This window comes from Nipponia nippon, unplaced genomic scaffold, assembly GCF_047370975.1.
Source record: "Nipponia nippon isolate SJK-2023a ecotype South Korea unplaced genomic scaffold, ASM4737097v1 scaffold_16, whole genome shotgun sequence".
NCBI classification, from domain to species: domain Eukaryota; kingdom Metazoa; phylum Chordata; class Aves; order Pelecaniformes; family Threskiornithidae; genus Nipponia; species Nipponia nippon.
The window spans coordinates 3,670,317-3,914,109 of record NW_028262332.1 but is presented as its reverse complement, the minus strand read 5'-3'; the positions used below and the strand labels follow the sequence as shown (position 1 = coordinate 3,914,109).

General features: G+C 43.7%; 1 protein-coding gene across 2 annotated transcripts; it reads right to left on the bottom strand.

Moving 5' to 3' along the window:
- Window positions 1-206: 206 nt before the first annotated feature.
- On the bottom strand, window positions 207-183,768 carry PAPPA (pappalysin 1). 2 transcript variants are annotated; one of them, XM_087753259.1, is made up of 23 exons: window positions 183,372-183,768; window positions 156,676-157,744; window positions 131,284-131,429; window positions 126,573-126,866; window positions 122,298-122,490; window positions 115,647-115,768; window positions 109,580-110,087; window positions 92,385-92,513; window positions 90,678-90,769; window positions 77,987-78,183; window positions 59,718-59,831; window positions 59,174-59,309; window positions 55,412-55,625; window positions 45,788-45,956; window positions 39,031-39,214; window positions 36,228-36,438; window positions 35,448-35,619; window positions 31,919-32,066; window positions 29,118-29,227; window positions 22,417-22,488; window positions 18,445-18,543; window positions 6,471-6,574; window positions 207-6,049 (listed from the first exon to the last, which is right to left on the bottom strand). In XM_087753259.1, the coding sequence occupies exons 1-23, from the start codon at window positions 183,766-183,768 to the stop codon at window positions 5,992-5,994; spliced, it is 4,938 nt and encodes a 1,645-aa protein (XP_087609385.1). In that variant the 3' UTR covers window positions 207-5,991. The 2 variants fall into 2 exon arrangements, with proteins under 2 accessions (XP_087609385.1, XP_009474099.1); XM_009475824.2 differs by having other exon boundaries at window positions 207-6,574.
- Window positions 183,769-243,793: the final 60,025 nt, after the last annotated feature.

Below are 243,793 nucleotides of genomic sequence, written 5' to 3'. Positions count from 1 at the left end.
TGGACAGTGTGGCCCGTGCAGCTGTGCAGCCAGCTGTGGGACCCCACAGCCGCGCTCACCCCCCAGGGATGCTCGGGGCCGGCTCGACCGAAAGCAAAGGAGACGTGGCAAGAGCAAGCGATCCAGTTCAGAACTCTTTAATACAAGCTTATATTGTTTGTGTTTCTGATTCTCTGTTCTCCCAACATCTGGGGACATTAACCCTCATATGTGTGTGAGCATGTGTATGAAGATATATACAAAATCACACAGTTAAATATTTAAGCATACAAGGTATTATATATTTATATAATATAGAACTTTAGGGTATAGGAATCAACAATGGCAAAATATTTCTGATGAATCTGACATAACTTTTTTTGAGTGAAACATGACCTGTTTTTGAAAGACAAGAGGAAGTTGTTGCTTATTAAAAGAAAGAGAAAAACCTGTATAAAGAAATTCTGTGAAAATGATTTAAAAAACATCATGAACCAAAAAAAGGACAACTGTTAAAAACTGTATTGAAAAAAAATAAATTAGATGAACAATTGTGTAAATATAAATTAAAAAAGATGACAATCTTAATAAATAAGCTTTACTATTTACATCTTTATATATTGCTTGGAGACTTAAATTAGATCCGTTAAAAACAAACGAACGCAAAATAAAACCCAAAATCGGAGCAGCAAACGTACAGGCGTGAGGTACAGAATTAAGGGTTGAACTGTATTTTGCTTGTTTCTCTTTTTTTTTTTTTTCTTTTCTCTTTTATACAGTAGACCAGTAGAATTCTTGTGAAAATAGATCCTCAGCACTTCATTGGAGTATTGGTTGACGTGGCTTCCAAAAGGTGCCAAGAAAGATTCCATAATAATAATAATAATAACCATAATAATCATAATAATTATAACAATAATAAAAAGATACAATATGATACATAAATATGGAAGAGCAGTTGGTAATATGAATACATTTTTCTCTAGACGAGATCACAGTTTTATTTGTAAATATTACACTGATATATATATATAATATTACACATATAATATTATATATATATCATATATATATTTATATATATATTTATATATATAGTACGGCTCAATCCTGCTCCCAGTGAAGTCAACAACAACAACAAAAACCCCTGTTGACTTGATGGGAGCAAAACTCAGCCTATCATCATCTGCAGACAGGTAAGTAATTACAGAGGCCGTACAATGCAAACTCCGCAATGGTTCCAATTCCCTCTTTAATTGCTGGTGAAATGTTTTGTTAAAGCCCTGGTTCTTTGCACTCAGAAGATGGAAACTGGTGGCTGAATGTGGCCTCACCAAATGAATGAAAAACCAAAAGACCAAACCAAACCAGAATGGGAACCAAAGACAACTTGGACTCATTAGCTCTGCATCTCGACCTAACAGGACTAACACCACCAACAAGTAGCACCAAGACTCCTCATCTAACACCTGAAGCCAACCCAAGCTCTTGTTTCTGGCCTCAGAGGAAGTGATTATTATTCATAATGAATCTTGGATGTGTAGATCAGGCGAAAAGGGGAAAAATCAGTTTGCCAACCTAAGACAGAAACAAAATGTTAAGCCCTACTTTGCTCCTGCTAAAACGACCAGGATTTTGAACACCGGGTCCCCGGGTGGCAGGAACAGCCCAACACCAAACCCCTGTTGCCCAAATTGACCATAGCTCCAAGGAAATACACCTTGGGCCACCTGGATCTGCTCCTGCTGATATTTTGGTCATGCTCCCACTGAACTCAGTGGTCAAGGTCCTCCAGCAGAAAGGTGACTGTCCTGGGGCTCTGGTGTGCCCAACACGTGAGGCCAGCTGGAGGCAGGGGTGCTTCTGCCTCCCCAGCAGGGACATGGCTTTCCCCAGAGGATGGGATGATGTGGAATAAACGCAAAGCAAATCAGCTCAGTTGCACTACTGAGACCAAAATGGGCCCACAACCATGAAGGCATCGTGAGCGTATCTAAGCCGGGCATATGGTCCTCTCCCAGTGATATGAACATGCCCACTAACACGCACTGAGGCATCTGGGGATCAGGCAGGGGAGGACAAGACGCTGACAAAAGTCTAGGAATTTCCACAGCATCCAAAAAAGTTCAAAGGCCAAACAGCCAGCTCTGAAACTCCTTTGAGCATCCCAGCCTCGGCTGACTTAACCCCAGCCCCTCCTGTCTTCTCGCTTGGCCTCAAATGGAAACAACGGGCTGGAGTGCAGGAAGGGGACGGTCGGCATCCCGCTTCCCACTCACGGGAATCACCTGCCTGCTCATGTAGCAGCTTTCTCCTTCCCCCCCTCACTCCCAGTCTCTCGCAGCTCTTCGGGATTCAGACTGTGCAGTGCTTCTGAGTGCAGTAATTAGAGCACAGTGAAATACTGGTTAAATGCGTATGTACAGTTGGATAATGTAAAAATAAGCACAAATACACACTTAAAAAATAATCTGGAAAAAAAAAATAATAAACTCCACCCCCCTCCCCCCACAAACAACAATATACCAGGGGAAAAAATACCTTAGCCTTAGTTCCTGGACTTATCACAAAGCACAAGGAAAACAAAAACCAGACAATGTTATAAAACCTCACGGTACTTCTAGGGAAATCTACACATAAGTATCTAGCTCTCTACTCAGCTGGCAGAATCAGTGTTTTCCTTTCAAACACACAAAAATAGGCTTTGCTCTTCTTGGATTTGGATTATGCAGGTTTTCTTTTCTCCTTTTTTTTGTGGGTTTTTTTTTTTTTCTTTTCTTCCTCTCTGTAAAGCCTCACTTGTTGCTATTTTTTTCCCCCACTTGAATCAGTTGCAGCAAGAAACGTTTGTTGGCTATTGGGTTTTCTTTTTTTCTCACTTTTTTTTTCCTTTTTTTTTTTTTTTTTTTTCTTAAACACAGGTAAAACCTAGAACAAACCGACAGTTACAACCAAGTGAAACCGAAACCGGAAGGGAGGTAGCTGGAACCTGACTCCAAGAGTCCTCTGGTGCCATCCTCCTTTCTCAGCCTGGGGGGGGACAGCGGAAGATTCAAGAAAAGCAGGAGGACACCAGCTCAGCCCATCTGCAAGAAGGTGGGGAGAGAGAGGAGTAGCAGCTGATAGGAGTTTCCCACCCCACCATGCACCATTCACCGCTTTCTGCTCCAGCTTTCCCGCCCACTGGCCATGGACACCACCCATAGCCAGAAGGCTGGCTGGTAGCCCCAGGTAGGGTGCAGCCTTGGCTCACTGTCTGTGACAGAGAAGAACTTGGCACTAATGTGACCTGGACTTCATAAGCAGCTAAATTTCATCAGCATGGGCACCCTCTCCTGTTCCCCCAAGCTTCTTGTTTGATGTTGTCCTACACCACTGGCTTGGTGGGATGAGGTGGTGGGTAATGTCTCTCTCACCTCCCACCCAATGGCCATCACAGTCATGGAGGGTCTTTCCTAGGGACTCCACTGGCCCTTACAGTGGTAGATGCTGCAACGCCATCCAGCTGGCCTTGCCCCAGAGTGGCGGCACAGGGGACAGGAGCTGGGCAGGTGTCCATGCCCCACAGCTCCCCTCTCTGCACCCCTGGGAGCACAGTATGACGCCTGAAACACAGAGGGCAAAGCTTTGCCCCAATGCAATCTTTTCCCAATGGAAAAAAAATGCCATTGGATTTAACATAACTCAGGGCAGAACTTCTGCTCCTGGTTCTGTCAGCCCCGTTGGAGAAGATGGACAGTGCCAACATAGCAGTTGGAAAAAAAAAAACAAATAGCAGCATGGAAAGCCTGTTCATGGGAAAGAGAGTTGGGTCGCCCACTGACTGCAGGAATGAAGCTGAGGTGTGAGGCTGTGCTGGCAAGAGGCCATCATCTCCCTTGAGCTGAGAAGGACTCCAACTCGGCGAGCAGAGGCTGGCCCTGGCCTGGCAGAGGAGCTCAGTGGACCCTGAGCTCCTGGGAGCCCACAGCAGCAAGTAGCAATAATGCTTATACAGACCTGTCTCTCCTGGGCAATGTCCTAGGTGGGAAAAGGAGATGGAAAATCTCCTCCATGCTGAGCTGCATAACTGAGAAGGGGATTTTGCAAAATGAGCTGCCATCAGGACGCAGGCAGGACCTGAACTGGGGCTCTCTGCTAGGGCAAAACACAGGTGGGGTGGAGGGGGTGATTGCACCAAGATGCCTCAGGCATTGAGGACATGATGTGTTGGCAGTCTGAAAGGCTTTTGAGGTTGTGAGCTCTTCTGATGGGCTGGATGGCACACAAACTGCCAACACAAAAGGAGACGACAAAGGGACCCGAAGGAAGCAACCTTTTCACAATTATTTACTACCATTGTTAATTAGGTGGCAAGGGGCAAAAGTGGAAGTTTTGCTCAGGCCTAGTTTTTGCCAACGTTCTCTACACTAGAGGACATTCAGCCTAACTCCACAGAAGGATCCCTGATCCCACTGCGCCTCCCTTTCCTGCACCCCCCCGCACAGTGGGGGCAGAGCCACCTGCTCAGCTCCCATAGCCAGGCCTTCTCCAGGAATAACTAGGAGCTTCACAACAGAGAGCTCCTCACCTTTTTATGACAATCACATCTCCAGGCCTCTAAATTTTAGTTCTTGAGATTCATCTCTGGTTTATTCTGACAGAAACAACCCCAGCAGTGGGTTGCAAGAGCCTGGCTCCTTGCACCTACAACTCTGTCATTTCTAGTTCTCCTACCCATTTTTACATCCATCTCTAAATGACCCCCTCTTACCCTTCTGCCTTGCTCCAGTGCCTAAGTGTTCAATCAAGCAGGAGTAGGAAAAAAATCTTTCCAACGTGTCTTTACCCAGTAGATTGTACTGGGTACAGGAGTCCCAAGGAACAGATGGACTTAACACTTGGAAGGACACTCTTGGATGTGTGTTCTTCCTAGCAGGAGCCTGAAGCGGCAGGAGACAAGCCCAAGTGCACTGGGATTAACATGGGATGGGTTGTAGCAGCAGCACTAGATGCACTGGGCACCTCAGTGACTCAACATCATGAACCCTATGATGAAATGAGTCCCCAAGTGTCTGGCACAACATGTGTCTCCCTGGGCTGAAACAGGAGGATGGAGCTATACAACAGGGAAGTATGAGGTCTGCTGCAGCTAATGCCTTTCCTTCTGGAAGATTACAAGCAGCTAAGCTCCTAATATATCAAAGGTGTCCAACCAACTGGCCTGGCAGCTTAATACTGACAAACATGGCCAAAATTCTAATACTGTCTCCCATGGTCCTTTCCCCATAACTTGTGCCTCCTCCTCCTCTTCCCTTCTCCTGAGAAAACAGGAGCATGAAGAAGTTGTTAGATATATAACACCATAAGAGGGGGGTGGAGGAGGTCTAGAGAACCACTTGGCTGGGTGGAGACCAGAAAGCAGATTCCTTTGGCTGGCTGGTGTCCTGTTTTCTTGCCCCAATGCTGAGGAAGAGACCAGAGGGTTTGAAAGGCAGGTTGTAGGTAAGCTTTAAGGCAGACTGTTTGGTTGCGTGGGGTTGTTTTCACCCTGTCCTGACACAGTAAGGAAACGAGTTGTATGGGACATAGCAGCAGGAGTAGCAGCAGCAGACACGCTCAAATGACAAGTGTGGGGGCGAGTTACCCTCTCTGCTCCTCAGAAGCAATCATCCACGTTCCTTGATGCCAGTCCTTAGACTCCCCACTCCCTGACTCCACCATGGGACCACTTGCCCACCTCCACACAGAAACATCCCAGCAGCCCTGCAGCTTCCAGGCAGGCTACAAGGGGGCTTTTTGTTGGCTTTTTGAGGGCAGGGGGAGAAGGAGGAGCTGTACAGAAAGGCCACTGCAGTCTGCTGAGCTCCCTGGCTGGAAGTAGCGTTCCTGTGAGGAGCAGATACATCCCACGTCTCGAGCTGGCTGGGCGTCTGGCAAGTTACTTGCCAAGAGGCACAGCCCTGTGGAGATCCCACCCCAGTCTCAGTGCCCCGAGCATGCGATACCTTGGCATTCAGCATAAGAAAAGGCTCAGCTTGGAGTCCTCCAAGAGCACAGCCTCTTCCATGAATGGTCTGAGTTGTGAGTGCTGGAGAGGGGAAAGTGTTTTTGCGTTGATCATAATCTCTCACTCTTTCTCTCTTTCTCTACTTATTTCTATAAATATGTGTACATAGATAGCTTGTTTCTCGCCTTGAATCTAGATATGAACTGTTCAAATTAGGTGGGCATAACATGCTGTTTTGATACAAGAAAGTCTTCTCGACTTGACTCTTGGTTGTTTGTTTCTTGTCATCACTATTTAAGATATAGTTAATACATAAACCCCTACTTTGAGTTCTCCTTGGACAAAAATTAAAGGCAGACTGGTTGAATTCTAAGGGTCCCTGGTGCAGAAATGCCATCCAGTTGAGCAGCTAAATGTTAAAAACGATACCAAAACAGATGTGGTGTCTCTCCTAGCCTGCCTTGAGCAGTGTGGTCCTCCATTCCACGTCGCTTGGCATTACCCAAGACTGAAGCCGCGGAGGTCTTTCTGATTGTGCTCTTGGGCGTTGGGGTCCCGGCAAGCACAATCTCCTTGTAGGTCACAGGACATAGGGAAGGGAGTAACCTGGGGAAGGAAACCAAAGACACAAAGACATGAAGGAGGGTACACAACTACAGCACCCTGGAGAACAAACGAGACCTCTGGAGTGATACCTTCAGATCAGCTGCAGTCTTCAGCTGTGTTTTTTTTTACAGTGATTTATTTTAGTGCTGAGCCAGTGGTGCACTGAGGCCTCAGGTGAGCTACCTGTCCATAAGAGAGGCTGTGAAAAGTGTGAAGAACCTGTTCAACTCATGCAGTTACTAGTCAGCAGACACTCCCTTAACAGTTCACATCAGGCACATGAACATAGCTGGCTGAGGAGACATGTATTTCTCAGGCAGCTCTGGGGCTTTTTGGGTTACTTACCACAATGCTTGGACTACATTACACTGCCAACCTCTTCTGAAAAGCTATCCTTACCCCAAAGGCTAAAAACACTAAATGACAGCAAATTTACAAAACCCTCATCTCACATGACCAGCTCAAACCACCACCAAACACAAGCGGGTCCAGCAAATCCCAACTCCAGTCTTCCTGTAGCACTCCACCGGCAGCTTGGGGGTTTTGGTGAACCCTACTCCTGAGCCATCACCTCCCCTCTGTAGGGTACCACTTTGCAGTAGCTACCTATGGCTTGGGTGCTGCTGCCATGCCTAAGTCCATTTGTGCACTTCATTATGAATGTTCTTGGTTTCAGTTCTTCAGGGCAAGAACTGAGCCAAACACTACGTAGCAGATCAGTAAAGCTGTAATCCAGCAGAGAGACTTCTCTAAATACCTATTGTGTTTAAGGTCAAGAGATGTAGCTAATGGGCACTGAGGAACAGCAAAGGAATGCAAGTAAGAAACTGCTACGTGCATGATCTGTCATTTGTCCATGATCTCTCTGGAGAAGCGTGGGAAGGAGCTGAAACAATAGCCTGCAATGCCTGGCTAGCAGAAGTTGATTTTGGCCTATTGCATCATGGTATTTACATAAAGAAAAGGGGGTGGCAGTGGAACAGTGTCTCGCTTGCCCTGAAGTGAATTCCCAAGAATTTCTTCCATCTGCACAGACTGAGCAAATGACCTCATTCCCCTCCTTTACACTCCTTCCAAGACAGTGCCACAACCTGTTCAAACATTCCCGGTGAGGGCTGCACACGTGCATTTCGTCTGCTTCCCTTGGCTTTGCTGCCACATGTTTGCTCTCTCTTTCATAAACACTTTTCTCCAGGCTATGAAGCCTGGGTCTGCCTGTTCCATGTGCATCATCAACAGCACATCTAGGAATGTGGACCAAGCACTGTGCGTGAGCACATAGCTGTCATTTCCACCTAGACTTTTCATACGTGTCCCTGCATGTCCATTTCTAGCATGCCTTTCTCCTGACGCACACAAGAATGGGATGGAGAGGTGTGGATCTTTATTTCACAACTGGGGAGCCTAAGGCAGGGACATGCTGACAGAGACATTAAATAGCCAACGCTCATCACCAAATCAGGGTTTAGAGAGCCACCTCCCCTTGCTTTTGACTTTATTCCCAGAAGACCTGACCCTCCAGGTAGAATAGGGTGATGACTCTTCATCAAGCCATGGCCTTGGTGACTTATGAGCTAAACAACCTACCAGTGAATAATCTGAATCTACAATTGTGCACATGTGGAAGTTGCAAAGGGAAGAGATAGTAAAAAAAGTTAAAAGAAAATGAATTCAAATAATTGGAAATGAAAGAAGTTTATAAACTGCAGCAAACAATAGGAGCTTAAGGGTCACTTGATCCAACAGAAGCCAGCCAGAGCAGGACTGTCTCATATCACAGTGTCATGAATATTCTTAGATAGGAAAACAGAGACATCTGCAAACAATGGGGTTTGAGGAGGAGGCTGAGGAGGGATTGTTTAATGACTGAATTGAAATACTGGAAAGGAAAAAAAGAAAAGATACATGAAAAAGAATTTACTTTTTTGGTTCAACATAGAAGGAAACATTTTGGTTTAGATTATCTGCTACAGTTCAGGTTTGACCTTTCCCTCCAAGACATACAAATAAAAAAGACTATTTCAGAGCAAAAGTTATGTCTTGAAATAAAAACTTATTTCACTTAGAAAATGCTCAAAGGAAACATTTAAATATGTCTGCAGTTTTCCCTTATTTTTATTTTTTATCCTGAATCATTCAGTTCAATCTGGATTTGGCAATGATTTTGACTTAAAAAATCCTCCCTGTTGTACAGTGAAGCTACTGGTTGGAGGCAAGACCCAGGAACCTGATTTCTTTCATTTGTCTTGATCAAGCTTTTTCCTCTCCCTGGCCTGGATTCACTGTGATTGTCTGTAACAGTCTAACAAAGGCGATTAAGTGGCCCCTGCATTCAAAGGAGAGAGACAGGCTCACAGAGAAGGTGGATATGCATTTTGCATTGAACACAGGACAACCATACACCCAATTCACGCGTTTCAGTAAAGTAGCTGAAATTAGCCGTAACAACCTACTGCACTTTGTCTCTGCTGCTGCCTATGCATAAGTGGGATAGTGAAACGTGTTGTAGGCGCAGAGATCCCATAAATCCTACCATTTCACTTGCGGGAACATCAGAGTCAAGAGTGAAAGCCCTGCCCGGCTATGTCTCCAAACTACCAGCTCACATTCCCCTAACCTACTTGGTGGGCTGTGCTGAAATAGGGGTCTTAGAAACCCAAACTGGCATCAGTTTGACGTTGCCTTGAAGTGATCTACCTTCTTCATTCCCTTTCCTCCCATTTCTCCTTGCGAGTCCCTCGTTTTCCCCTTTGCTTTCTTACAGGTCACTGTAAGTGGGTGCTCAGCACTGGAGCAACCTGAACAAAAGGTGCACGTAAGAGACTAGATCACTGCTACATTGCGGCCAATTTCTGGGGAGAGGGAGCCACTAGAGAAAAAACGTCTTGCTGTGTGTTGTCCTCCAGAAACCCTCCAGTCTCCTCACAGTGGTCATGGACAGAAGTGCAGAAGCTTTCTCTCTGGGGCAGAGCCGTGTCCCCAAGAGCAGACAGTTTCATGGCTCAGCAGCAGTCACAGCAGTGGGTAGCCTTAGTGCAAGAGGGTTTCTTCCTGATCAGATTAGCCTTATTCACTTTATGTCCCTTACAGAGTGTTTTTATGCAATTTGAGTTTTACAGTGCTATTGTCCAGATAGATGAATTGTTTTGTCTTATGGCAGTGAGCTCCAGAGATCAGTTTTCTATTATGTGCAAAAAGCAGAGATTTCTATGGGTAATGAGCATATCCACAGTCATATTCAACAAGACAAAATTCTCAAAGAACTCTTAGCAGTAATACACGGTTTCCACTTTAAATAACATCTACAACAAATACACATTTGAGTTCCCCAAGGACCTGATTTCCACAGGTATTTAGGGAATCAAACCCACACATAGCATCTACTAAGATTGTCACAAGTACCCAACTCAGAGAAACCGTAAAACCCCTTAAAAGAAGGACTGTCTTTTGCCTTGGGCTCGTACAGTAATAGCCCTCTGGAGTACAGAGCCATGAATAAAGCTGCTGGATGTGCTAGAAATAATAAATGCTGAACCTTTTTCTGAATGATAGCCCATTTAGGTGCGGAGCCCAGATATACATACTCTGAGATTAACTGCTTCTTTTCTTTTTAAATAGGTCTGCGAAAGCCCAACTCATTAACAGAATATATGACCTGCACTGAAATTTCCAGATATACCCATTGTAAAGCCAGTATTAAAGAACCAGCTCTTCTTCCTTTCACCCGCCAAGTCCTGCGTTCACCCTACATCTATCTCCCCTTGTAGAAAACCTGGCTAATATCTAGGATGGAAGGGAGAAAAAGCTAAAAATTAAGCTTAGGGCCTGGCCCGGTCATCTGATGAAGCAGTGCAGGATATTGTCTCATCAGATTAACTAAAATAGGTTGAAAAAGGCACAACTGAAGAACACAGCTCCGCATGCCTGCATGCACCCCCTAACACACACACACCTCCTGGAGATGATCCAGAACAGAGCCATGGTGTGGATTGACAGCACTCAGGAGAATGTGGGTCACACCTGAACCACACTAGACCACAGACTATCTATCTTCAAGAGAAAACAGACACAATCTAAATCACGTCCGTCATCCCAGGAGCATGCACTGCATGACACACCATGCTCAGAACCTAAAGGAGAAATTGCATCAGGTGTAGATTTATGGGCTAGGCAGGAGGCTAGCACAGACATCTGGGGTGTAACGCACAGAAGATACGAGACACCTCCACCTCGAGCAACTCACTGTACCTCGTGCAGTGTATGAACCCATACTTCCATTCTCCACAAAGGTATGGAGCCCTAAGCATCCTCTCCCATGCTCGGCAATGAGACCTTGGATAAAACCCAAGCTCCCTCTTGGAAACAGGGTGGCATTTGTCCTTGATGCCATGCTCCCAACTGTGGGAAGAAAGACAACGATACAACCAGTGCAGAGCTGGGATCCAGGTCATGAAATGAGTGAGAGGCCACAAATCCTCACTACATGGCACCTATCTAAAGAAGCTGGTGACATCCCAAGACAGATCTCTGCTGAGAAAGGCCAGTCTATATGGAACTGGTGGGAATGTTGACAGGAGAAATCCCAGACAGGTACAGGGAGAGATGGGAAACAGTTCTGCAAAGGGTTGGAGCTCATCCCTCACACAGGCTCATATCTGGTTGACCCGGCTGTACCTCCCATCCAGCGCACGTGGGGCTGGTTCAGAGCAGCACCAGGGCAGGCAGAATCAGGCTTGGGGAAGGGCCCGGGTTGGAGGCAGCAGGGGGAAGCAGGGGAGGAGGGCTGCAAAGTGTTGGGAAACAGCCTGTTGTTAGATTTCAGCCCTTAAGTGTTTGCGAAATCTCCCAGACAAGCCTAACTGGAAATATGAAGGCCCTGCTGCAGACAGAGCCTCTGTGGGCGAATGCAGTGTGTCGAGATAAGCGTGGCAGGCCGTGCTGAGTGTTGCAGCCCCACACCTCCCAAGACCCTCGCAGCTCAAACGCTGGGGAGTATTTTGTTCCCTGACAAGGCCCTTGTGGGACAAAAATGCATCTTGTAAGGGTCTTCTCAGTGGTTTTCGGCATTTAGGTCACCAGGGCTGTTTTGAGATAACAGAACAAGAGTGAGACCCCTTTTAACTCTAGGGGCTGGTATGCAGGTTCACACCTAGGGCACCGCTCCAGAGAGCCTGGGAAAGGTGAAGATGAAGCTCACAGGAAACCTCCTCTCTGTGCAGCACATACAGTTTTAAAGGCTTGAATTTTTGTTAATCGCCCCGCCATAAATTGGGCTTTCCCCCATTGAAGACAGCAAGCCTGGTGTAACACTCAACTAAACCCAACATATACTCCTCTCGCTCCGTTGGGTATAAATCAGGAGCAGCCTCACCAGAAACGGTGGAAGCAGGATGGCCCAAAGCCAGCAGGGATCCCCGGGAAAGCCCTGCCCGCACGGATCCCCGCATCCCCGCCTGCCTGCTGAGCGAAGCGAGGGAGCCCCTTTGCCAAACCACACGGAGCTCAGTTACTCAGCAATCAGCTGCGCTTCCTACCCTCGTGCTGCTGATTGTGCAAACATGAATGTAATTAGTCTAAATAATCACCAAAGATTTAATAGGAGCCAGACCACCCAGAGGCCAAATAGCTGGCAGTGGAGCAGGGAAGGTTTGTTCACTGGTTTTTGTAACACTTGCTAATGAAGCGAGGTCGCATAGCAAAGCAAACACCCTCCACTAGCACATCCCCTGGGAATACTGTATGTTGTGGGAAGCCCCATGTCCCTTGAAGCCAAGAACATTCTCTCAGGATAGGCAACATGTGCTACTACCATCACTGCTTTTAATTTATTGCTGCCTGGAAAGCCTCCCTGAACGATTATGAAACCAAGCTCTGAGCCCCAAAATAAGCTCCCATCCCAACCAACCATGACTGAAAACGCTCCTCACATGGCGAACAGCTAGCCACTGAGGCTGCGACCAACAGCTCATGGGTAAGTGAGTTCGCCCACATGCCTGGGTGAACCAGCATGCTTGGAGCACGCAGCAGTACTCAGCCACTTCCAGAGGCAGAAAACACCACTCCACATTGTCTCCTTCCTTCCTCCATGCTCACCCACCATTTATTGTATCTCGCCAGCTAATTATAGAGCTGATAAACACACCCAGCTGGGGACATTCATGTTGCTGAGAGCAGCATCGTGGCAGGAACTTCAGTTCTTCTAGATAACCAGAATTTCCTCAGCCAGGGTGGTCATTTAGGCTGCTAATTGCATGAACTGCCTCAAAACCATGTTCTGCCAACAGATCAAGACCTGAGATTCCTCAAGACAGGTCTGTGTTGCAGTTAGAGAGCTAGGAGAAGGCGCTTATTTCTCAAAAATACTAAAAGTGGTTATTTCTGTTTTCTTGGGGATAGGAGTGCAGCAGACCCCCCTTTCCAGGGAGGCAGGGACAGTCCTTGGAAATCCCTGCTGGAGCCAGCAGCAGCCCCTCAGTTCAAAGCTCCTTTCTTTAGGTCTTGAATTCTCGGCCATAAAGTCTCTGAAGAGGTTTTGATAACTTGCCTATCTTTTAGATAAGCAAAACTTTGGATGAATCCCACACGGTCCTCTATCTACTGCAAGTCCTCATTTGTTTTCCGCTGAGGCACTTGCTGGTTTTCCTCTCCAAGGTGTTGGACAGAAATGTCAAGAGGCTGAAGGGGCGGCATTTGAGATGGGAATTTTTGCCAGGCCAATTTTTCTTTTTCTTTTCTAAGTGCTATGGGGCAAAGCCGTTGAGGGAAAAACCTAAGTGATAACTGAATGAGACAGGTTTTTCTCACGGGAGCAGTAGGTTTACTCCTTACGCGATGAAAAGGAAAGGCAGAGAGGAAAGACAGATGAAAGGTTGCCCTTTCAAACAGTTTAAGTTGGGGGAATTTTAACACGGTAAGTTCTATTTAAATTTGCAGGGACCAGGCTGCAGGATCTTCAACTAAGCAAATTTGTGACCCGAGTCTGGAACAAAGTACGTAAGCAGAGCCTAAAGAGAGACATTTCTAATTTCTGCAAGGCCTTTCTAGACAGCCTTGTCCAGGGGAAACTTGTAAAAGGCAAGTGGAAGAGAAAATAAATGAAGGAGAACAGTGACTGGAGAGAAGATTTCCTGAAACGAATCAGAAAGACATAGCCATAACCTCTCTCCCTGCAACATCGCATGCCCCAGGAATTCCTTGCAGGCGTCTGCCAGCCCAGAGAGAGCCAGTTATGCCCAGGTTATTTATTTTGCTCACTTTAGCAGTGTCACGTATTTAATGTTTTAAAAAATAGTATCTTCTTCTATCTGCAGCAGGATACAAAGGAAGAAGCAGCTTCCTAGAGCAGCCAGGCAAAAAGGAGCTGGCAAACTGTGCTGGGTCAGGAGGGTAGGAAGATTAAAAGGAGATGGGATTTTGCTTTGTCCTTCACGGAAGACTTTATCCCCTCCAGATACACAACAGAAGCTTTCTCTCCCTTGAAGGTTGGCCGGCAATGGCCTTCCCATCTCTCAAAGCTGCTCCTGGGTCATGCACAGGGCAAGCTTCAAGCAGCACAGCCCCGTCCTCTGCCCCAACTGCAAACCCTGCTGCCAGCCCCCTGCTCCACACACAGCCCACCTGCCCGGGGCTGCACCGTCAGGCGCCGCAGGACGCGTGTCCCTGCTTCCTTGGGTGGCACTCGTCCCTGCGCCAGCCCTGGCTTCTTGCCCACTGCAGGTGGATGCTGATCAATTAGCACACAACAAATAATTAAGCTGATGAATGTCTCTTTTTCCCGCTTGCTGACTGCAGTTGCCTCAAATTTATGCCCAGAATATGACTGAATTTATTCGTTGCCATTTGTAGCATTCAAAAGAGGTCTTTAATGATTTCTTTTAAGTTCTCTAGCCTGATTGTGAATAGTTCAGGGCACATACTCATTATATCCTATCTAAGCAGCAGCGCTGATTAGTCGGCGGTTGGTCAGATAAGTCACACCGCTCTGTTCCCCTCTTGCTGCAGAAATGCACAAGGTCATTTGCTGCTAATGCTCAAATGCAAAGGGGAAACGTGGCCTAAGCAAAAGCTGCATGGAATTGTCTTGTGCATTTTCAGGGCAACAAAACAGGAGCGTACAAAATCTCACGTTAAGTAAGAGAGCTCGGAATTAAAGTGAATATGGGTTGAATGATTTTGCTTTCACGCAGCCTGGTTCACAGCATTGTGTGCAGCTGACTGCTTTTGGGAGGGTAGTGGGATTGCAGTGAAACTTAAGTCTTGACAGTTTGTGGACATTAAAGATCTGAAGCTAGCTCTTACTTGACTGTTAACTCCTGAATCTTCACATGATGCAATGTTAATCTTCAGCCCTTTCCTAAAATAATGTGCGGAGTTGCTATGTTCTGTTAAATGTGAACCATGTGTCACCTCAGCAATGGCTGCAATGGTGAAAAGATGATAAATCTAAAGCTTTTAAAATGTCCTGTGACATTTTGGGAGAAAAACAGGTGTTGCATAAATGTTAGACATTTATAGGTAAACTTGCAGGGGCTTTAAAAGACTGACACATCTGCCACATAGTATGTAACCCTGAAAGCAAAGGAGCAAAGCAGTCTCTTTCATGTGTCTCGCTTTTTCTACAACTGTATGAAAATACATCCTCATCTGGTATTGGAATTAACAGAGCTGGATTTGCCCCTCCCTATGTCTCCTCCAGGTTTTTGGCTTTTACACCCAATGTGTATTTTAAAACTGTGCCTTTTTAAGTAGGTGGCAAACTGTGCTGGAAGGATTTGGTATGCGGAGTATTTTTATTCAGCTCCCTTTTCTCTCACCTTTCATTGTTTTTCCCTTTGGAATATCTCCTGTAACGCTCCACTCATAAACCTCTTCAAAGAGAGGGCTGTATTTGAACAGCCTTGCCTGAAATCTGGTCCCAGTCAAAGGCCTCAGACGGGAAAATAACTCCCAGAGCCGAGACCCGTGGCCCCATGGCTGTTGCCGCAGGTGTCAGCAGCCGCTTTGCAGGCAGAGAGGTGCTGCCTGCCACCTCTTCGGCTTTGACGCCGTGGCCCTGCCAGCTGGGTTATTATTCCCTCCTTTACCCTATAAATGTAATAAACTGGGACTTAGCATCTTGCTTTTGGCATAGAAGGTCCAAGGAGAAGGTGGTTTTCTCACTCCTCCCCAGTGCCTTGTTCAGCTCCTGGGATGTTGTTGGTGTTTTGGAGGAGAGAGATTTTGGAAGCTGAATGCGTGCCGAGGAAGCGATGGGCTCTGTGGTTCAGCCCTTAAACCATATGATCTCTAGGATGGGTTTTTCTAAAGTACAAACTAGGGCAAGTCTAATTCCCCCGGTCACAAAGATACAGCTCCCAGTGAAGTCAGTGGAAGCAGAATCATCTCCAAAAACCTACGAAACCTCACCCTCCATGGGGGAAATGCACCAGACACGTGACCAGCTGCCTGTCTCTGAACCATTTGCCCTTGGTATTGGGCAGTTTTAGCACAGAAACCAGTATCCAACTGGGCTACAAAGCGCTTTCCCCCTCTTGGGTGGTCACTTTGCTTCTGGGCGGCAACAAAGCAGCAGCTATTTTGAGTGTGACTCACCTGGCTGGTAAGTGCTCACGCCTCTGTGCAGATCCCACTCTGTCTCAACTCCCTGCCCAGCAATAAATTCTGCTCCCAAACCTTAATCCTATCCCTCTCCCCCTCAATTCGGCACGCACATCCCTTGTGTTTCAGTCCCGTCCCCACCCCAGCAATACATTGTGTCCTTAGCTCCTGTCCTGATAGGGCTAGTTTGGGTGGGTTCCCTCCTGGCCACCACGCTTCCATTCCTCTGGCACCACTTGGGATTTTTCATCCTCTGCTCTCAAGCCTGGAGGCAATGAGATAAAGTTTCCCAGACAGGCTGTTGTAGGAGGAGAAGATCTATGCCATGCTGAGCTACCGGCCAGTTCCAGCTCTGCCCTCCCGGCAGAGGCCAACGAGCAAGCTGTGCCTGCCCTTGGGCTGCTCCTCCCAAGAAGGTGGAAAATCAGCCAGAGATAGGAATCTCTTCTTGGAGATGACACTGAAGACGAGCCTCTGCCTGCCACGCCGCTCGTCTCTGCAGTGGTCGTTTCAGCAGGGAGCCCTGTACGGGCTTTCCATGCCCTACTCCACCCTTGGGGAACAGAGGAGCTCACTTGCCTGTGCTTCCCTCCCAGCACGTGGCTCTCAGGGACACACAAAAGAAACACGGCAATAAAGGGGAAAAAGTGTCCAAAAAAGCACATTTAGGAAAACTACCTCTTGCCCCACCTCTTCCCCAGTGGAGAAATTAACTCCTTCCACTTGCCAAGACATGTCCACTTCCCTTCCCCAGTGTTCCCAGGTAGGCCAGAGACAGCCCACAGTGCTGTACTGGTAAGAGATCTTTGGCTGAACCAAGGAAAAGAAATCTCCAGCAAAAACTGTCTTAGAAAGGACTGTTTCCTGCAGAGAGGTTGTCAGTCCCTCCTCTTGAAATAAAGAGGACCTTCTTCCTCAAGCGGGTGAAATGGTTGATGTCATATGCTGAGCTCAAGCTCCTTCTGTCTGTTCTCAAGTTTTTTTATTTATTAATATACATCAGATACTTAATACAGCTGGATTTTCTTCATTCTGATCTACACTCGAATCTTGAAGACAAAGTAAAAATCTCACATGGCAGAGACTAAAATTTTCTTTCTTTCCTTTGGGAAAAAAGTTCAAAATCTATCTTGGTTAGAAACACATGAAATGTTGTACCGCTTCAGACCACAAGCTCCATCGCTAATCTCCCGTCTCTAACAGTGGCCAGAAATGGTTGTTAAAAGAAGCATAAAAAAAGGGGGATGTGTGGAGGGATCCTTCCCCAGGCTCAAGCAGTCAATGGTTTAGATATTCTTGAGCCAGAAACTGCTTCCAGATCACAACATCTAATAGTCACTGATGAAGTTGACCTCCATGAATACTCGTATTCTCTTTTTTACTTAAAAAATGTTTTTATTCTTAATAGTACTCTGTGGCAATGCATCCTATCATTCAAATACACATTGTGCGAATAAGCACTTTCTTTCACTTGTTTGAATCCTGCTTCCAGGTAATTACCATTTCACCCCTTCATTGCCACGTGATAAGAAATAGTGGATTTTATTTTCCGAAGTATCCTCCCTGCATTAATTTTACAAATCTCTGCCACTAACCATGCCCACTCTCTTTTGCAAGATTTGCAGGTCTTGGTCTATGTGGTCTCTGTTTGTGCAGAAGATATTTCACATCTCTGCTCAGCCCTGCTGCCCTGTTCCACACCCCGCTCTGTCCCACTCTGTCCTTTTGGAGATGGGATTGTTAGCGAGCCATGCATATGTGGGTACACACGGATCCAAGTACAGACCTACAATGATGCCTTCGTTTTGCTCTCTGTTCTTTTCCTAATGACTCCTAAACTTTAGTTTTCCATCAGGTGGATATCAGGATGGGCAAATATACCCTTCTTAGCATTTCTGTGTCAAGGTCTCCTGAGCAGTAGGTGCAGCTTTTCTGATGAACATCCCTCAGGGTTTTGGAGGGAGCCAGCCTTTACCTATAGAGAAGCTAGGGATTATTTACAACAAGAATGAACAAACACCTCTGACTATGTTATTTAAGAACCTGCCTTGCATAGGTATAAGGTGGGTTATGATGGAAAATGCACATGCATATCAAGAGAGAACTTCAAAATGACCCAAGAAGAACTCAGTGCCTATGATGAGCTGATGCCTGGACTGAAGGTCCTTCTGAGACCTTGGACCACCCTTATTCTAGCAAAAATAAAATTTTCCCAGACGCAAAGCAGCACTCACCAATGAAATCCCAGGGAAAAGAGGAAGGGGCATCCCTACCTTTTTGGTCTTGACTGTTGAGGCACAGCAGTCCCCACCATCATAATTGCAGAAGGCTCGGTTGTTGATGGAGTCGCAGTAGTTGTCCCCCATGAAAGGCTGAAAAAGAAAAAAGCTGAGACTGAGAACGCAGACATGGATAAAACCTGTAACAATATGTCAGAAGGAAAACATGAAGACTTGAAGGAGACGTACAGTTTGTAACATTACCAACTGCCCTGAAAAGCAAGAGATAATTATTCCCCTCTCCCTTCAAAGCAGACAGAAAAAAAGGACACTAAATGGAAGGGAAATGAGCCCTTGTTGGCTTTTCACATCCCACATAAGATGACGCTTCAGGAATATTAATTTGACTAGGCCCAGAGACAGCATCAAGGCATCTAAAATTGTGGCACCTTTTGAAAATTTAAGCTAACCTTCCGAAACTATGTGGGATAAGAAGAAGGTTATGTATAGCAGCAAAACTGGCTTGCTTTTAATAGCTGTACTTTCTACCACAGCTCTCCTAACTATGCAACAAGTGTCAGCATTGAGGGCACAAAACATATTACAAAGAGAAATTGAAGTGGTCTGAGCTCAGCACAAGGACCACGTGCTCTTGTTCTCTGACCAGCAGTGACTGTGTGTGACCTTGGCCATGACATGTAATCTCCCTCCGCTCCACAGCTCAGAGCTGGGATAATGGCAATTATTCAGAGGGATGTTGTGAAGAGCTATTAAGTAAAATTCATAAATCACCTTGAAAAAGAAAATGTGGTCACTAGTCTGTGCAATGTGATCACTAGTCTATGTGCTACACAGGACCTGAATAATAATCACGATTCTGAGGAAAAGGCTTGAAGTCTGGTTTTTCATTACACATTGGAGACCTCTTGGTCAGTAAATACAAAAGTCTTTTTTGGAAGTCAAAACTGTGCCTGATGCTAAAAAAGGCCCATGCCAGGTATGAGAATCCTAGGCAGAAAGGTCAGAAAAATAGATGCTCAGCAGAGAGCACAGTCTCCGTAACACTTCTTACATGCACAGGCTCATGGGGCCATTCTCATTTTATCTGCTTTTTGGAAAATTCATTTATTCTGCATTGAGAAAAACACTCCAGGGACTTTCCTACAAGAAGGCATCATTGCAGAGCAACTGGGGAGGCTTGTGGAGGTTTCCTGGGAGAATTTTGCAGCAATTGCAGTACCAGTGTCTCCCTCATGACAGATACCTGAAGAACCAGCAATGAAAGCTTGCCATGCTCTCCCCAGACAGAGCCATGGCCATGCTCATCAGTATTGAAATGGACACTTTGGAGTGGTGCAGATGCAGGCTTTTACTGCTGATGTTTTGCAAATTTAAGTATTTCTATCAAGATATAGGAAATCCAGGCAATGATGGCAATATCGGACCAGAGCAGGACCAACTAACTGCTTCATTGCATGTCATTTGTTTAGCTACACACAAATAATACAAATGCTGACAAGGAAATTAGAGTTACAGGGTGAGGCTCCTGTCCCTGTAAACTGGCTTAACTCCATTGACTTGCACAGAGATTGACTTATTTATACAAGCAAAGACTTTGACTTGAAAACGCCCTTCCAATTTAATTAATATGCTAAGAGTTGAAACAGAATGATTTATAAGTAGATGGAGAGATATTTTTATGCCAACCTGGTCATATTCAAAAACGTGAACTTTGCCCAGCCTCCCAAGACATTTTGTAGGCTTCTCCATGTTTCTCTTGTATTGCCTGGCTATGCCTGCCTGACAAGAAAGTCTTAATTTTCCATGCCTATGCCTGTACCCTACACCTATGAACACTGGAAAATCAATAAAAGAAACTTGTGGAAGAATTTGCCTTTCATTTGCACTGGCACAGAGTAGGCAAGTCAGTCTGTTGGAGAAGAAGAATGGGACAAATAACATCTATTCTAATTTGGTACCAAAATCCTCATTTGGAAGACCTTGGAGGCCTGGCTGTGGAGGGTGAGGTCTCTAGAGCTCTTCATGCGTATTTTATTGCTCCTGTATTTTTGGAGGACTATATAGGTACTCCAGGGGGACCAGTTTTCTACTGAAACACCTAAGTTAGCTGCTGAGAAGTACGGGGCTGCCTCATAAACCTCTATTCCTACCACTAGGGAGCGACAAAAAATCACATTGCAGTAGCAGTCTGGGTTACCACTGTGATCACCAAGAGTAAAATAATGCCCCGCTTACAGCCTTCTATTCAGGGAACCCTCCCTAATGCTAAGGATATTAATACATTAGGGACTGTATCAGCTTAATGGCCCAGTATTATTGACCTACTGGCTTATTAGTCCCTGTTTCCATAGTCGTGAAAAAAGGCTTGGTGAAGATGGCATTTCTTCTGAAATCTTAATGCCAGCGAACACACACTGGCCCGTTCGCGGATCCTGGAAGCATCATGCTCTAAAAATGATGCTAGAGGCCATTATCAATTGTCTGGGCAAAGCCTTCCAAGATGATAGATTGTGATGCAGTGACACTGCTGAATGAATGATGAAAAGAAGAAAGTTCCTACTGATGCAGAGCAGTCTGGCAATTAACAATGATGGAAGGGAAGAAAATGCTGAGAAAAAGCATGTCAGTAATAATGGCTTCTGGTAAATTATTACATCATTGCAAAGTTTGCCTCAGTAACAACTATTCTTAAACAGCAGGAGAATGGATACCCAATGGTGCATCAGCACCTGAATGGCATTTCTTAATGGTCGCTGGATGTTATTTTAGCTCTCTTTGGAGAATAGGGGCGCCTAGCCAGCCTGCATGAATGTAATGCGTGAGATGGCTTATGACATTCAAAGCACTGACAGCAGAATGCTTTTCATTTAGGGAACAACTAGACAGAAACTATTACATTGTTGAAGAGTTATTACCCTCTTGGGCCCAACATTTGTATGCAAAGGAAACCTGTCTTTCACTTCAAGACAAATCACGTCACACAGAAATGTAGTCTAGTTTTGTGTCAGATTTAGGAGTTCTGTGCCATGTTCTACCACGCCAGGCAAATAACTTCAGTGTGCTTGTAAAATTGGGTTACTGGGTGCTGAGAGTGCAGTCAGTGCTGCAGAAAGTCAGGAGATGTGGGGTCAAGACACAACTCTTCCACTGCCCGTCCACGGAACCAAAGCAGCCACCTATCCCTCTGCCTGTGAGCTACCCCATTTCTAAAATGGGCACAAAGCTTCTCAGCCTTACAGAGGTACCACAAGGATTGACTTCTTGACATGGGTGAGATACTTGAGGGCTTGCATGATGGAAACTGCATGAGCACCATGGCACTGAGAGAGGTGCTCCAGCCCTGTTTCACCACTGGAAGCATCTTAAGACTTCTCAGACTTTTCAAAGACTGCTGCCAGCAGAAACAACATCCTTCAAAATAATTGCTTTTTTCAAATAACACACAAGATTGTAAAAATGTATCAGAGCTGAAATGTAACTGCATTTTTCTGATTGTTTTTTCTGCTTCAGACAGAGGTGCACAGTGGAGGGATGTATGATTTTCTCACTGTCCAGCTGTGCTGTCTACCCAGTGGTATAATTTCTGCCTCTGGCTTTCCTAAAGTTTATCTGCACACACCCATGCCCAAAGCCTAGCTGGCCTTGTAAAGAATTGGCCCTCTAATAAAATGTCAAAATCAAGGAAAAACAACTGAAGGTTTTTGCAACTTCCCAGAAGTTCCCAGATCCTGGGAAATTCTGACGGTCTACCAATGTTGTTGAGCCACTTCATCTTTCAACTCCTGTGAGAGTCACCTAACCATCGGCTGTAGGAAAACCACCAATTTCACCACTGAGCGTCAGAACTGATGAAGGAGATCACAGTCTATTTGATAGGATAGTCAGGGCAAAAGCCTGTTTGCCCCACTTGAAAAATGGCATTTACAACCCAAGTGACTGCAGCAACTGTTACCATAACACGTAGGAGAGCAAGCATGGACCACCTGAGCTAACGCGAAAGCTCACCTCACAGCCTTTGACACAATGAATCAGGGAAGGGTGAGGGTACCACTTGAGTCCCGCTGTGCAGACAATGCTCTGGAGGGGAGGAGAAGGAAAAAAAAAAACCAGGTTAAGACAAAGAAATCAGTGTACAGAAAGTCAGCATGCTGGCTCCTATGGCTCTCCTGTACTTAACCAATGAAGTTCAATTCCTAACACCTCTTGTGTTCTCAGAACCTGGCTGTCCTCCAGGTATTTACAAGAAGTGTTGGACTTGACACTTGCAATAACAGAACATTTGAGATTAAAATAATATTTAAGGTTCTCCTAAAATGTCATGTCCAATATTTCACTCGTGGGGGAACGTGGCAGTGAAAGGCAAAGGCACAGGTCCACTGTCTTGCTCTGGGGTAGGGGGGAAACATTTTAGGAATTAATTGAGGGATTTCTTTGGTGCTGCAAAACATTGTTCTCTTTCACTACCCATCATATCTGTGCTTTTTGAAGATGCTAAAAGTGGACTTTCAGATACATTTTCACACCATCCTTTAGATCTTAAATGGAAGCACCTCCCACTACGTGCCTTCAGAATAACCCCCAGAAAGGACAGCATCATCTCCCACATTAGACAAGTTTTATAATAATTTCTGTATTTATAATAAATTCTGGAGTGCCTAGGTTTGGGCAAAAATGATGGCCAGCCTACTCAATGATGACACACCCAGGGCAGCCATTGTTTGCCTGTAGATATGGAAACTTAAGATTTTAAGAGTGGATGAAAAGTTTGGCCAGTCAGTGGAGGTGGTGGCTCAGTACCCTGGAGGTCTAGGAGATAGGACTCCCATCCATTCACCAGGACATCAGGCACAACATTCATTTTGGGTTATTGTCCATGGATGAAATACTACTATGTCCAGTTGGGCAAGATGAACACATAGGCACTTGCCCAAGGGCAGGGGTTGGGGTTGGATGGAGGCCTGGGGAAGGAAGGGATTAACATTTGTGAAGACCTGATGCACAAGCCACCCCTTCCCCTATTTATTTGAGGGCTAATTTAATCCATCTGCAGGGGAACCTCAGCATGTTTTTACAGTTTCTGTCATTTGAGGCTTACCTGGTGTGTGCTAGAAAAAGGACTTTTATACTATCTGAGTTGGGCTGTTTATCTTTCCGATGCTCTTGGATTTTCCACTATTAGTCAAGCCCAGCTTGCCCCACCTGCCTTGCAACAGGGCCCGTCTGTGTGAGCGGAGAAGCGGCTGGGTGAGGGGGGAGGACGTTGTTTATCCCCCGTGAGGGAGGCTGCAAGGTGCAGGGGCCTTGCGGTGTCAGACGTTCCCCCAGCGCACTCTTGACAGACAACTGGAGATTTCCAGGCTGTTGCCTGCCACAAATGGTGAGATTTTTTTTTTTTTAATTTTTTTCCCTCTTCTGTTTATTGCACTTCAGAGGGAAAAGAAAGGAAACTTTTCTAGGTTTCAAAAAAATAAGGCCAGTCAACAGACCAGGAGGGGGGAGAGTAAAGGAAGCATTTGAACCCAAGAATTAAACCAAAGTAGCAAAACTCAGGCATTTGCCTCCCGTATCCAAGGCCAGCCAGACGGCAAGTAGAAGATGCTCTTCCAAAGAGCATCTCGCATTCCCCTGGTAAGAGGCACCAATATTTACAAAACTTCTCGATATGTGTGAATGTGTGTGAGCATTTGGAGCTAACAAAAGGAGCCAAATAGCTCTGAAACAGTCTCTTAAGAAAGGAGGTTTCCAAGTGAGAGCAATCCCTTACAGAAGATGCACTGACTACTTTCCTGATCCTCCCAGTATTAAAAACCCAGCACCCTCTCTTAAAGGAATGGATGAAAGGTGAAGTCTCTGCTAGGCCGGTGCTCTCCTTGGAGCTCTCACTCAAGGTCATCTCAATCCCAAGGGCTACACAGCCTTCAGCTGGACAGCCTCCAGGAAAAGGGAGTGCAGCCCCGGCCCGCTCTCCATAGCGTAGGAAAGCCAGCTGACCTTGTGCTAGACTAATCACTGGGCAGTGGGACATTCACGTTGGTCTTGATTGGTACCTGCTAACGGCTTAGTCCCAGGTACTTCACCCTCTCCTTAGATGATACTTTGCTAGGCTAGCGGATACCATTAGAGCTATTCCAGCTGAATTCAATCCGGAGCTAACATTCACAGAGCTGGAAGCAGAGTATGCTCAGGGAAGGGCCATGGGCCATGGCCCTGACTCTTCTTACTGGTCTTCCAAACCCTGAATTCCCACCACCCAGCCTGTTGTACCCTCAAGCTGCTGCTGTCGTGTGTGTGGTTAAATGGGACAGGAGACAGATTGTTCATAGAGGGAGAGCTTGGTTTGGAAAATTAAGAAACTGAGGATGATTCAGGTTGCTGGGCATGGTTCCTGCCTCTTGCAGTGCTATCAGGCACAAAAGCGCCTGGGGCAACTGAGATAAACAAACATATAAAAAACAAGCAAGGAAGGGCATAGGCAGCAGTACTGCAGGACGTGACCAGGATCCAATGGCATCAGTGCACACAGAAAGGAAGGCGGACTCACAAGGCCAACAAAGGATGCAATAAGAGGTGGATGGAAGGATCACATCTGACACGTGCCAGGCAGTGCATGGGGGATAAAGCCCATCTGGCCGCTGCCTCTGCGAGTCCCATCCCTTCCCCGTGCCGCCACGTGCTCCAAGCTGCTGCAGTGACATATGCCACCCTCATGGCCCCGGCTCCCCCCATGAATCAGCTTCTGCAACACAGCTGCCCTCCCATGTGGGCTGTGCTGCTCAGCCAGGCGTATTGACTTTGGTCCTGTCCCCATCCCAGAAACGCCATCCAGCTACATCTGCGGTTTGGTGGCTGTGACTCCATCTGCTGCAAAGGGAGAGGAAGCTGGGATGCACTCCCACAGTAGGTAACAAAGAGCCAAGAAAGCAAATCAAGCTGTCATTTTCTCCGGTCACGGCGCTTCCCTCCCATGGTGGGACTAACACAATGATGTCAACCATTTGTGGGCTGCGGAGGGGATTAGGTTTCCCCAAGAGAGGCCAGTGGAGAGCTCTCCTCCACCTTAGATGGGTCAAGTGTCCCCCAGGGCTAAAGCCCAGGGACCGGCATCTACTTGTCTCAGCTCACTCTCTCCTCAGGCACTAAACGAATATGACAATTAACCGTGGGCTTAATGTCGAGGTGGCGAGGGGATCGGCCACTGCTGCCAACGGAGGGGAGACACGGCACTTTGTGGCTGTTTCCTCCTGTAGCTATAGACGGGGTGGGAACTCCTGCCTTCCCAGGCGCTGAGCTGCCACACTGTAATAAGTCATTTCGCTGCTCTGTGACTCAGTTTCTCTGCCTGCAAAATGAGTGCAACACTCACAGAAAGAGGAGAGGCGAAGGAAGGAGGAAAACTGCAAAGCTTAAAAGAATAGGGGAGTATTTAAGGAGAATTCCCCTTAATGACTTCTGGACATCCAAAATCCCAGGGCTTGCAGTGCATATGGGAAACCACATCACGAGCAGTAAGGCAGCATCCCAGGTGTGCAGAGAGGCCAGGGCCACACTCAGCCCTGCTAGTAGGCAGAGTCAGGGCATGCCGACCCTTTCAACGCTATCTCATGCATGCACAGTATTTGGCCTGCTCCTGCTCAGCACAAAGGCAAGGACCCAAATTCAGACAACCTTAGAAATTAGGTGTCTGCCCTGTTTCTCTTGCAGTTAGTGGGAAAGAGCTGTCAAGCTGTCTTTCTGAGACATTTCACTTTTTTCTCTCCACTGCCCGCATAGCCAGCCTTGGCAGCTCTATCTATAGATGTCTTCAACAGCTCGCTGCCCCTTGCACGCACACGGTAAATGGGAAATCATGGGAACAGCAATGGCTGCTCTGAACACGGCCCACTGCAGAACAAGAGACACACAGAAGATTTCAGGTGAATTTTTTTTTCCTGTTGAAAATACTGATTTGGAAGACACTGCCAACTTGCACTGATTTCAGCAAACTGTTCCAGACCCAACAAAGCAACTCAGCCTAAACCAATTCTGAAAAACACAGTAATATTTAGACATTTTCCAAAATGAAATATCTGTTGTTTTTGTTCCTTTGAGAGGACATTTAATTTCTAAATTCTTTTTTTCATTTTCATTAAACAAAAAGTTTAAAAAAATCCTTGGAAATGAAATGTTAAGTTATGTTCAAATCAACATGTTTTTTTCTCCAATTTTTTGGTTCACCAAAAATCACAACAGCAAAAATGTCACTTTGATTAGGAGACTTTTTTTTTTTTTTAATTTGACAGAACTTCCAGCAAACCAAAAAATCCAGTGATTTGCACAGCTCTGCTCTAAACAACCCCCAGAGGAGGGATGGTTCCCTCTTCCCACTTTGCTTCCATAACAGCTGTTGCTTGAGCAGCTACACACAAATATTTTTTTTTTCTTCCTGTCTCTCCCTATGTTTTATCTGTGCCTGTCCTCTCAAAGGTAAGCTCCAGAGATTGGTCCTGTCTTTATCTGCTTCTCATACTGCACTCATTTGTACATTACTTGTGCCTGAAATTAAGTAACTAAAAGTGTTTCCTTTGCGTCATTCAAGTACTTTGAGATCCACAAAGACTTGCCGTGTAAATGCAACCAGCTGCTTGCTTTACTTGTATGGCACAACAGCAAGCTGTCACTGACAGTAAATAGAGACACGTGTTATTAACGATATATAACACATTGCCATGGGGACCTTCCCCTAAGGCACCCCAGTCCTATCTCTCCAGGGTCTCTCTGGTTCCACCAGCAGCAGCATTTTCCCCAGTGGCACCCCACGAGGCACCGCTCCCTGTGGGTGACATCCCCTTATGGATGTTTTACAGCTACCAAAAAAATCCCCTCCGTTGTGTCTCAGCATCATCCTGCTTGTCTCCTAAAGGCTCCCCTCCATCTCCCAACACAAATTTTCAAGCCCAAATCTCACCCTCTAGTTCCAAAGTGTTTGTGGGGCCGAACTTGTATCTGCTCACAGCCTAAAACTCTTGCAAAATCCTCACCATCAGGGCAAAAAAGGTCTTCTTTACCACTGTACTCTTGGAAACCATGATTTCTCCTCCATCCCTCATCTCCCCCTTTGCTACTATATGTTTTCCCTGCTGCCTAATGAGCCCTCCAGAGACCTGCAGGTATAAAACTCGTTACAGCTACCCCTGTGTACCCGCATCAATAAACGAAGGAGCACAGCACAGAACGGGAGGGAAGCTGTCACTTTATTTCACCATGAATTAAAAAAACACTTTAAAGTCTAGCACTCAGGAAAGGGCCAGTGAGAAATTGCCCCTAATGCAGAGATAGGGGCTTTCTTTATGTTTCATGCCAGAAACTTGGCAAAGCCTAGGCTTAGGCAGTAATATAATCTTGGCATTTGGAGTGAATGGGAAGCTGGGAAGGACACTGCGAGCTTGTCGTATTCTCTGGACTTAGGTTCCCCACCCCTTTCCAGGATTTATTCTATTGCTCTGTGTGAAATAGGGAAGTATAAAGTGGCAGAGATTTTTGAAGCAGCTTGCTATCCACAGCCAAGGCCAGATTTCAAAAATCCCAAACCCTGGCTACATATTTAGGCATGTAGAGAAGCAAATAGACTGTCAAAGCTGCTCAGAACATGCTGGGGCTGTGCTGGCTGCTTGTTCTCCTCCTAAATGGAGTTCAAGTGTCTAAAACTGACTCCTGCAAAGCCAGGGCCAAGCATGTAAAAGCCGACAGTGTTTGCTCAAGCATCACCAGCAACCTGCATGCAGCCTGGTGACACGCGATGTGCCAGTGTCTTCCGACGTGCACTTGAGCATGTCCAGATAAACCTTTACGCCTGCAGAAATACTGCGTAGGCACAAGCGCCTAGTTACACACATTTCTAGGCAGGAGGGCACATTTGTGTAGATGGCATGAAGGTTTTCAGAAAGAGGTAGGTAAGTGCGTCTCCCACTGTATCCAAATGTAGGCATGAAACCAAGCAGCTATTTGCTGCAAGTGGCATGTGTGTGCAGAGGTGAGCGCGTGTGCAAGGCACTGTACATGGGTGTGCATGTCCCCATCAGGGCAGACCGATGCCGGCGTGCGCTGGAGGACACACAGTATGGAGTGCCATGAGCGGTTAATGCTGCCTGTGTGTTTGCAGCAGTCAGGAGGGAGAAGCGGTGACCTCTGGAAGGGGCTGTGCTGAGCAGGCATCTCTTGCATGCGGGCGAAGGGGCGGGGGGAGGACTCAGCCAGCTCTGCTGGTTCGGGAAGTGAAATACCCTCTGTATCAGGGGTATTGTCATCCAAAAGCAGTACAGAGAAATCCAGCCCTGCCACCCAAAGAATGCAAAATACTGAACAGGAGGAAGACAATAAAACCTGGCCAGTGCCCTTTCTCTCACTGTCCATCACATGGTCCTGTGTAATGAATCATGTTTCCAGATCAGACCCACTGTAGGTGCTGGGTGGATCTGAGCACGCTGATTTGGGGCCTTTACCTTGAACTGACTTTCACTGCAAAATCACAGAGAGAAAGCAACTTGGAGAGAAAGCCATCACGTCACCAGAATAACAGGCAAAGACACAACAAAAATCAGGAATTCTTTTCTAAAAGGCAGAATTCCCCATGTATTCTCCTCATTGAATGAACCACAGGTAATGCTGTTCACTCACTGCACATAAACACGCAACAAGGGATATAATTAGTGAAATTGTCAGGCACTGACCTTCACTCTCTGAGGGTTCATCCAGTGCTGGATGTCTTGCACAGTCTCATTCATGCGCAGGAGGATGGGCTCGTGACTGTGATCCAGACATGAGGTGGTACACTCCGCGCCTGCACGAAACACGGAGAGGATAAAGCTAAAGGATAAAGCAAGCAGCTTCTGACTCTTTCAGCATCCTTCCTGCTGAAGGACAGGATTAGGGCTCGTTTTTCCTAAATTGCAATTAGCAGTCAACCATAACTATCACATATCTTCTAGGCACACATGAAATGCTGAGTACAGCCCTGCATCTCAGCAGGAGGCCGTGTGGGTGGCAGATATTCCAGGGCCTTTTTGTATGAACTGCATATCTAGGTATTTCGCTGGCTATGAACTCCAAGAAGGGAGTCAGGTTTTGCACTTTCAGATTATCAAGAAAATGTGAAGTTTTTTCCATTTCAACTGCTCTTTCAAGCAATGGGACTGATTAAGCAGAGGCTGTTGAACTCATCTCACCTATGACATGACAAAAACCTACCGTTTGATCTGTCAAATTTACAGACCTCCAGTAATAATCTTTCGGACGGTGACCAAGCCTAATGATATTGCAGACGAGCTATCACCTAAGTCCCACAGTTGATAAGAAGTACGCAGAGAGGTAATGATGGCTTTGTTCACACATAAACCTGCTTTTTTCTCTGATTAACTGTCATGCCCAGTGGGAATCCTGTCCTTTCTTTATTAAAACATGCTGCGATACTCTGCAGCAATATCCCAGAGCCCTGTGGTGACACAACCGTAAGCCCTAGTGTGTTGGACCATTACCATTTCCCCCCTGGAAAATCACTCTTGAATGGCACAGCTGCTGCAAACATGTCATTAGGATTTCTGCACTCCAATCAGCGCTGGGGGAGGAATTAATCTCCACGCTGGTTTGGAGAGCTGAACCTTTGGTTCAACACACACCTCAGCCTGGAAGGGCAGATTAGGTGTCTGAGGAATTACCGAAGGTGTGTGGGATTCATAGTGACCACGACTGGATGCTATTATTTTCCCCACCTGCTTCTGCCTTCTCACGTACTCCCACATGGAGGAGTCAGCAGGAGCAAAGCAGACCTGGGCTGTTGAGCCAGCAAGACAGGGAGCGGTTGGGGTTTGTTTTGCTTTCCCAGTGCACGTGGTAGCGGCTCTACGGACCCGCTGGATGAGGCCCATTGACACCAGCCCCATTGCAAGTGAGTGGCAGGAGAGCGCCTTCTCAGAAAGACACCTATCAGGCTTCCAAAAACACAAAGAAGAGAAGAAAATCCCAACAACCTGATCCCAAAAGGTGGTGGCTGGGCGAGCCTAACAAAGCGTGTGGTATGTCTCCATCTGCTGAGGATAAAAGCCAATGGCCGCTGTGCCCTCGCCGAGCTCTTCCTCCCTCTCCAGCGAGAGCCACACTCTCGTGGAGGATCTGGCCCATGAGTCCCCTGCCTCCATGATGGCTGCATGGACCCATCCCAGGATCAGGCCCACTGAACCTTGCATCTGGGATCAGTACCTGCTGGCAGCCGCCTCAGCAGGGCTGGGAGAGGACCGAGGGCTGGCAGGCACCCGCTGCGTGGGCAGCTGCAGACCCTCCTGCTTCCATCACTGAGATGCTCCCCTCCAAACCAGGAATCGGTATTTCTCTCCTTGCAAAAACCTGGCTGGCCGGGGGAGGTAACCTCGTCTCAAGGGTAAAACGCCTCGCCACATTAAGAGTCGCCACAGCCTGCTCACCACTCACTCTCCCGCGCTCCACACTATTTACACTTATGGAAAGGAACGGGTCAGAATTGTTTTGATATATGATCTGTAATTGGCATCATTACAGAGAGGTGATCTCATCCAGGTCGTGTTCTCCTCCCCAGGGAGGGAACACAAGGAGGCTCGTGGTCCCTTGCATGGCTGCAATATAATGAGGGAGCTGCGCAACGAGGAAATTTCTCCAAGTTCAAAGGGACAGGCAGAGGGAGGAGAGGGCTGGCAGGGGCTGGGAGGGGGGCTACAGGAAGGGGCCTCGTGGGTCTGTGCAAGGAAGAGGTCTTACAGCAGGAAGACCTCAAAAACGGGGGCTGAAAATACAATATAATGTGTACAGTTCAGTGTGTAGTCTATCCCTCCCTCTGCCTGGGTGATGCAAAGCAAAGCTGAGCGCAGGAAGTCATCACCCCATGCAGAATGACCGGGCACTCCAGAAGGAAGGGGGAAAACATACTCTTATAACAGCTCCTAAATAACTGTCATACCAAAGGGGATGCTCAGCTAGTCTCATATTCTTTCTGGAGAGACCTGAATTACCCTGGCGCTGCGCTGCGCTTCGCTGCCAGCTTCCTGCCTTTCAGCCTCTGGGGCATGTGTGTGTGCACATGGTTGAAGGAGGGGGACATTACAAAAGTGTAAGAGCAAATGCAGGCACAATCTCTCCTGTATTTTGAGGACTAGATGTGTCTCTGGCATAGTCTGGCATGCTGGCTGCCTGTTAAAACCAGCTGGCCAAGAAGGGACACAATGAAACTGGATGCGCTGGAAGGAGCAGGCAATCAGAGCATGTTACATGATGCCTGGCCTCTCAAAGCTTCATGTTTCCTAAAAGCAGTTCCCTGAAAAGCCTCCCGTAGCAGCCTCTCCCTCAGGCAAACAGGTCCACAGGAGAAAGTGACTTCAAGGACTACATGCTCCTTCCTTCCTCCCTCTCATTCCCATCCTCTTCCTCGTCTCCTGTCCCACTGCTCCCCATTCCCATCTGAGCTGCATTCCCCCATGGCAGATGACCGGGGATGATGCTCACAAACCTATGCCGTAGCCGCTGACACACTGCAGCTTCAGGTGGCTGTTGAGCTGCGTGGGCAGTGCGCACTGGCCCTGCATTTCCCTGCAGAGATGAAAGGAGCCACTCCAGGTACCATCCTTCCGGCAGTGAATCACATTGCTTCCACGGCCCTGGGAATGAGAGAAGGAGATAATGAGGATGGTCACAAAAACAACAGCAAGGACAGGCTGAGAAGTGAGAAGCGGGCAGAGCTGAGCTGGGAGCAAAGTTCTGCTGGAGCTGGAAGAGCCCCTGTTTGGGACTGCCATTCCTAGGGAGCAAGAAGGAGTTTTCTTCCAAAGAACAAAAAAAAAAAGGAAACCTGCATTGCATACAAACACATACACGTGCCTCTTTTGTGCAATGCAATGTCTTCACAAGGCCCTTGCAAAGTCTCTACCTTAAAACAGACCCACTCCAGTGGCGATAAAGGTGCATTCTTTTGGTGTATCCCATTTGCCTTCTTTCTTGTTGTTGAGAGGTTTGTGTTGAATGCGGACAACTTTTTCCCTCTTGCCATTTTCTAACTATTTGCATCACCTTTGTCTCAAAAAAGAAAGAATCCCCAATGGCGATCTGAAGGAGGAAGGAAAGCAGGACACGAGCAGGCATGCTTAGCAGGGCAGAACGTGCTCTTTAGAGCTTGGCTGCCTTGAGTGACAGCAAGCAAAGAGGCTGAGACAGACACGCACAGAGGCAGGTGGAAAGGTGAAAAAAAATCCTCTGGTGTGGGAATGGGCAAGGAACAGAATATGACATTTCTCTTATAGAAAAGATTCTCTGTATGATACTGAAGAATGAATATCGAAGTCCAAGGGGAAATATCATGCCCTTTAGAAACAACAAAGGAGTGCACAGGCAATCTTTTGTCAGATCTATCTTCATGGCATTGGGGATTTCTGCGCAAGCTGTTCTGCAGGATCTGCGAGCCTAACTGCCATGGGGTAATGTGAGACATTCAACAGGAGGATGTCTGGTGTGGCTGGGCTCCAAACCTCCCGTGGGGGCCTTGCTGGGTGGGAGAACCATGGAGGATCTCTGCTTCTCCTCACCCGTTTTACATGCCAGGCATGTTGCTTGCAATCTACTCTCCCTGCTCTTGGAGATTGTGCTGGATATCTTTGGGGATCCTTTAGTGTGCTCTCTATGCTGGGATCCCAGCAGGGCTGCTGAACTTTTCTTAGGAGCTCTTCCCCACGACCCGCACCCATTTTTGCACAGGGATCGGCACAAGCCCCTGGTACCGGCGTGGAAGATTGCGCAGCCTTCAGTGCTAGTCTTGTCCTTAATATCCTAATGTTTTTTCTGCTCAGCTTTGTTGATGAACTCAATGTTTAGTGAGATGCAAAGTGGTCTTATTGGCAGACTACTGCGTGGGACCTGCCTCCCGTTCTCTAGACATCTGGCCATTGCCAGAAGTAATAGGAAAATCATATGAAAGGATAATGGACCAGATGGACTCAGGGTGTGATCCAGCTTGGTGACTCTCACCTAAGGGCCAGTTTGGCAGAGACTGATTAATTTAGATCTGACTGTTCATATGATTTGTGCACAATATTCAGAAATGGAAGACCCTTGCTCTGGGTGCCAGGGGAGGTACCTGCTCAAATGACCATTACGTTCCTGGTGATTAAGAGATGCCATATGTACAGCTGAGTAATGATCTTTCAGCATGATGACAAATTCAGGAAGAGATCACTAAGTGATAATTGAGCACAATTTGCTGTTTTAGCAAGTGTGGTGCACTTCCATTGCAATTTGCATGCCAGGGTTCAAGCATGATTTTTAAAGGTGAGCCATGAAACCTGATTTATGCTGCTGGAGCTGGCTGTGCTTGAGGGTACTATTGTATAGTTTCTGCAACGTACTCAGAGATCCCAGGATATCCATTGCTATAGTAACATACTGTCCATCATTCCCTGACCTGCAAAATCTCTTGTGAAAATCCCTGCTGGGTTTCTTGCTTGGATGCAATGTGCATTATCACCTTATATAGCTGAGAGAGACTTAGTGGGGTTTAATCCTTAAATAATTAACACCTCTCAAGTGGTTCTGGCTTGTGCCAGGAGTCCTCCCTCTTTTTCTGTAGTCTATTTGCTGGGATATCTGGAAATACCTTTCTCTGCAAATCCCTTTCTCAAGATGTTATCTGCTCCTTTGCTCAAGGTGCTTTCGCAGCTGAACAGTCAATACACTTTTCCTTACAGTGAATAGAGACATAGCTGTATCTCACTTTCCACAGCTCACTTCATTATTGTTGTAACCCTGACTCCACTGCTTGCTCCTCTTCATGTTCAGCTCATTTAAAAGCAAACACAAACTCTTTATACCAGTTGTCCTTACTCTGCTGGCCCCCATTACCCTGCATGGCAGCGGTGGTACACGTCTTCAGCCACGCTGACCAGTCTGAACAAGTGGTAGATGCACAAAGCCACAGACGCTGTATCCCAGAGCTTGCACCCAAACTGCACCCAGGCATGCAACTTCTCATTTCACAAGGCTTGTAACCTCTTATAAGTCTTATACAAGGAAACCTTTTTCAGGTTCCCTGATGCAAAAACCCAGGCCTCTGCCTGTTATCCCAGTGAAGAGGGCAGGCCAACCTGGCAGGGAACCGGGGCAGCAATTGGCTTTTAACATGCTCCAAACGGTATCAGAGGTGTCTTTCAGATCACTGGCCCCAGGGCAGGGTTGGTGCCTTTTAATATGTCCTTAGAATCTGGAAGGATATCAAAAGGCCTTTAACAGAGCACTCCCTGCTCTTTGCAGCACACGTAGTAGCAGCAGCTTCTACATTCCCACTTTCTCTTCCCAAGAGTATTAAGCAGCAGCAGCACTTCTGGGAGAAGTTATTTATCTCACAAACTGTAGGTGGGGAAAATTAAGCATTTCAAACAAGGTACTAAAGGCCAGACCTTCTTGTATCAGTGAACACAGCTCCTAGGAAGTCAAAGGCAACATGCCAGATGAGGATCTGACCCCTGATGCCAAATGACACCTTCACAGCCAGAAAAACATGAAAGTTCAGAGACAGTTCACCTGAATAGTTGTAATTCCTATAAAGTTAAATTATCATATTGCACACATATATATAATGATAATGAGAAAAAGAACTGGAGAGAAAAGCAAGGTAAAACAGAATGAACAAACAGGACAAGTATGGGTAACTCATATCCTACTTACTTTCATTTATTACTCCTTATTTTCTAGCTAGATCACAGAGCCACTGAGGCAGATTTTTCAGCCACTTATTGTCTGGAAACATTAAGTCACTCACTGCTAGTCCTCTACGGGTAATAGTTAATACCATTACTACGATCATAAAAATAATATTTCCAGGCTCTTTGCAGTAGCTCTCTACTTTAATTATGTATTTCCCTTCTCCATTTCTCTGTCTCTGGTCTCAGAAGAGCTCAATGGCACTCGGCCTCTCCATAGATCATGGTCCTTAGGGAACATACGATAAAACCACGCCTGTATGGGCCAAGATAATTTGGATAAGAGAGACTCACCGACTGATTGTCATCATCTTCGCACTTGATCCGGCACTCGCTGTTGAACTGGAAGCCGTTGGAGCACTGGTAGAGCCCGTGAAACTTGGAAGGCGGAGGGTCGCAGGTAACTGGCACGCAAGCGCCCGGCAGCCACGTGCCGTCTTGCGTGCACTGGATCTTAAAGGCTCTCCTTTTTGTGCAGAAAAAAACAAGACCATTTAGTGAGTGGCTGAGTCAGCTAAGAGCCTCTAAAGCCTCTGAGCTCTACTAGCAGGTTGCAGGGGATGGGTGTGCTTGAGCTTTTAACGCTTGGGGAACAAGTTGTGAATCTGCGTCATGAGGTCTCTGTGCAAAAATAACGATTATTTGCAAAGCCAACACTGAGCTGCCCAGCCTAAACTCTTCTTTTGGCCTTGGACACATCTCCCAAAAACTCTGCTTCCCAGGCTTGTGGGCTGTGGTTGGTTTGAAGTGGGTTTGTGCAGAGTCAGAAGTATACGATAGCACTAACCCCTTCCTGCAGAGTTTCAAAGGGGACTCCCCAGGCTGCATATCAAAGGGGTATTTCTAAGGTAAGGTCTGTTTTTTGTGCATTCGTTAGGATTTTCAAAGAAGCCTAAGTGAGCTAGGTGCCTAAATCCCCTTGAAACTGTGCAACTATCTGCATGAAGGAATTGCTCAGTGATATTCCCTACAGCACATACAGTCTGTTATAAGCAGCCCATCCCTTTCCCAAAATAATTTTAACTCATGGCTTCCTGAATCGTGCTGACTGCATGGTATTACTCTTTCACGTACTTTCTTGCTTTTCTGGAGGATCCAGGGACATGGTAACCTGGTTTGCATTTGTACTTGCAAAACGAGCCCACTTTGTGCTTATCCTCTCGGCAGCGAGTAGTCTGGAGATCTGCATTAGGGACGATGGATGGTGCTCGACACATCAGCTCACACAGGGCCTCTGGAAAGGACCACAGCCCATCCTCCATGCAGGTCAAGTTGCTGTTGTTTCCTAAGAACAGTGAGAAAAGTTAACAATGTTCAGCAAGACTATTTTTTTTTAAATGTCATTACACCCGTAATATATCAAAAGCCACCTCAGCTGGTTTGACAAATTCAACTGCATATGTCCTATGCATTTTCTCTTTCTAGATGATGGCATTAAATCATTAAGGACTCTGTTTTCAGATGACAGGCAGACAGTGCTTATTCAGGAAATGCTATAGCATAGGGGAAACCACACTGTCTTTGTAATCTTTTGTATTTCTCTTCCTTATTTTGTTCTTCTCTGAAAAGAAGCTTGCTTCATACATCAACCCCCTCCTCACCAAAGTCACGGCATTAACAGAGGGTTTGGTGCCATTACATTCTTCATTCTGCTTCTGTGTTATATCTCTTCCCTGAATCTACCCTTTTTATTTCAATTTCGAGCCTTTTGGAGCAGCATCTGTTAGTATTAGAGTCACTACTCCAACACAATGAGGAGCCATTCTCAGCTGGGGACTCTCAGTCCTTGGGGACTACTGTGATAAATACGATTCATAATACTCATTAGAGACTCATTTCCCTTAGGAAGCTTTCTTGGCCAGCACCTCAAAGGTAAAAGGTACAATAGATCTATTTGCCTCTGCTATGACCTACTTGACTTCAGAAGGTTAAGCTAAAAGTAGCCTAGTCTCAGTGTATTTTACATTCTTTGTTATTTTATACTGTATGTTGAAAAGGAATAAGCTTTTCCTAAGAAACAAAGCACAGCTATGAGCCACTAACCCTTCAAAAATCCCTAATACTCTATTGAAATCCCCAAGCATTGCTGCAGGAACTCTTCTCAACTCACAAGGCATATTTTCAACAGTAAGCCAACTTCGGAGTTATCCAAAATAATACTGACAAACTGCTAACCCCAGAGCAATGCCATCTCTCTGAGAGGGAAGGAAAAGAGCCGGGGCATGAGGCTGGAATTCAAAGAAGAAGAAAACAAAAGGCTCTGGAGGGCTCAGGAAAGTATGTGGAGGAGCCCTCCTGCCCTACTCACAAAGATAAGAGAAGCCGCATTAAATCAGCCCTGCTTTCTCTCTCCCCTCCCCAACTGCAGATGATTGCAGAGGTATTCTGTGCAGAAGGGAGCTCTTTTCTAGAGCACCAGCATGCTACTCTGCTCTGACTCATGCAGCAGTTCTGCAGACCAGCCGTGGTGATATCATACTTGCCACTGCAAAGTGATAAGCTGTGACATTACCAACAGTGGCTGTCATGACGTCAGTGATTGAATTAGGTATGAGTCATTCGAACGCCATTCTCCAGAACCTTAGTGGCAATATCTATTAGTCATCACCGATGGCTGTACACCAAATGGTGCCTTTACCTCACAGCTCACAGAGTTTCTGGACAAAAGTGAAGTGATGCTACACACCACAGCCGCACCCCCTGACATGGGGGTTGGTTATCATCCCTCCAGCTACCCCCACCAGAGTCATCAGCAGAAGCTCTTGTTGGTCATGATGAATATCATTATTTTCAAGGAGGCATTTTCAAGGGAAAAATACCTCTTGTTGAAGATGACCCTCTGAGAGTATGAACAGAAAAAGGGAATTCTTTAATAAAAATCTCCCCTTTGAGTAGTCTTAACTTTCACTGTGTGTTGGCTGCTTGTGGTTACTCTCCTAAGTCGGAGTTAAAAGAATTAAGCAATTTGGTTATATATGAAGAAATCAACATATCCGTTCACTGAAGTGAAGAATACTTCCCATGTGTCTTCTGGGGTTTGCAATGAATCCTAGCAGAAAAGGTGATACCCCATGTACAAAAAAAGCTTATAGAGCATTTGTACCTGAGTTGACAACAGCAGTTAAGACTACTCCACTACAAGATGACAAGTTAATTTGGCTCTAATGTTCTTTCAAATTAACAATGATATCTTTTCTTGTTTCCTGAGGACCAGATCAAAAAGGGTAATGTGCCAGTGAGCAGAAGAGCTGATGGTGCTGAGATGATGGGGATGCTAGCAGAAAAGCACAGGGAAGAAAATGGGGGAGAAAAGGAAAGAAGGCAGCAGAGTGTGTTATTTTTAAGAAAAAAAAAATTGTAGAGTCCCAAACAAGAAGAGGAGAGAAAGGTCAGAGGTAGAGCAAGATGAGTGTGGAAAAGAAGAAAGGTGATGGGTGGATTAGGAAAAACAGTGATGGGAGACTCTGCCACTGGGACATGGGACTTTTCAGTCTTTTCCTGCCTTTCCAAATACAAAGAGGAGGCATAGAAGGGAGACAGACAGAGAAAACAGAGAAGGCATGGGAAAGAAGATGAGAGAGTTCAATTTGATTTATCCCCATGACTTTTCCATGTTTTGGTTGTATGGAAGCAATATTCACTGTCATTAGTGCCTGGCCAGCCGTGATCAAGGAAAGGTCAAAGGAAGGTAATAGAGAGATGCAAAGGAACTTAACTTCTAATATAAATAAACCTTCCCATAGAGTCTCATAATTCTTCATACTTAAAATATCACGAATAATTCTAAAACAACAGCAACAGTAACATATATTACTAGGAACAGTCTGTGTTAGCTGTGCAGCTATCCCCAGGTCACTGCACAGACACCCTCCGATACCTTTCAGAAGAGCAGGAGGTCGGCAAGTGAAAGAGCATTTCTTGCCAAAGGTGGTCCCCTCGCTGCAGTTGAAGGTGGCTGGGTAGACATGGTACTGGTCTGGGACACCGCAGTCCACGGGCTCGCAGGCCACCTGCTTGTTCCACTTCCCATCCGTGCAAGTCATGGTGATGCTGGATTCCATCTGGAAAAAGACACATACCTACAGCCACCACAGCCAGCAAGGGGTAGATCAAAACCATTTCAAGCCTAATAACAGCCATTATTTTGGCTTATGAGTTAAGCAAAACTGGGCCTGATCACTACCATCATCATTTGGACAGCAGCTACTAAAAACAGCAAGTCCCACAAGAAACAGCGTCAGAGAACCAGGATGTATTTCTGTCACGTCTGGAGTGAGACACCAAAGTGCTTCAATATAAAGAGTGGAGCACTACGAATAATCTGAACTCGTCTGCATCGCCTCCGGAGACAAGCTGGGAAGCTGCTGCTCTGCCCTGTGATCAGAAAGGAGTGTGCAAGCCTGAGCTGTTTGAAGCTGACAGCTATCCCCGATCCCTGCCACCTTTGCAGTGACACAGCCACTCCAAGGGGATCCCCATGTACTTCTGAGTAGTCAAATTCACTCTTGGGTTTGAAGTAAAAGCCAACCTGACATGAGCCTATTTGGCACTCCCATCTGAGGCTCTCCCAATAGGTGTTCACCACCCTTGGACTGAGGTACCAAGGGAGGCGGCCTGGGCCATGTCAACATTGTGATCAGATACTGAGACCTTCTGTTATGGCTTCTACTATCAGAGTGACCCAAGGCTCCAAATGAAATCAGGGCCCTGCTGCCCTGGCACTGGGGACATGAACACCTGAGAAAGAGACTTTTTCCTGGAGGAGTTTGCAATGGATAGACCCAAGAGCATCCTGCCCATACATTCACCTGGGACTTGCGAGGTCTAATACAGAGTCAGTGCCCGTGCTCTGACTTCCCTAATGTCGCTCTACTGTCATAGCTACACAGAAGCTACACTTCTATGTATTTGAGGAATAATCCAAAAAATGCAGCAGATTGAAATCCTGAAGTGCTAGGAAGAGAGAAAAAAAAAGGGAGGGAGGTAAAGGAGCCACCCATCCAAAGCTAAGATGAAGAATTTACTGGGTGACCAAAGAACAAACAGATGTTGGCAAAGAGAACAGAATAAACAACATATCCACTTTCTAATTAAAAAGGGAAAATTGTTAAAAACTAGAAGTGAAGAATCTGAAAGCAGGACTCTTCCCTCCATACCAGAATAAAGAGAGGGACAGAAGAAAAAGAAATGTGAGCAACCCAAACACAAGAAGGGGAAGATACTGGTGAGAAATCTGACCGAGCTGTACAGCAGCACTGCTCTGCCTCCAGGGAATATTTTATTCAGGGCCGGGACGCTCACAGGAGATTTGCACCGCCAACCATTGATCTGGGTTTATAAAAGGAAGGGGAATTTTTCTAGCACACATCAAAGGGACCTGGATTCCCTTTTTGCAAAAACACCCTAATGGTTTCAACAGAAGTTCAGACCTGTCTCCCTTTGATATATGGTTGCATTCAGAATGGAAAAAGCAGTCCCAGAGCTGAGAAACTGGACACTTCCCAAGTGGGCACAAAACCCCTTTTCTAGACCGTGGAGTTTATTTAAACAGGGAACACTGCTGATGGAAAAAGATGTCTTTTCTACAAATTTAAAGTAGCACATTCTAGGATTCTCGGAGAACTCAGGTGAAGTGACACTGTGTTCTCATTCCCAATCATTTTGCTCCCCAGTGGCTATTAATTCTGCCTTTGTTGCTTAACAGAATAACTGCACCATTAAAAAGTATATACATTCTGTAAACAGTTGATGACTTGAAGATGTCTATGCTTCCAGGAAGTTGTGGTGTGATGGCCAGAGGAGAAGGGATGATACAGCATATGTCCATGTCTTCATAACATACACACAGCAGCATCACCACCGCATTTGCACTCCAGGCTGGACTGCTCCAGGGTTCAGCAAAGCCTCCATTTCCCTTAACAGATGCTATCAGCAAATAACACTCCAGCACCGTGGCTGCTGGGCACCTTGACAGCAGGAGGTTAAAGCACAAAACCAAGTAATTGATGTCAGGGGCTATCCAGATGTTATGGAAAAGACATGGGTCTTGCATTGTTTCATGCTGGATGATGGATCCATGCTGAGCACAAGGAAGCTCTATAACTGATAGGAGATTCAACTCCAAGAATTCAGTTATTAGTATTGGTGTGATCTACCTTAGGAGTAAATGATTGTTCCTACTAGCTGATAGTGGCTGCTGAGATGCAGTATGGTGCACAAGGGAGTTTCTCTAATGACAGGGCTGCACATCAGATGTACCTCTACAGAACACCAAATAAACAGTGCAAATTCAGAATCCAGAATATAACACAAAAATTTAAACAGAAGCCATATCTGTGCATGACAGTCACACCTTACAGAAAATGGGCAAGAATGTTTTGCCCAAGCTAATGCTTTTGAGAGTATTTCAGCTGCAGCCGTGGTCTTTATTAGCAGAAAGCTGCAGGACACTACAGCCTGCTGGAAATGCAATGTGCCTGGGGTCACTCCTCCTTGGAAGGGATCCCTCATTACAGCTCTACTCCCACTGCACTTTATTTCTGCCCCTGTTCTAGAACTTGATGTGAGGGGGGCGGGGGGAAAGAGTCTCTCCACATTTTCATTTCTGGGTTTTTCCCCATGGCACTTTCCCAACAAAAACACTAACCAAATCTGGAAGAGTCACTTTCTTCCAGACCCATATGCCTTTTCCTCTTCCTGGCACACTGGCAAGGCCATTCCCACACAGAAAAGCTGTGCCCATGTGGGTAAGACCCTGGCTTCTCAGCTTTTTCCAGTAATTTGTTCCACACTTTGTACGATGGAGGCTGAGGTTTTCAAGGTCAGACATAATAATGGCACATTTTAGAGCATGTCTGTCATGTCATCACGTCAAGCAATTGGAGCACATGCATTTCTGCAGCAGAACATAACGGAGAACATTCCCCACAATGGAAACAAAGACTAGTGGCTTTGACTGAGAGCACAGAGGACAATCCTAACATGGAAATTATTGCAGATGCAACCCACCAGCTTTCAGCTTCTCCCTCTTCCAATGTCCCACCCGAAGGTGGGATCATTGCAGGGCAGGACCCCAGGTTGCTGAACAGGAGCCCGGCTCTCCCCGACACCACGCTGCACCTCGGGGGTATTTCCAATAGCCAGCCTGAGCAGCGCTGCCTTTGGATCCGGCACTGGGTCTTTGTGGCAGCATCTGCATCTCCCAACTAAAGCCTGGGCAGGCACGTTCCTGTTTCACCTGTCTGATCTGACAAGGTCACCCAGCTCACAGCAGTCCATATGAAGCACTTGGCTTTCTCATCTGGTTTATTAGCTGTCACTTTGGGCATTTTGTGCTGCTTTGACTGGCATCACAGCAACCGCTTCCCTTCATGTCCTGCCTTCCAAAAGAGGCTTACGCAAGGAGGGAGGGCAGGCGGGGAGGAGAAAAGAGGGGAAAAAAACGGGCCTCCAAAGATACAGTGTGCTGTACACTGAAGAGGATGCAAACTTAAACAAATCTGATGCCAGAAAGATTTGTTTCTTGGGACTTTTAACAGCCTGGGAGAATTCATGTCTCCTTCCTGCTGCCCAAGATCCCAGCCGGCTCCTTCTTCAAGCGATGCTTCACGTGTGAAGTTTCCTCTCCTTAAAAATGAACAGCTGTGCCCTCCCCTCTAAGTATTCTTCCACTTCTGCCCACTACTGTGCCTCTAATTGAACCCACATGAGCCGCGCTTTCTTTTCCTGGCATGATTGATGATGCCTTTGCACAACATTAGGGAGCTGCTGGGTTTTAAATAACACCTCTTGACCAGAGCAGCAGTGGTGGTAGCTTCAAGGAGAGATGACAACAACTGAATGAGCTGGGCTTTCAGCGAAGGACAAGGGGGAGGAAAGCAGTGAAAGACAAAGAGGGAAAAGGGGGAGAAGAGAAGAAAGAGCGATGGAGTTGTCAGGGGGGTGGGAAGAAATCGGGGGGAAATGAAAACATCCCAAGATCTTCTTTGTGAGAAAGATACATGAAGGATTTTGCTCCATCACTATACAAACCCTTTTTTGTTGTTGTTGCTGAAGTTCCTAAATGAGGATGAGAGAGCCCAAGAGTCTGCAAACAGCTCAGCTTTTTTTTTTATTTTCAAACAGCAAACAGTTTCTACTGCACATAGTGCTGACGGTTTTTAGGGTTTGGTGATTTTATGGAGTTTTAACAGAATTTGGGAATGGGAGCTTCTCAGAGAGCAGAGATGAATGAATTTTTTTCCCTAAGACTGATTAAAATGGTGGCTTCAGAAGACACAGAGGCCAGAAAGTGCAGAAACTGTTAAGATTTTCAAAGACCCCTTAGATGTAAAAGACTGATTTGAAATGTGACTTGTGCCCCTACATCTCTGAGGTGCTTTTGAAAATTTTGCTTTTAATTCTCTGTTCACCCTTTTTTTTCTACCTTTCAGTGAAATACCGAAGACAAATGTCTAAATGCTAAACCAGGGTGTTTTCACTGGTCTGTCAATCACCTTCATCGGCATGCAGCGGCCATGGGCCACCGATGTTCAGTCTGCTCTCTGAGACATTGCACCTCACCTCAGCCTCCTTCCTACCCAAGAGTGTGAAACATCAGCATGTGCAAAGCTACTTTCCTTCCTCCTCTTCCTCATGCAGCTCTCCACAGTCAGTTAAATGAGAAAAAAAATAGCTCTAGATCCTCAAATCAGTCAAATAAGCAAAATATCCAACTAAATGACAACAGTGAAACAACCAGCAGCTTTGTGCAAGGTTCCTCAATCACAGCAGAAAGTCCCTTTAACCATAGATAACAAACCACATGCCCTATCTCATCTCCAAATGCTTGTGATCAGAAGGGGAGCTGAAGCTGGGAAGCAATTGTGGAAGGAGCACAATGCAACTCAGTACAACACAATATGAGGAATCCAAATCACGGATTCCGGACTTTCTTGGCTAATTCATTTCTTACCTACACGTTCCACAAGTTCTGGCTTGAAGCATCTGACACAAAGAAATAAAATGAGACAACAGTAAAAGAAAATGCCTGTTCCTTTTCAATAGATCTCCGAAGCACATGAATAAACTTTTAAAGCACATGTTTAAGGTGCTTAGCTGAACATGGATATCTTTAAGATGCTCCACTCCTTCCCTGATTTGAACACTGAATGCACAGCACTGAGCAAAACAAAGCCATTGGCCTCAGGGGTTTTATCAGTGGAAAAAAGACGATGAAGTGCAATAGTAGACCAGGGTGAGAGGAAGCATGTTGTAATAGGCAGTGAATCACGTTAGCTAGGGGTGCTAAAATCCTCCACTCCTATCATATGAGTCTGATCAAGGCTCTGAAACCAAACTTCTCAGAGCAAACCCATATACCATTGGCTGAGCCTCCCCAAAAGGTACTTCTTGCATTTAAATAACACAGTGCTGGTGAAACATGTTTAGGCTGTTTTATTTGGTTTGGGATTCCTGTGTGCTCAATGTACAGATCCCTTCTAACTATTTCCTGGTTCAGCCATTCAGGCTCGTTTGAGAACTTGTTTTCTGTTCTGTAAAAATGCTCAGCTGGAGCTGGGGTTCTGGTGCTGATGCCAATTAGGATGGAAGAGGCCCAGCTCGCGGGGTCCTGTATTTGTTTTGTAATTGAGTTGAAAGGGCTGACTCATTCCCCTCCACTCTGTCTCCCCCCTCTGCGAGCTGATGAAGAACACAGTATTTCACAAATACAGACAGGCTGCTGAGCGCGGCTGCCTGCCCCCAGCCCTCCCCAGCCCCAGATGTGTGTGCTGGCCCGACAACAGGCGAGAAGGTGCCGATGGGGGAAACCACCCCCACATTGTGCTCACGGGATCCAGCAGCATTTAGGCATGAGAGCACAAACCGGGGTGCCTGCCCTGCACACATGTATCCCGTGCAACCTGCTCCCAGTGGCATGCCGAGGCTGGGCAATGCTGCACATACACCTCGTCCACCTCCACCAGCACAAAGGACCTGCATTTTTTTAATGTTTAAAGAAATTGATAGTTTCCCTCAATATCCCACTCACTACATCAAGACACGCTGCCTTTGTAGGACTGGATTATTAATGCATGGCTTAGAGGAGATGACGAGCACTCCCTGGCTCACTGGGGTAGGTTTTCAGTGCTTTGTTTGGAAGTAAAAAGGTTTGGGTGCTTTTTCCACCCCCTCGATACCATGCATTTCTGCAGTGTCAGGGTGTGGTTGGGAGCAGATGGACTGAAACACTGCAAAGGAGTTAAGACATTGTTAGACTCAACCCGAGGAATAAAAATGAGATATTTTGCCCAGAAACTGGTTGTGCAAAAAAGAAAACACCCCACCCCCAAAAAAACAACCTGAGAAACACTGTTTGGCTGAGTAGAGCCAGTGAGATCAGAGAAGGCCTGAACACATATTTAAACCTTTGGGGTTGAAAATTTCTAAATTTGGGGAACATCTGAGCTTTGCTCACTGTCAGTACCTCTTCCTACAGAGTCAGATGGCTCCTATTCTGATGAGAAGCAGTAGGATAAAGCCTTGTCCCAAGGCTGAGCTGAGATTTTGGGTTTTAGGCTGGGTTATTTCTCAATTTCTCAACATCTGTTTGCTCATCCCCGTCTTGTGGGTCGTACAAAACCAGCAGAACAAACCTGGCTCTTGCTGAGATCATCGTCTCGCTGGACTTGCAAAATGTAGCCTGTCTTGCAGCTCACGTTGCACTGGGCACCGTTGTACCACCCACCACTGGTGCAGTTCACCAGCGCGTTCTCGATCTCCAGCTTTTGGCAGTCGGTGGCTTCACAGGAGTAGTGGACACAGCTAGGTGGGAGACAAGAAGTAGTATTTTTATTCAATTCATTTAATGAATTCCACAAGAGCAAGCGTATCTCACTGACAAACTCATCACTTGTCAGGCAGCAGGTACACAGACTGCATACCGAACCCGACTCAGCAAAGGGCTCCTCACCGACAAGCACACCCTCTTAATTATGTCTTCCAAAGGACAGGGAGAGTGGTAATGGTGATGACAATGAAAGCAAATTACAGGTCTTGTGACAAAAGGGAAGAGCCTGCCAATTCTGCAGAATTTCTGTTCAGTAATATTCAACTGCACTGTGGCCTTCCTACTCCTGTACCAACATCCATCCATCCATCCATCCACCCATCCATCCATCCCACGAGAGCACTCTCCCTCTAAGAGCTGTCTTTATGCCCCATCCAATTTTAAATCTCTGCTGAATTCAGGAGTGCCCGATATTGCTAGTGATAACTGTGCATGTGTGTACATGTGAGGAGGGGTTTCTGTGATAGACACTCTTATCTTTGAGAAACTTGATTGAAATCAACACATTCGTTTTATTCCAATTCACGAGGAACACCAAACATCAGCTGTGTAGCTGTGTTGATAAGCTCTTATCAAGCTCAGCAGCATGTTGTCATTTCAGATCTCTCCAGTTGCTGTCCTGCTATCCATAACATGTTTCCCTGGATGGAAACTGTCTGCTCTCCCTACAATAAATTATTGTAACATTTAGCAAAACTTGTGAAAGAGGTTTTTGTTTTATTTTTGTATACACAGACATGTCTGGTTGACAGAAAATCTTTCACCATCTCTGATGACCTGAGTCAAACATTATAGCACATGTTCAAATGTGAGTATGGGGCAGTCCCTTAGCTAAAGGGTAATGAAAATGCTGAGAGTCTTAAAGCATGATGGTAGATTTCGACTAGATATAAGGAAGAAATTTTTTACAATGAGGGTGATGAAACACTGGAACAGGTTGCCCAGAGAGGTGGTAGATGCCCCATCGCTGGCAACATTCAAGGCCAGGCTAGATGGGGCTCTGAGCAACCTGATCTAGTTGAAGATGCCCCTGGTCACTGCAGGGGGGGTTGGACTAGATGGCCTTTAAAGGTCCCTTCCATCCCAAACTATTCTATGATTCCATGTGCAAGGATGTTTTATTGGATTTCCCCCAAAATTAACCCCCCAAATTTCTGGGGTTAAGGATTCCTACAAGGTGATATGCCTCTGCTGAAAATTAAAATGAATTTAAATTAAATACAGTTAAGTTAATTCTGAGGAGGGAAAACCTTGACTTATTTCACCATATACATGGGTAGGGAAGAACCTGAAACACAGAAAGTTATAGAAAGAAGGGAAAGCAATGTATCAATACACATATTTTCAAATGGATTACAAGCAAGGTATTCCTGTCTCCTAGGAAAAGGGTTAACAGCCACCAAAACCCATCCACCTTAGTAAGCACAGGACTTAGCATGTACACGGTGTTTTGCTGTGTTCAAAGCATTGTGCAGACATTATCTAATTGATTTTCATGACACCCCTGTGAGACACCTGGGCTGGTATTGTTATCCCCATGTTACTGATAGAGAAGCACATCTGCATATGTTTCTGCTGAGCTCTAGATCAGATTAAATGACAGTATGATGTACCTCCACAACTCATTTCTCTGTCCCAGACTAGTGCTACATGGGAAGTGCCCACTGCTTGTAATTTCAGGTTGCTTGTTCAGTGGCAGCCCTTCCCTGTTCAGGTTGCTTGTTCAGTGGCAGCCCTTCCCTGGAGTGCGATGAGACATAAACAATTTCTATGTTCAGAAAGATCTTATTTCCTCGTTGTGCACAAAGTATGGCTGCTGACAGGACTGAGGAAGGAGAATTCCACCTCTGTGTTGGCCAACTCGATGCCCTTGTATGCAACAAACAGCACCCTGTCTATCAGCACTACAACTGTGACGCTCATTACTTCTGCAGAATAGATGATCCTCTGCCTGAGCTGACCTACAGAGAGTGATCCTGCCTTCAGTAGGATCCCTGCCCCCAATAACAAGGGTTTCATACATGTTTTCCAGTCACTGAAACTCATAGACTGACACACAAACTTAAACTGCCATTGATTTCACTTTGCACTGATCAATAAGACTGTGGATGAGATGGTGGAAGAACAAGCGGATAGTATATCCTAGTGCCCAGGTGGGCAGAGAAATTCTCTTGCAGAGAAATGAGGTGAGGAGAACATCCATGTGCAATTGCCTTGTAAATGCCCAATATGAATCACCCAGGAGTGAGAACCACAGACCTTACTCTGTTTTGGCAGCAGCTCCCCAGGCAGCCTCACATACTGTGGCTCCCTGAGCGGAGCAGTACCTTAGTATTGACCTCATGGCACTGCTGGTTGAGTAAGTCACCAATTAACATTAGCAAGAATATCTGAACGTGGATGTTGAGTAAGAGTGTAAATGATCAATGATGTCTTGTCGAATCCTCCCTACATGTGCCAGTTATAGCTACCATGAATGCTAACCATCACTTTGCCCCCCTCCAGTTTTCAGACGGTGAGGCTGCAATACAAGTTCCTCCCGTGCCAGGGCTCCAGGGATGAGGAAGTTGACTCATTGAGGAAAAAAGCAAGTACCATTGCCAAGCCATTCTCAGAAGTACATATTGCAAACCTTCACTGCCCATTGCAAAACTCCCGCAAAATCTGAAAACCTTTCTGCACTAAAGTTGGAAAAATAAAATAATAGCAGACCTATTTCATTTAATATCTTACGTGAATCAATGTGCTACACATCAATGCAGCACTGAATTCAGCCTTGAATGGCTTCAGAGGGAAGGATGAGCCTAAGAAAACCTTTGCGATTTGCACAAAGGGAAATCTGGAGGAACGTCACCGCAGTAAGTGGCATCGCTTTTCATTTCCATCAATGTAAAGGAGAAAAGGAATCTGGTTTCTTGAGTTCATATCAGGACACCAGATGAGCAAGCCTGGGCTTAAAAGTCCTACAGAACTGAAACGCCACAGACAAAGGCATTAAGAAACACTTATTGTGATGTTCTTCTTTCCGTTTACAAGTCCCCTTGTGGTCTTCTTAAATGGCCAGGGAACATTTTTAGCCACCCCCTCCAGGCTCCAGATTATGCCTCGGTTAGCAGATCATCTGGGCAGCTCTCTCTGTCTGTAACTCTATATGAATGACTTCAGTGACAAACAATACAACCATTCACTTTTTGTAAGAAAACAACCACTGTCACCAAATGTTTCCAATTTAAATATTTCTGGTTCTCTAGCTACTGGTTCCAATTTGGTATCAGCTACTGTCAGCCATAAATCCCAATGAATTTTGAAGTCACGATCCTGAATTGAGTTCTGCAAATGCAGAATTAAGAAGGAGAAATTAATATCTCCAAGTAGGAAGTTTAGACAAAGAACCCATCCATATTACAGAATTGTGGGTTACAGAAGCTCTTGCATGGCTACCGCCATTTAACAGTGGTTAATCATCACATGCTCCAGAAACTATGCATTTCTTGGACAAGAAACAATATACAGTATCGGAGAATGAAATCCTGGCATGGGACAGCTTATCCCATTTTCTTGAAATCAAAATTGGGTGACTTCATCAAAACTGCCTATTTCAAATCATCCCTGGTCTATCCTAACTCCCCAAATGCACCTGGGAATTGCTTGCCAGAGTTCGAGCTGGTCTTGACAAAAGCTACGCAAGCAACTCAAGGACCACTTTAACAATTTACTGATATATATGTAACGAACAAGTATTGGTGCCTGAGATATTCCCTGACAGTGTTTATTTTACTAGGTCTGCCCCAGGATTCACCTATTCCTGTTCTTGCCCTGGTAGTGTATGATTTCCTAAAGCAACATTTTCACACCAAGGTGGGTGCAAGGCGCAGTGGATTTCTTGCACACTTTCCACTGTCTGCAGCGTATTAAAATACAGATCAAGGCAAATCAATGACGTAACAAGCCCTGAACTGAGTTAGCTTCACACGTAGGCTGAAGTTCTGAGCCAGTTCTTACTTTATTCAAATCCATTCTGCCCATCCCTAATCTAAATGAGCTCAGTCATTAGCCTCTAAATCTTTATTTCTCTGTGCCAATATTGGCCCCAATTCAGCAAGGCACTTAAATATGTGCTTAACTTCAAAAAGCATGGTTAAGTCCCACTGATAGATTTGACTACAGGGGGATATAAGAAAATAGCTAAGGGCTTTGCTAAATTGGGGTCTTAGTGACACAATCCTAGAAACATTTGTATTTTAACATGTTTATAGAGAATTATAATGATTAACTGGAACTCTTCCTTCCTCACATAAAAACAATCCAGGACTTCCTCTTTTGAAAAGCTTACGGCAGCCAAACTTTCTTTTCCTAACCTTGGGGTCAAGCACTTTTCCAAGACCTCATCTTAACATACTGCCCTAATTATTTGTTTCCTTCATGATAGCTCTGCCACATATATATGCATAGGTGAGCACAAAAGCTTATGGTATACACTTGTTATGAGAAGATCTACAACATTATCTATTGTATATAGGAAAAACTTCCTTTTCCACAGTTCAGGCCAGCCTGGGCTGCAGATCTGAAGCATACTTTGGTTTTGTTCTACGCCACCATACATACAACTCACACAGAGGTAACCTTCTGAGGGTGTTTCTAAAAGATTTATCCTTACAGTGGGTTCGTCTTCTCCTCTGTAGAGATTGCCCTAAAGGCAAGAGCAGGTTCTCTTTCTCTCTAATCCAAACATACATGCACCATATTGAAAAGCAAAGGTGGCTAGCCACATTCCTTGTTGTAGAAATAAAAAAGTATGAACTGCAAAGGTGGCAATGAATTCATCTTCTTCAGTCTTCAGCTAAAACACATTGGTTTCCTTGTACTAACACAAAATCTCAAAAGAACATCTACCCGAATCCTTGGGGCTCGATGGGGACTGATGAACTTGTGCCAACTGTGCGACTGGAAGAAGGATCAAGCATTTTCCTTTTAGGTGTTTGCCTTCAAACCTGGTCCGTGATAGTGACCAAAAGAGTAGCCATCACCTATGGTCACTTCAGCAATCTCACTGCCATACCATTGGGCCTGACTCTGATAACGATCACAACAAAACCTTAATTCCAACTGATAGCGTCAGGAACACAGATAAACCCAGAGATTTATGGAAAACACTTGATCCAGCCCCAGGTAAGCTGTAGGGGAAGGAGAGGTACGAGCTAGCATGTCCCCACTGCTGTCCCCACCACTGGCAGGGCAACATTCTCCCTGGGGACTGGCTCTGCCTTCAGCCTGCCTGCACCCCGTTGTGCGAGATGTTCCTGCCTGGGGGGGGTCCATATTGAATCGATAAAGCTCTCGGAGCCCCTTTGCCCTGCCAGCCTGGAAGCGGGGCCGTGTGCCTGGGGTTAGCAGCCCTGTGGGTCTCCCTGCCAGAGTCTGTCCAGGCAAACAAAGAAAACGCATCGCCTTCCACTTTAATAAAAGCCAAATGACGCTGTTTGCCAATTACCAAAATGGGACGAAGGTTAAAAACCCATTGAATTATAACACATGTCACGGACCAAAGCTTCTATGATTAACAGTTCTGTGAGAAATTCATTAATTTCACCAGAAGCAAGCTGACAGAGATTGCGCTTAATGACAGAACACAGGGCAGGGGAAAGGCAGCTGAATCGGGAAAGAGAAAGCTGCATTAAATCACAAAAAAAAAAGAGACAAGGAGACCCTTTCCCCACCCCCACCCCCCCCTTATAAAAAGGAAAAAAATAACCACAGTTATAAAGGGCAGTTGCATTTTTTCTGCTGCTGAAGTTTTATCTTCATCGTTTCTTGTTGGGGAAGCTGACAAGCAGGAGAGAACAAGACAAAGAGAAGAGCTGGAGTGGGCTATGTCTCCCTGGGGCTTGCTTGGGGCAGCAAAGGGCGAAAGCCAGGAAGATGGCTCTCCGCGGAGGCCAGGGTGAGGACAGGCAATGCCACATTGGCCAGGAGTGCGTCTTGGTCTACAGCGCTGGTCTCCCCCAGCTGCCAACGCCTGGATGTGCACACTTATGGAGAAAGGTGAACCCCAAATCTCCCCTGCAGAAACTATTTTGCAGCCATAACAGTGAGTTTGTACCAAGATTTAACCAACCAAAGAAATGGAAAATCTTTTTGCTACACTAACCAGAAAGCAGAACGCAGGGCACGCACGCTGGTGAGTCGCGGGCAGCCAGAGCCCGCTCCAGGGGAGGGGAGGCTTATCTTCATTAAGAACATGGAGTTAATGCAGAATCAGAAAGCTGGAAACTCCTGAAATCTACAATTCTGACAGCTGAACTGGGGTGTCTACCTGGGCTTTTGTGCCTCCCACCTGCAGTTTCCAGGAGAGGAGCGAACAGCACCAGGCGGGATGAAGGAGGGGACAGGTCTTGTGAACGCAGCAAGGAAATGCCACCAAGGAAAAGCAGCGCTTCACAAGGACTGCCTTGCCAGGCATGGGAGAGCCCCAGCTGGTGTTTCCTACACAGTGAAAAGGACAAAAACCTGATTTCTTAGGAACCGCTGTCAAAGGTAGCCCCAATGCACCAGGCTTTCTTGCTGCTCGAGTGACTGCAGGGTGGGAAATTATACCTCTCCATCTGCACACCCAGTTTCATCGTCCACTCCACGAGGCTAAATAGGAAATAATAAAAGTATAATAATTGGAGCTATAAAGCACGAGAGAAGAACTAACTGGGCCATTATATCTGGTCTGAGGATGCAATATGAAAATAAAGTGTGTCATTTTTACAGCACATCTCCAGCAGTGAGGTAAACTTCTGCTGAAAACAAAAAGAGCCTGTGGTCAACTGCAGCAAAAAACCAACAACTGGAAAAGTACAACTGGAAAGTACAAAGGATTTTTTTTAAACCCTCTATAAATGTCTTCAGAAGGATGGAATGGATTTTCAAAAGAGCTAATGATGATTGAGGACAACTATCTATAAAGTTCAATGGGACTTCTGCATTTAAGCTCCTTTTTCTCTTCTAAAATATTAACTGTAATACATATTTTAGGAAAGAAGAGTGAGCACATGCTTTATTTTCAGTTAAGTTGTCACTAACCCATGGGAGCAATCCATTCACCCTCAAAATAAAAGCTGTGTTAACTTTTAAGGGGTGATATATTTGTTTTCCCTCACATATTTAAAATCTGCACCCTTGTCTAGAAATGCCTGTATCTGGCTGTAAATCCTCTCCAACCAAAATAATTCTCCTTGAAGAGAGAGAAATATCTCTTGTAGAGAGAAGTCAAAAAGCAGGCGAAAATATCCATGTTTACCTAAGGAAAGTGAAAATGGTAAAATTGATGCTTACACATAGGAAGGAAAGTTCCTTTAAAAATTAAATAAATAGTTTAAAAATCTTATTAGGCAAATGCAACAAGTGGGAAAAGGAGAGAAGGGAAGAATGAGTAGTGTGGGACTGGCGGTCAAAGGGGGTCTGATGGGGAGACGGTGAGCACAAGAGGCACAAAACGCACATCCAGCTTCTGAACTGGTTAAGACTAAATTAAAAAAATCCCTCTTTCTACATTCTTCTTGGATTGGGTAAGATAACAAAGGACAAAGATGGCAGGTGACAGCAAAGGCATCACCTATTTCCTGGCTGCACAACTTAATGCACAACTTTCTCTACATCTTGGATACCTGAACTGCCCAGAGTTTCTTGTACAGAAGAAGAAAGCATATATGGTCACCCAAACTGATCCCATCACAAGGCAAATTGAAGATTTTCTGCTATAGCACTGTCATCAATGGAAAAAACCTCACTGATTTCAATTGGCTTTGGATCAGGGCTTTATTTCAGAGAGTTTCTAGTTCCGTGACTGACATGGGAAACTTTATGATCAATCCAGCGTTGTAACCTGCAAGACCTAAAACGTTACTCTGAACAAGCGAGGCTCTGATGAAGTTTTTGAGAGCAAGGGGCTGAGATGGTTCAGTGCATCACGAAAACAAAACAATGCAAAAAAAAACCCCTCAAGAAATAAAAAAAGAGGCAAACGGCGGGTGATTCTTCTTCAAGAGATTTCTAAAGGTTAGTTTGCTGGGCTGCAGAGGCTCACTGAAGCTTTGCCTAAGGGGAATGCATTTTTTATTAAGGAAATAACTTTCTAAACACAGAGCACTTCTAATTTCATAAGTGAACAAATGGTTGAATTCCTACTGAAAACTTGAGAGGCAGGAATGTGGTCCTGCGTCTCAGCCCTCTCAAGCTCCCTGTTGCTTCTCACCATCTCCTTCCAGTGGGTCTTTCTCGCTCTTTTTCCGTCCTGCTCCTGCACTGGGATTTGGCCAAACTTCCACAACTAGACTTCTCATCTGAAACTTGATCCTGCTGTCTTTCGGCCTCTGAATTTATACAACCTATTGCACAGAATGATCAGACTCCTTGAATCTAGGTCAGAACACACTGACTGGATTGATTTAGCTATAGATATACTCCTTTTTTTGAATTTTATTTTCCCTTCCCTCACCCCCTTCTCACCCTCCTGCCTTTCCTGGAATAAAAGCAGGTCCTAAAAACAAGCCAGAACATTATCAAAAAACCTGACAGCTTGCTTAGGAGGCTGAGCAGAGGTTTGCTGGGATATGCAACTTGTTTTACTATTGCTGCCACTATGGTATGACGACTGCTCACAACTTTGAATTCACAAAGGAAAAAAAAAAAATGATTCTTTCAGGGGTTTTGCTAAATTCTCCCCTCTTCTTTTCACTGCCTCACTGAAAGGATCCATGAAGCTGCCGCACCAGAGGCCACGAAAGGTCACAATCTCTGTGGGATGCTGTAAAGCAGAGACTGAGAGGGATTGGTGGTGATCTATTGATGTGTCTGTAATAACAACAAGAATAAAACGGTAGCCATAAACCTTTCATCCTGGGGGGTCCCACAGAGCTTTTCAAAACGTGGGCTGGATTCGGAGAGGTACTGAGGGCCCTTCCCCAGCTATAAAAGTACCACAAATGCTGGTGGCCAAGCACCCGCCGCACAGGGCCGAGCACCTTGCAGGATCCGGTCCCACCAGGGCACAAGCATCACTTTGTCTCCGTGCGACCATTTCCGTGGGAGGTCCCTGTCGCACTTTAGCAGCACAAAGCGGTTTAGATTGAGGCCAGCGTATGAGTGGGGAAAACGATGCCGTACTGGGGAATGTATGGAGAGTTAACTGGCCCCAATTCTGAGCTTGGGATAAAGGAGGGAGGAGAAAGGAAGAGGAAATAATTCACTAACAGTATCCCATGCGGGTTAAATGTCCCATCCATCCTGATCAATGAGAACACTGCCGGTTTTTTACCAGCGACACAAAAGGGTCAGCAGGGTTCAGCTGCTGTGCCCCTCCTGCCTCCTCTTAACCCCCGGCGCAGGCGGGCGGTGCGGGGGGCGGTGGGTGGCGAGGCAGAAGGAAGCAAGCTGACAGGCTCACCTCTGCTCCGCCGGGCTGTAGGTCTGTCCTCGCTGGCAGCTGCTGATGGTGATGGGGTCGAAGTTGTGGAAGGAACGCAGGGCCACCCCAGAGATGGCCACAAACTGGGAGCTGAAGCTAATGAGGACAGCCTGGGTGTGATAAAAAGGGTGACTGAGGTCATGGATGACTGGGATAATCAGGGGATTGTTCCTGCAGCTCAGGACGTGGACACCTGCCAGAGGAGAGACAAGATCAGAGGAAGGGTCAGACTTAACACAATCGCTTCCCGAAGCCGTGGGCACTTCAGAAGCATTTCACCCATAGGAACAGCCCTATAGAGCTGAAAAGTTATGGTAAGCTGCCTGGAGGGGCTTCCCAAATCGCTCCGGAGAGCTTAGCGGAGAAGTATATCCCTCCAGACAGCTGAAGAAAGGCTGCCATTCTCTCTGCAAGCGCGGCAGGCTCTCAGAGCAGTTTCTTTAGACCACAGCTACGTTTCTATTGTGCTCTGTTAAATCAGGAGCAACCATCACGGAGGAAGCGGAGTCTCACTATTGTAAAACTGGCCTGAGAGGACAGTTGGAGCCTTTATACTGCGCATCAAATGGTGCCGGCAGGCTGGGTGGCTTTGTGCACCATGGGCAGTGCACCAGTGGCTTGTTTGTAGCTGTGCATGTCATTAGCACTCAGCGTAAAACTTTTTTTGCATGAGCTCTACACTAAATGTGCCCAGTTTTGATTTTTTTTGATGGTTTTCAGCCTTAGGGTATCTTGCTCTTTGCTAAAAAAGGCAAAGATGGTCCTGGAGAGAGAAATGAGGGTGATGGCCCCACTGAAGACTTTACAAATGATCTCATTTGAGAAGAAAATGATTGTGTCTCAGGAAAATAAGTGTCTCAAGAGGTCAAGGTGCACAGAAGCACCAGAGAGGTGACAAGGAGACTTAATCCCTTCAGCAGAGAAGGCACTCAGTGATAGTCGGGTAGAAATTCCCACCTTCAAGTAGAGGCAACCTGAGTTCAAATGGGCCAAATCCATCTCAGGGGTAACTCAAAGGACAGACAGATGTCGGCTGGCCTTAAAATTCATTAATTGAGATTCACGTCCTGACGGCTGACTGCAAAGCCCTGACTCCACAGCTCCATGGCATCGCTCCGAGGATCAGCTTGGCTCCAGCTCCATTCGCTTCACTGGAGCTCCCCCAGCAACAGCTTTGGCCCAGGCCCTTTGGCTACCCTGATACACTTACAAATTTGAAAATAAAATAAATTCTATTTGCATGATTAACTGGCTCAGGGATTTCTATTATTATTTTTTTTTTCCAGTTCAGGCTTCTTGACTCAAAAGGGAAGGAATAAAAAAGCTTTCATTTTTCTCCTTAGAAAGTGATTTCCTGTGAATTAAGACAGGCTTCTGACCACTCTCGTTAAACATCTATCTCCCACCCTCTACTTTAAAAAAAATCTTCCTGTAATAAAAAAAAAAATAAAATAAAAAAGCAAACCTCTCTTTGTTTTGGTCTTTACCTGACCCTGAAATAACCTCCCTGTCTACTTGCCTCCCACAGGTCTTTTGATATCAGCTCCTTGTGGAACAGTGCACGTTTCTCACTTGCAAACAGGTGCAGTTAATACTCGAAATCCCGGGTTCCCAAATTCCTTGGAAGTTTCTGCCTTCTCTGATGGAAAGCCAAGAAAGACCTTATGGTATGAGGCTGTTTATTCACTTCAGTTTCATTCCTCGCACTCAGGTGGTGTCCACAACAAAACAGACCCTCAGAGCTGTGCTGCAGTTGCTGGTGCTTTCTGACCCAGACAAGGTAAATGGGGGCTGAACAGGTCAGGTTCATTTAACTAACCTGCCTTCATCAGCAAAAAACCACTCAAGATAGTACAGGTGCCCACAGCAGGGCAGTTAGAGCTGTCTCCATGCTTGCCCGTTTCTGTAGCTCTGTATCCACCTATTCAATGCTCAACAGCTCTTGCAAAGCACCCAGCAGCTGAACACCAGTGTCTACAATGGCTCTGAACTAACAGCGCTGAGGTGTTTGGCATCCCACCTCTCCATGTCCTGCTGAGACTCAGAAGAAGCTTCTTATTAACTTCTGGGAGTCCACACGGTAAAAACTTGCTCTGATCAAGGTGGGTAACTGCACTTCTGGACAGACTGCATTTTGCTCACGGGAGTGTCTTTAGCACACTGAGGACTGATCAAGCTTTAAATTATTTGTACTTCCTTTTGGATGTATTTTTAGTGTGCCACTGACTTCGGCTTAAGGCTGGCTGACCGTCTGCAGTCAATCCTGCACCCAGTGCATGCCAAAGTTTGCATTTCAGCTGCAGTTTCTAGCTTGCCACAGTGATAATTCAAACACATCAAATACCATATCCAGGAAAAGGACTTAATGCTGCATGCAGAACTCAGACAAAACAGTGACTGGGAGCTCTGCCTGAGTGAGAACTGCTGAGTAGCCTACCTACACCTCTCCTCTGCTCCAGGCCAGCGACTTCTGAAAAGGTCAGAGGGGCTTTTCCATGATGAAGGCAGCATTTCAGCTGTGAAGATCTCCAGGCATCAGTCTGAGCCATGCCAAACTCGTGTTGCAACTTCATCGAGGATTTCAAAACCTAACCCTCAGTTTCCTCTTTGCTCCTCTTTCTTGTTCTCTTTCTCTCACAATCTGTCCGTCTGTCTGTCTCTATAAAATGTCGCATTAAGTATTTGTTGGCATGCTTGTGTCTCCATCATTTATTTCTCAGAGGGAAACAGCTATGTGACACTCTTTTGTGAAAGGAGGAGGATAAGACTAATCCAGGGGCTCCGGCAAACTGGGAGCTATCCTGACTCAACCTGCACAACTTGCTATGAATTTCGGTTTGTTCTTGGACAACAGACACCACATGTACTTTCTTTCCTGTCCTCCACACCCCACCAAATTATATATTACCCTGGATAGTCATCCAACACCTGTCACTTGTGTGTGTCCCTTCTCCTTCATCACTAGTAGAAAGTTCATTTGAGTTTCAGCTTGTTAAATTGCAAAGTTATGTTAAAACAGAAAGCTGGGGGAAGGGCGTAATGTTTTCTTAAAATCTGCTCTCGGGATGACATGGCTAGCTTTCTTCCCAGTGGAAAAAAGGGCAGGGGACAGCTGGAAAGGGATTATGCAAGTCCTACCCTGACACGGAGTTGGGAGCTAGGGTGACCTCCTTGGTCCTGGAGCTTAAACGCAGCCAAAATCAATTCACCAGACACAACTTTCCCAGGTTCAGGGACCTGTGCTCAGAGTACAGGTAAAAATGGTCTATCCTGGAACTTCAGCACAACTAGCAGGTCCACAGCCTCTGTCAGGCACATCTGCTTGAGGCCATGCAAGCAGCACTAGAGATCCGCGCAACAACACCTTGCAGAGCAGAAGCGTTTGCTGCACCAGCTGGTGCAGGTCCCTCACTCCCTGCTACCAGCAGTTCATCTGTATCACTGTCAACGTCATGCACAGAGGTGCTGTGCGGGAAGCATTGAAATAGCGCTTAGTTTAATGACTAAAGAGAAACTAATCACTTCTGAACACATAGTGAACAGGTATGGAGAAATGTCTGTATAAAATAATGCATCATTTGCAACAAACTCTATGGAAACTCAACTCTTGGAGCATTAAGCAAGTACTTTTTTTTGTCTGATCCTGGAAAAACTGAGCAGGAGTATTGGTCAGTTTGTGAATGTGGGTACCAACAGATTAAGCAAGCAATAAAGAGGGAGCTTAATAAAATACAGTCTTACCAAGATCATGGCTTTGCTCTTTGGTGTCAAACAGCTGCACACCAATGGTCTCCTGCTTCTGGTCCAGGTAATAGGTCCCATCAGTGACCAAGTGAACGAGGACTGCCGCAGCTACCATAGGCTGGGAAAAATAAGCCTGGGAAAACAAAAGCCCCATGAAGGATGAGGTGGAGAACTGTGGTGGGCTTTAAAAAAACCCAAGAGTCAGTCCAGGACTTTTAAAATAACAATTCCCATCTTAGGTCACACAGAAGTCTTCTCTTCCAATCTCTCTTACACAAACTAGATAAACTCGAGTCAAAGAGCCTTGCAGCTAGAGGCTGTAACCTCTCAGAAATTCAATAGCCTTGTCAGAGGAGGGGACTTCACCACTGACTCTCTAGACATTGCTCAGAGGCTTTGTTTTGCTATTTTGCACTAAACATACTTCAAAGAAAGGAGCAGCATGGCCTGTGGAAGTCTGTCCCATGATATTTTGCCTGTTGGAGAAACTTTGTACAGGCAGGCAAAGAGAAGACTTCTGAATGACATGTGCACTTCCTACCTTCAGCCAGAAAATGGTCTGTGTCATGTGGGAGTACTGGAAGTTGGCCGTGCAGGGATACCAGGCATACTGAGAGACACCATCATTCAAGTCAATCACCTTAGTTCGACACAACTGCGGGAGAAAAAAGAAACACCAAAACAGACGTAGATGACAGTAAGGAAGGATTATGTCTGTTTAAAGTGGGGAAAAAAGTCCAGGTGCATTGCTAGAATAAAATAATACACAATAATGATGTTTCTAAATACCATGAGATTATTCAAAAGTTAAGTTTCCAGGTCTTCCACCTCAATAAGAAAAATTGAAACATGAAAAAGAGCTAAAGACTCACAGCAGCTGGATGGCAGCCAACAGTTTCCTCTCAATCTCGTACAAGGTCTTTGACAGCATTCAGAACAACTTTTCTCTCACCCAAATGGACCACGACTCTTCCCACTGGAGTCAAAGTGATGATCACTTCTGAACATACCAAGTCACAGGACAGACAGCCTGCAGATGCTCTCCACAGTACTCAAGCAACGTCCTGTTTAAACCTGCATGTTAGTGTAACCCCAGGGAAGCCACAGATGGCCATGTAAACTTGGAAGCAAGTGTAGCCAGGAAAGGCCTGTCTCTACAACCCAATTTAAGCAAAGCAGTTTCTTGTTTTGTTAACTAGTTTCTGTAAGTGGAATCACCTTCTTTCTACACCTACAGCAGTCTCCATGGCAGGCAGCAGTGGGATTACAAGCAAACTGCTCTTTTCAATAAAGAAGAAGTAGATGAATACCAAGTGCTGGCATGGATGAAAAGCTCAAAGAAGAAAATGCCTGAATTTAAGTACCAGAGAGCCTTGGAGTGCTGGCAGTATGTAAGATGTGAAAATGAAGCTGCAAGAAATGGTAGGATTTACCCTGAAACCACACTGCTCAGTGAAGCTGCTTCAAAAAAGAAACATGCACAACCGTAGCCTTCATTCCCCCAACAAACATGAGAAAGGAAATGCCCACCATGCAAAAGGCTACAACTGCATTAGAAAGATGCTTCCAGCTGAGACTCTCGGAGCATCTGAAGGGTGCTTGTTAAGATTCACAACTCTTTGGTGAACTCAGTGACTGTCATTACCAGAGTCATGGGGACAGAGGGAATTCCTTGTGGTCACACACTATAGTGGCAATGGAGCTGTGAATGTAACCCAAGAGACCAAACCATCTCCAGCAGTTGTGCTAGCCACAGGAGAGCCTAGGACTGATCACACAGACCACCTGTGCTAGGTGCTAGCTGGAGCCATGTACTCTTGGGGACAGTATTAGATTTTTTTCCAAGACCAGAGCCTGAACTGAGCAATCAGGTGGTGATGTGCTGTCAGTAAAGCTGTTTCCATAAGCAGCTTCCCTGATTATTAAAACAAAAAGAAAACCTTGAAGTGAAACAAGAGAATTAACAGAGATGTCTTTAACCATTCAAAATTCTATGCCCACTCAGTAATTCTGCATGGAACTGCCCTCTTGGTCTCAGCAGGCAAAGTCTGGGCAATGCAAAGAAAGCCTGGGATGCCTGGGAATGAGAAACCAGATTGGCTAAAAGTGAGGTAATCACCTCTATAATCTGAGTCCCTCAAGATCCAGCACAGAGGAATCTATGGGCAAAACATAAATCAGCTTTAATGGGCTGGAAGAAGATTTTTAGTTTATTTATTTTTTAAAACAACTGGGACCAAGCTTCATTGAGGCTAGCCAGTGGATAGTGTTACATTTTACAGCAGAGCAAAGCTTTACATAAACTATCTTTGGCATTTGAAATCCAGGCCAGCAATTCAACATGTACCATTTCGCAATTCTCCCTTCTTGCATTTTCAGCAGCCTGTGTCTTGTTGGGAGCATGGTTTTTATTTTAATACCTCTCCAGCTAGGGAATTTATCTTACCCACATCTGCAATTTATACGGTCAGAGAGCTCTTTGACATGAACAAAGGTCTCATTACTTTTATATGATTTTGTTCTTATTCTTATATCGCCTCCTGCTCTATTGGGCCAAAAAGGTGGTTGAAAGAAACGAAAGTTCTGATGTTTGGTGCACTTTAAGTGCCACTTAATGGATGAGTGAAAACCTGTATTAAGAAATCACCCAGACCTTCACCAAAAGTTTGAATCAAACCCAAAATAAACCCCTGCTGAGGTGGGTTGGAAATCTCTGATAACTTTTAAATGCCTTGTTTGATTTGTGTGTGTGCGTGAACTCTATCGCTTTCTGCTTCTGCCTGAGAATATTAGCAAAAATCCTCACATTGCATAAAGAGCCTGTGTTTGAGACGTGCAGCTGAGGTGTGCAGACTCAGTAGACTGGTCTGGTTTGAACGGGTTAGATAAGCTTCCTCCTGCTGAGGCTGATCCATTGCTACTCAGACAAGTGTTTCAAAGTGGTACTGCGGTAAAAAGTTCTTTTAGGAGAAGAGTATAATTGTGAAGTGTGGGAAAAGTCTAACAGACACGACATTAGGGTCGCTACAAAAGCCTCTTCTACACTAGCTGCTCTCTAGTAAACTTAGCTAATGGCAAAAAAGTTCTTTAAGATTTTGTAATAACAATCTGATTGGATAAACAGTCAGTCACCTACAGACTCCACCATCTCAACAGGCTCTAACACACGTGGTAAATACATCCCCTTTTCAATTCTACCCAGTTATTGAGTGTCACACCACAACTGCGAAGTCTGAGAACCATTTGCTGGGAGAGTCTCTCACGCTTCTGCTTTTAAGGCATCCCTAGAAGATGGCAGCAGCATGAAGGCACTTATTACTGCAGTACTACCACTTTTAAGCTACAAGTTCCCATGGCGTGGAAGACAGAGCATCATCTCTCCTCACAACTACAAATACATAGGAATTCATGCTTATGAGAAGTAAATTATTTTCTAACAACCTCTGGTTTGCTACGGTGATGCAAAACAGCAGCTAAAGCACCTGACAGCTGTGGAGGGAAGAAAGGATAGCTGTACTTCTCATTTCAGGGTGTTACCAAACACTAAAGTATTTGCTTTGAAGAATGATGGCATCATGCAGGACTCACAACTTCACTCACTGGGGCTTATCCAGGTTCTCAGACCCACACAGCAAATATCTGCTCCAAAGTATTTGGGGACTATTTGTGTCTACTTACTGGAAGCCCATGTCATACCCCTCCCTAGGAAGCTGCTTTCAATTAAAAGAGCTGATGTCTGTTCCTCTTGGAGGTTCTAATCCAGCTCGTCTCCCACCCACACATTTTGTACACAAACATCGAGAGACAGAATGAACAAGGCTAGAGAGCACTGTGGGATCTTCCCACAAGAGGGAATGCCTGGAGGATTCCCTTTGATTTATACAACCTGTTGTCAATCACAGGGACAACATGTTCTTCAAACTGCCACTCCTGTTTTCCTTCTCTTACTCAAGGGGACCGAGGAATGTGTCAGCAGAAAGGGAAAAGTGATATATCGGGAGCGCTTAGTTCATTGGCACATCTAAAATGCATTTACTATTGCAATCAACTCCATTTCCTCATAACATTTTCCTTCAAAGTAATATGGGAAAATTTGCTGAAGAGCAAATTTTGGAAGGCACCCTTATGAATGATTCCCAGCCATCCCACGACTTCAGGCAACGCTAAGTTGTGTCAACGGGCTCCTGTTGCAGACAAACCACAGGTTAAGGATCACTGATCCTGTGGATGGGCACTGGACTAGGTCTCAACCTGACTGTGCTCATTGCATGGCCCCATTACAGCCTTCTGGGGACCACTTGACTTCTCCAGGCCTGAGGCCCCCATCTGTGCGATGAGGATGATATGTTACACGATTATCTTGAGGGTAAAAGCCATTAGCCACAAAAAGGTGCTCAGATGTTACAAAGAGAAAGGACAAACAAAGCACATCATACACGTGTGAAGGATATACCTCCCCACAGGAGTGGGTTAAACACAAACAGATGCCATCCCACTCTGTCCTTCCCATTGAGCAAGCACAGCCAGACACCACAGGCTTTGCATACACTGGTGGTTCTCATCTCTCACATTGTAACATCAAAGTAATTCTAAATGCAGACAGGCAAAGCTGCTATTTAAACTAGGATGCTGCCCTACTCAGCTCTGGCATACGGCTGACGCTGCGGTTGGAGTGGACATGCCTGTCTGCATGCCCACAGGCGGCGGTAAACAGAGCAAATCTCCAGTGTGCAGATCTGTCTGCTCCCAAAATCCCATCTGTTGTCCCATGGCGGGGCTTCCTCCAGACCATGTCTTCAAGCAAAGTATGGCTGTGAAGGGCCATCGCAAGCACTTGTCCATCAGGCAATCGGGAGCACCCTCCTTCTGGAGAAGAAGGGTGGAAGTGGTTATCGTGCCCCAAACACAAGGCTGCTGCGTCTCCCTCCCTCTTTTTTACTGGGGACTGTGCTGCTGCCACTTCTGCACCAAGACAGAGAATGCTGTGAGTTTCTAGGACGAAATGGACTGTACCCTGTTCCATCTGCAAAACAGCAACCACAGAACAAGCAGGAACAGGACCGATTGGTAAAACCCACAGTACCATCTATTTGTGAAGCACATAACATCCTGAGTGAGGCTGTGCAAGTGCATGGGAATACTCATGGACTGATATGAAACCTGTGGAGGCACAAACAGGACATGTTCTGTTGTTTGAAAATCCAGCTAAAGAACAGATTTCAACCATAATAATGAAACCTAACTAATCTACAATTTTTAGCCGACTGCTTTGTAGAATGTTATTTATATTTAACTCAACACATGCCAGAGAATCCCAACCATGACATAAGCAGCATTTTAACACATCCCTTACAGATGAAAACTTTCTCCATTGCCAGACACGGGGGCTGGCAGTCACCCAGACCTTTTATTCTTAAATATGTTATTGTTCTTGCAGACCTAAGGTTAATCTTACCCAAGGATGAGAAACTATGGTGCAGTTGCTAAATATCAGAAAGGTTCCTGCTTGTTTATTGCCCAACATTATAAGGCAGCTTGACTGCCACATGGACACCACCTATTTTGCCGACTGCAGCACAGACCTCCAATCTGTTCTGAAAGCTGTTGCACTGTTCTTCTCATTTAGGCTGGGAATTGGGTTGGAGTTACAGAAAAAAAATTAAATTGCCCACATTAGTGAGCACTGAACCATTAAAAAGGCCACCATTTGCGTTCCAACAAACACCTCAATAATCAGCCAATTTCTATGACCATTTCAAACCTCAGGAGCTCAGATGGAAATTGTACACAAACAGGCTTAACTCAAGGGACATCAGAAATTTTGCTCTGGGTTTTCTTCTAGGTTCTGGTCAGAAATGCTTTAGGACTAGTCTCTTTACTAGTGTTCTGGATTTGTCCTGTCAGAAGATGTGAGTTAACAGTTGTCTGCCCAACTATGAAAGTCAGCATTGGGTCATTTCAGCTTGGCCTCTAAAACTTAAGGAAAGCATTCAAAGTTACTTTTTCCAAACTGGTACATATATTAATTTTTTCTGTGCGCTAATACTGAGTTTAAAATACCCTGTTGTTGTAAAATCAAAACCAAAAAACAAAACCAAATCCGAGATGCAGCAGCATAGGTTATAAGCATAAAACGATGAGAGAAAGCTGTGTCCTCCCTCTTTCAATAGCCTTCTTACCTTCTAGTCTGCTGCTTCTTCCTCAGCAGCAACTTTCTCTTACCTCTGGATGCTCATGAACTGCATCTTTTACTCCAAACCTCTCCTTGTCCTCTGTGTCTGATAACACAGTTTTACTAAGTTTCATGCTCTTTGTCTGCTTTTGCCTGTTTTCATTGGGGTACTTAAAGGTCTGATGGCAAAAGATGAAAAACTGCAGCATGTCCTGCTCCAGGACAAAGGCATGCAGGCAGGTGATTAATAGAAAAGCTTTATCAACTGGAAGCTGATAAAACTCCTGGGGTAACGCACTGATGCTATATTACTCCCAGATTCAGTTGGCTTAGAAGTAAGAGGAAATCTCATCTGTCAATTTTACCCGTGTAATGAAGAACAGGATTTGGCTGTGGGATTGGGAAGCAGATTACATCTCCTGCAGGACAAAATAAAGCCCCATTGCCCATTGCTACATCCAGTCTCAGCACAGCCACTGCCCCTCTGAATCTGGAGCAGACGATGGCGTCTGGACCTTGCAGACTTCGTATTCAATTACCATGTTATTACAGCTTTCTTAGCCCAGAACCCCAATTCTCAGCTGAAGGTTTGGCTGGATTTTTTAGTAATTGGAAAGTGACCTTTATGTGTATGAAAATACCACAGCTGATATGACGTTGGCATCAATAGTCTGTTTGCAGTGTGACATGATGATCAATTCCTCTACTTTACAATAAAAATTATAGCGTTCATTTCCAAAGGGAAATTTCCTTGGGTAGATTTTTGGATGTAACACAGGGCTGTGATTCAGAAATGAGTGGGAGATGCAAGGGCTATTTTGTTTTGTCATATAAGTTGGTTTAGTTTCAGGAAAGCGAATAGGAGCAACAGGGATTTCCATTAGATGATGGCCCAGATTGCATGTGTATTCAATGTGTGTTATTAACTTTAGCTTTCTCAAAAAATGCAGTTACTTCACTTCCAAAGAGTCTGTATGAACAATATATTTCAATTTTTAAATCATGCAGACCTGCGTTCTTTGAGCCTTCCTTTGAATTTCTGTTATCTCCAGATTCAAAGCAAACTTCATTTAAAACCAGTGAGTTCAAATCAAAATCACATAAAACCATAAACTTCACATGGTGTACCTGAAAAAACTGTAAATCAGTTCTGACTGGCCCTATCCCAAACCCACATCGGCTTTGACATCCAGCCAGGTGTAATCAAAATACCTAGGATGCTAGCTGGACCTGTGGAAAAAACAATATGGAGTTTTGATTTTACAACAAAACCCTAACCAGATGATTTTTGCATGGTTCAAAGGATCACCCCAAAGACCTCAGCTGAGCCGGGGTCAGAAACTACAGAAAAAGAGTGAGAAGAAGAAGAAATAACTGTGCTAATGGGTTTTAATAATCAATTCAACTTTTGCACAAGCCCACAAGTAAACACCAGCATTTGGAGCTCACGAGTGCAATTTGTCTGTGCTGCTGCTTCTTTTGCCATTCAGCAATGCACCCTGAAAGGATGCAAAAGCAAGCGATAGCTCCAAGTGCACAGCCACACAGAATACAGTCTCCTATGAAGCACATGAAAGTGTGCCATGTGCTCCTGTTTATTCACATCAGAGGTTTGCTATTTCTTCAACACAGCAGCAGGACATAAAGACGCTGCTCTTAAACAACTGCATCTTCCACCCCAGCACTGCCAGGATCTCACCTAGAAGGCGTAATTCTTAGAATTAGCCCTAAATTGCATTCTGCTATTACATTCAAATTCACAAATACATCTACCAGTAGAAATAGCAGCCAAATGCAACCCACTAAACAGACAGCATAAAGAAACAGCACCCAAACAAGACCTTATACCCTTAGTTTTTCAAACATCAGCCTCATTAAAGCTGAAAGACATTTTCAATCCACGGCAAAAGCTCCTGTCTACAACTTCCACATTGCTGCTCACAAAAGTCTGAAGGCATTATAGACTGATAAGTGCTTTAACAGACTATATATCCATCCACTGGAGAGCGAGGTTAAACAAATACAGTAGCCAGAACATTATTGTTGGCTGCACACTCGGGTTCCCGAACTGCCTCTCTCTAACTTGAACCAGCTAGGTCCACTACAGCAAAGCTTGCGTATAACTGCGGGCCAAGGCTAGCCGTGGGGGTGCTGCAGCAAAGCAAAACAATCCCATCCCATAAGCTTCTACCACTGATGAGCAGAGCAAAAGCTTTTTTTTGTTTTTCCCTTTGACTACAGTGTTTCATTTGGGAGCAGCTGGCACCAGAAAATCAGCTGTCACAGGCAGAATGTGCACCACACTTCAGGAGGATCTTAAATATAGTTTTACTATTATATTAGTGGATCTGACTCACTGGATTCATTGTAGTTTTGCTGGTTTGGCACTCCTGCAGGGCAAAGCAGGATTGGGCTTGGTAACATCCCCTCCTTCCTTCCCAAAGCTGGTCCTATAAATTTGCTTGGACAAAGAAAGCACACAGCTAGTTAGAGAAAGCCCAAAAGCAACAACAACAAATCCCTAAAGAACTTCGGCTCGATGAGGAGTTCTCCATCGGAGTAATACACTGGCTGAGGTGGACAGAGATGCTTAGAAACATTTGGGCAATATTTCTGATAGGAAGAGAGACAAATAGGAAAAAAATTAAGACACATCTTTTTCAACTAGTAAGGAGGAAAAAAACACAACGCTTTCATTTCCAGCACAGTAGGAGTGGACCCTGAATATCCCCGTACCTGACCCCACCTCCCCTGAACCGCCCCAAGTGCACACGGGGCACAGGAGCAGCTTCCAAGAGATGTGCGACAGCGCAGGTGCTACCACGAGCCCTGAAGATTGCTCGCTAAGCTTCGCCTGTGGCTGAAGCAAACAGCTGTGCAGTGGTTAATGTCAGCTCTGACCACATGATCACATTCAGGAAAGGTCAAAAGAGTGATTTTTAATTTAAAAACATCTGTGTGTTTAAAGAACAAAACTTTCTCATGTGCAGAAAACCAGGGGTTTCCAGCACTTTTATTTCCAGAGTTAAAGTCATGCTTTTCAGCTTTGTTCAGGGTTATGGACCATATAAACACACTGTGTAAACCACACGCAACCCTCATCACACAGTGTTTCCACATGCCAGGACAATTGGGGGTGCAAACCTCTCTCTCCCTGGCTCCTTTTCCCTCTCCAAGCTGCTCAGCTTCCCACACCGCATTCCCAGTGAGCCAGCCAGACACCCAGTTGTCCTTCCCTATATGAAGACGTACACATGCCTCTAATCCTAAGGGTGTAAGTCTGCTCTGGGCTGTCAACAGGCCTTAACTGGATACAGTCAGGGAGATGATACATTGGGAAGAGGCCCTGAATTAAATAGTGAGAGGGAAGGCTGTGACGGGGCTCCCAGGGAGTGCAGCAGGGCGGCATGGAGGAGAGCTACCATGTGCCGTCCTGGGGAGCCGACTACGGTTACACCTCAGCAATCAAACCTTTGTGGTTTCCCATCCAACTACTCAGCCCTACATCAGTGTGAATTAATTAAGATTAAACCATGTGGCTCGTTTTCCTTAATACCTGAAGGCACGGCTTGTGGTATGCAAATCAGAATCTTCCCCCTTGCTTCACCAGGCTTTTCCCACTGAAACCGCGGACTAACGAAACTGCCGCCACGTGAACAAATTCCCCTGAATAAGTTGGACCATCCAGAGAGAGTCCATAGAGCAGCAGCCAGTTGCTTCCTCCAGCCCATGCACATCTACACTCAAGCCAAGATTTGGCTGCAGGTGTCTGGGGAAGCCCATCACCTCCCTCCAACCTCAGAACAGCCCTGGTTGATCTGATAAACCTCCAACTCCAACATATCAAACCAAAAGACCACTTGGAGCATTTCATCCTTGATATCTCAGGCTAGTAGGAGAGTTCACAGAAACTCCCAGCTGCTCCCCAAAGAAGTTACCGTGGGGACTGAATTATGAGCATCGTCTGTGGGAGGAAGCTCATGGTTTCTTCAGCCTCACTGCCTCCCAGGAGCAGGCTCTGGGAGGACAGACTGGGAGCACAGGGGATGGAGGAAATCATGGCTGCTCGGTCTCGGCCTTTCCCACCAGAAACAACCACTGGGACACAGTTAAATTTCCACAGAGTGAGGCTTGCCTTTTCCAGTAGGTAAGGGTCACAGTGTAAACACAGTGCCGTGCACCAGGAACAGATCTGCTCTGCTAGAAGGGCAGATTTTTCAAAGATATTTGTATGGAGAAAGGTGGAAAGAAGGTCATCTCTACCCTGTGCTTCAGCTTCCCCTCTTTGAAAAGAGAATTGTCTTCTCGGAGAGCGATGATGCAAGGGCTAATTACCAAAAAATGGGGAAATAAGATCCACTGCCCAAAGAGCTAAGCATAAGGATTTTGGCCCAATGACCAAAATGGCTAAGCAGAACTTGATGTTCTCCTGAAATGAGGGGTTCTCCCAGTGAGTAGGTACATGCACAGACAGATAATAGCACTGATCATGCACATAACCATTTCCTGGCACACATTAAAGTTTGCAGCTGGACCCTGAGGCTACGGTGGGAACCCAGGCCCCAGGGGAGGCTCCTGCTGATAGCAGGGGGAGCTGGGCCCACTTACCAGACGGATGAATCATGTCTTCTTATCAGATTCACCACTGAAATGACCTCAGAGGAAACAGTGATCCTCCAACTTTACAGGCAGTATTTCCAAAAATGAGCAGGGATTTAGGGTTCCTCAACAGTTATGGCTCCAACTAGGGCAGCATGATTCAGGAGAAATTTAAAGCAGCTTAAGAGTTTATCCAAATGGTCCCCATTTTTGTTTTTTTCCTTTTTAAAGCAGATACTTATTTGCAGGTGGGGACAGAGGGATTGACTTGAGCGACCTTCAGGACAGTGCTGGGTAAGCACCATCCTCCAAAAACCATGCCTTTTAGAGACATCTCAAGATGAACACCCTAAAATTCATTGGCATTCAAAATACGAGGTCTCTTATGACAATGTGGGCTAAAATGCCTACAGTTCTCCGAACAAGTAGTGCAGACAATCCTTCATTTAAAAGAAAAAATAAATTCTCCGCTCCTGGCATGAGAAAGTTTACTTTCAGGCTTAAAGAAATGATCGTGTGGTTTTGGGGATGGCATTCCGTTCTGCTGAAGAATAGCACCCTGCCTGCCTGTATATCTGTGGCTTTGTAGCTACATTACAATCCTGGAGAGCTCTGTTTACATATTTTACATGTTTTCTTATGCAGAACATAAAACTAAATTACATAGTAAAGGCCATTATGGCTTCGCTCTTGCACCCTTTTCCGTCCTCTCCTTCCGATCACTTGTTTTAATTCTATCCAAAATAATCGACTGGGTATTTTTAACTGCACTTGATTGACTGGCAATAGTTCAGGCAGGTTTATTCACTATTGCGCAGGGAAATCATGCAAAAGCTGGTGAAGCTACATGCCAGGGGGGTAGGGAGAAGACGGCCGGGGCGGGATGAGAAATGCCGAGGACCCTTCATGCATGAACAAAGCAGTCGTGTCGATGCATTTATGCAAAATCATTCTGCTCTGAATGGAGAGGGACCCAAGACAAACAACCCGGATGGGATGCAGGAGAGCTATCCCACGCTTACGGCTGGACATGCTCTGCATCTAAAGGCTTGTGAGCAGCAACAGCAGACAGAGGGACTGGCAGGTTGAGGAGCAAGGGCCGAGGAGGGGGGTCTGCTTTCAGAAGAGTGCATGCTAACGAGCACCGCCGCTGTCGTGGGGTCCAGCTTTCCAGCTCGCTGATGCCAGGGGGGTCCAAGCTGTTTTCTATTATCACGTGTAATCTGGGTAGGTGGCTGCATGTACAGCAGATATAATCATAAAATGGTAAGTTACTTCCTAAAGAAGCACATAATCCTTATTATTATCCAAGACAATATTCCTTTCTTGCCTTTCTTCTCGCCTCTAGCAACAACAAATGGCATGGAATTCTGCTCTCATTTCGTTAGTGGTAAATGTCTCCTGGTCCTAGGAAGATGGGACCAATTTCCGGCACCTGAGGATTTTTGGTTTGACCTTCATCTCTGAAAAGGTCAGATTGAACCTCTCTGAGAGTACTGATGGCTGCTTTGCTCTCTGCATCATCCTTTGTTTCTTTTATCTATTTTCTGTACAGTACACAAAGGGAACACAGTGTACCAGCCCCTGGTACTCACTGTTCTGTTTCCCTTAGATGACTTGCATATGTGCTCTTGAAAAATTATTCTAAAAACTAAGGGGGGAGGGGAGTGGAAAGAAAAAAATATCCCTTGAGTGTTTGGCAAAATTGCTTGGAATCTCCTCTGACATCTTATTGTGTTCTCTCTGTCCTCCCCTTACAGAAATCAGCCAGAGGCTACGACATCAGCCATGGGGTCTGCTGGTTTGCTACTGCCAGGAGCAGAGGAGCACTGGAAGATGTGGGGATGGAGGAGTGAGAGGGAGGGAATCACTGGCTGTCCTAGCAGGGAGCAGGCAGGCAGGTGATGGGCAGCATCCCCTTTTCTCCAGCCAGCTCTGGATCGACTTTAAGGGTAACGCTCTTTCTCAGCCACATCTCTGCAGCTGAGTCTTTTTCAAGCCAGCCTACCTAGAAATTCCATTTCTCATTTTATTTTGCTTCAGAGATCATTCCTGAGCAGGAGCCATGGCACTGATGTTAGCACACATCTTCGTAGCATCCCTCACCTTGGTGTGGACCCTTCGCATGGACCACCTCCTCCAACAAGGCAAAGCAGCAATGTGAATGTGGCTGACAGAGCTAAAATGCAGATTAATGACCCCAAACCCCTTCCAGGTCTCTGCCCCCAGACAGCGACTCTCAGCAGGCCCTGAACAGTTTTCTTTTTATCCAAGATATGAACATTTCCCTTTCAACAAGTCCTGAAGTTCCTAGACCTGGGGAGGTCTAGGCTCCACAATGCCCAGTGCCTGCAACATCTCTGAAGGATATTGAGGTTTAATCCTCAAACAGTAGCTTTACCTTTCTGTTCTCCAGTTTCCACCTCTACTAAATGGAACAGAAACCAAGCAGTATGGCTGTGATAAGGCTTAATTAATCCTTGTACATTGAAAAAATATGAAAAATATCATCATTTAAGCCAAGGACGAAGCATTCCAGCCTGAATTTGCCTGATGGTCAGGGCCAGGCTCGTGATGCAACTCTCCAGTCTTCAGGCAAAAGACCAAATTGGCTGGTCTGCAGTATCCAGGGGAAGGCTGAAATAAAGATGAAGTTTTGGACCCCCTTGAACTGATTTAAGACTTGGAGACTCTGTAACCTAAGCTGGAGCCTTTTGGTGGATCAGCCAATACTGGAAATGAGCTCAGATGCATACAGCAAACCCACATTCCTCTTGCAACAGCCTGTGCACAGTGTCCAGTTCATCTATTTCCAGAACTGGTCTCTGATCACTTATGATTCCTCTATTAATGGTTCTTCTTAGTGGGATTCTGCCCTCATCCTCCAGAGATTAGTGGTTCAAAGCCTGGCTCAGCTATAAATAACAAAGACATTTGCAAAGCAAATCATCTTATTAAAACTGGGGATTTTTTTATCCCTCCAACCACAACAAAACCCTTACCGTTGAAGAGCAACAGGATTTGGCTGTGAATTGGCAAGTTCAAAAAGGGCCACTTGCAGAGCCGACAGACAGACACCCTCCCTCTTCTCAGCAAGATCACCCCAAAGGAAAGGAATGGCTTCTCCATTAAAAGTTGCAGGTTTCCTCTCTTCCCACTCCTGTTCAACATTACTCTATTTGTTGGCTTTGCTGGATCTTTGGGGAATTATCTTCAGCATTATATTTATTAGACAGAATAAAACTGTGTGGCAGAGAACTTCATCATCTTTCTCTTCAATTTTCTTACAGTATTTTCTTACCACTCTTGGAGCCCTTGCTCTACCATGTTATTTCTTTTAGTATTTAGAGTATTTTTGTGCTTCTGTCTTTTCCTTTTGTGGGCAATTTCAGACATACTGCAATTCTAGACATCTTTCTGCTGCTGGTGGAAGAATAGGTTTGTTGCAGTGAGTCTAGATGAGTGCAATTGTGGGAACTGTAATAGGGGCAGGAGGGGGCCTCTGTTTGTGGGAAAGATGTAATAAGAATCCTCTTCCACAACTTCTTACTCCATAGCAGCCCCTGTGGGGTACCCGGAGGAGAACAGGGTGTGTTCATCAGTCTGGGAACGAAAACGAATCCCAGGATCTGTCTGTGCCCAGCAGCCTCAGGAAAGAGTCCCCTTCCAGTTAACTGTGCCTGAGCTGTGCGGCTTTTTTTCCATACAGGGGAAAACCAGGCTCGGCCAATGGCATAGGGAGAAAAAAAAATTATGTGTATATATATTCATGGTTACTTGGTCTAAACAACTTCTGCACAACTGGAAGGAAATGCAATGAAAGACACAGCTACCGGGGGACTGGCCCTCTAAATTGCCAATGCACACACCAGCTTCCAAGTCCTGAGCATGCATAGTCATGACAGGAGTAACAAGGTTAACAATAAGCCACCTAAAGATCCTTTAGTCCCTTCTTATAATTGTCTATTATAAAGGCCCAAAGGGAAACTGCAGAGGAATCAGTTCTCCAAAAGCAGGAGTGCCACCAGCAAGAGGAAAGGAGAAACAGCATCTCCAGCCTCCCATGGTTGGTCTGCATCCGTCTGCCTCTGCTCCTCTTGCACAAGCCACGGAGCAATCCTCCCAAAACAGGCCTGTCAGAGGCTTCCTCCAAAGGCACATCTGTATAGAAAAGACACTTTAGCAAAATATCCGAATCCTTCATGAGGAGAAAAATATCCGATGAGGAGAAAAATATCCAATGAGGAGAAAAATATCCAAATCCTTCTAGAGTACAACCTACTCTAGAAAGAGAGACTAACATATAAGCTAATGCACTCAACTCACTGAAAACTGTGGGAAAACAAAATTGGTGTGCAATGAGAGCACGGAGATTGAGTAGACTCAGGTCAGTGCAAGACCCTGATTTCTTGAATCCTACAGGACAGCCAACCTTTTACAGTGACATAATCCACACTGCATCTGCCTGCTTAACAATCCTCACCAATGCAGTTTCACCAGTGATGATAAAACAGGGATTGTCCGGGCAGGCCATGAGTTGGCTTTTTAAACTCAGGCATTGTCAAGCCCAGGTGTACTTAACCTGGTGTCAGGAGGCCATGTCCTGCCCCCTCCTGCTGGTAACAAGGAGATTGACCCTGGCTGGGTACAAACTGGTAGGGAAATAAGTCCCTGTGGACTTCCAAGACAGAAAAAAATTGCAGCTATTCACAAAACAGATCAGACGAAGCACCCTTTGTCTTGTCTGTTTATGCCTACTGGATCTGTCCTTCAGCTAGTATAAATCTGCCCAGCGCTGCTGCTTTTTTGTAGTCTTTGCCAGCATACACCAGCTGATGACTTAATGCCAGCATCAATGATTGTTAGCACAAGAAAGGCCCCAAGAAATAAACTGTGCTGTAGAAAACCCCACACAACCAGTACATCAACACCGATAATATTTCACACACAGCGGATGGCAAGGAGAGGCTGTTTACAAACTCACAGCAAGAGCGGTAGGGAAAAGAGCAGCCCAAGAGTGTGCAAAGCCCTTGCTGCTGAATTCCTCCTGCAGTCAACAACAGGTACTGAGCAGCGTCTGCTTCACGATCTGCGGAGGACGCCAGATTAGAAATCAAACTGTAAAAATACCCTGCATCAGTGCTCGCATTTCTGTGCTGGTGCAATGTTGCTGACTGGTCCTCTTTGGCTCTAAATATGATGCTGTCAGTACTGAGAATATTTCTTAATCAGCACTGAAGAGTGGCTGCCAGGAAAGTAGAAGTGGCTGTCTATCAGTCTTGCTTCTGCAGAAAGAGCGATTGTTTAAAGGGGGGGGCTGTTTGACCTTTCCATTTTTCAAATGTGTATCTCTTCGCCAAGACTGTGTCATTCTTTGTAAGCATTTTGTTGTTCAAAACAAACCTTACACTGTGAACTTTTTTTTTTTCTCACTTAGTATGTTGCCATTCAGCAGCCTCATACTAACAAGTAAGGAACCAGCATGTAAGATCCATCTCAAAATAATAAGCAAGTGCGGGCACCCTACTTCTAAGGAATAACCAACTCTGCAGAAACGGGCAATGCCTCAGGTGAACTGAGAAAAACAGGTGTGGGGTGGTCAGTCTGCAGAAGCAACCCTACAATAACAAGCAAGTGAGCTCCGGCTTGTGCTCATAAACAATCCTCCAACAGTAAACAAGTGCACGCAGGCACATATTGCTGAGAAATACCACAATAACAAACCCACCTGCGATGCCTACTCCTCAGAAACAGCCTAGGCAAAACTATGACAGTCATGCAGAGAAAGGGGTGTTGAGATATCTAAGGATGAGAAAAATTTTAAATCGTGAAGGACATGCTTAAAATACTTTAAAGCACCTCGAGAGCGCTGGGGCAATTATGAGATACAGGGATGGCTAACAAACACGCAACTTATGTATTCTGTATATTGCTGTGCACTCTACTCAAACCTATCTTTCATGGCATTCTTGATGAGAAGCCAACACAAATGCCACTCTGATTAATCAGGAAACTACCCAGCAACAACACGAAAAGTTTGCACAACACCAGCAAGCACACAACCTACTCTGAAAGATATCTGGGTGAGGAAAGGTGCTCCTTTCATCAATACAAAAAACCCCTAAGGCTCAATGCTTGTGCAGATAATGAAACCAAACTTGTTTACACACCAGTGATCATTACATGCAGTGATTAGAAGAGATCTTAGGTTAATTTTCATCTCTGCTAGCTAACAGACTGATGACCTGCTGCCCCACCTAACCTCTCCGGAGTGACAAGTCAGGTGCTTTCACAAGCCAACGAGGCTGTCTTGTTCCTGGGGAAAACAAAGACTTTCTTAACATATATGATTAAAAAGGTCAATGAACCCCATGCACTTAAACTGGTGTAATAGGACCAGCTGAGCTAAAGCAAAAATTCCTTTTGCTGGAAGTAAATAGCACACTGTTATCTCCCCAGGGGCCAGGCAATAACAGGAGGCATGTTCCCATTCACTCTGCCAGTGTGGGATATGCTAGTGCTCTGCCTATAGATACCACAGCTTTTTTTTTTTTTTCCTTTTTTTTTTTTTTTTTTTTTTAACAAGGCTGTGACAACTTAATCTCATCTGGGTACAACAAACATGCCTGAGTTGTGGCTACACAGCAGGGCTTTCTGTTGTGTATATGCGTGGTGGTGTTTTTTCCACCACAGGACCATATGTTACCTACTGCATGGTGTGGCTGTGTTTCTACCAGTGCATTAGGAGAAAACCAGGGCAGCTCTCCATAGTGGCTGCAGGGGGACAGAGTGCCTGGGGACATCCACATAAAGCAGCACCTGAACTGGAGACAGGGGGCTTTGGACTGTACTACGGCACAAGGAGCTTGAACAAGAAGTTACGAAGGCACTGGTAGGGGTCCAGAGGAAAGTTCCTTTTACAGTGTGAAATAATAAATGAGACCATGACAAAAAGGCAGTACTGGGCTTGGGATTCTGTCTTGGTACGATGCCAGCTAACCACACTTTGTACATTTAAAACTGACCTGGTCATTAATTTGTTACAGACTTGTGCAATGTGAACAAGGCCAAGTCTCTTGGATAAAGATGTTTTCTCTTGCAAGCCAACTGGAAATGCTTAGCGTTTACTATTCACAGAGAAATCTGCTTGTCATATCTGTGACACGGCATTCCTCTCTGCACTGCCCACTCAAGACACCTCCCAGATAATTAGACTGTAAGAACAACTTTGCTGCATCAAACCAAAAGTCCTCCTAATCCACTGCTCTGCCTCTAGCAAGGGACAACGGTGGATGCTGAAGGAGGAATATATGAAGCAGCTCTTACATGATGATCCTTTCCCTGCTGTAACCTCTAAAAAACCAACAATATGCAATGGGGGCTTTCCTGAGTCAGGTTGCATCTGGACAGTTGCATCTGCATTGTGTACAGCTCTGTTTTCCAGGAATTTATCTAATGTCTTTTTGAACTCATTTGAATCTAATTCTCTCAGGGAGACAAAAGGTAAAGTTATAGTAACTGGAGCTATTTATGTTACAAAAGAGACATGTAAGAAGGGGGTTAAAGCTAATGAATGGCTTTGGGAATGGACAGGACCTTTCTCAGAATAGAACAATAGGGTGCTTTTATGAAACCGGGAGACAGAAAACACAAAACTATTAAAAAAGAAAGAACGCTCTTTTGTATTATTCAGCATTAGCCTTCAGAACTCATCGCCACAAGATAGTACCCTGTGCTAGCTGCAGAGAGAACGTCTAGTCTTTTAGGTGATGATAGTTAGCCAAGGTGACTCCTACACAGCTTATTGAATCAAGCAGGCCACAACTTCGGCCAGTTTTTGGTTGGATGATTGGAACTGAATTTCAACTCATCAGTACTAATCAGGCTCAGAAAGAGGGAAACTGCTGTCAGGGGCCTTCCATGGTGAAACAGCAAGTTAACAGGCAGGAGTAACATCACACACAAATGCTGACCATCTAGCTACACTGATGAATGTTGCTCCTTGCTGGACTTCACTTTCCAGGACAGGTTTTCCTTACCTGGGTTGCTGCTGGCTGACCAATGACCACCCATCCTGGACACTGCTGGTCACTGTGATGTGAGACGGAGACGTTGGAAGCCCACTGATCGAGGAAGCCTTTGGGAGTGTAAACACCACAGTCTTTGATGCTTGTCATTTGCTCAAATTCCTCGCATACTCCATCACCATCGTGGAAATAGCACCTGCTGGGTTCATCTGCCAGAAGAAAGCAGAGAAGAGTAATCACAAAGGACTGGCTACACGTCTGCAATCTAGTTGCTAGGACCTGATAACATCAGTGGTCGTGTATCTGCTGGATCAGGTCACTGGAAAGTGAAAGCATTGGTCGCTTCTAGGTAATAGCAAGGTGATTTTTGAAAAGCCAAGCAACAACAGTCAACGTTTGTATTGGGCAGCTCCCCCAAGATAGTTCCTAATGTAAGGGGTTTTCTGCTTATTTTCATCTATCTCCATTTAAAAGGATGGAGACAGAAGAAAGCAGAGATAGAAAATACATAGAAAGACAATGTGGGTGTTGGCATAAATTCCACCAACTTGGATGGAAAAACGCCAACAGAGGGTCTGGTCTACAATGTTTCCCTTTTTGGTTTTAAAAGATATCTGCAGAACAACAACAACAGCAGCAACTGTGAATTTAGGGATGGCAAAAACCGCCAAGTTCACAGTGGTAGTGACCAAAGGGCCAAACAGATCTGTTTATCCAAAGAGCACACACAGTATACATAGTGTGAGGATAAGCTTGCCACATACACACACAGCTCCAACCAACGTGACTCAGATTTGACCCGAAAGGATCAAAAGCAGCAGGAGACTTTATTATCCTTGTCCATTTATTCTGTGGCTTTTCTAATGAGACTGCCAACAAAGATGCCAAATTTTTGAGGTTGTTTCTGTAACACTGGCCCATTAAAAACTGAACTGAGATCCATCTACTCTTTTCAAACAGACTGCATAGCAATAATGACTTTCAGTCATTAGAGTACTCTGTGAAATGGAAACCTTTGACCTGTTGGTATCCTATTTTGTATTGTATTATCATTGTCAGTCCCCAGAGGTATCCAGTTCTGACAGCCTGTTGTATTTTTGTCTGGCAAATAAGTCTGCTGAAAAACCGGTAGGAAATTAGCCAGAGCTGCTAGCTGGACTGATGGAAACGATCCCTAAGGAGAGTCCTGCCGGTAGCATTGGACTATCTCGAGCTAGGTGTCAGAAAATCCAACGGCTGCTCAATTTTGAGCTACTTCCAAACTACTAAATCCCCTGTTTATTTTTCCTCCTGGTTTACACAGTAAAATACCATCACGAGCCAGAAAAAAATCAGTTTATTGCAATTCAATTATTTAATGACTTTCACTCCTTTTCCCCTCCCTTCCTCCCAATCCCCCGTGCAAAATTCCAGGTCCTTAAGAGAGTGTGAGTTTGAAAGAACAGAGAAGTCTATCAGGGAAGAATGTCATTATGGTTTCATTTCATCACGACCTCTGCAGCCAACTTGTGTACGTGGAGAAGTGTGGGGAACTGTGTATTTGCTGGGCGAGTACTCCGAGCTGGCGAAAAGGAGCCAGCACGAATCTGGAAGCTGTTCAGCTGTATGAGTGCAGCCCTGCATCTGAGCAAATATTCCCAGGGTGGCCAAATGTCTTGACCCTACATGTCACATCTTAAAATCTTCATATGGCTGAGAGCCACCAAACATATACCACACACCTCGAAGAGCTGGGAGGAGGAGGGCTTGGGAGAGGCTTCACAGACAAAAGATGACAATGGCTCCCTGGGGTGCCCCATTACTCCACCATGGGAGGGGGCTAGGGTGGATGTGCAGATGGGCCTTAAGGCAACCCAGCAGTGCTGGCCCCAGTGGCCCAGCTGCCTTGTCTCCTCCCACGGCCAGATTGCCCAACAGCCCTGATGCCAGCAGGGCCCTGCTACTCTTCATCGGGTATGACCCAGCTGGGAACATGTGCTTGAACTGCTCATGAACCCTATGTGCCCTGAGAGCCCCAGTTTGGGCATCCCTGTAACATACCATGTTTCTCTGCAGGGTTTATTAACGCTGGCACAGTGCTACACCAGCGTGGCTCATTCATCCCAGGGAGAGACACGCTGTGTGTCTGGCCAGGTCAAGGAAGGGGCAGAGCAAGCATGTAACTGTGATGGCCATGGAGATAAACTTTTTGTTCCCTCACCTTATCCTTCTGCATCTCTTGTTCTGCTCCTCTCTGCAGAGATGTATCAAAGCGTAAGCCTGGTCTCTGCTGTACCCAAGAACAGTAGGATAAAGCCAAGCGGTTCACCCGCCTCAGAGCACTATGTCCCAGTTTGAGTGAGAGTCACAGCAGAAATCTCTGAGAAATATTCAGCCCTGGAAAGACTGTGGTCAGCAATCAAAAATCCTCAAAAACAAATCCTGAACATATGAAATATGTGTTTTTGGAAAAAGAGTTTCTTTGTCATTTTATGAAAAGGGGCTTATTTCTGTAAAAAGGAAAAAAAAGAAAGGAAAATACCTACCATATTAAAAAGACCCAGCCTTCAGCCTATAAACATATGCACAGTCAGATACACACTTACAGTGAAATACCAGCACCCACGTGCATCCTGCTACACACCCACACTGACAGAAACATTGACACACAAACACATGTATGCTCTCTTTACACATCCCCAATGCAGCCACCCCACTGATGCAAACACATACCCAGAAACTCACAGCCTAATTTTAGGCATATGTGTTTAGGCAGTGTTTCCCTGGCCTTCCTGAAGCATTGACTTATTTTCACGACAGGCACTGAAGTAAGCACAGCATTTATATAGCAACATACTCCTGCACTGGCTCCGAACGTTCCCTCCTAATGCGATGATAAACGTAATGGGCTTCTGATAAGATCATATGTTTGGGATAAAAGAATACTCAAGACTTACTCCAATCCAATGACTTAATTCATACTCACATAGATGGGAAGGCAGCCTTTGAATAGCTGTGATCCAGGCCAGTGTGTGATCCTAACAGAGGCTAATTTGTTCCTGATTATGCTTAAGACCCCAATAAATCTGTCTGCTCGGAGTCTGCAAAACCCGAGGGAGGAACCGAATGGAGAGACTGAGATGTCTGAATTAAATGGAGACTGCCTAAATGATTAACAAAGTCTAACTGAACTGCACTGTCATGAGTGCTTCCACCGTGCTGGTCCTGAAGAGTCATGGCACCCTGCCCTCCACTGCAGCACGGGTTCACTGGCTGGATGACACCTCGCACAAAGGCTGAGAGATTAGGTACTCACTCACTTTTGTGTGCTTTGAAAAATGATGGGGGAAAGTGGCTTTACAACCCAAGCTTTCTTTAAAGGAAGATCTGTAAGTCCTACTACTGACACACCATCCTGAAGTATCCAATGCCATGCTTTGAGGGGAGCGCTGGTGAGAAGAGGGGAAAACTTTTCCTGTGACTGAGTGATGGCAAAAAGGGGGACTTTTTTGAATCCTTCACAGACACTGGTGAGGGGACTGACGAGGGCATCAACCTATGACAGCCCGGTGTGGTACATCACTGGGTGGGCTGCCACAAAGAAGCAGAGGGTCTTCCTTCATCAGGTATTGAGCACCAGCTCTGACTTCTGATTCTTACTGCGGTCCTGGATGCTCAGTAGGTTACACATTAGGCTTTACATTTTCATGAGCAAAGTGAAGAACGACCAGATTGTTTCTTCCTACGATTGCCCTCACAAAATAAAAACTAACAGGCTTCTTCCTTTTCCACAGTGGTGTGAACACAGCTCTGTTAAATCCGTAGAGTCCTACAGGCTCAAAGCCGGGGAGGGCAGTGTCAGGAGTCGTATATTTCTAGGAAGGAGTAGCTAACATCTTTATTTCCATAATGGTGCAAAATGCCTTTTCTGTTCTCTTCTCAACTACTGTGACATGACATGCATCCAGGGCCTTGGTAATATGAGCTAATTTTTGTCTCCATGAAGGTCTATAGGGTCCCAAGATCTGGTGAAGGTCATAGTGATGTATTGGTCACATATGGTCTGCATCATGGACTACGTTCATCAACACCATAGACTTATCACTTCAAAGTTGAATCTGATTTGACGGAGATACAGAGAAAGGGAACATGAAGGAAATCTGATTTGTCTTCAAGGAAAAATGACTTCAAAAAATTAGAAAGGAGTTGCCTGGAAATCCAGCTTAAATCTGGAAGAGTAAAATGTCTGCAGGCATAGTACCTGGCAGCAGGAGAGAGCGTCTCTGGGGGATTAACAGATGCTGAAGGATCCTGAGCTGAACTTGTGGAACATATATTCTATCAGGCAGCCCAAGCTCCTTTTCCGTGACAAAGTTCTTACTAAAGGCACAAAAATGTTGGGGACAAACCAAAGTCCCTCTCTTGCCCTTGCTGTGGGAAAAGGCAGTCTCCGGTTCAGCAAAGATTTCTGTGACATCTGGGAATCCCTGAATGCTCTGTGGCAGCCATCAACCTGCAGAAGGGGGATTTGTTGGGGAAACAGATTGGCGAGACCTGGCCTGCTTACTGTTGCAGTTAGGCTTCAACATCCAGAACGATCATAGGGCTCTTCTGTGTTGCACCAGAAAATGATGCAAACTCCATTTTTCCTTGCTTCTTAAGCTGTGAAAGCGCAGTTGCAAACAGGAGCCTTTTGTATTGAAATACAAACTCCTCCTCTGAGGTTCAGAAATGAAAGGATGCACAAGGTAAGGCAGAGGATTTAGAGAGCACCTGGGAAGCGCCTATCAGACCAGGCCTGGATTAACAGGTAACTCCCCATCCCAGTCACCTGTTCAAAGCAAGGCTAGAAAACCACCAGCGAAATAAATGAAGTCTGATGGCGATCAGGAAGCAGACATGCAGGATATACACTTATCTGTGATAGGCAGCCTTCCACCTCATTTTAAAAAAAAAAAAAAAAAAAAAAAAGAGATAAAGAGATCCAATTCCTAGCACAGGGCACATCCTTCAACGAGGCTTCTAATGTCCAAGCTGCATGGCCAAAGTGCTGGGGACAGACACTCGGGGCGGCTTCCTGTTTTCAGCTAGAACGCAGTGATTGGCATCAGCACAGTCTTCTTTTGTGCAATAACTAGTAATTTTTTAAAAGGCCAGACAAAAAAAAAGGAGTATTTTTAAGCTCAGCTGTTTATTTAGGGATGTTTCCAACTATAACAAGCCTCATACCACATAACTATTTGTCCGAGAAAAAAAAAAAGAAGAAAAAAAGGGGGGACAAAAATGCAGAAGCATTGTCTCAGAGTAACAAATTCTTGGAACAGAGCGAGCTTTGCATTTTAACCCCTGAGGGGTCTGTCCAGAGGTGTGCAGGCCTTTTCGGACACAGCAAGGGCCAAATCACAGGTTCACCTAAGTCAGCAACTTCTGCAGAAGCATGATTTTATCACCACGTCACTTAATTGGCATCTCCAGCACTGGTGTTTATATTCACAGATGAGAAGAAACGTATCCAGAGGTTTCTATCACAAAAGGAGAAATAATTCCACTGCAGATCACATGAACTCAGTGGCTGAGCAATCACAGAACCTGCTCCATTTATTTCTATGGGAGTTTCACCTTTGGCTTCAGTGGGAAGAGAGTGAATAACATGGCCTGCTTCCAGGATATCTGCTAATCTCTTCTTTAATATTGAAGAAGCCAGAGACAGAGATATTTCCTGCTACAGTAAAATATTCGAGAGTTACTTTCCTTCCTGGATATTCTGATTTGAAAAGAGGAAAACCATTACACAGAGCTTGGGCAGACCTTTCTGAATAAGGTTGCATATCAATAAATAGTGACGTTTTCCTTCAATGAAGTAAAACAGACATCTTGGAACTGAAGGCAATGTGGGTGTTGCAGTCTATTGCAGAACATCCAGGGGCCTTGCAGGAGGCTTTTTTCCATACAATATGACAATCGTGTCTGAGCATCTCCTGAACCGAGCAGGTGGGCATAATATATTTGCAGAGCGCAGCTCCCTGGTAATTCAGCTGCTTCGTGGAAATACATTCCTGGGCTTGTTCTTTGTCTGGCGTGACTCGGCTCATCGGTATGATATAGCGGTCGGAGCACAATAATTATGCAATTGATCTGCGTGCTGCAGACAGATACAATTACAACTCCCTCCCAGAGCCCGGCATTGAAATTTGATATTTCACCTCCAAGAACACGAGCCTTTGTCACTTCAGCGAAAGGATATTTTCCATCGCTGGCAGTGGTAGTAACACCTTATCTGCTCTGTGGCTAGCCAACAGGAGCCAATGTGGCCTTCCCCCAACCCCGGGCTACCAGGCATGCTATAAAAGCACTACAACACACGTCTTCTTCCCACCTAATCTTGTTTCCCACCCTGGGTGGTTGGATAAATCAGAAAAGCAGTGCTGAGAATATCTCAGTATTTCCTCAGACTTACACAGATTTATTAGCTAAACTTGGAGACTGTTTGACTGAAAGTCTTGAGGCTTCTGTCACACAAGGCAGCAACTGCTATGACCACGAGAAGGCTGGCCAGCATGGTCCTTCTCGACACCTGGCCCACTTGCTTGGGAGGCTGGGAAGCAGCCCAAGAGAAAAAACCCAGTGGTGCCATTCACCAAGGAAAACAAACTGCTTGTTTGTGCATGTGGTTGGATGTTATTGCAAGGGAAGGTCTTGTGCTCAGCATCATCCTCTAAGCACAGCAAGTTGCTGTTGAGTCACAGAGGCTGCTCTACGGAGGGAAGTATGACCAGCTGTGGAAGCCCCTCTGATCCATGGAGAGTAATGCATGAGGGATGCAACAAGCAAAGGAGTAATTCTTCTGTTGGGCTCTCATTGTAGCTGTGTCCTAAAAACCAAAGCTGGATTGAGCTGGGCTGGAGTCACTGGCCTAGGGAAAAATGCAGGCAAATACCACGCCAGCCCACATTCTCCCCCACAAAAAAGCATCTGTCCTTTGTATTTTGGTGCCTGAGATGCTTGCTCTCTCTGCTCTGTGGCTCAGCTGGCCCTGCTACGATTGCACTATTAATGATGACAGTCTGAAAAACACTTTAAGAGACTTTATGATGATGCTGTGATTACTAACTTGCCAAATGAGTGCTTAGACATTTTAGAACATGTAGCCACATTCCCATGAGCTGCAGGAAACAGTCAGCTTCGAAGTATTTGCCTTAAGCTGAAGGATTCACATAAATATCATCTGAATAGCCCCGGTCAGTAAATTCAATGCTATTTGCTACGAAATTCTGCTATAGAACCTCAGCTACTTTATGGACAGCAATACTCTTTCCCAAGCTCCTTGGTCAGTGCTTTAGTCTTGTTGATACCCTGTGAGATGCCGAGTTTTTCTTGCAAGGTGGCTCAGTTTCTCCCATGCTGTTGTTTTACTGAAAGCCCTCGGCGGGGTCAGCCAAGGCCTATTTAATGTTTGTGAAAGAAGGCGAAATCACCATTAGCTGCTGTGAGGGGCCACAGTTTCGGCAGTCAAAGCTGTGTTCCTGTGCAGGGGTATGAGGAAGGGAGGGGGAGAGGATGGGAGCGAGGCGCGCTCTCAAAGCATGCCCACAATGAATATGGATGGTCATCCATCAATTTATTTTAAGCGCATTACTTCTCTGTCAGAAAGGGGAAAAAAGGGAAAAAGGAAGAAAGGAAAAAAAAGACATATAAAATTAGGTTTGTGTCACTCATTTAACACTGCAATTTCCCTAGAGGATTATGCACCAAACAGAGATAGCAAGCTCATGAATATTAATCATTTCCCTGAATGCAATGCAGCCAGCCAAACAATAAGATTAGGGGAAAGTGCTATGCTTAATTTATGGATAATGGGAGAGGTAAAGGATAGAGCTCCCACAAAGGTAAGGCTCACAGCTGGAGGGAGAGGCCTCTGAGGAGGAGAAGGACAGATCCAGATTGGTAAGGTAGCAAAAAAAATTTGAGGCCAAGCAGGAGCAAAAGAAAAGGTGTTTAAGGATCATTGTCAAATTAAAATCATACTTCTCCCTGAACAACCGCTGGCGACTAATGCTTCAAACATGCCAGAAATTGGTGGTAAATTCAACAGCTAGATATATTTATTTTCTTTCTTCCTCTACTCTATGCCTTTTCTTTGTATTTTACATCCCTGAGGCCCTGATCCAACAAACCACAGAGACGTGTGTCTAACCCGAAACATTCACGTTCTTCAGCGGGACCACTCACATGTGGAAGTTCGTGGAAGCACTGCCCTGTTTTGCTGTAAAAAGGCTTTAGCAAAGAGTCCCTTATAAGCAAAGGAGATAAAGTGTAGCAATAATAACACCAATAAGATGCGACTGAAAACCCCATAAATTACCAGGCAAACTTAAGGGTAGATAGAAGTTCTGAAGCTACTTCCCAGATGTGTTTCAATGTGTCTATCAGCCTTCACTCATCTCTTTTCATATTCCTTTCTCTCCCCCTCCCTTCTTTGTTATTGATCTCTGCATCTTTTTTATTATATCCTTCTCTTTCTTCAGCACTGGCAAGCTAAATCAATGCATAATGCACATCACACTCAACAAAAGGAATGCAAATGAAAGCGGCGCTCTTTTTCAATGTCCGCACATATATCTAGATGCATGTGTACAATGTTGGTGTGTGGGAGAGTGCATACCAAGGACAAGGTGCTCAGCTGCTTGTTTGACACCCATTTCTCAATGGTCCGGTGGGAATGGATCAAGTGCTAAAAAGCTCTGGGTTCCCACAACTGCAAATCGTAACTCTTATGACTGGGGTCTGTTTTACACAGGACACGTCAGCTTGAACTTGGCTGAGGTCCGCAGTAATCGCAAAAATCAGTTATCCCGGGAGTAATCGAGAGCAAGGTGAAAGAAAAGCAGCCAAGAGGTAGGAGAGGGGTGCATCAGTCACAGCGGACACAACTTTGATTTGCTTGTCTCCTACAAACCAAAAGGCAAAGCGAAACTTTCCCCATGGGACCAAACTGTGCAGAGGAGATAAAATATGCAAAATCCGCTATGCAAAGGGGAAAAAAAGTAGAGATGATAAATTTCAGGATGGGGAAGGGTGAGTGTACTGCAGAACTTAAAAAAGAAGCACTGCCAGATGCTTTAATTAATTAATTAATTAATCTCACTGTCGCTCTTCAGCATGTTGCAGGAAGAAAACGCTATTAATCTTATCTGTTTTCTGTTACTCGGCTTTGTGTTCAGGGAAGGCCAGGACAGCCTGACAGTAAGACCACACAGTTTTCTTCCCTGCCTCCCTCCTTCCTTCCCCCGCACCCCTCCTACCGTGGCAGAGCAGATTGATCCACTGTTATCTGATTAGAGAGGAAAGGTGGAGGGAAGACAAAACCGAGGGGAAAAAAAAAAGAAGTCTAATTTTATTACAGGCACTAGCGCAAAGTGTCTTGAGAGCCTTGTGCCATTTATTCAAAGGAAAGTTGGACCAATTAAAAAAACCCACAAAACTCATGATCCTAAAAGGCAAAGGGAGCAGGAGAGGCAGAGGGACACCTGCAAACAGGCTGCCTCCATCCTTGGAGATATCCCGAATGCAGCTGGACATGACCCTGAGCAACATGCTCCAACTTTGAAGCTGGATCTAACTTTGAAGTTGGCCCTCCTTGGACCAGAGACATCCAGAGACTTCTTTGAATCTAAACTATTCTGTGATTCATGGCTCTAAATCTAAAGCTTGATGGCGTTTCCGGGCTCTGTTATATTTCTCTTCTATCAAGTGAGGTGACTTGCGTGGTCTCTGCTTTGGAAGGAAGTCCACTTGGGCTTTGCTATCAAACCTCCTGCTATGGAACCTCCCCAGTGATGCCCCTTCAGCCCTGCCTTTGCAAACAAAATGTTTAGTGATTATTTTCAGCCATGTGGGACCCAATCCTGCAGACAATTTGTGACAAGCATTGCATTCACTGTTGTGGTTAGATTTCCTGAAGTCTAAAGAATGCCTTGTGGTAGTTCAGAAACATGCCTGGAAGGAAGCATTTGCAAGATCAAACCCTGAGGCCCCCAATTCAGCAAAGCGTCTGAACATGTGTTTGAAGCTCACTGAATTCTTTGGTGAAGGGGAGTGATTCCCGGGGCTCTAAAGAGCTACATAACACAACAAGAACATCACTGCAAAAATAACACTGTCTGAAATAATTACTTGTTGTCCTACAGGATTATAACATGTGTTAGCCTTGTAAACATGGAAATAAATTACAGTTATTTTTCTGTGCTGCTGAAACAGGGACCCAAGTATTCTGTATTTTCCAAGAAAATACCCTACCTGTCTCAAAGACTTTTGTTTGGCTAAAGGCAGAGGATCCAGTCTGATATTAATAGATTGTGGAGAATGCTGAATTTCTGCTCTTTTCAATTATTATTTATTATGTAATATGTACAGCCACTCGCTTCCCCAGCATCTTTATGTTTTCTGGTGAGATTTTAATGCTTGATATTTTAAAACAGAATACAAATCAGCACTGTTCATTTGTCTGAAAGATTAGCCAGCAGTGTCTCTCTAGTTCTTGATCTCCTAATTCATGGTGGTCCAGCATGCATAAAAGCCAACAGGACCTGTTTCATAGGTATGACCTTCTCTGAATCTTTCCTCAGAACTTGATGAAGGCAGTGTTTGCCCGAAAACAACAGCAGCTGGTCCATCCTCACAGACCCTGCACGCACACCAAGGCCATCACCGCCACAGCAGTCGCACCACCACAGTTGTAAAGTCACGCAACAAACATCTGTAAGGTCTGCGTCCATGCACCTTTCCATTGATTCAGCTAATTTGATTCACCCAAGTGAGTCCCCATGTTCAGTATTTCACAAACAATTTGATTTCATTCGCTTTTGTAATCCTGTGCAAAATCACAGACTTCCAAAGCCTATGAAAAACAAACAACTTTTTAACTCTGGAATTCCCCTTTTCCTTTTCAACACAAGCAAATCGGAAAAATCACTTCCTCTGTAACGGTGTAGAAAAACCTGTGTGTATGATTTAGTTGCTTCATTTTCTAATTACAGTGCTGTCAGACAGGTTTTTTCCACCCTCTTAACCAGCCCTGTTGCTAGTCCTGGAGATGAACGTGTACACAGGCATAAAGCAAGCTCCTACACCTACCTGGCAGGACATCGCTGTGTGGTCCAAGGCTTGGGACACCCCACTCTTACTCCTGTCTGGGCATTTACTTAGAGCATGGTGCAGCTTCTGTCCAGCCCACACAACTCAATTTCCTTGAGAACCAGTGTACACAGGGGAGGACCTGGGTCATGTCCTAACGTAATGCTGGGATGTGGTCAAAATACAGACCAGGACCAAGGAGCTCAGACCTGCTGCTGAGCAGGGTGATACAGATGCAACCATACAGCTCCAACCCAAACCCTTGCTGGAACCAGCCTCACACTATGCCTGACTTTTGGAGAACCCAAAACATTTGCATAAGTGTTTATCTCACTTTCAAAATATTATGACTAATCTTTCAGTGCTTGAGGCTCTAATGCAGCAAGTTACTTGAAACACAAATGTAACTTCAAGACCACCAATAGTCACAATTAGCCTTGACCATAAATACTCTTAGATTTCAATAGAGCAATTTACATATGTAAATATGTAAATAAGTACATCACCAAATCAGGCCTCAAGTCCCACAGCGTGGGATGCTGATGTAAAAATGTAGCCATTACGATGAGACAAGCAGTCCCCAGCTTACCACCCAAGGGAGACATGGTGCCTGTGAGGTCCTTTATATGTTGCTCCAGGCACAAGAGAGGATCATCCATTTTTTGCCAAAAAGAGCAGATTTCAGTCCTGCCAACATTATATTATCTGCTTAGGACTGATGCCCTGAACTGAAGGCATGGGATCACTAGATGGGACAGAGTATTTGCTTGGTCAGTCCAGATAAGGAGTCTCATAAAATCTCTTGAGAAAAAGCCGTCCCTTTATAAACATTAACTTTGGTTGCAGAAGCTCTGAATGTTTCATCCTTCCCAGACCTCGCTGAGCCCTGTTTGGGAAATGCAATCCCACAACACAGGGCTACCCCACAGAAAGTGCAGCATAAATTGGTCTCCATTTCCCTTCTCTGCCCCCAGCATTCCTAGAGAGTTTAATATGTAAAGCTCACAACTGCAGCCCTGCAATCCCCGATAGCTCGAGCATCTTCTGGCCATTGTGCTTACAGGTTTTGCTAATCAGAGCAAACCAGGCTTGCAAATGAAATCTGATTAAGTAGTTTTCACCTCTGAAAAAGGGGATTAGCTAGACCTTTGATCCTCAGATATTGATTTGCAACTCAAAGGAGGTGTGACCTCAGCTGGACTTGCTTCTGGTCTCAGTCCCTTCCCCTTTCACTCCTCCTCCTGTTTACCAGAAAAAATCAGTTCATGTCTTCTCACGTAGCCAGATCTAAAGCCTATTGAAGCCAGTGGAAAACCACCCACTGACTTCAATGGGCTTTGGATCAGTCCCACAATGGCTGACTTAGCCTTAAGTCCTAGGCTGTTTCAAAGCCAGCAGAACCAATTTCCCATCAAAATGACCAGAAGCTGGGAAGATATGTTCGCCTTTCAAACCTACAAATTCCACCTTTTTTTCTCTCTTCCATGACAACTCTTCAGCTGGAAATGCTGAAAATACTGTTGATTTTTTCCTTGCACTCTGCATAGAGTTGTTGCCCACCGTGAGTGGAAAGGCTCTGAGCTAGACTTACCAATGCAATTAAAGGATAACTCCTGCAGGCAGAATAGGGAGCAGCCATCACCGTTGATCTTATTCATATCATCACATTCTTCCCCCAAGTCTCTGTAGGCAGGGCACACACATGCAAAAAGGAGTCAGATGGCAAATGGCATCATCCTAACAATTGCTGCAACCCCTCTGCAGAACCCCAAAGCCCTGAAATCCAGTACAGCGGCTTTGTGTGCCGACCCTTAAAATACCTCTCCCTTTCTTCTCCAGCCCTGACTTTCATCATTCCTGGTTCACAAGCTTGCCTGGCCACTTCTCTCCTGCACATGTGGATACCACTTGCTGTTCTCTGATAAGGATATGAGCAACTTCCTTCATAGATGGTGTGACTGCAACTCAGCAGGTGGGGAAAAAGAGAACAGGAATCTCTGAAACTCTTTGTATTAAATCTGGAAGGGCCAGACTGTGACCCCAGCATGGGAATAACAAGGCATGAAGCCTGGTGCTGGGCTGTTCCAGGTGACGGCACTCAGAGCAGAGCAGTCGACAGGGAGCAGGTGGTGTTGGGGATGTGGTCCTGCCTTGCACCAGCCCACACAGTTGCAGGGGCGTGTGGGGAGAAGAGTGTGAACTAGATGAGAAAGGGGCTGCCGCAGCTGCAAGTGGGGCCACAACCAACAAAGCTGTGACACAGTCTGGTTCCTGCTCGCTCCTGAGGCAGCTCAGCTATTGTTCGACGCTTGCTGCAAAGCCACAAGTGATGTTTGAGGAATGTGCAAACATAACAGTAGGACAAAGTTATGGAAAGCAAAATTAATCTGTCTTTCTCCACCTCTGTCTCCAAGACTGCCCTGGGTTCGTATGTCGTTTGATTGTTCTCTTTGATTTCTCTGCCTGTTGGGCCTCATCCTGCAAATACTTGCTGCCAGGTGTATCATCTGACAGACTTGTACTATGTGATTGCTGATCAGCATTATTTCAAGCAAATAATACTGGCTGGATTAGGCACTTGCTTGTTGTTACTTCCATAGTTTAAATAATTAAATTACCTAATGCCAGGAAGCTTTGAAGCAGGTGGCCTTAAAGGCCAACATAGTAAAAGAATAAACCCTAACATAGTTGTGAATGATTGTTTTACATTTTCAGCGGTCTGGGGATTGGCAGCTGGTGAGAAGGAGGAGCTGATTGAGAACATGCAATTCCCAGCACTCTCCCTTCAGAGGCCAAATCTATCACCTCCAAATGCATCCCAGCTCTGGTGGTCAGTCAAACAAGAGGCTGCACCAGCAACCTGACCCAACATGTGGCAAAGGCTTTACCCTGTCCACCAGCTGCCAGACACATGGGACATCATGTGTAAGGACAGCATCAAAGGCTGTGTGAATTTTTCCAGCACTTCAGCTTCATATAGGAAATGTCATATACATTTATAAAGATACGGATACACAAACAAACAGCATAAAGAGCATATAGCATACTTTCATATCGATCCTGCTGTCTGGACTCCATTATCTGTATCTCTGTCTGTATCTACTGGTGCCAGGATAGCAGGGCCTAAGTTCCAATTAAATGTCATCATCCCGGTAATCATCAAGCACATGAGTCATTATCTACAGATGAGAGCCGGCCTAAACTAAGGAGACATCAGAGGTCATCAATTCCTTTCTAGTCTCAGCTTCTGGCTGAGTAGATGTGCACAGATTTATCTGTTTGCTTGCTCCAGACTTACATTTGGATAATCCCGTCTCCACAGTATCCACTTCCAGAGATATACACAAGCGCGGGGGAAGGCTCGCTCTCCTCCGTCCCGGAAACAATGACGACCTGGTATGTGTATGTTGTCCTATCGCTCAGTTCCCTGCAAGACAAAAGGAAATATTAAGCGATCAGTACAACAAAGGCAGTAGCAAAGGGCAGAGAAGGAGATACTGAAATGGGGGCTGGCTGCCAAAAAAGCAAGTTTTAGTTGCTTTTGGGATTTTTTGCTGATGGGATTAATTCTTGGTTGGGTGTCTTTTTCTTGTGAGCACAATCAGCGCCACCTGTGTCCATGCTTGATTTATGCACAGCTCTGAAATAGGTGCAACTCTTGACTATTTGACAGCTAAACTCTGCTGATGAAAATCGTGCAGTTCAGTGTGTTGGTGCTACATCTAGACCCACTGTAGAGATGGCATTGCACTGACACCATGGCACTGCATCAACCCTCCCCACGTGCAGTGGGAAATGGTAACACCATTACCAACAGTCGACAGTACTGCAGTATTTGAGAAACCAGCCCTGTGCTTCACTGTGTTTAGCCTTGGACACGTCTGCTCCCATCTCTCCATGTCAGGGACGGCGTTACCTGCAAGTCTGTGCCATAGTTCATTTAAGGAACTTAAAACACCCTGTAAACACTGATTACTTCCTGAACAGCCCTGAGCTCAATCCAACTGCAGCTGGAGCCAGTGGGAATTTGCCTATTGATCTAAGACAGAATTGGACTGGGGATGTTTCAGTGATAGATAAATAAGTTATCCACTTTGCATACGTGTATTAAAACAGCAGAGTTAAAAAGAAGGTTTCTTCCTCTCCATGAGAGCGCGAAAAATAGGATCCACAGCACTGGATCACGGTATTAGCATCGAAATACTCACAGAAGAATTAGCAAACTGTTACATATTTATGCAAAGCCATGATTACCTAAATCCTGTGCATCTGTAAACGAGGAATAATTTTTTTTACATGCAATACAGAAATAATATAAATGTTTAGCTTTTTTACAATGTCTTTTACATTATCAGAATTCAAAACGTTCCCCAAAGAAACTCATTACCATTATCCTCATTGCGCCAATTTGTAAAGCCACGGAGTGGCAAAGGCAAAATGATTTGCTTGAAGTCATCAATCAGGCTAATTACAGAGCCCATAACGCAACCCAGCTCTTTCCTACCCCACGCCAGTCCTGTACTTACTACACTCATATTGCCCCAATTACTGACAGTAATATACATGTCTTTTTGTCACAGGAACTTGGTCAAAAAGCATGTATTAATGAAGTGTGTACTATGAAGAAATTTATCTACTACACAGAGCAACAAAGCCATTGAAGTAGATATCAATGGACTGTAGTTACTGAAATCTTCGAGTTTGTGAAATAAGTATCTCCTTACAACATTCATTAAATTAACAAGCATGACTTAAACTCCAATATCACACATTATATTTTACAAGAAAGTTGTTTCTCATGGATACTGTGCCTGCAAAATAACTGTCATTGAAAGAAGTGCACGTGAACAGCACTGGGATTTGGTTCTTTGTTACCACACTTGAAATGGGGAGTGAAACTCACTGGAACGAAAGCACAACACAACCAGCTTTCTCATTGCTCCTTCACCTGATTCCTGCCGGCAATAGTCTGTAGCTCCTATGAGCTAAATTCGAGGATTCAGGTAGCACAAACACTATCTTAATTCACCTACAGACTGGGGAGACATCTACACAGATATTGGTATGAGTGTTTATTCAATCAAAGTGAAAAATTTAAAAATTCTGCCCTTGGGTCCTGTTTAAAACAACTGTTTAAAAAAATATATAAAATTAGAGGAAATAACTTAAATGGCCAAACACACACTGATGTATAATACTGAGAGTTTCCTCTAGATTTTACTCCCAGATAAATCCACTTGTTAAGATGGGAAGTTTCTGATTCATACTGATGAAATCAAAGCAGAGGCAAGCTTTGATTATTAAAGAGCAGTTATTTCTCAAGATCTTTCTTCAAAACCATTCGTAAAATATTTAAGATTAACAAGTATACTTGCAGAAATGTGGATTTTGTCACTGGGGATCTGCTAACCACAAAAAAGGTTCAATTCTTAGAAAAGACTGTTAATACAGGAACAGTTTGGGCAGCTATAACAGCTACAAAATAAATAAATCCATGCTGCTTTCTGATGCGCTGAGATCACACGAGTGCAAAATAGTAGTTTTCGGATTCTGATTTTTTCTGTGATTTCCACCAGTACCCATAGGTGATGGGCAGGCATGCGGCTAAGAGCAGAAAGCGTGCCTCTGTGAGTGCGTTTTAGTATGTGGGAGTGTTTGTGTATGCTTGTGTGTACATGTAAGCAAACGGAAAACAGGAGAAGTTCACGTTTGTTTATGTACAGGGCAAGAAGTTGGCAGAACATAATGGAAGAAGACACAGCACTAAATTAAGCACGGGAGAGAATATGGTGTTTATGAATTATTAGGTGACTGGAGATGAGTGTGTATGTGGGTGAATAAGACAGAAAACTGGAAATGAAAGTTATTAGGTGGGGAGAACTCTGGCATATTTAACTGTATGGATTGTGAATGCAAAACTGCACATGGGGAGAGCACCCTGTGGACATCGGAGAAGAGTGGCTGCTGGCTTTGTGGCAGTGAGCTTTGGTCTAATCCTGTCATCTGCTACATGCTGGCGAGGGGAGATTTCCAACTGCAGCCCACTGCTCAAAAATGGAAAGCTCTTGGAGATGTGATATGCCCCGACAGGCAAATGATCCTTATAGTTTAGTGACAGGGAAAAAAAACCAAAAGGCCATTTCTTCTCCAAAAAAGAAGGTGAGCAAAATACCTGACATTAACTGATTTGTACTCACAATACCCCATGAGCTCTGAACGTAATATCCTTGTCTTAGTTTAAAATACAGAGAAAGGGAAGACAAATGCCTAGAGACATACAGGCACTGTAAAGCAACATCAGGACTGGGAGCCAGCTCTGCAGCCAGGGCGCCAAGCCTCCCCATCCTCATCCCGGCTCCCCTTTCAGACTGCCCAGTTGAGAGCAACCTGGAGCCTCACAACCTTCCCCATGCCCGGGACGGCAGAGAAGCCTCAGGCTGTCACACCCGGGAACAGCACCAACAAACCAGCCAGGCCCAGAGGAGATCAGAAATGGGAGCACGTGTGCTCCAGGGGTGCCCTCCAGCATCACCCAGAGCTGGAGATGTGCCTGGACTGGGGCACCAGAAAGCCACCTTAGAAACTCAAATGCAAGCCATCGTGCTTTCAGTTCACCCTGGCCTGATGCAACTAGTGGCAAAAACCTGATTGAGCTAGATGTGGCATTTCACATCTCAACAGCTGGAACCTGAGATACTTATATCCTCCTGAACTGTTAAATATATCATATCGGCAGCAACTGAGAGTTTTAGCATTCCTTCACAGTACCCACATTTCGGAAAAATATAGCTGCTAAAGGGATGATACGTGCAATACATCAGGCAGTAATCCAGTACCATAGTGAGGGAGGGAGGAAGGAATGCAGGAACGAAGAAGGGGGAAAAAAAAAAAAAAAAAAAAAAAAGAATTTATTCTCTCCTATACGGTTATGGGGCACCAAGGTCAATATTACAGACTGTATCTGGAGATGTTAGCAAAACAAGCTCTGCTCCAAGTGGTGAAAAAAGTGTGATTTTTGACCATTTATTTTCTCTCTCGCCTTCTCTCTGAGCTGATGGCATACTAACAGCAATATTGTGCTCTTTCCACTCTGCCGTCAGGCAGGTCCAACACACGCCGGCTTCGTACAATGGTACTTAAGGAAGTGAGACAGAAGAACATCTTTAATGTTAAGGATGTGAACAAACACTCTTTTAAATTTATATCTATGGTCTTTTAATGACCTTTTCGAGAACTGAGTAAGCCACATTGATCGCTGCAGCTTCCGCCCGTGGGGAGGCAGTCTTATTAAAAAGCAATGACTCAAGCCCTCTGCTTAGAGGGGGAATTAGGACGTGCCGTGTGAAATACCATGAGGGCAACTTTCCTGTCTGCTGTGGCGAGTGACGGATCCAGGGTCAGAAATATAAAACCCTCTAATTCTTTTCCTGTTTTTACTGGGGAGGCCAGGCAGTTGAGTTAATCTTGCTGTGTCCTCCAGGCAAGGGACCTCTGCTTTCAGTCTGGGTGTTCCTGTAAAACTTACGGGAAAAATTGTACCTCTGGGAAGTTGTTTTTTACTCAGACAAAGGTGGGTTTAAAGGATCATTGAATTTACAGCAGCAACACACATGCCCTCAAGTGCCAGCAGACCTGCAAGGGGTGACGCTGCCCCAACCACATCTGCTCTGTGCCCACCGTAGGGCTTCAGCATCTGAGGACCCAGCACACACTCGAGATGCAGTAAAAGCACCAAGGGAAAGCAAACATCCCATACCTCTCTCCCTACTACAATAGCATATATGTTTTTCCTACTACAAATAACAGCAGGGAGGGTTTTTATACAGCAAAGACTTGTTTCCAACAAAATTGAAAATATCCTTAAGGCTGATCCTAGCTTCTGCCCTATGAAAACACAAATGGCCAGAAAGCAATGAAAGCAGACAGTGTTCCTGTTATTCAAGGACAAGACAACAAGGTCTTAGGCATCCCCAATTAAATTATGGCTGTCAGAGTCAGTGTCACGTGAAACAGGCAAATTCTGTACCTCAAGTGTCCCCATGAAGGACGCATCTTTCTTTCACCTTAAATAGTCACCAAACTCTTAAGCCAAAGGACAACATTTCCTGGACAGCTCTCCTCAGCCCAGAATGAGTCTGCTAGCAATGTCCCCATTTCCCTCTAACACCATCGCCTTTGCTCTTCTTCCCTAGCAAGGAAGCCTTGCCGAGCAAAGCAGGAAATCTGCTGGCAGCAAAGAGCAGCGACCCACATCTTCACTTGTTGCAATGCTTTGGATCAGCTGCTCAAGGTGGACTGAATACAACCACACATGGAAGAGCCGAAGGTCTATGCCATCTCCAGTCTCATCCTCCACAGCCTGGAGCTGTCCAGCTGGTTCCCCACATGCTGCTCACAGCCACTGAAAGTCCCAACGTCATTTATAGAGGTCCTGAAATACCCCAAATAACCACTAACTCAGTGAAGAAGCACTGCACCGCTCAGACATGCTTAGAGCTTCCCAGTCTCGGGCACTGAACCAGGGCTCAATGTCTCTAGATCAGAGGAGATAACACTGCTCTCTTTATTGCTGCATAGAGAGTGGGTCATTAAACTGCGCTGGGTTTTACCTCTCAGCAATGCCACCGGGGTGTCTGCAGGCTCCCCCATCCTCAGGTGCTCCAAAAGCAATTGATAAAGAGTAACCCAGAGGATGAGGTCACTTTGGAACAACCCAGATAGATTTGGTCTCCAGCTCCCATCCTTTCTCCTACGTTGGCATTGACTGTGCAAATACGACCGTTTTCTTCTTTTATCTCCTCTCTTGCACATGCTCCTCCTCGCCTTGCCTTTCCTTCTTTTAATAAAAATGGCATGAGAAGCACGGCAGAAGATAATGAAGAGAATTCCTGCCTGGCTCTGCAGTCAGGAGAGAGGAGGGGCTGGATGCTATAAACAAAAGAAGGACGTCAAAAATCCCGAGCTCTTGCGATGGGCTGTTTTTTCAGCTGCGGTCCGATCTCTCACTGTTTGGATAAGCCCAGCGACATGGCAGGTGCAAAGGCCTCAAAACAAGTCTCTTGCCTCTCTCTCAGACACCAAGCTGACTCAGAAGACACAAATGCTGAGGCAACGGCCTTAGAGAGGCTTTTCTCTCTACCTGTGATAAGATAGGTCCCAACAGGGGCGGTGGGTTTGCTCTGTGCCCTCCAGCTTTTTTCATGATTTGTTTGTTTACAAGCAAATCAAAACAGGGTAGTTGAAGTATTAAATGAACACTCATAGGTTGGTTGGGAAGGTGGGGACTGGACAGTGGATTTCTGCTCTCAAACCCAGCTTAAACCCGAACCGGGTCATTCTGAGGAATAACAACAGACCAGCCAACGACCGGAACAGATAATCTCAGCTGAATACTTGGTGGGGTACGTTTTGTACCATCAGGTGTCTGCTCTCTGAAGCCCGGAGTCTCACCATTCATAGCAGTGGCATCAAGTCAATGCCCAAACTCAACTTTTGCTCCTGACTGTATGAGGAAGGTATCTCTAGTAACACCTAAAAAACCCACCTTACCCACTTATGCAATACCATCAGACCCCACGTATTTGAGATTGAAGTCAAAGGTTGAGGGATCCAATCTATTATGAAAAGGAAAATATCCTTTTCTTCATGAAATAATTCTACAAACTGAAGTCACCGTCACCTCTCATAATCACCACAAAAGCAAGATAGGCAATCAGTGTGCAGCTCTGCTCTCGCTTACGCTGGTGTAAATCTCAAGTAATTTTAGGGACCTCAGCAAAATATTCCAGGTTTAAACCATTGCAACTCAGCTGCTCGTCTGTTCCTCTGAGTTGCAAACATGCATTTGCTGATCAGATCAGCTCCCTGTCTGCACAAGACGCCCTGGCACAGGACCACATGCCTGGCTGTAGCACCTCTGCTCTGAAACCCAGGTCCTGGTTAGGACCTTAAACACATTTGGTTTTGAACATTTGTTTTTTTACACAGACAGGTCTCTTCTGTCCTTTGTGCAAGAACCATAAGTTTTTAAAGTAGCAAACATATAGATATATATGCAACTGATTAACTCCAGCAGACTTTGATATAATCGTCCAAGTATTTGCCCTGGTACCAATTTAAAACACAGTAGCACATTTAATAAAAAACAAAGTTTGCAGCCAAGGCCTTAAAGATATTTCTTGTTTTTTCTCAAAAGAAAAAAAAAAGTCAATAGATAATTTTATAGTCTCATGTTTAAACAACGACAACAACAAAAATTATGGATTTTTAAAGTGAGTGATACAAATGGAGGATCTAAATGAAATTGCGTTACAAATCCTGGGATAAAGTAAATCCTAGAGGCCCAGGGCCTCACATGGGTGTTTGCACTAGACAGGCAATTTCACGGCAGCACACAGGTTAAGTGTCAGAGCACCTGGTTGCTATTAGAAGCAGGGAAGGAGGGGGAAAACCTGTTGTGTTTTCTTCACCGCTGCGATCAGACCCTAAGCTGAGACAGGAGTGCTTCTCAACATGAAGCTCAGACATGGCCACTGCAGGAGGGAAGGCTGTTATGTTTTGACCAAGGAAGGAAAGATCTAGGACATGAAATGCAGAAAGCCCTATTTCCAACTGGTGGAAGCCAGCACTTCTCTACTGATTTCAAGGGAATGGTGCCAGTATCCACCACCTGAGGACAGTGCTCTGGTGTACCGGCACAGCAGGGAGAAAACAGTAACACGACCGGCAGGCAGGTTAGGACAGGTTAATTGCTTTAAAGACCATCATTGTCACTGGCAAACCTTTACCTGTTGCATCGTGCCTCTCAATGAGCACTGCCTGATTACTCACACCATTAATGACACCCCAGTTGTGCTGTGGCTTCTCCATGCAGGACCGCCAGCGGCAGCATCCATGCGAGCTCCAGTACTGGTTCAGACCACGCTGCAGGAGAATTGCCTGATGCACACCCTGCACAGGGTCTGGGACCCAACAACCACCCCTCAACTTTTGGATGTCAAAAAATGATGCTACCTTCAGCCCTGTGCCAGTTCGTCAGGTTTGGCTCTCCCTGTGGGCAGAAGGCTCTTCCCAATTTAGGGTCATCAACTTGGCAGAATAATGTTCTTCAGCTTTCTCTGAATCCAGACCTGACCTCTAGGGTTTCCCTTCAACAGACCTGATTTTCAGAACTTAATACCCTCCCGTTTCCGTGTAATCCCACCAAAATGGTAAACAGAGCCATAGGAGCAGACGCTCGCAGCGCCTGATCCAAAGGCTCCTGAAGCCAGTGGAAGTTATTATGTGCATTTTCAGTAGGGCTTAGATTGGGCCCCAAGAGAACACAGATGTTTGCAGTTTTCTCTGGTTTCACCTCTACCATCCCTCAACGAAACTCCGCTTTGGAGGGTAAGGGCAGGAGAGCTGTGGCACTCCTCAGGTGGTGCTCCTAGGAGCCTGTATGTACATGTGCATATGCGTGAGAGAGACGTATGTGCTGTTGCACACGCCACACAGCAGAGCACGCAGAGATGGGCGAGGAGATGAGGTGACTATTCCAAAGGAACATTTTGTCATTTCCCTCATTAGGGGCTCCGTGTTTTGCCTTAAGCCACTTCAGATTATACGAAATCCTACTAGCTGGTCTCCAGTGGGATCTTTAATGGTTTAATAACTGAACATTACTGAACATATTTCCACTACCCTCTTTCTAAAATCCCATCATGAGCTAATTTCCTCTATTGTCATTACATCTGCAACTGGTCTTACATTTCAGAAAAATCTGTACCACTGTGAATAAATGATCTCATTTACTGCACCAAGCTCTCAGGGCCAGCATTTTTAGTAGTAGCTGACAATTTGGGGTGCCCAGTTCCAGGGACCCTTACTGGGGTACAATTTACAGAGAAAAATGAGCTTTATTTCCACCTTGCCACTACTATCACAAAAAGATCCAGGAAAATGCTGGAATTGGGGCATCAGGATGGAGATACCCAAAGTCACTATACATTCAAGAAGATCCTGGCAAAGATCAAATCTGGATGAAGCAATCACACGATGGGTGCCTTGGGCCCGCAGTGTGCTCAGTGCATTGTATGCCATGCAATTATACACCTAAAAGGCTTCTCTCTTGTCTGTCGCTGTATCCAAAAAGGTATTAAGGACAGCACAGGTATTTTAGTCTTACTGCAGCATTGTTTTCAAATCCTTGCCTGTTTGAGTGTAGCTTCAAATTTAACAGAGACTTGGAATTTATTTCCTAGGAAAATACATTAAAAGAAAATGCCCAGGAAATGATCAGGCCAATAGTTCAGTAAAAGTAGCTGAAAAAAGCTGTACTGGCTGACACTGCTGATAAAAAGGTAGGTAACACATTTCTGCTGCTTCTGCGGTATTTGAGGCTCACTCCAAGTTTTACAAGAGAGTTATTTTTAAATCGTTGCATAACACATGTCTGTCCAATATTTCTTTCCTCAATCAAGCAAAGAAAATGCATTTGTTATTCCTGGGAGATTTCTGGTGCTTCTTATCTTATTTAGAGCCCAAAATAAAGATGCACACAAGAAGGCAAACATCAGAGAGAAATTATTATCCATGAGATAATGCACAGCCTAATTTACCACATATCTGAGACTGTTTCACCTGCAATAAATTATTTTGCCCAGCAGGAAAAGTCCTGTTTGACCTTCATTTTTTTTTTTTTTTCCTGCAGCTGAAAACTCTGCTACTACTTCTAGGTCACGAGTTCAAATTCCACCCTGGCTGGGAGTGATTAAATATATCACTTCCTAATAGTATCTATTTGGTTAATAATAGGACAGCCGTTACTGTTCACATTTTCAGGGACACTTGCATATGGCTAAGTTGTAATCTACAAGTCTGATCTCTCTACAGCCTCTGTGTATCGTCCAAGAGGTGCATTGCAGACATGCATCCAATATAGCAGCAGTCCTTGGGTAGTCCCTGGCTGGAGCAGAGCTGATGCCAAAGCAAAATGTCATTCCCCAAATGGGGCAGTCCCTCTTCCCTGGCTCTTCCCATGCTCTCGAGACATTTCTTTGAGAGAAGCAGCTGGGGTCATTCAGAGCAATACCATCTTTCAAAGACAGACCCAGGCTAAAAAATTGCTCTGGGCTGCCCTGTCTCAGGATCACAAACCCATAAAGATATAAACCCGCCCTTACTACCTTATTCTTGCATCATGTGCGGTCGAGCCAGAACAGGAGCTACGGGTTTTGTCAAGTGCCAGCTATAGTTACAGCGTTACATAAGAAACCGCAACAGCGAAGAATCACAAATCTATCACTACAGCTGGCACCAAATGGCATCTTTGCACAGGCTTAGCAGAAAAACTGCCTACTGAATGGGCACAGATCGTCAAATTGTTCTTTCTCTTCTCCAGGGCAGGGTTAAGACAATTTGGCAGAGGGTGGTAAGGGAAAAAATTGCTCTATCTGTTCTGTGTGTGGGGTCAGGAAGCAGGTTTTATTCTTTTGCAAAGATAACCTGGCACCTTTAATGAAGAAAGCAAGAAAGAAGGAAAGCCATCAGAATGTGGCTTCCAGCTGTCAAGTCACATCAGCCAAGTGGAGATGTATAATCCCTGAGAGCAGCAGCACTGCTAGCCTCTAACATTTAATTGTGAGCTCTTTGAAAGAAGGCACCTGGCGTATTTCTTCTGTAAAATGCCCGGAACGCTACTGGCAGCTATAAATAATAACAACTGCTACCTCGGTATTTAGCAGCACAACATATGTGAAGGAAAGATGCAGGAACAGTAGATGGAAAAGAAGCAGTTTTCCTCCTCCTGGCTTACCGAGCCGTTGGTGTAGAGCAGGGGTACGTGCTCCTAGCTGGCACAGGGAGCAGAATCAGTCATCCCTGCTGCCCTCCTGTCCAGTCCCAGCTCCCAGCTGCCATGCAAGCCAGAAGCGAGGCCACACTCTTTGGGAAAGGAAAGAATTTCCCCAGGGGGTATGTTGGCGGTGAAGATGCTGCTGGGTGGAGGACTCTCCTTCCTACCAGCACTTCACCTCTGTTAGGGTCAGATGAGCCTACGACCAGTTTCCCCACTGTTGGAAGGGAAGGTGTGGGACAGGCAATCATTCCATGTGTTTCTGTTCTTTCATCATGGGAAATTTTCAGGTTCATTAAGCAGAAACAGGGCAATCAATACCGGCTGCACGAGGAAGGAGCTGAACAACACAGCCAAGGCTAGAGAGAGCCTCAGAGAGACATGAAGATGGACGATGCTTGCTAGCGGATCGCCAGCACCTCCGCTGAGCTCCAGGACTGCTACGCTGTCCTACACCAGCTGAATATTAAATTTCACAACTTTGCCAAAACTGACCACAGGCAGCTCCAACATACTCAAAGCTCTTCACTGACATGCGGAGGCTTTCAGACAGTGACAGCATGGCCACTAATCCAGCTGGGAAACTAGGGTCAGAGAGGAACAACTGAAATATTTACTCCTTAATGCAAGGACTCTGGATGAAGAACTTGGCAAGAACTAGCAGTGCTAGTACTGTACCTGAAACTGGAAATTACAGGGGTAAGAGAAACCTAGCGGGACAGAAGGGTGTTTGCTTCTCGGGAAAGCTCAAAATAGCTTTGTCCATGCAGCACTGCAAACTAATGATAGGGAAGCTCTTAGGAATGAGCAAGAAAGTGTGAATAAGAGTAAATCTGTTCCTGTTGAAGCTTGGTAAAAGTGTTTTTACTGGAGATGAGCTGTAAACGTTCATATTGATACAGATAGGGATCTCTAATATATTACTAGAGAGAAATAATACAGAGAATTGTGTCATTATGGGAAAGAAACCTCCTAGATGCAGACTAAGGAACAAGTGCTTTTAATAATGGCAGGTCTCTGGTACTGCTCGGCGTGAGAGCAGACATCAAATACTTAGGGACTCAACAAGAGATGACGCTATTTTGCACTTACTTCTTGTAGCTGTAATAGGTTGGATTGAAAGAGAAATTTGAATCAAAATGGAAATTTGTCTTTCAGTTATCACTTTGAGGTTAACTAACAAACATTTTCTGCAAATAAAGATCTGAACCCCAAAAGTCCAAGTGTCCGCAGACAACACTGAATTAGTAAACAGGCTCAGTCAATGCAGAGAAAGGTGGAGTTATAATGTAGAAATGACTAATTTACAGGACTGGATGTCTCGAAATGGTGCATATGTTGGTATAAGACCATATTACGCATGTAACCAAGAAATTCAGAATAAGCTGGGAGCTTTTCATTGCAAGTGAGAGGGGAAGAAGCAGTTGGTTGTATTTATTCAATTGAAAGACAACTATGAACCATCAGTGGGATATACCCACAAAAAAAGCATACAAGGTCCTTGCACGCATCAAGGCAAGGCATTTCCAGGGTAGCTGGGTAAGTATTTGTGCACAAGGACATCTGGAATACCACATACAGTTCTAAAGCCTGTTGGGAATCCAGATGTGTAGCATGCCGATATCGCACGGACAACCTAGCAGCTCTTGCAGATAAATCTGGGCATGTAAAGTGCTTTCTTAACATTTCAGTCCTATCTTAGATACTCCCCAGTATTTCCTGGCATATCAAGAGAGGTTTGGCATGGTAACTGTGGAGGAGGGGTGAGCAGAAGATGGTGATAATATGGGCTTCAGCTTTTGGTGTCGGGAGAACATCCACCCAGTGATCTGTATCTTGTTTGGGTGGAAATATGGTGTTAATTATCTTCATGACAGATGGATCTGGCAATTCATTTCAGCTGCTTTAGATCATACATTCCTCTGACTGGTAGACCTTCAAAAAATAGAGAAATAGATCTTCAAGATGAAGGAAGGAATGCCATAATAAGGACAGATGTTGCCATGAAATTTTAGTGTTGCATTCAGCAGGGACTTAGGTTTACATATCATCATTGTGATATTCATATTTTTACAGTCCTCTGTTCAGCTGGCCCTGTGTCATGTAAATGCATTCTTCTTATTGAGTTCAGGGGCTAAAAGGCACACCAATAATTGGCTGTAATGAATTATTGCTCATTGTGAATAGTCACTGCTGATTCTCCAGCCTCTCTGCTTGTTCATATTTGTAGGAACCTTCAGACTAAGAACTGTTTTACATCTCCTTCAACTACTCATCATCTGGGGTTTCTGACAAGTCACTTATCATATGCCCTTCTGATCGGATACCAGTAACAAATGGCAAATGCATAAATAATGCAAATTTTGAAACAAACAATTGTTTTGGATAAAGTACAATGCTAAAGTACATGAAACGCTAAGGACCCATGAACAATGCAACAGCAGCCCTCCAACTACCTGCAATCTTGATGATGGTAATTTCTCAGTCATTCTGCAATCACTCCAAGAAGCCCGAGTGAGATCTGCACTCCACCGTCTTAGGTGTGGAGTTAAAATGCACTAAATGACATGGAGCTTACAAGCTTAGTGCTGAATGGAACTCCTGATTATAACAAAATATTTTAAAATATTGTACTTACTTAAACAACTGTACACAGATGATGACCAGTCCCCTCCAACTATTATCGAGCAACAGAAAAGGTTTAGCCATAGAACATAGGTGTAAAATAGCCAAAACTGAGAAGAAAAACATATTGCCTATATGAGAAAATGCAAGTTTCCCTTTCAGTCTCTCTTTTTTCTTTCTTTTTCAAGTATGAATGCAGTTTCTCTAGGTGTCACTTAGGTACTAAAGCTCTAGTCAGCATAGGAATTGCTCAGATGAATATATCACAGGACAGCATACTTGCTTCTCAGTGAGGCTCAACTCTGCAAAACCAAAACTCGTACCAGGGCTTCGTGCTGGGATTCCTTCTAAGGTTATTTCAGTCAATGCCTTTGTCTTGAAAAAAGCCTACAGGTTAACGCTAAAAAGACAAGCCAATCCATCGCTGTCCACCACATTTTGAGGTTTCCTACAAAGTCTGTGGCAGAAAAGTTGGGAAAATTTCCAATTCTTAGAAACTTTTCCAGTTATTCTGACAACTTTCCAAAACTAACCTCGGTGTCTCTCGGCTTTGCCTGCCAGCGGGGAGAGCGTAGATCTCGCCAGCACATCCAGCTGCTCACCGCTCACAAATTTGGCTACTGAGAGTGCAATGGGGAACATGGACTGTTCATCTCAGACTGTCCCGGTGGGACCAACACCTAACTGTACCTGTGACATCCTCAGGAGAGCGTCTTGTTGTAGGCACTCAGTTCTCACTGAGCTCTTAAAAAATCAGTGGTTGCTACAAACGAACATAAGAGCAATGATTACTCTCCATCTGCAATGATGTGAGCGTAAAAGTCCTACAGTAAGGGCAAAGTGAGGGCAAAGCAATTACCACATTCGCCATTGTGACTATCTCGCACATTATTTCTAGAGAACAGCCAGAGTGAAACCCTCTACGTATGAGCGCAACCCGAATTTTGGATTAAATTGTGAGCTGAGACTTTGAGACTTGCAGATGAGTCTCCTTCCTTATCACTCGCTGCGGTGTGAAGACTCAGCAGTTCTGTGCTGCACCTGGCCTGACCTCCTTTTTTTCCCCACTGATTTATTTAGCTTTCTGCTCTCTTCCTGGGCTCTGACTCTCATTTTGTATCACAGATACCAGCAATTCTGGCTGATCATACTCAGTGGAATTGAGTGTATCTTGCCTGGTTTCTGTAAGGTCCAAGGATGAGGTCTTGTCCCTTAAAAATAATTGTTAGCCTCAGCTTGAGCCAAGAGATGAGATTAAAATTCAGCTTGAGAACAGAAGGTCTGGCATTATTTTGCATTTCTTAATAAAAGGCTTCCACTGTTCTAGTTATTTACTCTCCTCTGTGGAGCACCCAGTGCTGACTAGGCAAGGGCTATCCATTAAAGGCTCTCTCTCCTCTCAGCTTAAAGAGAAGTTCCTTCTCTTTGATGGCAAGAAGGTAGGAGAAATTAATTTTTCTTTCAGCATTGCCACACCTGGGGAGAGGATCTTCCTCACAGATAACAGTGCAAGCAAATATTTTCTTTGGGAGAAAAAGAGAAAGTGAAGATCAAGGTCAGAGGAGGCAAGAGTAAAGATATGCGACTGCCTTCAAAATAACCTTCCACAGAGCATGTTGGGGTGTCATCTGATTTAATATGGAAAACATGCAAAAGCATAAAGGAGGAGTAACTGGCTTGGGGCTTACAGAGAGATAAAGGGCCTGCAAAGTCTGGTTGCACAGATATGCTGAATTCCAGCTGTATAGAATGAGACAGACAGACAGATGCAAACAGGTTGAGAGAGACTGCATTTACCTCTACGTGTGTATATATATGAAGGAGCATCGCCCAACACCTCTGTCGCTGACTTCCCTGAAGCATCCTCCCTCCTTCCTGCTTAGAAGAGTATAAGGACTGTGGGTACTCTTTACACAAGGTGCTAATAGAAAATTCATCTTGCCTTTGCCTCTACCACATAACCACAACCCCATGCAGAGTTTCAGCAAGTTTGCTGCATCTCAAGGTATGGCCCAGCAGCAGCCTGGACATACAGCATCACCCTACGAATCTGCATGACCCCCCATCACCAGAGGATACAGATCAGTGCTGTGCACATAGGTATTTTAGGATAAAAAAATCACCCCACTTTTCAAGATTTCAAACACATGCTGAAGTCTTGAATCAAAACCAACTACAAGTGCTTAGGAATTGCAAATCTTTGACTCCTCACCCAGTGACTAAAAACTTCATTTTAGTTTTCCAAGCATGTCATCGGAGCTCACTGGCAGGATTTTCCCTGTACTCCCTGGAAAGACACAGACAACCTGAGGCCAGCTAGCCTAGCGGGTTTGGTTAGTTTGGCTGTGCCAGCCTCCAGGAGCATCCGTTTCTGTCTACTGATCACAGGTAGGGCCCAGAAAGACTAACGTAAATTTTATGTTTAATTTTTAGCTGGCTATGTAACTAGGTGAGACATACAGACAGGTACAGTTATGTTGCCCCATGTGATTTATTCAATGATGCACAGGAAAACTGTCATTAATCCCTGGCTACTGATTTAATTATTAGAGCATCCTTTCACTATAACTGGCTATAAGCTAGAAGTCACCCACAAAATCATAATAAAAGACAAGGGCATAGAGCTCCGAATATAAGTTATGTTTTGGACTTTTTTTTTTTTTTTTTCTCACATTTTGTTATGAACTCAAAACTGGACCAGTTTCTGTGGGAACTTGTGCTAAGGTATGCAAATATTTCAAACCAAACCAGTCCCATTTTCCAATGAGAGTGGGCCAGGTTTCAGGCAAAGATGCTTTCATAGCAAAACCATGGGAAAATTCACCATTTTCCATGTTTCCAATATGCCAATATTCATCTCATGTTAAGTGCCAGCAATTGTTGGAACAAGGCTACAACCCAAGAAAGCACTTAAGCACATGCTTAACTTTCAGTTTCAGCACATGAGTAACCTCAGTGATGTCCTGGATCTTGTTTTTATATTCACTATTGTTAGTTACCTTGAATTTTAAATCTGTAGGGACAATTTGCATCTTCCGAGCTGTATAATTGGGCCATGAAAGGGATGGTAGCTCATGATTACTGAATTGTCAATTAATCATTTTTATTATATTTAAATATGCTTTAGAAGACCATAATGATGTATGCTTCCTTGATATTAGCTGTACTAATTAGATCATCTTTTCTAAATTAGAGTGCAGTTTTCTTAGCAGGTTTCCTTTTATCTGGTGTTCATTTTTCAAAAGAACTTCATGTTGTTCCCACAGATGAGTGAATCATTTCCAGAGAATCATGTTATGCAAAAGAAGTTTTTCTTGCCACTGTAGAATGCCTACGGGTAGATCATGGATCTCCCTGAAATTGTTAAATATTTTGAAGTTGCACTTTCCTCAACAATCATATGTTCCTTGATGAGCATAACTGCATCTGGGATGAAACTCAGTCCCTACAACAAACTAGTGCATTACTATGTTAGAATCCTGGTCCAACACAATTTGTTTTAGTGACACATGAAAGCAGAAAATGGAAGTGGCTGAAATACATTTATGTACCTGAACATGCAAGTGTATTTTTTTGCATTCTTTCTTTAGCAGTTAGTTGGTGCTTCAGCACTGAAAGCCATTCTGTCTCCTTCTCCATTCAAAATATTACTTTCAAAAGATTTCTAAGGAAGTGATGACCATGTTACTCCAGAGTTCCTCATTTAGGTTACCTTAAACATTTAACTTATCATAGCTCAGGTAGTTTGCAATATCCTTTTTGGTTAAGCAAAGCCTGAATTTCACATCTCTGCACAACTAGCCCAGAAATTTCTCAAAAACTATCCGTGAAATCTCAGGCTATTTCACCTGAGTGTGATGCTCCTGGTTCCAGAGAGAAACTATGAGAATATCCTCTCTTGGTGATCTTGGTACATGTACCTAGTTCAAAATACTAACCATCAGTTGGGATGCTGGACATTAACAGGATGAGAAGAACAGGTTATTGTTTTTCTCTGAACAAGTCTATTCAGCTCTCTGGAAAGCAGTACTTACGTGTCGACAAATCTCCTGCTCAGGTTTGAGATGACAACTGGAGATCCAGACTGGAAAGGAGGGTCCCGAACCACTTTGTACTGGATGGGTTTGCAGTCCGCACACAGTGTGCTGTGGGGGACAGAGCTCAGCATGGCAGCATCAATTTCCAGGTGCTCATCTAGAGTGTAGATCTGAATCCCATACACCTCCTCGCCCACTTGTCCTGCATCCAGCTTTATAGTCAATGGGATGTCACAGAAGACATTCTGTGGCCCAAGAGAAATGTTCTTCCCGCTGATGGTGAGCAACTTGATGTCATTCACCGCACCACTGGAGTCCCAGTCTGGGGAAACAAATGTCACCCAGACTGTGAGGGACTCTGGAGTCAGAGGATAACGAAACTCCAGCTGCAGGTAGCAGCCCTGAGGCTCGGGACAGGCTGGGGGCACCGTGTGTTGGTTGACTGCCGAGTTCGGACTCCATGTTCTGACACTGGATTTACAAGGCTGCTCAACATCAGGGTGCCCTGGGAAGAAAGAAGGAAGCAAAGACAGGGCACAAAAGAAGTTAGAGAACATAGGTTATCATTGGCATCAGTCTTGAAAGACAAACTGGTGGCAGGAGAGCATATCTGTCCAGGAAACTAATTATTTACTTGAGCAGAACAGGCATGGCCAGCATGGAGAGGAGGAACGTAACACCAACGTCTCCTGGCCAGGTGAGAGACGCAAACCCAGTTCAAGTGCCCACCTGGACTGGACACCACACACTGTGCCAGTGCATCTGGTCCTGTATTTCCTATTTCTAGTGCCTTCCCCTGTGCCAAACAATGATATTTTCTACCCTTCCACTTGGTACTTTACCTGATAAAGAGAGTCACTTTGCCTTCAGTTCACCTCCGTGCTCCTACTTATTCCCTTGCCCCTCACTCTAAAACACAACCTTTTTCTCTTTAACAAAGACAAGAAAAGAACTTTTGTTGATTCCAAGAAGCTGTTGCACTGTGCTGTTGAGGGGCAACTCCTATGCCATTTACAGGCTAACCTAGCATGTCGTGTAAGACCCCTTTTTTTGGAGGGACATGGAGCACAGGTCTGAGCTGTCTCTTTGTGCTCATTGTGATGAAACAACAGGCACTTGTACTTTTACATTTCTCACCGTTGGCTATGTTCAACTACATGGGAGGTAGTGCTAAAAACTAATGAAAGCCACAATGCTTGCTGGGTTCCCAAATACTATGGTAACATTACAATTTGGCACGGAGTCATGGACTGCAAGATCCAGAGAGGTCAGATGGGTGGAACAGTTGGTAACAGAATCCAGTGAGAGCTATAAATTCCCTCTTCTTTCCCAAATAATCACACGAAAAGGGAGCAAGCAGGACAGGGAGAAGGCAAAGTATAGAAAAGAAGAAAGGGAAAAATAAAGATAAAGAAAGGTAATGAGAGGAGAGAAATGGAGAAGGCAGAGAAAAAAAAAGAGAGCACAGCTGTTTGCAACTGAGGAAGAAAGCAAGATAAAGCACTGGGCAAACATGAACAAACAGGACATCACTACTAATTTAAAGAGAAAAGGGCAATGTGTGAAGGTTATTCTTATTGTCTGTGATCCAATGAAGCGTTAGAAATGTGCCTCTTTTGTCAAGGATAAACAGCACAGGGAATTCTCCTGTTCATACCAAATGAACCCAGATGCAGAATAGATTTCCTGGTATCTCAGGCAGTCCTCCCCGCGATCCGATGCAATTGTCCGGCAGATGCACGACTTTTAACGCTTCTCCCTCACCCGCACATACCCCATAGCTCTCCTGTCTGCCTTGCATGCCACAGAGTAGTGGGAATGCCACTAACCTTAGCATCTGGAGAGACCACAGCAGTGATATATTTTGAAGAAAGCCAGAGTTCCATTTAACACGCTCAAGTTTTTTCCCTCTGGCAAGCTTGCAAGTACTGTGTATAATCATTCTGAGTAGCGAATATCCCATTCGACTCACGTTATCTCACAACATTCGCTGCCGTCCGCATGTGCTTGGCTGGCCCCTTCGATGAGTTTCTTGCAGACTCACAGTAAGCTCCTGACGGCAGCCCTAAGAAGGTGTTTTTTTAACCCTAGTATCTCAGAGGGCTTTGGAAAAATCTGAGGATCTTATCACTGCCATCTTGCAGATAGGAAAATGGAGTTGATTAATGGCTCACAGCCAACTACATTTTCAAAAGTGGTCTCCCCTTGGGTTCCTGCAAACTCACCTCTGCCAGTTCAAGGTCTCTGTAAGACTTCAATAGTGAATAAACCTACATGTTTTGGTAGGTCAGGGTGTGATCCCCGGAGTTACGTGAGTTGGACTCAGCCTCCAGGGAGTTTAATGCAGATCATTACCCCAAAATGGGAGCTTGATTATAGTCATCCATAGACTAAAAACCTCAGTGAAGTTGAGATAAAGTGACCCTTCCTTAAATATCATCAAACACTTAGGCCTGGGTAAGAAACGTTCATTTAATTGTGGAAGAGGATGGAAGCCTTATTCCATGTAACTCTAGATTTCTAGAGATGGGTAAATATTATGAAAATTACAAATATTTATATACAAAAAGAAAAGGTGTAGTAGTTATTCTGCCCCTGTGAGCTCAGGTTCTGAAAATCCTATGAGATCATCAGCAAGATCGGTCATAGAACAGCACCTCATACAATATCATGCCTTGCCTAACACAAACAAAATGCGAATGTGAGGTTTGTGAGGAGAAGTCAAATCCCATCTCCTGGTTAGAGAGCAAGGATGGTAGGCTGGGAGGGAGGCTTCCCCCAAAACATCAGCCACAGACTGGTGTGTCATGCAGTTAAGTGTAGTGGATGGGATGAATATGCCTCTGTCGCCCTGGCACATGGACAGAGACTTGACACACTTGTACAGGGAGGCCAGCTGGGATCGGCAGCCTCTCGGGATGCAGCTGCTGTCACAGCTACAACTAACCTGCCACATTTCTTACATGGTCAAGACAAAGGGACCATCCAGTGGGACTCTAATGTCCAACTGAGACAATTCCACTTGCAAATACAGAATGCATCGCTCTTGAGTGAAATATTGGCTACTGGGAAAAGCAGGGCACTAGAGCAGCCTAAGGCAGCAAGATTTTTCATTATATTCTCGCACTTCTTTTAGTCAATAGTCAGCCAGGCAGTAGGAATTGACTGATATATGCTTATATTGCAACAGTAAGCAAGGTACTCACTTGGGTTTGAGCCAAAATCACCTTTCATATATAAAAAACCCCTTTGACCAAGTTGTGGAGGTGCTGTAAGGTTTGTTTATCTAGCTGGTGTTGCTGGTGAGAATCCAGGTAGCTTAGAGCTTTCTTGCTCTATGGTGAGGGTAAAGAGTAAATCAAAACTGCCTGATCTCCAGTGCCTTCCCACAACTGCTGCTGAAGAGCAAACAGCCACTCATGCAAGGGGCACAATTGGCTGAGAAAGAATCACAAAATATCTCAGCCCCGGGGGGGTTGGACCCTACCATGCTCAGGCACAAGCCGGGCACTAGGAAGGACACGGTCCCCACAGCAGAGTTTTGCAATGAGCACGGCTCACACGTAGTCCAGACCACAGCTGGTGCCAGCTACCTGGGGAAACTGTGCAGCGTAACAACGCTATGAGACCTCAGGAAAATGAAATCAGACCAACCAGGTTCAGAGCTGCTTCAGAGACACGTGAGAAATGTGGTTTTCTGGTAAGAGGCTGGATGAATACTATGAAACATTTTCCATGAGTGTCGTCTCAAATTTTAAAATGAGTTCATTTTGGCCATGCTTATGCCTCTTTTGTGTTCACTTTCCATGAACATTCAAGCAGTGGAGATTTACACACATGAACGCTTGCAGAAAGTGAATTTAAATCTTGCATGCTTGAGTACTCACAGATAGACAATTAAAGAAGCCAGACAATGATCTAACTGTGCTATTTGTAACTCAGACCAAGTGCAAATAGGCAGAGATCCTGAATGTCAGGGAGTGTGGTAGTGATGACAGAAAATTACAGAGCAACAAATACCATACACTTGGTACATATTCTACCCTAAAGTGGAGACAACTTATTAACGTAGTAAGAGGATAGGATTCCCAAATTTTCTTTCCAGAGCAATGGCACAACAGCAATTGAATGAGACAGATAAGGATCAGACTGCACCCTTCATAGCTAAGAACATGCAGGCACACACTGTAAGAAGAGGAAATTAAATGCAAAATACAGCTGAGTAATAAATCTTAGAGCAGCTTAGTTTCTCTAGGAATGATGCCGCTGGCAAGACGTGTGAGATCTAGAAGTTTTCAAATCAGAGCTCATTGGAGAAATTTTGACAGAACTGCTTATCTCAATGGAATATGCAGTTCTTTCAAAATCAAACCACTTTGCAAAATTGGGTTTATTTGGCCAGAATTTTATTCTGGAAGAGAAAATAGGAAGAAAGTTCTAACAATATTCTAACATTGTGTTTTGACATTTTCAGAAGAAATAGTTTCATTGTTGCACTTTGAAACATTTTCATTTTGATATTAAAAGTTGCCTTTGCCCTAGATTATATACTAAAAGTGGATATTTTCAAATGTCAATTTAACCAAAGTTCATGAAAGAGGAATTATATGAGCTAAACAAAACATTTTGGCCAGCCTCAAACACTTTTTGTTTTTAATTTTCCTTCATTGGAGAATTTCAAAAGTTTTAGGTTTTGTTCCAAATGAAGCCAGTTTTCAAAGTCTTGTAATCCGTGGCTAAGTGGAAATTCCACCTTCCACCCTGCACTACTAGTGCAAGAGATCCAGACTTCACTAATCCTGTTTACTTGATAATCCAGTCACACTCGTAGCTGGAGCGCTGCTTCCCAGGTCAAAGCTCTTGAACAACATCCACCCAAGGGGAAGGTGCACTCTGTGTTGTGCCTGGCAGCCTTGGCCCTTGGCTGTCCAAACTGGGGAGAGTGAGTTGGAATGAACCACAACCTCTGTTGGGCCCCCACCCTGGGAGACGGGGGCGCGGGGCAGAGAACGCTTGCCCACACATCTTGTCCCATCATGCAGCGGGGATGCAGCTTGCTGCACACGCCGACCTTAGGACTAGGGAGGGCTCCTGGGTGCCAACACTGCATATATCACCATATTAGCTTACAAATAATCTTCCTTGTAGAATAACTCCCACGTACTCTAGCTGCAGGACAGAGAAGCCTGTAATGTAAGGATGTATTTGTACAATGAGTTTGCAAATCCAGGGATTGGCCTTTGAGTTCAATGAGCCCACCTATGTGTTTTTACATGGAAATCTGGGCCCAGAGTGTGCTGCTCCCAAAGGAATAGCTTGTGACGGACAGATTGAAATAATATTCTGCTCTTTCCACACTGTAATTTGTAAACTGACCTCTGCCTGGTATAATCTTAAATGCTCTACCACATCCACCTACTTACGTAATGGAAGGTACATATGGAGGAGAGTTAACGGTGGAGATCTAATAGCATTGTACAACCAACTCTGCAGACCATTCTCCTTCCAACATGCTCTAAGAGAAGCAGTAAGAATGACTTGCAAAACACCCTGAACTAGACCGGGCTTGACATAGTCACCTGCGTTTATGCTGCAGAGTACTTGCCCAAAGGGCAATCTCCACTCCTTTCAGCATGTCTGCTGGTGCAGCCCGCTACTATTCAACGAAAAGGCAGCAGAAATCAGGCCCAAATAAATAACATGCAATTCTTCACTTTGCGATTTGGAGTAGAAGAAGTAAACAGCTCCCCTGAGGAATTCATCTGGCAGTTGTGAATGGTCAGCATTTCTTGGCACTCTGCTGCTTTCTGAAATTCAGGTTCAGCTCCCAGAATTCATTCAATTCATAGGCAGGGTCAGGACATGGGGGCCAAAATACAGGTATTTCAGCCAGTAGCATTACTTCAGGGCACAGTGTATTCATCTGTCCTCTAGTTTTGTTCATGCTATACACAGGTACAATCAGTCACTCTCTCCCAGATTTTCCCACTGTCTTTGTGGCTCTCCTTTTACTCTGGCCCGTCTTCTCCCCTGCCACATCTTTGTCCCCAGCCCTGTGACTCACCTTCTGCTTCCCGTGGGCTCCAGTGCCCCGAGGGATCGCAGGGCATTGGGGAAGAGGCGCTGAAGGCGTATTGCACCAGGACTCTTCCTTCCGCACACAGATCACATGCTGATCCCACTTCTCTAGGAGGCCAGGAAAACAGGAAAACACACCAACTTAGTAACAGCTGAACGAGCTGCTTATTCAACTATATTAAAAGCAATAAGACTTAGAATTCTGTTCCACTTAACCCTCTTCTCACAGCACTGACAGAGAGTGTTTTCTGACACTGACCTTCTGTGGGTTTGGGCTAATGGCCTGCATAGATGGCATCTGTGAGTCTGCCATCCAACACAAAATGACAGCAACCTGTGAAATCATGTTCAGCTATATCTTTTTCCCCCTCCCTGCACTACAACTGGATCAAATGCTGACAAAAGAAAATACATGTTGCTTAGTGGTTAGAAAAGAAAACCAGCCTCAGGAGATTTCAAATCTATTTCTGCTCCCACCATGGATTTATTGCTTGAACTTGTAGTATCTTCAGGATTGTGAAGGCCTTGGGCTTAGTGGTGATTAGAGGAGAGGGCAAAGTCCCAGGCTCTGAGAAGATCAGACAGAGCTGCTCTGCAAAGCACAGCTTTGCTAAGTATGCAAGGACCTGCTTTTGGAGGCGTACCACAGCTCAGACCATTACAAGCCTGGAAAAGCGGTGGGTTATGAACATACAGAAAAGAACATACCCTTAATCCTTTTTTGCAGGGGAAACTGGATTCGATACCTGGCAGTTTTGGCATCAGCGGATGGCTCTTTCTGAACTGGAACATCTTATGGCTCCATGCCATCACATGGCATGACATGGCATTAAGAAAGGCACTTCACTGACCAATGCCAACTTTACTTCACCTACATAATACATCTAATACTAGCTACTGTCAATAAAGTACTATCAGCAGAAGTGGTTGAATAGGAAAACACAGTTAAAACACCAAGTCACAAATAGTTTTGCTAATACATTCACAAGATCAGGATTTAAGCTGATGTGGACTAGAGTAACTCTAATATCTTCCATAACATTAAGCTGATATATATCAGCTGAGGATGCAACTCACACAGTTCAGCCGTTCATTCCTTGGGGTCACAAAATTTGGAACCCTGTATGACCCAGAATGTGTGGTTATACATCCCAGTAAATTGCTTATTATTCATAATTCATTGCTCTGCTTTAAGGAACGCTGCCCACTCAAAATGAAAGGAAAAAATTAATTATCTTAAGGATTAAATGCACCGAGGAAAGGACAGAAGTTTTAGGCAAGCAATCTGTGTGTAACACATAGTGTACTCTCTGAGCTACCCAAGTAAGTATGGATTGAGTCATCAACTATTACAATCAGCTATGCAAATTTTAACCATCTCCCATTGTGCAATTTATTTCAGCACTGCTTTGCGAAGGGCACTGTGATCCTCAGGCAGACATTCTTTTGGATCCTCAGCAAAGACTCCAGGACTCTAAATTTACTCTCCCATTCCTCCCAGACCATACGATCTCATTTCCCTTTGGTGTTAGGGATGACACATGCTTAGCTGCTCCACAGCTTAGCATCTCCTATTTGTTGACAGGGATCTATTTGAAAGTCAACTTTCTGTTGGGTTAATTAGGTGGAAGCAGGGATTGTCAACAGGGAGGACTTGGAATGAAATCAGTGGTAAAACTTGTATCCATTTCAATATGGCCCACAGCCACCCCTACACAAAACGAAGGTGAATGATTGAACTCGCAGCCAGTGCAAAAAGGGATGCACCTGCTGAAAACATCTGAAGAATAAAATGTGGCAATGCGGTAGAATAGAGAAAAGGGAGGGAAAGGTGCCCTCCTCTTCTTTGCATGATCTGTAATGCTGGTAATGAACAAATTTGGGCATGTTGCAAATAACTTCTCTCTCTGTATCATTTCACCCACCTGCACTATTGGTATGACACTGCCTCCCTATTTCATTCCTCAGCTGTCTTTTTAGCAGTGGTTTAAGTGTCTAACTCAGCTTGCCTAAATAATATATGCAAAAAAAAAATCAAGAATCCAGAATAAAAGGTACTGAGAAATCAAAATGTAGAATTATTACTGCACAGTTGTTTTTCAGACACATGCATCAACAGTCAGGATAGAAGTCCCTGAAATAATCATCTTTCAGTTTCTCTACAAAGAGACTCCTGCATTAGCGCTTGGTCCTGGATGAGGACAGGGGTTTGAAAGCCAAGTTTCCACAATTAGGACTGCTTTTTACTCAAATTAGCAGCTATACAATTTCATCACAGGCTGCCATGGTGGAAAAAACTGTAGGCTTATGGACAAACATTTCCTTTTACCAGCAAGGACTTGGAGGTAAGAGAAATCACAAGGAGCATCATGTGGGGAAGGCTATGAGCAAACTTTCTCTTTTTACTTTTCCAGTTTGGGAGCCAAACTCAACCCTGATGTAACTCCACTGGCTGAAAGGACTTACACAGGGGATGACTCCTGGGTTAAAGTTTTTGGTCTGCAGACTCTTGCACACAAATCCTACAAACAGCCATGAATGTCAAAACTAATCATGGAATCGCATTTACAGGCTTATGAAAATCTAAGCCAGACCCTTACACCTTATACAGCCACTGACATCAAGACAAAATGAGCATAAATTGGTTCAAAACACTATTAATTAGGAATGATAGCATATCTGACACCTTATACACTGGTGCACACAACTCCCCAAAGTGCAGGATAATGGAAAATCTAGACTTCTCTGTTTTCTAATAAGCCAAGTACTGGGGAAATTCCAGCTTATGAAGTTCAGAGAGCAGGAGGAATTAATTCCTACAGCATGATATTTCAGTGAAGCGGGTTCAAAATCTAAACATTACCAGTGAAAACCAGACAATTCTCTTCAGGGCCAGCATGAGTTCAGTGGGCAACTCAAAACCAGTAAAAATCTGTCATTCCTTTCAGTAAAGAGTGCCTGTTTTCAGACTAAATTGTATCTGCTTACTTGAAATTCAGAATTGGTGCTCTCCCCTCTAAGGCACTGAAACTTTCCAGCAAGGTTTAAGCAAGTGATTATCAAGCCCAGCCATCTAGATCTGGGACAACATACTGACCAAAATATTTGCTTGCTAAGAATGAGATAGCATCAGATTCATGGAAATTAATGCAGTCACCTCAATGAAAACTTGGAAGAGCAGATGCATTCCAAGTTCTCTGTCCAAGCAGAATTTGCTGCAGAGCCCTATTACAATAACTGTTTACATCCTGCCTATGCATATCAAACAGGAGGCACATGAATGGATGCTTAGCGACAGCAGATGAACGCATCTAATAGATGCAGTCAGGAAATGAATAGAGTTTTCTTTTTCTCACTTGTTTTCACTTGTTTTGTTGGCTCTATTATTATTTTATTATTACATATTATTATATGCGCATGTGACATTTTTCATGCTTTTTTTTAAAGGGCGGATGCAGAATGGTAAGTATTCCAATCCCACGTGTAGTAGCTACAAGAAGTAGTGCTGGTTCTTGATATATTTGATTATTAGAGATGTTTAGAAGCTCAACCAGCTGCTGGAGTTTAGGGTCAAACACATGTTGGCAAATTTATATGCAGGTAAATGACTCTCCAGAGTAATATAGCAGGCATCAATTGAACACACTAAACAGGTAAGGAGGATCTGTCAGGAAGAGGATTTTACTTCTGTGCACAGCTTATGTAGCTACTCTTGCCAAGGTGTGAGGACACAGGATAGCCAACCCCAAATTTACAAGAACTATGAGTTAGCATTGCTCTCTGTCCCCAAATCCACATGATTAATTCCCTAAGAAAAGAGCACCTAATGCTGTGGCACCTGTGACAAAGTTGCATCTAAGAAGGGAAAAGGCACACGGTCTTTACTTCCATGCTTCATCCCCCTTCAACTGCAGACCTGTCAGAACCTCACCCACAGATACAGCCAGCCCAGTGTTACATTTTTAAACACAAGGCTAAATTTTTCCTTCCTGACTTTCATTAAGCAGAGGTCACTGCCTATGCACAGCTCTAGAGAATAAAAGGGACATAAAAGGAACTTGAGTTACACTGAGTGTGCCTACAGTAGCATTGTAATTTGGATCAGGAGCAAGCTTTTGAAGTGAAACTCTTCATCTTGACTACTTACAGCACTCAGAGTGTCCTGGAGCATGGAAGCTGGACCCGGTTTTGCCTGAAACCAGAGTGGAGATGTACTCCAGGACCACACCTGATGTGCTCCAATTGCTGATGCCACGGGGCCAGGCTAGAGCTAGGCTGAAATACCCCCCCACCAAAACCCCATCAGTCTTGATGTCAGGTCTTCATAACAACTGTTTGGCGCTAGAGATCTACTTATATTGGGCCACAATACTTGCTAATGTAGCCAGAGCCATTCATCCTTTTAAGGCCCTTTTACACTGTCAAAACAGCATGGAGAGGGCCTCTGTGCATTAGAAACCAGGCCCAAGGCACTCAGCAGTTGAGTATCAGTCTTCTGTTTTTTACATGAATAGTCCTATTGAAGTGAATGAGTTTATTCATTCAAGTGAGGCAAGTAAAATTTGGGCCATGGTGTGCACTTTGTGTAAAAATATCTGCAAAGATTTACAGTATTCCCACACACAGATAAGATTATACTTGGCCAATTTTGCCTCCTACTTGTCTTGCACAGTGACCCAATTTTACAAATTGATACAGGCATGTATCGCTAATCAAGCAGCGCTGGACACATCAGTACTGGAAGTTCAGCACATGAGCTTTTCCAGTATTAGTCACTATAATACTACTATCACCCTTGTTTTGATTAATATATCAGAAATTTGGGCATGTTTTAGACAGGATGACTTACGTATTTCAATGACATTTTTAAATGATCACAGCAACATTTCTGTATCTGTTAGCATTGGGAATCTCATTTTAACAAGGAATTGGACTCAAAGTATTTGAGGCTGTCTCTTTAAATCTCTTCAGTAATACTGAGCACACAGATTTTAAAACCCAAAGGAATTTTTTTTTTCTAGAAAATCACTATTTATTTAACATACGATAACTCTGTTATGAAATTTTAGATTTAGCAGGCTATCCACTGTATGTCATTTAAGAAGCAACTAACTAGGGCTTATTAAGAACATATTGATTGAGTTATAAGAAATATGTAATAAAGACATACTTGGTTACATAACAATTAACTCTGCATCAATGTGTTTTAAGAGGCAGATGGTATTTATTTAACACACAATAAGTATCTTCTGAAATCTAAATTAAATTGGAGAAACTTAATTTATGTAAAAATGATTATGGGCTAAAAAATTCTGAATTAATTTTCAGAACTTCACATAAGTCCTTTTCACATGTAGGGAATAAAAGGATTCAGTTGCAAAACTGCAATTAAAACAAATACTGGTTAGAGCACAAGATCTCTCTTTATCAACTCCTAACACGATTTGATTGCCCTCCCTCTATTAATCTGCAATACAGGTGGAAAATCTCATCTGAGCAGAAAATAACAGCTATCTGTCTACTCAGATAAAGTGCAAGCTGGCCACTGAAATGGCCACAGTGTCCTAGCAGTGCCGGAAGGAGTTTCATCCCTGATGGAGGCAGTGGCTTTCAAGGTGCTCTCACTGAACAAAGCAGCAGCGCTGAGACAGCTCTTTGGGTGCTAATATGCTTGTAAATTCGGCCTCCTGTGATACGTACTGCTACAGTCCTGAAGGACACTCAAAGTTTGTTCTCTATAAAATAACAAAGCAGAAAGTGGAGAAGGAACGCAAACAGGGACGGTGAGTTAACAGTAATGCAAGAAGGTCAATCATTTAGGAAGTTTGCTGCTAGGACTCCCATAGCTCCTGCAGCCCATCCCAGCGCTGCATAAGAGTATTTAGATGAACTACCTGGTTGCTCAAGTCATCCTGGGGTAGAGTTGCGCTGGCTATGAACTGCAATGTGGTGCAACTCTTGCCCAGAGCCCTGCATTCATTTAATTTTTATTGGTACCATGTAGCTGCATGACATGAACACACACACATACTCACACCTACATGCTCTAGTCAGGGTGCAGCAAGATGACACTTGCATGATACTCAGGGTTTTAGGTCTTTGACTCTGCCTTGCTCAGCTCCCATCTCAGACCTGCAGCTCAGGGAAGGAGGCAGCATTTGTCCCTCTCCCTGACCCTGCCACCTCCTTGCCCTGTGAGACTCCACTGCCCATGAGGTCTGTGTTGTCACAGGAGTAGAAACAAGATTCACCTTGTCCTAGCAAAAGAAACGTGCAAGAGGAGGAGGAGGGGGAACGTGCAGGCAGAGCTGAAGCCCACAGGTATTTGTGAGGAGCAATAACAGCAGGAATCACAGGGTCAGAATCTTTGAAAATTCCTCCCATAACATATGGAAAAAGATTTGCCCTTTACATGGCAAATCAATGGCCCTCAACAGAGTGCTACAGGCTGAGAAAGGAAGAGCAGAAAACAGATCAATAACCTCCTCAATATAAACCAATTTAGGAAAGAGCCTTAACCCAGACTGTGTGTAGCAAGTGTTAAAGCTGCGCTCCTGGAGTCGGGCTCTGGGTTGTTCCCCTATTTCTCCCCTTTCCATTCAATTCAGCGCAAGAGTACAGAGCAGCGCGTGATCACCTTTCAAAGAAGTGGCCATCAATAGGCGGAAACCACTCCAGGGTGACAGAGGTGGAGGTCCGAGCCACAATCTGCGGGGCAATTGCAATAGGAGCCGGTTTCTTCGCAGGCTGCCAGCTCTGATAGACGAGATCCAAGTAGCAGTGCATCCTGGCCACTTGGTTGGGTGTGAAGGAGTCAGTGCAGTCATCATCTGAAATTAAAACGGAAGCCACATCAACCACATGGGAGATGCAGTGGGAGCAGGAGAGAGAATTACGACCCAGTGAACGGTAGCTTCTTGCAAGGGCCAGGATGGGTTCTTGCAGCACCCAAAAGTTAATGGCCTGTGAACAAATTAGTGCAGTCATCACTTGTGGAGGCAGGTGAAAGGAAATAAAGTTAAAAAGGAAAAAATAAATCAATAAACATTCTCTCCCTCTGGTCCGGTATACATATGAAGCACCTAGAGATCATCCCAAGATAAGACAGAGACACGTGGAGGTGAAGAAACAGAAAGCCTCAGTGCAGCACCTTCTGGTCAGAACTGGGGCTACCAGTGGACATCTGGGCTTAAAAGGATTTCATGTCTAAATGAGTATCTCTGAGAGAGGATAAAAGGGCAAAGGATGGCTAGTGTTCGGATAAAGCATTGACTGAGATTCATGAAAACTGTGTGCAGTTTGACTGACTTCAACAGATTTCTTAGTTTAAAAGAGCACAGAATTTTAAAAATACATAATTTTTTTAAAGTTCTTAAATTTTCAAATGAACAAATAAAAAATGTTCTGAAAGATCAATTTTAAAAAAATAATGTCAAACACTGATTAAAAATGTAAATTTTTGTTGCAGTAAAATAACTTTATTTCTATTAAAAATATCCCCCATTACCATTATGATTCTAACCCCTTTCTGAACTTCTCATAAACGTTTTTGAGATTTAAAATTTCTTTTTCATTCAAAAAGGATAAATCATTTTGCTGGATAGTTTCCCATAAATATCCTTTTCTTATTTCATCTGTTTTCCCCAAACGTGATTTGGCAACAAGAATACATCTAGTGCCCTCTGAACAACATACAACTTCACAACTACAATGCCCCAGAGAAGTAGAAAATTACTATTTCTCTATTGTGCACATCACAGAAGGCATAAATATGTTGTGCAAAGTCACCCAGAAAAGCTATGCTGAAGAACTTATTGCTAGCACTTTAACCATTTTTCTGGTAGTCTTCCCATCAGATGAAAAGCTCTTGAAAACACAGAGTGTTTCTTCACATGTGCCTGCAGAGTTCCCAGCCCAGTAAAGCTCAGTCCCAGATGGGACCTCTGTATGCTGCTGCAATACAAACAACAATGACAGTTTTGCATAGGTCAAGTAATACACTTTTCTGGGGAGATGCAGGTCGCCGAAGGCTGTTCAGAGAGTTGCTTGTGTGTATGTAAGTTGGCAGTTCAATATTGTAATAGCGTTACTAGATGCTCTGATGTCTGCAAGTCCATGCCCTGTGGAACTCAAGAGGAACAAAAAACCATGAATTTGTTCTAAAGAGAAGTGTGAATTTGCTGGCTAATTTAAAACCTTACCACATCTTCCCTGAGATGCAAGCAAAAGGAGACAGCTTTGGTTGGGATCCTGCTCAAATTACAGCCCCAAATGCAGTCCTACCACAGTAAGGACCCGTCCGTTCACATGTTCTCCTGTGTCTCTCCTAATTCCCTTGGGCAGTGAGCCTCCCCTCATCAAACATGCACAGCAGGTAGACAGACACCACCAGCTTGAAAATATCTACAAATCCCTGTGGGTATGCAAAAAGCTGCTTTAATATGACACGTCTGGATTTCCTCAATAATTATCGATGGTCTATCCCTGAGCACGTTGTAAAAGCCATAAATATTCTTCACGGAAGCCCAGAATGAGACCAAGGCCCTTAATAGCCATCATAAAGGAACAATAAAATATATATAGGACAAAGCAGTGAGACAATGGCACAGGAGAAAGATGACCTGCATTCTCAATCTGTTTAAACATCAGCACAGGCTGTGTCCTGGGGGAGGGGAAGGGAGGAGAGGCAGGGGAGAAAGGTATTTCACTTGATCGCTCAATTTCAAGAAAGATTCAAGATCCTCCAACAAAGTAATAATTAGAGAAATTCAAGAGACTTTGCTGAGATGATTATTCCAACAGAATTCAGAGGCAGAATTCCTGCTGATTTCATGGAGAGTGGTCTAAAAGACTAACTTATCTTTTTATCAGGAACACTGCGGCTATTTGGACTTGTAAAAATAATTTACAAGTCCAATTTCTCACACACCTCGATCTTCTGGACATTGTAACTTGTTATTTCATGGGAAAAAAGTTACCCTTTAAGTCAGTGCTCTGTTACACAGTTGAGGGTAACTGGACAGATGGATGTTAGACAGACAGACAAACACAATGTGATCAAGCTGTATACAAGCAGCAAAACAGAAAAGAAGGGCAGGCAATGTTTAGAGCTGCATGACCTCAACCTAGATGTTTCAAAGGTATTTCTACAGCAATTTGATATCCTGATATATTTTTATTCCACTGGCAACAACAGAAAAGCAAACAGATTCATGCATGAGCTCTAGAGATGCCTATCATGTCGCTTCACTTAATTTTTCAAGAAGAAGGAAAAAAAAAAGGTTTCTGCTCAGAACACTAGCACATATTTAGCTCCATAGAGCAGATAGGTATCTCTGTGGTCTGCCTCTTTGTCTCAGCTCTCGAGAGAATTGGCAAGGCAAGTTCTCTTTGGAAGAAGAGACCTCAGCGTTTTGAAACATGCACACTCCACGCCTTGTCACATACACAGAAGCAGGGAGGGCGGAGGGATATTGTCATCTGGAGTGGCACTGACTTATTTGTGTGATGTTACCAGGAGGCTGTATCAGGCGGTAAGACTCTCTGCCCTACCGCATGCACAAAAGCGCACAACACGCTGAGGAGCTGACTCAGTGCGTGTATGCTTGTCCCTGAAAACACCCTCTAAACAAATAGAAAAATAAAGAGAAAACTAAGCATCGCTTTTAGCTAGTGCCCTGAAGTGCATAAAAGCATTTCTGTTATAAATCATTTCAATCTGTGCCCCAGATGACATTAAACACTTTGCTTCTCTACAGTTTTATTACAGAATAAGCATTCCTATGACCTTTTGAGTGGGCAATCTGTGTTTTTGCCTGGAGTATAAAGGTGCCCTTCAGTAGCTCTAAGTATATTGGTCACCTTTAAAATGTCGTTGATGCTGTCAGCTCAGTGTCACAGACCTTCATCACAGCTATGCCCTGTGACCCAAAATAAGCGGAAATAGGAGCCAAGGCATGCCCTGTCCTTTCTGGGAAATAACAGAGAATCCTTCAACTCCCCTTGAACTTCCAGGGGTGCAGCAAGGACCCCACGCCACCCTCATCCAATGGGCAAGGGTCACAGGAGCTGATGCCCTCTTTGTGTTACACTGAGTTGGTAGGAGTGCCATGAACCAGCACCCCTGGGCAACACAGCTCAGCCTGCAGAAGCCTGCAGAATGATAACTACAAAATCAGGCTTTTACTTAAGCAGCTTATTCCTCTTGGACGGGTGGTTTTACTGCACTGATATGGAGCCTTTGTAGTTGCACTCACAGCACAAACTAGCACAGCACACTTTGACCAGAAGAGCAATCCTGATCCAGGTACTATGCCAGTATTCACACTCCGATGATGAAACTCAGATGTGAGTGAGTGTAGCCAAATGACAGTGACTCCAAATCAAACACCAAACATGGTACTTGAACAGATGCATGGAGGCACAAGCAGTGTTTCATTAGATGTCTACTTATCACAGGTTCATTACACAGCCTTGGCGGTATCAATATTCATCTGACATTCAACATGTCCTTGGGGGAGGGTAAACAATCTCTGAATTTGGGTTTTTCAAAGAAGACCTCATAGATCACTTATCCGGAACCCAGGGAAATAGGGTTTCAAATTTGCTGTAGATCCTTTAGAAGCCATTTTCTTAATGCTTATCTCATTTCTTCCCTCCTCCAAACCTTCTGCCTGGTCATCACATGAAACTATGTAGTTAGGGAAAACTGGGAAAAAAGAACAGGAGAACTGGAAGGGATTCCTGAGGGCATCAAGTTTGGTCCCTCATCAAGTCTGGTCCTAGACCAACGGACTCACATGTCAGCATAAAGCCCTGCATGAAATGGACTGCAGAAATCAGAGGTAACACTGCTACTCTTTGTTCTCGCCCAACCACAGACACCACCAGCAAACCGAGGAAACTCAAGTACCTGCGTAGCTCATGAAGTTACTGAACGGCGTGTTTAGGAAACTGTGAAAACCGCATGTGTCATTGCCAGGTCCAGGATCTCCACACAGCTTGTGCTTAGGAGCTGGGTTGGTGTCACTGCAGAGGTCCCCGGTCTCAAAGGAGGGCTCAGTTTCCATGCATGGATCGCTGCAGGAGAGAATCTCTGAGATTCCCCGGAAGACGTGATAAAGCCCCAGGCTGTGCCCAATTTCATGGATCATCGTGTGCGTGTGGCCAGGGATTCCATAGAAGGAAGGATTCAGCACAATGCCACCTGTAAGGGGAAAAGAGAAGAGCTTCATTTGCCTTGTCTTCCTCAGAACAGCAAGAGAAAGGGAAAGGAAGACAGTCCCAAGGGCAGTTCATCAGATCCTCTATAGCACAGACTGGTTTTTGCACAATCAGGCACATTGCCTGCTCAGAGAAACTGTACAGCAAGGTTTAATCTCACACTTAATCTGGGGCTCTAAGGAAGAGGAATCATGGGACAAAGTCCAACGTCCTAAACCAAAACCACAGCAACAATCGGTCTTTCCACTGAATATGGTCAGTTTGGTTGGTTTGTTAACTCAAAGAAAAAATCCTACATGCAATTACCTCATACTATGCAATTTCAAATCATTTAGTGTCCTTAAATAGAATGATTCTGCCCAGAGAAGCGTAAGCAATGCGTTTGATACCAAGAGTCAAATAAAACATACCTGAAGCACTCTCTGTATACTATTCCACAGAGTAAAGATATAATAGAAGTCCATTAACTTCTGAAACACCCTAAAAATTGGTGTAGGTTCCACCAATATTTGCAAACTAATAGCTGGACAAAGAAAACAGATTATACCCAAGGCTGGAACAGTTTTTGTGGGGTGTGCTCTGACCATATAGACAGCTTTGAAGTAATTGTCAGAGACACACTCTGCTCATACACTCAGACAAGCCTAGTTTGATCAGAACTGCACAGTCCACTAATGAATATGCATAAGTCTAATGTGTCAAAAAATATGAAATCCTGGAATGTGATAATTCTAAAAGAACTGCATGGTTGTTAAATGTGCGCAAAGAAAACAAGTGGTGATTTTTTTGTTGTTGTTGTATTCATTATAGGATATGTAGATAAGCAAATACTAAATTAGAGAGGCTTTACAGTATATTGAATTAATCATAAGAATTATGTTTTTAGCTCAGCTAGCTGTACCTTTGGATTTACGATATGCTTCATGTTTTCTTTATTTAGCTTGTTGACCTCAACTTTTCCAAGCCTTTTATTTAAAACTGTTTGTGTATATTGCTTACCATGAGAATGGGAGACTGCTTTGTAAAAGTTATAGTGGGAAAATAAATCTTGGGTATGGTACACTAATAATTTAGTGACAATGAGGAGAGAAAAGGTTTTGGCAGGAGGAACTTTATCAGGGACTGTAGCACAGGGAAGATGAGATCACCGGGTTCTGACACACCATAGACTCTTCCTTCTTATCTGCCTGGAGACTTGGTTGCAATAACCATGGAATTACAGGAAAATAAGATCGAGAAGATCTTAAGAAGTCATCTAATTCCACTCTCAAACAATGCAGGACCAATTAGGTCTATACCATCCCTCACACATATTGGTCTAATGTCTCTTTGCAACCCCCGATGACATGACTACCCCAGCAATCAATTTCAGCACTCAGTATCCTTATGTCTGCAAGGATTTAACTCACATCTAATCTGAATTGATTTTTTGGCAATTTAAGTTCATGACTTCAAGTCCTGCCTCACACAGATACGAAGAACAGAAGATTCTCCTCCTCTTTCATCAGCTTTTATGAGATTGTCATCATCCCCACTTCAGGCTCTTTTCCTGCAGTCTGAATAACCGCAATCCATTCAACCTTTCCTTGTAGCTCAATCCTTTTTCTAGACCTCCCTGACTGTTGTTCACCTTTGATTTTCCCAGTTGTCTCACGTTTTCCTTCAAGTATAGTGTGCACACATGATACAGTGTTCCAGCTGAAATTTTATCAATGCTGAAGAGAGAGGAAGGACCACTTTGGGTGTCTTGCAAGAACACATGCAAATTTAAATACAGACACAAAAGACAGAACAAAATCAACCATACTGCAACATCATGCCTGCTATGCCACATGCAGCATCTGCACATCCTTTTCACAGCGCTGAACTGGTCCTTACACTAGCTCTCCATAGGCCCAATTAATTATCTACAGATCTACCCATATGCAGCCACCGCAATCCCCATGTTCCTTGCATCCCTCTCTCCCCCATTATACAACATATGCTCTGAGTCCTCCAGTGCTTGGGGTCTAGGCATGTGGAGCCTTTTACACCCAGAGAGTACGCTGGTATGTTGTTTTGTGGGGGTCTCTTTCCCAAAGATACTTCCAGGGTTTGTTTTCCAATGGCAGGAGTACTGGTGAAATTCCTTAGCAGGACGTGCCTTCAAAATAAAGGCTGGGTAAACGGCTCTGGCACTGGACAGCCCTGAGGCAGCTGGAGAGGGAGATTTTATTTTTGCCTTTGTTGAAAATTTATATTTTTCACAGCTGTCAACAATCTAAATCAATTGCAGTTTTACAGAAAAGATAAACTCCCTCACCCAGACAATCTCTATCCCAGCCTTTAGATCTGCACCACAGGACATATTTCATATTTTTTATTAAGTACATATTGGATTTATAGAAGAGAGTAAAAAAGATTAAAGATGAATTCTTACAGACCAAGCACAGGTCTGGGAGGGCTATTATGACAGGAAATTATGACCATTATTTATTTATTTTTTTCTTTTTTCCACTGCAAGTCAACTTTAAACTGTTGGCTAATGTCTTTTTTTTCTCGTGAGATCTTTTTTTGGTCAATGAATTCTGTCAATACAGCTGAATTTAAATTGTTTTGCTCAGGCACGATGTTGACAATTAGTTTAACGAAGTGACAGAAGAACTCATCAGGGCTTTAGGCAAGCCTCAGCCTTCTTGCAGAAGGTTCTTCTTGGCACTCTGGAGCTCTCCCCTTGTTCTCTGCTCCCTCGCATGGCAACATCAAGGGAAGCTGTGAAAATACTCATTTAAGGAAGGATCGGCTATATTGCAGCCTTATTTCACTCCAGCAGTGGCATTAGGGCTAATGTTTCCCACCAGCAACCCATACTGTTGCACAATCAGAAGCAAACAGTTACAGTGGGGCTGGTGCAGGAGTAGGGGGTTGTGGTATTACAAAGTGATGGAAATCACAGCAGCATGGGTGCTGGTTGAGGCTGGGGTTAATATCTGTCTTTGTTTTTGCCAGAAGATGTTGCCGTGGGGAATGCTCACTGGCAGGCATTGACAGCATCTTCTGTTTTGGGTGCTCCCAGCAGGAGCCCATAGAGATGGGGCTGGAGGCAAGTCAGAGTGGAAATGGTTTCACTTCCAGCCTAGCTCAGCAGGAGACTGGATGTGTGTCAGTGCCGGTCCTTGGGAAGGGAAGTTTACTCACACTTCTTCCAGAGCAGCTGCAGAGCTGAATGTTGTAATAAAATGTTTACTAACTGAAGTAGGGCAGCCAGCTCCAACTGCTTGGTCTGACCATAGAGCCTCTCTCAGCTATGGAGACAGGTGACTATAGAGAGATGTTAACATCTAGGTCTTGGGGTAATGTATTTTGGAACATGGAAAAGCCTCCCTTTCTGATGGCTTGAGTTGTAGTTCAGCTCTCATAGTATGCTTTAGAATAATAAACACCATATTTTGCTCTTCTTATCTAGGTTTACATTTGCCACATCTTTTTTGTTTTGCTCCATGTGGGGTTGGGTAATATAAAAACTGGCTGAAACAGCCTTTCACAAAGACTGAACTTGGCTGAAACTAGACTTCACTTCCAGCCTAGGAAGGTCTGGACAGGCTGGAGAAATATCTGGAAAACTTGTGAGAATCCCTGTTTTTATAAGATGACCAGATCAGGTTTGCAGCCCCAGGGAAGTTTGTGCAGTTAAGAGAAGTACATACAGACTCAGTCAGTGCCTTCTGAACCTTTTGAGGTTCATCTGACATTTTGCAAGGAACACAGGTCCAGTGGCACTGCAGGTGGCAGGGAAATGAGTCATTTGGGATGTTGCACAGCTTTGTCTGGATCTCTGGGTTCCAGCAGCCATAGTCAGCAAGCTAGTTATGAAACATGCAGGGCAATCTGCAGGGTAGTGAACTCTTTCCAGTTCCACTCAAATGAACATTAGAAATACAATCTCTCAGCAGTTTGCTCTTTTGCACACTGGTAGAGAAAAATAGCAAAAAATTTTAACTATAGTCTGTGAGGAAAATTAATTGAATGCTTACTAAGTAATTAGTTTACTAACTAAGGATCAGAATGTAACAGGCTAAGGTTAAAAATTCACTTCTGTTTAAGCATCCCCCCACCTATCCCCCCCGATCTTCTTCACAAAGTGCTCCCATGGAGTGAATGCCCTGTAAAGTAGCTTCACTTAAAAGGTGAAATACTTTCAGCTTGACATCATCTACAAATACCATAATATGCTTTGGGTTTATAACCTAATATTTTCCTGGTTGTGAGCCAGTATCTGGGAATCGTGAAATACTTTTTTTCCCCTGACTATATATTAGAGGAATGATAAGAAATCAGAATAGAGCTTAACGCATATTTATCTTTCCTTCTTAGAGCCTCAAAAGAATGCTTTACAAAGAAGAAACATCTTTATCACTCACCTAGATGCATCAAGGCTTCCTTGTCCCAGGGCCAAGTTGCCACTCCAGCCAGCTCTTCCTCGGAGGAATTGGCAAAGAAGATGTTGAGGTGTGTAGATCCATCCAGTTTGAGTATGTTCTTTAGTTCATTGACATCTAAGTATGCCCTGTAGAAAAAGAAAAGCATTTTTTTTTCTAAAGGAGACACAAAAAGCAACAAAGTATTGAAGAAGTGCTGCAATCCAGGCAAAGATCTTATAATATCCTGCGTATCAGTCACCTGAAATATTTTAATAACCCACTCCCAAACTTCAATTACTTTGCATTCATATAGTGAATCTCATCTAAGGACTTCAGGCCATTGATTAACTAAGGCCACAAAATCCAAGGTAAATACATAAAGCTGTCCACATTCCTAAGATAAGTATAGGAATCTATTTATTATGAATGTAATTAACCATATATTATGGTCAGTAAATCTTTTTATATGAGCAGTTCTCTTGCACATTTCCTCTAAGCTGTTTACCATTGTTACCTCTAGTTTTCCTTCACAATAACAAGTTTCACATCTTCAGGCTGGTGCAACAACTCACACCAGCTCACAAAGTTACTCCCTTAGCATCAGTGGCAGTCACTTGTGCTGAGATGTAACGCGGTCTAACCCTGACATAGGATGGTTGTTTGGGAATTGCTATTTCCAGCAAGCGAAGTTGTGCCAAGAGATATCCTTGCAAGAGATCTCCGCAGGAGTGGTACCATACCATGACACAAATTCCTGAGGCTCCTTAGGTCCCCCCCCAGGTGAGGAGCGTTATCTGCTTGCAGGCAAGCAAAGCCAATCCCTTAAGCTTGATGGCCGTTGGAAGTAGTTCTTGCACTCCTTTAAAGGAATAGACTTTGTCAGTACTGGAACACAGGAGCTACTTGCCAAAGTGTGTACCATGGTGCCACACTGCTTTCAGCAGCACAGTGATACTCTAAGTCAGAGTAGAGCTGGAGAAAGTGAAGCATAAGAGTAGACCCATTGGTTCTCTGTTTCTAGCTCACATTGTCTTTTGATATGAAGTGGTGTGCTAACACAAGATCTAAACCACGGATAAGTTGTACTATCTTCACTTGACAGGTGGAAACAACAGAGAGAGGGATCACACTGAGTCAAGTATGGCTGACTAGCTTGTAAGGAAAGGACACCATGATGGTCTTGAGCAGGTTGATTCCTGCTTCCTGAAGTCCTCCTTTCCATATGTGTATGGGTGTGTATAGGGCTCATGTAGCTCTCACAAACCAAATGCACTCACATTCAGTAAGTAGGGTTCCTTGCATACTTTGCAAGGCTTTCGTTCCCAGAAGGGTGAAGAAAAAATAAGGGAGTTGGCTCAGCACCAAGATCTTTCTGTCCTTCCCTGGAGGACTCCCCAATGGAAAACACATTCATATTTCCACAATAGCTTCCCCTGTCACTTGGTGAAGTCATTGCCTCCAAAATAGTTCATGGCTGGGTGTCCCCAGGCCCTCGCTGACTCACGGAGGAAGACGTGCTCTTTGGGGACACCAGTGGAAGGGTATGTTTCCATTCCATACAGTGTTTATCTTCCAATCAAATGTGGATGACATCCTGAAGGACAGGTCAGCACTGTGACCCTTTACACATTTCTCATCTCTCCACTGTTCCCAACACATCTATGGAAAATACACAGATCTTCCCCTTAGCCCCTCAAGCTTGTTCTGCATGTATCTGCACAATGGTCTGAGGCTGTGCACAACCTATTTCCAGGATCTTCTTTGTGCCTTTGAAAACATCTTTTCCAAACATGGGCTCATACTTTAATATGTCCACAAGCAACAGTTTGAAATTACATAGGAGAGCTAATGTGCATTTCCAAATGAAAGTGTAAGCGCATTGGGGAGGAGGACGTATGCATGTGAAAGGGACGATATGTATGTCTGCACATATGGCAGCATCAGTAAAAGACAGCGAGCAAAAGCGTACGAGAGAATATGGGAGTGATGTGATACTTTGTGCAAGAGAGAAAAGGACAGAAACAGAAGCACTGTGTATCTCTGAGTAGAAAAACGTTTGTGTGTTTTGTATCACAGTGGGAAGGAAAGGCCCACTGTCTGTATCCAGACTGCAGTTGTTGACTCTGGATGCAGATGCTTTATGGCCTATGCAAATCCCTGTAGGAGTAACTATAATGAAACTCCTCTCCTGAGATCACCATTTTTATCCTCACTCTTCTCGTACGGTTTCAAATCATCTAAACTAATACTTCTTTATTCTCAGCTGTCTTTTTGCTTGTTGTTTACATAATCCAACCCCCATTTATATCCTCAATGCATGGCCACAATCACACTCTCACTTGCATACAGTCTACGTGCTTCAACATCTAGGGCTGTTTTGTACATGGATTATTACTGCAGACAACATCCAGACCAGATAGCATTTAGCTAATTGGCCAGTGATGTCAGTGCATCACCGAGACTGAACTCGTCTTGTGTAAATCCACCATACTAAGTCAATTGGACTTGGTTTTATAGTATTTCTCTGACCACTACTTCTCTGCTAGCCAACGAAAGTCTGCGAATGAGCAGAATATATTCAAATGGTGTAAGAACAGAATGCTAAGAGGATTTTTAGCAAAGGGTCTGCACAGGAGTAGGTGTAAACAGATCATACTCGGGAGGCAGTAAATGCAAACCCCTTTGTGAACACAGTCAGCAACCCCCAACGCATAAACATGCTCAGGCATTTAGCTCAGGCAAATCCCTTGGAAGCGTGTGAACGTGTGCGTGCATGAACGGAGGTGTGAGTGTGTAAGCAAGGGTTTGGATTGTGCACACATGCAAGACAGCCAAGAGTATGTATGCAAAGGAACCAGTGTGTGTGTGTAAGAGATAAAAACACGAGCTGGAATTCCATCCTCTCCTTACTCCCCATGTTTCTAATAACCTCCCATCCCTATCCATCATCACCACATTCCTACACTCAAGGAGGCATAAATTAACTACTTTCACAGTTCATGTCCAACTACGTAGCCACAGGCAGCAGACCCAACAGTTACCAGGTCAAAATAGTTTTCAGTTATTGCATTGGACTAGGCTGACTCCCCCCTGCTGCCGCAGCTGCTTTGTTATCAGCCCAGACTATCTGACCCAATGCAATCTGCGAGCATTGCTTACACTTCTCAAGGTTATGTGGGTCCCCTGATAGAGGACATAATGTCTGTCACATGGGCTCGTGCCAAAGAGAGCCAAAGAGCCCAGCCTTTCCAGCACCGCCAAACTCGCATTTCAAAGACATGAGTGCAGTCTTGGAAAGGGATCAAAGCCTTTCCAACTGTCATTAGAATATTTCCTTTATGCATCTCTCCGTGAGTGCCAGCAACATATTTCATAAAATTCATTGGCTCGAGATGGTACCTCCAATATAAACCTGAATGGGGGAACTGTCAGGGCAAGTCTATGTGGAAAACAAAACAAAACCCAAAGCACAACAAAACACGTGTAATTCCTGTAATGGAAAAAACATATGATGCTGTGAGCGTGCCTTGCTCAAGAAAGCCTAATGAGCCTATTAGTGCATCATAAAAGGTCTCCTTTGCTGGAATCTGTTTTAGACATAGAAATTCTATGGGCTGTTTAAGGCCATTTGGGACACCAAATCATAGCAGGCAATGTGCACATTCCCACCCAGATCTTTTCATCGACTTATTTGTCCAATGCACAACTTCAGTTTGCTTTTTTCCTCCACTGCAGTGTAAATAACCCTCTGAAACCGCACCGTACAGCAGCTCACCCTTATCCAGTAAGCCCCAGACCTCAAACAGTAACACGTATCCCATACAGTGCTCCAGTTTCAGTCTGATGGCATCTTTAGCTCATCCAGCAGTGTCTCGCGACAGCCCTACCCACCACGCAGCCTGCCCCAGTCACACGAGCCATTATCCCCATGCCTGTCTCATCTGTCAAGCCCATTTCCCATCCATTTGGGCTGTGGCTTCGATGCAGCAGGACTCGTCCCCAGGTGGTGAGGTGAAGCCCCCAGCCAGCAGCCCCACCTGCTCGCAGGGGCCACTACAAGGAGTTCCCTTCTGCTGGCCCTCAGCCCCAAAGCCAAATCCAGCCAGAAATCTCTGCCGCTTAGCTACAAACACATTTGACAACGGCTTTTAAACTCAGTTGGTATCAGGTCTAATCATATTAAATCTGGCCTTGGTGACTAGAGTCAAGCAGTTTTGTAACTGGGTTGAAAACTGCCTCCCCCATTTTCTTCCAGGTCAGAGAGGCTTTCCTGTGTTTCCCTAATGTGGCTGGGGTGCAGCCTCTTGCACTCATAGTTGTTTTTGCCAGGAACACAGAGCCTTCCAGCCCTTATTGTTAGGAAATGTTTTCTACTGTTTGCTCTGAGTTATTCTCTATTTGACTTTGTTTTGTTTTTTTCCTTCAAAGACAAGTGTCGCTTTACAGCAAGAAAACAAACAGGGTACTTAAGGGATTATTTGCAAGACCCCACCCAAACACCGAGCAGGAACTTTGCTATCTGCTCAGTATGGAGTATGGTCTCCAACTGCCTGATGAATTTGTTAGGAATAAAAGGAACTGCATTTCATCATTTAAAAAACAAAACCAAACCAAAACAAAAAAACCCCACAAAACACAAAAACGCCAGCATCTTCTGAATTGGGAAGTCAGCCTCGAAAACTCTCCATTTTATCTCTTGACATACAATGTCCTATCCTTTACCTAATGGGTTCAGGATATGGCAGGACAAAGTAAATCTGCCCAGCTTAAACCGTGGTACAGTTTAGCAGACAAGGAGAAAGCTTTTCTGGACAGCCCTGGCAACACTCGCCAGCAGCCTGTGTCAGATCCAGGTGTGGTTCCCAACATGATGTGGCTGATATGTCTTAGTGGTGTTCCCTTTGTCCCTCCAGCTCTGATCTTGGCCCCAGGATTGACACTAACTCATTAGAGCAGCAAAGACCACAGCAGTCAGGTATGTGAACAGGCACCCACCAACTGTCTGTCCCATTTGTTCAAGCAACATGGGAGGCCCAAGGTTTTAGGGTGCAGTGTTCACCTAGAGATTTTCAATATCTGCAGTGAACAGCAAGGACAGTTTTGAGATAAATTATGTTCTTCCTGAAGATAATGGCAAGAGCCATGACTTCCGCAGCACTGAAAGCTGACCTTGAAATGGGGCCATTTGGCAGACACGCACAATTGTAACTTAGCTTTTCCCCCTGTGATTTCTCAGTCTTGGGTGGTTGGACATGGAACTCTCTTTTTGGAGATGCAGTGTTGATGCCAGTGTATAAGCCGCCTTTTGCCTTCTGCCACAGAGCCACAGAAAAACAAATCTGGAAAGACACCATCACTGGTAGCCCTCCACCCCAAAGCAAATTTTTATCTAGCTCATACTTAAGATCACAGATGACAAAGACTCTGCCACTGCCCCAGCAACTTGGAGCCCATGTTTCAATACCTTTATGGTCAGGAAGTTTTTTTGAAGGTCTACCTGAATCTTTTTTGCTGCAACAGATGTGCATGACTATTTGTGCCATTCCACAAAGCCAGGGAGATTAGATGATTCCCTTCTGCTTTACCAAACCTATTACTTATTTGCAAGCTTATTATATCCCCTGTAAACCATCTCATTTTTAGGCTAAACCCACCTTATTTCTTCAGCCACTCCCCACTGGTTATTTTTTTTAACACCTCTGGTCATTTCTGATGCTCTCATCTGCACCCTCCACATCTTTCTCAAAGGCAGGTCATCAAAAGAGGACACAGTCCTCAAGCTGAGAGCTTATCAATGCCATGTAACTGCTACATTCGTCCTGTCTATCACCTCCAACCTGATATAAAGTACACAGCAGGGATTTCAGACCTACAAACATTTATAATATTTTTTCTTCCTTTTTGCCTGAAGTGCTACAGGTCTATCAAAAACCCGAACAAAAAAAAAGACAACATACAAACCCTCTTTAGCAGTGGACTTGCAATAAAATTCTTGTCTGACCTGATGTTAAAGATCTGCCTTTACTGGCAAATTTAATTTTGCTCCTCATTTCAGACAGATTGCCATAAATCATGTGAAGCAGGAAGCGTGCCTCATCTACATTTAGTTTAGCGTTAATTTAAGACACTGGTGTAAGTGTAGTAAAAGTCATGATAATTTATTGATAAAGGTATAAATCTTTCAGTGATTGGGACAGAGCCTGAAATAGAGTGGAGCCAGAATATTACAAAGTAAAAGGCTTCAGGCCCCAATTTAGATCCAGATCACTGCCTGTGTTCACACTGAAATCCAAATGTGTAACTGTAATTCCGACCGCATCCAAACCAGGCAGTCACTAGGTCATGTCCACAAGCATAAATTGCAAGCACTGTCAGCACATGTAGGCTTGGCAGCTTTTAAAGAATTTTGGTTTATCCGCTGCAGCAAAATGTCCTCTACAGCCCCCAAATCTGATCTCCTGTTACGAGAAAGGAGGAATGTTTTGGCGAAAAAAATGATAATGATAAGGATCCAAGAAAAGATACTTAGCATAATTGTTCAAATATAAACCCAGCTTCTTGGATAGGTTTGGTAGCCTGTGCTGAACTCTGTATCACTCTCTGCAACACTGCTAATGCATTCAGGTTAGCTGGTTAAGGCGGGATGAAGTTTTTTTTACATCAGTGACAGGTCCTACAGTTAAGACTGACCCTAAGCAACACATATTACAAAATAAAAGCCCACGTGGCTACAAAAGTCTGGGTGTTCGTTGATCCTAGGATGCCCTCCTTTTCAAACTGAATTAATTCTACCGTTTTGCTAGTGACTCAGGCTTTACTCATCCTATGAAAAAAACAATTATTAAAAAAAAATGGAAAGAAGAGTTTTACTGTGCAAAATATAGGACTCATTTGGGTCTGGGTTTTCTTTATCCTGCAACAGAGACTGAGAGCAGCTCCTTGGTCTAAAGTAGAGAATTTTTACAATTGTCAAGTCATCAGTTTCATTCCATTTGCTTTGAAATGCTGGCTTTCAAGCAGGACAGTCCTAGAAATAAGCACATTTGTACCATAACATTTACGCTATAAATCTATAGGACTGCAAAGAAAAAAAAAACACCCCATACATAAAGGAAATTATTTGCTACTAAGTTCTAAAAATCAGTATTATCATCTGTAGAACCCTAATGGCCCACCCCTGCTCAGCCCTATCTGACTTTCTCACAGAAGACCTCTAATAAATGATACAGATTTACTTCATGCAATTGCTTATAGATAACTTCTGGATGTTATAAATGCAATATCTACTTAACGAGCTGAACCACAGCAACAGGTTGGAATAAACCTGACGGCTGGACTACTCCAAACCTAGCTGTGGGTCCTCTTTTGGTTTGGTTCATGTGAGCTTGCACTTTGAGCCAACTTCTGTTCTCACTGAGGTGCACACAAGTATCAGCTCCGACTGTGATGTATTTGCTCCAGTGTAAAGCTAGAGTTAGTCAGAGCAAAATTTGATTCAAAGTGCAGCTTCAGGTTCAAATCCAAAATCTCAAAGGAAACCTCAGCTGAAACGACCAATTTTTGCCCAATTTCTGGCCAACGCAACTTGCTTTTTTAAGGAGGGAGGCGGGTTTCCTCAGATCTCCACACGGATTCTCTCAAAGGTTTGTAAATCCTTGCCAAATCCTTCACAAACCTGGGCTGAGATTCAGAAATACAGTAAAAACAGATTTTTTTTTTTTTTTTCCCCGGCACTTTTGCTGCTGGTTCTGGCCAGGATAAGAAAGAGTAGAGGCTTAGGGAAAAAGATTGGGGAAAAAGATGATGCAAAAATTTTTAAATGTCAAACATGTTCTGTCTGAGCTCTGGACAAAAATTTGGGGTGGCTGTTAATGTACACAAAATTACTTGTTCTCTCTCTCCCTTTATCCTCCCAGGCTTTACTGTCCACTTCTTATATCAGAGACCCCACCTTTATATAACCTTTAGGTAGGTTTATAAAGAGTTGCAGTGCTACAGGCCATGAATATGTGATCACTGAGCCTTCTTCCTTTGCAAGGTCTACGTCCAAGAGCGGAGCAACATTTGAGTTCACTCATGCAGCAAGAACTGAAAACCCCCATTTCCTCGTATGACCATAAAAAATAATTAAGCTAACCAACTACACAGAACTAGGAAAAGATATGCTGGCTGGCCAACTTGCAGGAAGAAAAAAGAAAACAAAGAGAAAGCCTTGGCAAAGAGAATTGTGATCTTAGTGTACAAATAACTTCTGAGACAGTGAGTAGGATTAAAGCATGGAACATTTCAAGAGGCATCTCTTTAAACTAGCAAAACATTATGAAGCATATATGCACATTTCACAGACCTTTGAAATCAGCAACACTGGCAGGTTTATTTGTTTTGATTGTCTCTTTTTCTTTTTTTACTACTTTGGTTTTTTTTTTCTCTCTCCTTTTCAAGACTAGAGCCAAATGACCCATGAGAAATGTACTGTAATTTGTCTCTTATCCATCCCTCATCTCCATCTGATATTCCCTCTGCCCTGGTTACCCTGATGTTTTTCCAGACCCTACAGACTGAACCATTGCAACAAGGAGAAAAGTCAAACGATAAAGAAAGAAGTGGCGTAAGGATATTTTCAGGAACCTGTTCTGTTAAAACAGATTTCCTTTGCTGCTTTATAAAAACCTCTTTTGGCTGCAGCAAACCTCATTCACATATACTCGAGAATTTAAATCAGTATAGGAAGGTATATATATTTTAGTCTATTTCAACCATCAGTTATACTGCTTGGCGCTTCCACAGTGCTTCCCCTCTGGGCCTCAAAATGCTTCCTAAACACGAAGAGAGAAATTCCACTCTGGTTAAAGCCCTGACACAAGCCCTCTGCACCGCTCCAAACCCTGTCCAAGGGCTTAAGTGATACTCAAGTGGGACAAGAACCCTTGTGCTGGGTCTCCCCTCAAGAAGTTTTACCGTGACTGAAGAAGCCATGAAATAGGCAAACAGAATAATTTTCCTTGTCTTCCAAATAGGAAAACTGAGGTAGAGAAATGTGATAATTTGTTCAAAGTAACAAAATCATTCAGGATGACGGCTAGGATTAGAAACTCAATCTCTTGAGCCTATGTTCTGTGATAATATGGATCATCTTTCTTTTAAATAAGTGGTGGCTTGTGTTACTGATCTTTTAAATTTTCTGCTGGTGGCCACTAATCATATTTTACAAGCCTTCACTCTTACTTTACAATCTTTTACTCACATTTTACAATCTCCAAAAAAGTCCTAAAGGTCCGGTGCTCAGCAGATGGAAAGTCAGAGCTCCCTGCAATAAGCTGGTCCTTCCTGAATCCTTCGGCTTTGCAGTTTCTGAAGACAATGTAGCACATTTACTTCATAAACAGATTTTCTTGTGGAACCAGGGCTCTGCTTTCAATGAGCAAGCAGCCACTGTTCTAATAATATTTGGCATTTACATACCACCTCTCATCCCAAAGTTTCCAAGAACAACCAACAGATACGTGCATAGCACACTGCACAACAGTTCAAGTAAAGGACATTTGGGTTTCAGTCACCAGAACAAACCTGATTTTTTTATGAAAAGCACCAGAGACCAGGAATGCAGCCTGTCATCACTTCCATCAGGTCAAGAGTTAGGTAGAGCCCCTGTTAATCAGACTGGAAGTTAGAGATCAAGAGGAAACTTGAAGCTTTGACACAAAATTTTCTTTAATTATAGGAGTAGCTCATAGCAACTCTCTACATTAAAGCTGTCTAACAATTTCCACTACTAATATTCAGCTCGAGCCTTGTCTTTCTCATCTCCGTCCCAGTGGCTGTGAGGTCAGGCTGGAGGTCACATTTGCAGCCTGCCCAAACAAGGGCCTGGCTGGAGTGACCCTTGGAAGTCACGGTGGCTGGAGCAACCCAGGTTTTGGAACTTCTGGAGCACCAAGAAACGCTTTGTGTCCCCTCTTTAGAGTCCACAGGAAGCATGGGGTTACCCTACTGTGTGGATACTGCTCTGTCCTGGGCTCCATCTACCTGTGCCATCTGCCCTTGTAGTAGGCAACCGCAGGCAGGCAGGATGGGTCAGGACCCTGCCTGGGTGGGCTCCGGTGGGTCACCTACCATGGGAATATTTGGGATTTTTAGGAAGCCGAACACAGGTCAGAGTAGGGAGCACTGTGGCCTTGGGGTGCTCACAGTTAGATTGCAATTAGTCACAGCTCCTGCAGAAGGGTGACACATGGCACCATCCCTGCCGGGGTGTGCAGCTGGGACTTTAAGGGGCTGGTCCTTTAGCATTTTCCCTAATCAACATGCAGTAAAAAATGCAGGATGAAAAAAGAACAAGATCAAATTCTTTGCTCCTTTCATCTCACTTTTTGACACTAATCCTCCCTGCACATAAACCCCATGCCACAAAGTGAGATATACATTGCTATTGGCATGAAGAGCAACTTGGAATCAGGCCGACATCAGCAAAAAAATAAAATAAAATCATATATAACCACAAAGGACCTAGCATGTTTATTACAGATATTTCTGGAGTTGATGGGCCAAAATAACCAGTCCAAATATGCATCTTGCAAAACATTACTTTTGCTTTGGAGATGCCGCTTCTTTTCTGTTTTTGTTTTTACAACTCATGGACTTCCAAATCTCATTTCTTAACCTCCTGGCAGGGTTGTGCATAAAGTTGGTCCTGCTGCAGTGGGCAGATCATCAATGGCTTATGGTTAAGATAATCCCAATTTTCCTCTTTTCTGAGAAAGAAATGAAAACCTGATTCAAATGAGACTGGTTGAAATTTCTTCTTATTTCATCTTATGCAGGAAAGGGTAGGAGACACCAAAGTGAGATCACAGGGAACGTAGTCTGATGATGAAGACTTCAATTCAGGGAAACCAAGAAAAGCTTGTGCCCTGGCACTAAAAGCTTCACATTTTCAATGTTCATGAGATTTTTTTTATCCCTGTTACAGCAAAGGACTAATATTTAGCTCTTTTTGTTTTCTTTTTTTTTTAGGGGCTATTGATGGATCACACCAGTAAGTCTTTATCTACAATCGTGAAGTCTTGAACACAATTTTTAAGGAAAAAAAGAAAAAAGAAAATTGAATAGTCAGATTCAAAGAACCGCTAAATATTACGAGATCTACGAAAACCGGTTACTCTTGTTCTTTTCCAGCGTGAAGAGATTACAAGGAAAGAGAAAATGTCAGTTGCTGAAACAGAAATTTCACATAAGAACATTTGGCTTTGAAGTTCCCAGAATCCACAATAAATTGCAAGGTAATCTGGCAGAAACACCAACACACCTGCAATGAAAATAGTTCAGAGTTGCAGAAAGGAAATATTGTGGACGGTGTATTTTCTAAATCCAACAATTTATTTTTTTTTTAATTTCTATTCCTTTTCACTAGGAAGACAGAAAGAAAGGAAAAGAAAGAGCAGGAGAGAGGACTTAGTAGACCATGACTCTGTCAAATGACTACTGTTGGGAGTAAATCAAAATCCTGCCCCTCATTTCTCTCTGTTGAGCCAGAGACAAGCAGCAGGAGGAAAGAAGTAAATGTGCCTTTTCCAAACACTCAAAAACTTTCAGACTTTCTAATTTTTAAACCTATGCAGGACCTGCAACTTCTGCATAGATACAAGGTAAAGCAAATACCATTGCACATGTATGCCTCTGAGAGTGGATGTTTCTTGAACTGAAGGATATATCAAGAGGAAAAGGTCCTCTACCCCTTAAGTAAACAGTGGACAGCAGACACATCTAATGCCTAGGTTATTAGTCAGATGGAAAGACATTTGGGTTGCCTCACATATGGATCTGCTAACATGTGTACCAGAAAACAGGCACTATCAGTCCAAAACATAAGGCTGATTGTAAGCATTCCCTGGAGGACACATTTCCCAAGACCCTACAAAATTGGACTGGCAGCTTATGAAACGTACAATACTGATGCAGCATGTAACAGTAAACTATAGGAAATCATACCCATATATTTGGCCTTCAGACATGAGTGCAGAAATTGCCTGTTTTGGCACCACAAGCCTGTGGATCCACTTGAATCAAACACAGACCTCTAGCAAAGGGCTACGAGAATGCAAAGATCTGTTCTCCATTGTGGAATACTAACACAGGAGGGGGAAAACTGTAATTTTCCCTTATGGCAAATTTCTTGACCAACTTTTGCCATGAATATGACTGCTATAGACAGGTCATGCAGTTTAATTTCCCCATAACATTTGCACCCTCTGTCACTCTACATTGCATATCTCAACCACACTACAACTTTCACTCTGGTTTGCTGCAGTAATTTATTGGTAACACATCACTAACAACTACTACAGGACTTAAGATCTTGATGACTACAAAACTAGCTTTGCAAAGGATTCAGCAAAAAATGCAGGTTGTCATTTTTGTCCACTGTTTCCCGCACATAGACCCTGAATTATACAAACCCGCGTTTATAAAACATATATTAGCATGAAATGTCTTGCAGCTCCCTGTCAAAGACAGAGGGGGGCTGTTATGAATTCCCTCACTTCCACAAATCCTCTGCTGCCAGCTCAAGAACATCTCAAGAACTTTGCAAAACCTGACATCCTGCCTTATCAGCTGTGAGGGAAGGGAAGGCATCCTGGAACCACCTTTTGGACTGTCTCCTCCTGATGGTTTTCTAGATCAAAAACCTGGAAATGCTTCAGGTATTGTTCCCAGATAGATAAAAAAAGAACTTTCTGTCTGATCAAGATGAGGATAGCTAAAAGTCTGAGCCTGCATTTTTAAGACAAAATAAGACATTTTGAAGAAAAATCACATGAATGAATCTATCCCCAGCAGTAAAAGTATTAGAGGAATTCTGAGCATATGAGGAGGAAGCCAGGAACTCCTAGCCCTTTTCTGAATCCAGATGGGTGCAGGGGGGGAATCAAACAGCACAGATTTCTTCAGGCAAACTGGGAGAAACACTCTGATGTGTCTGACGGAAGCATTTTACTCTGTGTTTGGAAGTTTATCATGACCGATCAATTCTGGAAGAATTAGTGAGCGAGTTCTGGTTTTTGGCACTGACACACTCATGGTAAAAAGGCTGGAGGCAAAAGGGAAGTAATTTTCATAATGCTGTGAACTGTTGCCATCAATCCTTACCCAAAACATTTCTTCTACTTACTCTAGTGCAGTGCTGTTCTGTACGAGCTTTCCTCTTAGCTATTGCCCTTCGTCTCAGGAAGGCTCTCGACCTCACTTGTGCTCTGGATTTAGAGATCCAAGCCAAAGAGCAAAGTCTTTGGGAGTTCAATCTTTCTACGGACTTCAAAGAGCTTGGGATATGTAACTTAGTCCAGACAGAAAGCATAACATACATTTGGAACAACATTATATACGCAAAAATAGAAAAGATTGAATGACTGTTAAGGAATGCAGTGATGGGGAAGCCTGATGTAAACTGTGCATGGCATTTACATAGCTATTTTCAGCCTCTAACCTAGGTACTCTGAATCCTAGTGGAAGAATCTACCTTTTCTCCAGCAATTATAAAGACTTTAAGATTTAATTCTCTAAATCATGCCTGTGCTGTGTGTCTATACCTGCTGCAAGCAGATGGCATGACTCTCCCCCTAAGGAACTAACTGAGCAACAACTACAAATAGCCAATGCTTATCCTCAGCACTTAGTGCAATAACATTGAGGCTACACATTTTGGGAGGAATCAGCAACTCACAGAATTAGTCCTTAACAGAAAGCAAGACAAATATGAAGGCAAAATAAAAACCCTTAATCAGAAATGCCAGGCCCAAACATATTCAGGTATTTTGAATAATGTAAGTTTATGTAATTCTTCATATTTTCTCAAGCATGCCTATGTTTGTCTGCATTTGCACTTGCTGGGATTGAAGACAGGAACAGATCATCATCAAGCTCGTGGAAATCAGGAGATCACAGAAAAGTGCTGTTTTGTAATTGTTCTCAACCAGTTCTGCAAACCTAAGCAGTTCAGACAGTTTGGAAACATTTCCATACTCTCTGATGCTCACATGAAGCAAACTAAGCTCTGGCCTTTTTGAGGTCTACCCACGTTCTGTAAATGAGTGTATCGTATTTCTTTATTTACTTAGAATTTTTCACCAGTTAATCTTTCCCTGTCTTGTTTTTAGTTAAACAAAACAAATAAATGAATCAAGGAAATACAAAACAACTTAAGGTAAAGCTCTTCAAAGTGCAAAGGGGTTTTTGATACCCACAAGCTACTGGTATAGTCAGTGGGTCTTGTCTTGGAAATACAATTCCCTTTTGTGCCTTCGGAAGGTGCACAAAAAAATGTGTAGGTGATTACAGTGATGGGTCTATTAATTGGTATCATCTGGATTTTATGTTATTTAATCAATGTCTGAGCTGTGACTGAAAAAGAAGCTTAAATTGACACCCTCACTCCTTTCTGCTCAATGCTCCCTAACCTGTTGTCTTCGATATACAAATATAATTTGTGAGTCTGACAAGAGCACAAGGCTCATTACATCATTTCACAGACATTAGAAATGAATCGATAAACAAAGAAGCAAACTCCTGATCAGCTTATTCCTACCACACAATGTGGAATTCTTCACATTTTACCCCTAATCCCATGTCCGATCAAACTGAAATGCCTTCAGGGTCAGGAATACCTCCACTTCCTATTAGTATTTCTTTCACAGTCTAATCGCACCTCAGAAAAAGCTGGTATTTTGTTTCTATGTGTCTTATCTTTATCTTTTGTATAATTTGTGCTGTTTAATGTTGAAGAAATAATTCAGCAACATACTTCACGCGATGAGGCAGATCCTTAATGGAGGAGAAATGCTGCCATGGCCCAAGTAACAGTTTAAATCCCCTTCTTGGCTTATTCGTTTTTACTGTGTCTTTCAGTATAATTTCAACATGGAATTTTCCTGGCATAAATCACACAGGTTTCCCTCTTCCCCTCCACACCACGCTGCGTAGCTCTGTGTTTTGGTAAATCTCATCTATTAATAGTTGCCCTCTGTGGCTATAAAAAAATACCTCAGTAGTCAAAAGCCAACCCTTGCTAGGGAACAGCTGTGGATGCCTGAACACACGCAGGACCCGGCATCACACAGCAAAGCCCTTTCTTGGCTCTATGTCAGAGCAAACTGATTAAATAAGGCCATGGTCAAGCTAACGGAAAAGGAGCCCCTTCCCTGCAACAGAGGGAGAGAGAGGCCGACTCCAGCACTAGGCTGGAGAAACATCAGGGTATTTCCATTTTCTCACTGACATTTTCTTTTTCCTTTTTTAACTTAGCAAACCCCCCTCCTGTGTATTCCTCGCTCCACCCTTCTGCCAAGTCCCAATAAACTCTTGCACTTAAAAGAAATAGAAAAAAGACGTCATCGCAGCGAGTATCAAAGGTCATGGAGTAAATTTTAAGGTCTAGTCTACTTTTTTTTGCCTGATTGATTTAACTGATTAAAGCATTTCTACTCTTCCTGTGCTTTCAGCAGCATCCTGGGTAACTCAAGGGAAATTCAAACCAACCAGCTGTGATCCGTATTACAGTCAAGGCTGGAAATACAACACAAGGATGTTGATGGGGCCATACTGGAAAGAATGAAGGGGAAGGAATATTGTCTCCTGGTAAACCAACAAAGTGTTTTTATGTGTCAGAACAAGAAATATTCAGCTCAGCAGAGGATACAGGCAGCTCACCACCCTCTCAGCACTGAAGGGTACAAGCCCCAACACAGAAGGGCTAGTCGGTGACAAAGTACCTGGCTCCAGGCAGCGTGAATCCTCCCCAGATTTCACTTTGAATTTTCATTGACATGAACTAAAGTTCTTGAAAATCCTCAAGAATTGCTGAGTTTCAGGGACTTCCATACAAAGTCCATAAAATGCTGCAGCCATCGCGAGGGTTGGTAGGGAAATGGTACGGGAGCCTCAAGTCCTCTGGAAACCAGACTTGGGCTCTCTGCACTTACAGCACACCTGAGGCTGCAGGCACTTACAAAGCCAATGCCACGTAACTTCAGCACTTTTCAAATTTCCCTAAGATAAATTCTCCTTGCAAAGCTGATGGGAATGATTTGAAAAACCAACAGAGTCTTGTGCCGGGGAAACTAACTACCACGGCTTCTCACTGAAGTCCTCAATTTATTGACACGACAAGGTTATAGCATGAGAAGCAAATTTATTCCATATTACCTCCTGGCAATATAGCTCAAAAGATGCATTTCGAGGCAGCAGAAAGAATTTTATTCTCCAAAGCCTTGTAATTCAACCCTGCTGAAGCTGCCCTCACACAAATCAGTGATGACACATCTTTTCAACGTCTAGGGCCAAAATTATTTTTAAAAGCATTGCAGGTAATTGCCACTGCTGTCATTCCAAACCGCTGCTGTTTCCACTATTTTACCATCACTGATGTAACCCAACGAGTGTCAACAGCAACCATGGGCTGCTTCTGCAATTATTGAATTAATGGAAATAATACATTTCACAACAAACAGCTCACACATATCAATGGCCATAATCAGATCTTTAACTAGAATTTACATGAGATGTTCTATGTTTCCAAGGTTTGTTATGTACTACTCAAACATCTGGGTACCTTCTAAAATAATTGGTCTGCAGGGTGCAGATTTTATCGATCTTTTTCACTGCAGTGGATTGGCCACAAGAGCCTTTAAAACAGTGGTAGAAAAAATTTGCTGAACTTAGTTCTCCTGAAGAATTTCAGAAAGATCAAATTAGGCCAAAAACTCTAATCTTGGTTTCAGTGGGGTCCCTTTTTAGCAGGGATCCCTCTAGCAGGGTCCCTCCTTTAAAAGAAAAAGGAAATTAAAAATGAAAAACAGCACTGGGGAAAAGTTAAGCATGCACTTCAAATTCACACATGCCAGGAAATTTAGAGTTAAAGGTGAAACTCCACCCTAAAGAGCTCCATACTGGAGATATTTCAGTGAACAAACAACGTGTTTTGAAATACAAAGACCCAGTAGGGTGCACTACCTATGGAGTTTCAGCCTTCACTCCAAATTTCCTGGCTTTTTGGAGGTTTATTAGAGTTTCATACCCCGAACATTTATGTACTCCAAGAAGTTTCCTCAGTGCAGCTCACTCTGATCCTTTTGGAAGCTGAGAACAAGCACTCGATGGTGTAGCCACCCATCCATTATTAATGAACCTGAAAACACTTTCTTGCAAATGTATGTTAATTTGGAGTGCTGAAATTCTGCGCAAACTAGGGTTTTTCAGTTGAGTTACCCTGAGAAACTCCAAAATTGCAAATCTACTCAGAACAAAATTGAAGGACAGGATTTCATTGACCCCAACAGAGCAAGTGCTCCTAATCTTCCTCCACTGTATGTGGGTCGTGTAACTCTGCTTTGACAGGGCTGCAATCAAGACAGCACAGAATTGCTTTTGACAGTAGTGGTTTGTATTCCTGGTCTAAACACTCTACCAGGTTGTGGGGTGGGGATATATCCATCCTACTTCTCAATAAATCTGGCCCTAATGGATGAAAAATGACTATGGCCATCAGCATCATGCTTTTTTACAACACAGCTTTTATGAACATGTGTTACAAATATTGAAGTGGTTCCAGAGTATCTCAGTAATTCTAAAAGATCTGTTGTGAGGCTCTGCATCATTGCATTTCCTGATAGCCCTAAGGAAATTATTACCAGCAACTCTCTGCAGTCCCTCTGCTCACCCACACTCTTCATCCTTCTCAAATATACACACAGAGAAAGTTTTAGAACTCTTTATGACAATTTCAATTGGTGTCTTGACACATAGCTAATGGAGAAGACATTACACATACTTTGAAATTGGCCTCACCAGTCACTCTGCACAAGCATATCTTAGTGGTGGACAGCTGCAAAAGTGATGGGACAGCTCCACACTGTCCTGATCCTGGAGTGTTTGAGGGACAATTAATTCTTCTCGCTGCAGTTAAGAGAAGATAAACCAAGACATCCACTTCTTGGGTTTCCCCTAGCCCCAAACTGGGTAAAAGAGAGAGCCTATACTGAAGGGATGACCTGCCTTGGGGAAAGAAGGAAGACAGAATAGGGAGGAGGCAGACAGAGACTTAAAACATCAGGAACTGGTGCCAAAGAAGTTCAAACAGGGGCCAATAGACACAGACTGTGCTTCATGCTGTTGCCTACAGATCTGCCTCTGCATCCTTTCTCCTTCAATCTTTTCCAAGACCTTCCTCTTTTCCATCACCTTTCCATTTAGTTAATCCCCTCCTCATTCTGTTCCAGCTACCAAATTTAAACATACATACATACTCAAATCCCCTGACATACACTTCTTGTCATACCTCTGAAATCTCCCAACAGGCCGACAAACTAAAAAAGGAAAGACTACAAAAAAATCACAAGCAATGATTTCTTGGGAGAAATCTTTTTTTTTTTTTTTTTTTTTTTTTTTACTGGATCAACTGACTAATTTGGGGGAAAAAAGGACAAGTTTTCAAGCTCATAAACCCTTCTTTGTGTTACTACCTTTTTTTCCTAACACTATTAATTGATTTAAGAAAAGACATTCCCCCTGCTGCTGAAACCTGCCTTACTTGTAAGCTTCAGCTGTCCCAGCTACATCAGGAACATCACTGCTCTGAAAATCACAGCACTGGTGCAGTATTATGTATTTCTTCTGCTCAGAACTTGCATCCCTTTTTCCAGTCATTCCATTACATCTACTGAGGCTGCAGGCAAGTCCTCTGTGGCATAAAGGTATTTTTCTATGCAAAAATATAGACTACTTGTAGAAACTGCTATTTTCTGAGTAATCACACTTTTAGCTTGGCTTTATCCTCCTGCATTAAGCTCACAGATATTGGGCAAAGGCAGAGCTGCTAGGCCAGTATTCATGCCTCTGCTCAAATTGACATTTTCAGCTGAGACTATATAAAGAAAATTCACCTTATCCTTCTCACCCCTTCTCCTGAACCCTGCGAACCCACTACGTGAAGGCACCAGTAATGCTGAGGGTTTGAAGTGTGGCTGCACAGAGAAGACTCCCCCAGGACATAGCACAAGTCAGCATCATCACTTTTGAAAGATTTTTGTACATTTCCACTGCAGCAATAGTGAAGGGATCATTGGGGGGGCGGGGGGGGGGGGACCAAAACCAAAAACAACTGAAGTACTGCTTGCCTAACTCCAGCAATCCACGTGAGAGGCAAAGTCAAATGCATCGTGCTTATGGATTTTGTAAATGGAGCATGGTGGAGGTGGCTGCTCTGTATTTCCCCAAGGGGCAGCTATTGCTTGCAAGAATTGGACTTAAATTCCTATCAGAAAAGTCTGAAAGATAGGATGGGAATTGCAAATGTAAGTATTGCACCTGGTTAAGTTTGCCACAGAAATAGCCTGTGCTTTGCATCTTTTTGTGAAAGGTGCAACCTCCTGAATTTACAGACGGTTTCAGCTGCTGCTAATTAAAAACGCAGAGGGCACCTCACACCCACTACTGAAGAGAGGTTGTACACAAATGGATATGGGAGAAAAACAGCGTGATTAAGGCAAAGCCCCATAAGCACTTTAAAGAGGCATGTTGGATGTGATCAAACTGTGGGTCTGTGTGTAAGACAGTATAATTTGAATTGATCAGCAGAGAGAATAAAACAGCTTATATACACTGCTACTTTTCAGAACATGGGAGGGGATGAGCTCCACCTTTTTTGCTTAAACAGAGGCTGGTAAGGGGTTGCTGGAGAGTGTCTGTGCCCACAGGGCAGCGGGACCTAGAGGACACAACACTGCAGAGCAGAGAGGGGCAAACTCAGTCCTTGCCAAATCTGCAGACTCTGCGCTTGCAAATCTTCCATGTGGGGTTCCAGAGCCAGAGCCAAATGGGTCTGCATTAGCACTGCAGAGTATAATAATACTTTAATCTATTGTCTCCCACAAGGATTCTTAATGATCTCTGATAGTTTACTCTATAGATTTTATAGGCTGTCTTCATTCCAAGCATCCTGCAGCTTGACCAGACAGTGATCTTTTTACATAATGGATAATGTCCATGAAAGAAACCATGAGTCCTATGAGTCTTGGGGAAAAAATGTTTCTTGAAAAAAACTGTTGGAAAAGATGACTGTGGGTCAAGCTAAATCGAGCAAACTCCTGCTGTTTCTAGGGCGTGCAATTATATACGTAGAAATAGTTTCTTTAGTATTGAAGTCCTGTCTATATCAGAATTCAATACTAGACTTATAAATGTCAGTTGCTAGCATGGGAACAGATGCAACTCCTCCCAGCTGATTAACATCCCTGACATCTGGAATAGAGGACAGAATAAACAGAGAGAACAGAGGATTTCCTGTTGGGACTTGGCTTTTGGGTGACAACTACCAAGATACAGCAACTCTGTCCTTGAGAGTGTTACCTCTCCACCACCTTCTAAAAAGCCCCGGGGCTGGTAATTAAAGAAGTGGACATTTAATGCCAAATCCCTAGACAAAAACTCAGGTATTTGCTGGATGTCTGTCTGATACCTGCGTGAATGCAGGAATCCTTGATGTCAAGAGCTGCACAATGGTTTCTTCGGGGACAGGGGATTAAGTTTTCAAGCTTCCTGAATTGAAGAGCTTTGATGAATTTCTTCTGTTCTTTTTAGTGTTTAGGATTAGGTGGAAATTAATCCTTTATTGCGAATCAAGGAGTATTTCTTACAACTATTCTAACTCCTAGAAAAGGGCATTAAGTATGCCTCCCTCCGCCAGAGTACGTTGACCATATTTTGCAAAGAATCCTTATGAAAAGATTACCAATGGAAGAGAAGGAAAAAGAGTTAAGAGGTTGATCTGACCAGAAACTCCATGGAGGAGCCCTGAAGTGCACCCACACCTCAGTTATCTGTATGAGGTTGAGCTAGGCTGTGAATTAGCCAGCTACCTCCTGCTTTTACTGCTATTGCTGCCATCCACGTGGCATAGCACGGTGTGCTCTTCATACAAGGCTCTGCCATGCCCATCGCTGTTCAAAACCACTATGGAAATTTCTACAAATTGTTCAAAGGTGTATTCAGAATCTAATTTACATATGACTGGAATGTACCAATGCCCTTAATCTTGAGCGAGCTGATGTGACTCAATGCGAAGCTTTGCTGAACCGCACAATACAAGCACTGGAAAAGGCCACAGAAAAGGGTGGAATCAGCGTGACACTGGACTCCAGCTCTTTGGTGTGTTGTCACCCTGAGTCTAAAGGCAGGTGCTGCAAATAGATTCTGGAGCATGTACAGGTCATCCCTGCCCATTGTTTAGGCAGAGGAGAAGGGTTGCGGGAGCCTTCAGTGCACATGTACAGATGTTGAGAAAGCCTGTCTGCAGGGTCAGTTATTCTAAGGGGATTTCCAGCAAGTATTCAGTAGATTATATGAATAGAGGGAGTCTGAAGATACTCCAGTAGCTTTTACTGTTTCAGGAATTTCATCAGCATTTTCCTAAGAAGGCAACAAGGGGAATGCTTTCTTATCTGTCCATGCGATCCTGTGGTGAAGCCTGACGTGCAAGCCCAATATTACATAAAAGGAATGGCTCAGTTAACCATAGTATGGTGCAAGAATTTGCCACATCAAATGGCACTTACAGAGCATGATTTCCTATGATCCCTTGCTGTTTGTTTCAAGTTTTTTGAAAAGCAGCCATGGTAGGTGTCATGAGCTCAAAGTCTCCCCTATTTTGTAACCAGCAATATCCCAAACAACACAAGGAATGTGTCTTTCTGGCAAGTGTGTTTATCCTTGCTCCTTCCTTTTGTATTGGGCCAGACTGTATGATCTTAGCATGTTCTAATTTCCCAGAATTGCAGAAATAAAGAAAAGCTGAACAATATTTGCAAATCTTGTGCTGGGACTAAATACATTTTATCCCACTCTCATGAAATTAATAAAAAGAAGTGAGGCAGATATTCTTGGATAAAGCCTGCTGTGTGGCTAATGATAACCAGTCTCTTGTTTTTTCCCCGTAGGCTATAAAAAAAGAGGAGAGATGATCTAGTTGGTACCACAATGTTTACAGCTTTCTGCTGAGCAGCTCTGAGAGCAGATTCCCCATCCATCAGTGCTGTCCCTCTGAACTGTCCCTCTGGAAAACCTCTTTATAGATATGCCACTGTACTTAAATCTCTATGCACCAACAACCCCAATACCTGACTATGGCACAGAATATCAGCTCTTTGGAGGAAAATATTTTTGGAGAGATGCCAGAAAGAGAGGTTGGAGAGAAAAAAAAACAAACAACAAACTCTGCTGCTGGGGTCAGCTCTAAGGTCACCATATGAACCACAACAGTGACTGAAGGACACCATCAAAGTACCTGAGCACTTTTTCCAAGGTGCCAAAGGGATCACAAGAAACTTATAATGCAGATAGGAGGTGTCGTGAAATTGTTCCAGTGATACCACACCTGTGGTTGCACTTTGTCAAGAAGCATCCACAGAGCTTTTTGTAACAAGCCTCATATCAACTTTGTCCCAGGATGGAGGCTTGATGGGCTGGGACTGAGACAGTCAGAAGAAGGAAAGTGACTGGAAACGGATACATCTTCTTTTGGGGATGAAGAGGCACTGCAGAGGGTTCCTGTTTATAACAGCATTAATCAAGCATTAGTACTTTTTGGTTGGTTCCAAAGGACAAAAGTATTTCAGGAATAAACTCTGCATGGTGAACAGCTGGCTACAACTGCTGACACTAAGAGTGTAGAAGGAACAAAACCCAGTAGTGTCTGAGGGCCCCCCCAGTACCAAGGAAGGCTGTGAAGAGTCTTTACAGCACAAAGCTCAGGAAACTTTTTACTGGTACCATATCATCTTTTTTCTCCTTTTATTTGATGCCTCACCAGACTGAGGGCTCTTTTCCCTTTCTTCTGCTATTGTTAGACTGAACTTTGGCAGAGGAAATACCTGGAATTAGATGTGAGCTTTCAGTGGCTGTAGAGATGTCTTCATTGATGTGGTGCAAGGCCTGCACTAGAGGGGACTGAGGAGTCTTTGCCAATGATAAGAGAGGCTGGTGATGCAAAATGGGCCCAGATAGTGCCAACTGAGTCACAGATTTTGACTGAGTCACTAATTGGCATAGAAATCTGTCTCAGGGGATGATGCTGAGGGCAATACCAAAGCCAAATATAGGGTCAATGAAAGCTTTGCTGCCAAAGCCACTGCCCTAAACCTGTATTTGTTAGCCTAAATACTCAAAGTAGTGTTCAGCCTTACAAACCTCATTGATCAAGTCCACAGGCCTAACAGCTGTATTTTGCCATGCTGGGTGCAAATACCCATCATAGTGGTGGATATGAGCTCAGCCTAAGCACATCAGCCACCTAATAAAGGCTCCAGAGAGATGGAATATCTTCTACTGCCCTTCTTGGTTTCATTGCCAATGATCAATGCTGCATTACAATGTCTGTGCAAAGACAAACTGTTGTAAATCTAACTGTTGTAAAAAAAGGTTTGGAGGCTCTATGTATTTTCTCAGGCTCTACACTGTGGAAGAGGATCTTCAGGCCTCCCTCACTGACTTAAGTGTGTCAGTCAAGAGGAGGCGCTTCTCAAGCCAAAATGAACATGTAGAAGATCTGTGAGCTCAATGCCATGAAACACAAATCTTCCAGACAAGTTCAGCAAGGTGGTTGTCTCCAAAAGGAACATATAACTACATATGAAAAGCAACCATGCTGTGTTAAAGTAATTTCAGGTTTTGGAACTAAATTCCTTGCTTAGGCAAGTACAGTCTGTGCAGTAAAAAGATTTCATTTGAAATAGAAACATCTCTGTATGTCAGAATAACATTAAGGCACAGTCTTAAATCTGTCAACTAAAATTTAAAAGGCTTTTCTTGTTTCATTTTGTATGGGTATTATGCTGGTCACAGAACAAGTGATAAAAGCGTACTATCAGATTAAAAATAATGTATTTTTCTAAAAATTGTCATAGCTGTTATAACTAACACCTCAAGTTCTCAGAACTATGGTGTTAATCCAATTTGCATTATGCCTTTGATGATATTTGCTTCGTTGTGTTCCTCTCCAGTTGAAGAGTATTAAAAGACTGGTATTTTTCCTTTCGATATTTTCAATCATTAGTATTTAAAGTATTTCCTCATTTGAGCTTTGTTCATTGGTAACTGACTGAAGTCAAGCTGAGTTATAAGGATTTTTTTTTTAAAACAACCTCACTAGAGTTTAGAAAGAAAACTGGAAAGGAAGCATTTCTTTGCAGCTTAATTATGTGTATTTAAAGCTCCAGTAGAGCTGATAATGTTGTTTAAAAACTTCTCTCCACTAAGGAAGTTACAAATATAGCCTGAATTTCTATAATGGAAGGGACTCCAGAACAGCTCATATTTTCCTTCTTAACCTGAACTTTAGTGTTGACAACACAGGCTGTTCTGACCATCCAGTGATTTTCCCCCATGACTCCATGAATTGCCCTAAAAAAAATGTAATATGGGATACAGACAACAGAATTTCAGCCTTAACCTTCATCTTCTATGTGTTTATATTTCTAACTCATTCACAGGGAACACTTTTTTACTTAAACATACTAACTCTTACCTGAAGATGATCAAAACCAAGTTGGAGTAATTGTAGATATGTGGCACTCAACCGATGCAAGTTATTCAGGGATGCCCCTCTTCAAACTACAACAAAGGCGCTCAGGATTTTATAAACTCACATCCACCCATGGAAAGTTGCCCGGCCATTTACAATGAAGTGGCATTACCCCCATTTTCATATGTATAAAAAGGGGCACAGAAGAGTTCAATTACCCACCCAATGTGTGCAACAGCACTGCCAGGAACCTGGTACCCACCTCCCTCCTCATATCCCACAGACTCAGCTGCCCCTCTGCAGCAGTGCTTACCGAAAGCTGTACTCATAGCATTAAGAATACAAAATAACCTACCTACCTTCAAAGAAGTCCTACAGAATTAAAGACTGCCTAAGAGTATTTATGTTCTGTTCCATGCCTGAGAGGCTCTTCTCTCTTCAAATACATATAAGCTTTCTATGACATCCAATCCCCACTCCTAAGAGTCTGTGGTTAAAATAAACTGTGCAATGCTACAATATACTGCTCATAACCAACAGCTAATGGGTCTCCCAAAGTTGGCTGCTTCCGTCTTTAGCACCAACTTTCTTTAGCTTAGATGGGGAATACCAATTCAATGTTAAGACGCTGTTGAGACCATTACTGAGATTGCATTTGGATAACTGTCATCTGACCTAAATATTAAGAAAAAAATAAATTAATTAAAAACTCCAAAGCTCATAATGCCAACAACACAAGGGTTCAACAGCCAGTAGGCTGATCAATATCTAGACAAATATTCATTAATATGATCATAAAAAGCTTATTTGTTTAAGAAATTGCCTACCTGTAAGGAGAATATGGGTCAAAGCACGTCTTGGTGACTTCTGTTATCTCTGGGTTACAGCACTCCCCGCCATCAAAGTTGTATCTCTCATAATTACAATCCATGTCACACACACCGTTCTGCTTCTTCTTGTTGAAGAGCGTGTGGCGTACGTGTCGGCAGTCTCCACCGTCGTACCCGGTCAAGGTGTGGTTGCACTCAGGATCACAGTTCTCATCTCCAATCTTGCTGATATCACAGTTGGCCAGGATGAGTCGGTGGCGAAGGGAAGAGTTCTTCACCTCCAGCACCTCCAGCTCCCAGGTGATGTTGTAGCGGCTGAAAGCCTCATTTAAATGCTGATGCTGGAACTCAATCTGCTGCTGGCTGACGGTGGGGTTCTGGTGCTTGTCATCATAGAGATTTACCACACGGTAACGAACAACTTTGTTGCGGCGGAAGCTAGGGAGCTTATTGTAGCTGGCGATTACATCCGTGTTGTCACAGACTGTCTGTCCACAGAGAGGAGGGTCTAGGCTGGTATCCAGCAAATAGCCATGATGATAGCTGAACTTGCTCTGAGGACTGCTGCCATCCTTCATGGGAGACCAGGTGTTTTTCACATTCAGTAAACTGTCTTGAAGAACTAGCTGAGGTAGAGGCGTGTCTTGTCTGTGAATTGCCTGGCCCATGTCCAACAAGATCTCCTTCTGAGACCGGGCTGTCCTCCAGAGGCTGAAGTGCTCTACATAACCCCGATAGTTCTGGTTCAGGGCATTTCCTCCAACCATGAGCACTTTGCACTTCAAGGTCAGAAGGCTGAAGATGCTGCCCACTTGCTCTCCACTTGTGGCTACCTGGGCACCATTCACATAGAGTTTCATCAGATGCCCATCATACGTGGCAGCCAGATGTACCCACTGGTTGGGGAGGTAGCTGCGATGTGCTGCAATGGTGGTTACTTTGCGAGCACGGTCCGTCTTCAGAGAGAAGAAATAGCGGGGGTCTCTATTCCCCTGGTCACTGACGGTGTTAATACCCAGGACCCATCCTCGGTCACGGGAGGTGTAAGAACATTTGTCATATAGTCCTATGTGCCCCCAAAAAAGAAATATAAATAAATAAGGATGACAGAATAAAGAAATTAGTCTTTCAATTGTATAAATATTTCTCTATATGTATATATACACACACTCACCTACATATGTTAGAAAGTTAGCGTATAAGACAGACATTAACTCATCTGGTGTGGATGATTGTGGGAGGTCATGTTAAGACTTGCCATTAAAGGTCACGTTTTGCTGGTGGTGTGTACGAATGGGATTCCCCTTTCCTGAACAAAAACTAACACCTCTTTGCAAATTTCTATCAGCAAAATGTTGTACCGTGCATTTGGTTCTTACCTTCACCCAACCCATACATCACTGGTTAAAAATAAGAAGTCTTGAGAAGCAATCCTTGTTGATCTCACTCATATCTCATACCCCTGAACCCCGTATCTAATAATACCCAGAGGAGAAATAAGTATAAAATCTAAGTACTGCAGTTTCAGAAACACTGAGCAACAGCAACAGTCTTGGTAGGATCAAGCACCCAAATCCTACAGAGAGTGAATGGGATGTGTTCAGGCTACCTTCAAATTCATACCCAATAAAAATCAGTAAGCAAATGGCATACGCTGGTACGTTGGATGTGCTGAACAAGGTATATACCACACCAGGAAAGGGCAAGCAACGTGCACGGATGGACACACACATCCAGAAAGATTCCTGCCCCCTCACACACACACTTAATAACAATGTGGTGCACCACAGGGAACATACACTAATGATTTCTCTCACAGACAATGTGTGGATCCACACCTAAAGCTCTCTCAACCGGTCTTCAGACAGCTCCAAGTTGTGGGAAGAGCCCACACCTTCTCAGTTTGGGACAAAAGGTTTGGCAAGTTAAAGATACACATTTCCATCTTTCAGTTCTCAAAGGCCAAGGGCTGCGGGGATACCCCTCAACTGAAAAAATAATCGTTAGAGCCTTCAGCACCAAACGGCCTTTCTACTATCAGCACATAGAAAACAATCCTTCCCCCAAGCCTTCACTTCCAAAAGCCTAAAGGAAAATCATAAATCTCTGACAGTTCAGTCCTCATGAAAAGACTAAATATCCCCTTACCTCACCCCTGCACCCTAACCCTCCCAGCACTACAACCAAATAACATCTTCTGCTTCTGACTAAGTTGCTCAACAGCCATCTGTTAACAATCACTCATTAACAGTGCAGTCTTGTCTAGTATCAACAGAGCAAAGGTTACAGGAGCATTCACCGTATTTTTCCTCCCCTCTCCCAGCACCCACCTTCCCCCCTTTCCTCACACCCTTCCCCTCTCCTTCTCCTCCCCCTGTAGAAAAAGTCTTCTGATGGGAAAGTTAAAAAAAATTAAACAGGCCTTTTTTCTGCACGCTGGTATTTTGCTAGGGACTCTGAGCTCTCCCTTTTCCTGTTTCCTTTGGAAGAGAGATCCCAGGGTTCGGAAGGTAATGTGTTTATTCATCTGTAGGGCGCACTCAGTTCAAAACCTTTTCAAGACCAGCTTCTAGTTTATACTGCTACTTCTGATCACGAGAAAGGAGAGGAGGAGAACCAGAGAAGGAAAAAACAAATAGGCTAAAAAAAAATCACATTTGCTGGGATGGATATTTACCTGAGAAATTTGTGATATGAAAGCCAAAGCTACCAATGACCTTCTGGAATCTGTTTTTTAAGCGTTTTTTAATTTTTCTGTATGGACTAAATACTTCTACAAAGCATTCATTTTCAGAGGTATGAGAGCCCATAAACGTCTGCATTTTTACGAATCTCAAATGAAGGTATTGTCGAGCGATGGTGGGTGGATAATACTGCAATGAATGAGAAGACAGCTGGCAAGACAAGTCCCTCTTCCAAATAAGTCATAAAAAAAAAAAAGTTATAAAAATCTCAACTTATTGTAATAAGACCATTAGAGCTGATCAGACATTTTGTAAGAGAGTTTTTGCCCACAAAGAAATGCCAACATGGTGAGAGCAGAAAAAGTGATGCAGAAATGGGCTAGCCCCAACAAATCTCTGTGAGGAGGTGTGGGACTTCAACATGGCCGAGGGAACCCCAGGGACTCCCTCGGCTGTTTTGACTGCAAGCACAGAAAGTCAACCCATCCCAGCCATGACCCCCTTCATCTCCTGCTACCTTTGCCACCCAGCGACCGAATTCTCCAGGCCTGCAGACCACGGGGCAGCTGCACATGCAATAGCTGCTCCACCTGTTTCTTAAGGCATCCAAGATCCCTGCTGTTGGATGGACGGCTGGAAGTCCTGGAACAGGCTTCTGGGGTCTCCAGCTCTGGGGACGTCCACCATACAGTCTTTAAGGGTCAAGTTTTTTGCCTTTTTGTACTGACTGGGGCTGTAAATATTCCCCCAAAGAACTAATAAATTATTGTGGAATGGAAATTCATTTTCCTAGCCAGCATTAAAGAACATCTTCCTCTCTCTCTGAAGTGCTGCATGATGCTAGTGATTGACCTCAGCTGAACAGATGGAGCTGCTGGAGGAATACTACAGAATAGTAGCAATCCTCCCTTGCCTTTGAGCATTTAAACCCTGATGTGATGCAACGTGTCTTGAGTTTGGCTCAAACAGCTGCCATCAATTCAAGATTTACAGGGAGCCAAAGGAGGGCAGAAAAAGAAAAAAAACCAGCGACAATAGGGACACCACTGAACATGCCAGTATGAAAGCTGCCGAACTAAAACAGTCTACTATTCCAGTTCCTTACATTTTCTAGTTTAGGGCAAAGGTCATTACTGAATCAATACGCCACATACAGTATTCTTTTCTCAAACTTTTACTATTACAGACATCGAACTCTTGATGAAAAGATGAACACAATCCCTTCAGCAGCAAGACTTGTTTTATTCTTGAGAGAAAGGAAAAAGAGTAAGAAAAGGGATAAGAAACCCACACTCCCTATAACTTGCAAGTCGTACCAGTTCTTTATGACCTTCTTTTGCTTGTATGCTGTACCTACTTTCCCAATCCTTCACTTACTTTTGGCTTTAGACTGAGAATCCTCCGGCTAAGGGAGTGTCACTTTTCCGTTTTGTCCCCAGCACAATGAAAGTAATTTCAGCTGGGACTTTGGATGTCATAATAAAAGAATTTATTACTTCTTCTATGACAACTAATAAGGGCAAAGCCATTGGAAGAGGGACATGTGAAATAATTGCCAGAACTTCTGAAACCTGAATAATTTGATGTTTTCACAATTTATTTCAATTTAGTAAAAGGTTCCATAGCCATGAGTTATTTCTCAGACATAATTAAGAACATTTTAAACAAGAGGCCTCTTTTACCCCAAACAAGGCTGGTTTTGAGCAAAATCACCCCTCACAATGGTTGACACTCCAAATTTCAAAATTCAGCTGTGACCACAACCAACATTTACATGAAAAACATACAGAGTTTAGATTCTCATTTACACTGAGAATTCTTTACAATAATGTGGTAAAGGACATTTTTAGCTACTTAATATCCCTTTACAAACCAAGAGTGGTGTAAAGAGGCCTCATGGTAAACGAGACTCAAGCCAATGACTGCAAAACCACAATTTGGCGAATATGCCTGAAGTTTCTGAGCCAAGAAATGGTGCGAAATAAAACTGATGTTTGTTTTCCCCACAGCAATTAGATTAAAAAAATATGTACAAGTTTCATACAGCAGCAAACAGTTTTCCTCACTTCTCCTTCCCCTGAGTTGCTAGAAAGGGATGTAGCTACAGCTGAGAAGAATACTGACAGCCCTTCTAACTCCTTAGTCTGAATGTTTTTTTTTTTCCCTGTAAAGCTCCTGTTCCTGAAACCCAAGGGATTAAAACAGAATTTTATCTTTTATTAAAAAAAAGAAGAGGTGTTAGTTCAGCTTTCCAGTAAGAGTCATTGGTAACCTTCCTTCCCCACAAAGAAGTGAGTCATTTTTCAGACAACTCCAGAGAAGTGCATGAACAGAGTAAGATGCCACGTTCCTGTACGCTTGGCCAAAGACAGACTTTGATGGTCCATGAGGCTCCTTGCAGTCCCATGATGTTTGTCCCTTATAGGAAAAGTAAATTCCTAGGCATTAAAAGAGTGGGGAAAGCTGGAAAATTAAGCTCCAAAGCCCCAGTGCCAAAAGCTAAACATGGAAAACCAGAAATATAGTGTCTCCCTGTTTTTTAAAAGAGAAATCTCAGTGCTCTCACTACTGACCCACAATTGCTCCAGTATACGACTGTCCATCTGACCTTTCAGGAGGCCCTAATCAAGGCCAGGTATTATTTATAACCTAGTTTGTTTTCAGGACTTCACTGAAGATTTAAATAGAGCCACATCCTTGCATGGGCCCTGTGCGCTGGACAGGATTTGGCAGCATGAGCACAGTGTGTAGCATCAGCTGCTGAACTTCTGGAAGAAAGTCCTGGGTGAGGACACAAGGCATTGCTGTAACCCAGCTCACGATGCTGAGACTGGAGCAGATGTTTATCAGTGGTTGCCACAGAGAAACGGGAACTCACAGCTAGAGGCTGTAGCTGCTAGAGTCCTAAGTAGCTCTCTCTGTGGGCAGAGTTTGAAAGAAGAGAGGCCGAAGTAGCCCATGCAAGCTGCTGTAATCCACTTTAATATTATCAATAACAGACTCCAGACCTCTCTCACTCACTTCAGTGCAGTTCCTTGAATCTTGCTAAAAGCAATCTTCCCGGTAATCAGCCCAGCCATAGAATTACCTAAGAATTTAATTCTTTATGCAGAAAAAGGTTCCCCACTTTGCTGAGCAACTGGAAGCCAAAAAAAAAAAAAAACACCACCACCACCAACCAAAAAAACTTGTTATGCTTTCCTTTCCAGGAGCTGAGAGGCTGGGGGAAGGGGAAGAAGGAGATCAGTTTGACTTTGAACACATCAGGTGTGCTACGGAGCCCGTCACAGCCGTGCAAGGCAGAATGGAAAACAGTGCCCTGCACTTCTGAAAATTGGCTGTGCCTGTTTTGCTGGGGGACTACAACCAGAGGTGACAGGACTCAGTTATGAAAGGGGAATTTAGGTCAACAATCAAAGCGGCAGTCAGGGGGCCCAAGAACAGGGAGCTAAAGGTTGGGGCTGTTTTTTTCTTTAGCATGCTTTAATCGTTTAGTATCAAAGCACAGAGGAACGCTTGAAAGAGCAAATATTCTACAGGAACCTATAGAAAGCTTTTATCTGTCCAGAGGAAAATAATTAAAACCGACAGATTTGGGTTAAGTATCCCCATGTTCCATGCAATTGGATAAGTCAGCGAAGATCCACTGGAGCAGTTCTTGAGTTCTGCACTGGATATTTCATGGTATGACGTTGAACCCAATATAGTTTTACAAAAAAAAAAATCTCTCCTTTCCTTTGCCATGCTTACCCCAGCCCCCACTTCCTTCCACAATAGTTAAATAATTCAAAGTCCAGAGTACTTAAGGCAACATCTGTCTATACCATTTCCAACACAGCTAAGAGGCCTCCTGAGGTCGCCCCCTGAGACGAGGTGTGGCTCAAGCAAACTGCCCGAGACTTGCTCAGGTGGCAACACACTACTTCAGAGAGCAAAAAGGGGTTGTTTGCTACTGCTGTCAATCTAGCTGAATTCACACCAGATATTATCTTTTACAAGCTATGCAATAGGATTCAGATCTGAGATAGAAGGACAGAGTTCTTCTTATTTTGACATGAAAGACAAGATCTGCATCATGTAGAAATACAGAGCCTAATACAGCTATGCCTATTTAACGTTGAGAATTTGGCCCAAGGCTCTTTGCAATATCAAAATCTTTATATCATCGCCATTTAGTATTAAATTAAGCATATATTCTGTACTGTTTCTCAAATTTCCAGTCACTCATATGCTCAATGAGATACCTTAAAGCCTGAAAACAGGGAGGTGAGAACAGCTAAAACAGCAAAACATGAATTTGTAGTGGCTGGTTATTTTTGAACATTACATAAATCCTCCCCTTCTGATAACAAAACCCTGTAGGCTGCAACAGAGCAGCCACTGGCATGGACAATCATATTAGTGACACTTCACTGAGCCTATTGTGCGAATATACCCGCTAACAGTATATATGAGCTTACTGCAAATAGATCTGGTAGGCTGGGGTTAGTGAGAAATTATTAGCTTGTGAGGATTTTGAGGTGTATGTGAACACACAACACTGCATAACCCGATGGCACAGAGGAGCGAGCTTCAGTCCTTGCAGTATTATAACAGGGTCATCCTTGGACTGGGTATTGCTTTTACAAGGGCTCCATTGTATACAGTATCAGCGTAAACACGTATTAGCGGGAAGGTTGACTTCTTATCTAGATCTCCCTAAGCATTTCACAATAAAGCTGCAGAACCAGTGGAGACTGGTACTTGGTTAACAAACTGTGGCTGTTTATGATCTAATAACTAGGTTTAGGCGGGCGTTTAGATGGATAGCGAAAAGCACATCCTTCACAAGGGTCAAACTTCAGTCCCTGCTATAAAGTGTGGGACCACAGGAATATTCCATAGAACAAGGGTAAGGATATTCTAATATCTACAAAACAATTTATTTGTCTGCCTTGTTCTCAGAAACAACCAAATATTTTTGGTTGAAGCTTGGAAAACCAGTATGTGTCCAGGTTATTAGACATGATCATAACACATACAGACATAGGGACAGTATTAAGATAGTACAGGCAGGCTTCGTTTTGATACTACTTAATTTTAAGTCATGGACTCTGCAGCCATCAGCATGTTCCTTCAGGGAATCACTGGTGTATGTCATAAATATGGGAGGCTTTGCATCAGGCTTGATTCAGACAAGAATTCAGGTTGGTGGCTGCCAGATTGAGACACTCTAGTGTGGCCCACTGATAATAAAGCGGAGTTTAGTGTTTATGAAAACCCAGATATCCTTCAAATATAGGGAATGGAAAGCCATCAATAAGTTTGTTGGTTTGGCCTAAAGAGACTTGAACACACAGCTTCCAAGTTTATCTGTGCTCACTGATCAGCAGAACCAGGTTACAAATTAACCATCCTATTGTAGCTGAGGCAGCATATTCACCTTTAGAGAAACCCAGCATTAACATCATTCTTACTTTAAAAGCAGATATTACAAAACACATGGATACATATCAATAGGCATGCATGAAAATCACCCATCTTTCACAGATGCATGCACAAGTAACACACACAAAACTGGAAGCACACACAAACCTGCAAAAAAGGACATAAATACAATGGCACACCAGAAGAAGGGTCACTCTACACACACAGATGAATGCACCCAGCAACGTGCTTGGTGGAACATACATTACCTCTGCTTCCACGTCTCCTCCTCCTCCCTGCACTATTAACCAAATACTGATTAGCTGTCAAAACTCTACAGAGGAATTTACTCTTGTGCACACTGACACGGAGTAGCTTTCCTTCCTTTTGTAAGAGTTAATGCTTGAGACCAAACACAGAGAGCATCTTCTACGGAAGGAACAGACACGTAAGTACCATAACTTCCGGGCAATCTAAATGATAAAGTGGTATTTCTGGGCTTATTTTAGAAAGCAGCAGAGAGAATTGATCATAAACTGGGTCAAGATAGGTCAACATATCTCAGAGCAGATCAGATGGCCAGAGAATCCCAGGAGGAAACGTTCTCCTGGAAGGATTATTAGGGGCACATCTGTGCCATCAGATGACCGTGCACAATACCCATCAGCTCACTGGGAGTTCAATATGGCATTTCCTTTCAAAATGTGCTTTGTGCCTGACAAGCACTGCAAGTCAATCAGCTGCAAGCAGCAGTCAAGCCCGTAGCCATGCTGGAAAAATGCCCAACATGCTGCCCTATGGAACCCCCTTGATGGCCAGAAACGTGGAGCAGCAAGAAGTGGAGGTCTACACATGAGATTGCTTGTGGTGCTGATCAAAATACACAGCAAGGATTGAAGGGGGGGACAACAACACAGCTTGTTTTGCTTTTTAGAATTCCCTTGTCTCTGACCTTTACAGCAGCTTTAGGGCAGCACTGGAACCAGCTGAGCAGTTACTACTCCCAGTTGCAGAGAGGAGAGCTTTTACACCATTGCACAATGCATGTGTGTTTGTGGGGGGGAAGGTTAGGGCTAGAGAACAAAGAAGGAAATCTAGTGGCACCTAAATCAAACATTATGATCAATGAAGGAGTGGGAAGGGGACCTGGGGAGCGGGAACAACCTTACAACCTTTCCAGGATCAGACAGATGGCCAACATCCACATTGTTACAAAAACAAAACAAAACCAAAAAATTCCATGAATGCAAACTAGGGCACCCTGCGAGGACACTGTAAAAATCACATCATGATAGCTTAGACTTGTCTTTGTAATTGAGAAGCATTTCCACATGAAACAGTTCTAGTTATTTAATTGGATTTTGAGAACATTCTTGGTCAGATACTTTGCGAGTGCAAAACTGAGTAGTTCCAGTGCATTTACACTGATTTATACCACGCAAGGTCTTTGCCTCTGTAGGAATTAAATATCTTATTGTAAAAATATCTTAGATCTTATCCAGACTCAAATATCTTATTGCGTCTGGCCTTCCCATATGACTGCATCTTTCCTGTGCTAATAGAAACAACCGAGGAATTTCCCAACCTTAAAAGAAACATCTCCAATGCAATACACGGAACAGCATGCAATAACAGCAGGCAGAATGGAGCTGATTGTGCCTGTTTTCTGCTGTCGCTTTTGAAAGGGATCCGGGCCTTCTCTAATCATGACTATTTTCATGCCTCAAATTCCCTGCTCCATACTTGCATACAAGTTCCAAACCCATACACAAACCACAGAGATATTTCTGCTTTCTAGGAAACATCCTGCTGAAAAAACCTGCCTCTCTAACATGATATAATTATTATAGTATGCATTCCAGATAGGTTAGTATGTGGTGACTACAGCCTAAGTATATAATTTTAGATCTCTACTTTTCTGCTCAGTTTGAATCCAATTCCATTTGTTTCAGTATGATTTTCCTCCTGGAAATACCTGAGCCTGTATTTTTCTGCTCTACAAATATCAGTGATCACTTGATCTGCGAGCACAAATAAATAGACATCTAAAAGAAAATTCTTACACGGATACTCACAATGTCTTACAAGTGTACAGAAACAAATTCACACCTATTAAACTGAAGGCTGTAGCTGAAAAGTCAGCCTTTAGTTCTTAAAGGACAAGATGGGACAGCGATGGGCAAACCTCCAAAAGGTCATAATTCTACTTCGCTTTCCATAAGAGTTGCCAAAGTCAAATGCTTCTCAGAAGTAATTGACCTTCTCAAGTCTGCAGACCTGGGAGAAAAATGTAAAAGAAACAAGCTACCTTGGAAGATTTTTGGCAATTCTTGTGTTTAGCTGAGCAGCAGGAAATATCGTATGTCCAACCTTTCTTATGTTATTTCAGCCCTTCCACTTCTGGTTAAATTTGGAACCAAAGAAATGAAGACTAATAAAATAGCATGTACATGTACTACTTTCTCTGTGCATAGGCCTATATATATACATGTGCACATGGGTTTGAGGGAGTAGACTGGGGCATTTTGAGCACTTGACTTAAATTTGAATTTTGAGGAACGGTCTCCAGCTGGGGATGGCTCAAACAAAAAAAAAAATCCTGTCTCGGAACACTAATTACCTTCAATGGATCTTTGGTCTACATTTTCTGTTTGCAACTCAGCGAAAGTCACAGGAATAGGGCATTTCAGCATACAGCCTACATACCCTTCTCAACCTCTGTTCTGCCCTAAGACTGTGAGACAGACCACCCAGCAAGGAGACGACCAGCAAAAGTCACCCCAAGCTTGTTCTCTGCTTTCTCATTCACTTCTTTGTTTTTAATGGATGTCTGCTGTGTTAGCTTCACAGTCCTGACACTGTCAATGCTCCAGCTTCCAGGGGGAAACATTGATTTTGCTCCCTGAAGTTTGTATTCTGGAGGTAAATTCTTGGCTTCATTGAAGTCAACAGTAAAACTCTTACTACCTTCAATGAGAAAACATTTCAGTCTTGTTTTTCAGCTTGTCTTCAGACTAGCACACTGGACTGTTTTGAAGGGGAAAAGTCAAGTCATTGCTCAGCACACCATTCTGGTTAACAGTGACAAAATCTAAACAAGATTAACAATATATGAAACTGAGCCTGACAATTCAACTATAGTGATGTCCAGGAGACCCTACAAAGAGCTGGAAATATTATGGAGATTAGAAATATCCTACCAGTGTCAAGGAGAATCCATAGAAATATTGGAAAATTAAAGGATTTGAAATTAGCATCTAGTGCTACCTGTGCTTTACTGTTCTTCAATTATTTTTGCAGTAATAGCTGAAAACCCAGGATAATCTGACATTAGAAGCACTCAGACACAACACGGGTGAGGACTGAATTAACTCCTCTTTAAAGAACCTGTAATTTGGAAAAACACTGAATTTTAATTTGAAAGTTATGGTGACAGTCCACCATTCTACTCAGAAAGGTTTTTCAATGATTGGCTACTCTCAGGGCTAAAATACTGCATTTTCTTTCTGTTCTGAAGTTGCTAGTCTCCATGTGCATCCATTAGATTTACTCATATCATCTATTATTAGATTTACAACCTCGAATTATCAGATTAATATTCCTCAAACATATACTTAAAGATCATGATGATCAAGTCACCTCTTAATCTTCTTAACTCAAATACTTTAAGACTTGTTACAAATCATATAATTATTGTCATTGTTATTTTTTTTTCTCTAAATCCTCTTTCATACAACATCCTTCTTAAACTGTGGACACCAGAACTGGACAAAGTACTTCAGCAGCAGCTACTCCAGTGTCAATACAAGGATAACACCACCTCCCCAGTCCTGCTCAATGCTTCCTTGTTTACATAGCCAACGATGACTCTAAACCTTTGGCCACTAGCATCACATTGGCAGCTCACGTCTACGTGCTTCAACTATTCCAACAGGCGGTCACTCCAACGCATTTAGCTTCCAGGTGAGAGACCCCTCCCCCACCAGCCATCCTTTATGTATGACCTGCCGCCCGTCTTTCTACATGTATGACTTCACATTTGGCTTTAGTCTAATGCATACTGTTTGCATGTTCTCAATTTTTGAAAACACCCAAATGAGAGTCCTGTTTTGGTCATTGTTTACCACTCCCTGAACTCTGCAACATCTGCAAATTTTGTCAGCACCGATCTTATGTTTTCTCGCAGGTTGTTGACAGAAAATATTAACTAGTAAAGAGCCAAGATTGCATTGTGCTGAATAGGAGGGAATGTGGCCAGAGTAACACTGTTCAGGCAATAGCTCTGTTTTTCAGTAGGGGAAAATAAATACCTGTGGTAGTCATGAATACGAGCTTACACAAGTCAAGAGAAAAAAGATGGGACAAATAGATAAGTGGGAGATTGGCAAGATATACCTCTGTCTTTTTCTCTTTTTGGCATTCCACAACTTCAGTCTTCTCTTTATAGCAGCACAGTGCTGGAGGGACCTAGCACAACCCTGGCCAACGGGACTTCTCGGCTGAGCATTTCTTCTTTTTGGTACAAGGGAGTGGCATTTACCATTTACAGCATCATACATGATCAAAGCGCTGCACTGGTGATATTACCTCATCCTTACAAACAGCATCTCTCTGAGGCATGCTGAGAACCATTATCCCACCGTCACAGGTGGAAAGGACAGAGCTGAAGGCACCTCAGAGCAATTGCAAGGTAGCGACTAAAACCCCAGAGCAACCTGTCCACCTCCAGCCACTATGTCCCAAAACAAGCAGCTTGAATTAGCAGAAGAGGGAGCCTGCTTCTCTCTCACACAGCAGTTTCATCACTGCTGAAACAAACACCCTTTCTTTCTCCCAAAGCATCTAATTTATCGCTGAAGGAAATCTCTGTTCTCTTCCCAAAACCACCAGCCAAATAGAAACCTCTGCCCTTTGCAAATGCCTCTGTTTTCTTCTCTGCCAACTAGTCTCTGTCTCTCCTTTCCTGACAGGACATCTTGTTGCAATGCCCTTCTATAATAATTTTCACATAAAAACATGTGCCTCGTCAAGCTTGCCCTGTCACCAGTGTTTGACAAGTGTCAGAGAAACCCCATAAAAGCCAGGCTATGAGTTCGTCAGTGCAAAGGACGCCATGTGTTGAACACATTGACAGTTCTCAATAAATAACGTTCCTGCTGAACAGCTGGTTGGATTTCTTGGGTTTGGAAGAATGTTGGCCACATTGCCTACTTACGTGCATCCTCCTCAATGATGCACAGAAAATTCTGTGCATGGGGAGAGGAAATACATCACTTCCAGAACATACCAAGGTTGTTTGTTTGGGTTTTTTTTTTTGTTTTTGTTTTTTAAGTTGTATCTGAACACAAGTTTAGATCCTGACTCAATGATTATGGCCAATTTCAGACATACAGATGTGCAATAAAGTGTTGGTTTCTTGATATATGTGCAAGAGATGTTCGTCCTGAGGGAGGGAAGGTGAAGATGGGTGATGGTAGGAAGAGCTATCCTAATCTCGTTTCCTTCTTCCCTCTCTCTCATGAAATACATAGATCCCATTTCATTTAGTGCCTTCTTAAGTATCAGAGTGCAGAAGCTGTTCACCAAAACAGTTTGGCCTTCACAGTGTGAGACAAAAAACACGTGGTTGGGGCAGAAAGGCCCTTGCTTCTCTGCCTCTGCCATCAGTGCCTGAGGCAGAACGAAGAGTTTGGTCCAGTGCTCAGCTTCCTACCAGTGTCTTCCTCCATGAGTGCAAGTGCTCCCAGCCCACCTTTGCTGCCAAATCCCAACCCTGCAGAAACCTTCGGAGAAGAAACACAGATCCCTCCAACAGTATCATTTTGCCTCTGTGAGATGCAGCTACTGTTGCTTCCCTCTCTGGCCTGTTCCATGGAGCCTGCAGGTGTTTCGATATGGCCATTTCCCAGTAAAACTGGTGGTATGCTGATGTTCAAAATAAAATAAAATAAACCCCTAGTATTACAGTGTATAGCTGAAGACCACCCCTGTTTGAGCATTGCCTTTGGTGAGACACAGAATGTAAACAGTCTGTTTGATTAAACCATCTCTAGCAAGAGGACTTTGGGGAATTCCAGTCTTTCCCAGCGCAAAGAGCAGAAGATACTCTGCTCTTCATTAATTCAGAGCTCTTCAAAGGGCAAGAATGAATCGTTCAACTTTGCTCCTAGGAGAAACTGTTGACAGTTATCCTAGAATTCTTGGAGAAAGTTCACCAGTATAAATCAGGTCCATTTCCACCACCACCCCGCCCCCCTTCTTTATTTAATCTGTTCACAGGCAAAGGGATTGTGCAACAACTGATAAACTTTGTCCATGCTGCAATACAGAATGCTCATTTCTGACTGTCTTCCCCCTCATTGGGGTGGGAGGTGAAGAGACCGCACTGGAATAGTCTTACAGGTAAGTATTAATTACATACCAGAAAATATTTGTACAATAAGAGAAACCGCTCTTTCAACAAAAAGCAACAGATAAGACTATTTTAAACCATCACATTTTAAGGTGTGGAGATTCTGCCAGCACTGGAGACCTTTTGTAATACATCTAAAACTTCAAAGGTCTTGGAACTAAAAGTGGGACCACAACTTTCACATCTATTATATCTGTAAAAAAAATCCCTTATTCCCATTTTCCAAAGACACTCCTTATGGAAGAGGGGGAGCCTGGAAGGGTGACATGAGCACTGCATTGATACCACACAATGTGGAACACAAGTGAGGAACCACAGCCCTGACCAGTGCTGCCTCCCTCATTCTCAGAGCTCTTCTTTATCTGATGATTTTCCCATGCATTTTGAGTAGCCAAAAAGGCTTTTTAGAGGATCCGAGTGTCTCCTGGAAGGAAAAAACACATAATTGCCTCATCTCCTATCTGAGACCACCAAGGTGCAGTACTAAAGGCACAACCCAGGAACAGTCACAAGAAAATGGACTTGGGTTCCCCCTGTGCTGTAAGGGATTTGGGGGACCTCTGGAGCAAGTTAAAGCATTTTGTGTTTTCCAGCTGACAGCACCTTTACCATGCCCATCTGTCCCTTGTTCCAGAGCTCATGGGGACTACACAGTCCCATGTTATCTACTTCCTTGGGTCCTGCTCACTCCTACCTCCTTAAGCTGGTGATTCTGTGAGAATGATGTGCAGCACCAGATGCACCAGCCTCATGCTCAGACTATAGTAGGACAATTATCCTTTGGGCTATTTTAGTCTTTTTACAGCATTTGCACAACTCAAGAGCAACAGTTTTGCCAGGAGCCAGAATCTAGATTACAGTGTTTAAAAAAAAAAAAAACCACACAAACAAAAAAACCCCAAAAAAAGCAAAACAAATCAAAACAAAAAAAACCAAGACAAAATCAGTGGATTTATCCAGAAGAAATTCTAGAAGTTCATTGAAGCTGGCCTCCCTGCTCAGGGTTCCCAAATACTGTCCACGCTGATTTTAAAGCAAATGGAGACTATAATTTTACTCCCTTCTTTTATCATATTTTCCCTGACGAAGGGCAAAGAACAGAAAGACGCGTAGTTAGACGGACAGGCAAACATCTCATCGAAGAAACTCCTACAAGCAGATGCAGAGTAGGAAACATCCAGCAACCCTGCTGGCTCCAACCCACAGCCTGGACCTGAGTGCATGGTTGATTTTCATTAACTAACTCTTCTTCCTGTGAACTTCCTCTGAGGGTGTTTGTTTATAAACAGAGGAGGGGATATTATTGCTGGAGACAGGACAGTATGGGAGGGGGTGAAGGAGTTTAGGGCCACAAGACTGGAGAGCAGAGTTCAGAAGTGTTTGTTGCCAGAAACACAAAGGGCTCACTGTAAAAACGGTATATGGCCTAATTTCACAGTCTAGAGGGATTATGATAGGTATATGCAGAAAATGCTCCCAAAAGTAAAAACAACCTCACATTGTACAAATGTTTCCCACTGCATCACCATAACCATTACACACCCAAATTAAACCATTGACAGTGGTGACGGTGGTTGGAGGTTGTTCTCTATGACATCCACTTCTCAGCTTGTTCATTTTCCCCATTGCATGCACTCTGTCTCTGCCTCAAATTCTACACGTTCATCGGTCTGGAGCAGCCCCTCTGATTTCCTCTCCAAAGGAGTTACTCTAGGTTTACATTGGTGTGTTCAACAGCAGAATCTGGCTTGTACTGCTCACCCTTCCCTCTGCCAAGTACATGTTTCAAAATCGTGTGCGTAATGCATTTAGTTAACATTTGCTTTTTCTCCCAGTACTCCTTTTCTCCCCGAACATCTCCATTCATGAGCTACAGCACAGGAGGCTTCCAATTCTTGTCTAGTTTACACTGAAAATAATACCCATTAAATTATCACTGGTGAAAGGTGTTGTTTTGACCTCAGAGAGGCTGCTCTGTTTATCCACAAGACAGATGCAATGTAAGACAGTAGTAATGCAAGCTCCAGATTTCAGCCTTAGCACCCCAGCCTGTACAAGCACAGATTCTGCTGAATTCAGAACAAAATTGTGTGGATTGTACAATGTACAGCCTCCCTGATGATGCCCCCGACAGAAACACTGGTTGTTTAGCCATGAGAGCATGCACTCGATGATGACCCCCTCCCCAAAACAGTCTGGGGCACTCACATGCTGTGTGCAAAGCACTGTCTGCAACCACTCACCTGGTGCATATTTAACTATGGGATAAATGAGTTATTTTTGCCCTTAATTAATAACCTGAGATATCCAGAGACAGATTTTTCAGCATTTCCTAGGAACATGCTTGGCAGTTACAACTTACATATTTTACAGGCTGTTTCAGCAAATCAATATATCAATCAATGTGCAGATGTATCAAAAATATCAAAGTACTCCAATTTAAATAAGAGCACTCTGAACTAAGGGGCTTTGGTGATATTTGCTTTTCTCTACCATTATGGGCTTCATACGCCGTTCCATTTGAGAAATACAATAATTCATGCTGATTCAAACATCACCAGCATGTCTAGGTCAGAGATATTAATTCCAGACCATCTGATTTTCTGCCATGTCCAAAGAGCTCATGTCACAAATGCCAGCTGCCTTCTTCACCCGTTGCCCATGTTACCAGTGCTTTCAACAGTGTGACACCAGGTGAAAGACTTCATAACCACCATCAGCTCAGTACAATTACGCAGCAAAGAACCATCCACAGCTACAAGGAGACGTCCTACAGGAATTAGGGTGTGTTGACTTCACATGGAGAACAACCCAGGCTGAGGAATAACTATCATCACCCCTAAAAAAGAGTTTAACAAAAGGCCAAGCCTGCTGGGATCTGTGACCAACACACTGCCAATCTTGGACAAATCAGAGCATCCCTCCATTCCTCAGTTTCCCTGATTTTAAGGGCAATTTTCTCTCACGCCTGAGAAACTTATCACCACCATCAGCGGGATGTCTTGAGGCAGTTATCAGGACTGCAAAACCGCAACCTTACTGCAACGATAAAGGAAAATAACCATACTGAGATACATTAGAACAGGAGAAAAAAAACCCGACATTTAAAACTAAGTAACACTGGTAACAGTGAAGGCCTTTCCTTTCCATTTCTTTGTCTTAAATAAAACAAACAAAATAATGGTGATAAGATCTCTTTCCTCAATCCAATGGATGATCTTTGTGAATATGCTTCCAACACTAACAACAGAGAATAGGCAAGGAAGAAAACAAAGGAGGAAAGGAGCCTGCAGCTGATGCTCGGTGTCGGGAACAGGACTGCTCTTCTCCCAATTCCATGACGACAGAAGACTCCTGGGAATCAGATGAGGGAGGGGAAGATGGGTCAGAGGAGAGAAATCCATATGGGAAAGTGATTTAAAGCAAATAAAGAGACAATAAATTAGATAAGGAAAAGGAGGAAAAACACAGCAGAGGGGAGGAAGAAGAGATAAAAGAGCCCTAAGTATCACTCAAAAGGAGGACGCAAGGAAAGCCTACCAGACCCCAGGAGTTAATCAGCAAAGAACAGAGCAGTTTTCTTCTCTAACACAGCAATGCTTTTGCTTTCATGAGCTGGTATCATATCTCTCACATGCTGCTTCACCAGGCCAATTCCAGATGCTTCTCAGTTTCACTTCACCCTCACTCCCTTTTTGTGAGAACAACGGCTCGCTCCTTGTTTGTGTACAGCTAGGATGGATATTAAACAGAACAATATCAATAATTCCCAGAAAATATGCATGAGCATATGCCTGACTAAGCACACAGACAGACAGCCTGCTTACCCTATGTTCCCACAGCACTTCCAACACGAGCTGGCTGAAGCCACCAACCTGGTGGCCACCCTTGGTCTGCAAGGAGGGGACACCACCCTCCTGTGGCAAAAGAAGATGAGAGCTACAGAGAGCGCAGGTTTACCCACGGCACATGCTTGCTAGGGAGGAGGAAACCAGCAACTGTGCGGAGCAGGAAGAAGGGAAAGACAGGGAAATCAAGGACACCAGAGAACAGAGAAAGAACTGAGACTATGATGGTGATAAGAGAGGGTGGAGAGATTGGATGGGAAAGTTACACACTTACATCACCCAGCAAAACAGAAAACCGGACAGCGTGTTTTGAATAAGTGTTCTTTTTACCACTGGGGGAAAAAAAAAAAAAAAGAGAGAAAGGTTGAAAGAAACAGAGGCCAAAGTGGGATTTAGAGTACAGCAAAAACAACTAAAACAAACATGCCCCCTTCCCCTGGCCAATTTCTCTCACATTAGGGCTTCACAATTTTTCTTCTCCTGTATCCAGAGCAAGAAAGGACAGCAAAATAAAGGATGTTAAAGCAAGGACCATGGAAGGGTCCAGTCTGTAGAGGAGGGGTGCAGGAGACTCTGAAACCAGAGCCTAAGCCAGAGTCAGTCAGGGTCAATGGTATTTTTTCATGATCTTGAACAGGTTTAGGATCGAATCCATGCTGCCTGCATAAATCTAACATCATGAAGCCAGCCCCATTCTCATGAAGGGATAGTCTGACTCGTATTTATATTTGTTCGGTTTTAACTATGATACATGCTGCACTCTCACTTAGTGCTGGCAACCTTATGGATGTTGAACGGTCCTCAACTAAGCAAATTGTTCTGATCCTTATGAACAAGGATAGCAGAAAGCAAAATTCTGGGATAAGATATTCACTCTTGTTCTCTTTTTTAACTTGCCTTTTTAAGTTCTGCCCTGCTCATGTTCAGAGTAAGAGTACTTTGACTTCATGGATGGCTTTGGGCAGAGTAAACTTTATAATAGGCACTAACATAAAATCAAAGCAGTTTACAAGATCTGCCATTTGTGTCAGAATATATGGGGAAATAAACAAGCTGCTCTTCCTTGATCATTGGAGTTTAAATGCTCTATTGATCTAGGAAAAAAATCAAAGGTGCTTTGGAAATTGTGTGTGTATATGTGCATGCATGCTCACACCAGAGAAAATGAAGAGAAATGTAGGGACAAGCAGAAATTAGCAGAAGAACATTCACGTATTTCTTCTCTGCAGAAAGCTGAAATAAAACTAAGAAATATATCCAGATGTCAGCTACCCCAAGGTAGGGAAATGCCCATAGAGCAATGTAAGTATAAGGTCAGAAGAAAGGTACACCTTCATTTTTAGAAGTCTCGTTTTGGGGAAAATAAACAAACAAAAAGGACAGCACAGTCAATTGTTCTGTGCCCAGAACAATGCATGAAGCAAATGCCCAGAACCTAGGAAACAGAGAAGTCCAATATATTTTGCATGTCTGAAATAGAAAGAGCAATATATACCGATCATGTAAAGGAAGTATTAGATGAAAAATTTAGTAGTATTGAGAGAGGAGGTTAAATGAAGAAAAAGATATTAGACTAACTAATATAGTGGAGAGAAAAATGTAGAGGGTTTTGATCAAACGAGATTTTTCTGATGCATTTTCAGAATAATCTGGAATACAAGATTTGAAGAAGTAAAACTGTAATAAAGTGAACGCGTTCATTCTTAGTATGACTCGATGTAGGAACTGCCACACAGACTAAGACTGGAGAAGGGTGGGAAATATTTGATAAAATATTTTTCTCAGGAAAAAGGGAAATTAATCAAAACAGACTATCTGTGAGAAAGGATCAGTTTTGGCAAATATTCTAACTTAAAATTTCAATAGAAGTTTCATAACTGTCAAAACACCTGATTCTTTTTTAACTTTCTGAAAATAAGAAAGCTGATATCTTTTGCCAGCAAATGTTTTTCTTTCTCATACTTGACACTTTACTAAACCAATGCTTTGGATTTTAGGTACTTAAGATGTTGTCAATCTGTCCTTCTCTTTTCCTGTCTTACATTATAGCAGTGACTCTTGGTCTTAGCTAAAGATCTTTGGTTTATAGCAGAGCATTGGGAAATTTTCTGTGGCCTGTGCTATATCAGAACCTACAAAGTGGATATTCTATGAATGTTTGGACTAATTATCTGCTGTTATATCCCTGACACTGCAGGGGACTGAATTTGGCAACCCAGGTGGTCCCTTCTCTGCTTCTGTTCCTATAATTTCTATCAGAGAAAAGAAAAGAGGAGCTGAAAAAACAACGGCTAAAATTGGAAGCAAAACTATTATACAGAAACATTTCAGCTGACCCCAGTCATGGAAGGGTTTATTTTTGTTTTTTCAATATGCCTTTTTCAAAAAAAGCCACTATATTTTGGCTCTTTTTTCTGTCTCAGGCCAGCATGAGCAATGAAAATCCAAGGTGAAAGCGCTCAGTTAATCCTGTGGTCTTGAGAGCACCTAAAACCTATTGGTCCTGCAGTATTTTTGTGTAAAAGCTGCTCAGGCAGGCGTCATGGCTGCACCTCTCTTGCAACAGACCTGAGGAGCTTGCCATTTATGGCCTGACAGAGCCAGATCCAGGCTCCAAAGATGGCATTTCTACACCAAAAATCCATGCTCCACCCAGCTGCTATGCCCCTGCTGTGTTTTACTGGGGTCGGGCCCCAGTGACCAGGGAGGTGCCCGCTGGCAGTTCAGTTCTTTGCTGTTCAATGCACCCGGCCAAGGACCTCTCCTGCCCTTGGCAAAGGCTAACGAACATACGAAGCTTGTGGAGCAGCATCAGCAAATTCCTGGACCCACTTTGAAAGTGGAGACCTGTCCCATTCTTCATGAGAAAGGTGAGTGGCACCTACCTTTGTGGGAGGGTCTGGGTTAGGATTCCTGGGGAGCCAGCATCGCCCCTCCCAGCTGCTGCAGCGCTCAGTGAGACCTCTGGGATTTGGGATTTAAGTGCATCCCTCACTATGCCACGTGTGGCTGAGGCTGATGTTGGGCACCTCCACCTCCACTCAGCCTTGGGATCCCCTTGGCCATCTGCAGCGCTCCCCTGGTGCCACGTGGGGAGGTGATGTGGGGACCCGGAGAGCAGCTTCAACCTGATGTGATAACTTTCAGGCATCTGAATCACCAACTGAGTCTCTCTTTCCACAATACCTTAGCGTGCGAAGGCTCTCCAAGGGCTTCTTCTCTCCCTCACCATCAAGGCCCGCCCGCCGCAGCCCTGCTCTGCGCTTCTCCAGCGTCTTCACAAATCCCTGAGGAAAGCCCTGCTCCCGCTCTCTCTCCAAACACCATACCCTCAGCTTGCTTTCTGCCTCGCACGAGTTTTTCTAACTGAAACAGGCTGGCTTGAAATAAATCAGGCTGAAATGAAGCTTGGAGAGGTGAGCTCAGCCTGGGACACATCTCCATGCCTACAGGAGACAGCCATACATCATTTAGGAATCTAAATTTACCACCCTTCACACACATAGAGTCAAATTTCCCTCTTTTATTACCATTTTATTAATTAGAGCAGCCTACATGTGCTTTAAGAAAAAAAAGAAAAAAACAACAACTTTCTTCTAACTTTGCTGTTCTGACTCTAGTGTGCGGCTGGTCAAAAGAACAAGACCAGTTAAAATTGGAAGTCTTATGGAAAGAAAAATTCTTTTTCTTTTCCAGTTTCTGACTCTTGTCCCAGCTTCTGCAGGCTGAAGGAAATGTGCTGTTCAAATGCAAATACTTAGTAAATGACAAGCCATGCTGTATTTTTTCAGTGGCCTATTAGTCAAGCCTTATCCAGATCCATAGTCGCAAAGTGGCTAATCATTTGAACCCATCTACAGGGAAGCCAAAACCACACAGCTACCTGTAGCCAACAGCAACGGTGTACTGAAGGCTTGTGACCCTGCAGGAGCATCTGGGCAGGCGTTCAAGCTCCTGTCACTTTGGTCCAGCCATTACTCCACTCCACCCATCATGCCCATCACCCTGGGACCTGGCACATGCCAGTGCTAATTAAACGACAGAACTACAAGCTTTATGTTTGACTTATTCTATAGTCCTTAATTCTTGTACTTCATTACAGATCAAAATAAGAAAATTCATGCAATTAAAAGACAACAGGCTATTGAAGATGAGAAAATGCTTCATTATCTCTCTACCTATTCTTTTAATGCCAGTGAAACTCAGAGTAAACTCTCTACTGAAAACGTTCTCAAGTTCCCAAAACACCCACTAGAAGGATCAGCTCCAGGGATAGGACCCAGCTCACCGATTCTACCTAAAGTGTACTTAAATCAATATCAGACTCCAAACCTTCAGAAGGGAACCAAATTAACCCCCAAAAGTAAACATATACTCTTAAACCCTGTGGAGGGAACAGACCTATGCAGTGTCAATTACATCTCTTTATAATTGCCCAATTATTGGACCCCAACACAGATGTTTCTCAGTCTCTTACACACAAGAACTGTGGCTTTAAGTGAGCTCCACTGTGCTGATTTTGGCATTTCTTTCCCTTTGGGTTCTGCTGCAGTTTTATGTTCATCAAGGACTGAAGTTGGGAAAACATAGGCGCTCCCTTACATATGAAGCTTTATTAAGTTGGGATCATGCTCTCTGTTGGCAGGCAGAGGAACAGAGAGACAGAGGAGAATGAAATGAGGAAGGGAAAAAAAAGCAAAACAAAACACAAATAACTTTCACTCTTCAGAGCAGGCATGCCTTCTTACTCCAGCTCCCACTGCTGATCATTCATCCCGCTCCTCTCAGCTCCCAGCCAGTAAAGAGTCAACATCTCATTCCTATGAAAACATGAGCTATCCCGCTCCTAAGCCATACACCAGAAAACACACTGACAGGGACTCAGGAGGATCCTGTTTCTTAGGATGGAGTTGCATTTCCACAGTAGAACTGAAATATCTTTGATTGCAACAGAAGCAAGGTCAACGGTGCTTTGAAGCGTCTTATTTTGCATGGCATGGGTATTACCTAACTTGACTACAGTCTGGACCTTAACTCCTTCCTTCACAACTAGAGGTGCATTCAAAGACTCTACAGGGGAAAGTGCACAAACTCGCATGATTAATACCATGTGCACATGTGTGTGTTTGTAAGAGGGATGTACTGTGCTGTGTGGTAGGTATGCACATCCAAGGAGTGTTTGTCCAAGAACTATGCGGCCCAGGGAGGGAGGCAAGTACGCACGAGCTGAGAGCTGCCTCCACCGGAGAGCCGCACCGCGGGAGCCGCACAAACGAAGCACAGCCCAGCTCCAAAAACGCCTCTGAGCTTTTTGCGTAACACAGATCAATGGGTCAGACTTCCAGTTTCCCAACAGCTTTTCCTGACAAATGCCAGAACAGATATCAGTGAAGTCAAACAGGGCAGCAATAACATCACTGCCAACCAGCGTGAAAATTGGCAGAGCCTGGCACCAAGGACTGCCTATCATCAGAGACAGGGCATGGCCCGGCACAATGACGAACCCACTTAACAGCGCTGTAAAATTAGCCATTTATGAAAACAAATTGAATACTGCAGCAGAGGGTGACGTAAGGAGAGTTGGCTCCAGACAGAAACAGAAACTCCTGTAGCCTGGATTAGCAGAAGAGCTCCGTTATATCAGGGCTCAGGCGTAGAAGCTGATAACAACTCGGGTCCTACATGAAATTTTTAACAGACGCAACAGGCTTCCCCTATAGGCACATATGTGGCTCCTATACGACTTGCGGTGACTACTTATATGCCAGCAAGGACAGATGGAAGGGGAGCAGTCAACACAGACAGAGGGTGGGGGGAAGAAAGTACATGAAGATACAAGGAGGACTCCAAAAAAGAGGTGTCTTCCAGTCAATCCTGCCCTGTCCCTCACATCTGTACAATCACGGTTTCCCACTTTGCAACTGGGTTGGAAGTTGGGGAGAAACTCACTTCTGGCACTGTCAGCAAATTTGACCCAGTCCCAGCACCCCTGCAAAGACCCAGAGGGGCTCTTGAGTTCAGTGGGGTCCTACACAGGCAACTTCAATGGCAGAACAGGGCTCCTGAGTCTGTCACATCCCAAAACAGTGAAAATGAGAAAGCCAAGAGTTTTGGCAGCCAGAACCCTTGATTTCCTCATTGAGAGAAGCGTAATCTCTCCCTAAGCTTGCTGCGGGTCTGGGAGGCTGTGGTGTGCAGAGGGTACTCCAAGTGAGTTCCCCTTGGACCTCTTCCAGGTGTTTACACACAGAGCCAAACCTGGCTCCTCTTCAAGAGTGTGTGCGAGGGGAGGGGAGGAAGAGCTTAAAAATAAAATAAAAATCACAAAGTCCTCCCGAGCTGAGTTGCAAGCTCTACGGTGCGAAACTGGGGCATTTCTTTCCATTTTTCACAGTGGAATGTTATTTCCATGCATAAAATGGGTCAAGTGTTTTATACAGGCAACAACCCAAGCTCCCCCATCCAATTAAAGTATTTTACTACAAATGATCTTTGTGTGTGTTTGTCTAGGTTCCCCACTGTATGAATTAGAGATACTTGCACCAAAGACTGACATGGGGTCTTAGGTGTTGGATTAAGCACATTAAAAAATACACTGAATGTGTTTTGCCACTGATGAGATCCATGTAAACCCAAATTCTGCCTTTCCTAACTTGAAAGAGAAGCACTTTGAGCCCTGGGGTTTAAGTTAAGCTTGGGAACCAGGAGAGTGGAGTATGAGAAAGCCAGGAGAAATAAAGCAAATAATTATTTTACCGGTGAAATTACACATCTGCCTATCCTACTAAAGGCAAAAGGGACCAGCCCATGCCCAGCACCTCCTGCCCACCCTGGCAGCAACAGACACCCCGTGTCCCCCTCCTCACAAGTGAGGGGAGCAGCTGGGATTGGGGAAACTTAAGGAAATGCACTGCTGAGTTCATCTTAGTTTTTGTTTTCCTTAGGACAAAGCAACTTTCTTGAGAGACGACGGTCACACAGGTCAGGGATGGGGCAGCGGAGATGGAGAAAATCGCAGAAGGGAGGGTGGCAAGGCAGAGGCGAGCTGGGCTGGCGAGGAGCAGCCGTGGTACCACCAGCACAAGCATCCGCTGCCTTCTGGTAGGAAGTGACTCCAGTTAAAGGGAAAGGGGAAATCCTCCCTGTCTCTTTAAGGCATCCTAGGACATGGAAACTTTGTACTTTCAGGGAATCTCCTTGCCAAAAGAACTGTAAAACATGTCTTCCTTCCCCCCCCCCCCCCCCCCCCCGCCCCATACCCGTTTCTCTTTCTGACTTGTTTTCTTTTTTTTTTAAGGGCATTTCCATTTTCTATGACTTCCTTCAGAGCGAAGATGGATGTGGCGACATTTATAAGGGTTTGTAACCCTCCGAAAAGTATCCGATTTCACGACAACTTTGCTGCACTTTATCACTAAAGTAGGGAGAGAGCGGGAGGTGGCAGGAGGGAGGGGGAGAGGGCACGAACGTGGGGGAAAAGGACCCAAATTCATGATGGGCTCATAAAATTTAAATAAGAAAAGTGCAATATTCCTCATTATTGTTCAGCTCAGACAGCTTAGACTGGTAGCTGCTTTGAGTACTAAATGATTTTATAGGGCTATTTGACCTTACAATCATTTGTGTTACACTTGCCATTTCTAAGGGGAGACAAAAATACTCAACGCATCCTCTAGCTGCAGTGTTAGTCCCAGCCCTAGCTGAGTGTCGAGGGGTTGGGAACTTTATAAACTCATTTGATTCATTTGAGGTTTCACAATAGCCAAAAGTTCCTTTATAGTTTTTTGGAAACCACATGCTAATATTACATGCAAAAAGGTAACAGCAAAGTACACTAAAGAGCTAATAAAACTAAGGAAATCGTATAGGGACCTTAGATATGCATTTCTTTGCAGCCACACACCAGACACATACATTTCTTTCCATACATGCATACAAGCTACTTTCAAATGCTCTATTTACCATTTTCCAACCTGAAAATTCGGTAAAAACCCACCATAAGACCTCCCTCTCCTATCTGCATCTTAATCCGTACACACAGAAATAAAGAAACTACCCAGGATACTGCCATTTCCCTATTCAAAAGTTTACATAACTTTTTCTGCGAGCATATACTTTCAGACAGTTTGCTGAGCTCTGGTATTTCACGAAATATATATGTAATAAACGCACCCAAGCATGTTTACACATGCACTCACATCCATATGTACGTTGCAAAGCACACACGCACATTTAAATGTACACACACATATACTATACACACGCACGCCTACAGCTGGCTGTTCTGCCGGCTCCCGAAATGTAAAAGGGATGCTGCAGCCACAGGCACGACAAACTACCTACCTGCAATGACAGCCGGAGATCTCTGTCCTCCTTCAGCTTTCAGCCACACTTGCAAAGTGAAGGAATCTCGGGGCAGCTCAATATCTGCCTTCAGCCGCAGCTGATCACCTTGTCCACTGAAATAGAGCGCCCTGCTCGGGGTAAGGGACTCCTCTTCGTCCTTTACCTCCCGCTGTTGCCTCCTGCGGGGGACATGCCCAGGCTCCAGCCCAGCAGTGGAGCGCCTTCCTCGGGCTAACCTGGTGGCACAGGTGCCCGGGGCAGTGTAGAGGAGCTGGCGGCTGTGCCTGGTGTCCCTTCTTGCCCTGCGGGAGCGCTCGTCCATCCCACATTCGGGTCCACTGGCTAGGGCTGTACAGAGAAGCGCAAGAGGCAGCAGCAAACTCCAGAGCTGCATTTCCAATCTTCCCCCCCCTTCTCCCCTGCAAATCCTCCCGATCTGCCAGCTTTGGGCTCCTCCTTGCCTTGACTTTCTTCTCTTGTTCACCCTTCTTGGTATTTGCTCTTTTTATAACCCTTCTCAGTTGCTTTTTCTTTTCTTTTTTTCTTTTTCTTTCTTTCTTTTTCCTGCTTATAGGGTTTTTTTTGCCTTAAAACAAATAGAAATAAAATAAATCAAAACTCCTTCTTGGTTGAAATGTATTTCTCTGTTCTTCCTCCTCTATCTGTCTTCTTCTCCTCTATTCCTCCACAGCTGGAATTCCTCTCTCTCTTCTTTTCTCTGCTGGATTTTCTTCCCTTTATTTTTTTTCTTCTTAAAAAAACCACACACACACTCGCACACACACACAAAACAAAACAAAAAAACAAAACCACCCCCCCAGCTTTCTCCAAGACTCAGACCCACTGATTTCCCTCCCCCCCAAAAGATGCTCTAATCTATTTATTTTTTTGGCCTCCTTTATAACATAAACCACAACCCCCTCCTTCCCCCCAACCTCCCCCCCTCGCTTCTTCTCCACAAAATGAAAGAAAAGAGAAAAAGCCCCTCAGAAGATGAGTAAACAAGAATATGCTAATCTACTCTAGGGTGCTCCACCTTCCCAATTGAATGATTCCCATTAAAACTGCAGGGATCATGACTAATCAATCAGCTTGAAGGAGCAGATAGCTCCAGAGGTTCAAACACTTTTGCTGTTTTCTTTTTCCCCCCTTTTTTCCTCTCTTCCTCTTTCACCCTATCACTTTCCCCCCTCTTATTTATTTTTTAAAGAAGACAATCAAGATGAATGGATCAATGTGACAAAAATCCTGCACCCCCCTTTTTGCAATCTCCCCAGCTTTCTTTCTCAGTCCAGTCCAAAACACACATTCCTATTTTTTTTTCTTGGCAAAAGAGAAAGCTATTTCTCCTCTCAGACTCCCCGTTGCACTTTGCTGGTAAACCTTATGCTCCTCCGCAGCACATAAAGAGTCTTGAAACTTGAGTCTCAGATATTTTTTAATTGCTTTCTTTCTTTCTTTCTCTCTTTTTCACTCTCTCTCTCTTTTTCTAATTCTTTTTTTTCCTCTTATTTTTTTCGTAAAGTTATGCAATCAGCCAGGCTCCCCCTTTTGTGGTCCCCCTCAGTGCAGTTTTGTGCAGCTAATCCAAATGTTGCATCAAAGGTCCCCATCGAATCATCAGGAGCTAAAAGGAGAGAAGCTTTTTGAAGAGCATTTGCCTTCCAGAAGCTGTAGCAACAGAGCAGGATTTGGCTTTTGAATGCTCCAAAGACTCCTGTTTTTTTTGAAATAATAATAAAAAAAAATTATTAATTTTATTGGTGGGTTGAGTCAAAAAATCCTCTCTCAATATTGCTAATTTTTCAGTCTAAGGAATTCAGCTCCCCTGGTTTCCTTGGCTTAGTTGTAGCCACAGGTAAGATTCTGGCTGCTTGCTGGTTTGTAGATCTCTGTTTCTGAGCTGGGACGTTTCTTTTTTTTCTCCCTTTTTTTTTTTTTTTAATATTTTTTTCACTCTTGAACGATCTCAAAAGCTCCCCCTCATGGCAACAAAAAGGATTTTTCTAAGTACTTAATAAGTGGAAATGACTTAGCAGTAGCACACTCTGAATCTATGGGACACTATTCCACTCAGAAGTTGTCCAGTAGAACCAAGTTAAATCGCACCAAATTCAGTGACAAACCCAGTAAACCACATCATCCTCTTCTTCCATCTCAAAATTAACAATTGTCACACCTTACTTTCCTGTAAACTTTTAACAGCAATCACGCAAGACAGTTTTCCTGGGACTGTAATCTTTCTGCTTTTGCAGATTACCCTATTAGTATGAGTTTGTTATGACTACTAACACTTAAAATATACATGATAAAATTAATGAAAGTAAATTTTTCAATGAGAAAGAGTTGTTGCATGCTTGCAAGGCTCCTGAGAGATGATTTTTCAGTTTCTTACTAATTTGCAAACACCGAAGAATGTACAATTGGCATTTTCAGAGATCTTGGATATATCCACAAAGTCCCACCAGAAGTCAACAAGAACTACAGCTGACCAGCCCCTCTCTAACCATACAGACCCTCCCTGCACAACAGCCTTACTTACAAGACAGACACAAAACACTGGCAACATCTACAAAGTTTTTAATAGACGACCTCAAAGCAATTAAGCCTCTCAACAACGAAGAGGAAATTCTTAGCTAGGAAACAAACTATACCACGGTATAAACTCCCATAAATGTCCCGAAGAACTCAGAGGGATACAAAAAAGACACTTATGCGTACGTGCCTGCTCGGCAGAAACAATTTAAGATCAGAGCTTAAGTACTGCACTTTACTATTCTATTTTAATACATAGAGGACAGCGCAAATCAAACAAAAATTCAAAAATTTAACGTGAACCTGTTCAACTCCAAATAAGAGCTAAACCAGAAAGAGTCCTGCTGCCGGGGACACTGCTTTCTCTACTTGACAACTCCCTCAAAGTCCCCGGGAACTTTGCCCACATTGAGTCTGGAGGCTCCTTAACTTAAACAATGCGGGTTCCAGTTTTTCCAGTGGAAAAAGCTAATTCTGTGAAATCACAATGTTTCTTAGGGACATTATAATTTGGCTGAAATCATCAAAGAAAATTATTGAAACATTTCAATTTGATGGCACTGCACCATTTTATTTTGAACATATTTGACTTTCTATCTCTTACAATATTACTGGCAAAAGAAAGGGCTTCACTGTGACCAAAACGCAACACTTCAATGCATCAGACACCAATTCCAGTAACAGATTCTGGGGTGTTCTTGCTACAAAGGAAAGGCCCAAAGCTCAGCTTTCTGTACCCACGGAAGACAGAAGAAAGTACAAAACGATGGAATTTATCTCTAGAGCATGAATGTCGCATTTAATCAGTTTTATTTCTAAGACATAGCAAAAGCATAAAGAAAATGCGATACATAAACTCTTGAGTCCTGAGTGATAAAGAACAGAGAGTGGAAGAGATGTGATTTTAGGAATAGTGAGTAAATCTGTGATTCCTTATGTCTGTGGGTCAGATCTAACTTCCCTGACAACAGATGAAATTCTACCCTGCACAGATGGACATTTATTCTCTGCTTAAGCCAGTACTTAAGTGATGTACGGGCCTTCTGGCAGAGGGGTTTCTACCCAAGGAGAATAATCCTCCTGTTGAACTCAAGTGGAGTATTCTCCTAAGTAAAGGGAGCAGGATATTGTCCTGCATCTAGAGGTATTTTCACAAGAAAAAGGAAAAAAGCACCAAACCCTAGATACACATATAGAGACAAGAATTAAAATAGATATTTATGATATTATGCCAAAAAAATAGCATTGAGCTACATGCTGTATGCAGTCATTATAAGTAGAAATACTCAGCAGGAATCTTAGCTGAAGCTGCCAATAACTCTCAGGTTCAAGACTAGAGCTGAGTGAATAAATCATAACAAATAATGGTTTTGTCAAATTTCGACTTTTTTTCCTCCTATTTGCAAGCAGACTGCAAAACCTCTCAAATTTGTTTGAAATTATATGCCCATTTCTTCCTCATATTTGTATTTCTCTAAGGCCAATTAGCACACAATTTACTGTAATGTACACATTTTCACATTTGTTCTGTGTTAATTAGGCAAGGAAGTCACACAGCATTATTTTTGGCTCCCTGGGGGGCAGGTTTAATCACTCATGATATAGTAAAATTACTAATTTTACATATGATGGGAGATGCTACCATTTGAAACTCTCATTGTGGAAAGCAGCACTGGCTCTTCAAATTATTCACATGAAGGTCAATTAAAAACAATGTTTCTTGAAAGTCGAGCTGAAAAGTCTGCCAGTTACAGCTGAATTGAGGCCCTACTATTTTGGGCAAGTATTTGTACATATTTGTCCTCACTGTGCACAACTCCATCAGTCACAGCAGAGGTTTGCATGGGTTTTACCCCTCACCGATATTCCAATCAAGTCTCTCCGAACTTGGCTTGGGTTGAGGATCGCAGAAATGCAATCCAACAGCTACTCTGTTCAGAATCAGACAGGGTCCAGACACCAGATTTTAATGCAACTTGTTGGATTCAGGGAATATTTTATGCAATCAACAATGGTATGATAGGAATCACGCTGCCTCCACAGAATAGTAAGGAATGAAACCCAAAGAGCAGAAAATAGCTTCAAAGAAAAAGGGATTTGGGCATTCCGGGTTGTGAATCCCATAAAGTCCAGCACCTCTTAGGAGACAGATAGAGCCACTCGCTTGGTGTCAAGACAGTGAGACAGAGTTGCGTTAGGTGGAACATGGCTACAGCTCCTCATGAGCCCAAGAAAACGCAGAAATGCTAATAACTGAAAAAACAACAATAAAAAAATGTCAAACATGTTCAGCCCTGGAAAAGATTTAACAGAAGACCTAATTTGAACTCAGTGTAAATTCTCCAGTTTTTCAAATGTTTTCTCTATCTGTCCTTCCTCCTCCTATTTTAAAAAGTACAAACAATTAGAAGCCTGTGTTCTGCCTTTATTGTCTCACTCCATACTAATAACAATCCTGATTTTATTGGTCCTTTATAACTATTGCCTGCATACTCATAATTCCATGCAACTACACTAACTTGAGCAGAAATCAGAACAGCAACACTACATTGCCTTTACTAGTGGATAAGAGACTCCTCTACTGCTGTTCCCCGAGTTGTCCCATACGTAAAATACATGCTATGTTAATTTACATCAATAAAACGGCTTCATGTCAATTTGAAATATACCATTTAAGCCAGAAAAGTTTACTGAACAATTAAGGAGTGCAATAAATGACAATCAAGACTAAGCATATAATTGATGACTTTATAAAGGTATCAGTAATTTTATAAGGTAATTTGCAGTCAGTGGCTATAAATTCCTATTTAAACCTGGCATACCACTCTTTTCTGCCCTGCAGAGAGCTGTATTTCCTAACAACACTGATGCCTGTTCGCCTAGAATTCGGTTACTTTATCCTTCAAATTTCCCTCATGAAATATCATATTTCCAGAAAAGTTACATATTCTTTGTATTTTTTTCACTGCATTCTTGAAATACATTCTTGGGGGTGGGGCAATAATCTCTATTCTACAACATTGTGGTGGGAGCAAAAAGACACTGTAGATGATGTAAGCAATGGGGCACATTCTTCCTCTTCAATTAAACCATGTAAATGCTGATTAATTCAGTGGGGCCATTTTAATGTGGACTGTATACTGTAATTCTGGGTGTTCGGGATGGACTGCCAGGATGAAATCCTTGCTCAGGTGTGATGAAGAGGAGAACAACCACCAGACCTTGCCTACACGGTGCCCAGTCGCCACTCCAAGGCCATGTCCCTGTGACCCAAGCCACACACATGAGGATGCACAAGGCTTATGTGAGCAGCCCCAGTGAGTCCCGTGGGGTGACTTTGGGGCCAGGCCTTTTACCTCTCAGTTCTGCAGGGCCACATCCCGATACAGGAGAGCACCACACAGGCAAAGGAGGCAGGTTCCTAAACCAGCAGACTGATGGGGGCAGCAAAATCACAGCCTAAAGCAAAAGATACTGAGAGGAGGAAGGACCTCCTGGGTCTCGCAAGTACCCACAGCACCATGCCCAGGCGGCCCCTCACCACTGGGGCGACTGAGGGGCTCACCTGTGCACACTTGGCAGGAGCGAGCTCCCAGCACCCTCCCCAGGCCCTCCTGGCATTGCCTCTATAGCAAAAGCCCTTCCTCGATCCCTGTTGTCCCTCTTGCACAGGTTTAAAACCCCAACAAGAACACAAAAACTCTTTGCCTTGCTTTCCCCTCTCATTTAAGGAGACTAAAATGATGCCTATTTTAGAAGTCTGTTTGCCCAGAGATTTAGGATTCTCAGATGAAGCCAGGATGCTGAAACCCAGAACTGCAGAACACCGTTTTTATTGCTACCGCACTGTTTGCCCAATGAGGAATTTCTGAGGGGCTGTGAGGAGGGGATACCAAATGTTGCTCTTGAAAAAATAGGTAAAACCCAGGAGAGTGCACAAGGAGATCCCTTGATTTTTCCAGAATGCAAGATGTGTTATGTGGTTCCCAAACCATCTCACCCAAAAGTTATGTCCTCCACTATTGCTGGGGTTGAGTCAAATGCTGGGCGAAGAGAATTGGACCTGGCTGGGAAGGAAAGAGGAACAAGACAAGCAGTCAGCTGACCAGGAAGGGAAAAACACCTTGAGATTTGCATCCCCTAGTGATTTGCAAATACTGGTAGTTGGTTTATGACCTGCAGGAGGAGGAATGTGCAGGACCATTGCTTTATTCACCCCTGAGCATTTTCAGTTTGTTTGGGCTGCCTCGCTGCAGTCTGTAACTTGAGAGAGCTATATGCATGACAGGACCCACGAGCCCACCCTGACATCTGCCGGGGCCACCTCAAATCCATCTCTGGGATGCACAGGAGTACTCAGGCTCCCAAAACAGCCAAGATCAAATCGGGAGGGTGACGGGGGAGAAGAAAAGGCTATTTCACTGAACCAAAGACTTATCGGTCAGCACCAGACAGTCAAACAACTCTAAGACAGAAAAGATGGGGGCTTGCTTATTACACAGGGGTCCCCTGCCTTTGTAAACATATGGTACGTTAGCAGATATGTTCCACCCAAAGAGGCATGTATCCACAACACAAAACACACCACTGCAGTTGCTGTTAATCAGTCACCGCCCCATTGGCAAGTCTCAGCCGAGAGGTCAAGGACTGGGTGAGCTCTGGAGCCTAAACTATCCTCTTAGACCTACTAATGTTTCCCCCACAAGATAAATAGTGTACATGGGTGCAGAGAGGGGAGGAGGGCTGCCTTGGAAAGGCATACGTGGCCTCTGCTAGCTAGGTACCTGTTCAGAAGATACATGGGAGGTCATCAGTCTTCCAGTGCTCTGCTCTGACGTCTTCCTCTAACCATACATCACTTTAAAAACATTAAAGAGAGAAAGGTCATTATCAGCTGTCCTGGAACACAGCAGAAGCAGCGGGGCGGCTCCCCAGCCCCACGCACCAGGGTGGGCTCCCTCGGGCTGGGTGGGCTCCCTCGGGCAGGGTGGCATCGGCTGCTGGAGGAGAGGTGGGTCCAGGAGGTGGGGATGGAGAAGAGGGCTCTGCTTGCTGCACTCCTAGCTCCCCCAAAGTGTAGTTCAGCACATTGCGGTACTGTATCAGAAGAGCCACACAAGCTGTTCTGAAAGCCAGAAGGAAAGTCTGGTGCTGGCACCTAAGTATGCATGGGGAAAGACAAGGAGCAGGACTCAGACAGACAGATGGAAATACATGGCTCAGGAATAATCTAGAAAATTCAAACATATCAGGCCATGTTTTGGCATTCACAGGTATCATCTACAAGAAAGTTTAACATACCCAAATGTTTTTCTTAAACTAAATTTCTGCTCCAATGCCAGTACTAACAGGATTAACAAGAGAAACCTGTCGTGTCTTGCTATTGAAGAAGAGAATCAAGCAAATGATAAACAAATTGATCAAGAGAAAGACACTGTGTGTCATTCTGCAGCAAGAAAGCCAAAAGACAGAATTCAGAGGAAAAGCTTCTCTCTGCATTTGAGAGCTATTTCCAGTGAAACGGGATTTCCCCTTTCTGCTTTCATTTGAATGGCATTTGAAAAACACAGCTGCAGAGTCCCATGCACACAAGGTATGGAGCCAAGTGGGGAACCCTCCCAGCCAGGCCGTCACAGCCTTCAGCAGCAGATCTGAATTCAGCAGTTTGTCCTGTCTTCACAGCACACAGGGCCCATGTCAAGTCCTTGACTCAAATGCTCCCAAGCCTCAACAGGCATCCAAACCTCATATTCAGCCTTGGGTCCTTGAGATCACCCATAAATCAGCTAACGTCTGCCCCAGGCTGACACAGGAGGCTAGGTCAGTCCAAACACAACACACCCGGCATCTGAACCAACCTCTGCCGAACTGTGGATTATACCTTAAACCTGAAGTTCAGAGCAAGGCAGGCAGGATCTGGCATTGCAGAGCAAGGAGATCACCTGCCTGCCTGGAAGATATATCTAGTCTTTTCAGTCACGTGCTTAGCTCCAGAATTTGAAAAATCTCATAACTTTATCTGTCATCCCCTTACACCTGAAGCAAGTACTCCAGAGTTCTCCCTTCCTGATCCCAGCCATGCTGTCAAGCTTTGCTGTCCTCATACCAGCCTTACACCTTGGTTGCTTCATCCTCCTGTGCCCCACAATACTCTGCCCCCAGAATCCACAGATATGAATTGATCTGTCAAAAGAAAGTTCAGGCAAGGATGTATTAAATCAAAACATTCCACTCATACCTCCCAGGCTTCTCAGTGCAACTGAGATTCCTCAAATACGGTAAAAAAGAAAAACAAGACAAAACAAAACGGAGAAGGAAAGAACAGAAATAGTGAAAATAGAAACCAGACAGATGAAAAGCAGAAGGAAAAAGAAAACCAACAACAAAACACAAATAAATTGGAGGACAGCCCTCATTAAAAGTGCAGGTTGGGTTTTTTTTGTTAAGAGTTTGGCATCGGCGACTTTCTGCGATATGTCACTGTGTGAAATAAATACAATATAACAAGCATTATAGGAAACAATTGCCATATGTGAGGGTGGTGGCAGCCTGTGCTTCCCCCGCCACCCCCTATTGCTTTAGTCTACACTAAAGCTGCATTTAAACTAGTGAAATCCATCTCTATCTGTCGTAACGTATAAATACATTTTCAGCCAAGACCCACCACTGGCTACAGTTGTATGGCAACTCTCAATCGAAATGTCTAAGCAGGGTTTTGACTTTATCCCCAGCTCATTGTTAATGCATTTAACAGGATTTTCAAAAATTCCCTTTGCTCTTTGAGGTGATACCCGGTTCTCTAGTGATACGTAGCAGATCTCTCTGATGCAGTACAGCTCGCTGTTGAGTGTCAAACCCTGTTTGCCCACTAGCATAGAAAAACAGAAAACATCATATGGACAGCTATAAAAGCTGCAGAGAACTGGATCTGAGAAAACTATTATCTTGTTTGTATTGGAGGATATTTCATGTATCCAAGTTTTAAAACTGCTTGTTATTGCCCAAGTACATCTGCACACAGAATTAGACACACTAAATGGACTGGACTGTTGAAATGGCAGCTCAGATACACTGTAAGGCAGGTAATTAAACCGATGAGTACGTGAATGACCTGGTTAAGAATCTCAAGAAAATAGAAAATTCCTCAGGAGGCAAAAACTGGAATTGAAATATCAAAATTTATCCTGTAGCAAAAAATAGCCTCCTTTCATTCCTTTGCCACCAACGCTTTAAAAAAGAATGAGGAAAAAGAAAAGTGCATCAAATGAAATCCCAAATAATACATGAAAACATTCTCCAAAACTAAATAGGCATAGAAGCACAAAGCCCTGTATATATTCAATGCTATTTTTAGAAAACATTTAAACCTACAGACTTCAAAATTAATTCTCTAAAGTGCATTTCTATAGCGCAATACAAATCTCATTAAATTCCATAGTTCACAATATTTATACAAAAAGGTACCCTTTACTATTAAATGCTATAGGACCTGCCCAGAAAGGTTAGCAACTCTTTCTAAGATACCAAAATCTTTTCAGTTCAGTTTGTCACTAAAAATAGGTTGGACTGATTTTAATTTGATCAGACTTGAGTTATTGTCAGAATAGTTTACTGAACAGTTACTATGAAAAATAGCAAGGCTTTTTGTTCACAAATGAAATCAACTTTGTTAGCATTCACAATATTTCAGCCCTTAACATGTCATGTGCTCCAAAACAGTGCATGCTTTGTGGCAAGTGATGTATTGCCAACTTTTAATAGGAATAGCTGTACATGGAGTTTACAGCAATTACTTTGTGGGGAATGAAGGCAGTTTTCCCACTAAAGGTGAATGGGGTGATGAGCCCCATTGTATAGGCTGGGGCAAACCAACCAAAATCAAGATCTATGTGTGTATGCTGGTGCCTACCTTTCCAATTATGTCAGTGGAAGTGAAGGATTTAGATAGGAGTTGATGTTTACATATTCAACTGCTAAGTTTCTACCAGGTTACAATGACAGCTGTTCTTTTTCCAACCTTGTCAAGTATGGCCAAGGTTATCAAGTTGAGCTGATCCTTTTTGATTGCCCTCTGTGACATGACTTGTTGGAGGACATCATGAGCCTTCATTCCTCAAAACCTCACCTAGAATCCACCTGAAGGTACCAGGAAGCAGTAGAGGGACCAGGGCAGAGGTGCAGCAGACAAAAACATGTACTGACATTTATTATACAAGTTCAAGCCTCCATCCTTCTATGTCTAGCATCTTTTGCCAACACTAAATTCACCAAGACTGCCATCAGAAAAATGCAGTTGGAAAATAAGAAAGATTATCAGGCTCAGGAACCAGTACTTTAAACCGCATCCTATATTGTGTTCTTGTTTCCTTGTTCCACTAACTTACTTTTAATAAGGCTGATTGTAACAATAGCATTAAATTAAGAGAGAGAAGGGAAAAGGGGAGGGGAAAAAAAAGGAAGAAAAACACTCTCTGTTTGTTTTGATTGGGTCACATTGTGAATTTAGGTTTCATTTTTCTCTTAATTTTGTGCAAAGATTGGCCTTAAGAAGAAACACATTTCTGGAATTGGGAACCTACAGCATGGTACAGCTTTCAAGACACCATGCCAAAGTGTCTCTTTAATTATTTTTTAGATGAATTTTCCTTGTTCTGAGCTAATGGGTAACAGACCATGTCACAAAAATATTCCACATCCCTATTTATTCAGCAGAGAAGAGCTTTTTCTAGGAGTTTTCATGGGTTTTAAAAACCATAAGCAGAGAGTCCTCAGAACTGACGCCTACAGGCTGTAGGCATCTAGTTCAGGTTCAATGAAGCCACATTCAGCCAAGGACTTCCAGTTTCAGCTGCAATTTAAGATTAAACTCAGGATGCTCATGACGCAACAGACCTGTCTGCTTTCCTCTGTTCCCTCACTGCCTTCACAACCCAGAGTAAAACCCAAAGAGAGCTCCCAGAAACTACAGGTACACCTTCAACAGCCCTTTAAAATGTACGGAATAAACCTGCTTAAGTGATTAAGATGTTTTTGATGTTTAAGATTACTGAATACATGAAACTTAACAGATACGTCTGAGTCATCTTCAGCCAGAAAAGCCATAAGAAACCCTGGAGCAAGCCATTTTCGGCTATAAAAGGCGCCGAGGTCCATGGCAGGAGTCACTGTGGGAAGCCAGCTGAAAAGCCTGGCTCTGGGAAGCTCTCAGCCCCTCCAGGTTCAGCCTTACTCTTCAGGAGCCACTGCCAGAGCAATGTGTTGGCTTGAGGCACCTCAGGCAAGAGAGATGGCTGAAATCAGTGTAGCATGCTGATGTTGGGGAGATGGCTGCCACCCAATGCCCCAGCTGGCCCAGCTCTGGGGGACTGGGTGGGATCCTCTTTCTGGAGGAAATCACACTTTTCTAACATATGTCCTTCCCAAAAGGGCTGCTGAAGCCAGCCTGCTTTTTGTTCTCAGTAATCACTTTACCAATATTTCAAAGGCATTATGTAACTGAAACAGTGTAAAGTTATTGCTACCGACATTGTCAAGAAATCATTAACATTTCTTAACAGGAAATTTCTTAACTGTTCATGTCACGGCTGTCTCATTCACTTTCAAATCAAAGCTTTCAAATTAAATATTCATTTAATATTAAAATATTAATGCAGTCCCACTGTTTCTGTAACAAATATTAATTTCTTATGGCATTTCCAGGCAAATGCATATATTATAAACTTCATCTCCCACAGGAGTTCCCTCAGCCTTCCCTTTCCCTCTTTCAGCATTATCCAGATACCAGGCCAGAAAGGGACGTTGAGAAAAAAAGGACGGGCTGCCTGATGAAGGGGAAGCAAGGTGGATAATTTAACTTAAAGTGTACCCCATTCCTCCCCTCCCACACAACCTCCCCACCCTTAGATCAGGATATCGAAGGCTGCCATTATATCTCCCGCCTACAGAATGAGTCATTCATACATTCCGCAATTCTTGTTGGAAAAACAGTGAATGCCTCTGTCACCAGACCCCATTACAGAAATTAAACTTTGCAAATCATCAGGGAGGGGCAAGATTTAAAGTCTTTCAAGGCGCACGCCTGGTCCCTCCGGTCTCAGTAAGAGCGGAATTGATTTGACAATAAGCTTTTACAGCCTTAATGTCTACAGTAGGAAGCACGCACATACCCGGGTAGGAAGCAGGTCAGAGGAATAGAGTACTTCTCTCATGGATATTTTTTTTTTTTCTGTGGTTCATCTCAGGCAGAAAGACACTGAATGGAAATCCACAGTGGCATTTCCGTTGCTGTACCACAGCTTGACATCTGAGGCTCGCACGAAGAGCACCCCTTGTCCATCCACCGCTGGCTCCTGCCAGGTGTCCCTGCGTGAGGCTCCCCAGAGGCAGTGAGCCAGGGAGGGCAGCAACCGGGGAGAACCTGCAGCACTCTAAGGAAAGCTTCAGGCTTTCAAGGATTTCACTCTGTAGGAAACTCTGATCGGGAGGATCCAGAGGAAAAGCTAAGATTAAGTACTGACAAATGGTCAAGACATAACCCCATTCAGAAAGGCTAATTTTCTGCACAGTTTACTATAATTACTTCTGTTGCTTGTAGCTTCCTTATCCCTCCTCCTGAGACCATTAAATCTGCGCTACTCTTCTTCAGAGTGAGGAATAAAAGCTCTTTGGCCTTCAGGCTCTTTGGTATTTTCTCTCACTATTTCCTTCTCCAGTCATGAAACATCCATCTATGAAACATTTTTGGGGGGGATTTATTTGTTTGTTTGTTCAGGTTTTTTTTGTGTTGTGTTTTTTTGTTTTTTTTAAACCAAATACTTCATCTGCATAAAATTCATTCACTTGCGTTGTTCAGGGGAAGGGAAATTATTTCTTGTTTCAATTTGCCAATGGCTCCAGACCTCCCTATCTCTGTATCTGTCAAAGGCCGGTGAGGTCTTTGAGATGGGGATAGGATCATCAAGGCTTAACAACGAGCTTCTAACAGGAGTGGACACAGGTTTCAACTGAAATACTCTGGTGCTGGATTTCAGATTGGTTGTTGGATGCTGACTTTAAAATGATGTTGGGAGATTCCTTCCTCAATAGGAAGAGGAGGATGTGCCACCCTGGAGGTAACCATGTCTCTCTATGCCCTTCTAATCCTGCTACATGCCAAGCCTTTGTGCCTGGGTATTCATGCCTTGAATGCTCAATAGGATTACAAGAGCTACCTTCTCAGTTTATTTGGAAGACAAGAAGTCAGGAGAGCTTAAGTGAAAATCTGTTGGCTCAAATGAGTTCTTGCCTTTGAGGTTTGCCATCACATGTTGAAGAAGCCATATAATCACTTCAGATTAAAACCACAAAGGACTATCTTTGACAGTGCTAACTTCAGGTACTCATCACTGAGACAGGTGTTTGGATGATTGGTCTTCCTGAGGCTGTTTCTGCTTACCAGTCTTTCTTTCTATGTAAACCCCATACAGAGACTGTCTTTGGAAAGAGTGCTCCTGTGCAGAAACTAGTAGCATGACCAGCGAACCTAATACTGGAATTGTGTTTCCTTAAATTACCTGAAATCACATATCAGGGTACAACCATCACCTCCAGAAGCAGCATGGAAACCCACCGATTCAGTCTGGCAAATATCTTGCCCAGCCACCATCCCTCCTCTGACAGCCCTTGCCCCTCTCCCCCTGCTCTCAGCAGCCACCTCCCACTAAACCCATGGCTCTCCCCTCCTGCCAAAACTTGTTCTTCCACATCTAGCCCCAAATATAACATTCACCTCCCCTTTTCTTTCTCTTCCTATAATTGCACCCTTCCCCTCTCATACTGTCCAAATCCTCCACATTAATTTTCTTTCTCCCATTACTCTCACTTTCCATTCTCTCTCCCCGTCATCCTTGTAAATGGTACCTGTCCTCCTTTACATACCACTTCACCCTTTCTCCCTGCAAAGCAGCATCCACCTCCTGGAAGCATTCACTGCCTATTTTATCTCCTCCCTGTAAAATACTTCCTGACTTTTTTTAACTTTTTTTTTTTAAAGGATGCTACATAAAAATAAACTATATTCTTTTCTGAAAGTCCCTGTGACCATTAAACCACCACACTCAGCTGTGAGTTTTTACAGCTTATCATAAAGCCTCCTGCAGTCCCATTATAGTTGACTAAGGGAAAAAAACATGGTTTGAAAATAATCCCAGCAGTCTACCATTACTGATTTCCTCCTGTGCTTCTTAACCAATTGAAAAAAAAAATCAACATATTAGAAGTACTCTGTCCCCAGGTTATCAGAACAGTGCCCAAAGGAGGCAGGGGAAGGGAGAGCATGCAGGGTAGCTCCTGCTGAACCCACCACACCGGTTACCAGTCCTCGTGCAAACCAGAGAGACATTGCAACGACAGCTCCTAACCACTCGCCTTGCCCTGCAACGAAGAGGCATCCAGGCACACATTTGCTGCCAATTAGGACACCTTTGAGTGGCATTGGTCTAGTTTTTCGACCAGAGATTACAGAGGGTATATCGAAGCCTCCAGAAGGGACATAAGAAACTAAAAAGGAAACAGTGCAGGAGCAGCCTCAGAAGCAGACGGCAACACTGGAATGGGCCCCAGGCTTGGCTGCAGGACCAAGTGGACAAAGGCACCGTGGGGCCCTGCTCCATGGACGTGTTTTGGGGTGGGTGTGCAGTAAGAAGCAGCGCAAACATGAAGCATGAGTCAGAGCCACACCTCGCAAGTGGCTGTCACCAACGTCTGTAATTGTTATGCAGGAGACTCTGGCATTAGCGGGAAGGTTTTCTGGGTTGTGGCCAATGAAGTGATTGCTGTGGAGGATATTAGGTGTAACAGGATGTTTTTCTAGCAAGGGCTAAAGGCAGAAAGCTATGTCATTGCTTTGGCTTCCCTTCTTCCACACCTCCGCTAGGGATGAAAATGGATCCCAAGGTGGGGGAAAAACTTTGAACATGCAGTCAGCAACTCACTCTCCCTCTTTTGAACAAGTTATTTAAAAGTACTAATAATTGCATTAAGGATGAGCATGCTTTCCGGCTATCCAGCTCATTCTCACTTCCTAATGCTGACATTTCAAATAGACTGTTATAGAGTTATACCATTCCTAGATTAAAAGGATGTCGCAGGCAGCCTCAATTATAAATTCAAGTGATTGTATTAAGTGAAAAAATCTCCTGAAAATAATAATGTTAGTTTTATCACATTACTCTCTGCAGCTGTAGCATGCTGTATGAGCAGTAGGGAGAATTAGAAAAGCTCTAGGCCCTGTATCAGAAGGTGGGTAACGTTGGCCCAAAGTTTCTCTTACCTCTACGTGATGATTCTCAAAAACTTTCATTCAAGAGAAATGCAGGATGACCAGCAAAATCTATAATAGCAAAGACTTGCAACTTTTTTCAGCTGATATATGGTTTCTGTTCCTTGAAAAACAAAACAGTTAAAAAATCTGCCACTAAACCACCAAATCCCCAACTAACTACCAGCAATATAAAGAATCCAAAGGATCATGCTACAGCATCATAGCACATAGCGAAGCAGGGCAGGTATGTCGGTATCTAGATTTGCCCTTATTTTGTCTCTTGCCAAGGCCTCTTTTGCTACCTGCACTGCCTCTCAAGCTGTCAGTATCCTGAGCTTGGACCAGACAAAACTTTTCACCTGCATTCCCACAGATATTCAGCAGGGTTCAGCATGTCACATTAATGTCACTGTCCCTACTAGAATTCTGTGAACAGCTCTGTTTTTGCTTTTAACACTGGTAATATTCTCCTTCAGCTATTAAATGTATACAGACATTCACGTCTCCATGTGCTCTACTATCCCATATAGTGTCTACCTAGAAGCGGTTGGAATAACGGGGCACAAAGACAACATTTGATTAACTATAAGCAAAAAGTATAATCTTTAATCAATGCATCACTTCTAGGTAATTGCTCTGCAAAGCTAAAATGCAGCCCCTTTCTGCATAACTTACAAAGTGTATTTTAAAAATAATTATGATGGGCAGACATCATTTGGAGCAGAAACATTTTTTCCAACACTGAGGACTGAAGGGTTGTTCCCTGCCTTCATTCTCTAGTTTTCTCCAGTTTGCTTATCCCAGTATCAAATTAAGTAAACTCTGACACTTCCCTTTGATCACTTATGACTCCCCAAAAGTTCAGAGATTTGTTTGAAGAACTCTCCCAAGAATTCAGATGTTTTGCTGCCTCTGCTCTAGGCTCTCTAAATTCTTCAAAATTTAAAGGAGGGCAGGAAACCTTTCCTAGGATTTGCATCTTGCATCCGGTTGAACTATGACATCATCAAAACAGCCTCTGACATGACGTTTTGACATACCTGGTGCTGTGAAGCCAGGAATTGCAGAGGTCTGTAGAAACTGAAGCTTTCTGAAAAGGTAACCTGAATCTCCTCTAAAACACTGGGCTCACAATGTACATTGAGTTAAGCCAAAGATTTGGGGAAAAAGTTGCATTTGCTTTCTTCAAACTTGTATCACCTATCCTTAGCTTGCAGCCTGCAAGACAGACAGCATCATACCTCCCTATCATTTCTGCTCTGTCTCAGCTCAGGTAGGCTAAGAACGATGACGCATCCACGTGAAGCTGCCATGGCAGAGCTGTAAGAGTTACTACAGTGACAAGTGGCTACTACCTGGCCACTACCCAGAAGAAAGTAGTGTATTGTGAGCTATCCAAAAATATAAACAGGGATTTTTATAACATCAATTAGCAAAACTGCATTTTATAGCCAGGTAATGCCAAATGTATCTTCGTATCAGAATCTGACACTTCACACAGTGTATAATGCCATAGACACCAAAACTCTCAATTTTTTACTACTTCAGTTTTTTGCCATATCATGGTTTAAAAAAAACAACCCAGCCATCTGTTGCAATTATAGCAATGAATTACACCACCACAGATGGAAGAAAATTCATAAGGTTGCAGAGTCAAGATTTCAGTGATTAGGAAACCCCTGAATTATGCTTGACTGCAATCAAAATTTGTTCCCCATGTGCACACACACTACAACAATGTCCCCAACACTACGATCACATGCTCCTTTATCACATGCTACTTTGGGCTGCCTCACTCAGCGCACAGATCCTTGCTCCAGGAATCAACTGGGGTGGAGAGCAAATGAAGCTCTATTTTTGGCATATGAGTACGAACAGCAGTCTCTTCCTCTTTCATGCACTGATAGTTCAGGAGCCCAAAACCATGCAACATGCACAGCTGGAGAGAGAATTAGCTGCAAATTTAGGACCAGAAAAATGAAAATCAGCAGAGTGAGGCCCCCACATCCTATTAACAAATGTCAAGTCTTTTTGTGTGGACGTTTGAGAGTTTCACATTGACACAGCTATGAGTTTGTTTGTTTTTTTAATCCGTAATACAACATAATTTCCTCCCAATTTGTTCCTGGAAAGAGAAGACTACTTTGGCTCAAATGTTTTAAGAGATGAACCAGCAGGACAAATTTGAGCCTGCATGAGTAACTGAAAAGAAGTCATAGTTTTATACTGAAAGCACTAGAAAATCATAACCTTGGCTGTTACCTCTCACATGGCCTATTCTCAGAAGCAGCCACAACTGAAGGCATTTGTTTTAAGGTAGGTTTGGGGGTTTGTTTTGGTTTTGTTGGGTTTTTTTAAGCTTAAGTGAAATTCTGGACCATTCACAATTTCTCTTGAAGCTATATCAAATTAAGCTAATAGTTTTGGCCAAAAGAGATGAAAAAGAACAGAAAACAAAAGCTTTTGAAAGAGTCCAAATGTTTCAGTTCCAACTTTTCAAAGTGATGTGATTCAATTTTTCACTCCATGTGAAGTTTTCAGACCAAATTTACCTCCATTTAATTTTAAAGCACTGAACGCCTACATTCAATACTTTATTTCGAGCTACACAAAAATTGTTGTCTAATCTGATGTCCTCCACATCTTGAGGGGAAGGGACTTTTTGAGGTGGTAGTGACAAGAGGCCATGTGACAAATGTCAGCAGAGCTTTTCTGCAGGCTGAAATCTTTTCAATGCAAGATCCGTAGGAGTCTCTTTCCAGGAGTTTTTGGACACAGGCTAGGCAAAGGAAAATATTTCCAAGACTCTGGTTATCTGAGATTCTGCTTTCCCTCTCTGGGGGTGGTTTGGAAGATGCTTTCCAGAGACATCCTCCTCAATCGTGCAGTCACTGTTGACTGCATTAACACCTCCGGATTTGGCTAAATTATTGGTTCAAGGTACCTTCTGGTAGTTAGTTGTCCAACAGTGACCTCCATTTGCAGCTCTTGATTAGTTGGGACAGTTCTCTGCAAGGGCGTTTTGGTTCAGCTCTGAAAAGCTTGCAGAAGATAGGGGAAAAGGTGTTGATTGAAAATATTTCAATGTGGTGTTTTGCCTGTCCTTGGAGCAGCCCGGGCATCACTTCTTCCATGGGTAACTTCTTATCATCCACAAGTTATTTCAGAAGATGCATCTCTTTGCTCCGGGAGGGGAGGAATTTCCCAAATTCATTGTGTAGCTCTATCATCCTGATTCTACTTAGGCCTATTTATAAATGAAGGCATCTGTCACCTTGCAGAAGAGAGGTCAGCTCTAGACTTAGGGAGGATGCTCATTCCCTTTGCCACATAGGAAGCACAAGTCAGATTGTGCTATGCTATTGATACGCTTGGTCTATTTTTCAGGAACAAACTATAATTTTTTCCAGCGAGCACACTTATTATAAGTTTGTTTGCCAAGTGGAGGGGTGTTGCCTCCCCCCTTGATTATGGTTAAGTAAAAGTGTTTTTGTTTAAATGGGAAAACAAATGGAACAGATTCTCTGGCCTTCCAACCCTCGCAGGCACCTTTGGTATGAGGTTTATCACTCAACAAAGGTGAGGGGGAGGAAAGAACTTTTTTGGATGTCCCTTGTTACGATACAGACAGCTGATCATAATACAAGATAATCCACAATGAATTATCTTTGACAATGTTTTACAAAACCGTCACAATGGTATGCAAGTCAGAGAAAAAAGCTCTAGGCCAAATCCCTAGAAAACATAAATTGATTTATACTGGAGAATTTGCCCCTTTGTCTACAGTTTGCAGAACTATTCGTGCCAAATCGCTTCACAGAGAAGTTTGGGCTTTTTTCCTGTTACTGGACTAGTTACTTAGGGATACAGTTTTGCTGGTTCCTGCATAAGAATAACCTCATGATCAGACCCAGTCTCCATCTAGCTCAGTATCCTGCCTCTGTGTCCAGGGCGAAAAGGCAGTGCCTGGACCAGAAGATCCTTCATCCATATGACAGAACAAATGAGATCTGAAGGTAAACCAAACTCTTCCACTTCTTTATCCCAGAGGAAAAAGGAGCCAAGTAACTGCATCACCGTGTGGCTTTTAGTATTGTAGTCCACAGGTAACTGATTTCTCAGTTCCCTAACTCTCAATTTGCTAGCCGTGCATTCATTTCTACCTGCCACCTTCTGCTAGATCAATGCTGAAAGTGTGTGTGCACATGAAATGCTGAGCTACGGGCAACCCACTTCTGGCATTTTACATGAAAAAACTCTATTTCACTGGCAGAGTTAAAAGAAAGCATTACCTGTTCTTCTCTCCTCTGACACTGTAAGAAACATTCAGAGTGGGATTTCTTATCTACTAAACTTTCCGAGGGCTGGCCTGAAGGACATAGGCTCCATTTCCTTGAAATAGCACACAGTGTATTACATCAGGCTCATGTCTGTCCCAAGCTGAACTACAGAGTAACTGGAGAATGGAAAAAATGCTGCCAGCGCCCAAGTTGCCTGTTGCCACCTCCCACTGTAAGCTCCTTATCTGGGAAATGCCTCGTGAATCGGATGGCAGAGTTTCAACCAAAGAGCCACTGCCTCTTCTGGTGCCCTTCCTGCTCGAAACAGCCCACCGCGGCCGCAGAGCTGATCCCAGGCAGGACAGCCCTTGCACCACGTCGTGGGAGGAGGGACAGGGTGAACGGCCAAGTGCACCGAGGAAGATCACCCTCTCCAGGCTTTCGTAGCATTGCGTATAATGCAACAGGATTCTGATAAGGAGGGAGGGGGAATGACTAATTTTGCCATCAGATTGAGTAAGATTAGCTTAGGTGAGTAAGGGTGTCTGGCTGGCAGACAGCCTATTTCAAATACAGCCCGGTGAGCTCAGCTCCATGGCCAAGAAAACAGTGGGATTTGTATTTTGAAGTGCTTCGTTAGATCAAGTGCTCGTAGCCAAAGCCGAGAGCAAGTCGTAGGGGGAGGAATGAGGTGGTGGCAGCTGGGAGTCTGGCAGCTGTGTGATCTCTGGGGGCTACAAATGAACATGTAAATTTCTATATTAAGCAGCAAAAGCATCTATTAGAGTAAAATTGCTCCAGCTTAATTGTTAGATAGGCATGTTTGTTAAAATACAATTTAAGCAAGATCATATCGTTCTTCCTCACTCAAGAGTGTATGCTTGATAACGTCGTTTGTCAGCAACTGCCTATTATGTTAAATAGCTGAGGAATTGTTGGATATCTTTCTGCTTAGATAATAACATTAAAGTTTCTTGAAGCATTTTAGAAGTCTGACTAATCTCTCTGTCTCTGTATTTTATTTTTCTAAAGTGAATTTAGTGCTGGTGAAAGGTTCCAGATTGACAGCCCTGGAGACAGGAGCTGATTGCTTATCCACATAATAGGTACAGTCCAGACAGCCGCTGTGTGTGTACCGCTCCCTCCCAGCCACTGGGTCTGGTTCCTGCACCTTGCACTGTCACTTTGAATGCTGAAGAGTGGCTGCAAGGCTTTGCTGAATGTGTGATGGTTGTGGGCATTCACAGAGGTGATCCATGGTTTTGTCAGGTTAACCTTCTCAGGTTCCCTTTATAGCCTGAGAAGTGGCTATATTGAATCACCCTCCAGAAAAAACAGCAGGAGCTTAACTTAGTCTTACCTGTCTCCTTTTGACTGTTAAGGGAACCCTGGGACTTCAGGCTTACGAAGGTGTGGTTAATAGGGAATCTATGTGGCCCGCTCTGGTCTCCTGAGAAGTAATAGCTTTTGCGCAGATGCCTTTCACTGCACACGAGCAAATAACCACAGCTTCAAACCAGTCTTGAAGTCCAGGCCTTGACAAATACCTGCAACTGAGAACTGGCAAAGACACGGAAAATAGTCTTTGGCTGAAACTGCCTAAAAGTGCAACAACCAGAGCCAGCCAAACAAGGATTTGTTTGCTTTAGAAAGGTACAGAGCTGAAACCACTTGGATGCCTGGACAATCATCAGCTGGCAACACCGTTCAGACACGAACAACCAAAGATGCGTTTGAATGACAACCTAGTTACAGGAAAGCTAATGATACGTGGTACTAAAGCTATCCAAGTCCCTGACTCACAACTTCACTCTCCATTCAGCTCTCATTACTGGGCATTCCCACATACTGAAAGATATATGCATTTGTAGGAAGAATATCATACTGCAGGAGACATGACAACTTGTGGGAAGGTACTTTGTTGAGGATGCAAGGTAGAAAAGGCACCTCTGGAAAATGCATCGAGCTAGAAAAGTGCTTTTGAGTGCTTCACATATTGCACTGTCGGATTTTCTCCTGCTGGCAGCACTTGCAGGTCTGCTTTGGCAAATCCTACTACATCCAGGCAGTGCATGGAGCAAACAGGTAAAAAAAGCAGCAAATCTAACCAAAGCAGGTAGATCTGGATGCTATCTTAAATAAATGAGGAGGATATTTCATTTGGCTGTCATTCCTTTTTTCATTTGTAGAAATGTTATTGCTCTTTGGATACCAATATGGCAAATAAGGAGGTAACAAACTAAAACAGGCTATTACTTCTTCATAGTGGACAAGGCCTTTCCTTTCTCCAGCCTGCTGCCTCCAAACATCCACATTCAAGCTCTGCATTAGCAAGCTTGCTTGTATAATGAATCGGGGCAGTTTCCAGCATCAAATTTTTGTGACAGCCAGAATGAAAAGCAATCCTCAGGAAAACCATGCTAGATAAATGACCTTTACTCAACAATTCTGAGGTTGCTCTTGAGAAACTGTAATTGTTGAAGGAGGGAGGGGGATAAACCACAAGCCTCAAAAAGGAGAAAGGTTTTACACAATAGTTCCTTGTTTTCCAAAATTTACCCAAACAAACATCACAGTGGCAAATTCCGTACTTTTATTTCATTCTGTTTTGACTCTCAGAGGGAGAATATCTACATCCCCAGTCCTGAAGAGACATACGTACATTATTAATATGTACCTTATGATTGCTGTTTCATGGAGCAACTCCCAGGATGCAAAGTTTTGTTTACACACAAACGCTTTTACAGAATTGGGGTTTTGTCCTCTTATATGCTTATTCAAATGCAATCAGGCATTATCAATTTCATTTCCTACCATTGGAATATTACAATTGCAAAGAATTTCTCTTTTATCCCAAATATTGACTATTCCAGGGCACAGAATGAAATTGCAAACATTTTGGTTATAGCTCTAAGCAATACACACAGCGTAAGTGCAATGAGCTGAGCTCACTCCAGTCCCAAAATTGATTTGGCTTCCACACCTCTGCAAATTAGATTACATATTTCCACACTCAATTGAAAAAACCAACCTGCAACTTTAACGCTTAATATTTAAACAAAGTGCTTAATGTCTACACACGAAGTTCTTTTTCTAAATTTAAGCCTTTGCCCAAGTTAGACAGAAAATAGTAATAGGTGAACCTCAAACCATTGGAAGTTTGGGTCCAGTTCAGAAGCTTATCCAAACCCCTTATGTTTTTAAAAAACATTGGCCTAGAGACTTGCAAGAACATGAGTCATCTGGATGCCACTCTGACTTATTATAGGCCATCAAACTTTGAGTGATGATCTCCAAGTTCTCTTTCTGATCACCAATTTCGCTATTGCTTTCAAGTTTAATGATGCTGAGTCACACCTATGATAAAATCTTCTGGAAAACCGGTTTAATTTGTTGGCAGAGCCACAGCCAAATATAGGTCTGTCTGAACCATGCCCCAATTTGCTCCCATCTCAGCCTATTCCAGTCCACTCTGGAACATTCCCCAAGGTCATGGCTGAAGCAAAGGTGATACAAAATTAATAGATCTACATTTGACTTCACAGTCCTCCTATAACCACGAGTACTCCAGAAAGGCCCTAAGATTTCACCTGCAGCACCTCTCTGTCAGTTCGGTTTATGTTAAAAGCCACAGAAAAACGTCAAATCAGACCTTGTGGCTAATGCTAGATGTACATAGTTGATGCAGTAGAGTTATATAAACTCATGACAACTACATTCACCCAAACTACACCTCAGAGCTGGGCAACACACCATAGGAAGAACAGTTTTTTCTTGAGACTGAATGTATGTCCACTGTAAAGAGGAAGTTGCATGCTCTGCAGCCATCCTTAGTGACTTATCTCTAGAGACTGTCCAAAGCCTTAAAAGGCAGCTGTGGCCAGGTCTGGGTGAACTCAGGGGCCTTCAGAACATCACATGGAACTCTTGTTCTGTTAAAACTCACCATTAATCCACCAGGTTGAGGCATCCCATCTCACTTTATCTAACTGTTTATTGTAGGATGATATGATCCACCACAAAAATCACATCAGCCTTTATACACCAATAAACAATTTAAATAGTCTTAGCTCAATGGTCCAGAAATAATAACCATTCTTATCATTGAGAGATAAAGGGAGACAAGAAAAGTTAATAAAAAGGGAATAACCAAGCTTTCTGGAGCCTAAGCAAAACTTGATACAGCTCAGAGTTTCAGTTAAGTCATAGTCTTCTTCAGCTTCAGTCTTAGTGGAAATAAATCTACATAGTTAGCTGGTGCCATTGAGTTCATAAAAAAAACCCCAACGGGTAGGGAGTGTTTTGCAGACAACAGTGAGCTGGTAAAGCATGATTCTTAAAAGAAAGAAAACTAACCACAACAAAAAAATCCTGTTTAAGCTCCTCCAAGGCTGTATTTAAGGCCACTGATGTTAACAGAACTCTTCACTGACTTTATCATCTTCTCCATCAAAATTGCTCTTCCTTCATGGAATTACCTAATTGACATCTAGGCCAGCCTCACCTCTCTGCTGTTGTTCATTTTACGGCAGGGGACTGCGATCATTCACACGCTTGCTGAAGCAGAAGATTGCATCCGCTGGCAGACCATCAGGTTGCTGTGACACAGTGAACCAGTTGGGACAAAGTCCACTGTAGTGCTTACAGTTATATCATTCCAAACAGAAACAGAAAAGACCAACAGAGAGAGACAGAATTTAAGAAAAAATTACTGCCTTTAAGTAACAGCAGTAACTTACACCAAAATTATCCATCATCTGTGACGCTTCTCCAGGAATTTCTGGACCCATTCCTGTCACAACTTCAGAGAAGAAACCCGGGTTGTGAAAGGACATAAGTTGTGTCCTCTGATGGCGACATCACAGAGATCAAATTCAATCAAGGGAACCCAAATAACCTGTTTTCATTCCTGCAACTCTGGGTAAATTTTATTTCTGTGACTTGAGGTGATTATTTTTCCCTTTTGATACCATTTTCAGTGCATGCCCTTCATCTCCCCTGTGGAGCCAGCCCAAATGTCACAGAGACTATTAATGGTGTATACTTAACACATACTTACAGTATGTTCATTCTCAGGGAGACTAAACATTATTGAAAGGTTACAGCATTTATTTTGATGTGTGTCTGTTTAACCAATTCTAGCAAATGTTACACAAACACAAAATAGGCTTTCCTTCCCTGTTCCTCACAAGCCACCCTGAGCCATTGATTTTTAAACAGAAATCCTCCTTCAAATCAATGAGGCATTAAAAAACCTGATGCCACAATATGGCACATGGAGATAGTTCGAACATATAGCAAACAGACACATAAAGGAGAAAGAAACATTTCATCCTCACTTCCTGTAGCCCTAATAAGCCAGTTTGCAGCTTCAAGTTCACCAGTTTCTATCAACTACTGGCTGATTTTGGGAACCACCTCTCCAGCAGTAATGTATTATTAGAAAGCATCAGCAGATTGATTCCTCACTAGTTTGACTCTTATTGAATGGATGAGATTTGGATAGATTTCTTGTGATTCCTAAGGATTTCCTGTTTTCATTGGGACTGGTCATAACAGTCAATAAATACAGTCCTTCCTGTGGCCAAGTCCCTAGCAAGGAGCACAAGCATGGAGAAAACACCAAACCTGTAAACCACTGGTTAGAATTCAAATTTTCCTATTATCCCAGATGTTTAGAGACGATCTAACCATGCATCTATCCTTAACAGTCACCACTCATCTGCAAAAGTGGGATTAATAATCCCCACTGTAGCTACCAACAACTCTATTGACTCTTACATGTTATTTCAAGAGAGTTAGCCTTTAGAAAAAAACACAAACAAACCCAACCAAGTAGTTTTCCCCTCTTGCCTCAAACTCTGTATAAAATCACAAAGAAGTAGTGCTAGGGAAACCCTACATCACACCTCAACTGACTGCAAAGAGAGTCAAGGGCATATGAGGCCATAGCAAAGTCAGGCGGCCCTATTCATCCTGTGCTAGTTCCATCTTGTTTTACCATACCTTAGGAGTTGCTGTTGGGGCGTACATCCAATACCATCAAAGCAGAGTGCTAGCATGAACACTGTTCACATGAAGCCAGAATTATAAAGCAGTAGCAGGAGCTAATATTCAGAATATTAGGAAAGCTCATGAATAGGTTCCCTCCCCCTGTCCAAAAATACAACCTTCCACTGGCAGTCACCAATTAAATTCAGTGTCTTGTCTTTATGCTGGAAGAAATTAATCTGACCGGACTCCTTAACCAAAAGGTCAAATGTGAAAATAAACTAAGAAAAGCCAGGCTGTACTTTCCTCAAGCATTGCACTGCTCTGACACCTTGTTCTTAGAGTCCAAGCTGCCCTTTTTCTCAGAAACTCATCATGCAACCAACGTTTCACTCCCTGTTTCTTACCTACCTTCTAGCTGCCGGCCAGCGCAGGCTTCTTCTCAGGCACCCTGCAGACCTGGAGAAGCTGGAGCAGCAAGGAGGTTTGCAGCTGTGGGCAACTAGGAAGTGGTGTCAGAGGCCTCATGGCTGGCCTCTTAATTGCTCCCAAAGAGCCCTGTAATCCTACCTATGCCTTCTCCAAATGGACCAGAGTTGTATCTTCGGTGATACTATGAGGTAAAGGAGGAGCCTGGAGTTAGGCCAGTAGAAGTAGAATAAAAGAGCAGCCGGTTATCCACCTCAGCCACTCTTCCTGCTCTCCACAGTGTCCTTGTGTTCACACCCATCATGTCCCAGCCCTCCCAGTTGGTCAGACTGGGAAGTTCTCAGTGCACTGCTTCCAGCCGAGCAACCTCGGAGGAGAGAAGAAGAGAGACTCTGTCCCTCAGCTGAACACAGCAATCCTTGGTCCTCAGGAGATGTCCTTGCAAGAAATGCCCTTCTCAGGGCAGACAGCTCAGTGATGCTATGGAAGGGAGCTTAGTGGCTCTTGCAGAAATAGCCATCGACATTTTCCTATTGCCAAAACTGCAGCCTTAAAAGTAAGTAATTAAATAGAAACCTAAGACTGGGCAATATCTCCACTGCTTTGCCAATCCCAAGGAGTAACAAGGAAGGTTGCACCCTCTACTACTGTAGAAGAGAGTCACTCGGGCAGTGGTCTCCAAATGTTTTACCAGTGGCTTCACTTCCACCTGGAAGCATCATTTCACATGAACTTGTCACAGCCTTGTAAGCCTCTGTTGTGCCAGATTCTTGCTGGGAACACGGCAGCCTCCTTGGGGGACCTGTACACCATGGGTTCGCAGTGACCCATTCCTATCATGGCATCCCATGTTGTCCCCGTTTGCTAAGGACATGTAAGGGTGGACTTGTGGGGCACTCCCAGCATAAAGAAATGCCCTTCTCTCACCTCAAAAGATGAATGAACCAGACAAGTACGAAAACTTCAACACAGCTGGAATGAAACAGGAACTATTCCCAGACACGACACCAAAGCTCTTACTGAAAGTTAAAAAGCAAATATTTTCATAATTCATTTTTCAATCTCATGCCACCTCTGCACTAATTATTCGCGGCCAGGATCCTGCCTGCCAAAATGTTACAAAATGATCCCAACCAATGCTACAAGAGAAATCTTTGGGGAGAATTCTCACACAACCACCCTACAGCCCCAAGAAATGATGGAGGCAGGTACACTTCAAAAAAGCCACCCAGAGCACTTCGCTGACATGTCCCCAACGCAGGTGTCCAGCCCCCTAAAGTGCCCTCCCTCTCCTCCACCCCCTCCCCATGTTTGCAGCCCGACTGGTCCCTGGCAGAGGCTGCCCTATAGGGTATAGAGGGCTCTACGGGGTGTTAGGCAGCTGTATGTGTGCAGAGCTGTTTAAGCAGAGGAATCAAACAGCTGCATAGTTTCTGACCATCTCAGCACAACAACCCCATGTCGATACGCAGAGAGGAATGCAGAGACCTCAACAGTGCCTCTCAACACCCATCTGTTTTTTAGAGTCAACTTCCCTGAACTCCTCTGCAAACTATTAGCACGCTGAATGTCCAGTCGAAGACTATGTTTTGTGTGTGCGCTTTAATTCCAAAGTAAACTCTTTTGCCTCAAGAAACATGCAACACAATAAACTAATTTGAGTTGAGCTTAGTTTAATCTTTCTGGGCTTTTTGTTGTTTTGATCTAATCCCAGAAGTGGAAGTCTGGTTTAGGTATCGTGTTTTTGTTTTGTTTTGGGGTTGAGGGTTTTTTTTCCTCTTTCTGGGATTTGCTCTCCACAAGCCAGATTCCTGGATTTGACAAGTTCTGTTTTATGCTACTTACACTGCCACCTGCACAGCCGGAGAGAGATTTAAAAGGCCGACTTCCCTGTTGGTAACAGCAACAACAAGCAAACAGAGAGCTGTGTTCAGGACAGGCTGAAAGGAAATTTGCTTCCTTTCTTCATATTCATTTACAAATGTGTCCTTCCCCATTTTCCCATGCCCTATCCTTGTACCTGGCCAATGCTTTTCCTCCGCATAGTGCACTGAAGTAGTTCTCCTGCCACATTAGTTTTGTTTAATCTTCTTTTTCACACTTAGCCATTTTGCCGCTGCCTGAAGACAAAGTGACAGGGAGCTACACAGGCTGCCTGAGGGACACTGCTGTGGCAGTTTCTGCTGAGCAGCGTCACCTCCATGTCATCTCACTGCTTCTCTCACCAGGCCAGGAAGACCCAGAGACCACAGCTGTCCCGACAAAAGCCCACTGATGTAATTTGCCCAATATTCAGGCAAAACGAGGCCAAACTTTGCTGACTGGTGAAGTGACTCATGTTGTACAGTGTCCTACATGGGGTCGAGAAGAGGTTCAGGAGACCTGATTCAAAATCTCTTGCGTGGCTGAACAGACCACAGCTCAAACAGGAAGGGCGGGGAGCAAAAGCACCGGAGCAGAGAAGGAGGTTCATTGCAGCCCAAACCTGGCAGCATCAGCCTGGATATTTAGGCGATAAGCCTAACATACACACTTCTGCTGCAAATTTTAATTTTGGAAAACCAAAGGTCAAGGGATTGGAAGTTTTGCTCAGTTCCTCATAAGGTCTGCCAAGCACTACTGTAACAACCTATCTTTCTGAGTACGTTACAGGCACAGTAACGAAAAGGAAAAATAATAATAAAAAAGGAACAGCTAATCCCTTTGTATGAAAATAAAAGCAAATAATGCACTGTAAATATAAAAGCTATTTGGAGAGGTGAAATCTGACATTACAACTCAATGGGATTCTCCAATACAGTGTAAAACTCTGAAAGCTGTCTTAGAAAAAAACAGTGTTTTTCTGGGCTTCTCATTCTTTCACAATTGTATCACAATTTAGAGTAAGTCAATGTAATAAAAATAATTAAAAAAAGTAAAGACCGACTGTTTCTAAAGGTAAGTGGGACCTTTCCTTCAATCTGTATAGTCTTCCCACTCCCTCCAGGTTCCCTCCCTCCCTCCCAATTCAGATAAACCAAAGTGAATAAGCACACCAGGATGCAAGAGCAGAACAGAATGACTAAGACCTCGATGTGTAATAATATGTCTGTACTGTAACTAGACATAAACCTTTTAAAAATTCAAAATAGGTGACTCAAAGCTATGGAGACTTTTCCAAACACCAGACAGAACAAAAAAACCCCTGCATTAGGATATTTTCAGTTAAAGCACTTACCATTTAAATAAAGCTGCTTATTGTTGTAATTGCAGAAAAGCTCTACAATTCAGTTTGGCTTTGATGATGAGGCATTGACTGAGAAGCATGCAGGACACAGTCTTCCTTGATTTGACATCTGTCTCCCTCCAAGTCACTCATCTTCAACCCACTGGAGATATAAGGACACTTATTTCGAGCAACTGCAAATTTGAAACAGCATCCAAAGAGCCTTGATTTTGTACCTAAATCACAGCTTCTTGTAAAAATTACAGCACTCGCTGGTCTGCAGAGAAGGAAGAAGTGCCAACAGGTAGGAGGAGATACGGTGACTCCTGTCATAACCTGCGTAAACCTGTCACTGCATAAACCTGGGACTAAAAGCATGAGATGCTAGTCTGAGCTCAGCATAGGACTGAGACCCACGAGTTCTGTGCCAGACATACTGCACAGCTTATACAGCACCAAATGGCACTCGATCCCTCAGTCCCACAGACCCACATCCATCAAACATGGTGCAGAGAATAACTGTATTCAGTATCAGTTGATCATATAGGCCCTAAAATACCTCTTAAAAAAAGACTAGTGTAATTGAATATTCAATCTACAGTTGACAAAAGATAACTCCACATCAAGGTACTTCTGGAACGCAAGAATGCAAAATATTCTGCTCCAGGGCTAATCCTGATTAGGTGCCTTGGGCTAAAAGGAAATACTTCTTATTTCTGTTACAAAACATGAATAAACAGAAGCCCTGGGTAACAAGAAGAGAAAACCAGGTAGGGATTCCAAGATTTACCCCATTAATCATAAATTACTAAGAAAAACAAAATATAAAATAGCTTGCTTTGTTTTCTTTGGTTTTTGAAAGCAGCAGCAGCCGCAAAAACGTAAGTACAGATGATAAAATAGAAATGATTGTGTAGAAATTGCGTCTAGGATGTGCACGGTTAATTGTTCATTAGATGGCTCACTTCCTAATGGAAGGGCCAGGTTGTGCAACAACTTCTTAGGCAGGGAAGAATTACCGACACAGCAGTCCCACCGGTGTCTGCAGAGACGCCCGTCATAAGCGTAAGGGGCTGTGGGTCTGACCCACGGGCTGAAGTGACTCAAGCAGCAGGGCTTCAGCTTTCCTCGTGGGAAGCTGTGCTCAGATCGCCAGTGCTGGAGGTGGAGAAGTCCCGTTAGATCATCCAGTTTGCTTCCTTGCCAGTGCAGGTTTGTATTCAAAGACATTTTCCAGGATTTTGTCCAGACTGCTTTAAAAAAGCCCTAAACAATGGGATTCCACCATCATGCTGCAGTGACTATTTCATAGCCCAGTGCCCTCTGCATGTAAACATTTCCTGATACCTGCATTTATTGTGTTACTTTCCCATGTTACTCCATTATTTGTAGCGCCAGACTGCTCCCTCTCAGGCAAGGGGATGGCATCGAATTAAAATTCAGCAGGATTCACCTTGTTGGGATTGCAGTGGTTTATCCTGTGGTGACAAAGTTTCTCTTTTAAGGAAATAAGTACAGGATTTTGGTCCAGGAAACAGAATCGCCCCTGGATCTTTATGATCTTAGGAGGGCTTTGTCATCAGCTCAGCAGATCTGGAAAGGGTCCCTGCAACTGTTGTTTTTTCAGTCCTTCTCTACATATTGCTCCCTTGATTTAGGAACATTTGGGAGATTCTGCCCTCTCCCTGCTCCCTCTCTTCCTTATTTACAGGCTGTATATCTCACCGTGACATTAGACCCTCACCTTGTATTTTTTGCTGCCTTTACTCTACACAGTCTCCGTTGGCCATGTCAATACAGAACTATTCTTCTCTTTTTGTATTTTGTTCTGGGCTTAGGGTTTACACCCAAAAATCCCAGTGCATACAGTGTAGCTGACTCAGTCTATTTAGGCTTTCTTTATCAAGCAGTTCTCAGCACAATGCTGTATGAATCCTAAAACTCTTACTGATAAATAATGCATTCTAGCAAAATATAAATCCATTTCCTTCTATTAGCTACAATTACAGCCTAAAATAGTAATGGAGGTACTGGGTTACTAAAGCAGCCATGCTTTCATTAAGAGCATTCACCATTCAGATTGCACTTTGAGCCCAAATAGGCTAAGTTCACATTCACCTTTCTTTTGGTCATCGTCTCCCTCCACTTATCGGCACTGAGAGGTTTACCCGATTTGCTCCTGCACTCCTTCCAGATCCTTGCAGGGGTTAATGACTGAATCAAGCCTTCCTTTGCCTGGGTTATTTAATCCCACCTGGGCATAATAAATGGGAAATCCCCAGCACTCTTTACAATATTTGTAGCACTGGGACACTTTTACGACATTATTACAACTGGAGCATTGTTGTACCTTGAGATTTTTAGAGAGGTCTCACTACTAGGAATTTTCTCTTGATACTCAGCCTGAGTTTTACTTATTTTTCCTTCCACTGCCTACAGGTTTGCCTCTGTTGGCTCAAACTAGACATTTCTGTTTCTCTCTAGTATTTATGTGTTTGAAGATAGTTATCATATACCTACTTAGTCATTTTAAACCAAGCAGCCATATTTAGCTCTTTCTAATCTTCTACTCATAAATCATCCCACCCTGGTTCTCCTTTGCCAATGTCAGGAATGTTTTCAGCTCCAAAAGTGAAATATGCCTCTGTTACAAAATAGGTTGTATCTGATTGCAGAGAAGAAAAAACGGATTCAGAAATTACAAGAAAAGGAAAGCCGAATATCCTCTGGCAGGTAAAATTCCCATGAGTCCAGAGCCTCATGCCTTACGTTCCCTGCCTCAAAATCCTTAAAGAACCTCAGAACCAAGCAACAGCATATCAAAATACCCAATAACGCACCTAATCACTCATGTCACTTCTGACCCTTGCCACTTGGGATCAGGGCATTTCCTTCCTTGCACTTTGTTAAATGTGTTTTTAATCTGCTTAAATTGCATGACAACATGGCAGAATGTAAATGGGCGCATGACCCAAGTGATTTTTAAAAGACCTTATTACAAAGGTGGTTCTTTCCCATTCAGTCAGTGAAAAGGATTGGGCCACATCTTGCCTTGACCTTGGTTAGGCTCTGAGTGAGGGATGGAAAGACGAGAGTCCCAAAATCCTTTTCCCACGTTGCTGCCCATGCACTCCGTCCACCTACCTTCAGACATCTGCTGTAAGAGTAACTAGACCGTCTGTCCGGCCTTTTGAGCAAGGCCAGTGTTGCCCCAGGACAGTGCTTGCTGTCCCTCCACGGATGTACAAAACACGTCTCTCTGGAAGGCAGAAATGTTTCTGCATTGCTCTGCCCAAGTCTGGCCCCAAGGATGCGCACACATCCATACCGCAACACTTGCCCAGCTGCTGCTTGGGTCCCCTTCTGACTTTTCATCCTCACTTTCGAATGGGATGGCAGGTAGGGAGCAGAGCTCCCAAGGTAATTATCCTGTAAAACAAACCATTCCATATTTTGGTTTTTTCTTTCTCTCATTTTTTCTTCTTTAAAAGAGTTAATACACTGGATTTCCATATGCAATTAGCTAAACATTGCAGTACAACTCTAAAAGACAAAACAAGGGGCTTTTTTTTCTTAATACATTTCTCCCAGTGTTCACTTGTTTATAGGATTCAGTCATTCTCATCAAGCCAAACCTGGCACGACTAACTCTGATCCCACATTCAGCAAAATCGCTGCTGTGTTTATATATCCAGGGGGACTTTTCAGAGGGGGAGAAAAGCACCTCCAGTATGTTAATTCCCAGGGACCTGACGATTAATGAACTAATCTTATTACACGTGCCGGGGGCGGAATCCTGGTAGATGAAACCTGAGCTAATGAATTAAAGCCCAAAAACTCCTTTGGCTGCATAAACGTGCTTTTAATTTCAGCTAACTTTTCAATAATAATCCTTCAGGATTTTTTTCCATGATGCTTATACTTTCTGAAGATATGTGACTCCTCTTGGATACAAGCTCCTTTGTTATTTTATTTCTTGGAAATATTTAGCAATGTCCCAATAACTTTCTTGTTAAAAGTGTATTTGCTTTTCCTGTCCTGAAGGTTGTAGCTGAGTTTTCCTCTCTCTATGGAAGGTCCTTGGCTTTTTACTGAATTTTTACTGCTGGGAGTAAACACAGAATAGGAGAAATGTTTGCCATATGTTGATATAATGGTCACATTGTGGGAGGGGAGCAGAGAGGAAGGCTGGCCCCCTGACATCATGGTAGAAGTGCCCTTTTTTCACAGTTAAAAGTAGGTAAATAAATTATGGTAAATAAAAGCCAACTTGAACTTTCACTAAGGACTTCAAAGGAAACCTAAATCCCTTGTGATTACAGAAGTCAAAAAAAGATCAATTAGCATTCCACATGTTTAGAGACACTGGTCAGAAAGACACATTATGAGCAACTTATGCTCACACAAGGACTCTCAAAAACAGTCACTTTTTCCTGTGAACACCTCAGATGCCATATTGGACAGCAGTAGAGAAAACACAGAGGTAGAGATCTTAGAAAATCTTTCAAAGCCATTCCTATCTCTGCACTTTTTGTTCAGTTTAGATCCTTAGCAGTCTCCATTTATTTACTATTTTTGTGTTGTCCGTCATAATGTACACAATACTCTCTTAGCACTTCTGTATATTTCCATAATAAATTATGACTGATCTAAGAACTCGTACCAGAATATATTGGTTGAGTCACTGATTAACCTGCTGCCACGGTCTTTACTTGAAACTGTTTCAAGGTTTATTCTGGGATCATCAAAGGGATTTTAGCATCTTATTATGCAATACAAGTTGTGAATGAATAGTAAACGTGAAGGACCAGTAATTTTACTTCACCTGGGTGAAAAAAAAAATCCAAAAAATTCCTTTGTGATTTTAAACCAAGACAACTACTACCATGTGAAACACTGGGTAGACAGGAAGGATCATTATTTTGCTATGAAAAACCTGCTTGGGAGGAATCAGTGGAGAGATCTTGTCAAACTCTGGAAAGAAAACCTCCTCATGCCCTGTGTACACTGCAGTTTCACCTTGAGATAACCAACTCGATGTAAAATGTCTCCTTTTTCTTTTTCAAACAAAGACAGTGCAACTTTTCCCCACAAACATACTTCGCTTTTCTGAAACCCACTCTGATGAGATGGAGACCCACCCACCCACCATCTTCATTCCATTTTGATTTGGTTAACACCTTTTGATGACTTACAGTTATTTTACACTTCCTGGCCCCATATCTTTCAGCCATGATTTTCAAACAGTTTTTGAGTTCTGCAGCCCTGTTTATCAAGACTGGGAGACAGGTAGGCAACTTTTGGTCAGCCATCAGGTAATCAAAACACCAGCCATTCAAACACACAGAAAATTAAGAATTAAATCCTATGACATCAGGGAAGCACCTGAAAAAAAGGGGAGGGAAGCACCGGGGGAACAGATACTTGAGTGGCAAGTGCGTCCATTGAGGTTCTGCTGACATACCCATATAGACACTTTGACTGCTTTGATGCAGTTTAAGGCCTTAAAAAACACTCTTTCAGGAGGAAAAACACCCTGCCTTTTGCAGAACAAAGTACTCATCACTGTGAGAACAGGGCAGAAACAGCCACACAGAAAACGTCCAACATACAAAATTGCCGAGCAGCCTCTGGGCACCACGCTGGCAGCAGAACAGACCTGCCTTTGCCACCAAGCTCCGACGTGACCCTCAGCGAGCCACGCCAACTTCCCCGCATGCAGTTTGTCTGTCTTGCCCACATAGACCTGAAGGTCAGTACAGGACTACCTACCCGAGGCCCAGATTTCCACAGGGACTTCAAGATAATACTGCAATATAAGCGTTCATAGCTTAAAAAAGAGTTGCTTTGGACTAAACGCTACCCCACAGACGTGTTCAGATTTGCCCTTTGAGAATAAGGGGGGTGTTTCCTTATGGCTTCTCTGACTCTCACTCTATATCAAAAGTCTTCGGCAAATATTAAAACATGCTAAAAGGAAACTAAGGGGGAGCAGGAATGGATGTCGTAAGGGATTCCTCTGACATATAAGAAACCAAAACACTGCTGCCTGTCTCGGATGGGCAGCGGCGGTGGAGGCCCCACATCCCGAGGTCAGGCAAACCCCGCCGCAGAGCGGCACAACCGCACCAGACTAAGCAGCTCCGGCCGCACCGAGGAAACCACCTTGCTCATTCGATACCCTCTCCCCCCACACACGCTTCTTTTTCCAGGCATGCCGCTAGAAAATATCACTTCTAATGATATACCTCTGCCGGCGAAGTTTACAAATAATTCTTTCAGGCAGGACGGCGGGGGCGAGGGCGCCCGCCCCGAGCCCTTCTTGCGGGTGCTGCATGGGGAAATGGTGGTTTTTGTTGGCAGCCCCGAGGCCCGAGCCCCTTGTGCCGGGGAGCTGCGGGAGGAGGACGGCGGGCTAACATAAAAGCAAGAGCAGACTTTGGCAGGCTCGGGGCAGCCCACCTTCTTCCCGAGACACACGCACGCACGCACGGGTTTATTCCACATGCTGCTGTTGGCTATTTCAGCTATTTTTTCCCCCTAGACTCCCCCTCTGTCAGCTCCATAAAATAATACATAACTATGTGATACCTCAGAAGTTGGACGGGGTGGTTGCGAGCAGAAAAACCACTATTTTAAATTCTCTGGAAAAACAGGTTATAGATTCTATATTCAAATAAAGGTTAGAACAATAAAGCTGCAGGGTTTTTCCACAGTAACTCTCACCTTCTCAGACAGTAAATGCTGAGTAACCGCTCGGCCCTCCTTGCCCGCTCCCCGGCCACGGGGCTCCGGCTTCCCTCGTGTTTACTGAACGTCTGCAGTGATGTCGGGGAAAGCCACAAGGCCGTTCTTTTTCAGAGACCGTTCCACTTGTCACCACGTTAGAAAAAAAAAAATTAAAAATAGAAAGGGGGAGGGAGGCAGGAGCAGCCTCCCGAGCGTGGGCCGGACCAGGCGGAGGGCTGCTTCAGGCCGGGCTGGCAGCACTTCCACCCGCCTCTGGCCGGGCCGGGGCATGGCTGCGCTGACGGCCAGGAGCACGGTGAAAGATCCATGTGGATGTGAGAGGGGCACTGCCTATTTTTAGGCAGCTAGAGTTTCCAGGAGGCTTCCTAAATCTCTAGTTTCATTAGGGTGTGTGTGCTTTTTTAAGAACACGCCATTTAAAATTGCAGTTCCATTGCTCTACTTCTTTCCCTTTCACGGCGCAAGGGTCACGATATAAATAACAAACCTATTAAACAAACCTGTGAGCCTATTGTAAGACACAAAAAAAGGCCTGGCCAAAAGGCTGGAGCCGGGGCGATGTACAAGGGCAATGGCAGGGGCCGCTGACAAGTGGCCTGTGCAGTCACTGGCAATGGCTGGCCTGCTCAGCGATGGGCCTTTGCCTGCCCTGGGCTGTTTTTCCCAGGCTACAACAAAGACAGATTTACCCACTTGAGCCACTCATGGTCCAAACCTGACTGTTTCCCATATGCACGCAATTTCTATACACTTTGAAATAAACAATATACATTACAGTCAAGCTCTCACGCCAAGTCCTGTGACGCTCTCACTGGGGTCTTCCAGTTTTAAGCCTCACACGGCACTTACAACTGTCCAGTGATTTGGCTTGTCAGCTCACTGGCATAGGCACTCGTGCACATTACCCTCCTGACCTCAAAATGACAATCCACTCCCCTCCCACCCTTTCTATTTTTTATTTTTTCCCCCCTGCCTGACAAGGCTAAACTGTCTTCTTACTGTTCCCCACTCAGCAGCAGCAGCTGGGAGCATCTGGCATGGGACATATGGAATTTAATTTCCCGATATTTACATAGATTGAAACAATTCCGACTCCAGACTTCAGAAGGCCTATTGCACCAGACCTGAAGGCAAAAAGCTTTCAGTTCATTTCATTTTCCTCCTCCTCTTCTTTTGGCTAATGAGCTGGGAATACCAGTTTAAAGTCTGCACGGGCTTTAGGATGTTGAAAGATACTCAAGTCCTTGATCTATAAGGCTTACAGGGTAAATGCTGCTTTTTTGCTTCTGGGGAATCCAAAAGGACTTTTAAGAGCCCTAGCCACTTTAAAAATATCTTTTTTCAATGACCTTGACTAGATTTGAAACAGCCCATTTGAGAGTTTTGCACATGTGGCTACAGATAAAAGTTTCTTTGTAAAAAATAAAATAGCTAAAGGGAAATATTCAGTCATACAAAGGAGAATGAAAAGGGACACGTCTAGTGCTGACTGCAGGGCCAGCGCTGCTGCTCTGCTGCTGTTGAGCAGGGAGTTAAACCAGGACACGCTCCTGAGCAAGACAGATGCTATATGAAAATGGCAAAGCAAAATGTGGCTGAAACACTTCACTCCTCCAACACAGTTGGTTGTCTTTACTTTGCCGGTCAGTTACCATCCATGACATTTTCAATAATTGCAGAAACAGACTTCTAAGATGATGGAGTCCATTATCAACAAAGAATTGCCAGGGATGGCAACACACCAGTCCAGCTTTGCAAAATCCCTCTAAAATCCCACTTGTAACAACACTCGAAGAGAATGGCTTAAAAATCCCACCTTACTTTAAGGACGTCCACAACAGATTCATCAATTAGAAACGCAGATAGGATGGCTTGTCTTCTTTATGGCTGTAAGTGACCAGATTCTTCAAATGGCACTGGTGCAGATGTGAATACCAGCAGCATCAGTCATGTAGCTCCTCCAACGTACAGCATCTGAGGACCTCACACATTGACATGCAATTTTGCCAGTAAAATCCCAGTGGCTGAGCTAGAAAGATACTATGGTTTCCTGGGAGAGTTCATCCAACAGAAAATATGCCTGTTGCTTGGTGTATACACATTTTTTAAGGCAAAGGTAATTTTTTGAGAGTGCATCAGGTCGAGGTCAAAACAGGACTCAGATCTTCAGATTTAGATTCTGAATTTAGATTCCTATGCTCAAAACAGCAACCTGAAAACTTCCGCCACCCCTAAAGGCACCTCACTTGGTTCCTTTGAACTCCCCAAGCTCCTCCGGTTTTGCTTCTTTGCTTGCTCAGCTGTTCCACGAAAAATGCTTAAACAACCTTGGAGTTACGGCTGCAACTCAGGTCTCCTACCACTGGCAAAGGCAATTTTTACAAGGCCTCAGAATTTTTTTTTCCCTCCTCCTATCCAGTGACTCCTGCATTCTTATTAAGAGACCAGTAAAACTAACTGCAACGCTGGAAAACACACCCAGTGCAGAGCAACCAGCTCCTCGGGCAGGGATCTTTCTGGAAATAAGGAGATTTCAGTCTGAATTCTCCCAGGCAGAAGCGAAAATTGAATCTGGGTCTCCAGCATCCTGGGTGAGCATTGAGACACGAGGCCATCATGTAAGAAAGGGTCACTTTGGGGAACCTGGCCCACCCCAAGAATCAGGTCTTCACTCGTTTTCTAAAAATGCCAGTCTGTCTGATAATGCCACTGTTCAGGTCTGGCCACACCAGAGGGAGTTTGCAGTACCCAAGGCAGATCTCCACTTGTGTGAAATTAGAGCAGTTGAGACTGGAAAGAAGTTTAAAATCCCCACTCCTAATTGCTTATTTAACTTGCTTGTTAAATTTGATTTTATACTTGTGTGCCAAAGGATCTCCTTGTTATGGACTTTTAAAAAAATCTGATAATACATAGTGTTTTAATATTGGGTTCGTTCAACTTTTGTTACTCTATTTAGAGGACCTTATTATACTTCTATTGCTATTAAAGAACTGTATTCTTCTTATGATTATTTTACAGGGCTCTAGACAGTTGATCTGGATGCTGTCTTATTAACAGTACCAGGTGGTAGAAATGCCAATTATCCTTTTTAATATCAGTAATTCAGACTACATGGCAAGGCTGACCTCAGCATCTCTCATGCCGCAGGAGGAACTACATTCTATCACTGCATAAGGGGTCAGAGATGAGAGAGCTTTTGGCAAGGGACTTTCACTGTGTAGATGAAAGCATGCTGATTAAAAATGATGATTCCTGCATAACACTGCTGTTCTCACACTTCCCAAACCCACAAGAGGCTGCTTTCTAAAGATGGGTAAAATGATCCCTGTATGGTTTAAGTAATGTATTTGCTGTGTTGTTTTAGGGTTTTTCAGGATAAAAGATACTGTAGTACAGTCAGGCTTCAGAACAGGTTGTTTAGCATCCAAAAGTAATTGGTACTGAGAAGGAATAAAGAGATGGTGAGATGCCCCTAGGCTGCTCTAAATTGGGCTTCAGAATCAGTACATGGGATTTACACTGTCTCCATTAGCTTAGTTCCCAAACACTTTTTATAGCGTTAATGCATTTGTCCTCACAAACCCCTCGGAGGCAAGAATTTTAAAAAGCAAACAAACAAACCAAGAGTCAGAGCATACCAACTGAGAATGACACTCTGAGCGATGACTGTGAGTGCCTCCACTCTCACCACCTAATTTGGCATATATCAAAAGGCAGAGGTAGGTCTCAAAATCAGGACCTAAGTATCTTAGTTTTGGGACCCAAAAGCTGAATCACTTCCTTTTGACCCTCAAACATCCATTAAATAGCCTGAAAATCCCAGCCAAAGACCCTGAAAGGCCATCTGTGGCAGAGCAGGGAATGAAATGCCCATCTCCTGTATCGGAGGCCCCTTACCACTTCCTCCCATAGCCTCCCACAGGATGTCACGCCAGCCCAGACACTCATGCTGCATGGCGTCACACCACTGGAAACCCCAGGGCAAGGAAGGCAGAATCAACCCCAAGGTATCCCCAAACATTAATTGTTTGTCCAAGAAAAAGAAATTTGAGGCCAACTTTCTGAAAGCCTTGAGCCCCAGAGTAGACGAGAAATGTAGATTCTATTTTCACAAGTGTTCAGCATGCAATCTATTGAGCTCTTCTGAAAATCTGGACCTTATTTAGATGAATAAATGAGAGCCAAGCTCTTTTTAAAAAAGAGGGTTTAATAGAAATGTCTGCCGCCTCCTGTTCTTAGGCCCCTAAGTAAGTGGTGCTGGCTGTGGTGGGAGCTGCTGGTGCATGGCTGGTGACTGGCTTTGTCATCCCAGGAGATCCTATGGGTTGCTAAAATGTTCATGAAAAGCCAATAGAAAAATGTGCACAAGCAGAGCAGACAGAAAAAAAAGAAATCAGCTTCACGCTACAGCAAATGTTCAGGGAAAATGTTTGCATAGGTCTAGTGTGAACTAGTTAAAAGTCAAATCTGAGTGCTGGTCTCCTGGCAGCTAAACCCATATTACAAAATCCCATTGCCTTAGTTCACTTCAGAATTGTCTCAGCTACTCATTCCTGTATCAGTGGGAAATTTGGAAGTAACTTTGGATTTTCAGTTTCCTTTTGATAAATGTATTAAAAATACCAATATAACAGCTTTTTATATCATAATAAAAATACATGGAGGATTAAATCCTGCCTAACTCTTGCTGACTTGGAAGCAAGTTTGCATGCTTTCCTCACATCCAGATTCGATTACACTAACTCTTAATGTACAGCTTTGCCAGAAATGTTTTTATTAGAAGAAATTGCACTTGGTCCAGAACGTGGCAGCAGGAATGATCTCTGGCATGCATGGTAACAGGCTTTTTTTACCAATCTGAGATCTCTACACAGGTTTCTAATTTCAGCCGGAATCGAGTTGAAAAATTGGCTTTGGGATCAGCAAGAGATTGGACATGATTATAGGTAATGCTGGACTTTGGAAGTCTTGGACGAAAACTTTTGGCCAATAGGCTTTTTGCATTATATTCCTCAGCTGGGAAGCTCTCTGCCAGAGTGTACTCACATTCACTCTTGACTTGCCTCCTCTTGTTACTAGTGTGTATTTTACTCCTTAAACCAGCTTTTTTAAACCCTTTCTTTCCCAAAGTAAGTTAGCTGCATCTGGAATTGTACTATCTATCCCAAACAGCTTTTAAAAGTATTGATAATTTTGTGAAGGGCTTTGAAGTAGCAGCTGTGAAAAGACACTGCAGAGATGAAAAGAAATTGAATTGTTGACAGTCTTACTTCTTTTTTTATTGGCTCACTTTGTAATACTACTTAATTTAGTCAATCAACCAGATATCTTTCCAAACTGTTTTTTTGTGCAAGCATCTTTGGCATTATTCACAGCCAACATAAAGTGAATCAATGATAGTTTTGAACAGTGAATGTTGATTATTGCATTCACCTTTCCATCAGATGTATAATTTTAAATAAAAGGTACTAGAATCACTCCCATTGCTTTGCTAGAAGTCAGCAAAGGCCAAGGGAATGTATGCCCGTGTGTTTGCACAGTGATTCCCTGTGTCTTCCTTGGGGCCTGTGGACAGAAGCCTACTACCACGAAAATGAGAGAGTTGCAATGCAAGACTGGAATTAACACAGTGCAGGACCGAGATCCATCTAAATCTTGCCATTGGCTGAATTCTGCACTGTTGAAGACTCTGAGGAGCACAGGCTGCAAGATCTGTAAGTAACTGCAAGAATCACGTTGGGAGTTAAGATTAAAATGAAGGACAGATTGAGGTTTCTGAAACCATCTGAGAAAGCCTAGGTCTCAATCTTGCTAGATTCCTGAGGCGGTCGGAAGACATTTTAATTACATGATCAATACAGTTTCAAAGTAAGCGTGGAAGCCACAATGACTCTGAGGGCACAAACATTATTTGAAGGGTAAAGTGAAATCCTGTTGAAGAAATACGTGAGATATCTCTGCTTTAGAGAAACCAGTCGATGCCTGCTCACTCTCCTATGTGTTAAGTTTATAAACATTTGAAGAAATCTGAAATGGAAGTTTAAAGACAATTATGCAAAAACTCAGCAGTTTCCCAGATCCCTGAGAAACCGTACATTGGAACAGACAATCACCAGCAACAAATTCATCCTGCTGAGGCAAAGCAGGTGCTTGAAACATGGCATTGCTTGTTGCAAAATCATAGGACTCCTGTCACGCAGAATGAGGTTTGTAAGTAGTTTATCCCCTTCTTCACAGGCTGTTGCTTCCTTGGACAAATTAATGAAGATTTCCTTTTTCACTGAGAAAACTCTGGAGCCAATATCCCAAGAGAGACATTAGGCTGAGATGCTGCAGCGGTAAATACATAACCAATTTACCAATACATAACCTGTCTTTACCAATGAAGGTAATATTCCATAATTACAGCACATACCGGAGAGAAGTTAAAGGAACAATAGCAATGATCCCTATTGGTATTTATTTGTTTTTAGAGAAAATGCTGATTTGTTGGACCAAACACTGTAGTGATAAGTTTCAGTTACACTATTGTTTTAAAAGACGATCAAGATTACATTCATGAATCTATTCCAGAATGCCCTCTAACATGATTAAGGTACCCACCTAGATTTGACTCAAGGCCCAAATAAAGAAAAGAGGGACTCTGAATTTGAGTCATCCCAATCCAAGCCACTGGACAGTGATGGTTTCGGATGGATGTAATCATATCCTTCCATCTCCCCCATCCTGAAATATGTTAAAAGTTTTAAATCTGAGAAAAAATGAAAACAAACATTAGAAAGTCAAAAAATGTTTTCTGTTGAATTGAGTTCTCATTTTTGGGCCAGCTGTAACAAAGCCCAGCCAACGAGCCAACGAGCAAAGCCCAGACCTTCCAGGCTGGAACAGAGCACTGGTCCATCAAATCAAGGCCATCACAGTCAGGTCCCTCCTGAAACAGACAACTGCATCATTTAATCAGTTGCAGAAATCTATCACTCTCCATCCTAAAACCACTGCAATTTCTAGCAGTTAAGTAATGCCACCACAGTATAATGCAGAAGAGTGGTGTCAAGAGGAATGACTCTGCAAAGTAAATATAAGCTTGAGAATGAGAGAAATTCGGTTGATAAGGTTGAAAAACCACAAGCTGGTAAAGAAGAGCTTTTTCTGATATGCAAAACCCTCTGACTGCATTCCCTCTTCCAAATCCTTCTTACGTTCTGCCTATTTGAGAAATAAAGTCTTTGTGGCAGGGACAGTATCAGACTATACATCTAGAGCAACCAGCTCCATCCGACACACCACTTTAAGTCAGTCCCACTAAGTCCTTACACAGAACACGCAAAAAGAATTACACTCATCCTTGGTCATGGCCCATAGGGTTTTACTGAGGCTTTGAACAGAGCAAGAGGCAGTGGAACTTCCACTGAAATTCAACAGGATCCAGGTGCCAGCTTTTCTAGGCTCCTCAAAATATCCCCACTAGTATAAAAATTTCAAAGTACTTTTCCCTTCACAGTTAATTTCTCTTGCCCAGAACTAGTCCTGAGTTAAATTTTATGGACTACAGATTTAAGGGCAGACACATCCAACAGAATGATAAACCAGGTCCCTCCCAAGGTGTCCCTAATTCCCTGCGATTACAGAATGAGGACACTGCAGGTTTTTATTGCTGATGAACCCCAAGAGCAAGAAATTTTCTCTATATTTATTGAGAATGATAAAGATGCAAGAGTGATTATTAATGTGCATCTCATGCATTTGCAATTATGCAAATACATATGCAAATGAAGCACAACCTTTGGGCTCCTGTCATGTTGCCAATGCTTCCCTCTGTGGCACAAATTTTGGATACGCTCCTTGCTTTAATATCAGGTCTTACACATAGGGCCCAGATGCTGTAGGATTCTGAGCATCTTCTAGCTAGCCCTTGATGACATGGGGCTCCCTCCGACTTCAACAGATGCTCAACGTTCTTCATACCATCCCCAAGTGGCAAAACCTTTCTGGGGCAGGTTAGGAGGACACCAAACTCACCACTCACAGGGGAATCTTCGAGGTAAATCACCAATATGTGAAGAAAGGCAGTGAGCAGTGCCCCAATTTGCTGGGTCTGTAATCATTCAAGAGATTATTTAACGCTGTGGCTTACAGTGAAGCTGAAGTGTATGCCCACCTTTCTGTTTAATTAAAGCACAAAATGTAATTGGTAATTTGTTTGGGGGTTCTCTTGGGATGCTGAAGAGCAGACCTGCTAAGGGAGCCAAGGCGACGCAGTGTGTGTGCCGAGGTGAAACTCATCTGAATGCACCACACACCGTGATGCCTTGGACGTACAGAAACAGCTCTCCCTCTTCTGCTACCCACCCCCGCCCAGGAACTGCTGAAACAGGATTAACCCACCTCCTGAAGGAATAAATCTGTTGCTTTCATTCCTCTCCAGCCATGCACACATTGAAAATTTTGATAAATGAACAGGTTATAAACTTTCTACAAGAACCGCTGACTGTACATCAAAAATATTGTACTTCCACCGCTGCAGTGGTGGAGGGAACCATTGCTGGGACATACTGTCATCCTCTGCATCCAAGAGCCAACTGGAAGCACGTCCCAAGCACGTTTCCCAGCCCCTGAAGGTGAGGGGTTAAGTGACTTGGGCTGACCCTGAAGCTGCACCCTGCCCTCTCTTCCACTCTTCAACCAGAAGCACAGGTAGACCCAACACAGGGATCCTACGGCATCATGCTGCAGATAGGGTAAACATGGAAGCCTGCTGTTTCTTCCAAAAGTTGTGTAAAGCATGAAAGAGCAGAAGCAAAAGGCTATCTCTTGTTATGCAAAACCAAGAACTCCTCTGACTTTTAGTCACCCCTCTGGTTCAGTGACTTTAACTCCTGAACAGAGGCAAATAGAGGTTGGTCCTTCAACTCAAAAAACAGTAAGGACAAAGTGAAGAATGAGGAGTGAGCAGGCACATGATGTGCTGGATATTTTTCCCTGCAATGCAGTCTGTGCCATGCATTCTCTCTCTTGAAGAGATGTTGAAATCCAACCCTGATTTGATTCCCATCAAAAAGTGCTAAATAAAACTCCCAGATCACAAATGTGCACAGAGAAAAGCATTGCATGGGAGTACTTGCAAGGTGACTACTGCTAAGGCAATCTCTGTATGAGTCTCCTACACACCCAATTCCTAAGGATCATCCCCTAGAAGGGAAACTTTTTTAAGGGAAGACAGGAACAAAAAAATCAAGAATCAAAACAGGGGTTAAATACAAAAAGGCCTAAAAAATTTAACTGAGCAAACATTTGGCAGGGTATTTTTAAACTTACTTTGGTGACTCTGGGACTGCAAGTGTGGGTGGAGGTGGAGTATAAGCCCTGAAGAAATCCTTTCCCAGCCAGTTACCTGCAAGGCAATGTCAGTGTGTAGAGTTTTCTACTGCGCTCAGGGTAGGAAGGGACTTTGAGTCCTAGCCAGGCCCAGGAATGATTGTGCAAGCGTCTTCTGGACCGTGCTCTCATGTCCCTCTCATCACAGCAGTGGTGGATCAGTCCCCTAATTCTGTGGGATCAGAAACATGCCCAAGGTTTCTTTTTAAAGGTACCTGGATCTGAGAAGAGCTCTGCTCTCAAAACATCCCCCACAATTATGCCTGGTTCCCAATTCTTGCATTTCTGTAAATCTTGCCTTGCTTCTTTAAAGCCTGTAAAACCATTTCTTCCTCTCCTAGTGCTGGGGTGTCTAGGAAGAGTCTTCCTTTCTCCCTGCCATCCCATCAGCTCAGGTAAAAACAAACCAACAAAACCAGTGGCAAACAAAAGAAGGTAGTCCGCATCCTTTTCATAACCTCCCCAGTCATTCAACTTCTAATGCAATTAAGAGTGAGGACCGTGAAATCCCTGATGAACCACAACTCCTTTCTCTTGCCCTCCATTGGGACTGCCACAGTGTTTATTGCTCCTGCGACACTGCCACCACCAGTGACTGCCCCCCCCTTTCACGCTGGGCAATGCACAAACACATGGGGGAAGGAGAAAAATGGAGAAAAGTAAGCCAAGATTAAAGAAGCCATTCTCACAGCAAAGACCAGACACACTGTTGCAAACTGCACTGATTTAGTCAGGACGGTGTCTTCCTCAGCTATGCAAAACAGTTGAAACACCACGCACCAGCCAAAATTCTTCATGTAACAGGATGCCATCACTAAAGCCAGAGACATCAGAAATGTGCCAGATGACACCAGAATTTGAACTCTGAAGCACTGCTGCGTTGGAACGCACCCGCCAAGATAGCCCCTTGGATCAACGTAGACCAGTGTGTGTTGAGAAAGTTGTCATAGGTTGAAATTCAGAAGAAACTGGCTCCGTCTGCTGATATACTTTGTTGAGTCTACACTTCACAAAAAATGCAGTGGCACCATTCAAAGCATGAGCAGCATAATTCATCATCAGCTAGATACCATATATGCTCAAGTAATGGATGCAATTTTGCCCTCAAAAACCCAGGTGCAGCAGTGGTACACGCTTGCTTAAAACTGTCAGAAATCTATTGCTTGCTATACATCAGGGCTTGAAATTCTATATAGGAAAAAAATCTTACTCTTACCCTGAGCATCTAAGTACCCATGTGTATTCAGACTCCTGTTTTGCCTGTATCCCTTAAAAATATACCAAGACCAGTAAAGAAAAAACAGGTCATAAACCAAGATTTTCAAAGCAATTACAGGCCTAATTCTCAAGCACTTACAACTCATTTTCTGAAACAGCATTTCAAAAGATCTCAGAAACAGAACCAACCAGACATCACTTTTCTGGTCCCATGCAACCAGGTTCATTAGTCAACCATTTTTCTCATCCCAACAAATAGAATAGAGTGCTGAAACCATGAAAATATACAGACGGTTTCAAAACCTGAGATTGGGAAACATATTTTCATCAAAGCCAAGTTGTACTTTTACAATTTTCCATTAAAAAAATTCAGAACATTTAACTGAAACAGGCAATCTTCCATCCCTTTCAGAAGTGTTCGGTTCGGTCCAAAGCCCAACATGTTCTCAGGACACGTGTCTAAAACGGTTCAACCAAAGTCTATTAACACCTTGGATGGGGAGTGCTCAGCTCCTACCATCTCCTGTTGAGACATGACCTCACCATTCGTAAAGAGCCTCACAACATGCAACGCCACATGGACTTTGTTGGAAAAAAATTAAAACTCCAGGAACCAGAACAATGGCAACTTCAGTCTTGCAGCTCTTTCACGTTCACTTTCAAAAAGGAAAAGTAACAAGCCTGGGAGGCTGCATTACCGCAGGCACCGATCCCTCAATATGCATGTGAACTCAAGTAACCTCCTATTCATCCAGGCCCTAAAATAGGAAGGCACAGTTCTGGACAAGCATATTGATCTGGATTCCTGTAACTATCCCTTTGAAACACAAATAAACTATTGTTAAAAAAACCCCAACAGATCTCAGTGTGTGCTCTGGTTCCTTTGCAATGTGTACTATCTGACTACAATCCATCTTGGCAGTGGAACAGCTACGCAGACGTTCTTCTGAGCCAGCTCTAATGTAAAGAGATGCCAAGTATGTCTTCCCTTTTGTATTTACAGTAATAGTTTCAGCTTTCCCCACCACTGGGAGTGCTGTTGGGGATCAGCTGGCAAAAATATACTTATCTAAAAGGACCACTGTAATTCCACTTGAAGCTGAACTGTTTTGCAGGGGTTGTCGGCAAAGACTTTCTCCCACATTAATCTACAGCAAATAACGTCGCAGTGCTGTCACTGGCACGAAGCTGACAGCAAATTCTCTTTCTGCCTCCTCCCAAGCTGGACTATCTGCTGACAGACCACTGGCCTCAGTTTGGCTCTCTTACACCGGTCTATGTTTGGAGTGAGGCTCTCTTTGGTGTGTCTGAGCTGTGCTGTCTGCTCTGGAAGTGGAAAAACAAGGGTGATCTATCACAGAAGCGGGTGCTTCAGAAAGACAGGTATACAAATGTTTGAATCAAACAGTGCTAAGATGCAGCTGGGGTATTCTGGCCTCCAGGAACTATCAAGAAGTAGGTAGGGATATGGGATGTACACCGCATCACTGCACTGAGCAACCTGCAAATAGGGCTGTTTTGTGGTAGTAAAATTTGCCAACTTTAGGGCTGCTTCGCACAGCAAAGCCTAGATCAAGATGCCTCTAGCTGACCTGACAACACAGCTGGCAGGTCACCTCAAAGTAGCCAGTGCAACACTGGCAGACAAACAGACTGGCCACTAACTTTCATGAGGACTTCCAATATCTGAGCAATAGGAAGTTTTGCTGCTGCTGATCCTACACTAAAAACAAGAGCTAGAGACCAGTTTTCCGCTAGCTTGAACTATGGACGGACCCACAGGTCTCAGCACGGCCCTAAGTAAAGCACGTAAAAGGATGCAGATGACAGGCTGCCAGTTTGCAGGCAGGAGGATGAGCTACTGGCAAGGGCTTGGACCTGGCAGATTGCTGAGTGGAATTAAGATTACCATTTTTCGCACAACATAGATGAGCAAACGTGCTCTGGATTTTGAGGACTCCCATCATTCTACACATCTTTTCTGAGCTCCTACACATGCACAAAAACCCGGATCTCAAGGTCTCACCACTTGTAGCATTATTTGCACTCATATGAAGGAAAGGTGCAAATCCTATATGAGCATGACACCACATCAGGCTTGCTGCAGTTCTGTTGCACTCTTCCACTGTAACATCTGCCCAGCTTAGCATTACATTCTCTCTTAGCAGAACAGAGAGAGAATGCATTGAAGATCCCTCTGCGCAGGAGCTGAAGGAAGGAGAAATTATTTTATCTTTCCAGGATATATTCCTGGGTGTCGAAGCTCTGCCCAAGGTACTGTGCAACACAAAGCAATCACTGAAGTCTGTGGAAAGGAATTGCAGGTAACAATTTCCCACTGCTAACAGCAAACTCAGCTTACAGAAGTTTGGGGTGTAGGAAGTCTGAAACCAGCTCGTCTCCTCTCCATTAAAACAGGGCACAACCACCATATGACTGCCCAGTCTTCTCAATACCACAGAATAATGCACAGTTTCTGCTACAAAGCTAAAACTCCCACCAGGATTTCAGAAGGACTTTTTTTGGTTTTTTTTTTTAAGGTGATAATTCATGTAAATAAACTACCCCCCACAACCATTTAACATTTAACTTATTATACTATTATCCTAATTTATATTTTGTTAAGCCTTAGGGGATTTAGCTGAGAGCACAGATCCACTGCAGCAAGTGCTATAAAGACACACAGTAGAAAGCAGTCCCTGATTCAATGAATTTACAGTCTGAATAGACAAAAGGCAGGAGAAAGGCAGAATTATTCTCCAGGCCCCACCAAAACAGCCAATAAACTTACCCCCACTTCCTGCTGACTTGTGCTCCAGAACGTCAGCTTTCATTAAAAAAAGCAACAACAACAAAAGACATTTCTAGCTCCTGTGGTTGTAAAAAGACTCTTGAAGACACGCTAAATCAATGCAATCACATTTACCCAGCTATGCAGATGATTTCGGAAAGAGACATAGCCATTCATCTCTGACAGGGCCCAAATAATTACACATCTCTGCAGCTGCAGACTTCTCCATTTCAGTGCAGTGATTTTTAGTCCGTATCTCCCTATCTTACTTCATCCTACCTGAAGTTGTGACTTATCCTCCAGTTTTCCCTCCCCAAATCCACATTAATACGCATATTTCCATCACTATTGCAGGCAGTCAGTGACTAAAAGTTTTGGCTGGCTGAGCTGGTGTCCTTACCTTCAGCAGTATGAGAAGCACAGCAGGGTTAAAAGATAGGAGTCTGAAGTAACTGCACTGGAACCAGGACCCAGAGGAACAGACCAATGGGAACGAGCAGAGAGAAAATAAAACACCAACAAAAAAGTCCACCCTCCACAGCAATACCTCCTCCTGAAAGCATATGCACGTGAAACGTCCATAGCGTGGGGGGACAATGGGAATTCCATGGAAAAGAAACAAAACAAACTTTACCACATTGTTTAGGTTTGTACCACAAAACGCGTGAATCACCAGTGAGCATCCCCACCGCACAGACAGATAGAGCTCGTGTGACCTCAAAGTCAGCACTTGAACCAAAACCAAATCTTCGTGAGTGAAACCAGTAGCGTACCCACTACCTTATCCTTTGCCAATAGGACATGTTGCGCGTAGGTAAACCTTTCTACCTGTATACAATTACATACATTGAAAGCACAGACAGGTCTTCAACAACAACAACAAAAAAAACAGTCCTCTCTTCTCATCTTGAAAGGACGCAGCCAATCAAGGTGATGTTGGGAACATTTCACGCTTGGGAACATGCCGGTGCTTTCACCACCTGCTGGCATGCTCGAGACAGATCTAGCTCTGCGAACTTCACGTCCCCTGCCAGCAGGAAATAAATCTTGTGGTTTTAGAGTTGGAGAGTGAATCCATATTCAGTTAGGAATTTATGGTGACTTTATGGATCCCACAAATGCTTCACTACCACCATTTTCTGGAAACTGTACAATTCCTGCAGCTCATTCACTGCGTTCAATTGCCTTTTTTCAGGGAAGCACTTCTAATTGCTTTTTTACAGATATGGGTTTCTGTAAAGAATAGAATATGGCTCATACCGTATAAAATGTTACCATAGCCTTTTCAACTATATATAGCTTTTATAGTTAGTTTTAATTTCCCCGGAGTATTCATCCCAAAGGGTCAAATCTGTCCCTTGTGTAACTCCCATGGATACACACCAAAGTGTATTTGACACAATAATCACAGCGCTACAATTCAAGCAAAGTTTTCTCATACATTTTCTACCATCTCACAAGGGCCCTTTCCTTTCAGCTGCAATGAAATGTATAGCAGTAAGCAAATACCTGTGCAGTCTGCACTGATTTACAGATATCCAAACACTGTTACCAGCCCCTATATCCCCATGGCTGTTTGTTTGTTGTTGGGTGGGTATTTTTTGTTTTTAATATTGCATCAGATTGTTCCACTCTTTCCCTGGGAAACATTTGTACACATTTCTGCACCACAAACACTGCAAAGCCAGTATCAATTTTCTTCCTTTATATTAGCCCCTCTGGTACCTTTACATTAACCCAGAATGAATCACTGGCCTCCCAGTCATTTCTTGCTACATACAGTTTTGAGAAATGGTATAACTCACATTTCAGAGAAGGCCTGGTTTCTGCAGACAGGTTCCTCAACTGCCAAATAGCTGGTGTGATGGCTCACGCTTCCTCTGTACACGCATCCCATCCAGACAGCCCCTGGCAACTCCTTCACTTTTTCTCCCAGCTCTGCATCCAGCGTACTGGCAAATAAATTCCACTGCAGCTGGTGCAACACGCACAAGGAATGGCAAAGTGACTCCAGTCCTCCCACCAGCATTATTTGTTTCCACCAAACAGGGTCAGCTTGTGCTGTCTGTTTTTCACTCCCAACTCGGTATCCTTTTTCTATCCAAATTGATCATCTTTTTCGGTAACTGACTCCGTCGCCCTGTACAAAAAGAGACATGTTTACCCTGTATGCTCCTCACAGAGAGCACCCAGTGCCCAGCTCTATCAAAACAGACAAGAAAGACACAGCACACACAAGCTGAGCCAATGTTTAACAAACTGTCCATCCACGGCAAACTCTAGGCAAGCTAATAATAAAAAAGAGTCCATAAGTGTCTGTATTGGACCAGTGAAATGTGAGCTGTGTTTTACATTGCAGCAGACTCAGATGGATGAGAGCGTCTTTAGCCCAGCACAAAATCCAAAGCTCAATGTATCCTTCACAGTGGTGGAAGAAATATGGGAACACAAAGGACATATCAGTGACCTGCATATTTAAGTCCTGCTTGGTCCCCTCCTGCCTGGCCAGCAGAAAAGAAAAGCCCAGCTGTGAGTGCAGCAGTGTCTCCTCTTCTCACAGGGGACCCAGAGCAGACAAAAGTACTTGACAGTTGAGACTGAATATTTGTCTTCTTCCTCTGCATTTCCACCAGCTAACCGTAGAGAGACCCATGTTGAATTTGCTAACTTCAGCATCTCTGCTGGGCTCTGTGAATGTCACCCTCAAACCCAACAAATACTTTCCAAGGTGCCCTTTTCCCTCGCTAAGGGAATAGTAGCAGCAACATAGAGAGACACCAAATGACCCACAAAGCTGAAGGGCGTCTAAACGGTGTGTCTTTGCGTACCAGAACACAAGTGAAAGGAAATTAAAGGGACTATTTAAGGAGCAATGAAAACAGTAAAAAGGAAAGAATTCATTTAAACAAAATAATAGGGCCTCGCAGAGAAAAGACATGTTTTTCCATCTTCCTGGTCAGAAGTCTCGTTATTTCATCAGTCTTATTCACTCCACTCTCAGAAGTGTTGTTATCCCCATTTAACTCATGAGAAACTGGGGCATAATAGAAGTTGTTTTTGAAAGGCCATGCAAGGTTTGTATAGCAGAGCAAGAATAAAATATTTACAGTATTAAATACCCCGGCCTTTTTTTCCTTAAGGCACCAGCGGGCTGAGGTATTGACTTCTACAGCAAATCTGTCTTGACAACTACAATAAATCTGTCTCATGACAAGGGTACCACTACAAAACATGACATAAATCTGTCCCCTTTATAGTTTGAGGAGAAGGTGTAGATTTGGGTATTAAAACCATTGAAATCTCCCATTACAAAACCCCAGACCTCATGAAACACGTCTGTTCCTTTCAAGGCCTGATGTTCAGACAGCTGAGGTCCATGAAAACTTTGATTGGGGTTAATACATTTAGTTGGGAAACATGCGAGACTGAGAATCAAGAAATGCAGTTTTGGTCCATAGCTTTGACATGATTTTTTTTGTTGTTTTTGGACAACCAAGCCCCCTTGCCTGCCAGGTTGGAATAGCTGCCGTCTTGTCTCCTTAGCTTCTAAGTTCTTCACAGAGAGGGTCATCTCTACAGGAATACACAGTGCACTGGAGCTCAAGCCCTGAATAGGAGCTGGAAGTCAGATCACTTAAAATACAGTTTAAAATGACATCAGATACGTTCTGATATCCTGCACAATTCCAGTATTAGCTAAGGTTTGGTCTGGGGTTTTTTTGTGAAAATTCTGGCTGGAATTCCATGGAAAATGCCTGAGGGCTCCCCACGATGGGGAATCAGTGTGAAGTGAAAAAACAAAATCATTCAGTCCACGCTGCTGCCACAGCCCCCCCCAAAGCCATACAGCTGATGCCTGCGTGGCTCTCCCCGAGCCCTCCTCGCCTGCACAACACGGTCGTGGCAATGGGCAACACATTTCCAGGGGGGTACTATGAAACAAAACTGAGCGCATTTAAAAATGAATGTGTTGCTAGTAATTTAAGCTGCATTAAAGAGCCAGTGTGAGTACTCCATTGGTAATATACTGCATACATTTGTCAACCAAACACAAATCCATTTGAATAGATTTCTTGTGGCCTGTTATTTATGAGGGGAAAATATCCCCTAGTCTCTGGGCTGATGAGAGCCCATACTTTCCCTTCTAATCTTAACTGCTTATTATTAGCAACCCCGTTTATAGAATGCCCCTCTGCCTTATATAAGCCAAGTACCCCAATTTTCCGCTCTGCATGGGTATGTGGCAGGGGAAGACACAGAGCAGTCAATTACTGGCATTTCAATGTGCCTTTTGCAGCACACTCCTACACTTGGGATAATCTAATTACACAGGGCAGAAACCTCACCCAACCATATATTTTCCTTAGACCCTGTTGCCACCAGCTACTTTTACTCCTCATTGAAACAGAGTCTCCCTCTTTTTTATTTCCTCCTCCTTTTTTTTTTTTTTTCCACATCGTTAAAAATTTATTATTTAGACTGATGATGACATCATCTGGAAAGGGACCCAGGCTGTGGTCATCAGGGCCTTTTTCTGCATTACAGAGAAGCAGTTTCTCCTCTCTCCCTTGCAGATCATTAATTTTTAAAATAGAGCTTTGCTTTAAATATATACAGCTCATTTTGCTTTCAGCTGATGAGTCAGTGGAGCTGTCTTTCAACCAGGTCGGGTGCCCCCTGTGCCATGCTTCGTGCCCAAACCAGCACACACACTCCCTGATGAAGCCCTGGCTTCAGGCCTCTGCAAAGAGCAGGAGGGAATTTCTATGTAAATAAACAAATAATTGCTATTTGCAGGCTGACCAGCTTTGCTCTGCCACGCATCCTGAAATGGCTTGGAGAGTACAGGCCTGGCCCTGCAGGTGATCCTCAGGGTAGGCTTTGCCTGCAGATATTTTAGGGGAAGGCTCTGTAACATGGCTCTTCTACAAGGAACATGTGCAGGTTTCAGCCTAGCATGGGCATATTTCACCATGCCACGTTGTGTTTTTATGGGGACTACCCCATGAATCCTGACACCGTCCTTTTGAGAGCTGTGGTTTCCTCTCCCCAGGTAGACACCGGTCAGATCCCTGCATTATCTGTAGGATTATGCAAGCAATTAACAAAGCAAATGCTAATTGTGGGTATTCCCTGTTTGCATCCTAGACCCGAAGGGCTGGACCACATCCCTTTCAACCAGGCAGAGTGGACAGATGTGCATATGAGGACCACAGCTCTGCAGGCTGGCTGGCACCTGCAGCAGCACACGGAGCCCTCTGAGAAATGTCAATGCTATCTCTCACATGTGCCTCACAGTGGGATCCAGGACAGAGCAGATGTAGCTGCAAAGAACTATATGCCTGTAGTGTCCTCGCTTACAGGGAAACACCTCCATCCCTGCAGAACCCGCCATCCAGATCTCACCTTGTCAGGAGCAGGAGCAGGAGCTCTGGGTAGCACAATTCTGCATTCATCCGCTTAAACTTTAATCCAGCCCTAAGTCTACAGTAGTCATTGCTAATTGTATTACCTGGGGGGGAACCATGATTTTCTTCAACCGCATATACTTCTTCATCCTTTACTATGCGCAAATCCTTACAAGCATTTCTCATTTAAGGCAGTAGTTTACTGCTTGCAAGTCCCTTCAGATAAAATAGACTTTATCACCCCCATACACATCTGGGTGTTCACAGAAGCACATGGGATCGTGATGGATGTGCAGCCACCTTGGAAATGCTTTAACATGACATAGCAATTTAGGAGGAAGGGACAAGGCATATCTTATCTGAATGAGGATGCAGGACAGACTTAGAGAATAGGGGTGTAAACACCACTTACTTTTAGATACCTATCTTAGCCTACATTATGAGACTAATCTCTCCAGACTTCTTATATACTTAGTGAGGGGAAAAAAATATACTCCCAGAAGGCAACTAAGCGAAGAAACTTAACTTGTACTCTCCCTTCATTGACTCAATGGAGAAAGAAAGTGATGAGAGCGCCTCCTAAATAAGGTGTTATAAATAGCTGCAATCAACACATAGAAGAGACTCACTCCAGCAAGTGTCTGACCAGGGCAAGGTGTTGCTCATGCAGCACAGCAAAAGCTGCCACAGGTTCTTTAATGAGCACAAGTGGCTTCAGCTTTGGTTTTAGGTTTACTCCAAGCACAACACCGGTCCTCAAACCGTGCTGGGGCATGAGTTCAGGACAGGTCCATGAAGAACAGTGCTCCCCATTCAATCGTCTCCAGCTATTACTTTGGTTAATGCCTTGTTTTTCACTGAATTTTCCACATGCTAGAACAGGCCCATCCCTTAGCTTATGAGCACTCAGACGGTACTGAAACCTTTGCATGGTATACATGGATTCAGGTTTAAGAAAAAGAATTTTATAGTCCTTTATTATGTTATATTATCATCATCATTATTATTATTATATTGTTTTCCATATCTCTCTAGTAGATAGGGAGGGCTGTCAAAGTTCGTACATAGAAAGCAGTGCCTTACATAGCTTCTGAGAAGAATATGAAAAGGTTGCAAGTATAAACTGGCTGTTACAGGGACATGTGCTGTAATATTTTCTTGGATTCAGTGATCCAGTAACACAGTTCAGCAAAATCTGTCAGAACAATCCACAGTGCCTTGCTCACTCTCAAAACCACTGCTTTCCCCTCCAGCTCCTCAACCTGACTGCTTGCAGGTTCTGAGCTCCCTCCCCACCCTCCAAGCTTCCAAAGGATGATCTACAGAGCACTCAATAATCCTTCCTTTTTGGCTGAAAGAAACAAAACAGATGGGAGATGGAGATGGAACAAGGAACAAAAGTAGACAGCACAATCAAATACATTTCACTGCACTTAGAGTTATAAGAAGTATTCTCCAAACACAATTTCTCCAGGGAATAGGCAAGGGCAGAGAAGGGAGGGTAAAATGCTATATGGTCATAAATGGAAAGGAGCAGCCTATAAGACAATCCCTGGACGCAAGTAGGCTCTATACTATGTAAATTTTTAAGGAAGAAAAAAAAAAAAAACCAACTTATCTCTATTTCAAATTACAGCAGAGACCCTGCTTCAAAACTCACTGCTTTATCTACTCCTCCTGGCTCTGATTCTCCTATTCACTCCTCAAACTCTGAATGTCCCTTTCCTAGACTTCCCGTTGCCCTCCACAGAAGACCTCTGCCACCTCTACCATCAGCTACTCTGCCCTTGCCAAGGGCCTCCTGTTCAAAACCTCTCAGCCCCAGTGTGCGGGAACCTTCCCATTATCTGCCACAAGCCTGTGAATTGGGCCCTAAGTGTGCTGCTGGAAGAGAGAGGAAGGTTTTATACGCAGCAAAAAAGAAGTTAAAATGAATTAGATTATGGCTGTATTAATTCAGGGCACCCACCCAATCCTTTCATTAGCTTGATTCTCCTGCTACTGTAGCAATCTATAAATGTTATAAGCTTTCAATGCTCTATGTACTTTAAGCTTCATAGCAGACTACTACTATTAACAGTTATACAAGTTGGGAGGAAAGGGGGATGCTATACAGGATTATATATGAGCCTGTCAAGGCCATGAATACACAATCTTATGCTAAGCATTCCCAGAACTTGGGATGAGACTTCCAGATACTTCCTATCAAACAGCTCCCAAGGTGACATCTAAGGCTGCATTTCCAAGAGTGCTTAGATCCCACCAGCAGCATGTGAAGCCTTCCACCTTTCTGGCCATTCATTGCCTCGAAAGAAGACATTACATGACTGTGACCAGGTCCAAAACAGTGAGCGATTCAGCCTAACCCTTTACCCTGCAGTCCAGACAACCACAAGCATGTGGTTAGCAAAAGAGTTCCTTGAACTTCTGAACTCTACTTTTTTCTCTTAGGTGGGGATTTAAGCGGACTTAGTCACACAGACCTTCAGTCAGGGGTCTTTGAAGATGAGGAGCTGGCAGTGATAACGCTTTGTGTGTATGTGTGGGGAGGCATTTTTTCCCCTTAGTCCTGAATACCATGTTCAGCTTCTCAATGAGAAAAAAAACAGGGATGAGGGCAGCAGCCTTCATATGGTGATAAAATCACTTCTTCCTAATCACCATTGGAGCCTCAGCAGCAGGAGACCATCAGGTCGCAACCTAATACCTTTTCCAGTCATAAATTTCTAGATATCTCCAGTAATAGGTCTGATCTCAGTTTACAGGAGCTAGGCTTTTTTTGTTCATTTTTCTCAGAACAGCCTTACAGAACAGCTTCTTTACAGGCAGTATGCTGAATTTATAGAGCTTTATCTCAGCCACTGACTGACCATTAAATTCCATATTTACATCTATAGCCAAATGGGTAAACAAGTAAGTACAGTAATTTTAAAAGTCGAATCTCCATTAACTTTTATGTAACTGAAGATGAGATGAAAGTACATAGGCATCAAACCTAGCCTCAGCATGCTTTCCAGGAATAAAACTATGCTGCTTTGTTACCTTCCACAAAGAGATCAGGACAATATATTAATCAGTTATAGTTTCGCTCCCTTTTTATAAATGAAGGGTATTTCTCTAAACCAATGTTTTTTCTCTTTACCAGCAGCTGTGTTACCAAGAGATTCCCATTCTCAGCCTTCCACCTGAACAACAGAAAGTCTCAAAAATACAGTTTCAGAATAGGATACGTTTCATAACCAAAACGCACAACAGCAATAGGGGGAAAAAACCAGAAGCACTTGCACACAGTAATAGCTATTTTCCTTTCCTCTTAAAGCAACACAATGAAGCAATTACCGTACGCTATACTTCCACAGGCTGTTTCAGCCAAAGCAATTGGCTGGACAGCTTGGAGGCGGCTGGAGGTGTGGCACAAGAAAAAGAAACAACTCCTACCAGATATGATTCACTAACAACAAAAACATCCCCATGGTACCTCTTACTTTTCATAGGATGAGGACAGGTTTTCCACCAGCAGGGTTTTCCGATTAGAGGAATTTTTCTGTAATGGGATTGATGACATAGGTGTTGGTATGAAAATAGGAAGGACCTCAAAGGTTACAGCTAAGCTGGGAGTCTCCTTGTACCTGAACCGCTGCAGATTCTCAGAAAACTCCTTGTGGTCTCAGGAGGACGTACCATGTGGGAAACCCTTTAATTTACTTGAGAAAGAAGAACACGTTCATGGGTAATTATCTCTCTGGAATTACACTGAATGGAGAATATATGAATAAACATAGAACAGTCCTTGTGAGGCGAGCCATCGTGTCTCACACAAACACGCACCTTCTATTGCTGGACACATGGAACGGAGAACCAACAGATTAGACCAAGGAACATCATAGAAATAGATTAAAGAACATCATGTAAATGTGTTCTGTCTCCAGGCATCAAATTTTGTGAATCATCAGACCCACTTTCTACATATATATTCTAAACCATGTCTTTAGTTCTGATGGCCTTTGGCACACAGCTTTGGTATGAGTGTGCCTGTAAAGTTGTATTTGTTTTAAAAGTATTAAAAGCGGAATTGGCAGCAACTTCTACATTTAGCTTGCTTGGCACTTCCTTTCAAGAAAAGATTCTTTAAGTCTTTTTTTGGAAACTTAAAAAAATTATGAGACACCAGCTATAAAATTAAATTGAAGGACAGGCAGGTGGGAGAGAAATACTATTACCATTTTTCTCCATGTCAGCAGGCACTAATAGTTCAAAGTTTTGCATTATAACACATGAGCTTTTGTAATTGTCTCACAAGATGAAAGTTTGATGAGACAGAGCTGAGGTTAGGGGTTTGCCTGAGATTTCTGTCTGTCATCCTGTGGAAGTTTTCCTAATATCCAGGTTGTAGGGCGTCTGATACTGCAACACTGAATGCAGTTAAAGGTTGTGTTGGTCTGACAAATGATTAAATTATTGTACAATATATTTGAAGCAGTATTGCAATATGAGGTTACATGTTTTTGCAACTTTGACTCACACACGCTACTTGCAGCTCCCAGTGAGTTCAGCCAGAGGTGTGAGTGGTTGGTACAGCTTAGAGGCAGACTTTTTTTGAACCATCAACCAGTGGGTAGTATTCCTGTAACCAATTAAGCAAATGATTTCTTCTACCCCACAGCTGTGCTACCGCAGCAAGTGGAATGATCGTTTTACACCCAAAATGTGCTTTGGATGAATAAACAAAGAGAAGCGTGAAACTAAGATACAAAATGTTAATATTGCCTGACTTTTTTTTTTTAAAAAGATAACAGAACAATGTCAAAAAGCATAAACAATAATTTAACTGTCCTTTCAAATTAATGAATCTGCCACAGAATAAAGGTCTATTAATACCAGATTTCTAGTAATGGATAAAACCAGACATAGATAGAATAATTCATAAAAGAGAAACAATACCCATGGCATTGGCAGGAATAGTACATGCTGTCAAAAAATGGCAGGAAAATTCATAAAACTGCTACAATAAAATAGCTTATAAAGACTTTTATCTTATAAAAATTTAAGGAAATATGAGGAAATATGCTAACATACAACATTTCAAGCCAAAAAATGCCACTGCATGCCGACATTTATTTTCTATCCCATCTGA

What these genes read in the sequence shown, in the direction of transcription:
- PAPPA (XM_087753259.1), bottom strand. Translation starts at nt 183,768, where the DNA reads ATGCAGCTCTGGAGTTTGCTGCTGCCTCTTGCGCTTCTCTGTACAGCC. An exon ending in GGAGACGGGATTATCCAAAT is followed by an intron (nt 90,770 to 92,384) that starts GTAAGTCTGGAG and finishes CCCTGCCTACAG; the next exon opens with AGACTTGGGGGAAGAATGTG. An exon ending in TGAACCCTCAGAGAGTGAAG is followed by an intron (nt 22,489 to 29,117) that starts GTCAGTGCCTGA and finishes CCTCCCCTCCAG; the next exon opens with AGCATTGTCTGCACAGCGGG.